A 275807-nucleotide genomic window follows, 5' to 3' on the forward strand; every position below is an offset into this window, starting at 1 on the left:
AAACACCCAAATTACTTAATTTTACAGAAACCATGAATGAGTAATGTTTTCTAATGCTTCTAATTTGTTATTTCATTTCAGGGGGAACAGATTGTTTGACTTATTTTGTTCAATGTAAGCAATTTCATTAATGGCAAACAAGGAAATCAAACCCATGTCATAACGTTGGCTTTGAATTCTATTGTTTTGGATTAGAGGTCATCAGCCAACAGCCGAGAGGTGGTTCGAATCGGGCAGAGTCAACATAGTTTTGTGAAAAGGAAATCATATTTAAGCAATTTATTGGAGTTCTTTTGAAGAAGTAGCATGTGCTGTGGATAAAGGGGATCTGGTGGATGTACTGTATTTGGATTTCCAGAAGCATTTGCTAAGGTGCCAGATCAAAAGTCATTGCGTAAAATAAAAGCTTATGGTGTAGGGGGTAACATTTTGGCATGGATAGAAGATTGGCTAGCTAACAGGAAACAGAGAGTAGGCATAAATAGGTCATTTTCTGGCTGGCAAGATGTAACAAGTGATGTGCCACAAGGATCAGTGCTGGGGCCTCCACATTTTACAATCCATATAATTGACATGGATGAACGGACCGAATGTATGGTTGCTATATTTGCTGATGACGCAAAGATAGGTAGGAAAGTAAGTTGTGAAGAGGACATGAGTCTGCAAAGGGATATAGATAGATTGTGAGTGAGTGGGCAAAGGTCTGGCAAATGGAGTATAATGTGGGAAAGTGGGAAATTGTCCACTTTGGCAGGAAAAATAAAAAAGCATATTATCTAAGTAGTGAGAGATTGCAGAGCTCTGAGATGCAGGGGGATCTGGGGGTGTCCTCGTGCATGAATCGCAAAAGGTTAGTATGCAGGTACAGTAAGTAATTAGGAAAACTAATAGAATGTTATTGTTTATTGCAAATTGAATACAAAAGTAGGGAGATAATCGTTATACAGGGCATTGGTGAGATCATACCTGGAGTACTGTGTACAATATTGGTCTCCGTATTTAAGGAAGTAATTAAATGCGTTGGAAGCAGTTCAAAGAAGGTTTACTAGACTAATACTTGGAATGGAAAGGTTGGACAGGCTGGACTTGTATCCGCTGGTATTTAGAAGAGTAAGGGGTAACTTGATTGCAACATTCAAGATCCTGAGGGGTCTTGACAGGGTGGATGTGGAAAGGATGTTGCCTCTTGTGGGAGAATCTAGAGCTAGGGGTCTAGGGGCGGCGCAGTGGTTCGCACCGCAGTCTCTCAGCTCCAGTGACCCAGTTTCAGTTCTGGGTACTGCCTGTGCAGAGTTTGCAAGTTCTCCCTGTGACTGCGTGGGTTTCTGCCCGGTGCTCCGGTTTCCTCCCACAGCCAAAGACTTGCAGGTTGATAGGTAAATTGGCCTTTGTAAATTGCCCCTACTGTAGGTAGGTGGTAGGAGAATGGTGGGGATGTGGTAGGGAATATGGGATTAATGTAGGATTAGTATGAATGGGTGGTTGGTCAGCACAGACTTGGTGGGCCGAAGGGCCTGTTTCAGTGCTGTATCTCTAAATAAATAAAAAATAAATCAATAAATAAATGGAACTGTTTAAAAATAAGGGTCACTCATTTAAGACAGATGAGGAGAAATTTTTATCCGAGGGTCGTGAGTCTTTAGAACTCTCTTCCTCCAAAAGGCGGTGGAAGCAGAGTCTTTAAATTTTAAGGCACAGGTAGATAAATTTTTGATAAGGGAGTGAAAGGTTATTGTGGGGTAGGTGGGAATGTGGAGTTGAGGTAACAATCCGATCAGCCATGATCTTGTGGAATGGTGGAGCAGGCTCGAGGGACCGAGTGGCCTACTCCTGCTCCTAATTCATTTTTGTATGTCCTATCTACAATGGAGAGTTGAAAGAGACTGCAAATGTTATGGGAATTCCGAGGGGGGAATTGGAACATGGCATCTGGATCATCTGCTGCATCCTTCCAAGCCTGTACCTCCAAGATATACTTGTTTTAGCTTAGTTTGCAGCAGTATTTCCTCTCTACGCCATTTAATGTCCCTCTGTAAGGTCCTGTCTACTTCCTCATCCTTTTTTTCTCAAGTTACTCCCCTGATGCTGGGGATTATGGTTTGATTGTTCTGTGCAGCACTTTTATGACTTTAATATCTTCCTTATGTTAGGTTACTATAAAAATGATACTTAAGGTGTGGTTTAATATGCATGTTGTAAAGTTTGGCATTTTCTGACTTGCATTCTACTAATTTATTGATTGTGATCTATTATTTATTGCAGCCCATCAGTGATTGACAAATTGAGTACTGATTCCTGTGAACCTCACTTGTTTTTAAACCTCATTCTACACCATTCATCACGTACATCTGACCCTATTCATGCAGCATCTTAGCCTTCATAAATCTCATTTGCCTCTCCTGTGCTCATTTACAGGTATAATCTTTTTGTGGGAGGGGTACTAACTGATTCTTTAAACTCAACTTTTCTTTCTTCTCACCCCGCCATTACTCATTTTATCAGCTTCAAATTCCCACTGCTTCAGAATTCCTAGCAGTGGCCCAAATACCAACCTGATTATTAGTATTTATGTTCCCTGCCTCACACCACCCTGTTATCAATCTCCTAGCAAGTATTCTTTTCCATCTGCCAACTTCTGCCTTGAATTCCAACTGTTTCAATTTCTGAAGCAGCCTTTGAGGATCGGATGATTTTCAGTAGTCCATTTGGGATTTCAACTCCAAAAAAGAAAATCAAGGCGATTGAGCAGGCAGAAACTTGCCCTTTTGATGCATTGTTAACTGCTATTCACTAGATTATTGCAGCTGCCAAAAAAATTGTGCCTCAACCTGACGCATGCAACCCTATCATGTTCGAGTTTTCAAAACAAACTACTGATAAATCTACACCATACCCCCCCCAGAGTTTGTTTGCCAGTAAAAAGAAAGACTGGCATTTCTATAGCACCTTTCATGACCTCAGGACACCCTAAAGTGCTTTTAAAGCCAATAAAGTACTTTGCGGCAACTGTTGTAATGGATGGCATTCTTTTGTTCTTCCTTGCTCATGGTTGTTCTCTCCTTTCTAGCTCTCTTCCCCACCCAGTAGGGACACATGAGGACTGCCAAGTGTGCAAAGGGATACTGTTATACCAGCCAGAACCATGCAGTTTCCCACCATTTTAGGTCCTGCTGGTGAATCAAGTGCACGGGAGTCCCACAGGCTGGCCTGCTTCAAGCAACAGTTACCAACCCTGTTGCTTGGTTTTGAGCTTCTATTGCCAGACATGTCATCTTGGAGCCACCTTGACTGCAAATAAGCGCCACTTAACTCTGGAGCAGAGGAAGGATAAATCTGCACCTTCCCCTGTAGTTTCCCTCATTGGTACTTGATACGTGGTGGCAAGCTGATATTTGTTTTCATTGTGTTGGGATAACCGATGCTATTAAATGATTAGTTTTAGGAATAGTGTTAGATCATTAAATTAGGGTAATCAATGACTAAAATTAGCTTTTATTTAGAATTGTGTAATCATTTTAAACTAGAACAATGCCTTTTCCTGTGAAGCTGTATCATGCTGCTTTGCTGTGTTTAGTAAAGTCCGTATTCCCCTATGGAGGAAAACCAGAAATCTGAGTAATTCAGTGGCAATCCTCGGCATTTGGTACTTTCTGCCTTCAAGAAGGTAAACTTTGATCAGTGTGCTGTATACGAATATAAGGTCAAACAATTGATTTATGCATGAGCATGCTTGGTTAAACACATTTCCTGATGAGAAGGCTGTGACTTTTATAATTTTTTATTTAGGATCGGGTAGGGAATGGTGTTGCTGTATTTCTGCACAAGAATCCTTTGTGGGTTCTTTGGACTTGCTTGTGAAGTACCTGTTCTTTTAACTGAGCTGACAAACTATAATATTGACTTGTACTTGGCATTGGCATTATTGGTTTCTTGGGAATTTTTTTCTTTTCCTGCTGATCTTGGATTTAATCTAAAGATCCAAGGTAATAAATTTGAATTGTTTGCCATGTGAAACATTGACTTATTGGTGGCTTTCTTGCTTATAAGTCAAAGGTCCTAGGTTCCAGCCCCACTCCAGAACTTGACCACATAATCCAGACTAAAGGTTCAAAGCTGTATAGAGGGGGTGATTTTTTTTTTGGATGGACATTAAACTGAAACCTTGCCCACTTGCTTTTCAAGGTAAGCAACCAGTGTGCTGTATATGAACACACAAAAGATTCTATGGCACAGTTGGAAGACGAGTAGGGAGATTCTTCATCTTTCTTGGTCAACACCTAGCCCTTTACCAATGCCACCAAAATCAGATCACCACAGTGCTGTGTGAGAGACTGTCATTTCATGCCATTTCTAGAATCATAGAAAATAGGAGCAGGAGTAGGCCCTATGAGCCTGCTCTGCCATTCATTATGATCATGGCTGATCATCCAACTCAGTAGCCTGTGCCTGCTTTTGCCCCACACTTGTTTTTAATAGTGATTGTGATTGCCATTAATCATTTTCAACCAAGAAAATCACAGTCCAAAAAAATGTGATATCCTCCTCGCCTCCCAACAAGTTTGAGGAGATTGAGTTTGTTGCTCACACAAAATTGAGACATCCACTTTTTCCCCATGCTCCATCTTTGAACCTGCATCTCTCTAGTCTGTCACATTTTCCCTCATGTCCTTGTCCTGTCCATGAAACTCATCTCCTATTTCATTTGAGTTCACCTCCTATTAAACTGATCACCAAACTGGTGAGCTTCCAGTGTAATTGGGACCCTCTTTGGGCAGTATACTTTTCCCTTTCTAGAATAGAAAAAGCGAAGTATTTAAATGGCGAGAGACTGCAGAATACTGTAGTACAGAGGGATTTGGGTGTCTTTGTACATGAATTGCAAAAAGATAGCCTGCAAGTATAGCAAGTAACTAGGAAGGCAAATGAAATGCTGAACGTTATTGCAAGGGGGTGGAGTATAAAAGTAGGGAAGTCTTGTTACAACTGTACAGGATGTTGAGACCGCACCTAGAGTACTGCATACAGCTTTGGTCTCCTTTTATTTAAGGAGGTATATACTTGCATTAGAGGCAGCTCAGAGAAGGTTCACTGATTTGATTTAATATAAAAGCAAAATACTGCAGATGCTGGAAATCTGAAATAAAAACAAGAAATGCTGGAAATACTCAGCAGGTCTGGCAGCATCTGTGGAGAGAAGCAGAGTTAACATTTCAGGTCAGTGACCCTTCAGAACTGGCAAATATTAGAAATGTGAAAAGTTATAAGCAAGTAAAGCAGGGGTGGGGCAAGAGATAACAAAGGAGAAAATGTAGATAGGACAAGGTCACCGTATAGCTGACCAGAAGGTCGTGGAGCAAAGGCAAACAATATGTTAATGGTGTGTTGAAAGACAAAGCATTAGTACACATAGGGTGTTAGTGGACTGAAAATTGAACAGCCGCAAGTACAAACATGGAAAAAAAACTGAAAAGAAAACAGTGGGTAAGCAAACAGAACAAACTAAGAAATAAAATAAACACAAAAAATATAAAGCAAAAAATAACTAAATATAAAAGTAAAATGGGGGACCCGTCATGCTCTGAAATTATTTTACTCTGTCTTCAGTTGGGCAGGCTTTAGTGTGCCTAATTGGTAAATAAGATGCTGTTCCTCGAGCTTGCATTGATGTTCAGTGGAACACTGCAGCAATCCCAGAACAGAGATGAGAGCAGGGGGGAGTGTTGAAATGGCAAGCAACCGGAAGCTCAGGGTCCTGCTTGCGGACTGAGCGGAGGTGTTCCACAAAGCAGTCACCCAGTTTGCGTTTGGTCTCCCCAATGTAGAGGAGACCACATTGTCAGCAGCGAATACAGTATACTACATTGAAAGAAGTACAAGTAAATCGCTGCTTCACCTGAAAGGAGTGTTTGGGGCCTGGGATAGTGAGGAGAGAGAAGGTAAATGGGCAGGTAATTACACCACCTGCGATTACAGGGGAAGGGGATGAGGCGATGGGGGTAATGGAGGAGTGCACCAGGGTGTCACGGAGTGAACGATCCCTTCGGAATGCTGACAGGGGAAGGGAGGGAAATGCATTTGGTAGCGGCATCACGCTGGAGTGGCGGAAATGGCTGTTTGGGTGGGAAGTGAGGACAAGGGGAACCCTGTCACGGTTCTAGGAGGGAGGGGCAGGGGTGAGGGTAGAGGTGTGGGAATGGGCCAGTCACGGTTGAGGGCCCTGTCAACCACGGTGGGAGGAGGGGGGAATCCTTGGTTGAGGGATTCTTGACCTCTTTGTACTAGCACTGGCTATGCCTTCAGCCACTTAAGCCCCAAGCTCTGCAATTTCCTTTTTTAAACTCTCCTGCCTCTGTCTCTCCTTTAAGATCCTCAAAACCCACCTGAAGTTTTTGATTTTCCTAATTAAAGATGCTATAATGAATGGAATGTTGTGCAGGTGGAAAGTTATTTAATTTTGACACAGTGCAGCAATTGTTATGCTGCAAACTGGTTCATTTTAGAAGAAAGACCTTGATCTAAAGGTTTGCTTCCTCCTTCCTGTACAAGATATGTGGACTGTATATTTTGAGGGTAGTGTGTGCTTGTTTTTCCAACTCCTACTTCCTGTTAGTGCAGGAAATGAACACCACTGTGGGCAGAGTTTCTCCCAAGATCAGAAATTTCTGCCAAAAAATGAAATTGCCATTCATGCTTCAGCATGAATTGAGAGGGAATTGTTGGGTGGATAAGAAGTGTGCCAGCATGGATTGGGGCGGGGGTAGAGGGAGAGATGTGCCGCCATGAACTGAAGAGGGTTGGGGGGAATAAGGGACCAGAGTGAAGCCGGGCAAGGAGACGCAAGAGCACCAGCATGAATTGAGTTGGGAAGAATAATTTGTGGGGTAGGGCAAAGACTTATAACAGAATCCATTGAAGTTGTATTAACACCTCAGATTCAAGTTGGTGTTGGAGTTGAGTGCTATGGAAAAGTAGAGGTAATTAAATTATAGAATATGATGGTTTTTGAAAGAGAGTGTTGGAAAGATGTTGTAAATTGGTCACTATCTGGAGAGAGAATTGGTATTTTGGATAGAGACACTCTGAACTGAAAAGGGAAGTCAGCAAACCAGAAGGACCTTTTGTTTTCTCTATTGGTTTAGAGTCAGGTTCCAGTGGCTGGTGCCTGAAGTAATACTGTTAAATCCAGGGTCTACTGATTTTTCTTCCAATCTCTACAGAAGCCAGGATCAGCGTCCTAAACAATGGGAACTAGTTCACAAATTGAACTTCTGAACTCTGCTCAGAAATATATAAAAGACTTGAGAGGAGAATTGTGGGCGACAATCACATACCTAATATGGTAAGTACTATTGCGCACACGACTTTAATGACCTCAATATTTTTAAATAAATGAGACAAAGATTAAAAATTGCTGAACAAAATAAATAGTTGTCTTCTGCATAGTCGAGCAACTTAAAAAAAAAATGAGCAGAACATTTAGTGCAAGGGAGCAAACTTGAATGGGAGAAAATGACAGAAAATAGCTAAGGATAGGAGCAGTGTAAGAAGCAATAGACTGAAAGGTCAGAGTGGGATGAAATGGAAGTCTGCCTTATCCTTGCAGAGATGTTCGCCAATCCTTGGGGCTCACTAGTTTTTGTCTCTTCCCCCTTCACATTGGGGCTCACTACTTACATCTCTTCCTGCTCACATTTTTTCTATCTTCCGCCTTCTACGCTGCTGCAGCTGATAGGACAGTGTCTTGCCTTTCTCCTGGGCGCTCTAGCCTGCTGGGCCTGTACATTGCCTTTAACAACTTCAGACCTTGGCACACTATCTGCTGGCCATATTAGCTCTGCTTCCTTTTGGAGCTGCTCATCAGGCTGTGAAAAGGCTGTAAAAACATTAAGTAAGCTTAATCTTTATGCTGACTGGATATTTAACACATTCTTGAACTGTTGGGATCATGGCAATATTTTGCTTGAGGTAAATGGCAAGGTTGTGGAATGGAGTTGTATTTAGTAGTTACGGAGTCCTATGTCGACTTGTCCTATCTGGGTCTTTAGGATGTGGGTGGGTGTGTATATTGTAAGAGGAAGGAAAATCGGTGACACTTTGGTTTATGTCTTGGTTATCAATTACCAAGTTATCTTGACCAAGATTTGGAAGCAAATTCTTTACGCATGAGGGCAAACAGAGTTAAAATTCCTTGCCTGCTCCAAGGGTAGTCATAGTGTTTCGATAAGAGTCTCTGGGAGATGCTCGAGCAGCCATGGGGAACACTCTCTGAGGAAGTGTCTGAACTTGTGCTCACATGCATGTCAGTAAACGAGAATGGAAACTGTGAACATTCCTTGTGCTATTCCATCTCGTATCCATTCCACAGCTCTGTGGAGTCTGAGATGCAGCTTCGGGGGAAATCTTATTTATCAATGCATGATGGATGAGATGGATGTAAGGCTGTGAGATAGTGTTAGCATTTCAGTATTTATTGTGTATGCTGCTTTTTTTTATTGCTGTTGTTGTGGACATTGAACAGAGTCTGGAGGTAATGATCTACAGGGATGTTTCAAGGACAACCTGATCACTTTCTGTATATACTTGGCTCGTACTTGCTTACGGCAACGCATGCATCCTTTGCGTAGGTTCAAATTCATGTCTTTGCAATAATAATGTGACTTTGTGAAATAGATGCAGTGGTATATTGTCAACGGAGACGTTGGGAAAGATCGAATCCATTATTGAAACTGTTTCAGTCTTAATATTTTGTTACCTTAGGTTCAATTGACAGAATGCACATTTTCTTCCAAGTCAGGAACAACATGAGTTCATATAGTGCCTTATAACATAGTAAAATGATCCAAGATGCTTCACAGGAATGTTATAAAACAGTTTGACACTGTACCACGAGATATTGAGAGGTGACCAACAGCTTGGGTGAAGAGGTATATTTTTAAGGAGCATTATAAAGGAGGAGAGAGAGAGGGGGGTAGAGAGGAGGAGGGGTTTAGGAAGAGAATTGCAGAGCACAGTAGCCAGTGATGGAGCAACTAAAATCACGCATGTTCTAGAGGCCAGAATTAAATGAAAGATGAGTGTTGTAGGGCTGTAGGAGATTCGAGATGGGGTGGAGCAACGCCATGAAAGGATTTGAAAAATTTGAAATTTAAAACTGGTGATTCTTAACTGCAAAATAGTGTAGGTCAGCGAGCGCAGGGATGATAGGTGAACAGGACTTGGTGCAAGTTAAGACACTGGCAACAGAGTTTTGGTTGACCTTCAGTTTATGCAGGGGAGGCCAGCTAGGAGTGAGTTGGAATAATCAAGTCTAGAAGTAACAGGCATGGATGAGGGTTTCAGCAGATGAGCTGAGGCAGGGGCGAGCCAGGTGATGTTATGGAGGTGGAAAATAGGCGGTCTTCGTAACGGTGCAGACGTGTGGACGGAAGCTCATCTATCAAATACAACACCAAGGTTGTGAACAGTTAATTCAGCCTCACTGTTGAGGAGAGGAATGGAGTCAATGGCTAGGGAATGGTGTTTTTGGCAAGGCCTGAAGATGCTAGCTTCAGTCTCTCCAGTGTTTAGTTGGAGGAAATTTCTGCTCATCACTGGATGTTGGATACATTGTCTCATAATTTAGAGACAGTGGAGGGGTCAAGAGGGGTGGTGGTGATGTAGATAAAAGCAAAATGCTGCAGATGGTGGAAATCTGAAATAAAACCAAGCGCTAGAAATACTCAGCAGGTCAGGCAGCATCTGTGGAGAGAGAAGCAGTTAATGTTTCAGGTCTGTGACTGTGATGAAGTAGAGTTGGATGTCGTCAGCATACATGTGAAAACTGACGCTATTTTTGGATGATTTCGCTGAGGGGCAACATGTAAATGATAGATAGCAGGGAGCCAAGGTTTGTTCCATGGGAATCACCAGAGGTAATAGTGAAGGAGCAGGAAGAGAAGCCATTGCTGTTGATTCTCTGGCTATGACTGGATATATGAGAATGAAACCAGGCAAGTGCAGTCCTGCCCAACTGGATGACCGAGGCATTGGAGGAAGATGATGTGGTCCAAGGCTGCAGACAGATTGCGAAGGATGAGGTGGAGTACTTTATTTTTGCCACAATCCCATGATTCCATTTGTAACTTTTCATAAAAAGCCATCTCAGTACTGTGGTGGAGCAGAACTGAGTGTTGGGAAAGATGGGCACAAATTTGGAAGACAACACGTTGAAGGTCTTGAGAGGAAAGGGAGGTTGCAGCTGGGGAGCTCGGGGTTGGGGTGTTAGTTTGAAAGTCTGAGGGTTCAAGGGTGGTTGATTTGAGGAGTGGGTGGTGGTGGCAAATTTGAAAGAGGGAGGGCTAGTACCTGAGGAGAGGGGACAGTTAACAATATCAACTAACATAAGAGTCAGGAAGAGAAGAGGTTGTCAGTTTATTGGGAGTAGGGTTGAGGGAGCAGGAGGTGGGTCTTATGGATAAGATCTTGGAGAGAGGACATGGGGGGAGATTGGAGAGAAACTAAGTTCATGCCTAGGGCAGGGGAGAGCCTTGGATGAAGTTTGACTGGATGGGCTCATGGAACGGAGGGAAGTGACAAGCAGCTGAACGGATGGTCTCAATCTTGGTGATAAAGTCCATGAGTTCCTTTACACTTGTTTCAAGATGAGAGTGCGAGAGAAGGGTTTAAGAAGACAGTTTGCAGTTGCAAAGGGAAGCTGGGGGTTTTCCTTGCCTTCGAAGATGATTCTGGAATAATCCGTTTTGGTAGTTGAGCTGAACCTGATGGCGTTATAAGTGATCCAGCCAGATCTGGCAGTGGATGGCTAATCCAGTTATCTACCATATGCTTTCAAGTCTGTGCCCCTTGGACTTCAAGGGAGTGGACATGAGGGTTGTCCTGGGGGTATGGCCGGGGTGAGGAAGAGTAAAAGTTTTAATGGGAGCTAGGACTTCTAAGGTGGAAGTGAGGGTGTGATTTAAGCAGATGGGTAGGTGCAGAAGTATTGTGATGAATGGAGGGCCAAAGGTTGGACAGTTGGGATTTTGAAAGTGCAGTTGCAAATTAATTGGGACAGAGATGTTTTTTAGGGGTGGCCACAATGAAACTGGGTTGGAAGTGAGAAGGAATACGTGGGCGGTGAGCGATACAAGTAAGTTACCGCAGATGTCCTTGGCTGTGATTGATACCATGGGAGTAGCAAGGCCACGTGAGATGGCAAGGTCAAGGGGTTAGCAATGAATATCGGTTGGTGAGATTACAAGCTCAAAGCACCATGGACTTGAGCACTCCATCTAACTTGATAATTTAGCAGGACTGAGCTGCACTATCATAGGTGCTGTCTTACAAATAAGTTAAACTAAGCTATGCCGTTAATATGAAGTCAAACTAAACGGGCAATCTGTTGAAGTGGATGTAAAAGGGCGGCACAGTGGTTCGCACCGCAACCTCACAGCTCCAGCGACCCAGGTTCAATTCTGGGTACTGCCTGTGCGGAGTTTGCAAGTTCTCCCTGTGACCACATGGGTTTTCGCCGGGTGCTCCGGTTTCCTCCCACAGCCAAAGACTTGCAAGTTGATCGGTAAATTGGCCATTATAAATTGCCCCTAGTATAGGTAGGTGGTAGGGGAATTGAGGGAAGGTGGGGTTGTGGTAGGAATATGGGATTAATGCAGGATTAGTATAAATGGGTGGTTGATGGTTGGCACAGACTCGGTGGGCCGAAGGGCCTGTTTCAGTGCTGTATCTCTAAATAAAATAAATCCCATGGTACTCTTCAGAGAAGAGCAGTCTATTCTGGAACATAGGAAATAGGAGGAGGCTATTTGGACCCTCAAGCTTGCTGTCATTCAACTAGATCATGGCTGATCTACCTCAATACCATTTTCCCCGAACTATCCCCATATCCCTTGATATCTAGAAATCTGTGGATCTCTGTCTTGAATATATTCGATGACTGATTCTCCACAGTCCTCTGGGGTAGAGAATTCCAAAGATTCACCACCTTCAGTGAAGAAATTTCTCCTCATCTCAGTCCTAAATGGCTTGCCCCTTATTCTGAGACTGCCCCCGGTTCTAGATTCTTTTCTTTCCTTCCCCTTCTCTTTTTTCCACCCCACACCCCCCCACACACACCCCAGCCATGAGAAAGTTCCTTCCTGCATCTACACTGTCGAACCTGTACACCTTTCATTCTTCTAAACCCTTGAATATAGGTCCAGTCTCCTCATCTCTAAGGACAATCCAGCCATCCCAGAGATCAGTCTGGTAAACGTTTGCACTCCCTCTATGGCAGTTAAATCCTTCCTTGGGTAAGGAGACCAAAACTGTACACAATAGTCCAGGTGCAGTCTCACCAAGGTGCTATACAATTGCAGCAAGACTTCTTTACTCAACTCAAATCTTCTTGCAATAATGGCCAACGTACCATTTGCCTTCCGAATTGCTTGTTGCACCTGCGTGTTAGCTTTCAGTGACTTGTGAACACAGACACCCAGGTCCTTTTGGACATCAACACTTCCTAATCTCTCTCCATTTAAGAAATGCGCTACATTTCTGTTTTTCCTATCAAAGTGGAAAACTTAACATTTTTCCATGTTGTATTCCGTCTGCCATGTTCTTGCTGACTCACTTAGCCTGTCTAAATTTTCCTTGAAGCCTCTTTTGCATCCCCCTCACAACACCAATTCCTACCTAGTTTTGTCATCAGCAAACTGGGGAAATAGTACTAAGAACAAAATACTGTGGATGCTGGAACTCTGAAATGAGAACAGAAAGTGCTGAAAATACTGAGCAGGCCTAGCAGCATCTGTGTAAAGAAACAGTTAATGTTTCAGGTCTGTGACCCTTCATCAGAACTGGCAAAAGGTAGAAATGTTAGTATTTGAGCAAGTGAAATTATTAATTTATTTAATCTTCCCCCCCCCCCCCCCCAACTGTCCTATCACAGTCCTTCCTTCCTTGATCTTCCTCCCCCTCTCCCCCTTTCACTTGCTTAAAGACTGTTAAATTTTGAACTTCTGCCAGTTCTGATGAAGGGTCACAGACCTGAAATGTTAACTCTGTTTCTGTCTACACAGATGCTGCCTGACCTGCTGAGTATTTCTGTTCTCATTTGGGGAAATAGTACATTTGGTCCCCACATCCAAATCATTGATATATATTGGACTCAAGCACTTATCCTTGCGGTATTCCACCAGTTACAGCCTACTAACCTGAGAATGACCTGTTTACTCCTACTCTGTTTTCTGTCCATTAATTAATTCTCAGTCCATGCCAGTATTTTACCCCGAACCCCACATGCTCTAATTTTGCTTAATGACCTCCTATGTTGGACCTTATCAAAAGCCTTCTGTAAATACGAATACACTACATGCAATGGTTTCCCCTTATCTATTCTACGAGTTACATCTTCAAAAAAAACTCTCAGGCTTGTCAAACATAATTTCCCTTTCATAAATCCATGCTGACTCTGCTCAAACCTGCCGTTATTTTAAATGTCTAGGTATCACGCCCTTTATAATAGATTCTAGCACTTTCCCTAACAGATCTATAGATCCTTGTTTTCTCTCTCACTCGTGCCTTTAAGTAGTGTGATTAAATTTGCTACCTTCCAATTTGCAGGAACTGTTCCAAGATCTATAGAATTTTGGAGGATGACCAATGCATCCACCATCTCTATAGCCATCTCTTAAAACACTCTAGGTTGTTGATCAGGTCCAGTGGATTTATCTACTTTCAGTCCCATTAATTTCCCAAGTACTATTTTTTTAAAACTTTATGTATTTCCTTTCAGTTCCTCATTCTTGCTAGTCCCTTGGTTCTCTAGTAATCCTGGGAGTTTTTTTTTGTATCTTCCTTTGAAGACAGATAAAGTATTTGTTTAATTTCTCTGCTATTTCCTTAATCACCATTATAAATTCTTCTGTCCCTGCCTGTAGTGGGTCTATATTTTTCCTCGTTAATCATGTCTTTGTGAATTTCCTTTTTACATAACTATAAAAACTTTTACAGTCTGTTTTTTTTTTTGTTCCGAGTTTACTTTCATGCTCTATTTTCTCTTTCTTTATCAGTTTCTTGGGCCGCCTTTGCTAAATACTAAAATGCTCCCAATCCTCAAGCTCACTACTTTGTCAACTTTATAAGCTTCTTCCTTTGATTGAATACAATCTTTAAGTTCTCTTGTTAGCCATGGTTTGATCACCTTTTTCTGCTGGGTTTTGTGCATCAAAGCATGTAAATTTGTAAAGCACATATTAATTCTTTAAATGCTGGCCATTGCCATTGTCTATCTACCAATGCCAGTTTGCCCCACATACTTTCAAAGTTTCCTTTGTTCAGATTGAAGACCCTCATTTTGGGTTGAACTACATCACATTCAAACTTAGAATTTTACATTATCATTATGGTCACTCTTTCCTAGAGGCTCCTTTATAACAAGATTATTAATTAACCCTTACTCATTGCACAATACTTGATCGAAAATAGCTCATTCTCCAGTTGGTTCCTCAACATACTGTTTGCTCTGAATTCACAGCAACAACACACAGTATAAACTTTCTGCAGGTTCCAGGGTTTCCCAAAACACAGGAGGCAACAGTAACCACACTGGATGCAGGAATTCCTCAGACAGGAGGCAATAGACATCTGCCACCTTTCAAATACAGGATTTCTTTTCAAGAGATGCAGGCGCTCTCTCTTTATAGAGAGAGGTATTTTCTCAGGTCTCCAGGCAGGTCGCAGCCAGATTTCAACTGCCTGCTTCTTATCTAGCTCACTGGTACTTTCACAATCCAAAAGTGAAAAGAACTTCAACAATCAAGTCACATCTAAATCTTGACCTGTCATTCCCTGCTGAGTTGTGGGACCTGGACAAGTTGTACGGGTTGCACCTGAACCAGAATGGGACCAACATCCTGGCTGGGAGGTTTGCTAGTGCTGTTGGTGGGGAGGAGATTTAGACTAATTTGGCAGGGGGATGGGATAAAGAGTGGAGTTACAGTAGGGGGTGATGCACAGTCAATTGTAGAAGAGAAACTGAGTCAGTCTGGAGGCAGAGCAACTATAGACCTGTTAAGGCACAAGTGAAAAATGCAAGATTGGATTGGTCTATTTTAATGCAAGGAGTCTTACTAGTAAGGCAGATGAATTGAGGGCGTTGATTAGCACATGGCATTATGATATTGCTATCACAGAGATATGTTTGAGGGAGGGGCAGGACAGGCAGCTCAATATTCCAAGGTATAGAATCTTCAGGCATGACGGGAGGGGGTAGAAGAGGAGGTGGCATTGAACTAAAGACGAGAAATGGTGGAAATACTCAGCAGGTCTGGCAGCATCTGGAGAGAGAAGCAGAGTTAACCTTTCAGGTCAGTGACCTTCAGAACTGGCAAATATTAGAAATGTGAAAGGTTTTAAGTAAGTAAAGTAGGGGTGGGGCAAGAGATAACAAAGGAGATGGTGTAGATAGGACGAGGTCACAGAATAACTGACCAGAAGGCCATGGAGCATTGCACTGTTGATCAAGGAGTCAATTACTACAGTAAAGATGGGCCGGAAATAAAGGTACTGAATTGGGGGAAGGCCGATTTTAAGATGAAACCGGATCTGGCCAAAGTGGATTGGGAGCAGCTACTTGTAGGAAGTCGACATCCGATCAGTGGGAGTCATTCAAAGAGGAAATACTGAGTTCAGAGCCAACATGTACCTATTAAGGTGAAGGGTAGGACCAACAAGTCCAGGGAACCCTGGATGTTGAGGGATATAGAGGATTGGATCAGTTATATAAAAAAAAAAGAGGCTTATGACAGATTCAGAGCGCTGAAAACAGTGGAGGCACTAGAGGAGTATCGAAAGTGTAGGGGGAGTACTTAAAAAAAAAAAAAAAGTAATTAGGAGACCGCAGAGGGGACATGAAAAACACTGGCAGGGAAGATAAAGGATTATCCTAAGGCGTTTTATAAGTATATTAAGGGCAAGAGGATAACCAGGGAAAGAGTGGGGCCCATTAAGGACCAAAGTGGCAATCTGTGTGTGGAGCCGGAGGACATAGGTGAGGTTTTAAATTATTACTTTCAATCAGTGTTCGCTATGGAGAAGGATGATGTAGGTGTAGAGATCAGGGAGGGGGATTGTGATGTACTTGAACAAATTAGCATTGCAAGAGGGGAACGTATTAGCTGTTTTAGCGGGCTTAAAAGTGGATAAATCCCCAGGCCCAGATTAGATGTATCCCAGGCTGTTATGTGAGGCAAGGGAGGAGATAGCAGGGCCACAGGAGAGGTACCAGAGGACTGGCGGGCAGTGAATGTTGTACCATTATTGAAGAAGGGTAGCAGGGATAAACCAGGTAATTACAGGCCAGTGAGTCTAACATCAGTGGCTGGGAAACGATTGGGAAAAAATTCTGAGGGGCATGATTAATCGCCACTTGGACAGGCAGGGATTAATCAGGGATAGTCAGCATGGCTTTGTCAGGGGGAGATGGTGTCTGACTAACTTGATTGAATTATTTGAGTTAGTTACGAAATGTGTAGATGAGGGTAAAGCAGTTGATGTCGTCTACATGGACTTCAGTAAGGCTTTTGATAAGGTCCCGCATGGGAGATTGGTTAAGAAGGTAAGAGCCCATGGGATCCAGGGCAATTTGGCAAATTGGATCCAAAATTGGCTTAGTGGCAGGTGGCGGATGGTGATGGTCGAGGGTTGTTTTTGCGAGTGGAAACCTGTGACCAGTGATGTACTGCAGGGATTGGTGCTGGGACCCTTGCTGTTTGTAGTGTACATTAATGACTTAGATGTGAATATAGGGGGTATGATCAGTAAGTTCACAGATGACACGAAAATTGGTGGTGCCGTAAGTAGTGAGGAGGAAAGCCTTAGATTACAGGACTATATAGATGGGCGGAGCTTTGGCAAATGGAATTTAATCCTGAGAAGTGAGAGGTGATTTATTTTGGGAGGACCAACAAGGCAAGGGAATATACAATGGGTGGTAGGACCCTAGGAAGTACAGAGGGTCAGAGGGACCTTGGTGTACTTGTCCATAGATCACTGAAGGCAGCAGCACAGGTAGATAAGGTGGTTAGGAAAGCATATGGGATACTTGTCTTTATTGGCCGAGGTTTTGATGGAGCTGTATAAAATGCTGGTTAGGCCATAGCTTGAGTACTGTGCACAGTTCTGGTCACCACACTATAGGAAGGGTGTGATTGCACTGGGGAGGGTGCAGAGGACATTGAGCAGGATGTTGCCTGGGCTGGAGCATTTCAGCTATGAAGAGAGACTGAAAAGGCTAGGGTTATTTTCCTTGGAACAGAGAAGGCTGAGGGGAGATATGATTGAGGTATACAAAATAATGAGGAGCATAGATAGGTTAGAAAGGAAGAAATCTTTTCCCTTTAGCAGAGGGGTCAGTAACCAGGGGGCATAGATTTAAGGTAAAGTGCAGGAGGTTCAGAGGGGATTGGAGGAAAAATCTTTTCACCCAGAGGGCAGTTGGAATCTGGAACGCATTGCCTGAAGGGGTGGTCGAAGCAGGAACCCTGACAACATTTAAGAAGTATTTAGATGAGCACTTGATTTGCCACAGCATACAAAGCTACGGGCCAAGCGCTGGAAAATGGGATCAGAGTAATTAGGTGCTTGATTGGCGGCACAGACGCGATGGGCCAAAGGGCTTGTTTCCGTGCCGCACTCTGACATTACTGCTAATTAGGATTACCCAGACTATGTGTAGATTGATATCTCCAATGATTACTGTATTACCCTTGTTATGATCTACATTACCACTACTGTTTCACCTATAACAACTTCCAGGTATTTATATGGAAACAAAATACTGAAGTTCCTGGAACTCTGAACTAAAAACCAAGTACTGGAAATACTGAGCAGGTCAGGCAGCATCTGGGGAGAGAGAAGCAGAGTTAATGTTTCAGGTCTGTGACCTTCTATCAGAATTGGCAAAGGTTAGAAAAGATTTGGGTTTTAAGCGTGAAGGTAGTGAGGAGGTATGTGATGCAGAGGGGCAGGAGAGATTAAATAACAAAGCTGAACGATCTGTACTTAACAGAGGACTCTGAGGTGGGACCATAAGGGGATAAAACAATGAATTTCGCGCTTGGACTGACAATGAGCTGTTCCATCATCTTCGCCTCTGGGCTTACTACTTTGACTAGGAGTCCTCCCCTCGAGCAGTGGACCATTTTACCCACCTCCAGTATTTTCCCTCCACCTGGACCCCTCTGGCCTGTTACCCACTCTTGACCTCTTCATTGAGTTCTGTCGGAGTGACATTGGCTTTCTCAATTTCTCTGCTCCCCTCGCTCACTCAACCTGTCTCTCTTAGAACTTGCTGCACTCCGTTCTCTGGTCTAACCCCAACATTGTGAATAGACCTGCTGATGAGGGTGGTGCTGTTGTTGGGCATACTGACCTGACCTACCTTGCAGAGGCTGAGCGCTGACTCTGACACTTCTTCCTACCTCCCCCTGGACCATGCCCCACCACTGAACATCAAACCACTGTCTCTAGCGCTGTCACTGACTCCTCCTCCTCCAGAGATTTCCCCCCCCCCCCCAACAGCTTCCAACCTCTGACAGTCCGCTTTATCTACTTCCCAAAATCCACAAACCGGACTGTCCTAGTTGACCCATTGTTTCAGCCTGTTCCTGCCACACTGAACTTATTTCTGCCTATCTCAGCTCTATCTTTTCTCCCCAGTCCATTCTCTTCCCACCTACGTCTGTGACTCTTCTGACATTCTATGTCATTTGGACAGTTTTCAGTTTCCTGGCCCTAACTGCCACCTCATCGCTATGGACATCCAATCTCTCTACACCTTCATCCCCCACCACGACAGTTGGAGGGTACTCTGCTTCATTGAACAGAGACCCATTCAGTCCCCATCAACCACCACCACCCTCCTCCGCCCGGCTGAACTTGTTCTCAAAAACTTCTCCTTCAACTCTACTCCCTTCTGCTGTGGATACCTGCGTGGGTCCTAGTTATGCCTGTCTTTATGTGGGCTATGTGAACATTCCTTGTTCCAGTCCTACTCAGTCCCCCTCTCTCAGCTCTTTTCCAGTACATTGATGACTATATCGATGTCTCTTCCTGCTTTCGGTCTGAACTGGAAAACCTCATCGTTTGCTTCCCGTTTCCACCCTTCTCGCCTTTACATGAGCTATCTCCAACAATTCCCTTCCCTTCCTCAACTTCTCTGGGGAGAGGTGGTCCACCAATATTCATTATAAGCCCACTGACTCCCATGGCTACATTGACCCACCGGGGTGGAGAAGCGAGCAACAGAGAACAATCGGCAGAGGGCGGGGGAGGGGGAGGACTGTGGCGTGACCCTGAGGAGCTAGCAGTGAGAAGATTGGCGCGGGAGGGAGTGGCAAAGAGAAGCGCAATGGCAGGAGGAAGCGGGGGACTGTTGGGGGGTGGGATGGAGGCAGTGATGGCAGCCATTGAGGGATTTTTGGATTGAATTTGTTTTTTGTGATAAATTGAACAATGCCACCTTTAATCTTGGCAGCTGCCTGAAACGTTGCAGACAGTGATGTTTCAGTGGAAGAGGCTGCATTTGCCCATGTGCTAGTTCTGTGCCACCTAGTGGTTGCATTGTCAGCAAATGCAGTATTTCACTAAATGTTCTACTTCACCCGATTTGAAATTCCCTAGTTAAGATAAATCGGAAATATTGACCCCCCCCCCCCCCCCCCCAAATCTAGTCAGCTTTACTACTATTCGTAAACCTAAGTTACTAAAATTACCTGAGTTTTTGAAAGGTATAGGAGACAAATACTCACTAACTAATCAACTACCTGTTTTCCTGTGACATCACACTTTGATTTTTCTCAGAATTACATCATTCGACTCTGGAGCCACAGACTGGACTGAATAGCTCTCTTGGGTGCTGCTGTCTGTCTCTCGGTCCTCCTCCTCTTCGTGCTCTTCTCCCAGTGTGCTGGCCAATATTCCTCCATTTATCAACAGATTATCTGATCATCTTGCTATTTGGAACCTTGTGTGAATTGGGTACAGCTCTTGCTCTCAGTGACTCCACTCAAAAAGTAATCTGTGTAATGTTCCAGGACAAGACGCAACAGAAATGCCAGTTCCTAATTCATATTTTTTATTATTTTAATGTGAGCATCTCTGGCTCGGCCAGCATTTATTGCCCATCCTCAATTGCCCTTGAAGGTGGTGGTGAGCCGCCGCCTTGAACCGCTGCAGTCCATATGGTAAAGGACTCACCCACGGTGTTGGGGAGTTCCAGGATACTCACCCAGCGACAGTGAAAATTGTTCTCCTCTGTCTTAAATGGGAGACATCTTATTTTTAAACTGTGCTCCTTTAGTTTTAGTCTCTTGCACAAGGGGAAACATCCTCCGCATCCACACTGTCAAGACCCCTCAGGGTCTTTTATCTTTCAATACGATCACCCCTCCTTCTAAACTCCAATGAATACAGACTCAACCTGTCCGACCTTTCCTCGTAAGAGCCCTGTCATCCCAGAATCAGTTGAGTGAACCTTCTCTGAACTGCGTTCAATGCAATTATAATCTTCAGAGACCAAAACTGTACACAATACTTCATGTATAACTTTAGCTTGTGATTTTATTAATTATACATAAAGCTGCTGCTTGGTATTGAAGTTTAATAACCAATTACAAGGACTGTGTTGTGTAATCAGTGTTGGTCCCACAATGTGCTTCAAAGTGCTATTACCAATTCTACAATGCCCCTTGCATCGTAAAGTAGCAGTATTTCATCCCTTCACACAAATTTGAATATACTGTTGAATATTCTGATTTGGACCATAACTATACAGCATGCACTGTTCAGTGTGATTTTTTTTTTTTCCCCTCATGAACAAGTGGTCTTCAACAAATGTTATTCTTTGGGTGGGTTAATGGTGATAGAAGCCCACATGGTTGAAGAAATGAGCCTCCTAGAGACTAATTCAGAACAGCACCAGTGCTGCCAGCTGGAATTGGTTCTTTACCCATGATGGCAAATGAGTTTATCCTCTGGGCAGGTGGAGAGGGTCAAAAACAGCATATTACTGTTTTAGAATTGGGATCCTGTCTGGACAACAGGGATTGCAACAAACGTGCCCCAAAATTGGATGTTGAATGGCACATAGTAACAGGAATAAGCCACACAGCTCCTCGAACCTGCTCTGCCATTCACTTTGATCATGGCTGATCGGCATCTTAACTCCATTTACCTGCCTTTGTTGCATAGCCCATTGATGCCCTTACCTGACAAATTGTCTCATTATCCACTGACTTTTAAGAATTGCAGTTCGGTTTGTGCTTCCTGATTTTGCTCGTGAATGGTCAGACAGTAACTTTAAGATTACGTCCCTTTGTTCTGGATTCCCCACTAGGGGAATCAAAAATATTTTTTTCATGTCTCCAGTATCATTCTTAATCCTCTACTCGAGGGAATACGTCTAATGTATGCAGACTGTCCTCTTAATTTAACCCTTTTGGCCCCAGTATAATTCTGGTGAATCTGCACTACACCCCTTCCAAAGCCAATATACCCTTCCTCTGGTGCCCAGAACTGATCTGAGTACTCCAAATGGGGTCTGACCAAGGCTCTATTCAACTGAAGCACAACTTCTACCCCTTTGTAATCCAGCTGTTTTGAGATAAAGGCCAACATTCCATTAGCTTTTGAGATTGCTATTTGTACCTTTCTGCTTGTTTTTAATTTGTGTACATGGACTTCCAAATCTTTCTGCCATTCTACAGTTCCTAGTTTCTCACCATTTCAAAAATACTGATTTCTGTTTCTTGGGTCCAAAGTGGATGACCACTCTTCCCCACATTGAACTCCATCTGTCACAGTCTTGTCCACTCACCTTAATCTCTGTGTACAGTTGTAACTTCCTGCTCCCATCTGCACTACCTAATGTCGCAGAAAATTTTGATATCCAACTCATTCCTTTATTCAAACCATGAATATATTGATCCCTGAGGATCATGCCACTTCCCGTTTCTCCCCCAAAGTACCTGTCCTATATCGCCACACACTCTCCCTCCTCCTAAATCAAAAAGCTATCTCATTTTTGTTACTCCTTGTTTGGAGCCTTATTGAATGCCTTCTGTAGGCCTATTGATGCACCCTGATCTACCTTTATTAGTGACCTCTAATTTAAGAAAAAGGTTCTGTAGACATAATTTTCCTTTAAAGCCATGCTGACTCTCTCTGATCAGCTCCTATTTAGTAATGTATTAGTCATTCTCTTAATGGCAGATTCTAGTTGTTTCCCCACAACTTCAGTTAAACTGACAGGCCCGTAGTCACTTGGTTTTTCGCTCCCGCCTGTTTTAAATAATGAAGTAACGTTAGCAAATTACTAGTCTAATGGCACAATTTCATGATCAGAACTTAAGATGATTAACACTACTGCAATATCCTCACCTTTTGAACATTTTGTGGTGGAAACAGTCAGGTCCTGGAGATTTATCTATCCTAAGCTGTTTTATTTTTTCCATTACTTTTTCTTAAAACTTGCATTGAATTCAGTAAGTTTCTCCCTTTGGATTATTTTTAGTTTCCCTTCTATCAATGGCATTTTATCCTTTTTCTTCTACTGTGGAAATCGATAGAAAGTACAGTAATTGTTCAGTCGGCCATTATCTTGTCGGTTGAAGTATTACTTGCATCTTTAATGGACCTACACCTCCCTTTAATATCCAACTCAAGGTTAACTGTTCCTCCACAGATGCCGTCAGACCTGCGGAGTATTTCCAGTACTCCGTTTTTACCTGCCTTAACCACTTTTTTTTTTTACTCTTAAACTTTGGCTTCTTGCAGCTTGTTTAAAATTGTAACTGCTGAAAAGAATCAATGGAACTGAAGAGAAGCATGCACATAGATGGGTAATAGAGATTACAGTACAACTGACTGAGAATAAATCATGTCATGATCATTTGAATGCCCCTGTGAGGTGGGAGGTATATAAAAGACCATCTTAAGTTAGGGGGGGGGGGAAGCAAAGCAGCTACAGAACAGAGAATTGAACAATGCAAGATCCTGAGGGGTCTTGACGACAAGGTGGATGTGGAAAGGATGTTTCCCCTTGTGGGAGAATCTAGAAATGAGGGTTACTATTTAAAAATAAGGCATTGCCCAATTAAGACAGATGAGAAATTTTTTTCTGAGGGTCGGGAGTCTTTGGAACTCTCTTCCTCAAGGCAGTGGAAGCAGAGCCTTTAAATATTTTTAAGGCAAATGTCGATAGTCCCTTGATAAGAGGGTGAAATTTTATTTGGGGGGGGTGGCGGTGAGGGCGGGTGGTAGGTGAGAGTATGGAGTCGAGGTTACAATCAGATCAGCCATTATCTTATTGACTGGCAAAGCAGGCTCGAGGGGCCGAGTGGCCTATTCCTCCTAATTCATATGTTTGTAGTCAATCAGTCATTTACAGCAGAGAAGGAGGCAATTTGGCCCATCGAGTCCATGCCAGCTCTCTGGCACAATAGTCAGTCCCATTCCCCTGCTCAATTTTCCACTGTAGCCCTGCAAATCTATTTTTTTCTTTCCGTTTCCATCACCCTCTTTCCAGGTCTTTACCACTTGCTGCGTTTAAACAAAGAGGTCTTCCTCACATTTCCCCAGCATCTTTTGCCCAAAACCTTCAAAGTATGTCCCTTAGTCCTTGTACTGTGGAACTACCGTGGAATCTCCCTGCTCAGCATAGTGGGGAAAGTCTTCGCTCGTGGTGCCTTAAACAGGCTCCAGAAGCTGGCTGAGCGTGTCTATCCTGAGGCACAGTGTGGCTTTCGAGCAAAGAGAGATCCGCCATTGACATGCTGTTCTCCCTTCGCCAGCTACAGGAGAAATGCCATGAACAACAGATGCCACTCTACGTGCTTTCATTGATCTCACCAAAGCCTTTGACCTCGTCAGCAGACGTGGTCTCTTCAGACTACTAGAAAAGATTGGATGCCCACCAAAGCTACTAAGTATCAACATCTCATTCCATGACAATATGAAAGGCATAGGGACATCCACTTCATTTCTTCCCCCCCCCCCCCCCACCCCCCCCCCCCCCCCCCCCATCAATCCTCTCCACAACCTCATCAAAAATATCAACCAAATTCGTAAAACACAATCTGCTCTTCACCAATCCATGCTGCTATCTTTAACCAACTCAAACCTTCAAAGTGCCTCTGATTTTTTTTTTTTCCCTGAAACTTTACCCACCTCCAATGCCAAACTGACCAGCCCATAGTTACTAGGAATATCCCCACACTCTAGCACAGAATCGTTACTGTGCAGAAAGAGGCCTTCGGCCTATCGTGTCTGCGCTCACTGAAAGAGCAATCCGCTCAGTTGCATTTCCCCGCATTCTCCCCGTTTCATATAACTGTCTAATTCCCTTTTAAATGCTTCAATTGAACCTGCCTCCTCCACATTCTCAGGCAGCGCATTCCAGACTTTAACCACGCACTGTGAAAAAGTTTTTCCTCATGTTACTTTTGCTTCTCTTATCAAATACTTTAAATCTGTGCCCCTTCATTCTCAATCCTTTCACAAATGGGAGCAGTTTCTGTCTATCTGCTCTGTCCAGAGTCCTCATGATTTTGAATATCTCTATCAAATCCCCTCTCAGTCTTTCCTTCTGCAAGGAAAACCGTCCTAACTTCTTCAATCTATCTTCATAACTGAAATTCCTCATCCCTGGAACCATTCTCGGGCGGCGCAGTGGTTAGCACCGCAGCCTCACAGCTCCAGGGACCCGGGTTCGATTCCGGGTACTGCCTGTGTGGAGTTTGCAAGTTCTCCCTATGTCTGCGTGGGTTTTCTCCGGGTGCTCCGGTTTCCTCCCACAAGCCAAAAGACTTGCAGGTTGATAGGTAAATTGGCCATTATAAATTGTCACTAGTGTAGGTAGGTGGTAGGGAAATATAGGGACAGGTGGGGATGTTTGGTAGGAATATGGGATTAGTGTAGGATTAGTATAAATGGGTGGTTGATGTTCGGCACAGACTCGGTGGGCCGAAGGGCCTGTTCCAGTGCTGTATCTCTAATCTAATCTAATCTAATCTTTTCTGTACACTCTCCATTGCCCTCACGTCTTTCCTAAAGTACAGCGCCCAGAACTGGATGTAATACTCCTGAGGCCGAACTAGTGTCTTATGCAAGTTCAATATAACTTCCTTGCTCTTGTACTCTATGCCCCTATTAATTAAGCCCAGGATACTGTATGCTTTATCAACCCGTCTCTCAACCTGTTCTGCCACCTTCAATGACTTATGCACATATACACCTAGGTCCCTCTGTTCCTGCACCCCCTTTAGATTTGTACCTTTTTATCTTGTATTGTCTCTCCATGTTCTTACTACCAAAAATTTCCTGAGCAAGGGTGTCACATCCGCCACTTAACAATTTTCTGGTACCAAGCCCCCCCGCCCCCCACCCCCAGGGGAGATTGGAAGATTATCGCCAGCTTCGAAAGGGAGGAAGTATTAGCCGTTTTAGCAGTCTTATAAGTGGATAAATCCCTAGGCCCAGATGAGATGTATCTCAGACTGTAATGTGAGGCAAGGGAGGAGATAGTAGGGGCTCTGACACAAATTTTCAAATCCTCTCTGGCCACAGGAGAGATATCAGAGGCCTGGAGGACAGCAAATGTGGTACCATTATTCAAGAAGGGTAGCAGGGATAAACCAGGTAATTACAGGCCAGTGAGTCTAACATCAGTGGTAGGGAAATTATTGGAAAAAATTGAGAGGCAGGGATTAATCAAGGATAGTCAGCATGGCTTTGTCAGTGGGAGATCGTGTCAGACTAACTTGATTGAATTTTTTGAGTTGGTGATGAACTGTGTAGATGAGGGTAAAGCAATTGATGTGGTCTACATGGGCTTCAACAATAAAGCTTTTGATAAGGTCCCGCATGGGAGATTTCTTCGGGTAAGGGCCCATGGGATCCAGGGCAATTTGGCAAAGTGGATCCAAAATTAGCTTAGTGGCAGGAGGCGATGGTCGAGGGTTATTTTTGCGAGTGGAAGCTTGTGACCAGTGGTGTACCACAGGGATCGGTGCTGGGACCCTTGCTGTTTGTAGTGTACATTAATGACTTAGACGTGAATATAGGAGGTATGATCAGTAAGTTTGCAGATGACATGAAAATTGGTGTCGTAAATAGTGAGGAAAGCCTTAGATTACAGGATGATCTAGATGGGTGGAGCTGTGGCAAATGGAATTTAATCCTGAGAAGTGTGAGGTGATGCATTTTGGGAGGACTAACCAGGCAAGGGAATATACAATGGATGGTAGAACCCTAGGAAGTACAGATGGTCAGAGGGACCTTGGTGTACTTGTCCATAGATCACTGAAGGCAGCAGCACAGGTAGATAAGGTGGTTAGGAAGGCATATGGGATACTTGCCTTTATTAGCCGAGGCATAGAATATAAAAGCTGGGAGGTTATGATGGAGCTGTGTAAAACGCTGGTTAGGCCATAGCTTGAGTACTGTGTACAGTTCTGGTCACCACACTATAGGAAGGATGTGACTGCACTGGAGAGGGTGCAGAGGAGATTCACCAGGATGTTGCCTGGGCTGGAGCATTTCAGCTATGAAGAGAGACTGAAAAGACTAGGGTTGTTTTCCTTGGAGGGGAGATATGATTGAGATATACAAAATTATGAGGGACATTGATCGGTTAGATAGGAAGAAACCTCTTCCCTTACGGGGTCAATAACCAGGGGGCATAGATTTAAGTGGGGCAGGAGGTTTAGAGAGGGTTTGAGGAAAAAAATTTCACTGGTTGGAATCTGGAACACACTACGTGAAGAGGTAGTAGAGGCAGGAACCCTCACAACATTTAAGAAGTATTTAGATGAGCACTTGAACCGCCATAGCATACAAGGCTACGGCCCAAGTGCTGGAAAATATGATTAGAATAGTTAGGTGCTTGAGGGCCAAAGGGCCTGTTTCTGTGCTGTATAACTCGATGACTCTAAGCCCCTGCACATCTCCACCACAATCTTCCCCAGCGGCCTGGGATGCAATCCATCCGCACCAGGCAACTTATCCACTCCAAGTCGTTGGCCTGCTGCAGGACACTTGAAGTATCTGTGGGAGATTAAAGGCATGAATTAAAACTTTATTTTCTTGACAGATTTAAGTGATCACCATGTACCTTATCGTACTGTACTTCTAATATCAAGTCATGAGGTGGGTGCTGTATGTCATGTGGCTGTTTGATATTTAATTCTGTCATCAGGTAGCTGGGAGTCTCCCATCTCCAATGGCCAATCATGCCAAGACTGCACTCCAGTTCAGCTCCTCCTCCTCCTGTTGTCAGTATGGAGATAGCTGGAAGGCCACCTGTAGTTCTCTGCCTTTTCTTGGTGTTGGGAGTAACCTGAGGGCTAGGCATGACTTTGCATAGGGGTGAGAATGAGTGTCGCTGGTGAATAGACAGTGAGGGGTGGATGCATCTGCAGGTAGGTTAGTGTGAAGAGTGATGTGTTTGAGAATCCAGAGTGAGGGGTTTGACTTTACACACCGATCAGGATGTAATTGAATGTGTCACCTTACCTTTCCTGCCCTGCTTAGCTCATTAAACCGCTTCTGGCATTGAATCCACAAGGGTGATACCACACTCCTGCTGAACTGATAGGTAGCTCCAGCCATGCCTTCTTGATTTCACCAGCTGGCTTTTTCCTCCCATCTGTTGGAAAGAGTACTTCCCTGCAGGCTATTACAGCCCCAGCAGCACATCTAAAATGAAGTGCAGCCTTTCAACGTGTGCACTCTATCTGTCAATTCCTTCTGCTCCCAACTTAAATTCCATGTTTGCAATGTACCTTTTAAATATTGGTGTTGAAATTAACTCACGTGGGCCGTCTTCACGTCCACTCAAGTTACTTGGTCAGGAATCCTGGAAATAATGCAGTGGCTGGGTTAAAAAGCCACTGACGGATGTACTCCACTTACCTCCTGGTTTCCCCACACACTACCAGTTCGCCCCACCCCACCCCATCATAGCGCATTGGGAACCCAGAATCTGACCCGGTATGTTAGCCTTGGATCAGTGGTGGAATGTCTGAGTCAGAAGGCCGTACAGGCTGACAATTTTCAATGTTGTCCTGAGGTAGTGCTGCACTGTCAGAGGTGCCGTGTTTAGGATGAAACATTAAACCAAGACCAGGTCTGCTGTCTCAGATGGATGTAAAAAAAAAATGTGGACATTTCTGCATGTAAATTACCTGCCATGTTTCTGCACATTACAACAATGACTGTACTTCAAAAATGCTTTATTGGCTGTAAAGTACTTTTTGAGACATCCTGATGCTGTAAAATGTGCTATAGAAACAAGTTTTTTTCTTGGTAAATCTAAGTCTGCAAAGACACATCTCTTGTACATTCCCTCATTACGATAATGGAATGCATGGAGGGGGACTGGACTTTCTCCAATGCTGCCGCAGTCTTTCGTTTTATTTGAGTTTCCTTAGGAAACCCATGGTGCTGTGCTGCAACCTTTTATTGTGAATGGGTGTAAAGAAAAATTGCAGACAACCAGAGAGCGCCTCGTTCTGACAGTTTGAAAAAACTATTAGCTCCCTTAGGAAAAAAAAATAGAAAAATTACAACACAGAAGGAGGCCATTTAGCCTGTTGTGTCCGTGCCAGCCACCCATCTAGCCACCCAATCTAACCCCACCTTCCAGCACCTTGTCGGTTACAACCCTTCTGGATAAACACTTTAAAAGGACAAGTTTCACAAACTTGGCTTGTATTCCCTTGACTTTAGAAGATTGAGGGGTGATTAAAATGATCAAAGGATTCAGTAGGGTAAATTATAGAGAAACTATTTCCTCTGTTAGTGCAGAAAAGATTTACTCAATACCAGAACTGAGAAGTTATACATATCAGGAAAGATTGAAAAGGCTGGGGCTCGTTTCTCTTGAAACAGTAAGTGGAGATGTCTTGATTACAATTAGAAAGGATTTGATAGGGTAGTTAGAGAAAATGTTTCCACTTGGGGAGACTAAAACTAGAGGCGAGAAATGTTAAGGTGGTCACTAATCCAATAAGGAATTCAGGAGAAACTTCTTTACACAGTGATTAGAATGGAGTGGCTGATGTGAATTGCATAGATTCATTTAAGGGGGAAATGGAATAAACACGTGAGAAAGGAACAGAGGATATGTTGATTGGGTGAGATGGAGTAAGGTGGGAGAAGGCTTCTGTGGAGCAGAAAAACTGGCGTAGACCTGTTGGGCTGAATAGCCTGTTTCTGTGCTGTGTATACGATGTAACAAATTAACAGTTTAGGTACTTGCTGTGTTTAATTATTCCTGGTTTGTTGTGATTGACTGATCTTTGGTCTTTCATGTTACATTTAAATAAATTACAAAATGATGTGCTGGCCTTTTTTGTTACAGGTCATCATCCATTACCATCAAAAATGAGTTCTTTATAAAAGAGGAAATATAGACTTGGATTTAAAAAAAAAAAATCAACCTGTCTACAGTCTTAATACTTTCACTGGCTTCTATAAACATTTGAACTGTAAATCATATCTACAGCGTAAAAGTAGCTCCCTATTCTAACCTCTATCTGGAGACAGGTTCCCAGTGATGCAACTAGACTTAATACCCATAGTGATGCTTTTAATGTTGCATTTACTGCTGTTGCCTCTTGTGACCCACCATCATTCTCTTTGCTCCATGTTCCATCATTTATTTCTCACCTCTCCTTCAAAACCGGCTTTGAGATGATCCCATTTCCTCTTGCTTCTTGGAGTCTGGCTAGCATCTCTGCACCTTTCTAACATACAGTTTTTGAAAATTCCGTTTTCTGCTGGTTACAATTTACAGTTAGTCAAAATGCTGAATTTGACAGAGATTAAAACTAACCAGTGGAGCACTCATGATATAGCATTCTGTCTGGAGACAAAACTTTGTACATGAATTACAGCTCGAGTTTAAAATGAATTCCTTGTGTATGAGTTTAGACTCCATACCATGAATGGTATTGAAATAACCAAGGTGAAGTTGAAAGAAAACCAGAAGTCATATTAGGTAAAAGGTATGACGGTGCATAAACAATGGGTAGTCTTCAAAGAATTATGACATAGTTTACAGCAACAATACAGTACTTCAAGGCACAAAAACCCCAAAAGTAAAGGCAGTCAACTGTGGTTAACAAAAAGGAAGTTAAGGATTGTATAAGATTAAAAGAAAAGGCCTATAAAGTTGCCGGGAATAGTAGTAAACCTGAGGATTGGGAGGATTTTAGAATACAGCAAAGGAGGACAAAGAAACTGATAAAGGGAGAATAGAATAGGCATGTGAACTAGCAAAAAACACACACTGACTGTAAAAGCTTCTACAGGTATGGAAAAAGGAAGTGTTTGACTAAGGCAAATGTGGGTCCATTACAGGCAGAGTCAGGAGAATTTATAATGGGGAATAAAGAAATAGCAAAGAAGCTAAATCATTACTTTGTCTTCACTAATTCTGGGAGATGTCTTGTATCTGCCTCAGAGATGCAAGGGACTACCAGGACTACCTGGCGATTCACCAGGATGGTGCCTGGGATGGAACATTTAAGCTATGAACAGAGGTTGGAAAGGCTTGGGTTGTTTTCGCTGGAGCAGAGAAGACTGAGGGGTGACCTGATCGAGTTGTATAAGATTGAGGGACATGGACAGGGTGGATAGGGAGCAGCTGTTCCCCTTAGTTGAAGGGTCAGTTACGAGGGGACACAAGTTTAAGGTGAGGGGCAGGAGGTTTAAGGGGGATTTGAGGAAGAACTTTTATACCCAGAGGGTGGTGACGGTCTGGAATGCACTGCCTGGGAGGGTGGTAGAGGTGGGTTGCCTCACATCCTTTAAAAAGTACCTGGATGAGCACTTGGCATGTCAAAACAGTCAAGGCTATGGGCAAGGGCTGGCAAATGGAATTAGGTAGACAGGTCAGGTGTCTTTAATGCATCGGTGCAGACTCGATGGGCCTCTTCTGCACTATTATTCTGTGACTAGGGAGAATGAGAAATTGAAGGAAATTAGTATTAGTAAGAAGGTTGTATTGGAGAAATTTAATGGGGCTGAAGGTTGATAAGTCCCCGGGACCTTATATTCTACATCCCAGAATGTTGAGAGGTAGCTATGGAGGTCGTGGATGCATTGGTGGTCATCTTCCAAAATTCCATAGATTCTGAAACTGTTCCTGCAGATTGGGAGGTAGCAAACGTCACACCACTATTTAAGGAGGGAGAAAGAGAAAAAACAGGGAACTTTAGACCTGTTGGTCTTAGATCAGTAGCAGGGAAAATGTTAGAATCTATTCTGAAGGATATGATAAATGGACACTTGGATAATCTGGGCATAGTCAACATGGATTTATGAATGGAAATCATGTTTGACAAACCTGTTGAAGTTTTTTTTGAGAATGTTAACAGAATTGATAAAGGGGAGTCGGTGGACGTGGTAGACTTGGATTTTCAGAAGACTTTTGATAAAGTTCCCCACAGGAGGTTGGTTAGCAAAATTAAAGCACATGGGATAGAAGGTAATATTCTGGCATAGATTAAGGATTGGTTAACAGGCAGAAAACAGTGGAAATAAACGGGTCATTCTCACGTTGGCAGGCTATGACTAGTGGGGTACTGCAAAGATCCTTACTTGGGCCCCAGCTGTTCACTATATATCGATGATTTGGATGTGGGGACCAAATGTAATGTTTCCAAGTTCGCAGATGACACAAAACTAGGTGGGGATAAAGGCCTGCTACCTGACCCGAACCCGATGGGACCCAATGACGTGTCGAGGTCGGGTCAGGCCCCTCTTCTGGGCCCAGTTTTCGGTCTCTGGTCGGGCCGGACACACGGTATGTGCTCTACGAGTAAGTATTGAAATTTTTTTTTAAAACTTAGCTGAGCTAGGAGTCTGCACAGTGAGCAAGTGATGTCACTATGACGTCTTCACGTATGCGCTGCAGGTTCCGAGTTGGAAGGTCAGTAAAAGGATGGTCAGGTCGGGCTTGGGGCAAAATCAGAGGGACTCTGTCCGGGTCGGGCTCGGGTCCACTGTGGTTTGGTTGGGGTCAGGGTCTTTTTCCCGACCTGAGCAGGCCTTTAGGTGGGAATGTGTGTTGTGAGGAAGATGCAAAGCGGCTTCAAGGGGATTTGGACAGACTTAGTGAGTGGGCAAGAACGTGGCAGATGGAATATAATGTGGAAAAATGTGAGGTTATCCACTTTGTTTAGTTTAGAGATACAGCACTGAAACAGGCCCTTCGGCCCACTGAGTCTGTGCCGACCATCAACCACCCATTTATACTAATCCTACACTAACTCCATATTCCTACCACATCCCCACCTGTCCCTATATTTCCCTACCACCTACCTATACTAGGGGCAATTTATAATGGCCAATTAACCTATCAACCTGCAAGTCTTTTGGAGGTGGGAGGAAACCGGAGCACCCGGAGGAAACCCATGCAGACACAGGGAGAACTTGCAAACTCCACACAGGCAGTACCCAGAATTGAACCCAGGTCGCTGGAGCTGTGAGGCTGCGGCGCTAACCATTGCGCCACTGTGTGTAGGGTATTTCTTAAATGGCAAGAGATTAGAAAGTGTAGATGTACAAGGGGACCTCGGTTCCTTGTCAATAAGTCACTGAAAGCTAACATGCAGGTGCAACAAGCAATTAAGAAGGCTAATGTTAGGTTGGCCTTTATCGTAAGAGGATTTGAGTACAGAAGTGGTGGTCTTCAGTTGTATAGAACCTTGGTTAGACTGCACCTGGAGTACTATGTGCAGTTTTGGTCCCCTTACCTTAGGAAGGATATTATTGCCATAGAGGGAGTGCAATGAAGGTTCACCAGACTTGTTCCCGGGATTGCAGGACTATCCATGAAGAGAGATTGGGGAAACTGGGCCTGTATTCTCTGGAGTGTCAAGGAATGAGAGGTGATCTCATTGAAACCTACAAAATACTGAAAGGGATAGACTGGGTAGATGCAGGTAAGATGTTTCCCCTGGTTGGGGAGTCTCGAACCAGGGGACACAATTTCAAAATAAGAGGAAAGCTATTTAGGACAGATATGAGGAGAAATTTCTTTACTCGGGGTTGTGAATCTTTGGAATTCTCTAGCCCCAGAGAGCTGTGGAAGCTCAGTCATTGAGTATGTTTAAAACTGAGATTGACAGATTTTTAAGTACCAATGACAAAGGGATATGGGGATGGCGGGGTGGGGGGGGGGGGGGGGGGCAGGTAGGAGAAGGCATTGAAGTGGATGATCAGCCATGATCGTATTGAATGGCGGAGCAGGCTCGATTGGCTGAATGGCCTACTCCTGTTCCTATTAGACATCTCTCGTTTCGCTCGATCTCCTCTCATCCTCGCTGAGCTCACCTTGTCCATAAGACCTTCCTGGATCCTATTGTCAGCCATGGTTCAGCGCTCCCCTCTGAATCGCAAGGTTCCGGGTTCAAGTCCCACTCAGGACTTGAACACAAATATCAAGGCAGACACTCCAGTGAAGTACGAAGGGAATGCTGCACTGCCAGAGGTCCTGTCTTTCGGGTGAGACATTAAACTGAGGGCATGTCTGACCCCTCGGGTGGATGTAAAAGATCCCGTGTCACTCGTTCAAAGAACAGCAGGGAGGTTCTTCCTGATGCCCATGACACTAATTATTCCATAATCAACGTCTGAAAGAGATTATCTGGTCATTATCACATTGCTGTTTGTGGGAGCAAATTGGCTGCTGTGTTTCCTACATTACAACAGTGACTACACTTCAAAAGTATTTCATTGGCTATAAAGCACTTTGAGATGTCTGGTGGTTGTGAAAAATGCAAGTTGTTTTTTTATATTCCCACCAAACTGCTGACCACCCAACTTCCCTTCCTGCTGACTGATATTGTTAACGGTGTACTCTCTGCAGGTACTGTCCCTCTTTCAAATCTGTCATCAACATGCTCTTCAAAATACTTGGCCCCACTGTCCTTGAAAACTATTGCCACATCTCCAACCTCCCTTCCTTTTCAAAAGTCCTTGAATGCATTGTCGCCTCCCAAATCTGTGTCCATCTCTCCCACAACTCGATATTTTAATCCCTCAAATCAGGTTTCCACCCGTCACAACACTGCAATGGCCCTTAAAAGTCTACTTGCACCCCCAGGTGTCTGCTCCATCCAATATAAAATTGAACCCTTTAGTTTACATTGCCTTTCCTCATTCTTCATACCAAAATGCATCACTTTATTTTTGTCTGCATTAAATTTTATCTGCTCTGTGTCCTCCCATTTCACCAGTCTGTCTGCATTCTCGAAGTCTGTTACCATCCTCCTCATTGTTTACAGTATTTGAGTTTCAAGCCATCTGTAAGCTTTGAAATTGTATATTGTGGTTGTAAGCCAATCATCTCAGACCCAGGACATTGCTCCAGGAGTTCCTTATGGTAGTTTCCTTAGGCTCAACCATCTTCAGCTGCTTCATCAATGACCATCCCTCCATCATCGGGTCAGAGTTCGGGGTGTTCACAGTATTTAGTACCATTCACAACTCGTCAGATACTGAAGCAGAAAGACTTCGACAGCATTCAGGCTTGAACTGATGAGTGGCAAGTAACATTCATACTAGGCAATGACCATCTCAAACGGAGAATCTAACTATCTCCACTTGATATTCAATGGCATTACCATTGCTGAACCCCTCACCATCACATGTTCACCTGCTCTGCAAAGGATTCGGGTAATACTGTACTTTGTACTTACTGCCATGATACTGTGTAACTAATTGTACCTGATTATTAAAATTGCTGATAGCTATCATATTAGTTGTCTTGTTGAATCTGTACAGCACAGTTTTATAGACTGATATTTTTTCTGTCTTGCCCTCTTGCGACTCTTTTTTTGTCCCTTTTTTGCTTTCTATTTCTGCCAATTGGCTGGATTACTGCTTTTCTTTGCATTTATTTAAGCTATTTCTTCTAGCTTCGTGTCTTGCCTCATTTGTTGACCTTGGTTACTTGGCTGTACAAGTTGAACTTTTGCTTTTTAGGGGTGTATCGTGATCATGTACAAATACTTCTTTGAATACCTGTCACTATATTCTGTAGGTTTACCTGTTAAACTGGGTTCAGCTGTTAATATCTTCAGTTTGCACCTCGTTCCTTCAAAGTCAGCCTTCCTTAAGTTTAAAACCTTGGTGTGTGATCTTTTTTCCTTCTTGAACTTGATGTCAAACCCTCATCTTGGGGTCACTAAGATTCTCCCTTATTGTCAGTTTGCTAATTAAATCTGGCCATGACTCATTACTGAATCTTGTAGGGCCTGTTCACCTGTTTGTTCTAAAATACCATTTCAGAAAACTGTCCTGGATACACCTTTTGTACCTGTCTGTCTCATTTGCTTTTGCCACTTGCTTCTCTGATCTCCATATTTTTGCATCTTGTGACTACATCGCTGCTGTCAGAAGGTCTGTAGTCAACAGTCAACAGCCACCAGTCTTGCATCTTTTTGTCAATTCTACACTGCCTGCTCACCCATACCACTATCTCTTTCAACTGCTATAATATTGTCTTGGCTGTATTCTTATTTCCTCCTCCTTTCCCTATTTCCCTGTTCTTTCTAACATTCTTGTAGCTCCCAGTCGTTCCCAGCTTAGAACAAAGAACAGTACAGCACAGGAACAGGCCATTCGGCCCTCCAAGCCTGCGCCGATATTGATGCCTGCCTAAACTAAAACCTTCTGCACTTCCGGGGACCGTATCCCTCTATTCCCATCCTATTCATGTATTTGTCAAGATGCCTCTTAAACGTCATCAGGTATCTGTATTGCTTACTGCATCGTACCCTTTGACCTGAATTTCTGCTTCCATTTCACTTACCTTATTCAAACATTGACTTTCCAGCGCAGAAACGGGCTATTTGGCCCAACGCTGTTTTTAACATCTCGTCTTTTTTTCAATGCATGTGTTTTTATTTACATCAGGTATATTATTCCTATACTACTGTCTGAACTTGTATTATTTATATTTCTTTTTGATATCATTAAGTTATCAGTTTTACCATTATTTGTAGCTCCTTCTACACTCTGCCCACTTTATTGGTTTAATGCCCTTCCTGTAGTTCAAGTGGAGCCCATCCCAAGAGTACAGCTTCTTCCTGTCCCTGTCCTGGAGTCAGTGTCCCAAAAAATGGAGCTCCTTCCCACACAAGTTCTTTTAATCATGCATTCACTTTCCTTATCTGCTTGTTGCTAAGATAACATGTGGGCAGAATAATAACGACCCTTGAGGACCTTTTTAATTGCTCTAACCTCCGAACACTCAAGACCTCCCTGTCCTTTACTATGTCATTGGTCCCAACATGGACCATGACAACTAACCTTTCCCTCCCTTCCCGGACAGATCTCTTACTCTGGCACCAGTGGGCAACGTTAGGAGCATAAAAGCCTTCATAAACTATGTTGCTTTGGTCTTCAGAAACTGGTATTTGATACTGGATGTCAGTGTTGTGTACGGGAGTACTTTGTTTCTAATGAAAGCTAATGGGGATCCCATCATTAGTGCTGGGAACACTGAACACTCTGGCTTCACTTTTTTAACAGGCTTGTCACAAAATCAGCAATAATCTTAAAGTGTGCCATTTGGATCGGAAACACAAGTCTCTTCTGTTGCAGATGTTTGCATTGTTTTACTTGGAGTATCATTTGCTCTGCCGGGTTCATGTTTTTAAAAATAAAAAATAATTCCTGGGTCATGGTTTTTGATAGTTTCTTAATTGGACTTTGGAATTTCTCAATACATTCCCATTTGAAGTTTGTAACCAATGTGTGTATATTTTAACATCGTTGTTCACCAGTTTGCAACTTTGAAGGGAGCAAGAGAGTGTCAGAGGTGGTGGGGTTGTGAAAGGAATGAAGATGGTGCAACCTGAGGATTGCTCAAAACCTGGCACCTCAATAAGCTTCACTGTCGGACTCAGTTATTAGCCTTAGGCTAATATGTGAGGTTTTCCACTGATTAACAGTAAATAGCAGTTGCAACTAAAGCTTGAACCTGACTGGTTGATTGGGTTCCGGTCGGGTTGCCAGGCTTTAATTGCAATAGTAAAAATCCAGGCAAGGTAGGAAGCAAATAACCTTGCTGGCCTGGAGACTCAGCTGGGAGATGTACAACATGGTTGAGCAAATCATTCCAACAGTGTCGCTGCTGTAAATGTCAAAATAACCATAAAATAGTATATTTACTTTGAACTGTCAGCACAACACTCTAGTTTTAAAACTAAAGCAAAATGCTACAGATGCTGGAAATCTGAAATAAAAACACAGATAAATAGAAAATGCTAGACATACTCAGGTCGGGCAGCATCTATGGAGAGAGAAGCAGAGTTAATGTTTTAGGTCTGTGAAAGGGCACTGACCTGAAACATCAACTCTGCTTCTCTCTCCACAGATGCTGTCTGACCTGAGTATTTCCAGCACTTTGTTTTTTATTCTAGTTTAAAACTGATTCTTGCAGTTTATTGGCCAACCAACAAGTGGATTCATACATTGATTAGAAAGGCAAACCGAAGTTTGACTTTATGTAGGACTGTTAGACAGGAAGATTGCACATTTTTCACACCAAGCACTGAAGTTTTGGATTAGCATTTCAGACTAGTTGAATGTTGTGTTGCACTGTTTGGGTTTGGCAGTAGTTCTGACAAAGGACAAATTTTATTTGTTAAGGCCATGATTGGTTTAGTTTAGAAATACAGCACTGAAACAGGCCCTTCGGCCCACCGAGTCTGTGCTGACCATCAACCACCCATTTATACTAATCCTGCACTAATTCCATATTCCTACCACATACCCACCTGTCCCTATATTTCCCTACCACCTACCTATACTAGGGGCAATTTATAATGGCCAATTAACCTATCAACCAGCAAGTCTTTGGCATGTGGGAGGAAACAGGAGCACCCGGAGGAAACCCACGCAGACACAGGGAGAACTTGCAAACTCCACACAGGCAGTACCCAGAATTGAACCCGGGTCGCTGGAGCTGAGAGGCTGCGGTGCTAACCACTGCGCCACTGTGCCGCCGTTTCCTGGGCAGAGACCTATATTGTTGCTCCAAACTCCTCCAACAGCACAAATCTAATTCCACTTTGTGTTGCCAATGCTGGAATTTAAGCTGGTAAATGTCTTTCACATTCTCTTTCTCCCTCCAGCAACCACCTCAAATCAGATAATCCCGCTGGAGTTTTTGTTGAAGCTGAATGCCAAAGTTTGAACTTTGATGATTTGCCCAGTATTTATATTGCTGCTGATGCAGTGTGTGGGGGTAGTGAGACTGTTCTGCCTGCATTACACTGAATACCAATAAAGGCAAGTATTAGTAAGCCGTGAATTTTTTCTGGAGGGCTGCCATGGTACTCTGAATCTCTAATTAGTGGCATTTCATGGCTGCATTGCACTTGAATGTGTGAAATGAATGCAAATCCTGTAACGTAAAGCAGAATTGACATTCTCAGCAGAAAGGCTAATGGTAGTGCCGTAACAACTTTCACAATATTTTGTCTGCAAATCTGTTATACAGTAAATATTTAATTCATTGCAGATTAACGCTTGTCCGTGCAACTCAGAACTATGGAGAACAAGAAAGTAACTTCTGAAAGGATCCTGCTAGAGCCTTACCACTATGTGCTTCAGTTGCCAGGTACAGTACCTAGATGTATCCCATGACTTTTTTTTAAGTTGTATGTCAAATGTTAGTGAGATGAGTAGCCAATTGAGTGGGTGAAAGCTGCAGTTATTGTAGCAGTGCTGAATTTTGGCAGTTGGATTGATTTTTTTTTTAAATTCATTTTCGCATATGGGCATTGCTGGCATTTATTGTCTATCTTCAGTCGCTCTGAGCGGAATATATGACTGAGGAGGTTGCTGGACCACTTCACATGTGAGAGGCAACCACATTGGTGTAGGACTGGAATCCCTTGTAAGTCTGACTGCTGGTAAGGACAGCAGTTGTCCTTCAGGGAAGGACATCACTGAACCAGTTGGGTTCTGATGAAAATCCAACAGCTCCATGATTATTTTTATTATTTTTACTGATAAAAATCTTGAAATAAAGTCTTTAAAAAAAAAAAAACTGAATTCCAATTCTCAAATAGCTATGTCTGGATTTGAACTTGTATTCTCTGGATTACTAGTGGCAGCACACATGCCTCTGATTTCAATCCCCACTCCAGTAATAGAATGCTTATAATGCACTACTGATGGGAGTCCTTACCTTTTGGATAAGTCACCAAAGGGCCATCAACATATTCTCTTGAGCATTAAAAATCCAGTGGCATTACTTTTATTTGAGTAGTGTATTCTCCCAATTATCCCATCTAAACCTTAAGTTAACACCTTCCAAAACAGATGAACTGACCATTCATCTTGCTGTATGCAAAATTCATCCTGCTGTACTTTCCTGCATAACTACATTCTAATCAATATCTTAAATGCTTTCTTGACTGGTGCAAAACCATATCACGTTTGAAGACACCCACCACTGTATCCTGCTGGTTAGCCCATTGTTGAAGTTATTAGGTGGAGAATGCTAGACTTCCCAGATAAATCTGCCAGCAACATAGTTTTCTATTTTTAAAAAAAGTGCTGTAAGTCTTCTGCAAATACTCAATATGCATCCTATGAAGCATTCAACGCATCAGTGAGGAACTTGAATAGGGTAGGTGGTGGTGGACAACCTTGCAGATTACAGTGCTCAAATACCTTGATGTGCTGTTTACCCTCACTACCCAAGAGCAAGACTCAATGATCAAATTATTAGGTCAGATCATAAAGGTGACACAGTGAGCTTTGACAGGATGAGTGTTGAGACCAAGTTAAATTAACATTTGAGACACCAAGGTATGGTACCAGCTATTGTGACTGCTGCTGCATTCTAGCAAATTATACCTAATTGGGCTTGACGTGAAATTTAGACGCAGTTGGAAGTGATGCTTCTCAACCAAAATTGGCCCTTTTTATTCCCTGTGCGATACCATTTACTCTTGAATATTGCTAACATCTATTTAATTATATGCTAAAACTCTACTTCTGGTACCGACAGGTTGCACCTCAACAGAACTGGGACCAATGTCCTCTCTGGGAAGTTGACTAGTGTGGTTGGGGAGGTTTTAAACTAAATTGGCGGGATGGGTGGGCACCAGTACATGGGAGTAGAAACAAGGAATAAGGTGGATAAAGGTGTGAGAGTGTTGGATAGTACTAAAGAAGAAAGTAGTACCACATTAGATAGAAACAGACTAAGAAGGACTACAAGGAATACAAACAGGTTTGGAATGCATGTATGTAAATGCACAATGTATGAGTAAGGTTGGTGAGCCACAGTGCACATAGCTATGTGGGGGTATGAAAGTGTGACTTAAAATGGTGAGGACTGGGTGCTTAATATTGAAAATACAAAGTATTCAGAAATGATAGGGAAGGGAAAAAGGGAGGTGGATTGGCAGTACTGATTTAAGGAAGACATTGTAGTGTTGGAAAGAAAGGATGTCCTTGAAAAGGCATGGACAATCCATTTGGTTACAGTTGAGAAGCAAAAAGGTATAATGCTGCTGGAGACCTTCATTAGGCCTCAAAATGGTGAGAGGTAGAGGAGCTAATCTGCGGGGAAGTCGCTGCAAGAATTAAGGGCCAGAATTTTACATGGCGGTGGAGACCCAGCCCGCCATCTCATAAGTCAGGGGCGAGCCCGCCTCTGCTGGGCCTGGAAGCCATGCAGCAATCTAATTGGCCTTGGGTGGGACTTCCACCTTTCAGAGGCAGGAATTCCTGCCTCCAATCAGAAGGCTGGCAGCTCCTCAGTCCCAGCAGCGACGCTGGGAGCAGTGTGAGAAACAAGATGGATGCTAGCACTGAAAGGTAAGTGGGGTTTCTGGCCTCGCTGGGGAAAATCAGCTGAGCCCTGGCGTGGTGGTGGGGGTGGGACGTGCTCCAGCGGAGATGGCTTGTGCTGTGCGTGTATGGTGGGGCCTGCCTTTGTGGGGCACAGGATCCTACCCCCCACGCCTCCCACTCTGTTTTACACTGCCACCACCTTCAGTCCACCCCCGGGATGGGCCGTAAAGTTCCAGCCAGAGCGTAGATATTGAAGAACTTCAACGCGATTCAAATTGATATTGGGGCAATTAGAGTTAAGGGTAAAGACGGTGAGAAACTTCCTGAAAAAATGTTCAGGGGAACTTCCTTGATCAGCTATGTTCTCAGTGATCATCATATCTTAAGTTTTAGATTAGTAATGGAGAAAAGCAAGGAACAATCTAAAATAGAACATCTAAATTGGAAGAGGGCTAACTTCAATAGGATGAGCGGGGCTCTCTGGTTTAGGTTGACATCCTTCCATTTACGAAAGATGATGGACACACAGCAAAAAATCCATGTAGGTGGGGTGTCTTCTTGTGTGCACCTTTTGCTGATGGCTGTGAAGGCCATCAACGTAGAATTCTCTAATCAGGCCGTGATGCCTCTTCGCTTTCAACCTTGATAGATTGGAGAGCTTGCCAGCTCACCTAGTGTGCATCTGTAGGGAAGGCGAAGGTCAGGACCATGAAGATGATGCCAACAGAGTGGGGGCTTGGGCACAACCCTGTTTTACTGCATTCTTCACTCTGAAACTGTACAGTGCAGTACATGTTGTCATGGAAGGAGCGGATGAGACTGAGGAGCTTTGGTGGACAGCCAATTATCCCAAAATCTTGTAGAGCCCTGCTCTGCTGCTGATGTCATGCCTTTAGTGAGATCTGTGAAAGTAAGGTAAAGGGGGTATACTCTGTTCCCTACACTTGTTGCTGGCTTATGGAGAAGATCATATTCACAGTAGATCTGCTGGCATGGAAATGGCACTGCGCTTCCAGGTACACTGTCTGTGTACCTGTAAATGGAGTCTTTAAATATGACACTAGCAAACCTTCCCTGTGATGCTAAGGAGTGAGATGCCCCTGTAGTTGCAATTTCCTCTGTTGCCTTTGTTGTATAGTGAGCTGATTTTGGCATCACACATCTCCTCTGCTGGAAAATACCTTGTTCCACAGGAGGAGAAGGTCATAAAGGTGTGGCAATAGATGGGACTTTCTGTGCATGAGCAGTTCAGTTGGGATTCTGTTCTAGCCAGGGAAAAATGGAACTAAGGACTGGCAAGTGACATTGTAACAGAACAATGGGTGATCTTTTAAGGAGATGTTTCCGGTACAGGCTAGGTGTATTCCAACAAGAGGGAAAGGCAAGGAGCCAAAGCCCAGGGCTCTGTGGATGATGGAGATAGAGGATATGACAAAACAAAAAGAGGGTGTATGATGCATGTCAGGTGAGTTCTTTAAGTGAGAACCAGGCCAAATACAGCAAGTTGAGAGGGTAAGTGAAAGAGGAAGATGAGACTGGTGTTCCGAACGAGGCGGGAGGAGTGCACTGTTGTTCTGCACAAGAAATCTGGTTTATCCTTTTGCTTTTTTTCAATTATTACCCCACTTCGAGTCATAGTTATACAGCACAGAAATAGGCCTTTCAGTCCATCGTGTCTGTGCCAGCGATCAAGCACCTATCTATTCTAATCCCATTTTCCAGCACTTGGCCTGTAGCCTTGTATGCTATGGTGTTTCAAGTGCTCATCTGAATGCTACTTGAATGTTGTTGGTTCCTGCCTCTACCACCCCTTCAGGTAGTGTGTTCTAGATTCCAACCACCCTCTGGGTGAAAATCTTTTTCCTCAAATCCCCTCTAAACCTTACCTTTAAATCTATGCCCCCTGGTTATTGATCCCTTCGCAAAGGGATAAGGTTACTTCCCGTCTATCCTATCAATGCCCCTCATAATTTTGTATACCTCTATCAGATCCCCCCTCGGCCTTTTCTGCTCTAAGGGAAACGGCCCTAGCCTATCCAGTCTCTCTTCATAGCTGAAATTCTCCAGCCCAGGCAACATCCTGGTGAATGTCCTCTGCACCCTCTCCAGTGCAATCACATCCTTCCTGTAGTGCAGTGACCTGAACTGTACATAGTACTCCAACTGTGGTCTAACTAGCATTTTATGCAGCTCCCTCAACCTCGCTGCTCTTATATTCTATGCCTCAGCTAATAAAGGCAAGTAATCCATATGCCTTCTTCACCTTATCTACCTGTGCTGCTGCCTTCAGTGATCTATGGACAAGCACACCAAGGTCCCTCTGACCCTCTGTACTTGCTAGGGTCCTACCATCCATTGTTTATTCCCTTGCCTTGTTATTCCTCCCAAAATGCATCACCTCACACTTCAGGAGTAAATTCCATTTGCCACTGCTCCAACCATCTTACCAACCCATCTATATTGTCCTGTAATCTAAGGCTTTCCTCCTCACTATTTACGACACCACCAATTTTCGAGTCATCTGCGAACTTACTACTTATACCTCCTATATTCACGTCTAAATCATTAATGTGCACTACAAACAACAAGGGTCCCAGCACCGATCCCTGTGGTACACCACTAGTCACAGGTTTCCACTTGCAAAAACAACCCTCGACCATCACCCTCTGCCTCCTGCCACTAAGCCAATTTTGGATCCAAATTGCCCTGGGTCCCATGGACTCTTACCTTAAGAAATCTCCCATGCCTTACTGAAGTCCATGTAGACTACATCAACTGCTTTACCCTCATCTACGCATCTAGTCACCTTGAAAAATTCAATCAAGTTTGTTAGACTTACAATTGCACCTTGTCGGTGTTGGGTTTTCCTGCATGAGCCCCAAATTATATGTTACGACTTAGGCAGGAGGAGTGCACTGTCATTTCTAATTCCACTTCTGCACAGGTCACAACATAGGTTTTTTTCCCCCAATTACCAATACGATCAATGATGGACTCTATTTCTTTCCCAGCGTAAAATACACCTACCAGGTTTCTTTATTAAACAACAAAATTATCAGTTTATTATGAAAGTCTTAAATAGTAACCAAGAAAACCAGCAACACCGATTGAAATATAAAAGTTCCCTTTTTACCTTAGCCCCTCGTGCGCACACACAAATACTTGCTAATTCTTAAGAAAAAAAAAAATGGAAAAATGCCTGATGCCCTTTCTTTCGGTTTGGCGTCCCAAATATGCTAGACAGCTGTCACTGGAATCTTCCTAAAACCATTCTTGTCAGGTGACATTGAAGATCAGTTTGGACAGGCTTTCCAGGAAAAATGCAGCAACAGTTTCAGTCTGTTTCTTACACTTGCTTCTCCGAGATTGAAAGCTGGCAGGCTTTTCAAAGAGCTGGAACAGACTGAATTGGGGCTTTGCTCCCTTGGCAAGTTTTCTCCAACTGTCTTTATTTTTTAAACACTGTCCATATCACCAACTTGCTGTCATGAAGACCCCACCTGCCAAGAATGAGGCATATTAATTTCATCATATGAACTTCAATTTTAAACTGTTGCTGAACTAAAGAGATGAATTGTTTAGAGATCAGCAGTGGCTGGAAATATTTGCATACTAAGATAGTTGCCTGGACAGACAATAGAACTGCTTCCTGATCCAATTAACCCAAATGGATTTTGATCAGACATTGAATGTGGAACAAGCCAGCATTCCATTCCTTCCCCCCTCCCCCACCCCAAACTCTCTCAAACGCTAGTTGGGCCACGGCTGGAGTACTGTGTACGGTTCTGGTCGCCACGCTATAGGAAGGATGTGATTGCACTGGAGTGGGTGCAGAGGAGATTCACCAGGATGTTGCCTGGGCTGGAGCATTTCAGCCATGAAGAGAGACTGGATAGACTAGCCGCCTTTTCTTTGGAGCAGAGAAGGCTGAGGGGGGATATGATTGAGGGGCATAGATAGGCTAGATAGGAAGCAACTTTTTCCCTTTAATGGTGGTGTCAATAACCAGGGGCCATAGATTTTCAGGTAAGGGGCAGGAGGTTTAGAGGGGATTTGAGGAAAAATGTTTTCAGCCAGAAGGAGGTTTGACTCGAACACACTGCCTGAAGGGGTGGTAGAGGCAGGTATCCTCACAACATTTAAGAACTGTTTAGATGAGCACTTGAAACGACAGCATACAAGGCTACGGGCCAAGTGCTTGATGGCTGGCACGGACACAATGGGCCGAAGAGCCTGTTTCTGTGCTGTATAACTCTGACACTGTGGGTGTCTGCAAAGATGAAGGGAATCCACAAAATGCAGGGGGTTTTTTTTAAACTAGTCACATGATTAACCTGGCCCAAGTTTGGTTTTCAACTGCTCAACAGTTTGGGTCAGACTGCAACTGAACTTGAAGAAAGAGCCCCTCGCTTGCCTGGCACACTCCCCCTCTCATCAATTTCCAGATCCACTGAAGACCGTTTAACCTCAAGAGAAGACTCCTACCTCCAAACAAGTTTGGAAGAGTCCACTGGGCCCCAATGGAACGGCAAGATTTACCTGCAATCAAAGATTCTACCTCGAACTCCAAGGACAGTAAATAAACCCCAGCTATTGCTTCAAACTTACCTCTTTGTTTTTTTTCTGTGTCTATCTGCATGTGTTTATAGCGTATGCATGCTAGTGTGGTTGTGTTGTGTATTCGTTGTCATTTTAACTGAATTAGAGTTTTAAGGTTAATAAACTTCCACTTTGTTTAAATTTAAGGAAAACCTGTCCGGTTGATTTCTTTGCCTTACAGTTGGAGAGCAGTGAACAAGGATTCACTGAGGGGGAGCTAAAAACACTTTTTTAAAAACTAAACCCTATTATGGTCAAACCAGGCAAAGGCTGAGAGGGAAACCCTATACCCCTTTTTCACCTGGTTGTAACACTGTCCAAAGTGAAACCAAAAACAATGTCACGAGTTAAGCCTCCTGACCCCGATCAATCTTGACTTGTCACTTTTTAAACATCTGTCCCCAAGACAAAAAGAAGAGCCCTGCTGGGTAACTATCTGAAAACGGGTGTCTTCCAGTAAGGGCTTGTTTTTAGCACTCCTTGATTGTTTCAGTAACGGTTGTTTGCAATCTCCGTCCAAAAGACCACCTGATGTCCTTTTTTTTAAAAAAAAAGTGCCAGTTTCTATGGAATCCTTTTTCAGTTTTAACACACAAATCCTCATAATTTAACAAAAAAAGGAAGCACTCATAACAAAGAGAATATGTGAATAAAATGGCAGTTAACGTAAAAAGATCCCAAAAATCATCATCCAGCATATAACTACTAAGTGGGTAGTAAGAGTCCGCGTGGAGCCTCTTTCAGACAGAGTACTGTATGCTTAGAGGCATGAAATAATCTGATCTGGACTTGTGTTTGGGGGCACAATATCAACATTTACTGATAACCCCAAAGTATTGAAAATTGTTCCAATAGAAAGAGTTTTTTTGATGAACAAGGTAGTCAAGGGTTATGGGGGACAGACAGGAAAGTGGAGTTGAGACCGCAACCAGATCAGCCATGATCTTATCAAATGGCGGAGCAGGCTCGAACGGCCAAATGGCTTACTCCTGCTTCTATGTTCCTAGGCACAGGGCATGGGTCAGATTCTTCGCGTGTACTTTGTATTGGTGTTTTCTAAGGAAGAGGATGCTGACAAAATCAATAGAGGATGTTGGAGGTAGTGGATGGCGTGAAAATTGATGGGAGGAATGTCCTGACTGGCTATGCTTAAGCATGGATAAGTTGACTGGTCTGGATGACTTGCATCCCAGGTTGCTAAGGGAAGTGGGGTGTGGAGATGGTGGAAGGGGTTGCTGTAATCTATGGATTTTATGGAGGTGTTTGACAAAGTACCACATGAAAGGCTGCCTGCCAAAATTGAGGCTCATGGAATAGAGTCAGTGTCAGCTTGAATACAGTTGACTTGAGTACAGAAAACAGTGAGTTGGCGTAAATAGTTGTTATTCAGACTGGAGGATGGTAGACAGTGGTCCCCAAAGTTTAGTGCTAGGACCACTGCTATTTTTGCTTTATATAAATGACTTGGATATTGGAATACAGAGTAAAATTTCAAAGTTTGCTGATATACCAAACTTGGAGGTGTGGCAGACAGTGAGGATAATAAGTCAGTCGACTGCAACAGAACATAGATAGACTAGCAGAATGAAAAGATAAATGGCAGATGGAATTTAATGAACAAGGGTAAGGTGATACATTTTGGCAGAAGAGATGGGCAGAAGCAATATAGACTAAATGGCATAGTTCTAGTGTGTGCGGGGACAGAGACCTGGGGGTTCATGTGCATAGATTGTTGATGGCAGGGCATCAGAGTTGTTAGTAAAGCATAAATGGAGGTATTGAGTACACAAGCAGACTAGTGATACTGAACTTTTATAAAGCTCTGGTTAGGCCCCAATGAGAGTATTGCATCCAGTTCTGGTCACTACACTTTAAGAGGGATGTGAGAGCCCTTGAGAGAGTGCGGAGATGATTTTACCAGGATGGTTCCAGGGATTTTTAGCTACAAGGTTAGGTTGGAGAAGCTGGGATTCTTTTTGGAGTGAAGAGGGGAGATTTATTAGAGGTGTACAAGATTGACAAGTTCAGCCAAGTAACTGTTCCCATTAGCTGGTACAAGGACTAGAGGACACAGATTTAAGGTAAGAGAAGCAGGGAGAATGTGAGGAATTTTTTTATGCAGCAAGTGGTAATGACCTGGAACTCAATGTCCCTACTTTCACCACCCTTGTAGGCAATCAATGATTGCTAAAGGAAATTGGATGGGTGCTGGAAGGAAATAGACTTGCAGGGCAATGTGGTTAGGGACCTGGCAGGCAGTGTCTACTGGGGTACTGCAGGGATCGGTGCTAGGATCCCAGCTATTCACAATATATATTAATGATGTAGATGAGGGAACTAAATGTAATTTCTCCAAATTTGCAGATTATACAAAATTGGGTGGGAGGGTGAGTTGTGAGGAGGATGCAGAGGCTTCAGGGTGATTTGGACAAGTTGAGTGAGTGGCAGATGGCAGCATAATGTGGATAAATGTGAAGTTATCCACTTTGGTAGCAGAAACAGGAAGGCAGATTATTAACTGGCTATAAACTGAGAGAGGGGGAATATGCAGCGAGACCTGGGTGTTCTCGTACACCAGTTGCTGAAGGTAAGCATGCAGGTCTGATGGGTGGTAAAAAAGGCAAATGGTATGTTGGCCTTCATAGCGAGAGGATTTGAGTACAGGAGCAGGGATGTCTTGCTGCATTTATACAGGGCCTCGGTGAGGCCGCACCTGGAATATTGTGTGCAGTTTTGGTCTCCTTATCTGAGGAAGGATGTTCTTGCTATAGAGGGAGTGCAGCGAAGGTTTACCAGACTGATTCCTGGGATAGCGGGACTGACGTATGAGGAGAGATTGAGGCGGTTAGGATTATATTAGCTGGAGTTCAGAAGAGTGAAGGGGGATCTCATAGAAAACTATAAAATTGTAACAGGACTTGACAGGGTAGATGCAGGAAGGATGTTCCTGATGGTGGGGGAGTTCAGAACCAGGGGTCATAGTCTCAGGATATGGGGTTAACCTTTCAGGACTGAGATGAGGAGAAATTTCTTCACTCAGAGTGGTGAGCCTGTGGAATTTTCTGCCACAGAAAGCAGTTGAGGCCAAAACATTGTATGTTTTCAAGATGGAGTCAGATATAGCTCTTGGGTCTAAAGGGATCAAAGGGTACGGGGGGGAAAAGCGGAAAAAGGTTAATGAGTTGGATGATCAGCCATGATAATGAATGGCAGAGCAGGCTCGAAGGGCCGAATGGCCGCCTCCTCTTTCTATGTTACTCGATTGCTCTGCAGAGAACCAGCATAGATTCAATAGGCCAAATAGCTGTCATGACTTTTGGTCCTTCTGGGTCCAAACAGCTGCCATTTCAATCTTTACTGGTCATCTACATCATCTAGATTCTTGAAAGGCACTTTGGAAATCAAATCTGGAGAGACTGCCTTTTACTGAACTGATGTCTATTTGACTTTTTACAATCTGAATCTTCCTTCAAACCTTGTAACACATCATAGATAACTGCACGTTGGCTCTGATTTCAACTTGTAGAGGGAGGGAAGTCCATCTGGCAAATAAGTGGAAGCGTGTGTTTCCGTTTTGTACACATACAGGGTTTCCTGCCAAAATTAGAATCCGTTTTCAAGTTGGTCAAGAAACTGACATTCATCCTTTTTCTTTTCTCTCCTTTCCTTCCCCTCTCCTCTCATTAGGAACAACTTGGATTTGGATTGACAGTTCAGTATAAATATTCAGACAACTCTGACATGTGAAAGGTAGTCAGACCTTCCATCAGATTTTCAGATGTTTTGTGTGTGTACAAGCTACTCTCTAAATGATGATTTCAAGAATGCATTCTCCTTTGTTATCACCCCTTTTAGCTAGAAATTGGTTATGTCAGTGAAGATCTATTCCACTGGCTCTCATGGCAGCATCTTGGCATATTTGATCGGGTATCCATTTGAATAGAGAAAACAGCAGCTAGCAATAATCCATATACTTAGAATAGTTATAGCACAGAAGGAGGCCATTTGGTCCATCAATCTCGTGCTGGCTCTCCAAGAGTGATTAAGCTCCTCCTACTCCCCTGCCTTTTCCCCATAGTTCTGAAATTTTTTTACCCTTCAGGTGCTTATCCAATTCCCTTTTGAAAGTCACAGTTGAATCTGCCTTCACTTCCCTTTCAGACAGTGAATTCCAGATCGTAACATTACTGCAATTTTCCTCCTGTTGCATTTTTGGTTCTTCTGCCAATCACTTCAAATGTGTCCCCTGGTCCTCAACTCTTCTGCAAATGGGAACAGTTTCTCCCTATCTACTGTGTCCAGACCCTTCATAATTTTGAACACCTCTATCAAATCTCCTCTTCTCTCCAAACAGCCCCAGCTTCTCCAATCTATCAGCATAACTGAACTATTTAATTCCTGGAACCATTCTCAAATCTTTTCTGCACCCTCTCAAAAGCCTTCAATTCCTAAAGCCCATAATTGGACACACCACTCCAGTTGAGGCTATATCACTTTTTATAAAGCTTCTTCATAACTTCCTTGCAGCCCCCTTTTTTGAATTTTATTTATTTTCTATGGCCTCTCCTCATTCTTCCTATCAGTGTATCACTTCTCATTTCTCTGCATTAAATTTCATCTGCCATTTGTCCACTGAAGTCTCGCTATCCTCTCCATAGGTCACAATATTTGCCAAATTTTGAAATTTGTGCCCTGTACACCCAAGGCTAGATCACTAATATAGATTAAGAAAAGCACTGGTTCTAGTACTGAGCCCTAGGGAATATTGTATACTTTCATCCAGTCAGGAAAAACAATAAAATAAAAGCAAAATACTGCGGATGCTGGAAATCTGAAATAAAAACAAGAAATGCTGGAACCACGCAGCAGGTCTGGCAGCATCTGTGAAAAGAGAAGCAGAGTTAACGTTTCGGGTCAGTGACCCTTCTTCGGAACTTTCACATGCTGCCAGACCTGCTGAGTGGTTCCAGCATTTCTTGTTTTTATTTCAGGAAAAACAATAGTTCACCACCACCTTCTTTCCTGTCACTTAGCCAGTTCTGTTTCTGTGCTGCCACTGTCCCTTTTATTCCTAGAACTTCAACTTTGTTGGCAAGTCTGTTATGTGGCACTTTATCAATCACTTTTTAGAAGTCTATATATACTACATCAACTGCATTGCCTTCATCAATCCTCTATCTTACATTATCAAAGAATGCAATCAGGTTAAGCACAATTTGCCTTTAACAAATCTCTGCTGACTCTTAATTAATCCATACTTGTCCAAGTAGCTGTTAATTTTGTCTCTTATGGAAGTGCTTCTGTTTTTTATTTTTTGAGGAATTCATAGTCAAACTGAATAAATGTTAGACCAGTTTTGTTTTTGAAGAGGGCACGGAGAATTAATTTGGCAACAATGTTTACTGGTTGTCACATAACTCAAATTAAAAATAGAACAGAAACCCCGTAACAGGAAAATGTGGGCAGTGAAGTCAATAGCGCCCTTTGATGGGACAAGCCCAGCCGCAGCAGAGCACACCTGGGAGAGCAGAAAACTCGCAGGCTTTTGTTTGTAGCAGTCAGTGTGTTTTACTTTCTGGAGTGAGCAGCTGATCAAGTTAGCCTGAAGAAATCGTATGGGAAGGAGACAAGACTACAACCCAGTTCGCTTTCCAGCATCTCTAAAAGACCCTGAGAAGTTCACTGTTAATTCCTTTCATCTTCTGTTTTTGAAGAAAGCCTGCTAAAAATAATTCTCAATGTCACCTGAAAAGAACTGTTCGAAAAGATCCTAGTGACGTGTTTACTCAGAAGCTAGACTGTGTGCCAGTTTTGGAATAACATATCTCATCTGCTGTTTTCCTCAAAACTGAGCAAGTAATCAGGCCAAGTGTTCTTTTTGTCTCTAACAGAGCTGTGAATTTTAAAAATCCCTTTTATTTTTCCGGTTAGCTGGTGTTTATATGTGAGAGTGAGGGGCTAAGGTAAAAAGGGACTTCAAAATTTAAAATCTGTATGCTTACGTTGTGTTCTATATGATTGTATCATTAAGTGGGAAAATTTAAAATCTATGTTGTGACCTGTGGAGAAGTGGAACTGGAATAAACAGTGCGCTCCTCCCACCTCAGTCATAACATTCATTTCTGGAAGCTTTCCCATCACTGAGGTTAAACTAACTGGACTTTAGTTGTTGGGTTTATCCTTACACCCTCTTTTTATAACCTTTGTAATTCTCCAGTCCTCTGGTACCACCTCGTGTATATAACGAGGATTGGAAGATTATGGCCAATACCTATGTAATTGCCACCTTTTACTTCCCTCAGCATCCTCTGATGCAACCCATCCAGTTCTGGTGACTTGCCAACTTAAAGTATAGCCAGCCTTTCAAATCCTCCTCTTCTATCAATTTTTAGCCCGAGTATCTCAACAGCCTTCTCTTTTGCTATGACTTTGTCAGCATCTTCCTTGGTGAAGACAGATGCAGTGTACACCTTTAGTGCCTTAGCTATGCCCTCTGCCTCCATGCATGGATCTCCTTTTTGGTCCCTAATTGGCCTAGTCCCTTCAATTATCATTTTACTATTTTTATCTGCTTGTAGAAGGCTTTTGGAGTCCCTTTTTATGTTTGGGTTCCAAACTCTCCTCTTAATTCCTTTGCCCTTCTCATTTCCTTTTTCACTTCCCCTCTGAACTTTGTGTTCAGTCAGGTTCTCACTTGTATTATCAACCTGTCACCTCTTATGCATTCTTCTGTTTCATCTTGCTCTATCGTTCATCATCCATGGAGATCTGGCTTTGGTTTTTCTACCTATTCTCTCTCATGGGAATATACCTTGATTTGTATCTGAACTACCTCCTCTTTAAAGGCAGCCCATTGTTCAATTGCAGCTTTGTCTGCCATTTTTTAATTCCAATTTACCTGGGCCAGATGTGTTCTTACCCCACTGAAATTGACTCTCTCCCAATTAAATATTTTGACTCTAGATTGTTCCTTGTCCTTTTTCCATAAGCTAATCTAAACCTTATTCTGTGATTACTGTTCTCTAAATGTTCACTTACTGACACTTGACCCACCTCATTCCCCAGAGAATGAGATTTAACAATGGTTTTCATTGAGCTGGAAATGAACTGATCAAGAAAATTTTCCTGAAGATATTTCAGAAACTTTCTCCCCTGATCCCCTACACCATCCTTTACATTTAGTATTCCTGTCTATATTAGGATAGCTGAAGTTCCTCTCCCTGCCACTGCCCCCCGCCCCCAAATATCAGTACTCTATAGTGAACCTCTTCATAGTTTCCCTGCAAATTTCCTCCTCTATCTTTCCTATAAGTTGGTGGTCTATAGAATGCACCCAGTAATGTAATGGCACCTCTATTAATTCTAACCAAATTGATTCTGTCCTTGACTCCTCCACGACACCTACTGTCTCCAGCACTGTAATATTCTCAATCAGTGCTGACACTCCTCCTCCATTCTTTCCTGAACACCTAGGATCCAGGAATATTTAATATCCTGCCCTGCCCATTTTTGAGCCAGGTCTCTCTTATCACCACAACATCATATTTCCATGTGGCTCTTTGTACCTGCAGCTCACTAGACTTTTTTACCATGCTTTGTGCATTTGCATACATGCACTGTAAACCTAATTTCGACCTTAATGCATTTCCTCTTGGTCTGACCCCACCTAATATTGTACTATTTCTTGTTCTCGTGTTATCTGTCTTGCCATACTTTGTGCACTTTGTTTCTCCTTTTTAATGCTACATTCTGATTCCTATACCCCTGCCAAATCCATTTAAATCCTGTCCAAGAAGACTAGCAAATCACCCCACAAGGATGTTAGCCCTGGCCCTGTTGAAGTGCAATCCATTCGTTTGTACAGATCGCACCTCCCCCAAACTGATCCCAATGTCTGAGGAATCTGAAGTCTTCCTTTCTGCACCATCTCTCCAGCCATGCGTTTATCTGCTCTATCTTCCTATTTCTGTACTTACTAGCATGTGCCACTGGGAGAATTCTGGAGATGACCACCTTTTTGAGTTCTTGCTTATTAATCTCTGTGGTCCTGCAGGCGGATATTGGGAAGCTTAGAAAGCGATTTAATAAGCAGGACCTTGTCCCTCCTGCCTATATATTGGTGCCGATGTGGGCAATGACCCCTCTGGCTTTTCATCTTCCCCCTCAATGTTCAGCCACTCTGGATCCAGACACCAGGAAGGCAGGCAGCATACTATCCTGGAATCATGTTTACACAGCAGAAACATCTGTTCCCCTAATTATAAAATCCCCCATCACTGTTGCTTTCCCATCTTCCTCCTGCCTCTATGCTGTACAGCTGAGCACCAAGGGTGCCATAGACTTGGCTCTGGCTACAGTCATCAGAGGAACCATCATCTTCAGTATTCAGAACTGAATATTGATTAGAGAGCAAGATGAACTCAGGAACTGAAACTTGAACCAAAAGCTACCGTATGCACTTTGCAGTCCAAGATTTAGCACTTCTGTTCTGGCAGCTGCAACTTTGTTTCCCTACTTGCGGTCATTCTCCAATGAAGAGAGTGAGAGAGATTACCTGTCCAGTAGGATTATCTTTATTTTCAAATGAGCATATTCAACATACCCTTGAGGCTGAGATGCGTGCAGTGATTACTTCTCATTTTCAAGTTGTAGCTTTGGGCAGTAAACTGACATTCTGGAGTCAACTCAGCCCTTTCCTACTGCATGTGAATAGAATTGGCACATGGGTGCATATTTTCATAAAACATCTTTGAACTAGCTTATTGTAACACTAATGTGGTCTGCTATCAGGGCAAAGGCCTTTCAAAGAGCGAAGGAAACCCCTACCAGATAGGATGGTCTGTTTTAGAGGAGGCAGCAATCCATTACTTTTTGGTCTTTGCCAGTAAATCAGCCTTTCCAAGTGGAAGAGCAACATTGAGCGATTGTGCTCAAAAGGAGAAATTGGCGATGGTGCTATTTCTTAACATTTTCAGACTTTGTTCCAGGTTCCTTTTATGTAATCTCTGTGGCAAAGTGCTTTATTTTAGTCTCTGATACTGTTATAATTTTGGGTCGGGCAAGGTGGAGGCTGGTACATTGTTTAGGTCCACTCTGACTATCCTAGTCCAAGATTATGCCTCGAGTTGTATTTTGTAGTAAAAGACCAAAAAAAAATTAACACTTGCAATCTTGGCCTCTTTAAAACTGAGCTAGTTATGGTGAATTGTCTTATTTATTCCAAGTACTTTTTCCAATGCATCCTCTCCAGAAAGAATCCTTTCATTGCTTGAAAGCTTCAAAAGATTGTTTCCTTTTAGAAATTGGCAGGAGATGACCTGCAAAGTGGCTTGGACTCCACCCAGCAAAATCACAGCTGTTTGATCAACAGCAAACATCACATTCCTGAAGCAGCTTCACTAATCCACAGACACACCTAACCCTCTACAAGAACAACTTGCATTTATACAGCTCCTTTTAACATAGTAAAATGTCCCAAGGTGCTTCACAAGAGTCATCAAACAAAATTTGACACCAAGCCACAAGGTTATTTTAGGACTGACGGTGAAAGAAGTTTTATGGAGCATTGTACATGAGCGAGAGGTTTAGGGAGGGAGTTCTAGAGCTTAGGGCCTCGGCAGCTGAAGGCATAGATGTCAGTGGTGGAGCGATTTAAAATTGTGGATGCACGAGAGGCCAAAATTTGGAAAATTGCAGTGATCTTGGAGGTTTCTTTTGTTGCGTTGTAGGGCTTGAGCAGGTTATAAAGCCATAGAATGATTTTAAAAATGGGGATGAGAATTTCAAAATTGAAGTGTTAGACCGGGAGCCAAAGTAGGACAGCAGGCACAGGGGTAATGGGTGAATGGAACTTTGTTATGCTAAGGGCAGCATCGTTTTGGATTAGCTCAAGTTTATGTAGGTTGGAAGGTAGGAAGCCGACTTGGACGGTTTTGGAATGGTCAGGATTAGAGTCACAGAGGCAAGGATGAGTGTCTCAGCAGCAGTTGAGCTGGGGAAGAGGCAATGTTATGGTGCTGGAAGTAGGTGTTTGGGTGCTGGAGCAGACTTGTGGTTGAAAACTCATCTTAGAGTCACATAACAATCTGGCTCAGCCTCAGACTGTTGCCTGGGAAAAGATGGAGTTGGCAGCTAGAGAACAAAGTTTGTTGTGAGGACTGAAAACAATGAGCTTGGACGTCCCAGTATTTAGTTACTGGGAATGGTAGCATAGTGGTTGTTACTTTATTAATAATCCAGAGGCCTGCACTATTGGTCCAGAAGAGTCAGTCATTTATGGCACAGAAGGGAGGCCATTTGGCCCATCAAATCCATGCTGGCTATCCACGGAGCTTTCCGGTCAGTGCCACTCCCCAACTTGATCCCAGTAGTCCTGCAAGTTTATTTCCTTCAAGTGGCTATCCAATTTCCTTCTGAAGCCATGCCTTGGGGCAGCGAGTTCTAGGTCATTGCCATGTGCTGCACAAAAAAAGTTCTTCCTCATACCCTCCCTGTATCTCTTGCCCAAAGCCTTCAATCTGTGTCCCCTAGTTTTGTACCATTAGTTAATGGGAACTTGTCTAACTTCTTTTAAGCCTGTCATTATTTTGGACACCTCTATGAAATCTTCCCTCAATCTCTTTTTCTCGAAGAACAACCATCCCAACTGTTCCAACCTAACCTTTAAAACTAAAATTCCACATTCCTGAAACTATTCTGGTAAATCTCTTTTGTACCCCCTCAAGGGCCCCCTCATCCTTCCTAAAGTGTGACCAGAACTGGACACACTGATGTCCATTTGGGGCCTAACCGGAGCTTTATAAAGGTCAGCATAACTTCCCTGCTTTTTGTACTCAATGCCTCTATATTTATGAAGCTCAAAATCCCATGTGCTTTATTTAGCATTCTCTCAATATGTCCTGCCACCTTCAACGATCAATGCACATGCACTCCCAGGTCCCTCTATTCCTACACACTTTTTTAGAATTGTGCTATTATGTATATATTGCCTCTCCCTATTCCTTCTGCCAAAATGCATTCCCTCAAACTTGTCTGTATTGAACTCCAACTGCCAGTTGTCTGCCCATTCTGCTAGCCTACATTCTGTTGCAGGCAGTTCATATCCTCACTGTTTGCCACACTTCCAAGTTGGGTATCATCAGAAAATTTTGAGATTCTACTCTATTCCAAAATTCAAGTCATTTGTATATAGTAAAACAAAAGGGAGTGGTCCCAGCACTGACCCTTGGAACACCATACCATCCTCCTGACTGAAAACAACCATTTATGGCTTGCTGTTTTCTGTCGTTGAGCTAATTTTTTTTTTATCCAGTTGGACACTGACCCTCCTGTTCCATGAGCCTCATTTTTGTTAACCAGCCTTTTATGTGGTACCTTATCAAATGCTTTCTTAAAATCCATGTAAACAATATGCAGCACATTCCCTTCTGTTACTTGATCAAAAAATCAATTAGATTATTCAAGAATGATCTGTCTTTTACAAATCAGTGCTAGCTATCCTTAATTAACTCTAACCTCTAAGTGTCTTTTTTTTCCCCCTGATTATTGTTTCTAAAACCTTAACCATCACTGTTAAACTAACTGGTCTGTAGTTGCCAGGACTGTTCTTACATCCTTGAATAAGTGTGTCACATTTGCCACACTCCAATCCTCTGGCACCTTCTCCTCCCCCCCACCCCCCCTGTCTCCAGGGAAGATTGGAAGTTTATGGTAATCCCTTCTGCTATCTCCATCCCCACTTTCTTGAGCAACCTGGGATGCAAACCATCTGGACCTGGTGACTTATCTACCCTAAGTTTAGCCAGCCTTTTCAGTACCTGTTCCTCTCAACCCCCCACCCCCACCCCAAACCCCCACTCAATTTAAACCTTATCCATTGCTTCTACTAACTCCAATTCTTATTTTCAGATTCCACTTCCTTAGTGAACACTGATACAAAGTAGTCATTAAATACATTAGCCTTCCCCTGCACATCTAAGCATGCATTTGTCCCTAATAGGCCCCACTCCACCTCTTCTACCGGCATGTAAATACTAAGTGGGTAGGAAGATTTTTGGGTTCCCTTTTATGTTGACTGTCATTCTATTCTCATGTTCCCTATTTTTGCCAGTCGTTTTTTCCTCTTCACCACCCCTCTCAGCTTATTGTATTTGGCCTGATTCCCACTTGAAGAATTCACCTGACATGAATCATATACCCGCTTTTTCTGTTTCATTATCTCTCGCTCCCTTGTCATCCAAGGAGCCCTGTTAAATAGAATCCCTTAACTTTTGCCCAATGTACCTAACCTGTACATGAAGCATTTTATCCTTAAAGATAACCCATTGTTCCTAAACAGCTTTTCCTCTCAGTTTTTGGTTCCATTCTACGCTGGCTAGGTCCTTCTTGAAATTAGCCCTCTTCTAATCTAGACGTTCTACCTTGTATTCCTTGCTTTTCTGCATTGCTAGTGTAAACTTTGATACGATAATCACTCCAAGGGCTCCCCAACAGATTCTTGGTCCACCTCATTTCCCAGCACTGGATTCAGCAACGTGTCTCTTCTAGTTGGTCTGAGAACATGCTGAGCAAGAAAGTTCTCCTGAATGCATTTCTGAAATTCTTGCCCCCTTTACCCTTTACTCTTTAAAATGATCACAATTGATATTTGGGTAATTCAAGTCCTCTGATATCGCCACTCTATATAGTTCTTGACCATGAGTTCAAATCCCACCACAGGAGCTGGGGAATTTACAGATTTATTTAATTATTTGAATTTAATGAAGAGCTCGTATGGCTAATGACTATGAAACTACTGGATTGTTTAAAACCCCATCTGGTTCACTAATATCCTTCTGGAAAGGAAATCTGCTGCTCTTATCTGGGCTGGTCTGCATGTAACTCCAAACCCACAGCAATGTGGTTGAGTCTTAAATTTTGAAATGTCCTAGCAAGCCACTCAATTGGATCAAACTGCTGCAAAAAAAAGTCAAATGAGAATAAAACTGAGTGGACGACCCATCATCAAGCTAGGCACTGGAAACTACAAAAGGTACACCCTGCCTGATTGGCCCTGCAAAGTCCTCTTTACTAACATCTGGGGACGTGCCAAAATTGGCACAATTCAGACTGGTCAACCAACAGCCTGCACAGTGTGTGCCATCTACAAGATGCACTGCAGCAACTCACCGCGAGTCCTTTGACAGCATCCTCCAAACCTTTGACCTCTACTACCTAGAAGAACAAGGGCAGCCAGCACATGGGAACACCACCACATGCAAATTCTCCTGCAAGCCATCCTGACTTGGAACTATGTTACCGTTCCTTCACTGTCACTGGCATAAAATCCAGGAACTCACTCTCTAACAGCGTTGCAGGTGCACCTACACCACATGGACTGCAGTGTTTCAAGAACACTGCTCACCACTACCTTCTCCAGGGCAACTGGTGATGGGCAATAAATGCTGGCCTTGCCACGTCCCATAAACTCTTTTTTTTTTAATTGGAGGAAACTTTTCTTCTGGTACTGGATGTCAGACAGGCAGTCTGACCATTCAGGTCAGAGGTTGAAAAATATGGTGGGTAGAGCTGGGTATCATCTGTGTAAATGTGGAGCTTGACGTGTTTCGGATGATGTTGCTGAGGGGCAGCATGCAAATGAGAAATTGAAGCAAGGCAAGGATAGATCCTTGAGGGATTCGAGAGGCAATAGTGTGGGAATGGGAAGAGAAGCCATTGCGTTGGTCTTGTAGCTGTGATTGGAAAGAGAATGAAACCAAGTGAGTTTAGTCCCACGCAGCTGGACAATAGAGGAAAGGTGTTGCAGAAGGATGGTATGGTCAAACGTGTCAAAGACTGCAGACAGGTTGAAGCACAAGCTGAGGTAGTTTTACCTTCGTCGCAGTCACATCCGATGCCATTTGTGACCTTGAGAGCTGCTTCATTACTGTAGCAGGGGTGGAAACCTGATTGGAGGGATTCCAGCTTAGAGTTCCAGGAAAGATGGGCACGGATTTGAGTGGCGACAGCACATTCGACGACTATGGAGACGCAAGGGAGGTTGGAGATGAGGCGGTCACGGGAGGGTTTCATTTTGAGGAGAGTTGTGTGCTACTGCCTCCAAGAGGAGCGGTCATGATGTCCATGCAACTGTGGTTTGTGCTGACTTGACTTGAATTATTGTCCCTGGGAGACGCTCTCTGGTAGCCCTTGATCATTCATTCCCTCAACAATGGGCCAGAAGGAGGTCAATTCAGCCCCCTTGAGCCTGTTTTGGAATTAAGTCAGATCATGGCTAATCTGTATCTTAATTTCATCTACCTAACTTGGTTCTGCAGCCCTCAATACCCTTGCCTAACAAAAACCTGTTAATTTTCAAGCCTCGACAGGTTTTTGTGCGGAAAGTGTTCCAGATTTTCACGTACCCTTTGTGAAGAAATGCTTTCTGACATCATCCTGGCTGGTGAATATTTCCTATATTTAATTAATTAAATAATTAGTTGTGTTTTAAATAATCAGGATGGCAAGGCAGGTGATGTGTTGCAGAGGCAGTATGTGAGAGCTGGTGGACGCCAGTGTGATCCACGGCAAACATGTCTGTAGTAATTGTCTGTGGCTCAGAGCATCAGCTGAGTCATTGAGCTGGAGGCTGAGCTACAGACACTGTAGTGTATCAGGGAGGAGGAAAGTTACCTAGACACTTTGTTCCAGAAGGCAGTCATACCCCATTGGATGGGGTCTTCTGATTTGGTCAGTGGTCAGGGCCAGGAGGATGTGACAGCAAGTAAGGCAGGTAAGGGGATTGAGAAGGCAGAAGTGGAGGAGGCTCAGCCCTTGCAATTGTCCAACAGGTGCGAGATTCTTTCAGCTCGTATGGATGAGAGCAGGGGCTGCAGGGTGAATGAGCAAACAGATCATGGCATCGTGGTACCGGAAGCCGTTCAAGAGGGGGCAGTAAATAGGAATGTAGTGGTGGTAGGGGACAGTTTCGTCAGGGGGATAGACACTGTTCTTTGCAACCAAGAGCAAGAGTCAAGAAGGCTGTGTTGCCTGACTGGTACCAGGGTTCGGTACATTTGCTGTGGGCTGGAGAGGAACTTGCAGTGGGAGGAGAAGGATATAGTTGTTGTGGTGTGGGTACCAATAACATAAATAGGACTAGAAAAAGGTTCTGCTTTGGGATTATGAGTAGTTAGGGGCTAAATTAAAAAGTTGAACCTCAAAGGTGGTAATCTCTGGGTTATTACCTGAGCCACAAGCAAATTGGTGTAGGGTAAATGAAATTAGACAGTAAGAAGCGTGGCACAAAGATTGGCATGGGAAAAATTGGTTTTGATTCATGGGGCATTGGCACCAGTACTGGGGAAAGTGGGAGCTGTACTGTTGAGACGCTCTGCACCTGAACCTTGCTGAAACCAGTGTTCTGGCGAGTCATAACTAGGGCAGTAGAGAGGGCTTTAAACTAAATAGTGGGGTGAGGGAAGATGTGATAGTTTAGAGAGGGGAGAAGGCAAGAGAGTAAGATAGCAAAACAGTAAAGATAGTCAGGGTGTGATAGGAAGGGACAATGCATACAAACTGGAGTGAGCCAGCAGATGAGACTAGAGGTTGTGAGCTAACAGAGTGGGGGGTAGGTGCGGGAGAGGTGAGATTTAGAAATCCAAAGAGAAAAGGCCGAGGCATCGGAACAGTATAGCATTGGGTGTAAAGTCAAGCAGAATGGAACAGAGTTTAACAAATTGTACATCAGCAAATAAGGTTATTGAAGGGAATAGAAGCAAGAAAAAAAGTTGAAGGTTCTATATTTGAATGCGCGAAGCATCTGCAGTAAGATAGATGAACTAGTGGCACAAATAGAGGTACACGATTTAGATATAATCGCCACTACAGAGACATGGTGATCAAGGTTGGGAAACAAATATTGCAGGGTGTGCAATATTTCGGAAAGACAGACAGAATAGCAAAGGAGGAGGGGTTAGCACTGATGGTAAAGGATGACATAAGGGCATTAGCGAGAGAGGATCTGGCCTCAGAAGATCATGAAGTAGAATCAATGTGGGTGGCAATAAGGAATAACAAGGATCAGAAAAAACTGGGAGTAGTTTACAGGCCCACTAACAGTAGTTATGCCATTGGACAGAGCATTAATCAAGAAATTATTGGAGTTTGTAACAAAGGCAGTGTAGTAATTGTGGGGGAATTTAATTTTCATATAGACTGGGACAATGAAATTGGCAGGGGTGGTCTAGAAGATCAGTTTGTAAAATGTTTTTGGGACAGTTTCTTGAGCAATGCATTGTGGAGCCAGCTAGGGACAAAGCTATCTTAGATCTAGTATTGTGTAATGAAGCAGGGTTAACGAGCGATGTCATAGTAAAAGATCCACTGGGAAATAGTGATCATAATACCATTGAATTCCATGTTAAGTTTGAAAATGACATGCTCCAGTCACAAACAAGAATCTTAAACTTAAGGCCAATTACATAGGCATGAGAGGAGAACTGGCCAAGGTAAATTTGGTAAATAGACTGAAAGGTATGGTGGTAAATGAACAATGGGAAACCTTTAAAGAAACCATTCAAAATGTTCAACAAAAATACATTCCTTTGGGGAAAAACAAAAATTCAGCCAGAAAGACCCATCTATGGCTCACTCAGGAAGTTAAGGATAGTATTAGATTAAAAGAAAAGGCTTACAATGTTGCCAAAAAGAGGAGCAAGTCTGAGGATTGGGAGTGTTTTAGAATCCAGCAAAGGGTCACCAAAATGTTGTTGTTAATGGAAAAAATAGAATGAGACTAAAATAGCCAGCAATATAAAAACAAATGAGAGCTTTTATAGCTATATCAAAAGAGAGAGACTAGCTAAATTAAATGTTGGTCTCTTGGAAGGAGAAATTATCACGGGGAGTGAGGAAATGGCAGAGGCGTTGAACAAATATTTTGTGTCTGTCTTCGTGGTAGAAGACACAAATTTCTTTCCAGAAACGGACAGTAACCTGGGGCTAAATAGAGTGAGGAAATTCGTGTTAGCTGAGAAGTAGTATTGGAGAAATTTAAGGGACTAAAATCTGGCAAATCTCCAGGACCTGATGGCTACACCTTTGGGTTCTCAAAGTGATAGCTGCAGATATAGTGAATGTACTAGCTATGATTTTCCAAAATTCGTTCGATTTGGAAATGGTCCCATCAGAGTGGAAGTTGGCAAATGTTACACCACTTTTCAAGAAAGGAGGGCGAGAGAAAACGGGGAACTACTGGCCAGTTAGCCTAACATCAGTTGTTGGGAAAATTTTGGAATCTTTTATTCAAGAAGTCTTAACAATGCACTTAGAAAAGCACAGTATGATCAGAACAAGTCAACATGGTTTTTACTGAAGGGAAATCCTGTTTGACAAATACATTAGAGTCTACTTCTCCTGTTTATGTTCAGTGCCCAATGTTGAATGCCCTAGCTCCAATTTTAAAGCTTACAGCCCCTAGTTCAAAATTCTCCCCACCAGCAGAAGTAGGGTAGATAAAGAAAAATTATCAAATCCTGTAATCATAGTACACACCTCAGTTTGATCATCCCTTAATCTTCTATTCTCAAGGGAAGACAAGTCCAGGCTATGCAACTTGTACTCATAATTGAATCCTTTTTAGCATTGGGCTGATGCGACCTACTCCCTGCTCCTTTAGCTTGGTCTAACCCACACTGTAATGAATTCTGAGGGTATTCTGCGATGGACTGCTGAATGAGCTCTGCTTGCAGTTCAATTGAAGTGATGCACTGAGAAAGGAGGAGAAAAGCGTGGTTCAATTCTTTTATTAGCGTGTGCATGCATGCGAATGTGATTTGCCTGCTGTACCTAATAGTCGGCATAATGGGGTAGTACTCCATTCGTGTACAACGCTCACATACATGTACGTTATTTACTTATAATTTTCTCTTGTGCAAGACTCCCTTTAAGAAGGTGCTATTTACAAGTACTTCTGATTTTGTTTTTTAGCTTTTGGTTCAGTAAACAAAATTCCATCTGGTGAGTTAACATAGCTTTTTTTTTTAACCTGAAATAAACAAAGGGCGAAATAAAAACTCTTAACAGGCAGCTTTGAAATGTAAATGGTCGTACGTGACAGCCCATTTTAAACATGGAGATGCACTATTACCTATTCCAACAAGAGCTTTGGGAGGGAAGGCAGAGAGGAGTGCTTTATTTTTAATAAGCAAGGTTATTTTTAGAACTGACTTCTGAAGCTCAAGGTTCAGCTGTGAAACAGTCACTAGATCAGTCTGGAAAAAGATTTGGAAACAAGCCTTCATACTTGGCAATTTGCTGTTCTGCTTTGGGGATTTAGAAAAATACAAAAGGCAACATGTTTCTCAGTGCACAGTATTCTTTGATTACGCTTGGGTGTAGTAATACTGTGTAGTGCCTTGTATCTTGAAGCTCAAATAAATCTTGCCTTACCACCGTGTTTACTGAAACTGGTGTCTTCTCGGATAATTGCAGCCTGAACTCTTCCAAATGTGAAACTGGTTTTGTTTCCACGAGAATTGTTTCTATTGTTTGTGTAATGTGTGGACTGAGGAATGGAATTTGGGTTACAATTTTGCCTTCCTGTGTGTAATTTGGGAGAAGCAATGATATGAAAGCTTTCTTGCAGAGATTAACTATTTCCAGGATTGTGAATTGTATTCAGAAGTAACTTTACTACAAACAGTGCCCAGGCCCACCTATTGGCCTTTGCTATGGTGCCTGAAACTAACCCCCGAGATGGTAATTGCCCTCTGCTTGGGCGTATTAAATACAGACTAGGGTCTTCTCCAGCTACAGCCTGTGCTGCTGGTGTTTGATGTCAGAAGCCATATTCTTGTAATTTATTCCAGCGTATGGGTGTGATATTTTAGTGGTTGTCACTTGCTTAGTAGTAGTAATCAAGCGAACAGGATTTCAAATCCACCCACAATTTGAACATTTGAATTTAATTAAAGTAGGGAAAAAACCTCAAGCTGGTGCAGACTTGATGGGTTGAATGGCTGCCTCCTGTGCTGTACTATTCTCTGAAATCTGGAAATAAGCTGTCAGATGTTTGTAAATCCCAACTGGTTCACTGTCACTTTAGGGAACAAAACCTGCCAGGCTTTCTCAGTCTGGACCTATGTGACTCCAGTCCCCCACAGCATGGTTGACTTGACCATACTGAAGTGATATCCACTTCATTGACAACCCAGCAATCAGCTTAAACAGCCTTCACCATCAGTGTACAGTGACTATAGGATGGACCGCAGGAACCCCCAACCGCTGCCACCTAGAAGGACTAGAGAAAGTGTGTGGGAACGCCATCAGCTGCTGGTCACACACCATCCTGACTTGGACGTGCATCAGCCATTCCTTCGTCGCTGGGTCAAAATTCTGGAATTCCCTATCTAATAGCACTGTGGTAGTCACTTCACACTGACTGCAGCAGTTCCAAAAGGCAGTTCACCACTACCACCTCCAAGGCAATTAGGGATCGACAGTAATGGCCTTGCCAGTGGTGCACACATCCCAAGAATGACTTTTTTTAAAAAGTCGCATGTTTGCAATATATTGCATTTCAATTGAGCAAATGCTGCTGAAATGTTCATGTTGCTTCCAGTTAATACGGGGCAGTGTCCAAGAGATAAATTGATTAACCAGTCTACTAGTAGCACCATGTGATTTTTGGGTTAGAAGGTAATTTCTGGATGAAATCTGAAAGACGCTTGATACCCACTAGTTACAACAAGTATGTTTTTTATTTATTCTTTGAATCAGGAAAACAAGTGAGAACCAAGCTTTCACAAGCCTTTAACCATTGGTTGAATGTCCCTGAAGAGAAACTGCAGGTAAGAGTTCCTTGCATTTTATTCATCACAAAGACATTCAAGATGTTTTTGTTTTGTGAAATTTATGATGGCTATAAAAAATTTTGATAGATTGTTGGTTGAAATGGGTTAACGGGACTATATATAAGCAAAATCCTGTACAGATTCCCACTGCCACTGACAGATTGCTGTACATTTCCAACTTGCCATCAGCAGGAAGTTATATGAACTTCTGCCTTTCGAGCTGTATTCTATCATGCCTGTGCCAGTTCTTCAAAAGAGTTATTCGATTAGTCCCATGCTGCCAATCTTGCCCCGTAGCTTTGCAATTTTTTTCAAGTATATGTTCAATATCCTTTTTTTTTTTTGGAAGTTACCTTTGAATGTTTCCACCACCCTTTCAAACACAGCATTGCAAATAACTTTTTTTTTGTTGGTAGGGAAGTCTTACAATCTCCCCTTTTGGTTCTTTTGCCAGTTACCTTAAATCTGCTACTCTAGTTAGCAATCCCCCTGCCAATGGAAAGTTTCTCCTATTGTATCAAAACCTTCATAATTTTGAGCATCTCTTAACCTTCTCTGCTCTGAGGAGGAAAACCCCAGCTTTTCTAGTCTCTCCATATAACTCAGGTCCCTTAGCCCTGGTACCATTCCAGTAAATCTCCTTTTACACCTTTCTTGAATTGTGGTATCCAAAATTGGACACACAAATCAGGTTGGGACCTGATCAGTAATTAAAGATTTAACATAATTTCTTTTTGTACTCTATTGTTCTGCAGTAACTTAGTACTTCGGCTCTGAAGTGGATACCGATGGGAGCATACATGGGGAGTTTTACTCTCTATAGCTGAGACCCTTTTAGTGTCAACCCATCTCTCATTAAGCAGAATGTGATGAGGCTTGAAAGGGAAGATCTCGTGTAGGTTTCCAGGGATGGTTGCTAGATATCTTCTCTATTTACGAACCTGTACACCATTTGCTGTGATGGCATATGTCCCATAGGTACTTAATCCACTTGTGTCTGGCGAGAGGGATTATGTTATGCTAAAGTTCAGGAGATGGTGCATCTTGCTGTGACTAATGAGAGTTTGGTGCAGGACGGGAAGATAACACTCATTTACTGTTGACTTTCCTGTGTGTAACTAGATCATAGTCAATTCACAATAACTCCCTGAGCACTTAAAAATAGGGAAGGAAAACGAGGGCAGATTTTGCTGGCCTTTTAATTTTGTTGATGTCTAGTACAGCAGGCCTGTTTTTTAAGGAAGTTGGAATTGGACGTGTTTAGATGCTGTTGTCATCCGAAGTTCTTATCAGCATTGTGAGACATCCACAGTTGGTTTATCCATCAACTCTTGAACTTGTCGTTCAGCTTTGCTATGTTGAGTATTCATCTGACTCTTGATGCAGTGTTACTGTTTGTGTAACTGTAATTGAATTTTCAGAGAGATAAGGGTACTGCTAAAAGCACTGCATATTTATACTTGCGTGCTTAGAGAACAAACCTTGCTTCAGTCAAGGCATTTGACTTTCAGTCCATGCTTTGACTCTGTTTCTGTTCTTTGCTTCTTTTCCACTCCCATGTGCCCCACCCCCCACACACCTGGTTGTGATTACCTTGTGCCAGAAAGAGTAACTTGTGTGGTCTATAAAGTACAACATCACATGTTTGTAGGACAAGTGCATGTTAAGATGTGATGGCTTAAAACATTTGAGCTTGTTGGATGTAGAGTTGTACATATAACAAGTTGTTTTTTGGAAAAAATTGGAGTGGAACTGTGTTCCAATGTCTTGCACAATGGAGGCTGTATTGAGAGTATCTTGCAGATACCCTCTGACATTTTTGGGTCTTTCTTTGCTCCCATCACTCTCTAAATGGCTTCAGTTTCTGACTTTTGTGGTAGCAGTTGCGTTTCTCTCCCTACTTTTTCCCCAGAGTGGTGGCACTCAATTTGCTGACTAGGCAAGTTGGGAGCATGCCCAGAATAACCAACAGAAAATTTTTCAGTAGATTTCTTTTTAGCTTCTGCAATCTGTCTGTTACCTTCTCTGGAACCTCCTTGCACCTTTTTGAGAAGCAGCTGTGTTGCAACATCAGACGTCGTTTTACACTTCAACTGTCAAGCAAATGTATTGAACGTTGATATCCTCCAGTGCTGCCCATTGAGAGTGAAGACAAAGTGAATTTGCTGAAAGTACGATAAATTTGTTAATATTTTTATGACCTAGGCAGGAGTAATACACTGTTAGTTCTGTTGCACTGCTCCATAGGTCACAGCATGTTAGTAAAGTTTCTCACCTACTGGAAAATAGCCAAATTTAACACTTTATTTATCCCCCAGAATAAAGCACAACAACCCAAGTTTCTTTAAACAACAACATAATTAACTATCAATAAACTAAGTTTTTAAAACAATAATGAGATTTATATATGAAGATTTTATAACTTATTCTTCCTAATCCTCATGCATGCACACACATTCAAAAACTGGTTAACTGGGGAGAAAGGATGTTTTGAGTTGCAACGGTTTCTTAGAAATAATAAAATTAGTTGTCACAGTCTGGTAGGATATTTCCAGACAGGCGAGATGCCCCAGAGTCGAATAGTTGGATGCCACTCGAAGTCTCTCCAGGTGAGAAATGAACAGTGTGATGGGTAGGTGTTCAAGGCAATTCATCTGCAGCAGGTGTCACATAGATCTTTCAGCAAAAGGGTGTAGCAAGGTTTACTTGGATTTTGAAGTAGTAGTCTAACAGTGGAAGCTTTCTTGAGATTTCAGGATCTCCCAAAAACACAGGAGTAACAGTAATCACTCTTGAGGCAGGGATTCTTGAGAGACTGGAAGCAATAGTAATCTGCCACACCCAAGACACAAGGCTTCTTCTCTCCAAAGCAGTGTTCCTCTACAGAGTGTAGCAACCCTTTTTTTCCCCCTGGATCTTTCCCCCTTTTCAGGCTAGTCAAGACCACATCTTAAATGTAAAATTTCTTTCTAAGAGATGCGAGGCTTTTGCAGAGTGTGGTAACACTTTTCTGGGTCTTCCCCCTTTTTCCAGGCAGGGTGAAGCAAAGATTTCAAAGCTTGCTCCTTGTAGAGTTCACTGGTCTCTTTCAATCCCAAAATGAAACTTAGAAACTTTCAACAGTGAAATCATAAATATTCCTGGTTGCTTGGAAATAGGCCTTGCAGTCTGCACACTTCAAACAGTGTCAGCATTCAGTGTTTACAGAAAATCCCTATTCCCAGCTTTCAAAAACAGCGTTCTTGGCTTTCAACAAAAAAAACTCTTGTAACAGTATATTAAGTATATTTATTATTAATGCAATTCATAAGATGAAATTGCTTAAATTTAATATAACATTAAAGGTGCTATATGAATACAAGTTGTAATGTAGTAAAATGTCCCTAGGTACTTCACAGGAGCATTATCAAATAAAATTTGCCACCACACCACATGCAATATTAGGACAGGTAGGGTTTAAGGTGCATCTTGAAGGAGGAGACAGAAGCTGAAAGGTTTAGGGAGGGATTTCCAGAGCTTGGAACAACTGAAGATGTGGCCTCCAATGGTGGAGTAGTAAAAATCGGGGATGCACAAGAGGCCAGAATTAAAGGAGGGTAGTGATCGAGTTGCAGAATAGGAAGTGACTATGCAGTGGAGGGATGTGAATGCAAGGATGAGGATTTTAAATTGCTGCAATGGCGATTGGGAGACAGTATAGGTCAGTGAGCGTGGATGTTTGGGGCATGCGACAGGTTAGGATATAGGCAGTAAGAAACACTTTGGGGACAGGAAAATGTAAGGAGCAAAGTTCACCAACTGTTGGAGACTAGGGCAATTTAGAATGAAACAGCAAAAAGTAAGTTGACAATTTGATTACCTGCTGGAAATAAATGTCAGGAAGGCAGAGTGGATCATAGAATCATAGAAAGTTTACAGCACAGAAAGAGGCCACATGGTCCATTGTGTCTGCGCTGGCTGAAAAATGAGCCACCCAATCTAATCCCACCTACTGGCATTTGGTCTGTAGCCCTGCAGCTTACGCCACTTGAGGTGCATATCCAGACTCCTTCTGAATGACTTGAGGGTTTCTACCAATACTACCCTGTTCAGGGAGTGAGTTCCAGACCCCCACCATGCTCTGGGTGAAAGCATTTGTCCTCATCTCCCCTCTAATCTTTCTGCCAGTCGCTTTAAATCTATATCCCCTAGTCACTGAACTCTCTGAAGATAAATAGGCCCTTCATCTCCACTCTATCCAGGCCCCTCACAATTTTGAACATTTCATTCAGATCTCCTCTCAGCCTTCTCTGTTCCAAGAACAACCCCAGCTTATCAAGTTGTTCCTCCGAGCTGCATTTTTCTAGTCCCAGCAGCATTCTTGTACATCTCCTCTGTACCCTCTCTAATGCAATTACATCCTTTCTGTAATGAGGTGACCAGAGCTCTAAGCAGTACTCAAGTTGTGACCGAACCAATGAGTTATACAGTTCCAGCAATAACCTCCCTGCTCTTTATATTCTATACCTCGACTAATGAAGGAAAGGATTCCTTTCCTGGATACTGGGACTGTGCTGGAGGCCTGACTTTGGGGTGTTCGGTGAGGGACTACCAACCACAGTGCTTCTGTCTTTTTTCCCTATTCACAACCACAGCTGCTTGTACCTGTGATAGTGGTTCGGAAGGGCCAGGGTGTGCACCAAAATCTGGGAGGAGTGAATATCCAAGGTACAACACAAGCTGAGCATGTGGGAGCAGCGATCTCTCCATTGTGGGTAAGAACCTGGTCATCAGGTGCGAAGCGCTCACGTTGCTGTACGTGGCGCAGGTCTGGCCCATACCCCACTCCTGCGCTGTGGCGGTCACCCAAGCCATTTTCCGCTTCATCTGGGGATCCAAAATGGACCGAATCCGGAGGGACACGATGTTCAAACCTCTGGATAAGGGCGGGAAAAATGTACACAACGTCGCCCTCATCCTGATGACTACCTTCATGTGCGGCTGCATCAAGCTGTGTAGACCTCCAGTACGCAAACTCCAAGTGTCACTCTGTGCTGAGGCTCTATCTGTCCCCGGTGTTGCGAAGGATGGGCCTGGTCACATTGCCACAGAACGCTCCGTCCAGTTGGACCATGCCGTACCACCAATCCTTCGTGGAGCAGTTTCTGTGGAAAAACACCTTTGACCACCGATCCATCAGGCAGTGGTCTGCACGGAATGTCCTCAAGGCCCTACGGGAAAAGGAGATGGTGGATCCTGTCGGATGGCTCCCTGAGCAGACTGCCAAAGTCATTTGGCGGAATGCCACATCACCAGAACTTTCAAACAAGCACCAAGATGTAGCTTGGCTGGTGGTGAGAAGAGCCCTCCCCGTCAGATCCTTCCTGTATGCCTGAAGTCTCACCCCCTCCACACAATGCCCTCGTGCTGGCTGTGGTGAGGAAGAGACTGTTGCCCACCTCCTTCTGGAATGTGTTTTTGCAAAACTGGTGTGGAAAGAGATGCAGTGGTTTTTGTCAAGGTTCATCCTAAGCAGCTCTGTAACACAGGAGTCTCTGCTCTGCGAGCTGTTCCCAGGGACGCACACAGAGATAAACATCAACTGCTGCTAAAGGACTATCAATTCGGTGAAAGACTCCCTTTGGTCTGCCCGAAACTTGCTGGTCTTCCATTGCAAAGGGTTGTCCACGACCGAGTGTTGCAGACTGGCACATTCCAAGGTCCAGGACTACGTGCTGAGGGACGCACTAAAGCTTGGGGCAGCTGCAGCAAAGGCTCAATGGGGAAAGACCACTGTGTAAGGTCCCCCCACCAAGCTGAACGGAGGGGGCTGGATCCATGGGAAACCCCTCGAACTGTATCGGAAAAATTTTCGTGTGCTGTAAAATGTATATGGCATGAAAAATGAAATGGAAGGGTGAGGCAACTCACTCCTGCATTGAAGGAAACTGACCTTTGCACTGTTAGTAATTTTTGACTTGGTGCTGTTTAGAACTGTTTTGTCATGTATTTTTTTTTACAGATTTTTATGAATCAAGTATATTTTGGAAATAATAAAAAAGTGGACTCTACTGATGGGGTTCATGGTTAAGGTATGTTACCCAGTGTCTTTTGGTGGACAGAAGCAGCTATGGTCATGTCTGAGGTTCAGCAAGAGCAGGCTACCTCAAGTTAAATTTTGTTTGAGGGAAGTCAGCACCAAAAAGATTGAAGCTACGGGTAGCCATGTTACCCCGAAAAGGCAGCGGGGTGAGTAAATTTCAAGCCAACAGTTGGGCAGAGTGTAGGAAGTGAACCAAGAGTGTGGGCAGGGCAAGAAGAGTTGGACCGAGTGGCCAAGTAGCAGAGCGGAAGATTTGAGTTCTGGGCTGGAAAACACTGGACTAGAGCAGGGTTTTGATCAGGCAAATAGCGAAATTCTAGGATGTCAGATGGAAGGATGGTTTATCAAAATTGATATATTATTTTGAAACCAAACAACTTAAAAATCAGTATTTACTGGGTTTACTTGGCTCTACCAAGATGGCTGCCATAGTGAACAAGGGGTGCCCTGCAGTGTCACCCAGTGGCCAGGTCATAGAACTGCACTGTCACATCCCCATTCATTAATTCTGTTAAGCCTGCATTGCCATCATTGGGGAAAGGGTAAAGTAAGATTTAGAGTGAGAGAGAAGCGGAGCTGTTTAGAATGTGGCAATTCAAAAAGATATTTATATGTAGTAATTATAAATATTTGAAAGACTTTCAACTGTGCTGTCTCTGAATATAGAGAAGTAAATAGTTCATAATTTATTTAACCTTTACATGCATTGTTGTGATCTTAGTGTCAACTAGAGAAGCTACCTGGTCTGGCCTACTCTTTGAAAATCACAGTTGATTGCTCTTTTTGTGTGATGCTCCTCAAGATAACACCCCAAATATTTTCAGGAAGCTATATCAGAAAATAGGACCTTCCTGGTCTTTGGCTGCAGATAGCTAACATTATACAAAACTCGATTATAGACTTCATCTGCTGTACACATTTATTAAACAGCAATAGTGCAAGTGCATACTAGCTATAATGTTTTTATAACAGATTGTTGCCCTTGGCTAGTTGCTTGCAACTGAAAATAATTTGCATCTTCTACATTAAGTTAAATTTTAAATTACATTTAATTTTATATTCAGATTTTTTTCTCAGGCAGCTTTTAATTTAGGTCTTCGTCTTTGGTTAGTGCTGCTTTAAAACTGATGACCGAAGAGTTCTCTGATTTGGGGTGAAGGGAAGGTGTCTGGTGCAGTTCTTGCAGCTGTCAGTAACTAGCCTTGATATGGACTTGAAACTAAATTCAGAGTTGGTGTCTGAGCATGAGCATTGCCTCACATCTCCAACAATGAGCTCGAGTCTTCTGGCATTTGCTGATCCATGTCGCTGTGCAGCTCCTCTGTTTTGATTGGGCATCAGTTTTAAATGGCTGGGAGATTTCAGTTCCTTTCATAGTGTGCCTTTTCTTTCATGTGCCTTTCAACTTAAGTTGAGACTCTCATTCTTGATGTTTCTGCCTGAAAACAGTAAGCATATTGTGCCAAAATGTTTTTACCCCTCAATCTGGGACATGGGGAATTGGCAAGATGACTGTTAACATTTCTGTTCCAGGGTTTGCTTTTTTTTTTCCCTTCCCCATCTAAGTATGTAAATCCTTCATAAACTTGAACTTATCCAAACTCTGCTGCCTGTATCCTAACTTGCACCAGTCCCATTCACTGCCAGCCCCTGTGCTCACTAACTGGCATTGCCTCCCAGTCCAGCAAAGCCTTGATTTTAAAATTCTCATCCTTGTGTTCAAATCCCTCCATGGCCTCACCACTCTGAGTTTCTAGAATCTTTATTTCAGAATAATTGTGATGTTTGAGAATTGGAAGAGAGGAGCCTCACTGAGATTTATCGATGTCTTTCAGCACCAATATATCGCTCTATTCTGTGGAAAATAAGAACAGCAGTAAGCCCTTCAGTCCCTCAAGCCTGCTCTGCCATCCAATTAGATCCTGGTTGGTAAGGTATGCTGAATGGCTTCCTACTGTTCTGGAAACTTCCTGGTTCTTTGCACTTGCAGTAGGTAATTTGTTCAATGTGCACCATTTCATCTGGTGAAGTAAATGGAAAGGCCAAACAGTGAGCATCATTTCCTCCCTTCCTTGCCCTTGGTCTTGTATCAGGTAAATACAACAATGGTTGTAGAAGGCCAAGGCAGCAACTGATTAAGTATTTCTTCTGCATTCTGTGCAGTGTGTTTCCATGTGACTGGTGCATGACTTGACAGTCTTGGTTATCGCTAATATACTGCTCCATCACTCAACATCAGCCAAAAAACTTTTGTGCCATTCTGTACTTAGACATTACCCTTTTCCCACACTGTGTGACCCCCCCCCCCCCCCCACCGCCCCCCACTTCAGCATTCACAGTATATTGCAGCATCCTTGCTACAAAGTGTGTTTCAATAGAGCAATGAGTCCCTTATTTGGGGTGTGAGAGTTAAAGAATGTTTTTATGTAAAGCAAGTTTCTGTTGTGCCTTACCACAGGAATAACTATTGATGCCAGCAGCCTAAGGATCAACTGTCAATGTAGAGAGTAATGACTGGCACATCTAATGCCTACAAGGCACAGGCTGATTCAGTGATCTTTGCAACTGAAAGAGTGTGTTGCAGACAACGTGCATGCACTTCCAAAGGATGAGAATAGAGTGAAAAATTACAAAGCTGCAGTATTTAAACATGGAGTTGTTTGTAAGAATGTGGTGTCAAAGTGGGTCACTTTGTTAAATTCCTGATTGAGTCTCTTGTTAACTACCTTGACAAGTGCATTTTTTTTTAAACAGGATTTGTGCATTGGGCAATTTTAGGAGGGAAGGTGTGTTCTGTGTGGAGGACAAATTGGATTTTGTACAGTGTCCATTTGTGTTTAACCAGTGCCTCTGTCACTGTCAGATGAGATTTCCATGGAAACTGCTTTTGGCATAATAATGAATTCAGATGCTAAGAATCCCTTTCTGGTAACAATGGTATCTAGCTCCGATACAACCAAAAATACTTGCGTCAACAGCACTCCAGTGTAAAGGGCTATGCGCCATTACTGAGTGCTTCAGTTCCACTACTTCAAGCTCGTTGATCCTGACTGCTGTTGAAACTTAATCAGATCATCATTAAGTTTTAGAGCACTGCGTTGATTTTTTTTTAAATGAGGGACCCAAGTACATAAGTTATTCATTACTAATAGCTGTTTTCTTATGCAGGGTTGTCATTTGGTATTACAGTAAAAGGTTATTGTGGACAGATAATATTGTAATATTGTATTGAAAGTGTCAGACTGAAAATTGGTCCGAAAGTGTGCCATTTTAGTTTTTAACTGCCAATGATTCATTTTCAGTAATGCAGATTAATGGTTAATATGACTATTTGTTTGTTTTTCTGCAGTTGAGATCATCAAAATGACTCTGACGTCTTGCAGAATTCCCACTGAGATTAATGTTGTCTTTACCAAGTTTCAAATACAAAATTCCCATCCTGCATGTTAATCTGGGAATGGTAGTTATATCGGAACAAATTATTTAGAAAGCTTGACTAAATCAGTACTTTACAATTGCACTCAATGTTTTGAGTGGTTACAGGTCATGTGTGTATATAATGTATATCACCATTTATTTTCTACTTGTGTACCAAGCCCGAAACTGGCAGTTCTAGACTGGAAATAGAGAAATCAGTGATGCAGAGACTGTGAATTTGGTGATCAGGGACAGCCCCATAATGCCCTATTCCGTGGCATCTGCATTAATGCACTAACACGTGTAAGTCACTGTTACGTGGATGTATAATCTGTTGAAATCTCCAGGTTTGTTTTCTTAACTGGTTAATCAAATGTTGTTTTGCAGATTACTGACTTCAAGAGAGACCACTCTGGGTAGGCAAGGACAAGTTAGCTGCTGTTAAAGCTACAAGAAGGACAGAATTTGCACACTCCTGTGTCATTTTCCCCTGTTCCCCTGGCCTGTTCCAGTTTTGTCCCCTTAATATATCTGAAGATGGGTACAATTCCATGGGAAGTATTGACACTGCAGTGCCTTTCTTAACTTGGCTATTGAAAAGGAGCAGTTTCAGATCCAAGACTTTCAGTCTGCTATTGCTTTCAGGAAATCTTTAGAAAGTCTCTGTCTTAATTTTGACCTCTAGTGCCTGGGCAAGATCTTGGCAGCCCCATTGAGTACCTACCATTTTGCAATGTTTCTGTAACTGTTGTTGAACCTATGAATCCCAGTGTAAGTAAATGTGGAGGATGGCAGTTTAGAACGTGATGCAGTGCAGTCCCAGCTTCTCTGGGCAGCTCGCTGCCTTGACTTGCAAAGGACACTCTCGACTACTCAATAAACAAACTTATTGCAGACTGATTTTTTTTTAGCAATCAGCAACAAATAATGTGCAAGTAAGTAAAATATTGAATTCTTGACACTGCGCCAGGCAGACAGAAATTTGAACCCCAAGGGATTCCCTTGTGCACCCAGTTTGAAATCCTACACCTAGAAAAGCGATGTATAACTAATAAACATGACCTGAATGGCACCTGGTTGTTCTTCATCCATGTGTGAAATCCACAGATATGCTAATTAACTGGGTGGGTTATCATAAATTGGCTCCCAAGTTTCTCATAATTTGAGACCTGGAATTAGATTCACATCTGAGACCAGGCTGAATGTAATGTTCAGTGTGTTGAGTTTAATGTAGTTCTTAACACTTTGCCTCACAAATGGCAGGAAAAGGTTTCTTTCTAATAGACTTCTAAATGTCTTCCTGATGGTGCACCAGGAGCCAAGTTGAGAATCTAGATGTTCTCCGATGGTGGCATTGTGGTGCGGTAATATGTTGAGATTTACATTATTTCAACAGTAATGGTAAAGCCAGTATATATATATATATATATCTCTGCACTGTATGTGATGACCTTGCAGCTAACCTGCACTTCCCCATACAGAAAAAAGATGATTGGTTCTCAAACTTGAGCAGCAGTTGCACTGCACTTGGTGTGAGCTTATATCTGGTTGTCTCCTGTATTATGCTGTTACTTGTGCTGACCAGAACTCAAAATTGATATACATTGAGAAAGTGGCAGCATTATTACCATTCTGCTTTTACCATTCTATCCCAGTCATTGAGTAAATGTGATTCTGAAGCCCAAGCTTCACTTTATAAACCAAAACAGGAGTAGGCCGTTTAGCCCCTTGTGCATGTTCCACCATTCAGTGGGCTCATGGATGATATGTGACCTAACTCTATATACTTGCCTTTGCCCCAGATCCCTTAATACCTTTTGGCTAACAAAAATCTATCAATCGCAGATTTAAAATTAATTGATCCAGCATCAATTGCCATTTGTGGAAGAGAGTTCCAAACTTCTACCACCCTTCATATGTAGAAATGTTTCCTAATTTCACTCCTGAAAGGTCTGGCTCTAACTATGCCTCCTATTCTTAGACTTCTCAACCAGAAGAAATATTTTCTCTCATAGTTTCTCTCTATTTACCCTATTTCCTTTATCTTACACTTGGATCAGATCACCACTTAACCTTCTAAATTCCAGATAATACAACCCCAGTTTGTGTAATCTCTCCTCCTAACTTAACTCTTGGAGTCCTGTTATCATTCTGGTAAACCTGCATTGCACTTCCTCCAAAGCCAATGTATCCTTCCTAAAGTTTAGGGCCCAGACCTGCTCAGAGTACTTCAGGTATGGTGTAACTAGAGTTTTGTATAGATGAAACATGGCTTCCTGCTTGTGGGATTAAGTTTATTTGAAGGTGAGAATACCAGTAAAAGAAACTTGGGATTTCTGCCATTTTAATGAGGTTACAGCAGTACTATATAGAAACCGTTTAATATTGGCATATAGTACTGCTGTAACTTTTCTCCAGACTAATTCTTTCCTGTCTAGCAGGTGCATTATGCTATATACTATTGTTTGGGGAGGTGCGGGAGCGGGGGGAACTGCGGGAAATGTTAATGCTACAATTGAATTGATCCTTGTTGAAAACCAAGAGTAAACTGAGATTGAGTCACTGATCTGATGGTGTTTATTGTTGGCTGTGACCATTTTGGGACAAGCCAGGGATGTAACAGGTGCTGTATAAATCAAAGAATCAAGGAATGGTTACAGCACAGGAGACCGTTCTGCCCATCATATCTGTACCGACTCTGCAAGAGCAATGCAGCTAGTCCCACTCCTTTGCCCTTACCCCATAGACCTGCCAATATTTCTCTTCAGATAATTATCCAATACCCTTTTCAAAGCCACGATTGAATCTGCCTCCACCCCACTATTAGGCAGTGCATTCAGAAAATGCTTAAGTTTGTTCATTGTTTTCTTTTATATTATACGTGAGTTTCTTTGAAAGTTTATATATACAAATCTTTGAAGGTGTCGGGACAAGTCAGTTAGACTGTTAAGGCATATGGGATCTGGGCTTTGTAAATAGACCGAGTACAAAAGCAAGGAAGTTATGTTCAACCTTTACTAATCACTAGTTAGGCCTCAGCTGGACTATTGTGTCCAGTTCTCGGCACTGTACTTCAGGAACAATGTCAAGGCCTTGAGGTTGCAGAGGATATTTACTAGAATGGTACCAGCACTGAAGGATTATATGGGCAGGAGCTTGGATTGTTTCCTTGTAGTAGAAAAAATTTAAGGGCAGATTTAATAGAGGTTTTCAAAACTGAGGGGTTTTGATAGAGTAGGTAGGAGAAATTGTATTCACTAGCAGGAGATTCAGTAAGCAGAGGACACAGATTTTAGGTAATTGACAAAAGAATCACAGGAGAGATGAGAATCTTTACGCAGCGAGTTATGATCAGAATCCACGGCCTGAAAGGGTGGTGGAATCAGATTCAATAGCAACTTTCAAAAGGAAATTAGCGAGGTACTTGAAAAGCAAGGATTTGCAGGGCTGGCCAAGAACAGGAGAGTGGGACTAATTGGACAGCTCTTTCAAAGAGCTGGCATGTACACAGTGGGTCGAATGGTCGTCTCCTGTGCTCTGATTCAATAAAATTATGAGTTTAAACATAAAACATGGTGTATTCTGTAATGTATTTTAATTTGCTTGACTGACTTTGTTTCTTCACACCAACAAATCCAGTACTTTTTCCAGTTCCAGTTTTCATTCCCCCTTATTCATGCTATCTGGTCACATCCAGTTTGGACACTTTAGATTTGTGATCCTTTCCCTTTGTCTATCAATAATTGATAACTTGGCTTTGTTTAATATTATCGATATTTCCAGCAGCCGGAGGGGGGGAAATTATAGGTATTTACTAAATACATCAAAATCTCTCCCAATATAAGCTCCTTTTACAGAAGCAGACCTCTGTCGACTGTTCAAGGTGTTGTGTAAATGTCAATAGTTTACAGTCAAAGAATCCCTGTGGCGCTTCACTGAGGCATAATCATAAAGGAGGGGATATAAGGAAGGGATTAGAATAGTTCCAGAAACGGATGAATTTTGGTAGAGCCTGATGTAGTCCAGCCATATCTGGTGAGGGATGGTTAAACTGATGTCTCAGCATGATTTGGTTTCTACAGAACTGAAACTGGTCAATCTTCTTTTAAGAATGGGTTTTTACACTTTTTTTTTATTGTTTTTACTCTAGGTCATCATAGAAGTTACTGAAATGTTGCACAGTGCTAGTTTGCTGATCGATGATATTGAAGATAATTCTAAGCTCCGCCGTGGCCTTCCAGTAGCGCATAGCATCTACGGGATTCCATCTGTCATAAACTCTGCCAACTACGTCTACTTTTTGAGTCTAGAAAAGGTGCTCACCCTTGACCACCCAGAGGCTATTAAAGTTTTCACGCAACAGCTGCTAGAGCTGCATCGTGGTCAAGGCCTGGACATCTATTGGAGAGATATGTACACCTGCCCCAAGTTAGACGATTACAAGGCCATGGTGCTACAGAAAACTGGAGGACTCTTTGGGCTGGCTGTAGGCCTCATGCAACTGTTCTCTGAAAATAAATCTGACTTAAAGCCTCTTCTTGACACACTAGGGCTTTTATTCCAAATACGTGATGATTATGCAAACCTGTTATGCAGTGAATACAGTTTAAACAAGGGTTTTGCTGAAGATTTAACAGAGGGAAAGTTTTCATTCCCCATTATTCATGCTATCTGGTCACATCCAGAAAGTACACAAGTGCAGAATATTTTGCGACAGAGGACTGAAAATGTAGATGTAAAGAAATACTGTGTAAACTATCTTGAAAAGGTGGGTTCTTTGGATTACACCAGAGAAACACTCAAACAGTTGGAATCAGAAGCTTACAAAACTATTGACAAACTGGGAGGTAACCCACAGTTAACAGCTTTAATTGAACAACTTAACCAAATATATAGAGAGACTTGAACAATATTCTTTCCCTTTGCTCTTTTCTCTTTTGCTCACTCTCCTGATTCCTTTGGCTCTTTCTAGTGCTACGCCTTCTCATACACGTGCTGCGCACACTCATGAGTTCTCTTTCCTTTAGATATTTCGCTGTCATGAGTGCTCACCTGATTTCTCACTCTCTCATGTCCTTACCTCACACTCTAATGCACCTCATTCAATTTCTTGCTATTTTCTGAGCTCGCTTTCATTTGATTGCTCTCCTGAGAGCGCGCTGTCACCTTCTTGCTCTTGCAATATGAGTGAAGAGTTTAAACAGTAGTTGGAGTTGGGTGATGAAAATCACAGGATATTCATGCAATCAAAAGCTTGTCCTGTTCCACCTATGATGTCATCTTGGATTGAACTTTTTTTTTGATGTTTCAATTTGATAATTTAACACCCCAGTGTATTGTCAAGATTATAGCCAGGAATAGAAATATGGTCCAATCTCTCATGACCACCACTTTTTACCAGCATAGTATATGGTAGATGGTAGTTTTTCAAAAATAACATTTTTGCTTAGTTGATGTGTGCCTGAAGCAATCAGTTATATCCCCTCCCACACACCGACAGCAGTCACTGGGACTGTTGGAGGCATGCTAGTCTTTGACCTCTTGGTAGCAGTAAATTGCACTGATCCTGAAGATGCCTGAAAAGCCCAGTTACTGTAATTCTTGCTACCAGAGAGACCGTGGAGAGAAAGACGATGTTAGCTGGGTTGAGCAGCAGAGTGGGCTTTGAGATCCATCATAAAGGGGAGAATCTGAGATGACAAGCATTTTCATGAGCATTGGACATCAGAATTTGTCATGTACTTCTGCTGTACTGCACTCCTTGAGACTACAGATGGGATTTCAGCAGAAACAGCAGATCAAAGCAATTTTTGCTGTTTTCTAACTGATATACTGCTGTAACTTTGCTCAGCCCTTATATTGAGTGAGCATGAATGGTGCTAACTGACTGCTAAACACAGCCACACTAATACCTTTCCAGTTCTGGTTAATGTGCAATATGTTGGAAAGATGGAAGAGTTAGCACATATCAGCTCATTGTCATTGCAACTTATCTTCACAATAAAATCAGGCCTGTTTTATTAGGCCAAATATTTTACGGTTTCCTTTTTAAGTGGGTTTTTATTCAAATTATTTGGAATTATTTCTAGAATCTCCAAAAAATGACCAGACTTTTTCACTGTTTTGTTTCCATCCTTTGTTTTTTTTCCCACCCATTGTAGGAAGGGATTCAATTCCCTCGCCTTGCTCTGGTCAAGCATGGCTGCGGAACTTGTTCCATGTAGATATTAAGCTGCAGACTCGTGCTACCTTTCCATGTGTGACATGGGGAAGAATGGGATTCATTTTTCCCTTGAAAGAAGCAGGACCATTTTAAGCTGACCATGCAAGGGATTGAGTTTGCATTCACACTGTATTAAGGCTTGACTGTTTTTGCAAGAGTGGTCTTAAACAACATGGACAGTGCTATAACTTGAAATTTTCTGCACACATGACAGGGACATATTTAAATATGACACTGTAGAAGTCTTCAACTGAAGTGCAGAACTACTCTGGGCAAAGCTGGTTACATATTTATGGTAATCAGATCCTAAACTATACTGATGTAATTTTTCAGTAAATCTTGTTACAGTGGTAGAAATGACATTTTTTGTCATTTCCCCCTCTTCCTGCCCCAGCCATATTGTTTTATTTTGGGGGAGGGTAGGGGGGGTGCTAGGTGGTTGTTGGTACTATTCCATAGGCACTGATTGCTTCCCCTCCCCACCCACCACCACAGTTTCCTCTGGCCATTCTTCATAACAGATTCTAGATAATGGGTATTAAATAGTTGGGGTAGTTTGTCAATCACAGAGACCCACGCTGTTTTCACCTGGTCACCTTCTGACTTTTCAATGAAGTTGACGGAAGCCATGCAACGTAGCGTACCTTGACTTTGGAAAGGCTTTAGATAAAGCACTGCATCAGAAGCACCTTTACAAATTAAGACCGTTGCATAAAAGCTAGTTGTTGAAGTGGGGGTGCAGTCTTTGGGAACTGAACTGGGGCCCCTGCTCTTTGTTATACATCAATGAAAGGGAGTCATGGTTAAAGATTTTCCCTTTTTGGAGTTCTTGCTAGCTGTGGATTTTATAGCACTAATGTGTATTCTTTCTATTGCTGAATTTACCTGATGAGGAATATTAACAGGAGGAAGTGAAGCATTTCTCTATTTGGGCATCCAGTGTCCATATCATGCATTCTCGTGTTTAAAGTGATTACTTGCAGAGTAAATTTCCCAAACTCTGTGCCAGCCTTAGCACCTCTTCACTGCACTCCCTATTCCAACAATGTGAAGTTTCACCATTTCCCACATACCAGTTGTTATATGCCTCCTCCAAGTGAGATGACCATTTAGGAAAAAAATTGTACCAAGAGGTTCATCTCAGTGGGAAGTGTGTTGTGATTTATTTAAAGTCTGTTCCCTCTTTGACACAGGAGGCGGCTTTAATTCACATTAGACTGCACTGCCTTCAAATAAGGTCCCCGAGTTGAGAACAAAACCACAACTGTTGGCAAATGCGCAGCTGATGGATCAAGAACAGAAAATAGTTTACCATTCTGGGTGTAACCTTCAACCAGTTTTGTAGAATTATAAGTGAACTGTGGGTCTTGCTCAGGGAAGCACAAGAGCCCAGAGATTCAGGGTTAATGTGCTGATGAGCTACATCACCCACTCCTTGATATTTAGCAGCACCAGTATATCTAACAAAACTCACAAAAGTTACTATCGGTGATCAACTGAGTTCAAATGACACTATGGGTGAGCTACGTTGTCGATCAGAATGGTGTTTCTAACAGTAGCCATCTTGCATTTTCCTCAGTGAAACGTCTCATACTGCAAAATAATTTTTTTAAAAAACACTTTCCATACTGCTGTACTAACAGGTAGTTGGGTGTTGTAGACCGTTATCTAAACATTGTCCAGCCTCTACACTATGTAGCATTGTTTTTTGAGAAAGATCAGTGCACAATTTCTCTTGGTACCGGGTTAGTTGTTAAACTATATTCCGAGGTTCCAGCTGTTTCACAGAACTGAAATCTCGATTTCTTTTCTTACAATTTCAAAATTATTTTCCTTGGAAATCCTTTTGTCAGTCTTACAAGTTCAGCAATCCATCATATGATTTGAAAAGCTCAATCGCCTTGCTTTTATTTTGGGGTCTCAGCCATTTGTGGCTTCCTTGGGAACTAATTAGCCAAACGTTTGCTGATCTGCTCTTAATTAAATTTTTACAATTCCAATCCAGATTTGATACTTTCTCTGGAGAAGAGCAGCCACTTCTATTAACATACTGCATTACAAACACTCCAGGTAAATAATTATTCAACTACAAATGTTCTGTTGAGGTTCACCTGGATGTCAACTCAACCGTCAGCTATTGGTTGAGTTTGAGTGCTTGGGATTGTCCAGAGGAAAACAGCAATTTGTATTTACATACATAGAATATACAGCACAGAAATGGGCCATTTGGCCTAACAGGTCCATGATGGCATTTATGTTCCACCCGAGCTTTGTCTCATCTTTCCACATCTAACTCCATATAATCCTCTATTCCCATCTCCCTCATATGTTCATTTAGCTTCCCTTAAATGTATCCCTTAAAGGTATCAGACCCACCGGCCGTCCATGTCTCCGTTATAAAGACGTCTGCAAACGCGACATGAAATCGTGTGACATTGATCACAAGTCGTGGGAGTCAGTTGCCAGCATTCGCCAGAGCTGGCGGGCAGCCATAAAGACAGGGCTAAATTGTGGCGAGTCGAAGAGACTTAGTAGTTGGCAGGAAAAAAGACAGAGGCGCAAGGGGAGAGCCAACTGTGCAACAGCCCCAACAAACAAATTTCTCTGCAGCACCTGTGGAAGAGCCTGTCACTCCAGAATTGGCCTTTATAGCCACTCCAGGCGCTGCTTCACAAACCACTGACCACCTCCAGGCGCGTATCCATTGTCTCTCGAGATAAGGAGGCCCAAAAGAAAGAAAAAAAGAAAGAAATGTATCTATAATTTTAACCTCCGCTACTCTCTGGCTAAACCAGTTTCTTCTGAATTCCTTATTTGATTTCTTGGTGACTAGTTTATATTGGTCTCTAGTTTTGCTGTTTCCCACAAGTGAAAAACAATTTTTTACATACCTCTATTTGGTCACCTCCATTGGCCTTTTCCAAAGCAGTAAAGTATCCCAAGGTGCTTTATAGGAATGTTACCAGATATATATCTCAACTCTGTCAGATGATTAGGACAGGTGACCCAATGTGATCATGTTCTTTGTAAATGTAAGTTCCTAACTTAATAGCAAAACCTAGCATACTGCTCTGATTGACGCATGTAGAAACTCTACATTAATGGAGAGAGGAGCTATTTACACAAGCTGTGTCAAAATTCCTGCACAAAGAATAGTGGAAATCTGGAATTATCTCTCCTAAAAAAGGTGGTGAATGCTGGGGGTCAGTTGGAGTTTTCAAGACTGACTGACTGAGTTTTGTGTTAGATCAGGGTATTGACAGATGTGGAGTAAAGGCAGGTAAATGGAGTTGAGGTACAAATCAGCCATGATCTAATTAAATGAGCTTGTTGAAGAGTTTGTTCCTGTTTGTGTGGTTGAAAGTGCTGAGTATGTGTTCTGCATCTATCTTGTAATATCTAAATCTAGCTGATTGCCTCATTACTAAGAAAACTGTCTGACTCTCTACCATCCTACTGTCTTTTTAACCCAATTTCCATGTCACGTTTGCACACTTCAGATTGTGTTTTTCTCAATGACTAATATAAAAGTCATAACTTTATCTGCCTTTTCTAAGACATCCCACTGTCTACTTTTGTACATCAAATGCTACATTAATGTTTATATGGCATTCAAACAATACCTCCTAGAAGTCTTGATGGTCTAGAATTTACACTCTATGCCACTATTTTTAAAAACCTTCCTCAGCTTTTTTTAATGTGATGGTAGTCATCATTGATGCAAACAGGCACACCTGATAACTGTTTTGTCGGTTTATTTTACCAATAGTGGAGAAACTTTCAGACTCCTGGGAAGTGATCAAATTGGCACAACACTGGGATTTGTACAATTATGTAAAGAGAATACTTGCAGTGAATTAAAATGAACAATATACAATGAATTAATTTTTGAACTTTGCTTCAGGTATAACTGTGACTTTTACTATGTACGATTTCAGAATTTGTAATTGGTGTCATTGAGGGGATTCCATTGTGTTCTGTGTATCTGAAGCAAATCCATGTGATTGAATGTATAACAATGGGTCTTACCTCTTGGACACGAGACTAGAATCTAAAATGGGACAGTAAGTTGGACCACTTCTCTTTTGTGTTCATATACTTGAGTTTTATTTCACTAGTATCTGCAACTTTTATTTGACTCATGCTTTGTATTGGTGTCGGCCCAGTTTTTCTTGCCATTATCCATCCCCACCTGGTGATAATTGGAGTTCAAGGCATATATTAATTACTTTAAAAGAGTAAATCTAGTTGAAAGAGCAGAAATGCCCAAGACCAAAATAAGCACAGAATTTAGGGTAGGATTTGGGCCATATGGATGGGGGCATAGTGTTGAGTCAGTGAGTTGGGTTAAGGGTTAGGCTTTGGGAATTAGATTATGGTTAGTGCTTGAGAAATTAGGACCAATATTAGGGCTGGGCATTGCCTCTTAGACCCAGTTTTGGTGGTGGTAACTCTTTAAACTGCCCATGCAGCTACTGCTATTAAATTAGTGATTCTTAAACCAGTGGAGATCTTGTTCTTTCATTCAACCTCTACACAGTTAAACAGGTGGTTGCCTGATGGAGCTTCGAGGAGATGAACCCAGTTTATATAAATGACCCAGACTTGGATGTAGGGAGCAGCTTATAGCATTTGCCTATTATATGAAACTTGGCAGTGTATAGTAATGAGAATAATTATAGACTTGGTGAAATGGGCAGAAGCATTGCGGATGGAGTTCAATGCAGGGGAGTGTGATGTGATTGCCTTTGGGAGGGCCATTATGGAAAGGTAATATAAATGGCATGATTTTCAGAAGTGTCGATTAGAGACACCTTGAGATCCATATACACAAATCCTTAAAAGGTGGCGCGGCCAGTTGACTAAGGTGTTTGCTTTTATATTCTATTCCTTTATTTTTAAACCCGAGTCCCCCTATGCTTTAAAATAGAGATTATGCTAAAATTTGTAAATCACTGATTAAACTTCAGATCTGGAGTACAGTGGACAATTCTGGGCACCACACTTCAGGAATGATTTTAGGCCTTATGGTAGAGAAGGCTATGAAGGATTTCAATTATAAGCAGAGGTTGGAAAGTTAGGACAGTTCTGCATGGAACAGAGAAGGCCAAGATGTGACCAAATAGAGATTTTCAAAATGGACTGTTAAGTAGTAGTAGAAAAAATACTCTGGTGAGTGGGCCAATAATTGGAGGTCATAGATTCAAAATTATTGGCAAAGATGTAGGGGGAGATGAGAATTTTTTTCACTGAGTTGTGATCTGGAATGCTGTACCCAAAAGGTGGTGGAAGTTGGTTCCATTTTAAAAGGGAGTTGAAGTATTTGTGGATGAGGAAACTTACAGGGTTCTGGACAAAATGTAGGGATGGGGGACTAAGCATGACTGCTCTTTCAAAGAGCCAACACCAGCACAATCAGCTGGCCTCCATCTGCCATGTAAATTTTTAAAATTCTACAACTCTTGGGTACTACCCTCTAAGAATTCAATATCTACAGTTGTGCGTTGACCCAGCTAAAGAAACGCCTGCAGTGCTGTACCCAGGGCGTACTGCATTGTTGGAGGAGGCAGTACTGAGGGAGCACTGCACTGAGGGACTGCTTTTCATGTGGAAAATTAAACTGAGGTCCTGTTTACCCCCTCGGGTGGGCATAAAAGATACTGTGACACTCTTGAAGAGTAGGGGAGTTTTTCCCAGTGTCCTAGCCAATATTTATTCCTCAATCAACATCAGTTCAACCAGATTATCTGGTCATTTCTCTGAAGTTGCATTGCTGTTTACGGTGCTGTGCTGTTTAAAAATTGACTATATTGTTTGCTACATTACTATGGAGACCACACTTACAAAAAAAAACTTAATTGGCTGTGAAGCACTTTGAGACATCCTGAGGTGGTGGGAAGTGATTTTTAAATGCAAGTTCTTTATTTTTGTAGTTTAGGAAGAATACTGCATCACAGTTACATTGTGTAAAAAAATTTTTCAACACTACATTTTTGGTTTTCCTATTCATATTTGAGTAGCTTTCATTTATTCCCCAGTATCTTTTAATGTTTTGAAAAGAATTAATCATCCAGCAGTCACTGGTGTTTATGGTCTGTGTTAACAGGATTGTAATGCTCAAGTTAAAGCCATCTGGTTGTCAGTCTGTGTATTGAAGACATTGCACATTCCTAATTCATATCTGGCAGTACATAACCATGACCCTGGCCATATAGATCTTGACCCTAGCATATCTTGTTCCACACTCCAATAAATAAATTTGTAACTGCTTGAAATCATGGAAAGTGATGTTGGAGGAAAGAATGACATCACTCTTGTCCAATGCATCTAATTCCATTTCTTTTACAAAATTCTGTCTGGAATTCTGGGTTAAACAGACAGCAGTGAATACCAAAACCATTTTTACCAGAAGAATGGATCCCTTGCCAACTTAGTAAGGAGATGGGAGTCTAGGTTCTCTGGGAATTTTGGCCTTCTGTAGCACTTAGCTTAAAACCTGGCTACTGGCATATGCTACTGCTAGCCAGAGCATCGAGTACTGTTCGGGGGTCTGGGTCTTACCTTGACTAGTGCTTTGGGGGAATATCTGCACTTCTTTGTTATTCTGAGCTTATATGCTGGCAGTTAGCAAAGCATTGGCTGAAGCTTTTGACTCCATGTTGCACAGCACTGTGTGAAACCCATCCTCAGTTTTACTTAGAATCTTCTTTCTCTCTAGCCTACTTGTTCCTTTTTTTTTTGGAGATACAGCACTGAAACAGGCCCTTCGGCCCACCGAGTCTCCCGACCAACAACCACCCATTTATACTAATCCTACACTAATCCCATATTCCTACCACATCCCCACCATTCTCCTACCACCTACCTACTAGAATTAGAATTAGAATATTACAGCGCAGTACAGGCCCTTCGGCCCTCAATGTTGCGCCGAGCTGTGAAACCATCTGACCTACACTATTCCATTTTCATCCATGTGTCTATCCAATGTCCACTTAAATGCCCTTAAAGTTGGCGAATCTACTACTGCTGCAGGCAGGGCATTCCACGCCCTTACTACTCTCTGAGTAAAGAAACTACCTCTCACATCTGTCCTATATCTATCACCCCTCAACTTGAAGCTATGTCCCCTCGTGTTTGCCATCACCATCCGAGGAAAAAGACGCTCACTATCCACCCTATCTAACCCTCTGATTATCTGATATGTCTCTATTAAGTCACCTCTCCTCCTCCTTCTCTCCAACGAAAACAACCTCAAGTCCCTCAGCCTTTCCTCGTAAGACCTTCCCTCCATACCAGGCAACATCCTAGTAAATCTCCTCTGCACCCTTTCCATAGCTTCCACATCCTTTCTATAATGCGGTGACCAGAACTGCACGCAATACTCCAGCTGCGGTCTCACCAGAGTCTTGTACAGCTGCAGCATGACCTCGTGGCTCCGAAACTCGACCCCCCTACTAATAAAAGCTAACACACCATATGCCTTCTTGACAGCCCTATTAACCTGGTTAGCAACCTTCAGTGATTTATGCACCTGGACACCAAGATCTCTCTGCTCATCTACACTAACAAGAATCTTCCCATTAGCCCAGTACTCTGCATTCCTGTTACTCCTTCCAAAGTGTATCACCTCACACTTTTCCGCATTAAACTCCATTTGCCATCTCTCAGCCCAGCTCTGCAGCCTATCTATGTCTCTCTGTACCCTACAACATCCTTCGGCACTATCCACAACTCCACCGACCTTAGTGTCATCTGCAAATTTACTAACCCACCCTTCTACACCCTCTTCCAGGTCATTTATAAAAATGACAAACAGCAATGGCCCCAAAACAGATCCTTGCGGTACACCACTAGTAACTAAACTCCAGGATGAACATCTGCCATCAACCACCACCCTCTGTCTTCTTTCAGCTAGCCAATTTCTGATCCAAAGCTCTAAATCACCTTCAACCCCATACTTCCGTATTTTCTGCAATAGCCTACCGTGGGGAACCTTATCAAACGCCTTACTGAAATCCATATACACCACATCCACTGCTTTACCCTCATCCACCTGTTTGGTCACCTTCTCGAAAAACTCAATAAGGTTTGTGAGGCACGACCTACCCGTCACAAAACCGTGCTGACTATCTCTAATGTACTTATTCTTTTCAAGATGATTATAAATCCTGTCTCTTATAACCTTTTCCAACATTTTACCCACAACCGAAGTGAGGCTCACAGGTCTATAATTACCAGGGCTGTCTCTACTCCCCTTCTTGAACAAGGGGACAACATTTGCAATCCTCCAGTCTTCCGGCACTATTCCTGTCGACAATGACGACATAAAGATCAAGGACAAAGGCTCTGCAATCTCCTCCCTAGCTTCCCAGAGAATCCTAGGATAAATCCCATCTGGCCCAGGGGACTTATCCATTTTCACACTTTCCAAAATTGCTAACACCTCCTCCTTGTGAACCTCAATCCCATCTAGCCTCGTAGCCTGAATCTCAGTATTCTCAACAACATTTTCTTTCTCTACTGTAAATACTGACGCAAAATATTCATTTAACACTTCCCCTATCTCCTCTGATTCCACACACAACTTCCCACTACTATCCTTGATTGGCCCTAATCTAACTCTAGTCATTCTTTTATTCCTGATATACCTATAGAAAGCCTTAGGGTTTTCCCTGATCCGATCCACCAATGACTTCTCGTGTCCTCTCCTTGCTCTTCTTAGCTCTCCCTTTAGATCCTTCCTGGCTAGCTTGTAGCTCTCAAGCGCCCTAACTGAGCCTTCACGTCTCATCCTAACATATGCCGCCTTCTTCCTCTTGACAAGCGCTTCAACTTCTTTAGTAAACCACGGCTCCCTCGCTCGACAACTTCCTCTCTGCCTGACAGGTACATACTTATCAAGGACACGCAGTAGCTGCTCCTTGAATAAGCTCCACATTTCGATTGTTCCCATCCCCTGCAGTTTCCTTCCCCATCCTACGCATCCTAAATCTTGCCTAATCGCATCATCATTTCCTTTCCCCTTTCCTACACTAGGGGTAATTTACAATGGCCAATTTACCTATCAACCTGCAAGTCTTTTAGAGGTGGGAGGAAACCAGAGCACCCGGAGGAAACCCATGCACACACGGAGAACTTGCAAACTCTGCATAGGCAGTACCCAGAACTGAACCCAGGTCGCTAGAGCTGTGAGACTGCGGTGCTAACCACTGCGCCATTGTGCTGCCCTTTTGTTCCCTTCCTCAGCATCTCCCTCCTTGCCTTATAGTCATAAAAGGCAGGAGGGGGCTATTTAGTCCATTTTTTAAAAATTCTTTCACTGGATGTGAGCATCGCTGGCAAGATCAGCATTTATTCCCATTCCTAATTGCCTTTGAGAAGGTGGTGGTGAGCTGCTGCCTTGAACCACTGCAGTCAGTGTGGTGTAGGTACGCCGACAGTGCTGTTACGGAAGGAGTTCCAGGATCTTGATGCAGCGACAGTGAAGGAACGGTGCTATAGTTCCAAGTCAGGATATGGTGTATAGCTTGGAGGGGAACTTGCATGTGGTGGTATTCCCATGCATCTGCTGCCCTTGTCCTCCTGGGTGGTGGAGATCACAGGTTTGGAAGGTGCTGTCTAAGGAGCCTTGGTGAGTTGCTGCAGTGCATCTTGTAGATGATGCACACTGTTGCCACTGTATCGGTGGTGGAGGGAGTGGATGTTGAAGGTGAGCGATGAGGTGCAAGTCAAGCAGGCTGCTTTGTCCTGGATGGTGTTGAGTTTCCAGAGTGTTGGAGCTGCACCCATCCAGGAAAGTGGAGTGTATTCCATCACACATGGTGGACAGGCTTTGGTGAATCGGAGCTGAGTTGCTCTCTGCAGAATTCACAGTCTCATTGCGCCTGTGTCAGCTCTTTGTAAGAGCTATCCAATTACTCCCCTGTTCTTTCCCCATAGCCCTGCAAATTTATCCTTTTCAGGTATTTATCCAATTCCCTTTTGAAAGTTAGTATTGAATCTGCTTCCACTGGACTATCAGGCAGTGCATTCTAGATCGTCATAACTTGCTTTTTAAAAAGAAAATCTCCTAATCATCCTTCTGATTCTTTTTGCCAATCACCTTATATCTGTGTCCTATTGTTACTGACCCTCCTGCCATTGGAAACAATTTCTCCTGGTTTACTCTATCAAAACCCCTCATGATTTTGAATACCTCTATTAAATCTCCCCTTTATCTTCTCTGTTCTGAAGAATACAATTTCAGCTTATCCAGTCTCAAAATAACTGAAGACCTTCACCTTTGACTAGTCTTGTTCCCTCCCTCTACCCAAGTTTAGTGTTCTCTCACCAACCACTAAAACACTCTGGGAACATGTCTATTTACATTTCAATTTTCCTGTTGAAAGATGACCAGCTATTTATGGATGACGAAGGCTATCTTGCCCATCTTTACAGATCGTTTAACACCATCTCCACACGTAGCCCTTCCCTGCCATTGCTGCAATAAATTGTTTCCGATGCCCAAGTTTTTTTAAAAAACTTTATTCTGCTGGTAATTCCATTCTCAGTGTTGATCACTGTGCATGAAAAACCTACTGCTCTCAGTCCTAAAGTTACCTTATACTAGTTTGAGCCTGTGCACACCCCCAACCAGCCCCCATTTCCTACTCTAATGACAATTTCTGTATGTGTCTCACCTCTCTCAGCTTAATTTTGATGATGGACTTGTGGAATGAAAAAGTAATTACAAATTATATAAACTCTGGTTCCGCCTTGTTCCACTTGCAATGTCACTAACAGACTAGGTGGTGTGGGGGGAGGGGGGGAATCGAACCTTGCATTTTTTCAAAACAGAAATAATAACTGGAACGGAAACAACTTTCTGCTTTTAATCCCTTACTTTCTTGTCAATTTACAAACTGACTTAATGAAGTCCGATCACAAGGACAAAGGCTGCATTGGACCCATTTATATGTATTTATATAGCGCCTTTAAAGTAATTATGTCTTGTAAAGTTGGAGCAAAATAGCTTTTGTGTTAAACTTCAATTTTGTTAAGCATTTCCAATCATTAATCATTGAAATGAATCACTTAAGATAGAGTTGTCTGCTTTAATTAAGGAACAAACAACAACTTGTATTTATATAGCACCTCTTTAATGTAATAAAGTGTCCCAAGGTGCTTCATAGGAGTATTGCCAACAAACTTTGATACTGAGCCACGTAGGGTCTCTGACCTAAATCATTAACTTGGTTTCTCTCTCTACAGATGCTGCAGACCTGCTGAGTGTTTCTAGCATTTCTTTTTATTTCAGATTTCTAGCATCTGCAGTATTTTGCTTTTGTGTAAGGAAATGTTAGGGCCGTTGGACAAAAGCTTGCGTGAAGAGTTCTGTTTTAAGGAACATCTTAAAGGAGGAGAGGCAGATGGGTTTAGGGAAGGAATTCCACAGCTTAGGGCCTTGGCAGCAGAAAGCGCAGCCACCAAGAATGGAGCGACAAATATTGGGGATGTGTATGAGGCCAGAATTGGAGGAGTGCAGAGATCTCGGAGGGTCTTAGCACTGGAGGCGGTTACAGAAATATTTTAGTTGTGTGAGAAAGGTGACCTATGTTTTACTTGCAGTTAGGAGCCCATACGTTTGAAAAAGGTCAAGTTCCTTTTGTGGTGTAAGGTTGAATGTTACACCACAGTGCCAAGTAACCAGCTATAAACTATGATTTAAAAAACTCCCCCTACTGGTGTTTCTGTATGCACAGTCTCAGTTAATTATCCCACCTTTCCCTGTATGAGCTTACCATTGCAGGTCAGCGGGCAGCATTTTGTGAATAAGACTGGAGACAACTCTATGATGGTAAAATAAACACTAGGTGTTGGCTGTGTCTGAGTGGTAGCACTTCCTTCTCAGTAGAAAGGTTGTGGCTTCAACTCCAGAAAGAAGGACTGCATTTCTGTCGCTGCATTCTGGATTTCCCACATTGCTTTCCAGTCAATGAAGCTCTTTTGGAGGGTAGTCACTTGTAACGCTGGAACGTGGCAGAAAATTTGCACACCACATATAAATGATGAAGTTATTCACTATTTTTCTCATGGATTTCTGTACAAAACAGTGATACGGTGTTACTGCATTTCAGTTTAAAACACAATATGGTGGTTGAAGAGACAAAGAAAGGAGCTGGGTAATCTAATGAATAGTGCGAAACCTCCCCTGCACGCCACACAACTGCAATAAAAAGGGCACTGATTTTAAATTACTGTACCTGCTCAGTTCATTGGGAGCAGAATAAAATAACTGACCCAGATGCCAATCCAACTCAAACTTGCTTGTAACAACACAGTATTATATCAGGATATTAAAATGCCCGACACAATTACAGCCTGTTCATAACTTAAGGCAGCTTGCTGCTGTAGGTGCACAGTGAATTTTATTTTGCCAAATAGCAGTAAAAATTGAAAATAGTTATGCAAATGGGCGACAGTGGTTAGCACCGCAGCCTCAGCTCCAGGGACCCAGGTTCGATTCTGGGTACTACCTGTATGGAGTTTGCAAGTTTGCCGGGTGCTCCGGTTTCCTCCCACAGCCAAAGACTTGCAGGTGATAGGTAACTTGGTCATTGTAAATTGCCCCTAGTATAGGTAGGTGGTAGGGATTATGGGATTACTGCAGGGTTAGTATAAATGGGTGGTTGCTGGTCGGCACAGACGGTGGGCCGAAAGGTCTGTTTCAGTGCTGTATTTCTAGAAAAAAAATTTAAAATAAATATTTCAGTAACATTGGTTTAACTGCAGCAGATGTCTGATTCAAAAGATCGAAAGTGCAGCGTGCCCCCAATGCTGCCCCTCTGCCTGTGCAGCACTCCCTCAGTACTACAATGGGGGTGCTAGTCTAGATTTTGTGCTCATGTCTTGAATGGAGCTTTATTAGATCTCTCTGTGCACTGTTATCCTTGATGGTTGGCTGTTACTTCCCCGTCAAGGTATATTTCTCAGTATATTATCCTGTCATTAGTGGCATGCATCGTGAATGTGGTAAAGAATTGGTAGTTAATTATCTTGGACTGTATTAAGTGACTCAGATGTAAATTTGAACCAGTGTTAAACTACATTTGTTGAAATAAAAACAAGAAATGCTAGAACCACTCAGCAGGTCTGGCAGCATCTGTGGAAAGAGAAGCAGAGTTAACGTTTTGGGTCAGTGACCCTTCTTCGGAACTAGCAAATATTAGAAATGTCCAAAGTTAAAAGCAAGTGAGGCGGGGGTGGGGCCAGAGATAACAAAGGAGAAGGTGTAGATTGGACAAGGCCACATAGCTGACCAAAAGGTCATGGAGTAAAGGCAAACAATATGTTAATGGTGTGTTGAAAGACAAAGCACTAGTACAGATAGGGTGTTAACGGACTGAAGATTGAACAGCAGCAAGTACAAACATGAAAAAAAACAGTGGGTAAGCAAACTGAACAAACTAAGATGAAATGAAATAAACAAAAAAAATGTAAAAAAGAAAAAATAACTAAAAATAAAAGTAAAATGGGGGGCCCGTCATGCTCTGAAATTACTGAACTCCATGTTCAGTCCGGCAGGCTGTAGTGTGCCTAATCGGTAAATGAGATGCTGTTGCTCGAGCTTGCGTTGATGTTCATTGGAACATTGCAGCAAGCCCAGGATAGAGATGTGAGCAGGGGGGAGTGTTGAAATGGCAAGCAACTGGAAGCTCAGGGTCCTGCTTTTGGACTGAGCGGAGGTGTTCCGCAAAGCGGTCACCCAGTCTGCGTTTGGTCTCCCCAATGTAGAGGAGACCACATTGTGAGCAGCGAATACAGTATACCACATTGAAAGAAGTACAAGTAAATCGCTGAAAGGAGTGTTTGGGGCCTGGGATAGTGAGGAGAGAGGAGGTAAATGGGCAGATATTACACCTCCTGAGATTGCAGGGGAAGGTGCCCTGGGACGGGGACGAGGTGGTGGGGGTAATGGAGGAGTGGACCAGAGTGTCGCGGAGTGAACGGTCCCTTCGGAATGCTGACAGGGGAAGGGAGGGGAAGATGCGTTTGGTAGTGGCATCACGCTGGAGGTGGCGGAAATGGTGGAGGACGATCCTTTGGATATGGAGGCTGATGGGGTGGAAAGTGAGGACAAGGGGAACCCTGTCACGGTTCTAGGAGGGGAAGGGGTGAGGGTAGAGGTGCAGGAAATGGGCCAGACACGGTTGACAACAGTGGGGGGGAAATCCTTGGTTGAGGAAAAAGGAGGTCATATCAGAAGCACCGTCATGGAAGGTAGCATCATCAGAGCAGATGCATCGGAGACGGAGAAACTGGGAGAATGGAATGGAGTCCTTACAGGAGGTAGGGTGTGAAGAAGTGTAGTCCAGTTAGCTATGGGAGTCGGTTGGCTTATAATGGATATTAGTGGACAACCTATCCCCAGAGATGGAGACTCAGAAGTCGAGGAAGGGAAGGGAAGTGTCAGATGGACCACGTAAAGGTGAGGGAAGGGTGGAAATTGGAAGCAAAGTTGATAAAGTTTTCCAGTTTGGGGCGGGAGCAGGAAACGGCACCGATACAGTCATCAATGTACCGGGAAAAGAGTTGGGGAAGGGGGCCTGAGTAGGACTGGAACAAAGAATGCTCGACATATCCCACAAAATGACAGGCATAACTAGGACCCATGCGGGTACCCATGGTAACCCCTTTTACTTGAAGGAAGTGCGTGGAGTTGAAGGAGAAGTTGTTCAATGTGAGAACAAGTTCAGCCAGGCGGAGGAGGGTGGTGGTGGATGGGGACTGGTTGGGCCTCTGTTCAAGGAAAAAGCGGAGAGCCCTCAGATCGCCCTGGTGGGGAATGGAGGTGTAGAGCGATTGGACGTCCATAGTGAAGAGGCGGTTGGGGCCAGGAAACTGGAAATTGTCAAAATGACGTAGGGCGTCAGAAGAGTCTTTATTTTTTTATTTTTTAGTTTGTTCAGAAGGACATGGGTGCAAGACCCACTCCAGACACTTGAGCATGTACTCCAGGCTGACACTCCCAGTGCAGTATTGTCTGAGGTGCCTCCTTTCACGTGAGACATGAAACTGAGCCAAGCCTGCCCTCTGAACAAGAGGTTACACACTGGGAGTTCCCAGCCCGACCACAGTGAAGAATCATCTTCCTGCTGGCTCATATTGACCAAGATTCCCAGAAAATCCCAGCTGGAATCTAATATCTGTAAGAGTGCTTAGTTATAAAATGACAATGTCAGGAACTATGTCAACCATTTAAAATCAACCCAATCTTCCCTGGATTTCATTTGTCCACAATCGTCTTCCCATTATAAAATGATTTAGCTCAAAAGGAGGCCATTGAGTCCAGCATAGCTGGGCCAGCTCTTTGAAAGAGAAAAATTGGAAAATCCAATTAGGCCTGTTCCTGCTCAGCCTTCTTTTCATTTGCAAATGTCTGACAAATACCCTTTGGAAAGTTACTATTGGATCTGCTTTCACCATCCTTTCAGGCAATGCACTTCAGATCATCATAACTTGCCGTGTAAAAAAAATTCTTGTCTCCTGTTTGGTTCTTTTGCCAATTACTACAAGTCTGTGTACACTGGTTACTGAGCCTCCTGTCATTGGAGTGTCAGCCTAGATTCTGTGCTGGGTTCCTGACTCAGAGCCTGTCTAACATTTGTACTGTAATTGACAGATTTGGTCTTTCCTTTCTGGAACCAGTGCTGTCAAACTGCACATTTTAAATCACTACAAAGTGGTTAAGATTATAAACAATACAAAATATAACCTGCACTACAACTGTAGCCAAACAAATGTCAGATTGCATCTTCATGACATTTGGGATTCCCACTGACTGCTGTGCAATTGGAGTAAATTAAAGTTTAACTGTCGAACGCTTGTAAAATTCCCAGTGGGGGAATGTGGATGGTCACTCAGCTTCTGATATTAGCAAAAGGTTTACTAGACATCATTTAATCTCCAATCCACACAGATCTGCTCAATCTTCCTCCTTCCCTCTCCAACTTCACAAAAACTGTGCTGCATAACTTGGTGCTGCTCACTCTCGAACAGTATCTCCAGTGTGACAGCAGTAATACTGCACTTCTGTGAAGGAGTGTATGCAGGGTAAGTCATAACAAGGAATGCTACTCGATTCTACGGCTGCTGGGGTGAAATTGAAGCGTTCAAGACTGAGATCGATATATAGGTTGGGTAAGGATGTCGAAGGATATGGAGGAAAGTTGGGTAAATGGAGTTGATCAGCCATGATCTAAATGAGCAGCAGAGCAGGCTCGATGGGCTGAATGGCCTCCTCCTGTTCCTGTGTAGCCATAAATGTCAGATAGTCACTAATAAATCTAATAGGGAATTCAGGAGAAACTTCTTTACCCAGGAACAGTTGAGAATGTGGAACTCACTACCACAAGAAGTGTATTAAGGTGAACATAGATGCATTTAAAGGGAAGCTAGATAAGTACACGAGGGAGAAAGGAATAGCAGGATATGCTGATAGGGTGAGATGAAGAGGGGTGGGAGGAAGCAATGAAACTGGACAAGTTATAGGGCAGGGTTGTCCAACATACAGCCAGCGGGCCAGGATCCATCCCACCAAAGTTTTCCATCCAGCTCATGGGTGTAAACTGTACTGGGGCCATTCCTCATCCTCACCAGGGGTCTATGAATGGAGATCAGAAATTTCCCATTGTCAGACCAGTTTTTAAAAAAGGTTGCAAGTCCGTCTCTCAGCTGACAGCTGCTGTATCAGGAACAGCAGCTTCTGAACTTCGGACAGTTTCGTGGGTTCCAGCCAGTTCTGACTTTTTAAAAAGCCCACCGTAAAACACCTAATCTGTCCTAAGTTCAGAAACTACTGTTCCCGATGTCAGTACCTGTCAGCTGTGAAACTGAGTTGCGATCTTTTGAAACAAAATACTGACCAAACATCTGCAGAGCATTTCCAATCTCTGCAACTGTCAGAGAGAGGGGGGGGACAGAGAGATAGGGGACACAGAGACCGAGGACGACATGGTGGGGTGGGGGGGAACACAGTGAGAGAGGGGGAAGAGAGTCATCAAGATCACTCCTGACAGATGGACATCTATCCGGAATACTCCGCGTGAAAGGCCTGCTACCCAACCCGGACCCGACGACGTGTCGGGGTTGGGTCGGGTCAGGCACCTCTTCCGGATCCGGCTGTCGGGCTTGGGTCGGGTTGGGCCGCATACGCACGCTAAGTGCTCTGCCGGTAAGTATTAAAAATACAAAACTTACCTGAGCTGGGAGTCCGGGACGAAACTGAGTCTGCGCAGTGAGCAAGTGACGTCACTATGACGTCATCACGCATGCGCAGCAGCTTCCTGGAGCTTCCCAGTCGGAACATAAGTAAAGGGAAGGTAGGGTCGGACTCGGGGCAAAATCGGAGGGTGTCGGGCTCGGGTCGGGTTCTTTTTCCCGACTTAAGCAGGCCTCTACTCTGCACTGCTACATCAGGCAAACATTGACTACTTGTGCAAGCACCAAAATGCCAGGCATCTCACTAAATCACTGTCCAACATAGTGATGGGGGAAAGTAAGTCAACAAATTAGCCTTCTCATTGAAAGCTTCTTCACAAAAATGTATGTTTGTTTTTATTAATAGTAAGATAAATTTTTAATGCCTTTATCTTTCCAAAATTGTCTCACTAGCCCCCAATGTAAGACAAAAATTGTAATGTGGCCTTCTCCACCCACCCCAATAAAAGGTTGGACAACCTTGTTATAGGGTTTACCAACCCCGCCCACCATCACCGACATCTGCAGCAGCTGGAACTGTCTGGCAGGCCTGTGTATTGACTGTTACTGCCATCTGCTGGATGGATTGGCCCTTACTTGTGTGCAGGAACTGAAAGGAAAAACAGGAAATAAAATCAGAAAATGCTGGAAATACTCAGCTGGCCTTTCATCAGAAAAGTAGGAGCGTGGGAATAGGAGGAGGCCATTTGGCCCTTTAATGTGTTCTGTCATTCAATTAGACCATGTAGAAAATGCTGGAAATACTCAGCAGGTCAGGCAGCATTTGTGGAGAGAGAAACAGAGTTAACGTTTCAGGTCAGTGACCTTTCATCAGAACTCATAGCCGATCTGTATCTGAATGTCATCTACCCACCTTGGTTCCATAACTCTTAATACCTTCCAATCTCAGTTTTGAAATTTTCACTTGACCCCCGCTCCCCCAGCCTCAACAGCTTTTTGGGGAGGAGAGTTCCAGATTTCCGCTACTGATCTGAGGACTTGTTTCCTGACATCACCCCTGAACAGATCTAATTGTTTTGGTCTCCCCCCACCAGAGCAAATAATTTCTCTCTATCTACCCTAACAACTCCTTTAATCATCTTAAAAGGCAGCACAGTGGTACAGTGGTTAGCACCGCAGCCTCACAGCTCCAGTCACCCGGGTTTGGTTCTGGGTACTGCCTGTGTGGAGTTTGTAAGTTCTCCCTGTGACCGCGTGGGTTTCCTCCGGGTGCTCCGGTTTCCTCCCACATGGTAAAGACTTGCGGGTTGATAGGTAAATTGGCCATTGTAAAAAAAAAATTGCCCCTAGTGTAGGTAGGTGGTAAGAGAATTGTGGGGATGCGAGAGGGAAAATGGGATTAATGTAGGATTAGTATAAAAATGGGTGGTTGATAGTCGGCGCGGACTTGGTGGGCCAAAGGGCTTGTTTCAGTGCTGTATCTCTCTATGACTCTCTGACCTCAATTAGATCTGCCCTTAATCACTTCTTAAAAATGACAGATCAGTGCTGAGAAGTAAAATAGAATGGATGGAACAGGACTGTGGAGAGCAGCTTCTGGCTTTATTATTCTCCATTGGCTAGTGGAAAAAAATCACACTAAATGTAATATTCAGTCCCATTAAAATGATCAAGGGAATCAATAGGGTCGATACAAAGAAACTATTTCCTCGAATGGGGGAGTCAGAAACAAGTGGGTATAACCTTCTGGAGTGATGTCAGGAAGCACTTCTTCATACATATGAAGGGCATTGCATCTAGGCCTGTTGCTAGACTTTGGGGCGTATCCTATGAAACCTGTTAATGGACTGTGGGTAGCATCACAACCAGTCCTATTGATGGATTGTGGGTGGCATCACATGACAATCGTTGATGGACTGTGGGTGGCATAACGTGCTGACCTGTGAATGGACTGTGGGATGGCCTCACCTATTAATGGACTATGAGTGGCATCACCTCCAGGCCTATTGATGGCCTGTGGGTGGCATCATAGTGACCTGTTGATGGCCTGTGGATGGCATCATAGTGACCTGTTGATGGTCTGTGGGTGGCATCATGCTGACCCGTTGATGGTCTGTGGGTGGCATCATGCTGACCTGTTGATGGTCTGTGGGTGGCATCATGCTGACCCGTTGATGGTCTGTGGGTGGCATCATGCTGACCTGTTGATGGCCTGTGGATGGCATCATGCTGACCTGTTGATGGTCTGTGGATGGCATCATGCTGACCTGTTGATGGCCTGTGGATGGCATCATAGTGACCTGTTGATGGTCTGTGGGTGGCATCATGCTGACCCGTTGATGGTCTGTGGGTGGCATCATGCTGACCTGTTGATGGTCTGTGGGTGGCATCATGCTGACCCGTTGATGGTCTGTGGGTGGCATCATGCTGACCTGTTGATGGCCTGTGGATGGCATCATGCTGACCTGTTGATGGCCTGTGGATGGCATCATGCTGACCTGTTGATGGTCTGTGGATGGCATCATGCTGACCTGTTGATGGTCTGTGGGTGGCATCATGCTGACCTGTTGGTCTGTGGGTGGCATCATGCTGACCTGTTGATGGTCTGTGGGTGGCATCATGCTGACCTGTGGCTGGGTCGCTGCTGTTGTTGCGCTCCTCCGGCCGGCAGGGAGCGCAGTGACGGCTCTGCCCAGGGAGTGAGGAGACGGCAGGTGCCACACGGAATGTCTCCGGACCAGGAAACGCGGCGCTTTGCCAGGAGTTCCGGCCGCGGGTTGCCTAGTGACGAAACCTGGAGTCGGAGAGAGCGGACCGGCGGCGAGAATTACGGCAACGGACACGGCCTGGAGACACCGGCAAGGTTCCTGTTAGCGGCAGGGGGGAGAGAAAAAGAGAGAGGGAGGGATGGAGAGGGAAGGAGGACTTCCCCTTCGGCAACAGGATCTCAGTGGGCCTAAAGGAGGCGGGAGAGGGGCCTGGGGCCTGTCCGCAGTGTTACCTGCCCCAGGGCCTGGGAGGAGTTGGTGGATTCAGGGAAATGCCCCACTGTCAGAGTACAAATCGTGTTAATCTGCAGTCCGGGGGGTGAGGACAAGACCTGGGGGGTAAGAGAGAGAGATAAACTATTTCCTGAGCGAGTCCAGAACAAGGATCATAACCTTACAATTTTAATTAGAGTTAGTCCTTTCAGGGGCGATGTCAGGAAGCACTTCCTCAGACAAAGAGTAGTGGAAATCAGGAACTCTCACATGAAGCTGATGAGGCTGGGGGCCAATTAAAACTTTCAAAACTGAAGTCAGTAGATTTTTGTAATATAAGGGTATTAAAGGAACCAAGATGGGAAGATGGAGTGAACATACAGATCAGCCATGATCAAACTGAATGACCCTACAGACTCGAGGGGCTGAATAGTTCCTCCTGTTGCTATGTTATTCCAACAGTGGTAGAATTATCCTGCTTAACCCCACAAGTATCCTTTCCAAATCACTGTCTGGCCTTGAATCATCCCACACTTTAATTGTAGCCCCCAGGATTTCACACATCCACAGTACCACTGTAGATTTACAGCTCAGCAATATACAACACTTCAAACTTCCGCAATATTCAAAATACACACCACCAAATCCAATGTCTATCATTTAATATCGATTTTTTTCCTAGAGTCTTCTTTACCCCTGCCATAATTTCAGTTTCCCTTTTACTGTATCAGACTTTTTAAACCCTTAAATTTTTCTATACTCCTTCATGGAGACTCCCTTCATCCCTTCCTTGCCTTCCATGTTAAACTGCTTTATTATGAGGAGTGCCTACATCCCCCTTTACCCCTTTTCTCTTTCTGTTTCTCCAAAGCCTTTAAACTAGCATTTCACCATTTTCTTCTCATTTGCCACCTCTCCCTCTCCCCCATGTATTTTAATCTGGTGCATCTGATGCTCTGTTTTGTGTCTCTTTTAACCCCATTTTCATTTGTCACTAAATTAGAAGTTTGTGGATTCAAGCCCCACTCCAGAGACTTGAGCACAAGATCCGAGCTGACACTCCAGTGCAGTACGAAGGGAATGCCATTTTTCAAATGAGATGTTAAACTGAGGCCCTCTTTGTCCTCTCGGGTGGATGTAAAAAATCCCATGGCAAGACTTTGAAGATGAGCATGGGAGCTGACCCCACTGTGTTGGCCAATATTTATCCCTCAACCAACATCACTTAAACAGGTTATTTGCTGTTCATGGGAGCTTGCTGTGCACAAATTGGCTGCCATATTTTCCTACGTCACAACAGAGACTACACCTTAAAAGTATTTCATGGCTTGAAGTGCTTTGGGATGACCTGAGGTCATAAAAGGTGCGATGTAAGTGCCAGTCTTTTTTTCATTCCAATATAAATATTGCTCCTTTCATTTTAAAAAAAAAACATTCTTCACTGACATATTCTTTCCTCCTCAGATGTTTTTATCTCTCCATTTTCCCTACCCTAATATTGATTTTGCAAGTTAAAATAAATCATTTTCTGGTCATTGCTTATGATACTTTTCTTCACGTAAACACTTGATACTCTCAATTCATTACTTTAAAGAAAGTACTTTATTAAAATCAAAGCTAATTATTAAAATCCACTACTATTCCCCATTCATGTACTCAGCTTCCAGAGATCCACCTGTAATATAATGGAAGTGTGTACATTTCCTGTCTCCCATTTGGAGAGATCGTTGGAACAGATCAGTTGTAAGAAATTCACTTCATTCTCCTTGATCATACTGCATAGACAAATTTATATTTGACAAATCACAATTCAGTAGCTAGGAAATGCAATCCCAAAATTTACTAATTAAGTAAGTCTGCCTCGAAGACAAATCAAATCATTCAGCAGTAATTACTGGACTGAATAAAAATTACTGCTTAAAAATAACCAGTAGCAGAATCAATCAAATCACAAATAAAATATGGAAAACATTCCCCCCGCCTCCTGTATATGCAACAGATAAAAAGTTACTACACAAGATAAGAGCTCATGGTATTGGGGTAATATATTATGGATTGGGACTGGTTAGCTAACAGGAAACACAGAGTTGGGATAAATGGGTCATTTTCAGGTTGGCAAACTGTAACTAGTGGAGTGCCACAGGGATCAGTGCTGGGGGCCTCAACAATTTATGATCTATATTAATGACTTGGATGAAGGGATGAGTGTATTGCAGCTACGTTTGCTGAGGGTACGAAGATAGGTTCAGAAAACAAGTTGTGAGAAGGATACATGTTCCTGTGAAAATGAGGGATAGAAATGGCAAGATTAGGGAACCATGGATGACAGGTGAAATTGTGAGACTAGCTAAGAGGAAAAAGGAAGCATACATAAGGTCTAGGCGGCTGAAGAAAGACGAAGCTTTGAAAGAATATCGGGATTGTCGGCGCAATCTGAAACGAGGAATTAAGAGGGCTAAAAGGGGTCATGAAATATCTTTAGCAAACAGGGTTAAGGAAAATCCCAAAGCCTTTTATTCATATATAAGGAGCAAGAGGGTAACTAGAGAAAGGATTGGCCCACTCAAGGACAAAGGAGGAAAGTTATGCGTGGAGTCAGAGAAAATGGGTGAGATTCTAAACGAGTACTTTGCATCGGTATTCACAGAGGAGAGGGACATGACGGATGTTGAGGTTAGGGACAGATGTTTGATTACTCTCGGTCAAGTCGGCATAAGGAGGGAGGAAGTGTTGGGTATTCTAAAAGGCATTAAGGTGGACAAGTCCCCAGGTCCGGATGGGATCTATCCCAGGTTGCTGAGGGAAGCGAGAGAGGAAATAGCTGGGGCCTTAACAGATATCTTTGCAGCATCCTTAAACACGGGTGAGGTCCCGGAGGACTGGAGAATTGCTAATGTTGTCCCCTTGTTTAAGAAGGGTAGCAGGGATAATCCAGGTAATTATAGACCGGTGAGCCTGACGTCAGTGGTAGGGAAGCTGCTGGAGAAGATACTGAGGGATAGGATCTATTCCCATTTGGAAGAAAATGGGCTTATCAGTGATAGGCAACATGGTTTTGTGCAGGGAAGGTCATGTCTTACCAACTTAATAGAATTCTTTGAGGAAGTGACAAAGTTGATTGATGAGAGAAGGGCTGTAGATGTCGTATACATGGACTTCAGTAAGGCGTTTGATAAGGTTCCCCATGGTAGGCTGATGGAGAAAGTGAAGGCGCATGGGGTTCAAGGTGTACTAGCTAGATGGATAAAGAACTGGCTAGGCAACGGGAGACAGAGAGTAGCAGTGGAAGGGAGTTTCTCAAAATGGAGACGTGTGACCAGTGGTGTTCCACAGGGATCCGTGCTGGGACCACTGTTGTTTGTGATATACATAAATGATTTGGAGGAAAGTATAGGTGGTCTGATTAGCAAGTTTGCAGACGACACTAAGATTGGTGGAGTAGCAGATAGTGAAGGGGACTGTCAGAGAATACAGCAGAATATAGATAGACTGGAGAGTTGGGCAGAGAAATGGCAGATGGAGTTCAATCAGGGCAAATGCGAAGTGATGCATTTTGGAAGATCCAATTCAAGAGTGAACTATAGAGTAAATGGAAAAGTACTGGGGAAAATTGATGTACAGAGAGATTTGGGTGTTCAGGTCTATTGTTCCCTGAAGGTGGCAACGCAGGTCGATAGAGTGGTCAAGAAGGCATACGGCATGCTTTCCTTCATCGGACGGGGTATTGAGTACAAGAGTTGGCAGGTCATGTTACAGTTGTATAAGACTTTGGTTTGGCCACATTTGGAATACTGCGTGCAGTTCTGGTCGCCACATTACCAAAAGGATGTGGATGCTTTGGAGAGGGTGCAGAGGAGGTTCACCAGGATGTTGCCTGGTATGGAGGGCGCTAGCTATGAAGAGAGGTTGAGTAGATTAGGATTTTTTTCATTAGAAAGACGGAGGTTGAGGGGGGACCTGATTGAGGTGTACAAAATCATGAGAGGTATAGACAGGGTGGATAGCAAGAAGCTTTTTCCCAGAGTGGGGGATTCAATTACAAGGAGGCACAAGTTCAAAGTGAAAGGGGAAAAGTTTAGGGGGGATATGCGTGGAAAGTTCTTTACGCAGAGGGTGGTGGGTGCCTGGAACGCATTGCCAGCGGAGGTGGTAGACGCGGGCACGATAGCGTCTTTTAAGATGTATCTAGACAGATACATGAATGGGCAGGAAACAAAGAGATACAGACCCTTAGAAAATAGGCGACAGGTTTAGATAGAGGATTTGGATCGGCGTAGGCTTGGAGGGCCGAAGGGCCTGTTCCTGTGCTGTAATTTTCTTTGTTCTTTGTTCTCTTTGATACAAACAGTCTGCAAAGGGATATAGATAGATTGAGTAAGTGGGCAAAAAATTGGCAGATGGAGTATAATGTGGGAAAATGTTAGGTTGTCCACTTTGGCAGGAAGAATAGACAAGCAGAATATTATTTAAATGGAAAGAGAATGCTGCAGTACAGAGGCACCTGGGTGTCCTTGTACATCTTTTTTATTCATTTCATTGGATGTGGGCGTCGCTGGCTAGGCCAGCATTTATTGCCCATCCTTAATTGCCCATGAGAAGGTGGTGGTGAGCTGCCTTCTTGAACCGCTGCAGACCATGTGAGGTAGGTACACCCACAGTGCTGTTAGGAAGGGAGTTTTGACCCAGCGACAATGAAGGAACGGCGATATAGTTCCCAGTCAGGATGGTGTGTGGCTTGGAGAGGAACTTGCAGGTGGCGGAGTTCCCATGCATCTGCTGCCCTTGTCCTTCCAAATGGTAGATGTCGCAGCTTGTAAGGTGCTGCCTGAGTAGCCTTAGTGCGTTGTTGCAGTGCATCTGGTAGATGGTACATACTGCTGCCACTGTGCGCCAGTGGTGGAGGGAGTGAATGTTTGTGGATGGGGTGCCAATCCAGCAGGCTGCTTTGTCCTGGATGGTTTCAAGCTTCTTGAGTGTTTTTGGAGCTGCACCCATCCAGGCAAGTGGAGATTATTCCATCACACTCCTGACTTGTGCTTTGTAGATGGTGGACAGGCTTTGGGGAGTCAGGAGGTGAATTACTCGCTGCAGAATTCCTAGCCTCTGACCTGCTCTTGTGGCCATGGTATTTATATGGCAGGTGCACTTCAGTTTCTGATCAATGGTAACACCCAGGATGTTGATTGTGGGGGATTCAACGATTGTAATGCTGTTGAATGTCATGGGGAGATGGTTAGATTCTCTCTTGTTGGAGATGGTCATTGCCTGGCACTTGTGTGGCATGAATGTTACTTGCCACTTATCAGCCCAAGTCTGGATATTGTCTCGGTCTTGCTGCATTTCTACACAGACTGCTTCAGTATCTGAGGAGTCGTGAATGGTGCTGAACATTGTGCAATCATCAGCGAACATCCCCACTTCTGACCTTATGATTGAAGGAAGGTCTTTGATGAAGCAGCTGAAGATGATTGGACCTAGGACACTACCCTGAGGAACTCCTGCAGTGAGATGGTTGACCTCCAACAACCACAATCATCTTCCTTTGCACTAAGTACGATTCCAACCAGCAGAGAGTTTTCCCCGATTCCCATTGACTCCAGTTTTACTAGGGCTCCTTGATGCCATACTCGGTCTTGATGTCAAGGGCAGTCACTCTCACCTCACTGCTTGAGTTCAGCTCTTTTTTTCCATGTTTGAACCAAGGCTGTAATGAGGTCAGGAGCTGAATGGCCCTGACGGAACCCAAACTGAACATCACTGAACTGGTTATTGTTAAGCAAATGCTGCTTGATAGCACTGTCCATGACACCTTCCATCACTTTACTGATGATCAAGAGTCGACTGATGGGTAATTGGCTGGGTTGGATTTGTCCTACTTTTTGTGTACAGGACATACCTAGGCAATTTTCCACATTGCAGGGTAGATGCCAGTGTTGTAGCTATACTGGAACCACTTGGCTAGGGGCACAGTAGGTTCTGGAGCACAAGTCTTCAGTACTATTGCAGGAATGTTCTCAGGGCCCATAGCCTTTGCAGTATCCAGTGCCTTCAGCCGTTTCTTGATATCGCACGGAGTGAATCGAATTGGCTGAAGACTGGCATCTGTAATGCTGGGGACTTCAGGAGGAGGCTGAGATGGATCATCCGCTCGGCACTTCTGGCTGAAGATTGTTGCAAATGCTTCAGCCTTATCTTTTGCACTGATGTGCTGGGCTGCCCCATCATTGAGAATGGGGATATTTGTGGAGCCGCCTCCTCTTGTTAGTTGTTAAATTGTCCACCACCATTCACGGCTGGGTGTGGCAGGACTGCAAAACTTAGATTTGATCTATTGGTTGTGGCATCGCTTAGCTCTATTGCATGCTGCTTACGCTTTTTGGCACACAAGTAATCTCGGGTTGTGGCTTCACCAGGTTAACACCTCATTTTGAGGTATGCCTGGTGCTGCATGCCATCCTGCACTGTTCATTGAACCAGGGTTGATCCCCCAGCTTTTTGGTAGTGGTAGAGTGGGGGATATGCCAGGCCATGAGGTTATAGATTGTGGTTGAGTACAATTCTGCTGCTGATGGCCCACAGCGCCTCATGGATGCCCAGTTTTGCATTGCTAGATCTTTTTGAAATCTATCCCATTTACCACGGTGGTAGTGCCACACAACACGATGGAGGGTATCCTCATTGTGAAGACGGGACTTCGTCTCCACAAGGACTGTGTGGTGGTCACTCCTACCAGTACTGTCATGGACAGATGCATCTGCGGCAGGCAGATTGATGAGGATGAGGTCAAGTATGTTTTCCCTCACCACCTGCCGCAGACCCAGTCTAGCAGCTCAGTCAGTAGTGGTGCTACCGAGCTACTCTTGGTGATGGACATTCAAGTCCCCCACCTGGAGTACATTCTGCGCCCTTGCCACCCTCAATGCTTCTCAACATAGAGGAGTACTGATTCATCAGCTGAGGGGAGAGCAGTAGGTGGGAATTGGCAGGAGGTTTCCTTGCCCGTGTTTGATCTGCTGCCGTGAGACTTCATGTGGTTGGGAGTCAATGTTGAGGACTCCCAATGCAACTCCCTCCCGACTGTATACCACTGTGCCGCTACCTATGCTGGGTCTGTCCTGCCGGTGGGACAGGACATACCCAGGGACGGTGATAGTCGTGTCTGGGACATTGTCTGTAGGTTATGATTCCATGAGAATGACTATGTCAGGCTGTTGCTTGACTAGTCTGTGGCACAGCTCTACCAACTTTGGCACAAGCCACCCGATGTTAGTAAGGAGGACTTCGCAGGGTCGACAAGATTGGGTTTGCTGTTGTCGCTTCTGGGAGGTCCGTCCGGTTTCATTCCTTATCGACTTTTTAGCAGTTAGGTACAACTGAGTGGCTTGCTAGGCCATTTTCAGAGGGCATTTTAAGAGTCATTGCTGTGAGTCTGGAGTCACATGTAAGCCAGACCAGGTAAGGACAGCAGATTTCCTTCTCTAAAGAACATTAGTGAACCAGATAGGTTTTTGCAACAATTCACAATGTTGCCATCATTAGACTAGCTTTTTAGTTCCAGATTTTTTTTATTAATTGAATTCAAATTCCACCTTCTGCCATGATGGGATTCGAACCCATGTCCTCAGAGGAATACCCTGGGTTACGTGTCCAGTGATAATACCATTATGCTACCCCCATGAATCACAAAATGTTAGCATGCAGGTGCAGCAAATAATTAGAAAGGCAAGTGGAATGTTGGCCTTTATTGCAAAGGGGATGGAGTTTAAAAGTAGGGAAGTCTTGCTGCAATTGTACAGGGTATTGGTGAGACCACGCATAGAGTACTGCCTACTGTTTTGGTCTTATTTAAGAAGGAATATACTTGCATTGGAAGCAGTTTGGAGAAGGTTCACTCGGTTGATTCCTGGGATGAGGGTTTTGTCTTATGAGGAAAGGTTAAGCAGGTTGGACGTATATTCATTGGACTTTAGAAGATTGAGAGGTGATCTTATTGAAACATATAAGATTCTGAGGGGGCTTGACAGGGTAGATGCTGAGAGGATGTTTCCCCTCGTGGGGAATCTAGAACTAGGGGGCACAGTTTCAAATTAAGGGGTCTAACATTTAAGACAGAGATGAGGAGGAATTTCTTCTCTCAGAGGGTCGTTATGTTTGGAATTCTCTACCCCAGTGAGCAGTGGAGGCTGGGTCACTGAATATATTCAAGTCTGAGTTCGACAGATTTTTGATCTACAAAGGAGTCAAGGGTTATGGGGAGGCAGGAAAGTGGAGTTAAGGCCACAATCAGATCAGCCATGATCTTATAGAATGGTGGAGCAGGCTCAAGGGGCCAAATGGCCTACTCCTGCTCCTATATATTATGTTCTTATAGTAAAAAGAACTTGCTTGTAAAAAATCTTTTAACTGACTCAAAATTATCCACTTCTTTCAGAAATGCGTATGTTAAAATTTTTCCCTCTCCAGGGTCTCAAGTGCCTGGAACTCAGTGACCAGCCTTGCACTGCTCCCAGCCCACAGAGTCCCCATTACCTGCCCACTTTGACCTCATTCACTGATTTGTCCTGAGTTTGTCAGGCCTATCTCAGACCCATTGTGCTCTCCCCTTGACCCATTCTCAATGTTTTCCCCCACTCAGTCCCAGGAGCACAGTACCAGTTTCAGTGCTTCATGCAGTTATGTTTGCCAACATAGTCAATCCCTGTTACTCCCACAACCAAACCTGCCATCCCAGTATCAACCACCACTGCTCCCTGATGCATGGCTTCTCCCTACAGTGCTGCCATACCTGAGGGATCCCCCTGTTGGATTTTATATAGGACATTGTCCTATATTGCCCTTATGAGGAGCTTTACTAGGATATTGTCACATGTGTTTTACCTCTACTTCAAGTTTGAGGACCAGGAAACACTGAAACATTTGGTTAATAATTAAAGTTAATGAGATGATAAAACACAGTCCCTTGCCTAAGACAGTGCCAATTATAACTCGCATTTTAAGAACTGAGGAGGTCACACGTGGATCGTCTTGATTGCTTATGTGAGCTTCAGCAAGACTAGGTCCAATGTGTTTTATCTTCTATTGGTTGAATTGCATAGAAATATTGTTTTGTTCTTTGTGTATGATGTTGATATGTGAGCTTGTGTGGTTCAGGGTTAGCTGCTACTATTAATGTCGTAGGTTGTTTGTTACACCCAAGTACTCATTAGTCCTCTGTAGCTTTTAAAGTCTGATCTCTTCCCAGTATATCCTATTAAAAAAACAAATATATGTTAAAGGAATGAATAATAATAAAGGCCATTGATTTTCAGTACTTATAGTATTTGGCAGAATCACAGACTTAAATCCCCAACACCAGTAAAATATCAGAATCATAGAATCATAGACGGTTTACGGCACAGAAAGAAGCCACTTAGCCCATCGTGTCTGTGCCGGTTGAAAAACCATTCACTCATTCTAATCCCACCTTCCAGCATTTGGTCCGTAGCCCTGCAAAAATACGGCACCTGAGGTGCTTATCCAGCCTCTTTTTGAATGAGTTGAGGGTTTCTGCCTCAACTACCCTTTCAGGCAGTGAGTTCTAGACCCCCACCACCCTCTGGGTGAAAAAGGTTTTCCTCATCTCCCCGCTAATCTTTCTGCCAATCACCTTAAATCTATGCCCCCTAGTCACTGACCTCTCTGCTAAGGTGAATAGACCCTTCACCGCCACTCTATCCAGGCCCCTCAAACTTTTGTATATTTCAATCAGATCTCCCCTCAGCCTTCTCTGTTCCAAGGAGAACAACCCCAGCCTATCCAATCTTTCCTTATAGCTGCATTTTTCCAGTCCCAAGACCATTCAGTCTTTTGTGCCCATCTCTGATAGCGTTATCCAATTAATTCTACTGCCACTGCCCTGCAATTCTTTTTCTGCAAGAAGAATCTAATTCCCTTTTGAAAGTTACTACTGAATCTGCTTCCACCACCCTTTCAGGCAGCACAATCCAGGTTGTAACAACTTGCTACCCAAAAAATTCCTCCTCATCGTCCCACCCTGGCTCTTTTACCAATTACCTTCAATCTGTGCCCTCTGGTTACCGACCCTCCTGCTGGTGGAAACAGTTTCTCCTTATTTGCTGATTAGATTAGATTAGAGATACAGCACTGAAACAGGCCCTTCGGCCCACCGAGTCTGTGCCGAACATCAACCACCCATTTATACTAATCCTACACTAATCCCATATTCCTACCAAACATCCCCACCTGTCCCTATATTTCCCTACCACCTACCTATACTAGTGACAATTTATAATGGCCAATTTACCTATCAACCTGCAAGTCTTTTGGCTTGTGGGAGGAAACCGGAGCACCCGGAGAAAACCCACGCAGACACAGGGAGAACTTGCAAACTCCACACAGGCAGTACCCGGAATCGAACCCGGGTCCCTGGAGCTGTGAGGCTGCGGTGCTAACCACTGCGCCGCCCTAAAACCCTATCAAACCCTATCAAAACCCCACAATTTTGCACACTTCTATTAAATCTGTCCTTAACACATCCATTATTTTTTTTTTCTTGTATGTCTCAGCCTCTCTGAAAATTCCAGGTTTAGACTTGATATTTTTATCCAGAGCTGTCAGCTGAATTTGGATTGGGGTGTGCGCATGCACAATGTACTGAATTTTCAAGACTGCATCAGTACCAGTCTGTCAGCTATGCTGATGGAATAGTTTTCTTTCGCTTGTGGGAGTTTCTGTTCAGTTATTTTACAACATGATGTGAAAAAAAGTTAGAGGACAAATTTCCAAAGCTTTACTCGGGTAAAGTTTGAATTGAGTTTTCTTTTGAAGCAGGGAAGCTGTGTGAGTGTCTGTATGTGCAAGGAGAAATTACTAAGCGAAAGAGTGTTTTTCCTCTTGCTAATGTTAGTTCAATTGTAAAAAAAATCTTGAATTTTAAATCCAACGAGATATCTTACCCTTGTTTTCTTGACAGTTCGAAAAGGTAATTGTCCTAATTGCTTTCACCTGTAGACAGATTCTAATTACTAATGACTAAACTTGTAATTAGATTTTTTGCATTTGAGATCCTTGTAACAAGATTGCCTATCGAAAATCTAGGTACGTGCCAGGGTTGTGAAAACTGGAAACTAATCAAAAAAAAACCCTTTGCTGGCCCTGAAAAAGTCTCTTCCAGGCTTCTTTCCAAATTGTTTCAATAGAGATGTGGAGCTCTCTCTCACTTCTACACTCCAGTACGCCCTAGCCAACAGTACAACCTCTGTCTTACTATGAGCAATACCACAGGAAATCTATTAATATTTATTGAATTTCCTCCTACGGTTGGGCTCAAATTTTGTTTGTGTGGAAGGATCTTCAAGTTGAGCTTATGCTTGATAATTGTGAGATTATACTTTTTTTAAACTGTCCAGAATGTTTACAGTTTATCACTTTTTTCCTTATTTATAGTTTAAATAGTTAGTAACATTTTGGGATGCAGTATGTGAGTAATTTGAGACATGACCATGTGATCCATGTTTGGGAGGACAGGTGACTTTGGACCTCAAGTTCCTAAAGCTCTCCACCACTGGGAGTTTTCCTCACCTCATATATGGTCCTGTTGTAGACTCATTGATCGAGATTGATGCCTGTGAATAGTCAATAACTCATTATTATTGTGTCGTGATTCCTGGGGTGGTAGAAGGTGAAATAAATCAATTTTAAGTCTTCTCTCATCTAGCAATTCCTATGTTCCTAGTAGTCCAATATGGCTATACCCTAGTTGGAATAATGTCTAGTTATGGGTACCGCACTTTAGGATGTCAAGGTCTAGAAGAGGGTGCAGAGGAGATTTACTAGAATGGTACCAGGGATAAGGAACTTCAGTTATGTGGAGGGAGTGGAGAAGCTGGGGATGTTCTCCATACAGCAGAGAAGATTTAATAGAGGTGTTCAGAAATATGAGGGTTAGAAAGAGAAAAAGTGTTTCCAGAGGCAGGCGGGTCAGTAATCAGAAGACAGATGATCTAGATAATTGGCAAAATTGCCAAGGGGGAGATGAGGAGAAACCTTTTTACACAGTGAGTTATAATGATCTGGTACACACTGCCTGAAAGGTTGGTGGAAACAGATTCAATTGAACTTTCAAAAGAGAATTGAATAAATAGTTAAAAAGGAAAAAAAAATTGTGTATGGGGAAAGAGCAAAGGAGTGGGATTAATTACACAAACTAGGGTTGTATTCCCTGGAATTTAGAAGGGTAAGTGGTGATTCAGTCAATTGAGCTCCTTCACTGGGCTGAAAATATTAGGGGCCACTGTCTTAGACAAAGTAAATTCAATAAACATTGGCATAAGATATTAAGGGGAACTGAGAGGGTAGATCGAGAGAAACTATTTCTGTTAATTGGGGAATCTAGGACAAGGGGGCATAGTCTAATAATTAGCGCCAGACCTTTCAGAAGTGAAATTAGGAAACACTTCTACACACCAAGGGTGGTCGAAGTTTGGAACTCGTCCCTCAACAGCAATTGATGATAGATCAGTTGTAAATTTCCAATCTTGAGATTGAAAGACTTTTATTATCCAAAGGTATTAAGGGATGTGGGGCAAAGGCGAGTACATGGAGTTAGGACACAGATCAGCCATGATCTCATTGAATGGTGGAACAGGCTCGAGGGGCTAAATGGCCTATCCTATCCCTATGTTCCTGACTGGATAGCTCTTTCAAAGAGCCAATATAGGCAAGATGGACCGAATGGCCTCCTTAAATGCTGTATCATCCCTTGTGCGTAAATGACACTAAGGGGAGCTTCAGAAGTTGAGAGGGAGGGGAGTGAGTGCTGCAGTGGCCTGCTAATTCCAGCAGAGGCAGCGCAGCTTAGTCTGTTGCATGTGTGGGTAAAAGATCTGATATATTGCTTCTAAATTTCTGTTCAGATTTAGATGAGCTGTCACAGGCTGAAATATATCAAAGATGACACAGAGTGACAATGTGCCTTGTGATGCTGTGGGTAGAAGAATCATCTATCGGGATGAATATGGGACTGTCCGTTTTGTGGGAACAGTACCATCAGCAGCAGGTATAATTCAAATCACGATCTTTCGTGGTTGTTGAAATAATTCTCAGCTTAGAGGAATGCTCTCTTTGTATCATTCACTCCCTGGAATAAAGATGTTCCTGGATTTTTCATCAATAATTTTATAGTGAGAATTGGTGAAGATTTATTTATTCATTCATGGGATGTGAGCATCGCTGGCAAGGCCAACATTTATTGCCCATCCCTAATTGCCCTTGAGAAGGTGGTGGTGAGCAGCCTTCCTGAATGCTGCAGTCCATGTGGTAAGGGTACTTTCATTTGCCATTCCCATTCGATATTAGACGGGTGGTTGGGGAGGGGAGATGGGCAGCAGGTGTTTTAACTGTTTCAGCCATGGCTCAGTGGGTAGCACTCTCGCTTCAGGGTCAGAAGGTTGTGGGTTCAAATCCAACAGCACATAAACAACTCTGACACACTCAGTGCAGTACTGAGGGAGTGCTGCATTGTCAGAGATACTGCCTTTCAGATGAGATGTTAAACCGAGGTCCCATTTGCCTTGGAAGTAAAAGATCCCATGGTGCTATTCTGAAGAAGAGCATGGGAGTTCTCCCCTGTGTTTTGGCCAATATTTATCCCTCCAGCAACATCATTTAAACAGGCTATTTGCTCATGATTACGTTTCTATTTGTGGGAGCTTGCTGTATGCAAATTGGCTCCTATGTTTCCGACGTTACAACAGTGACTACACTTCAAAAAGTATTTCACTGGCTGTAAAGCAATTCAGAGTGCCCTGAGCTCATGAAAGGCCCTATAGAAATGTAAGTCCTTTCTGTCTCAAACTTGGGATTAGTTTACCACTAAATTAATATAATTTAGATTTTCCACAATTTAGTTGCATTAAAAAAAACTGCACAGGGAACTTTACAAATCAATCTGATGTGCATGGCTAGTTTGTGTTTAACCTTTGTTTTGTCATACAAAACGATGACAGTAATGTTTTAGAAACTTCTTTGGACGGATTGTGTTTATTAAGTAGTCACGCACGTCAGGAGAAGGAGTTTAGACAGCGTATACATACTGCTGTTGATTGTTGGGGAAGTAGACATAGTGTTTACGGGATTCTGTTAGTTTGTTGCGTGAGGTATGGGGCTATGAATGTTGGGTTCAGGAAGGAATGAGCAGCTACTGAGAGCTGGGACAAAGGGGGTTGAGTTAGAAAGGAGAGTGGAGTCAAAGGGAAGTGGGGAGGGGTTTGGGGCGATGGGAAGAATGGAGAACCACGGAAGGAGACAACGGAGAGAAATGGCATCAGAGAAAGGGAATCTAACAAATCACTGCGTAATGACGGTGCTTTTATATTTTTTTTGAGGACTCGTATTTTCGAATTATGGACATTGTTTTATGTTTTACATAAATGATTTGGAGGAAAGTATAGGCGGTCTGATTAGCAAATTTGCAGACGACACTAAGATTGGTGGAGTAGCAGATAGTGAAGGGGACTGTCAGAGAATACAGCAGAATATAGATAGATTGGAGAGTTGGGCAGAGAAATGGCAGATGGAGTTCAATCAGGGCAAATGCGAGATGATGCATTTTGGAAGATCCAATTCAAGAGTGAACTATACAATAAATGGAAAAGTCCTGGGGAAAATTGATGTACAGAGAGTGTTCCGGTCCATTGTTCCCTGAAGGTGGCAACGCAGGTCAATAGAGTGGTCAAGAAGGCATACGGCATGCTTTCTTTCATCAGACTGGGTATTGAGTACAAGAGTTGGCAGGTCATGTTACAGTTGTATAAGACTTTGGTTCGGCCACATTTGGAGTACTGCGTGCAGTTCTGGTCGCCACATTACCAAAAGGATGTAGATGCTTTGGAGAGGGTGCAGAGGAGGTTCACCAGGATGTTGCCTGGTATGGAGGGCGCTAGCTATGAAGAGAAGTTGAGTAGATTAGGATTATTTTCATTAGAAAGACGGAGGTTGAGGGGGGACCTGATTGAGGTGTACAAAATCATGAGAGGTATAGACAGGGTGGATCGCAAGAAGCTTTTTCCCAGAGTGGGGGATTCAATTACTAGGGGTCACGAGTTCAAAGTGAAAGGGGAAAAGTTTAGGGGGGATATGCGTGGAAAGTTCTTTACGCAGAGGGTGGTGGGTGCCTGGAACGCGTTGCCAGCGGAGGTGGTAGACGCGGGCACGATAGCGTCTTTTAAGATGTATCTAGACAGATAAATGAATGGGCAGGAAGCAAAGAGATACAGACCCTTAGAAAATAGGCGACAGGTTTAGATAGAGGATCTGGATCGGCGCAGGCTTGGAGGGCCGAAGGGCCTGTTCCTGTGCTGTAATTTTCTTTGTTCTTTTCTTTGTTCTTTGTTCTTTTATGATTGACTGTTATCGGTAACTGGATAAACATTTAAATATATGTTGTGACCTGTGGAGAAGTGGAACGATAAAAAACAGTGCACTCCTCTCGCACGGTCGTAATAATTGGAAAAGGTGAGGAAAAATCGGAGAAGAATGTAGTCCAAGTTGGAAAATTTGGAACGTTTTTAGGAGGCAGAAAACAATTTGTTGAGATTAAAGTGGGGGAGGAGAGGAGATAGACAGAGGAGAAAAAAAACAAGGAACCCTGATAAAGAAACTGAGAATCATATAAATATTAAAAATTGAGGTCAAAAGTAGGCTGTTCAGCCCATCTGGCTCATTTGTCTGCCATTTGAGCTCATCCGGCCAGCATCCAACAACAGCTAAGGATCCCCTACTGCCTGTTATAGAAGCTAAGCACAAAAGACTCTGTTGAGGTAGAATTCAATCTAGTTAAAACCTGGCAAAACCATGGAGGTAATGTTTAACTTCACTGCTACAGAGTAATGAGGAGCCAATCTTCTGTTAGTTCTAGAATCTGCCTGATTGTCATCCAACTGAAATCTGCAGAATGAAAATCAGATGAGATATGACAGGCGGGGAGTGCACAGTGAATCCTCTTACTCTACAGCTAAATCATTGGGAAATCCAGTTAGCCAGTATTTAATTATTCATTGCATGTATTGGATTGTATTGGTGAGCTAAAGGCAGCACATTGGGGCACCACAGATACAGCAGGTACTGAGGAAGATGTGGAACAAACATCGACTGGCATTAGGAGTAGAGTCCCTCATCCTTTAGCTGCAGTTGCACATGGGCCTCGGAGACCAGTAAGAAGGAGTAGACTAGGGTTAAAATAGAGGGAATTCACGCTGACTGGAACAAGAGAAATAGTTAATGATAAGGGGGTAAGACTAGCTGCGCTCATTGAAACTATTGAAGTAATTTTGTGACAGGTTACAGTTTGAAGTGATGTGACAAGTAAGTATTAGAAAATAGCTAACAACATTTGATAAGCAGTGTAAAGGGTGAAATAAATGCAAGCTATTAAAATGCATCACTCATTTCCAAGGAGTGTGGCTTGGAGTGGAATGGGACAATCCTGAGCGGGGAAAGCACAATGGAACGCATGAAGGAGTGCAGTATTTCCAGTGCAAGTAGGTGAATTTCTTTTCATAATTTCCTTCCACAGTTCTGTTGGTATAATATATCCCTTCCTATTTTCAATCATTAAATTTTCCCTACCTCCTTGCCCCAACACTAAGAGACTGTGCAGGTGACTGGAAACCAATTCACTGCCAATACTATCCCTCCGTATTCATTTCTAAAAAGATTTGCTCTCAGCTTCTCCTGACCTTTGCTGGGATACAGATCTACAGGTTCCAGTCCCCTCTCATACCCAAATGTACTGACCATACTGGGATACAGATCTACAGGTTCCAGTCCCCTCTCATACCCAAATGTACTGACCATACTGGGATACAGATCTACAGGTTCCAGTCCCCTCTCATACCCAAATGTACTGACCATACTGGGATACAGATCTACAGGTTCCAGTCCCCTCTCATACCCAAATGTACTGACCATACTGGGATACAGATCTACAGGTTCCAGTCCCCTCTCATACCCAAATGTACTGACCATACTGGGATACAGATCTACAGGTTCCAGTCCCCTCTCATACCCAAATGTACTGACCATACTAGGATAGAGATCCAGAGGTTCCAGTCCCCTCTCATACCCAAATGTACTGACCATACTGGGATACAGATCTACAGGTTCCAGTCCTCTCTAATACCCAAATGTACTGACCATACTGGGATACGGATCCAGAGATTCCAGTCCTCTCTAATACCCAAATGTACTGACCATACTAGGATAGAGATCCAGAGGTTCCAGTCCCCTCTAATACCCAAATGTACTGACCATACTGGGATACGGATCCAGAGATTCCAGTCCTCTCTAATACCCAAATGTACTGACCATACTAGGATAGAGATCCAGAGGTTCCAGTCCCCTCTAATACCCAAATGTACTGACCATACTGGGATACAGATCTACAGGTTCCAGTCCCCTCTCATACCCAAATGTACTGACCATACTGGGATACAGATCTACAGGTTCCAATCCCCTCTCATACCCAAATGTACTGACCATACTGGGATACAGATCTACAGGTTCCAGTCCCCTCTAATACCCAAATGTACTGACCATACTAGGATACAGATCTACAGGTTCCAATCCCCTCTCATACCCAAATGTACTGACCATACTGGGATACAGATCTACAGGTTCCAATCCCCTCTCATACCCAAATGTACTGACCATACTGGGATACGGATCCAGAGGTTCCAGTCCTCTCTCATACCCAAATATACTGACCATACTAGGATAGAGATCCAGAGATTCCAGTCCTCTCTCATACCCAAATGTACTGACCATACTGGGATACAGATCTACAGGTTCCAGTCCCCTCTCATACCCAAATGTACTGACCATACTGGGATACAGATCTACAGGTTCCAGTCCTCTCTAATACCCAAATGTACTGACCATACTGGGATACAGATCTACAGGTTCCAGTCCTCTCTAATACCCAAATGTACTGACCATACTGGGATACAGATCTACAGGTTCCAGTCCCCTCTAATACCCAAATGTACTGACCATACTGGGATAGAGATCCAGAGGTTCCAGTCCCCTCTAATACCCAAATGTACTGACCATACTGGGATACAGATCCAGAGGTTCCAGTCCTCTCTCATACCCAAATGTACTGACCATACTGGGATACAGATCTACAGGTTCCAGTCCCCTCTCATACCCAAATGTACTGACCATACTAGGATAGAGATCCAGAGGTTCCAGTCCCCTCTAATACCCAAATGTACTGACCATACTGGGATACAGATCTACAGGTTCCAGTCCCCTCTCATACCCAAATGTACTGACCATACTGGGATACAGATCTACAGGTTCCAGTCCCCTCTCATACCCAAATGTACTGACCATACTGGGATACAGATCTACAGGTTCCAGTCCCCTCTCATACCCAAATGTACTGACCATACTAGGATAGAGATCCAGAGGTTCCAGTCCTCTCTCATACCCAAATGTACTGACCATACTGGGATACAGATCTACAGGTTCCAGTCCCCTCTCATACCCAAATGTACTGACCATACTGGGATACAGATCTACAGGTTCCAGTCCCCTCTCATACCCAAATGTACTGACCATACTAGGATAGAGATCCAGAGGTTCCAGTCCTCTCTCATACCCAAATGTACTGACCATACTAGGATAGAGATCCAGAGGTTCCAGTCCCCTCTCATACCCAAATGTACTGACCATACTGGGATACAGATCTACAGGTTCCAGTCCTCTCTCATACCCAAATGTACTGACCATACTAGGATAGAGATCCAGAGGTTCCAGTCCTCTCTCATACCCAAATGTACTGACCATACTGGGATACAGATCTACAGGTTCCAGTCCTCTCTCATACCCAAATGTACTGACCATACTAGGATAGAGATCCAGAGGTTCCAGTCCTCTCTCATACCCAAATGTACTGACCATACTGGGATAGAGATCCAGAGGTTCCAGTCCTCTCTCATACCCAAATGTACTGACCATACTAGGATAGAGATCCAGAGGTTCCAGTCCTCTCTCATACCCAAATGTACTGACCATACTGGGATACAGATCTACAGGTTCCAGTCCCCTCTCATACCCAAATGTACTGACCATACTAGGATAGAGATCCAGAGGTTCCAGTCCTCTCTCATACCCAAATGTACTGACCATACTGGGATACAGATCTACAGGTTCCAGTCCCCTCTCATACCCAAATGTACTGACCATACTAGGATAGAGATCCAGAGGTTCCAGTCCTCTCTCATACCCAAATGTACTGACCATACTGGGATACAGATCTACAGGTTCCAGTCCCCTCTCATACCCAAATGTACTGACCATACTAGGATAGAGATCCAGAGGTTCCAGTCCTCTCTCATACCCAAATGTACTGACCATACTGGGATACAGATCTACAGGTTCCAGTCCCCTCTCATACCCAAATGTACTGACCATACTAGGATAGAGATCCAGAGGTTCCAGTCCTCTCTCATACCCAAATGTACTGACCATACTGGGATACAGATCTACAGGTTCCAGTCCCCTCTCATACCCAAATGTACTGACCATACTAGGATAGAGATCCAGAGGTTCCAGTCCTCTCTCATACCCAAATGTACTGACCATACTGGGATACAGATCTACAGGTTCCAGTCCCCTCTCATACCCAAATGTACTGACCATACTAGGATAGAGATCCAGAGGTTCCAGTCCTCTCTCATACCCAAATGTACTGACCATACTGGGATACAGATCTACAGGTTCCAGTCCCCTCTCATACCCAAATGTACTGACCATACTAGGATAGAGATCCAGAGGTTCCAGTCCTCTCTCATACCCAAATGTACTGACCATACTGGGATACAGATCTACAGGTTCCAGTCCCCTCTCATACCCAAATGTACTGACCATACTAGGATAGAGATCCAGAGGTTCCAGTCCTCTCTCATACCCAAATGTACTGACCATACTGGGATACAGATCTACAGGTTCCAGTCCCCTCTCATACCCAAATGTACTGACCATACTAGGATAGAGATCCAGAGGTTCCAGTCCTCTCTCATACCCAAATGTACTGACCATACTGGGATACAGATCTACAGGTTCCAGTCCTCTCTCATACCCAAATGTACTGACCATACTAGGATAGAGATCCAGAGGTTCCAGTCCTCTCTCATACCCAAATGTACTGACCATACTGGGATACAGATCTACAGGTTCCAGTCCCCTCTCATACCCAAATGTACTGACCATACTAGGATAGAGATCCAGAGGTTCCAGTCCTCTCTCATACCCAAATGTACTGACCATACTGGGATACAGATCTACAGGTTCCAGTCCCCTCTCATACCCAAATGTACTGACCATACTAGGATAGAGATCCAGAGGTTCCAGTCCTCTCTCATACCCAAATGTACTGACCATACTGGGATACAGATCTACAGGTTCCAGTCCTCTCTCATACCCAAATGTACTGACCATACTAGGATAGAGATCCAGAGGTTCCAGTCCTCTCTCATACCCAAATGTACTGACCATACTGGGATAGAGATCCAGAGGTTCCAGTCCTCTCTCATACCCAAATGTACTGACCATACTGGGATACAGATCTACAGGTTCCAGTCCCCTCTCATACCCAAATGTACTGACCATACTAGGATAGAGATCCAGAGGTTCCAGTCCTCTCTCATACCCAAATGTACTGACCATACTGGGATACAGATCTACAGGTTCCAGTCCCCTCTCATACCCAAATGTACTGACCATACTAGGATAGAGATCCAGAGGTTCCAGTCCTCTCTCATACCCAAATGTACTGACCATACTGGGATACAGATCTACAGGTTCCAGTCCTCTCTCATACCCAAATGTACTGACCATACTAGGATAGAGATCCAGAGGTTCCAGTCCTCTCTCATACCCAAATGTACTGACCATACTGGGATAGAGATCCAGAGGTTCCAGTCCTCTCTCATACCCAAATGTACTGACCATACTGGGATACAGATCTACAGGTTCCAGTCCCCTCTCATACCCAAATGTACTGACCATACTAGGATAGAGATCCAGAGGTTCCAGTCCTCTCTCATACCCAAATGTACTGACCATACTGGGATACAGATCTACAGGTTCCAGTCCCCTCTCATACCCAAATGTACTGACCATACTAGGATAGAGATCCAGAGGTTCCAGTCCTCTCTCATACCCAAATGTACTGACCATACTGGGATACAGATCTACAGGTTCCAGTCCCCTCTCATACCCAAATGTACTGACCATACTAGGATAGAGATCCAGAGGTTCCAGTCCTCTCTCATACCCAAATGTACTGACCATACTGGGATACAGATCTACAGGTTCCAGTCCCCTCTCATACCCAAATGTACTGACCATACTAGGATAGAGATCCAGAGGTTCCAGTCCTCTCTCATACCCAAATGTACTGACCATACTGGGATACAGATCTACAGGTTCCAGTCCCCTCTCATACCCAAATGTACTGACCATACTGGGATACAGATCCAGAGGTTCCAGTCCTCTCTCATACCCAAATGTACTGACCATACTGGGATACAGATCTACAGGTTCCAGTCCCCTCTCATACCCAAATGTACTGACCATACTGGGATAGAGATCCAGAGGTTCCAGTCCCCTCTCATACCCAAATGTACTGACCATACTAGGATAGAGATCCAGAGGTTCCAGTCCTCTCTCATACCCAAATGTACTGACCATACTAGGATAGAGATCCAGAGGTTCCAGTCCCCTCTCATACCCAAATGTACTGACCATACTGGGATACAGATCTACAGGTTCCAGTCCCCTCTCATACCCAAATGTACTGACCATACTAGGATAGAGATCCAGAGGTTCCAGTCCTCTCTCATACCCAAATGTACTGACCATACTAGGATAGAGATCCAGAGGTTCCAGTCCTCTCTCATACCCAAATGTACTGACCATACTAGGATAGAGATCCAGAGGTTCCAGTCCCCTCTCATACCCAAATGTACTGACCATACTGGGATACAGATCTACAGGTTCCAGTCCCCTCTCATACCCAAATGTACTGACCATACTGGGATAGAGATCCAGAGGTTCCAGTCCCCTCTCATACCCAAATGTACTGACCATACTAGGATAGAGATCCAGAGGTTCCAGTCCCCTCTCATACCCAAATGTACTGACCATACTGGGATACAGATCTACAGGTTCCAGTCCTCTCTCATACCCAAATGTACTGACCATACTAGGATAGAGATCCAGAGGTTCCAGTCCTCTCTCATACCCAAATGTACTGACCATACTGGGATAGAGATCCAGAGGTTCCAGTCCTCTCTCATACCCAAATGTACTGACCATACTAGGATAGAGATCCAGAGGTTCCAGTCCCCTCTCATACCCAAATGTACTGACCATACTGGGATACAGATCTACAGGTTCCAGTCCCCTCTCATACCCAAATGTACTGACCATACTGGGATACAGATCTACAGGTTCCAGTCCCCTCTCATACCCAAATGTACTGACCATACTGGGATACAGATCTACAGGTTCCAGTCCTCTCTCATACCCAAATGTACTGACCATACTGGGATACAGATCTACAGGTTCCAGTCCTCTCTAATACCCAAATGTACTGACCATACTGGGATACAGATCTACAGGTTCCAGTCCTCTCTAATACCCAAATGTACTGACCATACTGGGATACAGATCTACAGGTTCCAGTCCTCTCTCATACCCAAATGTACTGACCATACTGGGATACAGATCTACAGGTTCCAGTCCTCTCTCATACCCAAATGTACTGACCATACTGGGATACAGATCTACAGGTTCCAGTCCTCTCTCATACCCAAATGTACTGACCATACTGGGATACAGATCTACAGGTTCCAGTCCCCTCTCATACCCAAATGTACTGACCATACTGGGATACAGATCTACAGGTTCCAGTCCTCTCTAATACCCAAATGTACTGACCATACTGGGATACAGATCTACAGGTTCCAGTCCTCTCTCATACCCAAATGTACTGACCATACTGGGATACAGATCTACAGGTTCCAGTCCTCTCTCATACCCAAATGTACTGACCATACTGGGATACAGATCTACAGGTTCCAGTCCTCTCTCATACCCAAATGTACTGACCATACTGGGATACAGATCTACAGGTTCCAGTCCCCTCTCATACCCAAATGTACTGACCATACTAGGATAGAGATCCAGAGGTTCCAGTCCTCTCTCATACCCAAATGTACTGACCATACTGGGATACAGATCTACAGGTTCCAGTCCCCTCTCATACCCAAATGTACTGACCATACTAGGATAGAGATCCAGAGGTTCCAGTCCTCTCTCATACCCAAATGTACTGACCATACTGGGATACAGATCTACAGGTTCCAGTCCCCTCTCATACCCAAATGTACTGACCATACTAGGATAGAGATCCAGAGGTTCCAGTCCTCTCTCATACCCAAATGTACTGACCATACTGGGATACAGATCTACAGGTTCCAGTCCCCTCTCATACCCAAATGTACTGACCATACTGGGATACAGATCTACAGGTTCCAGTCCTCTCTCATACCCAAATGTACTGACCATACTGGGATACAGATCTACAGGTTCCAGTCCCCTCTCATACCCAAATGTACTGACCATACTAGGATAGAGATCCAGAGGTTCCAGTCCTCTCTCATACCCAAATGTACTGACCATACTGGGATACAGATCTACAGGTTCCAGTCCCCTCTCATACCCAAATGTACTGACCATACTAGGATAGAGATCCAGAGGTTCCAGTCCTCTCTCATACCCAAATGTACTGACCATACTGGGATACAGATCTACAGGTTCCAGTCCCCTCTCATACCCAAATGTACTGACCATACTAGGATAGAGATCCAGAGGTTCCAGTCCTCTCTCATACCCAAATGTACTGACCATACTGGGATACAGATCTACAGGTTCCAGTCCCCTCTCATACCCAAATGTACTGACCATACTGGGATACAGATCTACAGGTTCCAGTCCCCTCTCATACCCAAATGTACTGACCATACTAGGATAGAGATCCAGAGGTTCCAGTTCTCTCTAATACCCAAATGTACTGACCATACTGGGATACAGATCTACAGGTTCCAGTCCCCTCTCATACCCAAATGTACTGACCATACTAGGATAGAGATCCAGAGGTTCCAGTCCTCTCTCATACCCAAATGTACTGACCCTACTAGGATAGACATCCAGAGGTTCCAGTCCTCTCTCATACCCAAATGTACTGACCATACTGGGATACAGATCTACAGGTTCCAGTCCTTCTAATACCCGAATGTACTGACCATACTGGGATACAGATCTACAGGTTCCAGTCCTCTCTAATACCCAAATGTACTGACCATACTGGGATACGGATCCAGAGGTTCCAGCCCCATTTAATATCCAAATCTACTGACTCGTACTGGCATTTAGATCCAAAGGCGCCAGCCCCTCTAATACCCTCAGATACTGACTTGTATTGCAGTTTAGACCCGCACAATCCAGCCCCTCTGATATCCTAATGTAATGACGTACTCGGATAGAGAGCCGTGGGTCCACCCCTTTTAATGTCCCAAAGGCACTGACTAGTAGTGGGGTTTAGATCTACAGGTTCCAGCCCCCTCTGGTACATTTGCTAATTAATATTATACATCTTTGAAGTACATTTGTATTGTGTATAAGGTGCTTTCTACTAAAATTTGTGCATATGGTTAAAGCAGGGTTGCCAATGCCACGCCTGTGGCTTATTCATTGATTCCTTTTGGGCAGCACTAAATTACTGAATCGTAAATCCTAATGTCCATGAATTCACAATACCACTTGGGCGGCACAGTGGCGCAGTGGTTAGCACCGCAGCCTCACAGCTCCAGTGACCCGGATTCAATTCTGGGTACTGCCTGTGTGGAGTTTGCAAGTTCTACGTGTCTGCGTGGGTTTCCTCCGGGTGCTCCGGTTTCCTCCCACATGCCAAAGACTTGCAGTTTGATAGGTAATTGGCCATTAGCAATTGCCCCTAGTATAGGTAGGTGGTAGGGAAATATAGGGACAGGTGGGGATGTAGTAGGAATATGGAATTAGTGTAGGATTAGAATAAATGGGTGGTTGATGGTCGGCACAAACTCGGTGGGCCGAAGGGCCTGTTTCAGTGCTGTATCTCTAAACTAAACTAAACACTTGGATCAGAGAGGCAGACCTATTTACGTTATGGAGTGCAGCTTATGTGGGAAGATTGGAATATGCAGAGTAAAAGTGACTTAGCAAAACCTGACCAAGAAAAATTAGAAATGATAAAAATTCCATAGTGCAGTTCCTGTGGGCTTGTGGCCTGCCCATGCATTGCATCCCAATGGGGCAGGCTAGGAGGTTACACCCACTTTTCCAAAGGTGGTCCCCCATTACCCTGACTCCTGATTGCTACTGAGTGTTTAGGGTCTGGGACTATCTGGCGAGAAGGCTTCTCGGAGGATAGGTTGGCTCAGACTGCCCTTGCACAACTGCCAGGCACACACCTGGAGAGAGGTCCTCTCCTATCCTCTCATCCATAGATTGGCAGGTAAGTCTTGCAGAGGGAGAGAGGATGAAATTGCAGCAGTAACTTTATTCACTGTAATATTAGTCAGTGACAGATGCCACCCTGATGGACAAGCAGTTACCTCCATATATATAAAAAAAAATTGAGAGAAATGTATGATTAATAAAAGAAAAGGTCAGAAAAATTCATTTTTGGGATGTGGGTGCAGCTGGTAAGGCTGATATTTGTTGCCCAACTCTTGTTGCTGTGAGGGGCTTTCTCCTTGATACACCGCAGGTTTGATACAACTGAGTGGCTTACTTAACTGGCGGGCAGAGTCAACTCCGTTGGTGTGGGATTGGAGTAACATATAGTTCCAGACCGGGTAAGCATGGCAGATTTCCTTCCCTAAAGGGACATTGGTGAACCAGTTGGGTTTTTGGAACAATCTAACAGCTTCACGATCAATTTTACTGAGACCAGCATTTTATTTCCCAGTGTTTTTAAACTGAATTCAAATTCTCAAACTGCCCATGGTGTGATTTGAACTCACGTGGTCTGGATTATAATGACATAACCACTACATCACCATTCCTCGATAGATAGCACATAGTGACATTTTCCTTCAGTATTCATGTAAAAACAAAAACCCTCTCTTCTCCCCCTCCCCATATATAATCTTGCTGTATACCAGCTAGCCTGACCACTGGTTTCGTCATCTCCTGACTGGTTTTGATGCCAGAGGCCGATAGTTCTGGACACTAACTGATTTCCCTTTTGGAGGGGAGTGGGGAAGCGACTGGGAATAAGAGTGAGCACTGGATCCCAATTTGGAAGGCATGCAACAGCTCTAAATACTTACACAAAAACAAGAAATGCTGGATTCACTCAGCAGGTCTGGCAGCATCTGTGGAAAGAGAAGCAGAGTTAACGTTTCGGGTCAGTGACCCTTCTTCGGAACTGACAAATATTAGAAAAGTCACAGATTATAAACAAGTGAGGTGGGGGTTGGGCAAGAGATAACAAATGAGAAGGTGCAGATTGGACCAGGCCACATAGCTGACCAAAAGGTCACGGAGCAAAGGCAAACAATATGTTAATGGTGCGTTGAAAGACAAAGCATTAGTACAGATAAGGTGTGAATACACTGAATATTGAACAGCAGCAAGTGCAAACCTGAAGAAAAACAACCTGAAAAAAACAGTGGGTAAGCAAACTGAACAAACTAAGATGAAATGAAATAAATGCAAAAAAAGATTGTAAAAAATGTAAAAAGGAATGTAAAAAAAAAGGAAGAAAAAATAACTAAAAATGAAAGTAAAGTGGGGGGCTGTCATGCTCTGAAATTATTGAACTCAATGTTCAGTCCGGCAGGCTGTAGTGTGCCTAATCGGTAGATGAGATGCTGTTCCTCGAGCAGCATTTCTTGTTTTTGTTTCAGATTTCCAGCATCCGCAGTATTTTGCTTTTATCTAAATACTTACACCTCTTTGTGTCAGTCACCCCACAGGTGGTTCGTTCATTCGCCCTCAAAAGGCAAATTTCGGAGTCGATTTTCTCTCAGCAGTGAAGGACCGTTATGGGCAGGAGGGCAATCAGGGAATACAGGACTGCCGCGGCAATCCTCTTCGCTGGGGCAAGAAACCTATCGAATTCTTGGGAAACCAAGACGTGAAACAAAGGTAACCATAGAATGACGCAGCACAGAAGGTGGCCATGCGGCCAATCGTGTCTGTGTCAGTTCTTTCAGACACCTACCTAATTAATCACACTCCCACTATTCTTCCAAATGCATGACATATCATCTAGAACACACACACAAGAGAAAACATTCATAAATACATATACTAGCACCGCTTTTTCTAGTATCTTATTGTATTTCCTGTAATGTCCAATTATATTCTTTGCTTTCTGTATTATCCAGACACACATGTAGTTTGCTTTGTTTCATCATCCTTGCAGACTTGGGTTGCCAACTCTGATTAAATGTGTTCTTGGAGGTTACATCGCATGACCTCCTGGCTCCAACCCACACCCCTTTCTCCCTCCCAGTAAAACAGCCTTTATTCCCCATCTCTGATATTGTTTTTGTAAACAGAAAGCTTTTTTTTAAAAATGGGAATTTTGTTGTGAGCAAAAACCCAGGAGAAAACTCATAACAATATCCAGGAAATTCCTTTAATTCTTGGAGACTGTGGGGCAATCCTGGAGGGTTGGCAACCCCAATTTTGACCCTGACTTTTTGGCAGTTAGTGTGTTTCCTGTGTTATGATTATTTATTTAAAACATTTATTGTTAAGTAAGGAAATATGTTGAAGATATGCAAAAGGCAGAACAGTCCAAACAAGCACAGAATTCTTTCCTTTTGGCCTCCTTGTCTCAAGAGACAATGGGTAAGCGCCTAGAGGTGGTCAGTGGTTTGTGGAGCAGCGCCTGGAATGGCTATAAAGGCCAATTCTAGAGTGACAGACTCTTCCACAGTCGCTGCTGGTAAAGTTGTTTGTCGGGGCTGTTACACAGTTGGCTCTCTCCTTGCACTTCTGTTTTTTTTCCTGCCAACTGCTGAGTCTCTTCAACTCGCCTCTGTTCAGCCCCGCCTTTATAGCTGTCTGCCTATTCTGGTGATCGCTGGCAACTGACTCCCACGTCTTGTTGTCAATGTCGCAGGACTTCATGTTGCGTTTGCAAACATCTTTAAAGCGGAGATATGGACGGCCGGTGGGTCTGATACCAGTGACGAGCTCGCTGTACAATACGTCCTTGGGAATCCTGCCATCTTCCATGTGGCTCACATGGCCAAGCCATCTCAAGCACTGCTGGCTCAGTAGGGCATACATGCTGGGGATGTTGGCTGCCTGGAGGACTTATGGGTTGGAAATACAGTCCTGCCACCTGATGTCAAGGATTCTCCGGAGACAGCGAAGATGGAATGCAGTAAGACGTCGCTCTTGGCTGACATATGTTGTCTAGGCCTCGCTGCTATAGAGCAAGGTATTGAGGACACAGGCTTGAAACTCTCGGACCTTTGTGTTCCGTGTCAGTGCGCCATTTTCCCACATCCTCTTGGCCAGTCTGGACATAGCAGCAGATGCCTTTCCCATGCGCTTGTTGATTTCTGCATCGTGAGACAGGTTGCTGGTAATGGTTGAGCCCAGGTAGGTGAACTCTTGAACCACTTCCAGAGTGTGGTCGCCGATATTGATGGATGGAGCATTTCTGATGTCCTGTCCCATGATGTTCGTTTTCTTGAGGCTGATGGTTAGGCCAGATTCGTTGCAGGCAGCTGCAAGCCTGTTGATGAGTCTCTGCAGACACTTTTCTGTGTGGGATGTTAATGCAGCATCTTCAGCAAAGCGGAGTTCCCTGATAAGGACTTCTTGTACTTTGGTCTTCGCTCTACGACGGGCAAGGTTGAACAACCTGCCATCCGATCTAATATTAAGTAAGGAAGTATGTTGAAGATATGCAAAAGGCAGATCAGACCAAACAAGAACAGGATACAATAAACAGATCCACTAACCCATTACATTTCCATTTTTTGTGTGGGAGTTTGAGATGTTGCATTATTGCTTAGCATATGCCTGCTCCTTCAGTGTCAGCCATGGCTCAGTGGGTAGCACTCTGAGTCCGAAGGTTGTGGGTCCAAGTCCCACTTCAAAGTGCATAATCCAGGCTGAGAATCCCAGTGCAATACGGAAAAAATCCTGCACTGTCAGAGGTGCTATCTTTTGGATGAGCCAAGATGCTTGTCTTCCCCCTTAGGTGGACATAAAAGATCCAGTGGCACTACTGAAAGAGCAGAGAGTTCTCCCCAGTGTACTGGCCAACATTTATCCCTCAATCAAAACCACCAAACAAGAGCTGCAGTTTTTGGAAAGGAGGATGAATGGAATGATTTTTTCACCTTCAAGCCTGGATTTTTAATCAGTTTTTTTAGCTCTGCTGGCAGGTCACATGGGTGTGGCGTGTTTGTATTGTGATGCATTGCAGTTGTCTGGGGCAGGCTGGAGTTCCCTGACCATCATTGACTTTATGTCTGTGGTTTTCCCTGCACACCATTCCGAGTGGGAGAATGAATGGTCTAACTGTACTTCAAACCACAGAGCTGCAATTGTATCATATCTTTAGATCATAGTCCAAGCCAGTTGCTGTCCTGTTAAGAATCATCTGTCACTGGGAATGTCCCATCACATCGCAGAAAATGTTACTATAAAATCTTCAAAGCCAAGTTCCGAACGCAGACCAGTCAATTGTAAACGTGAAGTGCTGAACCATTCCTTCGATCACTATAGCAGATAACTAATACATGTGCATAAGTACAGTTAGACTTCATAATTGCAACACGTGCACACTGAACATGACTCGTCTCTGTGCAGGTTTGGAAACCAAGGTGATGAGAAATGTGAGATACGATGATCTGTTTTTTTTAAACTTTTAGGTTGTGCTTGGGGAACAGAATTGTGTTTCACTGTTCCTTCCTTAAATGTCATCTAACTGAAAACCATGGAGTCATTACGGCACTAAAGGAGGCCATTCGGCATATCGAGTCCATGCCAGATCTCTGGAGAGCCGTCCAGTCAGTCCCGCTCCCCCGCTCTATCCCCATAGCCCTGCAAGTTTATTTCCTTCAAGTGCCCATCTAATTTCCTTTTGAAATCATTGATTGTCTCGCTTGTACCACTCTCGTGGGCAGTGCATTCCAGGTCAATACCACTTACTGCATAAAAAAAATTCTTCCTCACATCCCCCCTACATCTCTTGCCCAGCACCTTAAATCTGTGACCCCTAGTCCTTGTACCATCAGCTAATGGGAACAGCTTTTCTTTGCCGACCTATCTAAACCTGTCATAATCTTGTACACCTCTGTCAAATCTCACCTCAATCTCCTTTGCTCCAAGGAGAACAATGCCAGCTTCTCCAACCTAACCTTCTAGCTAAAATCCCCCATCCCTGGAACCATTCTGGTAAATTTCCTTTACACCCTCTCAAAGACTCTCACACACTTTCTCAAGCTCAATAATCTAGTTGGGTCCTAACCAGATCTTTATAGAGGTTCAGCATAACTCCCCTGCTTTTGTACTCAATACCACTATTTATGAAGCCCAGGATCCCCTATGGCTTACTAATTACTCTCTCAATATGTCCTACCACCTTCAAAGATCTATGCACGTGAACCTTCAGGTCCCTCTGTTCCTGCACGCTCTTCAAACTGTGCCATTAAGTCTGTATTGCCTCTCCCTATCCCTTCTGCCAAAACGCATCACCTCACACTTCTCTATATTAAATTCCAACTGCTACTTGTCTGCCCATTTTGCTAGCCTATGTCCTGTTGCAGTCAATTGGTATCATCCTCACTGTTTGCCACATTTCCAAGTTTGGTGTCTTCAGCAAATTTTGAAAAATTGTACTCTGTATTCCAATATCCAAGTCATTTATATATATATCAAAAAAGCAGTGGTCCTAGCATCGAACCTTGTGGAACACCACTGACTACCATTGGCCAGTCTGAAAAACAATCATTTACCATGGCCCAGTTTCCCGTTCTTAAGCCAATTTTTTTATCCAAGCCGATACTGACCCTCCTGTTTTATGAGCCTCAATTTTGTTAACCATTTTGTTAAATACTTTCATAAAATCCATATAGACAACATCCACTGCATTCCCTTCATCAACCTTCTCCGTTACTTCACCACAAAAATTCAATTAGATTTGCCTTTTACAAAAATGGCTTTATAACACAAGTTCCTTTGTTTTTGGTTGCTGGCAGCTTCTAACCATGTCCTACTGTCTCTCTCTGTCTGTCTGTTGTACAGGTGGTTTGATGCATTGCTGATTGTTTCAGTCAGTGGGTGTCAAGTGAGCCATGTCAGTGAAGAGGAGGAGATCTCCAATGTCTGCCCCAGTATCCTTGCAATATTAATTTAGCTGCACTAATTAAAAAGAGAACTGTCTATTATCTGTTAGAAAAAAAAGTGTGATTTTTTAAAACTCATGTCCTAATACATTTGTGAGCTGCTTATACAGTCTTCAGTCCTTTGAAACATATGAGATTGGCAGACAGGAAAAGACCAAGCTGGGCCATCAAGTCTGTCCACACCATGATGGCTGGAGCATCATGACTAGACACATATTCTGTTTGATGTTGTTGTCTGATTTTGTTCATTTGTTGGTATCATCTTCCCAGAAGGTTGACAGCCATGGATCTCCTGTGCTGCCCTTACACAATCTGCACAGGTCAACTACATCCTGTCCATTATATCCATCATCCATTTTCTTCTCTGCTTCCCTCTCTTACGTTTTCTGTTGATCTTAAATTCCAATAATTGTCTCTGTCTACCTTCTGCTCTAATGATGTGACTGAAATATTGTATTTTTCTCTCTTTGATTTTATGCACTAATTTCCCCTTTTCTCCAGCCATTTCCAACACTTCCGTATGAGTCTTTTTGTCTGTGTAGGATATACGGAACATACTGAGGTCTGATAGAGGTCTTTAAAATTATGAAAGGGTTTAAAAGAGTAAACGTAGAGAAGATGATTTTGCTTGTGCAGGAGTCCAAAATCATAGGTTATAAATATAAGGTAGTAATCAAGAAATTCAATTGAGAATTCAGGAGAAACCTCTTTACTCAGAGAGTGGTGAGAATGTGGAATTTGCTACCACGTAGAGTGATTGAGGAAAATGACAGATGTATTTAAGGGGAAGCTAGATAAACAGATGAAGGAGAAAGGAATAGAAGGATATGTTGATGGCGTTAGATGAAGTAGGGCTGGAGGAGGATTGTGTGAAGCATAAACATCAGCATGGACCTGTTGGGCTGAATGACCTGTTTCTGTGCTGTGCATTCCATGTAGTTTTAAAAAAATTTATTCGGTTATAGGGCGGCGCAGTGGTTAGCACCGCAGCCTCACAGCTCCAGGGACCCGGGTTCGATTCTGGGTACTTCCTGTGCGGAGTTTGCAAGTTCTCCCTGTGTCTTTGTGGGTTTTCGCCGGGTGCTCCAGTTTCCTCCCACATCCAAAAGACTTGCAGGTTGATAGGTAAATTGGCCGTTGTAAATTGCCCCTCGTGTAGGGAGGTGATGGGGAATATGGGATTACTGTCTTTCTTTTGGGCCTCCTTATCTCGAGAGACAATGGATACGCGCCTGGAGGTGGTCAGTGGTTTGTGAAGCACTGTAGGATTACTGTAGGATTAGTATAAATGGGTGGTTGTTGGTCGGCACAGACTCGGTGGGCCGTAGGGCCTGTTTCAGTGCTGTATCTCGAAATAAAAAAAAATATATAGCATGCCCTTGTAAATTACTACCATGATATACAACATACCATGAGGCAGACTATGGAGTCTTAGAGTGGGTTGGAATGCCCCTGGCAGATAACTGTGGTGAAGATTTGGCTAACCTCATCTCGCTGTGAGATCCTACAGTTTGCGTAGGTCAATGTGCTTTCGTCCTACATGGTGCCTGGGTTATACAGGGAAGTATTGTCAAAAGATATGTGTCTGTTATATAGTTATAGACGAGAAATGAGGACCGTATTTTGGAGAATTTCTTCTGATTCAGACTCAATGAACACACTGTGAGCCATTGACTAAGGATAGGGCGGCACAGTGGTTAGCACCGCAGCCTCACAGCTGCAGCAACCCGGGTTCAGTTCTGGGTACTTCCTGTGCGGAGTTTGCAAGTTCTCCCTGTGACCACGTGGGTTTTCGCCGGGTGCTCCGGTTTCCTCCCACAGCCAAAGCATTGCAGGTTGATAGGTAGATTGGCCATTGTAAATTGCCCCTAGTGTAGGTAGGTGGTCGGAGAATAGTGGGGATGTGGTAGGGAATAAGGGATTAATGTAGGATTAGTATAAATGGGTGATTGTTGGTCGGTACAGACTCGGTGGGCTGAAGGGCTGTTTCAGTGCTGTATCTCTAAATAAATAAATAAAAATAAAATAGGAGAGTGAGCTACTTGCTTCCACCTGAATGAGATGTGCTGCCATCTGCAGTTGGAGGAGAGCTAGAGCTTCACTTACACCATGGGTATGGAAGTCACTATGGAATGGCTGACTAAATTTAGTCAGCTTTATGCTGACTAAAAGGACCCGTTTTGTCGTCATCAGGCAATAAAAAATTGCATTTATATAGTGCATGTGGAGTTATTAGAATAGGTGACCTAAAGCTTGGCTCCAAGAGCTAGGTTTTAAGGAACATTTTAAAAGAGGAGAGAGAAGTAGACAGACGGAGAGATTTAGGGAGGGAATTCCAGAGCTTAGGGCCACGGCAGCTGCAGGCGCCACCGTAGTTTGTTTCTGATTTCGGTTTTCTTTGCCTGTGGTCAAATCTTCACAGGTTCTGTGGAAGTTGGAAAGTAAAGCTCTTCACTTGGCCAAGGTGAGACTTTATAATCTCTCATTCCCTGCAGTTAAATGCTAACAATGGTCAGAGCTCCTCTTGAGGCAATCCTCAGTACCTGCACCCAACCACAAGGTGCATCAGGTTCCTGGGCACTGAGCCAAATGGTTTACTGCCAACCCGTCAGTGGAGTCATCAGTCTGCTTAGTGAGGCTCTGCATCAGGAAATTGTCTCCTAACACAGTGCTCACAGAGAGACGATCTGGGATATTGGAACATACCCCTTCAACCAGCAGATGGAGCAATTGGAGTGCATCATGCATATCATGTGCGCCTTTCTTCAAGCCCTACTGCTACCCTGGCTGAGAGCAGCTAACCTGCAGCCATCCTGGTCTGTCCTGGTCAGCCACTCAATGTAAACGCACAGAGGCCATCTGGGATATTGGATCCAACCGTTTTGATAACTTGAAGACCGTCTTGCTGCTGTAAAGATAAGTTGTCTTTTTAATTCTACAATTCCATTGCTGTTTGTGCAATCTTGCTGTGCACAAATTGGCTGCCATGTTTCCCTATATTACAACACTTCAAAAAATACTTCATTGGCTCTGAACTGTTTTGGAATGCCCTGTGGTTGTGAAAGGCACTACAGAAATATAAGTTCTTTATTTACCTCTGGCATACTTCATACCTATCTTAATGAGGTTAAGTGACCAACTCGCTGTTGTATATTGCTTCGCAGATGATGAGTTCGTGGTCCCAGCATAATTATTGCAAGATGGGGGAATCATGCCTTGATTGCAGATGATGTAGGTTTGTCAAATCTATTCCTTCACCATGTTCTTTCAGATATTATAGAACTGGATTTGTCCAAGAACCTGCTTGCTTCCTGGGATAAGGTAGCACAAATTACTCGGCACTTAAGGAAACTCGAACATCTTGATCTAAGGTATGGAATCTGTGTAGATTACTGAAGGGCTAGCGATGCTTTCAGAAACGGCTGGTATCTCAGATTGATTTTATTTCTTGTGGGGAGTCTGGAATCAAAACAAAAAGCAATGGGTGCAAGAAAATAGTGAATAACCCAATTCCCAGTGAAGCTCTCCTGGTTAAGGTTTCTTGTATGTTTGACTATTAAGGGAGAAATAACCTTAAAATTAGAGCTAGGCTTTTCATGGATGAAAGGGTAATGGAAATCTGGAACTCTGTCTCCCAAAAAGCAGTTGAGGCTGCGGATCAGTTGAAAATTTCTGAACTGAGATTGGTAGATTTTTGTTAAGCAAGGATACAAGAACCAACACGGGTAGATGGAGTGCAGATACAGATCAGACATGAATGGTAGAACTGGTTCAAGGGCCTGAATAGACTACTTCCGTTCCAATGTTCCTATTAATTGAGGCTGTTTATGAAATCCTGCACAAACCTTTTGTCAGTCATCAGTGCAAGATACCTGATTCTTTTCAGGGTGACTTATGTGTTCAATGGTGCATCTACCCAGAGGGAATACAGATATTCTCTTGCCTTAACATAAATGGCCTAACAGAAGCATGGAGCCGTAACTTCTTTTATCTGGTTCTGACAAAAGTGTCTTCAAATTTAATGAAGACTGTGTACATAAGTGTACATTGAAATATATTTTATGAAGTGATCATATGATTACAAGTACATTCACATGCATATTTTAGGAGGTGTCAGGTAGCACATTTGGTAATCAGAAAACTGTGGAGTTCAGCCTCACTCCAGAGACCTGAGCGTATAATCCAGGCTGACACTCATTGTGCAGTACTGAGGGAGTGCTGCAGCGTTGAAGATGTTTCTGATGAGACTTTAAACCAAGGCCCCATCTGCCCTCTCAGGTGTACATAAAAGGTCCCACAGCCACTATTCGAAGAAGAGCCAGAGGTATTCTCCCTGGTGCCCTGGACAACATTTATACCACAACCAACGCCATCAAAAACAGATTATCTGATCATTAATTTCATTGCTGGTTAGTGGGATCTTGCTGTGTACACATTGGCTGCCATGTTTTCCTACATTACATGGGGCAGTATTTGCCTTTACTAGCCTCGTGCAAAGGTTGACTTGGGACTGCTATGTTTTGCTAGGCTATGATACTGAATATTATCAACTTAATCTGGTGTCAAATCCCCACACTTATGATCAATAAAAGGCACATTTGCAGTAAATAATATTAAAAAGTTAACTGAAGAATTAAGTGATAGAAAGCACAGGGTAAATCACATCAAATGATTGTAAAAGTCATGAATGGGAATGAGAAAGAGGGATGTTAACTAGCAAAGATTGTATGTGATAGAATGGGATTTTTTTAATAGAAGATTTCAATTGGCTTTTAACTAGACAATCTAGTGATTGTTATGATTGGTGATTATATAATTGGGGCTCTCAAAGGGATGCTCATGATCATTTTCAACACTTAGACTCTGCAATGTTAGGTCAGATGTTGTCTCATTGTATTAGTTGCATATTTTCATTCATAGGAAATGAGGCTGGTTTTATTTCCAGCATTATGTCAGATTCATAACTGATTTCAGATTGGATTATATGAGATTCCTATACTGTTCAGAAACTTTTCTTTCCCCAGACCATGACCTAAAAGCCTGTTGGCAAAGGGAAAAGCACCTCTGTTTCTCTGGGCAACATCTGGAATAGTACTTGTGTTCCTATTGTGACCTGAGAGCTCAGGGTGACAGACGGGTTAAGTGCTCCAAGCTACCCTGTGTCTTTTGAAACCTATTTCAGTCCTTGGCTGTTCCCTTGTACATGGAGGTTGACTTTGAATGTTGGGGTCCCTGCCTTTGGTATGCTGTTCTTTCAACCCCTGTGTATCCCTCTCCCAGCCTCTCACTGACCCCCTTCAAGGATGATGTGGTTCAGAACTACTTCCTGTGACTTCTCATTCAACAGTTCTTGTTGCTTATTGTTAAATACCTATCAGTAAAGGCTGAACAGGCTAGGAGTTTTTTCTTTAGAAAGGAGAAGGCTGAGGAGTGATGGAGGCCCTTAAAATTATGAAGGGGTTTGATAGGACAGATGTAGAGAAGACGTTCCCACCTGTGGAGGAGTCCAAAACTGTCATAAATATAAGAATGACACTACCATCAGAAGCAGCTGAGGTGAATCGAATAGATGCATTTAAGGGGAAGCTAGATAAACCCACAAGGGAGAAAGGTTCAGAAGAGGCCCCAATTATTCACAATCTATATTCGTTATTTGGATGCGGGGACCAAATGTTATATTTCCAAATTTGCTGATGACACAAAACTAGGTGGGAATGTGAGTTGTGAGGAGGATGCAAAGAGGATTCAAGAAGAGGATTCAAGGGGATTTAGACAGGCTACATGAAAGGGCAATAACATGGCAGATGGAATGTAATGTGGAAAAATGTGAAGTTATCTTTGGTAGGAAAAACAGAAATGCCAAGTATTTCTTTAAATGGTGAGAGATTGAGAAGTGTTGATGACCAAAGGGACCTGAAAACTAACATGCAGGTACAGCAAGCAATTAGGAGGGCAAATGGTATGTTGGCCTTTATTGCAAGAGGATTTGAGTATAGGAGTCTAGCTGCAGATGTATGGAGCCTTGGTGAGACCGCACCTGGAGTATTGTGTACAGTTTTGGTTTCCTTACCTAAAGAAGGATATACTTGCCATAGAGGGAGTGCAGTGAAGATTTACCAGACTGATTCTGGGATGGTGGAATTGTCCTTTGAGGAGACTGGACCTATATTGTCTAGAGTTTAGAAGAATGAGAGGTGATCTCATTGAAGCATACAAAATTCTTACAGGGCTCAATAGGGTAGATGCAGGAAGGATGTTTCCCCTGGTTGGAGGTTTGTCTAGAACCAGGGGACACAGTCTCAGAATAAGGGGTAGGCCATTTAGGACTGTGATGAGTAGGAATTTCTTCACTCAGAGGGTGGTGAACCTTTGGAATTCTTTGCCCCAGAGAGCTGTGGAGGCTCAGCCATTGAGTATATTCAAGACAGAAATCGATAGATTTCTAGATATTAAAGATATCAAGGGATAAGGGGATAGTGCAGGAAAATGGCGTTGAGGTAGAAGATCAGTCATGATCTAGTTGAATGGTGGAGCAGGATCAGGGGCTGAATGGCCTACTTCTGTTCCTATGTTCCAGTGAGATGAAGAGGGGTGGGAGGAGGCTCGTGAGGAGGCCTGCATGGACCAGTTAGGCTGAATGCCTTGTTTCTGCGCTGTATGCTCTATGTACGACACGGCCTAGAATAGGCAGTGAAACAGGTTGGGATCGCATAACTACATAGAGGTTCAATTTCCTTGAAGGGCAAAGTTCCCTGTGAGGTCTCCCACCCCACCCAGGATATGCTCACTTTTATACATGGAATTGTACTATGCATAATGAAAGTTGCTAATCTCACGTTCACTGCCATCTGATCCTGATTAGTAGAAAGTACCATCAAAGGTATAATTAAGACTTTTGTGCATTGAACTTTTCTTTGCATTTGCCAATCATGTAATATCTGAAATACTTCCTGTATGTTTGCAGATGTAAAGAATAGGTCTTTCAACGAAAAAGTGAATTTGTTTGGGTAATGTGAGGATGATGTAACTGATGTTCTGTCCAACCGGACAAGAACATCCTTGGTTCAATGAGTGTTTTTGCCGGCTTAGTGATCCATCTATTCTTACTTGAGCTATTAAGATTCCTGAGAGAACCTCCATGGCAGCATGTTTTCCTATCTACTCATATGTGGTTTTCTTTCTTTCTCTTTCACCAGTCAAAACAAGTTGGCGATTGTTTCCAATCCAGTCTCGCTGTCTGATGCATTTGCCAACCTGAAAGCATTAGCTATTCAACACAATGGACTGACGTGGGCCCAGGTAACACAGGTGTTGTCTTTGCTTGAACAGGATGATGTGATGTGGCACACAGCTGACTCTGATCTCTTCGCAGGTCCTGGAATGTGCACCAATGTGGCCAGTGCTCGAAAGGGCCCACCTGTCATCTAACGCCATTTCTGTGTTAGAAAGGTAAAGCTAATTATTGGCCCACATTCGCCATGCATCGAGATTCACACCTTGAAACACCTTACATTGATAGCAGTGTGTCAGCTACAACAAATCCACTACATAACTAACTCACCTCAAATACTTTTGGCCTTTTTTTCCCACTTTACCTCCACTGCATTGTCAGGGAGCTAGTAGAAGTGCAGATAATTGGGCTAAATAGGACTGTGCTACTCTGATCAAACCAGTAACTTTAGATTGGGCCTGGAATTATATTCCGCTCCACTAGCATTAGATTTTGGTCACGATTCTCTTCTGTATATTTATCACCATGCACCTAAATCATCTTAACGTTTCGACTATTGAATCTTTGAATATTCATCAAATTTCATACTTAAATCTGCAGCGAAATTTTTTCTCTTTGGTGCTTGTTTTATATGCAACTGATATTTGTATTTTCTTTTTCTATCTGTTATTTCATCTCTTTCTGTGTATCGTCAACCCTGTGCCTTGTTTCTAGGCCTGTCGGTGTTCTGCAGTCCTTGACGTTACTGGATCTCAGCTCCAATCCACTGGCTGATGAGAATCAACTGGTGCACATTGCTTATTTGCCAAGGTTAGCTGATGTCCTTCCTTTGTGTTGGAGCTCGCAGTTCAAGTAACAATATGTAACCCAACTTCACCATTACTGGCCATGCAAAGGGCCTGTGTACAAACCTTTTATTGTTTTTTATAGCCAACAATGCATAAAAGTAGTGCCATTTTTCTTTTTCATAAATTAACTTCATTTGGTAATAATCCAAAGCACTATGTATTTTATGATAAATCACTCTATTGTATCTTATTTTTTAGATTAGTTTTCCATTGCTACTTTTCATTGGCACTTTCAAAGGCTCACAGATTTGCTGTGTGCAAATCAGCTGCTGTGTTTCCTACATTACAGCAATGATTACGCTTCAAAAATACTTTAAAACACTTTGGGACGTCCTAAGGTTGTGAATGGCGCTACAGAAATGCAAGTTCATTTGTTCGTTATTGCATTTTCTTTCCTCTTTTCCCTGTATAAACCCCTGAGCTAAGGCACTCCCTCTTCTAATAACTATCTACATGGGAAAAAATTCAAACCTCATGCTACAGTTCTGCATTGTCCTCAGTGCTGCCTCCTGCAAGCAAAGAAACAGAGTGCACCTTAGGACCTGGGGGAAACTCATCTGACCACCAGTGCACCACTTCAGGTGACTGTCCTCCCGGGAGGGTGGCAATTCCTCCACATGAGGCTTCCATTTCATTCAGTGACTGTGGGGAATACTTGTAATAATTAAATTACAGTAATACTCGCAGCATGGAACCTGGCCTCTTCAATCCTGGTTCATGTAAATCTGATTTTAATGATCTCTGTATTCTGCTACAGTTTGGTGTACCAGTCTCAATCCTCTTTGTCATTTCAGATTGGAGCAGCTCATATTGTCAAACACTGGGTTAACCTCACTGCATTTTGATGATATTCTTCCAGGTATATGAATTTTATGAACTTTTTCTTTAGCCCTTCTCCCTTCCTCCATTGACCATGAGAACTCGTGCCAGCAGCTTCCTGGAACCTCTCCGCAGTATCTGCTTTTCCCATGTGAATCTGGGCATCTTAGCCATGTCCATTCTTGACACTGCTCAATATTCCACCTGTGCTGGCACTGGATAATGGTTAAAAGCAAGACCACTGGTCAGTTCTTGTCCTATATGGACGTTACCAGGTTCTGTAGTGTATTTTCTAACTGAGCCATTGGGGAGCTTCTGGTTAATTCAGGTATTGAGTTACATTCTTCCCTCTGTGACTTTCCACTATCCCGTGCAACCCTCTGTGGTCAAGGTGCTAATCTTCTTCCAGTGCTCCCTGAATGATCTCTAAGGAGATGGGCAAAGACATCTGGTGACTTTGCCTTCTGCCTTGGCATTTGGAGAACTGCCTCTTGTTGATCTACCAGAACATGTCATACTTCAGATCAATGCCGTGTAATTGCATTGAGAGTGCAGTGGGATCCGGGCTTGCCATACGAACATACGAATTAGGAGCAGAAGTAGGCCATTCGGCCCCTAGAGTCCGGTCTGCCATTCAATAAGATCATGGCTGATCTGTTTGTGTTTCGAATTCCACACTCCCATCTACCCCTGATACCCCTTGATTCCCTTTCCTAACAAGAATCTGTCTACCTCCACCTTAAAAATGTTCCTGCCTCCACCACCTTCTGAGAGAGTTCCAAAATCGCACAAACATTTCTCTTCGTCTCTGTCCTAACAGGGCGTCCCCTAATTTTAAAACAGTGCCCCCTAGTTCTGGACTCACCCACAAGAGGAAACGTCCTCCCCACATCCACCATGACAAGACCATTCAGGATCTTATAAACTTCAATCAAGTCTCCCCTCTCTCTTCTAAGCTCTAATGAAAACAAGCCCAGTCTGTCCGACCTTTCCTCATAAGACAACCTGCTCATTCCAGGTATCAATCTAGTAAACCTCCTCTGAACCACCTCCAACGCATTTACATCCTTCCTTAAATAAGGAGACCAAAACTGCACACAGTATTCGAATGTGGTCTCACCAATGCCCTGTATAACTGAAGACTGTATAACATCCTTACTTTTCAATTCCTTTCGTAATAAGGATAGCATTCCATTAATCTTCTTTATTACTTGTTGTACCTGTATACTAACTTTTTGTGACTTCTGCACTGGAACACCTAAATCCCTCTGCACCTTGGAATTTTCTGGTCGTTCTCCGTTTAAGTAATACTCTGCTTTTTATTTTTCCTGCCAAAGTGAACAACTTTGCATTTTCCCACATTATACTCCATCTGCCAGATTTTTGCCCACTCCCTCAACCTATCTACATCGGTCTGCAACCTCCTTATGTCCTCTTTAAAACATACTTTCCTACCTTCCTTCGTGTCATCTGCAAATTTAGCTACCATGCCATCACTCCCCTTATCTAAGTCATTGATATAAATTGTAAAGGGTTGAGGCCCCAGCACAGACTGCTGCAGGACTCCACTCATCACATTCTGCCAGTCAGAAAAGGACCCATTTATGCATACTCTGTATTCTGCCAGCCAGCCAATCTTCTGTCCATGCTAATATGTTACCCTCTGCACCAGGAGCTTCTACTTTGCGCAATGACCTTTTTTGTGGCACCTTGTCAAATGCCTTCTGGAAATCCAAGTACAGTACAGCAACAGGCTTCCCTTTATCCACAGCACATGCCACTCTTTCAAAGAACTCCAACAAATTGGTTAAACATGATTTCCCTTTCTCAAAACCGTGCTGACTATTCCCGATTACCTTGGGTTTTTCGAAGTGCCCAGCTACAACCTCCTTAATGATCGATTCTAACATCTTCCCCACTACAGACATCTAGCTAACTGGCCTATAGTTACCTGTTTTCTGCCTCCCCCCCAACCCACCCCTTTTTGAATAGCGGGGTTATATTTGCTACTTTCCAGTCTGATGGAACCTTTCCAGAATCTAGCAAATTTTGAAAAATTAACCAATGCATCTCCTACCTCTTTAGCCACCTCTTTTAAGATCCTTGGATGAAATCCATTAGGACCCGGGGACTTGTCAGTCCGCAGCTCCATCAGTTTGCTCAGTCCCGTTTCCCTGGTGATTGTAATTTCACCAAGTTCCTCTCTTCCTTCCAGTTCCTGATTTCAGCTATTGGCGGAATGTTTTTTGTATCCTCGATAGTGAAAACACAAGCAAAGTATTTGTTCATTTCATTTGCCATTTCCTTATTATCTACTATTAGCTCCCCATTCCCTCTCTCTAGAGGACCAACACTCACTTTACTTACTCTTTTCTTTTTTAAATACCTGTAGAAACTCTTGCTATCCATTTTTAAAATTCTAGCTAGCTTCTCATACTCTAATTTCTTTCTCCTGATTAACCCTTTAGTAATTCTCTGCTGTTCTTTATATTCTGACCAATAGTCTGAACTGCCACTCATCCTTGCGCAATTATATGCCTTTCCCTTAAGTTTGATGCTTTCCTTAACTTCTTTAGTTAACCACGGATGGTGGGTCCTCCCCTTAAAATTTTTCTTTATAGTAGGAATATACTTATTCTGAAATATCCCCTTTAACTTAGCTGCGGGTATACTCAAGATTATATCACTCGTATAGCGGAAGATTGTGCCAATATTACAGGGATTTGCTGATCTCCTGCAAAGATTTGTGGGGTATTATGGATATGTATTCTCTTTAGTACTCCATAAACCTAAACTCTAAATCTGATTGTTTTAAATTGTTGTTTTAGTATCTTAATACTCTGTCCTTGTGAAGCAGTGGAAAAATTTACAGGCTAATTAATCTGACTGGGTGGTGTTGTCATTGTTTTTGTGTCTTCATGCTCTCCCCTTGACAAATAGTGACTTCAAAGGCTGATAAACAGTCTAACAGGTTGTGATTTAAATGATCCTTCCATGGCTGTAACTGTCCAGGTTAGTTAATCCTATACATCTGGATGGGAGGGTTTTATGGACTCCTGCATCCTATGCGATGGTGAGGGGCTGGTGGTGGTCACACATCCCCATCGACTCAAGTATCCCACTGGATGAATTCAGAGTGGGAGCTCTGGTCTCCACTCACCAAGACTACCTGTAGCAGGGAGCAAACCCTACACCTCCTGACTCAGAGAGGGGGAATGCTACCACTGAGCCAAAGGCTTCCAGTTAATATGGTTGTCACAATAAGATGGTGTCACTCTCCTCCTTCTCCCCTGCTCCGAGCGATGGAAGGCACTCCATTTCTCCCACCCCCTCCACCATTTCAAGCTAGCACTCTTCTTCCCCCTTCCTCCTGCCTTCCTGTTTCACACCTGGTCTTCCTCTTTTCTTCCCCCTCTCCATGTTAATTGTATATTAATTGAGTGTTTCATTCTAATCAGGTGGTGAACATTAACTGTGAAATCCCTTGTGCTGCTATATATAGGAGCAGTCTAAAACTGTGACTATTGGGTTTGGAGGTGCATGTTTGTAATATGTGTTTCTGTAAATAAAAGCTTATCAGTTTGTAAAGATTAGGCTTCAGTACTATATTTCACTGCCTGGCTATCTGAAATAGAACACCCATCCCCAATTATTCCTTCTCACCACTCCCCATTCCCACCCTCTGCCATGGGGTGTGGATAAGGGTTTGATCTCTAACACAGCAATGGCAGGAGTTTCACATCCATGGTGAGAATTGCTGCCCACAGCGCACAGCGACACTCGATCCCAAGTGCGCCAGTAGGGAGTCGGGAACAATCCAAATATTCATCCGTGACAAGCAGGCAAGGAATTCAAAATGGTGATTGTCCCCGATTGATCCTGTGAACTGCAGGTCAGTGCCATGTAGTTACATTGAGAGGGATATGGGCCTGCCATAATTTAGTTGCAGTTAAACCTAGTTGGCAAGTGTGAAATACATCCATTCCTAAGTGTTTTCAACCAGTTTTTTTTTTGTTCCCTTTCAGGTGGTAAAACAGCAATGTTTCCCAAATTGACATTTCTAGCAATCGATAAGAATCGAATCTCAGAGGTAAATATATTTTTAAGAACTTAATTCCATGAAACAATATGAGGAGTGGAAGTAAATCTGCTCATATTCACTCTAATGCTGTCAATACTGTTCCATATTTCTTCTTTAGTTTCTGTTCAGTTTTCTTTACAGTGCTATCCAATTCATTTAAAAGTTATTGTTAAAAATAGTTTGGAATCAACATAAACTGTGTGTTGAGTAACATGGTTTTGTAAACTTTTCCCAGCTCTTTCTCCTCTCTCACTGCACGTAATGACTCTCAGTGGAGTGTGGCCCTCTAAAAATTAGCCCATGCAACCACTTTTCATATATAAGCATGTCTGTGTGTTTTACTTCCCTGTGACAAGCCAGCTAGGCTTAAAAATTATTCACATAGTGTCAGCCTGGCTCAGTGGGTAGAACTCTCACCTCAGAGTTAGAAGGTCACAAGTTCAAGTTCCACTCCAGAAACATGAGGACAAAATCTTTGCTGCTACTCCCAGTGCAGTGCTGAGGGAGTGCTGCACTGTCGGAGGTGCTGTCTTTCTGATGAGACATTAAATCGAGGTCCTGCCTGCTCTCTCAGGTGGACGTAAAAGATCCCATGGCCGCTATTTTGAAAAAGAGCAGGGGAGTTCTCCCTGGTGACCTGGCCAATACTTATCCCTCAGCCAACATCACTAAAACAGATATAAAATAAAAACAAGAAACGCTGGAAATACTCAGCAGGCCTGACAGCATCTGTGGAGAGAGAAGCAGAGTTAATGTTTCAGCTCAATGACCCTTCTTCAGACCCTTATTTCAGATTTCCAGCATCCGCAGTATTTTGCTTTCAGTAAAACAGGTTACCTGGTCATTATCACATTGCTGTTTGTGGGAACTTGTTCTGCACAAATTGACTGTCATGTTTCCTACATTACAACAGTGACTACATTTCAAAAGTACTTCATTGGCTGTAGAGGGCTGAGGGATGTCACGAGGTTGTGAAAGACGCTGTAGAAATGCAAGTTCTTTTACTCTTTTTTTTTTTCCCTGGTATTCACCCAGTGAAATGCTCCTGCCCAGCGTCTTAGCTCACTGCACAGTCAGGGCTCCAGCATTGCTGCTTGTAGCCTACTTATTAATGTCGAGTAGCTGGAGTGCTTAGAATTGAAGCTTGGAAGATTGTTGTGCTTCATCTGTAGAGCTGATAATTGAGCCTTTAGCTTGCTTCCGTAACCCTGCAGACTTATCAATCGGAATTCTTGGCAGCTTACTTCAGTCGCTTGAAGTGATTTACTCCTCTAAGGCTTTATTTGGCAGCTTAATAATACCTTTCTCAAATACTTAATACTTGTCATTGCTATTTACACACTGTTTCTGCCTCAGATAATGGTCAGTCAGGGACTGTGCAACTTTGATGGAGGGTGGAGGGGGCTGGTGTAGTAAACCAGACCCTAAAGCTGTACTGCTAATGTACTGAAGTTGACCTCTCCCTTCTCTCCAGCACTTGGTTCAGTCTGGACTTGCCTGCACAGATCGCACCAGGCTGCGATTGTATTGCTCAGCGGAACAGTCTGGGCTAATCCCAGACCTGCCAATCAAATCTTCCAGAAGGTTCTGCAGCAGACTGCAGTTATATTCCTGATGGTGTCACTGTCTGTTTTTCAGTCCCATCAACTAGTGCTTTTAGCTGCCTGAAGATAGATGCAAGTTGTATGTATACAGCATAGGTCATTGTTAACAGTGCTCTAAGGCCATTTTAGTGACTCCGGGAATGAGGTGAAATGCATTCACATCAAAATCCTGAATACTGATTTTTAGCAATCCTGCTAAAACAAGGCTAAATCTTAATGATTTCATTGATAGACTGAATAAATTTCAATTAAATCAGTTAGAGAGTATGTTGTGTTTGTTATAGCACTACTGCAATAACATTTTGCATTTGTATAGCACCCTCTAACATAGTAAAATGTCCCAGGGTGCTTCACAGGAGCATTATCAAACAAAATTTGATATCGAGCAAAGAATGAGACATTGAGACAGGCACACAAACAAGAAATGCTGGAACCACTCAGCAGGTCTGGCAGCATCTGTGGAAAGAGAAGCAGAGTTAACGTTTCGGGTCAGTGAAGAAGAAGGGTCACTGACCCGAAACGTTAACTCTGCTTCTCTTTCCACAGATGCTGCCAGACCTGCTGAGTGGTTCCAGCATTTCTTGTTTGTGTTTCAGATTTCCAGCAGCCGCAGTATTTTGCTTTTATTGAGACAGGCAGTTTGTTTTAAGGAGGGTCTTGAAGGAGGAGAGCAAGGCAGAGAGATTTAGGAAAAGCAATCAAATTGTTGTGGTTATAGCACTGTTAGTTACAAGGCAACATTTAACACCACATCTGCCGTTTTAAATATGGTTTTTAGAGGGTGACATGCTTTACACTTGAGATTAGGTGAGGTCACCTCAATGATCGTGCTACCTGAAGGTAAGAACCAGAAATTAGTATATTTTCTTAAATATTAAACAGATAGCATAAGTGTTATCTAATCATTTATTTATCTTGTATTAAATATGGTATGTTAACACTCCAGACACTGATTAAAAACACCTGCATCACAACTAATACCAGAGCCAGAATGACTCTATGTTCTTACAGACAGCCCCACAAATAGCCATCATTTAAACTATAGCCTCGCCTGTAATTGACCCCATCATTCATTTCAAGAATGTCATGCAATTACTTTGTGAGGACTTAAAAGAGGAAAACAAGTACTGTATCGCAGCAGAATCATATATTATGCTGCACATAGTATCGCATATCTGTTCTTGTAGACTAGCCCCTGGGCAGTGTCCAGAGCCGTTGATAGTGATACAAGCAATGTGATAGGGTCCACTTTCTGTCCCTAAGGTAGCTCACTTCCTGTGTGACACCCTGATATCGCACCACTTCATTTGCTTAAACTCTGATCTGTGACAACTCAAAACAAACGAAAATAAACAGCTCAGTACGTTGAATTACATGGAATTTATGGCGCAGCAACAGGACATTCAGACCAAAAGGTCTATGTCAGTGTTTATGCTCCACCTGAGCCTCCTCACACCCTATTTCATCTCACCCTATCAGCATACCCTTCTATTCCTTCCTCCTTCATGTACTTATCTAACTTCCCCTTAAATTAATCTGTGCTGTTCATCTGAACTGTTCCTTTTGGTAGAGTTTTCCAAATTCTCATCACTCTCTGGGTAGAGAAGTTTCACCTGAATTCCCTCCAAGTGTTCTCTCAAAAACCTTTTATCTGCCATGTTTCTTTCTCACCAACTCATATCAAAGGCTAAAAGTTTCTCACAAAATAAAGACCTAAATTATTACTTATTGCACATTATTACAAATTGTTTTTTCCCCACATTGAATATCTGCATTCATATTTTTTAGTCTCCGGTCCCGATGTCTCTGACAAGCCTGGGACAGAGGAGTTGAGAGTGGGTTTACTAAAGGGAAGGGGTTTCAGCAGCAGGTTTTTAAGGGGTGAGAGGGTTCAGTACTTGAGTGGAGGGAGCCAGTTGTGATGTCACCTGACTTCCCCTTGGTGTCTGCTGCACTTAAGTTACAAATAATACATTAACTCCCATTCGCACCACAACAAGCAGATCCTGACTCTGACTAGTGTCTATTCTATTTGATCTAGCCCTCTTCTCCATCAAGGCAATTTAAATGTTCCTTTCTGCCCAAAATCTCTACCCCGCCCCCAACACATACATTGTACTTTTATTCTCACTGAGGATATAACCAGTATTTCATATTTTGCTGTATTTAGAAGCTACTGATTCACAACATGCTATCTATACCTTTCTAGCTACATACAGTGAATATGTTAACAAGTGAACACAGTATCCTTGATCAACTATGACGATGGTAATGAGAAATTCACAAACAGTCTGTTCCATCATAAATCCTGGCAATCTCGCTCAAGGAAATTCTGTTCTTATTTTTCCCAGAAGGCTACAATATTCTGAAATGTTGTACACAGTGTCTTGCTTGAGGAAAATGTAATGACTTAAAGCTCACAGGGAGTGCTCTCTTCCTTTGTATTCTCAAGTTTTCAACCGTCAATGAGTTAAACAAATTACAGAGCTTAGAACAGCTGAAATTTAGTGACTATGCGATGGTGGAGTGTGAGAAGAACCCAAAGACTGTGCGGCAGCTGATCATCGCAAAGCTAGGACATCTGAATGTATTAAACAGAACAGACGTAAGTGTCTTTACATAGAATTACATAGAATGTACAGCTCAGAAACAGGCCATTTGGCACAACTGCCAGTTGTGTTTATGGTGTTTATGCTCCACAAAAGTCTCCTCCCACCCCTCTTCATCTCACCTATCAGCATAACCTCTATTCCTTTCTCCCTCATGTGCTTTTCTAGATTCTCCTCAAATGTATCTATGCTATTCTCTTCAACTGCTCCTGGTTGGTAATGAGTTCCACATTCTTATCACTCTCTGCATAAAGTAGTTTCTTCTGAATTCCCTATTAGATTTATTGGTGACTATCTTTTATTCATGGCTTCTAGTTTTGGCCTCTCCCACAAATGGAAATATCTCCATGTCCACCCTACCAAATCCCTTTATCATTTTTAAAACCTCTATCAGGTCATTTCAAGCCTTCTCTTTTCGAGAGAAGAGCCCCATTCTATGTTGATTCCTTTGGGCCTTATTAAGAAGGATAGTCCCAATAAGCGGGGATTGAATTTCATAATGACCATTAGCCCTTGGAGCATAAAGGCTAAGTTTAAATACCAATATTTCTGTGTGACTTTATTTTTGAATATTCGTTGCTGAACATTTCTAGTGTTCTGTACCTGGAAGGGAATTTGCATATTTGAAAGCGACAGACAATGTTTATTATTCTCGCAATAATTTGATAATTTGGTGTACTGACTGCATTATTTTTTAAACCTACTTAATGTTAGGTTCCCTATTAGATCTGTCATTAGTCTAACACAGAGTCTTGATCGTGTGCTAATTGATAGCTGCACGTATCCTAGCATATGTTTGTTCCTCACACACTATCCTGTGGCCTATAAAGGGGTGTATGTACACAAATCTTTGAAGGTGCAGGACAAGTTGAGAAAACAGAATGTGGGATTCTTGGCTTTATAAATAGACAGAGTACAAAAGCAAGGAAGTTATGCTAAACCTTTATAAGGTTTAGACCCAGCTGGAGTATTCTGTTCAGTTCTGCACACCACAGATGCAGTTTAGGAAGGATGTCAAGGCATTGGAGAGGGTGTGGAAGAAAGTTACTAGAATGGTACCAGGGATGAGGGACTTCAGTTATGTGGAGAGACTAGAATAGTTGTGCTTGCTCTTCATTGAACAGAGATGGTTAAGGGGATATTTAATAGAGGTGTTCAAAATTATGAATGGTTTTGATAGAGTAAATAAAGAGAAATTGTTTCCAGTGGCAGAAGGGACAGTAACCAGAGGGCACAGATTTAAGATGAAGGGCAGAAGAACCCGAGATGATAAGTGGAAACATTTTTTTATGCAGCAAGCTATTGTGATCTGAAATGCAGTGCCTGAGAGGGTAGTGGAAGCAGATTCAATAGTAACATTTGAAAGAGAATTGTATCAATAGAATTTCCAATCATAGAATGATACAACATCGAAGGACATTCAGCCCATTGTGGCTGTGCCTAGCTCTTTCAAAGAGCTATCCATTTAGTCTACTGCCTCTGCTCTTTGCCCATTGTCCTGTAATTGTTTTCCCCCTTCTAGTACTTATCCAGTTCTCTTTTGAAACTTATTATCGAATCTGCTTCCACCACCCTTTCAGGCAGCGCATTCCAGATTATAACTCACTGCACAGTTTTTTTTTCACTCAATTACTTTTCTATTATCAATTACCTTAAATCGGTGTCCTCTCATTATCGACCCTTCTGCAACTGGGAACAGCTGCAGTTTCTCCTTATTTATTCTTTCAAAATCCTTCATGATTTTGAACACCTCTTAACCTCTCTGCTCTAAGAACAATCGCCCCAGCTTCTCCAGTCTCTCCACATAACTACAGTTCATCATGAAATGAAAGAATTGACAGGGGTATGAGGAAACAGCAGGGACTAATTAGATCGCTCTCCCAAAGGACCGGCACTGGCATAATGGGCTGAATGGCCTCCTCCTATGTCTTATGATTCTGTGATATGATTGTGAGATTGAGGTCGAAGGGCAGACCTTGCACTTTGTGAGGCCCTGTATGTCCAAACATCTTGGGGCTCCTTTAACCTCAGCTGAAATATTTTTATGCACTATTATCAAATTGCTAATTTATTGGTAGCTGAAGACCAGATTATGCAAGTTGAGCTGAAAAATGTGTATTGCTGTAGTACAAGCGTTCTTAAAGCTCTTGTCAATCCTCTTGCACGTGTTCCTTTAGTTTTGTTTCTTAGATTCACTGGTTCCCCCTGTCCTTCCCACCCCATTCTCTACCCACCACTGCCATCCTTTCTGGCTGCTCCACATTGCCCCATTCTCTATCGTTTTCTGTCTTCAGGTCTCCTGTTCATTCAACATCCTGTTCTAATGCCCTTTGTTTGACTAGAAATCTGTCCTCTCTCAGACTTACATCCTTATAGCAGGTGGCAACTTGTTAAAAGCATTCACTGGGTTTTCTTTGAGGCCTCAGGGCAGCCCGATTGAGGCTACGCCCCCGTGTAGTTTAGTGCCACTCACAAAGAGCGGAGCCAACCTACTTTATTTTGGACAAGAAATGCTGGAATCACTCAGCAGGTCTGGCAGCATCTGTGGAAAGAGAAGCAGACTTAACGTTTCGGGTCAGTGACCCTTCATCGGAACTGACAAATATTAGAAAACTCACGGGTTATAAGCAAGTGAGGTGGGGTGGGGCAAGAGATAACAAAGGAGGTCTAGATTGGACCAGGCCACATAGCTGACCAAAAGGTCAGGGAGCAAAGACAAACAATATGTTAATGGTGTGTTGAAAGACAAAGCATTAGTACAGATTAGGTGTAAATACACTGAATATTGAACAGCAGCAAGTGCAAACCTGAAAAAAAACAGCGGGTAAGCAAACTGAACAAACAAAGATGAAATGAAATAACTGCAAAAAAAAGATTGTAAAAAAAGAATGTTAAAAAAAAAAGGAAGACAAAATAACTAAAAATGAAAGTAAAATGGGGGGCTGTCATGCTCTGAAATTATTGAACTCAATGTTCAGTCCAGCAGGCTGTAGTGTGCCTAATCGGTAAATGAGATGCTGTTCCTCGAGCTTGCGTTGATGTTCACTTGAACACTGCAGCAATCCCAGGACAGAGATGTGAGCATGAGAGCAGGGGGGAGTGTTGAAATGGCAAGCAACCCGAAGCTCAGGGTCCTGCCTGCGAACTGAGCGGAGATGTTCCGCAAAGCGGTCACCCAGTCTGCGCTTAGTCTCCCCAATGTAGAGGAGACCACACTGTGAGCAGCGAATACAGTATACTACATTGAAAGAAGTACAAGTAAATCGCTGCTTCACCTGAAAGGAGTGTTTGGGGCCTGGGATAGTGAGGAGAGAGGAGGTAAATGGGCAGGTATTACACCTCCTGCGACCTTCCATGACGGTGCTTCTGATATGACCTCCTTTATCCTCAACTGAGGATTTCCCCCCACTGTGGTTGACAGGGCCCTCAACCGTGTCCGACCCATTCCTCTACCCTCACCCCTTCCCCTCCCTCCCTCCCAGACCGTGACAGGGTTCCCCTTGTCCTCACTTTTCACCCCACCAGCCTCCATATCCAAAGGATCATCCTCCGCCATTTCCGCCACCTCCAGCGTGATGCCACTACCAGTCGCATCTTCCCCTCCCTTCCTCTGTCAGCATTCCGAAGGGATCGTTCCCTCCGCGACACCCTGGTCCACGCCTCCATTACCCCCATCACCTCGTCCCCGTCCCAGGGCACCTTCCCCTGCAATCGCAGGAGGTGTAATGCCTGCCCATTTACCTCCTCTCTCCTCACTATCCCAGGCCCCAAACACTCCTTTCAGGTGAAGCAGCGATTTACTTGTACTTCTTTCAATGTAGTATACTGTATTCGCTGCTCACAACGTGGTCTCCTACATTGGGGAGACTAAGCGCAGACTGGGTGACCGCTTTGCAGAACATCTCCGCTCAGTCTGCAAGCAGGACCCTGAGCTTCCTGTTGCTTGCCATTTCAACACTCCCCCCTGCTCTCATGCTCACATCTCTGTCCTGGGATTGCTGCAGTGTTCCAGTGAACATCAACGCAAGCTCGAGGAACAGCATCTCATTTACCGATTAGGCACACTACAGCCTGCTGGACTGAACATTGAGTTCAATAATTTCAGAGCATGACAGCCCCCCATTTTACTTTCATTTTTAGTTATTTTTTCTTCCTTTTTTTTAAACATTTTTTTTTTACATTTTTTACAATCTTTTTCTTGCATTTATTTCATTTCATCTTTGTTTGTTCAGTTTGCGTACCCACTGTTTTTTTTCAGGTTTGCACTTGCTGCTGTTCAATATTCAGTGTATTTACACCTAATCTGTACTAATGCTTTGTCTTTCAACACACCATTAACATATTGTTTGCCTTTGCTCCGTGATCTTTTAGTCAGCTATGTGGCCTGGTCCAATCTAGACCTCCTTTGTTATCTCTTGCCCCACCCCCACCTCACTTGCTTATAACCTGTGAGTTTTCTAATATTTGTCAGTTCCGATGAAGGGTCACTGACCCGAAACGTTAACTCTGCTTCTCTTTCCACAGATGCTGCCAGACCTGCTGAGTGATTCCAGCATTTCTTGTTTTTATTTCAGATTTCCAGCATCCGCAGTATTTTGCTTTTACTTTATTTTGGAGTTTTGTCGATAATGATATTTGTTAAAATGTCTTCTCAGTTCAGACCAGTAAAGCTTCCTTTTTTGTGACTTCCCAACATCTGGAGACAGTACAGGATTAATCCCAGATGTGGAAGAGAGGGGAGGAACTGCAATGAAACACAAGTCACGACAAAAAAAAAACCCTCTGCTATATGCTACAGACCCCCTCCCGCCCCTACACGCTGGATCTTGGAGATCACTCAATTTTCTATTTGCATAGATTGAGCCATTAGAACTCTGGTTGTTGCATGTTGTCTGCAGTCACTGACGGAATGGCTCTTCCAGTTCAGTGACCTGCAAAGCACCCAGTTAAGAAATGAGGCAGCTTATATGAAAAAAAGGTTGATGAAGCCTTAAGACTGAAAGTACTTGGTAAAACTTTTATCTTGTTCTGATTTTGAATGTGTGAAGCAATTAACCATTCAGCTCATGTGGTCCATTAGGTGCATGTTTTGCTGTAGCTCCTTATGCATTACAATTCTCTATTGCTTTACTAACGTTCGAATGTGGGTGTAGATTTCAGCTGATGAACGGAAGGGAGCAGAACTAGACTATCGCAAGAGATTTGGGAAGGACTGGCTAAAGGCTGGAGGGCACCACGATCCTGAGCAAAACAGACCTGATAAGGAATTCTGTGCTGAGCATCCTAGATATCAAGAACTCATTGAGAGTGAGTAAATGGTTAGATAATGTATTCTCACATGTCGTATTGTCTCATGTCCCTCTCTCTCGTTCCCTGATTACATTTAACCAACTAGCCTCACTTTTTGGTTAGTGACTAACGCCCCCAAAAAGATGTTGAGACTGTGGGTGGGGTGGTGCCGGGGGGGGGAGTCAATTGAAAATTTCAAGGCTGAGATTGATAGATTTTAGTTGGGTAATGGATAATAAATAAATAATAAGGGTTAAAGGAGTTGAGATACAGATCAGCCATGATCTGATCGAATAGCAGAACAGGCTTGAGGGGATGAATGGCCTCCTCCTGTTCCTGTGGGTCATTTGGCACTTTGGGAAACTTCCTCTTTTTATACACAAATAGAAAGCTCGGGCATTCAGCAGTAGGATAATCTGTCAATATTTAGTCTTTCAGTTTTCATTACAATTATTAAGACAGTGTTTATTTTTAGCTACTTTAGAGTCCCACATTTAACGAACTGTAAGGATGAGTAATTATTTTACCTGAAATAAATGTATTATTTTATGCAAGGGGCTGATTTAGCCACAGAGTTGTAACAGTTTAGGACAGGTGTGAAGGAATATATGCTACCAAACAGCTAAACTTTTGTATGTCTACGCCATGTCCTTTACAGCTTTCAAAATGCGTTTCTGGGCTTTGTGTTACTGTGCAGAACTCCAAATATTCTTATTCCTGTTCATTATTCACTGGCCAGAGTTCAGATTGCCCTTTTGAGATACTGTGAAACTTGTAAATTAGGGACAACTTAGGGACTGGCATCAGCTGTTTTTCTTTGTATGTGTACTTATTTTCAAAATGATCACGTAAGACTTTTGTGTGTTAAGGTGGGTTGTTGACTAGCTTTTGACCCACAAGGTAGAAACACTGGCTTAATCAAGTTAGAGAGTTTATTAAGTACGGCAAGAATATACAAACAGCAGTAGTTATACAGCAGGATATAGGGTGTCCTCGATCCTTGCCTTCCGAGCTGCTGTGACGCCATCTTCTTTCTTGCCCCGAGTTGTCCCAGTACCTGCCATTTATGGTGCCCTCCGAGGGTTCCTTCCTTCCATATTAGATTAGAGTCACCTTTACCCTTTGGTCGAGTATGACCTCACCTTCTGTACATTGTCCTTTCTTGATTGGTTTATAACAATCAGATTACAGCAGATATGACCCCACCCTCTGTACATTGTCTCTGCAGGCAGCTTGATGGCTCAAGTCATTGTCACACAATGGGGAATGTTTGCTGACCCCATCAATATTCCAGTGTTGAATGGTCTCTGAATATCTTTATTTGTATTATCATCCTTCATGCGGCATACAAATCTATCCCTTATTGTGACTGAGTCTGTCTTAGTTGAAATGCAGAATTGGCATCCGGTCTCATAGCAATGCTACTTCTGCTATTGTTGTTACAGTAAACACTGTCTCCCACCATCTCCCCACTACAGTATACAAAAATATATTTCACATTTAACAATATGATTCTAAACACAAAGTCTATAACATAACTATTCCCGAGCATAACCGCAACATCACTTAAAATCATTCTAATTTAAAACATAGCATCTCATGTGAGTTTTATCAAACGATAACTTACATAGATTCATCCAACAGATAAAACATGGCAGAGGTTAACCCTTTAGTTCCTACAGTCATTGTATGTACTGTAAAAAAAGAATTTCAGTAGGATGCGGAGTTCTTTACCCAGCATCCATAGTGGCAGAGTAACTACTGCATCCTGGGACAGAGACTTGCAATCATTCAGTCCCAGATATGGAGCAGTTTCTCTGCTCACCATTCCACAAAGCCATTTATTAGCGAGAGACAACATGGTTTTGTGAAGGGGTGGTCGTGTCTCACTAACTTGATTGAGTTTTTTGAGGAAGTGACGAAGATGATTGATGAAGGTAGGGCAGTGGATGTTGTCTACATGGACTTCAGTAAAGCCTTTGACAAGGCCCCTCATGGCAGACTGGTACAAAAGGTGAAGTCACACGGGATCAGAGGTGAGCTGGCAAGATGGATACAGAACTGGCTCGGTCATAGGCAGAGGGTAGCAGTGGAAGGGTGCTTTTCTGAATGGAGGTCTGTGACTTAGTGGTGTTCCGCAGGGATCAGTGCTGGGACCTTTGCTGTTTGTAGTATATATAAATGATTTGGAGGAAAATGTAGCTGGTCTGATTAGTAAGTTTGCGGACTACACAAAGGTTGGTGGAGTTGCGGATAGTGATGAGGATTGTCAGAGGATACAACAGGATATAGATCGGTTGGAGACTTGGGCAGAGAAATGGCAGATGGAGTTTAATCCGGACAAATGTGAGGTAATGCATTTTGGAAGATCTAATACAGGTGGGAGGTATACAGTAAATGGCAGAACCCTTAGGAGTATTGACAGGCAGCGAGATCTGGGCGTACAGGTCCACAGGTCACTGAAAGTGGCAACGCAGGTGGATAAGGTAGTCAAGAAGGCATATGGCATGCTTGCCTTCATCGGTCGGGGCATAGAGTGTAAAAATTGACGTCATGCTGCAGCTGTACAGAACTTTAGTTAGGCCACGCATAGAATATTGCGTGCAATTCTGGTCGCCACATTACCAGAAGGACGTGGAGGCTTTGGAGAGGGTACAGAAGAGGTTTACCAGGATGTTGCCTGGTCTGGAGGGCATTAGCTATGAGGAGAGGTTGGATAAATTCGGATTGTTTTCACTGGAACGACGGAGGTGGAGGGGCGACATGATAGAGGTTTACAAAGTTATGAGCGGCATGGACAGAGTGGATAGTCAGAAGCTTTTTCCCAGGGTGGAAGAGTCAGTTACTAGGGGACATAGGTTTAAGGTGCGAGGGGCAAAGTTTAGGGGGATGTGCGAGGCAAGTTCTTTACACAGAGGGTGGTGAGTGCTTGGAACTTGCTGCCAGGGGAGGTGGTGGAAGCAGGTACGATAGCGATGTTTAAGAGGCATCTTGACAAATACATGAATAGGAAGGGAATAAAGGGATACGGTCCCCGGAAGTGCAGAAGGTTTTAGTTTAGACAGGCATCAGGTTCGGCGCAGGCTTGGAGGGCCGAATGGCCTGTTCCTGTGATGTACTGTTCTTTGTTCTTTGATCTTTCACAAGACCTGCTGTTGCCTTGTGCTGACCTGTTTGCCCAGTGTTTTAAGTTGTAAAAGGGGTCAGTGGCTGTCCTTATGTTTGTAATTTTCCAGTGTCCGTGATTTCAAAGTGTCTCTTACATATTTTACTATACAAGTTATTTGGGTCTCTCGATAAGTGTCTGTTTTTGGGGAGTGTCCATTTATACAGTTTCACTGTGGTTTTGTGTCCAGACGCATATGCCTTACCCCAGTCACGCTGTGTGGGCTGGGAACGCCCCCATTTCTTTTACCCCATTCTTCCCATCAGATTGTGTTCCCGTTCCTAAAATGCTAAGACATAAAACAATTGCAAGGTTAAGTCTAAGTGAGTGAATGAGGGACTACACTTGAGAGTAATGCGCTCAGTTTTGATCAATTTGATAATAGTCATAGAATATGAGGAAGGGTTAGAATGGGAGAATTTAAGCAAGATTCTCAGGTCTGACTACGTGTCCCTGTTGGAAAGTTCCAAAGCTTTTGTTTCGTTACTTGGATCTAAAACCTGACACTGAAGGATTACAGCATTTAAACTAAATGAATATGGGTAGCTGTAATCTATTAAAACTACAAAAAAAGCAGCGATTGCAAAAATGCACATCATCATTTGTATTTACAAGGAAATTTTCAAACCAATTTGTTTGAAGTATTCATTGGGTGGTGGGGGGGGGGGTCATGTGGCCAAGACATCAGAATGTGTCAAAGGACAAATTTCATTGCATTTTTGTACTAACTAACTATAGTATGATACCATGACTCCGACCCAGAATGGAGATGATTAGGTAATTCACCTGCCAGTCACACCTGGAGTCCACATTGCTGTCAGTGACTGGGATTGATTTTACGCTTCTAATTTATATTGTCTTAACTATCCTCCACTCACTGCATTTTGCTGGAGAAATAATCTGGCTTTAATCAGGAGATGCTGTAGTTTCAGTCATGAGTTCTGTTTGCTGTAATGCATAGAGACTCTTGATAAATAGACTTTGTTTGCTGAGTAAATAAACAATTTGGTGTGAGCCCTGCCGTTTGTCAAACCCAGCCTCCAACTGATTGGCTGACACAGGGGCGTTAGTACTCAAATCAAAGCAAAATACTGCAGATGCTGGAAATCTGAAATAATAACAGAAAGTGCCGGAAGTACTCAGCAGGTCAGGCAGCATCTGTGGAGAGAGAAATAGTGTTAACATTTCAGGTCATTCTGCACTTGTTCCACATCACTGAACTGCCCAGAGAATGAGACGGACCCGACTAAATTCACTGGCCTAATCAAACTTTTGCTTCAGCATAAAGAATACAAATAGTGGTAAATAATTTCTGTTTGAAATTGAGCTGATCATTACTATTTAACCTTGAAGTGAGGACAATAACTTTCTTTCATTTTCCTGGACAGAATATGGAGCTCCTGAGGTTTCCGAGATGGAGCAACATAAGTTGTTTGCCCTAAAGGATCAGCTATTAGGTGAGAAGACGCTCGTCAGAAGTGTGATTTAAACAGTTCGAGAAAGCTTGTCTGTTATAAAACATATGCTTCCTCTGTGTTACTGACATTGGAAACTAGTTGAAATGTGAGGTGGGGAATTTGGTAGGAAGAATAAGGAGGTCACAAATTCCTTGGAAAATAAGGCTTTAAATGGGGTAGAAGAGCAGAGGGATCTGGGGTATAGATACACACATCATTAAACTATTGATGCAAGTTAATAAGGCCATTTTTTAAAAAAAGGATCAGGGTTAATTTCTAGAGGTCTAGAATTGAAAAGCAGGGAAGTTACGTTACTCTTGTATTGAACTTGGGTTAAACCACACTTGAAGTACTGTGAACAGTTCTGGTCTCCATATTATAAAATGGATATAGAGATACTTGAGAAAGTGTAAAACAGATTTGAAAGAATGATACCAGAACTGAGAGGTTATAATTATCAGCTTGGACCAGATTGGGGAATCTTTTCTCTGTAAAAGAGAAGGTTGAGTGGTGATCAAATAAGAGATCATCAAAATTATAAAGAGGTTTGATAGGGTAGATGTAGAGAAACTAGGGGTCTTAAATATAAGATAGTCAATAATAAATCCAATAGGGAATTTAGGAGAAATTCTTTTTACCCAGAGACTAATTATAGTGTGGAGCTTACTACCACAAGGAGTGGTTGAGATGAATAGCAAAGATGCATTTCAGGGGAAACTAGATAAGTATATGAACAAGAAAGAAATAGAAGAATATGCTGAAAGGGTTAGATGAAAAGGGGTGGGAGGAGACTTGTGTGGCGCATAAAAGCCGGCCAGTGGGTCAAATGGCCTATTTCTGTGCTGTACGTTCTATGTAAAATTCCGCTGTATTCCTACTTACACGCTCAAGTGTAAAATTGTCTTGTCGCACTCTGAGATAATGCTGAGTGTTCTCAGTCATTCACATTTGACTGTAAATGTACCCAAATGGCCCACGGAGGGCTGAGATTATTTCATTCTGGGAAGGGTTCAAACTGACTGAAGGGAAAGCGTTGTAACAGCTCATTCCTTTCACACACCCAGAACAGCCCCAGGGAGGGAGTAGAAGAAGTGAGTGGTAAGGTACATGCAAGAAAATTGTCTATTAATTTGCCTCTACAGCTTTGACCATCAGGTGCCCAGACAACCCAGATCAGAAACTGTTAGAAAAGAAACTGCCAGGTAAGGAATCAGTTTCAAATCTATATTGTACCCTCATTACAGCATTGAGGGGCAGACACAGCATGTTGCATAACAAAATAAGAAAGAAATCCTTCCATTGCCACATCACTCCCTCTCTCTGTAACCTCCTCCAGCCTCACAACCCTCCCTCTCTCTGTAACCACCTCCTGACCTACAGCCCTCCCTCTCTTTCTAACCATGATTCCTACAACCCTCCCTCCTTCTGTAACCTCCTCCAGCCTCACAACCCCTCTCTCTGTAAGCTCCTCCAGCCCTACAACACTCTCCCTCTGTAACGTCCACAACCCCTACAACCCTCCCTCTCTCTCTAACCTCTGTGGTCCTACACCCATCCCTCCCTCTGTAACTTCCTCCAGGCCAACAATCCTCCCTCTTGCTGTAAGCTCCTCCAGCTCTACAATCCTCCCTCTCTCTGTATCCTCCTCCAGCCCTACAAATCTCCCTCTCTCTGTAACCTCCTCCAGCCCTACAATCCTCCCTCTCTCTGTAACCTCCTCCAGCCCTACAATCCTCTCTCTCTCTCTGTAACATCCTCCAGCCCTACAACCCACCCTCTCTCTGTAACCTCCTCCAGCCCTACAACCCTCCCTCTCTCTGTAACCTCCTCCAGCCCTACAATCCTCCCTCCCTCTCTAACCTCCTCCAGCCCTACAATCCTCCCTCCCTCTCTAACCTCCTCCAGCCCTACACCCATCCCCCTCGCTCTAACCTGTCCAACCTTACAACCCTCCCTCTCTCTCTAATCTTTCCGGTCCTCCACCCCTCCCTCTTCTTTCTAACCTCACCGGTCCTACACCCCTTCCTCTCTCTCTCTCTCTCTCTCTCTCTCTAATCTCTCCGGTCCCACACCCCTCCCTCTTCTCTCTAACCTCACCGGTTCTACACCCCTCCCGTCTCTCTCTCTAACCTCTCCAGTCCTACACCCCTCCCCTCTCTCTCTCTAACCTCACCAGTCCTACACCCCTCCCCTCTTTCTCTCTCTAATCTCACCAGTCCTACACCCCTCCCCTCTCTCTCTCTCTCTCTAACCTCACCAGTACTACACCCCTCCCCTCTCTCTCTCTAACCTCACCAGTACTACACCCCTCCCCTCTCTCACTCACAAACCTCTCTGGTCCTACACCCCTCCCTCTCTCTCTAATCTCTCCAGACCTGCACCCCTCTCTCTCTCTCTTATCTCTCCGGTCCTACATCCCTCCCTCTTCTTTCTAACCTCACCGGTCCTACAGCCCTCCCCTCTCTCTCTCTAACCTCACCGGTCCTACACCCCTTCCCCTCTCTCTCTCTCTCTCTCTCTAATCTCTCCGGTCCTACACCCCTCCCTCTTCTCTCTAACCTCTCCAGTCCTACACCCCTCCCCTCTCTCTCTCTAACCTCACCAGTCCTACACCCCTCCCCTCTTTCTCTCTCTAATCTCACCAGTCCTACACCCCTCCCCTCTCACTCTCTCTCTCTAACCTCACCAGTACTACACCCCTCCCCTCTCTCTCTCTAACCTCACCAGTACTACACCCCTCCCCTCTCTCTCTCTAACCTCACCAGTACTACACCCCTCCCCTCTCTCACTCACAAACCTCTCTGGTCCTACACCCCTCCCTCTCTCTCTAATCTCTCCAGACCTGCACCCCTCTCTCTCTCTCTTATCTCTCCGGTCCTACATCCCTCCCTCTTCTTTCTAACCTCACCAGTCCTACACCCCTCCCCTCTCTCTCTCTAACCTCACCGGTCCTACACCCCTCCCCTCTCTCACCTCACCGGTCCTACGCCCCTTCCTCTCTCTCTCTCTCTCTAATCTCTCCGGTCCTACACACCTCCCTCTTCTCTCTAACCTTACCAGTCCTACACCCCTCCCCTCTCTCTCTCTCTAACCTTACCAGTCCTACACCCCCTCCCCTCTCTCTCACCTCACCAGTACTACACCCCTCCCCTTTCTCTCTCTCTAACCTCACCAGTCCTACATCCCTCCCTCTCTCTCTCCCTAACCTCTCTGGTCCTACACCCCTCCCTCTCTCTCTAATCTCTCCAGTCCTGCACCCCTCCCTCTCTCTCTCTAACTTCACCGGTCCTACACCCCTCCCCTCTCACTCACCTCACCGGTCCTACACCCCTCCCTCTTCTCTCTAACCTCACCAGTCCTACACCCCTCCCCTCTCTCTCTCTAACCTCACCAGTCCTACACCCCTCCCCTCTCTCTCTCTCTAATCTCACCAGTACTACACCCCTCCCCTCTCTCTCTCTAACCTCACCAGTACTACACCCCTCCCCTCTCTCACTCACAAACCTCTCTGGTCCTACACCCCTCCCTCTCTCTCTAATCTCTCCAGACCTGCACCCCTCTCTCTCTTATCTCTCCGGTCCTACATCCCTCCCTCTTCTTTCTAACCTCACCGGTCCTACACCACTCCCCTCTCTCTCTCTAACCTCACCGGTCCTACACCCCTCCCCTCTCTCACCTCACCGGTCCTACGCCCCTTCCTCTCTCTCTCTCTCTCTAATCTCTCCGGTCCGACACACCTCCCTCTTCTCTCTAACCTTACCAGTCCTACACCCCTCCCCTCTCTCTCTCTCTAACCTTACCAGTCCTACACCCCCTCCCCTCTCTCTCACCTCACCAGTACTACACCCCTCCCCTTTCTCTCTCTCTAACCTCTCCAGTCCTACATCCCTCCCTCTCTCTCTCCCTAACCTCTCCGATCCTACACCCCTCCCTCTCTCTCTCTGATCTCACCAGTCCTACACCCCTCCCCTCTCTCTCTCTCTAACCTCTCTGGTCCTACACCCCTCCCTCTCTCTCTAATCTCTCCAGTCCTGCACCCCTCCCTCTCTCTCTCTAACCTCACCGGTCCTACACCCCTCCCCTCTCACTCACCTCACCGGTCCTACATCCCTCCCTCTTCTCTCTAACCTCACCAGTCCTACACCCCTCCCCTCTCTCTCTCTCTCTAACCTCACCAGTCCTACACCCCTCCCCTCTCTCTCTCTCTCTAATCTCACCAGTCCTACACCCCTCCCCTCTCTCTCTCTCTCTAACCTCACCAGTACTACACCCCTCCCCTTTCTCTCTCTCTAACCTCACCAGTCCTACATCCCTCCCTCTCTCTCTCTAACCGATCCTACACCGCTCCCTCTCTCTCTCTAACCTCACCAGTCCTACACCCCTCCCCTCTCTCTCTCTCTCTAACCTCTCTGGTCCTACACCCCTCCCTCTCTCTCTAATCTCTCCAGTCCCGCACCCCTCCCTCTCTCTCTTTCTAACCTCACCTGTCCTACACCCCTCCCCTCTCACTCACCTCACCGGTCCTACACCCCTCCCTCTTCACTCTAACCTCACCAGTCCTACACCCCTCCCCTCTCTCTCTCTAACCTCACCAGTCCTACACCCCTCCCCTCTCTCTCTCTAACCTCACCAGTCCTACATCCCTCCCCTCTCTCTCTCTAACCTCACCAGTCCTACATCCCTCCCCTCTCTCTCTCTAACCTCACCAGTCCTACACCCCTCCCCTCTCTCTCTCTAACCTCACCAGTCCTACACCCCTCCCCTCTCTCTAACCTCACCAGTCCTACACCCCTCCCCTCTCTCTCTCTCTCTAATCTCACCAGTCCTACACCCCTCCTCTCTCTCTCTCTCTCTCTCTAACCTCACCAGTACTACACCCCTCCCCTTTCTCTCTCTCTAACCTCACCAGTCCTACACCCCTCCCCTCTCTCTAACCTCTCTGGTCCTACACCCCTCCCTCTCTCTCTAATCTCTCCAGTCCTGCACCCCTCCCTCTCTCTCTCTAACCTCTCCGGTCCTGCACCCCTCCCTCTCTCTCTCTCTCTCTCTCTCCCTAACCTCACCAGTCCTGCACCCCTCCCCTCTCTCTAACCTCTCCGGTCCTGCACCCCTCCCTCTCTCTCTAATCTCTCTGGTCCTACACCCCTCCCTCTCTCTGTAACCTCTCCGGTCCTGCACCCCTCCCCTCTCTCTCTCTCTCTCTCTAACCTCTCCGGTCCTATGACTCTCGGATACCTGTGCTGCTTCAATTCTGGCCTGTTGCACATCCTCGATTTTAATTGCGTCACTAGTGGTGGCCATGCCTTCAGCTGATATGATCCTAAACCCTGGAATGTATTCGCTAAGTTTCTCTACCTCTCTTTCTCCTTCTTGAAGACATTCTCAAAACCTACCTCTTTGACCAAGTTTTGTCCTAATATTTTTTATGTGGTTTGATGTCACATTTTATCTGCAAGTGCTCCTGTGAAGTGCTTTGTAATGGTTTATTGCATTAAAAGTGCTTTATAAATGCAAGTTGTTGTTGTTGCCTGTTGGTCTTGAAATCTCCTGCTAATAAACTGAATTCTCTGTTCTACTGGCCAATGTAGGCTCCATGACCATTCAGAAAGTGAGGGGGCTGCTCCATCGACTGCTCAAAATTCCGGGTGCTGAATTAAAATTAACATATATCAGTTCAAAGGTGAGGAATTCTATATTAAAGTGTTGGCATACTTTGCTTGGTTCTTTTAGCCATAGAAAATAGGAGCAGGAGTAGGCCATTCAGCCCTTTGGGCCTGCTCCGCCATTCAAAAAAGATCATGGCTGATCGTCTAATTCAGTACCCTGTTCCCACTTTCTCCCCACATCCCTTGATCCCTTTGGCATTAAGAAATATATCTATCTCCTCCTTGAATATATTTAATGACGGACTCCACTGCCTTCTGCGGTAAAGAATTCCACAGGTTCACCACCCTCTGAGTGAAGAAATTTCTCCTCATCTCAGTTCTAAATGGCATGCCCCATATCCTGAGATTGTGACCCCTGGTTCTGGACTCTCCAGCCATCAGGAACATCCTCCCTGCATCAAGCTTGTCTAGTCTTGTCAGAATTTTATAGGTTTCTATGAGATCCCCTCTCATTCTTCTAAACTCTAGTAAATATAGGCCTAGTCGACCCAATCTCTCCTCATATGTCAATCCTGCCATCCCAGGAATCAGCCTAGTAAATCTTCTTTACACTCCCTCCATGGCAAGAACATCCTTCCTCAAAAAAGGAGTCCAAAACTGCACACAATACTTCAGGTGTGGTCTCACCAAGGCCCTGTATAACTGCAGTAAAACATCCTTGCTCCTGTATTCAAATCCTCTTGCAATGAAGGCTAACATACCATTTGCCTTCCTGAATGCTTGCTTTCAGCAACTGGTGTACAAGGACACCCAGGTCTCATTGCACCTCCCCCTTTCCCAATCTATCACCATTCAGATAATCTGCCTTTCTGTTTTTACAACCAAAGTGGATAACCTCATATTAATCCACATTATACTGCATCTGCCATGCATTTGCCCACTCACCCAACTTGTCCAAATCGCATTGAAGCTTCTTTGCATCCTCCTCACAGCTCACATTCCCCCTCAGCTTTGTGTGGTCTGCAGACTCGGAAATGTTACATTTAGTTCTCTCACCCAAGTCATTTATATTGTGAATAGCTGGGGCCAAAGCACTGACCCCACTAGTCACTGCCTGCCGCCCAGAAAAAGACCTGTTTATTCCTACTCTCTGTTTCCTGTCTGTCAACCAATTCTCAATCCATGCCAGTATATTACTCCCAATCCCATGTGATTTAATTTTGCACACTAACCTCTTATGTGGAACCTTATCAAAAGCCTTCTGAAAATACAAATACACCACATCCACTGGTTCTTCCTTATCTATTCTACTAGTTACATCCTCAAAAAACTCCAGTAGATTTGTTAAGCATGATTTCCCATTCGTAAACCTATGCCAACTTTGCCCAATCCTGTTTATGCTTTCCAGGTGTTCTGCTATCACGTTCTTTATAATAGACTCTAGCATTTTCATCACTACTGATGTAAGGCTAACTGGACTGTAGTTCCCTGTTTTTTCTCTCCCTCCTTTTTTAAATAGTGGGTTTGCATTTGTAACCCTCCAATCTGTAGGAACTGCTCCAGAGTCTATAGAATTTTGTAAGATGATCACATCATAGCGTAGAGTTTTGTAAAGGAGCTGTTAGTGCAGACACACACGCACTGGGGCGGGGTGGGCAGTGGCAAGGATTCCTTTACCAAAATCACAAATGCAGCACAATTAAGAATTAGATGTCCTTTTCATTCGAATGTTTAGAAAGGTTCAAGATACAATATTTTCCCATGCCGGATTGACACAGTGAGGACAAGAACTGCCCGAAGAGATGCTAAAAACCCTTTGACTCCTGACAGTTGGTGTAATAGTGCTGGATGGTCCGACAAACATCTCAATTAAAGGTCCGTGAGATAATAGTCAAGGACAGTTGTAGCAATTTGAACTTTCCCTGACCTGTGCTGGGAATGCACCCCAACAGCTCATAGAGGCCCAGTGTCTTCCGTAAGATCTTTGTTTCTGGGAAGGAAGGGTTTTAATGAACTGAAGGGAAAACATCTTATTTCAGATTTGCAGTGAAATTTGTACTTAAGTTTCGTCCTCCATGGAGTGAGATGAACAACAAAAAAAATGCCCCTCCAACGAATGACTTGACTCCTTGAGTCGCTGAGCCCTTCAAGAGTAGAAAAGTCCCAATTTGATACCTGGGGTATGCTGAGTTAGTTGATTTCAAACAGGGTCTCAGCCACACTGGGTTAGGGAAGGGACTGTCGGGGATGGTTCCTCCCCCCCGATCACTTTGTTGACGAGGTTCACAGATAATGGCTGCTTCATTTGGGGTACCAGAGGGCAATTGGATCACCCCTGCCCCAGGACTGTACTCCATCATGAATTCTATGACCGCGGGAGGGGATAGAGGAAAGTTGGCAAAGAGGGAAAAACAATGTGTCATATAATCCTTTGAAATGTGAGAGAAGTCAGGGTGCGGCGCTCAAAACTGGTACTCAGTGCCATGAATAGGGCAGTTGTGTGTCTTTTCAAAGTCTTGCAGTTCTTGCAGCCTGGATTTGGAAGTGATAAGAAGTTCAGGGAGAAACATAAACCTGATACTCAGGAAGCAAAATTCAACTTTGCAGGTGGTGTGAAATCGGCAGTAGTGAAATTGGAAGCCCCTGCCACATCCCACCCAATTTTGTTTTGCATGTTTTGCATTGAATTTGCAATTGCCCATTTTCAACCGGTACAGTCTGAACTTTGACTGTCCAAGTCGCATATGACTGACAGGTGACCTTGAGTGAAGTTCTTCTTGTGAAAGGGAGGCTGTGAACGCACACTGTGCAGTATTGTGGAGTGTTACACCAACAAACTGTGCCACCCAGTTCCAATCACAGCCTTACCATCTGGAAGGTACCATATGCAGATGATGACATGGCGTGCCGGGGGAGTTGGATGGTAAACACTGGGCAGAGATCACCCACTGTGTTACCGTGCCCCCTGTTGCAGCCGTTTTCTGAACAGGGAACAGGATTGCTTAAGTGTGCTTCATTCAGCCAGTAGCAAAACTGAAGCAACACTGCAATACTGATACAATTTTTTTTTACACTTCCCTTTGGAACATTATAAATATTTATAATGGTACAGCAATGGAGACTAGATTTGTTGTTGAAGAAACCAACTGAATTCCCAATGAGAACTTATTCAGTGAAGGTAATTTGCTGTCTATCCTTTAAATGGAAATCTGTGTGTACTCTGCTCTATGTGGCTACTATACAGTAGAACTGATCTTTTTATATTTTTTCTTAGATGGATATGGAAATAGATATGGATAATGATCTGAAGCCTCTTTCATACTACTCTATAGAGAGTGGAGACTGTATATTAGTGCGATGGTAGCTGTATGTGACTAGCATGTTATACATAAAGGAAAGGAACCATAACTCCGAGCCTTGAAAGAAGATATTTTTCAGCACCATCCCAGCACTGTATTGAAGATGCATGTGATCCTGTACGATACTTGCAGTTTTGGAGGTAGTACTCCGTCTGTACTTAAAACAATGCTGGCTATTTAGTGAACAGCGATTTCTTTTTGTGCCAGTCTTGAAGCTACAGAATGTGATGTGGATGTTACAAAATTCACATTATAATTTGCACCTGTGTCAAAACTCACAGCTTTGTATTGTTTTTGGTAAAAACAGAAGCTCCATGTTTCTTTACACAATAAACAGGCCTGGTGCAGTTTATAATACAGTTCTAAAATTAACATGTTCTGATTAGCAATGGCACTTAATGTTTACCGAAAATCCTAATGCAGACTTGGAGTGATTAACCTCATTCTCAAAACAATTTTTGCTCTTTATACAGTAGTGTTTCTGAACCACTAATAATTTGAAGTGAGCTGAAAGGTTCAGTGTTAAGTGTCTTTTAGTGGTTGTGGGCATTTGGCCTTAATGTTACTGCATTAGACTCTGATTTAGAGGCTTAACAAGCATTTTAAGTTCAGCTACCTTCGACAGGTGAGTTTGGATGATTCTTAGCTGAATGCCTTCACCCATCCAAGATCTCACCCATCCCCTACAGTGTGAACCTGTGATAGTCAAAATGGAACTGTATTGATGGTGGCTGTGGGGCAGGATCATGCTGAAAGCAGCCTGTCTTCTATGCTATAGTGTGTAGAGCAGAGGGATGTGGTGGGATGGGTTGAGCATGTGATAAAGCTTTAGAAGGAGAATATGTTTTGCATATTATCGGGGGAGAGAGATGTTATCAACCCTTTCTAAAATGAATCTCAACATGGTCCTGTCAGAAAGTTTTAGCTGATTAAGAAGCATTTAGGAATAATGCATAATTGAGTTTAAGGTTACCCCACCATGAACTGTCAGTAGGTATTTAACACTTTTACATTGTGTATATCCTATCTCGTTTTGGCAGTTAATGAAATGGACTGGTATTACAGATGTTTTAACATCTGTATATTTGTACTTACTAATGTCACCACACAATCCAATTCAGGCCTTTGTCCTTGAATGAGAGACAGTACAAACAGCTAGCAGTTGAGGGGCTACATTGAAGTGTGTGTGTGTTGGAGTTTTGCCTGGGCTGTTAAAGCACTTCCTGCCCCTAGAACACGTCAGCATCAAATGCATCACCAAAAGCTGATCTCTCCTATGGTGTGGTGAGAGAGACATGCAGACATTCGAAAGAATGAAAATTAAAACTGAGAAAACACTTGCATCTTGGGGCATTGCGGTACCCTCACAAGAACATAGCCTGTGCTGTGAGTAACAATAAAAAATCTGATCCTCCTGCCCTTTTCCTTTTGTACCTCTACTGTAGCCTCTGACCCTCTAAACTAATCGGTTGTGGCCTTAACTTGGTCAGGGTTAGATCAGAAATGTTAACTTTTTTCTTTTCGCCAGACTGTGTCTATTTTACTTTATCACCCTCCAGGGTTTATAGCATCTCAATGTGTAGAATATTACTCTCCTTGTAAAGCTTTCTCAACTTCCAAAACTTCCCAGAGACTTGTACACCTGTAAAGTGTTGTATGTAGAACATTGTGGGTTACAAGGGTTCTAATTACATTTGACATTGGTAAATATCTGTATGAGGAACCTATGCAAATTCAATTCCTTTCTATAATAAAAGATTTTTGCTGCAGTCGTGTTTTCCTTTCTCATTAGATGAATTAAAACAAACTTTAATAACATGACTAGTTCACAAGGTCTACAGGTTCTGTTCTGGAACCATGATATGATTTGCACTGTACTGAGGACTGGTTTTACTAAGTGTCCATCTTGTATAAGACAAGACAAAATGGGTAAATGTGAAACTGTGTGCATGTTAAGGATTGCTCTAGGTATCATATAAGTATGTGCAATGTGGTTGGTCTTAGAAGGAAATGAGTCCACAGTAAGTTTGGTCATATACCATCACTTTAACAAAGGCACATATGAGAAAGGGTTACTCTTTATGGAAGAAGCCCAGGCTGATGTGGTATAGATGTCGCCAGCAGTATAGCACTGTCTTATCAACACTTGCCAAGAGTGGAACAGTGTGAGCTACACCTTCAGCAGGAACAAGTTCCACCTCATGAATTCCATTTCCAATTTCTGTGTATCTTCTGCCAACAACCTGGCCCAGAGCATAAGACACAACCAAGATTTTGTACTGAAGCCATTCAATCCTTAGCTGAGCTGCAGAAGACTATCAGCCTTTGGTCCACTCTCAAAACTCAGCATCCTGCTTACCAAAAACCACCCCCCCCCCCATTACTGCTAAATTATTGCACATATTCATCACCCTCTGTGTGACAAGGGTAGACTTTAAATGTGTAGGCACTTTTTCTTGTCTAAGCTTAAATTCTTCCTCATCAGCTTGCTTGTGTTGATATTGAACTTCTCTATTCCCTGAAAAGATTTTAATTTTTCAATAAAATCATTTCTAAGATGCCCCCTGTTCCATGTAAACATTCCCAGCCCCTTCATCATGGATCAACTGCCCCAATCACAGTTGCTCTTCAAGGTGGTGCCCAGAACTGTTCACAACACTCAGCGAGCCAGGCTCACTAATTATTGCCTGTGTGTTTTACTTGAGTGGCACATCCTAAGATACAGTTTGCACTTTTCACTACGTCCACACAGTGAGCTCCCATCAGCTACAGTTTTTCTCACGCACATCAATATTAATGTCCCTTTGCAACTTGGATATATGATTCTCTCTTCATTTAAATCATTTGCAAATATGGTGAAATGCTGAGGCCCCAGTGCAGCACAGGGTTACATCCTGCCAATTGGGGTGCAGATCCATTATCCCTACTTTCTATCTCATACTTCCTACCCAATCCCAACAATGATCGTTTGAGGTTTTCCACTCCAAGCCACTTTTATCATTATTTATTTCCTGCTCCCACTGTTTGTTTTCTTTCTTGATTCTAAATGACAAGGAACCCCGGAGGGGGTGGGGGGTGGCGGTGGTGAAGACAGGAAAAGATTGAGTACTTTTATTCTCACAAATACAAAAATAGGAAGGTGTGCTAATCAAAACGACCTGCTGTTAACTTCTGTTGCTACACACAGGAAGGTTGTGTGCAGCCAATGGCACTGGTGGTGCAGTGCCAGCTCACAACCAACCTACATCAGGTCAGATCAGTGAAAGCCCATAGGGCCCAGTGGAGCTGGAAGTTTATAGATAGATCCTTTACGATTGCAGTCATTTCATTCCAATCGATAGCTGGTCTGTCAATAGTGATTCCTCATCCTTAGATAACAGACAGACCATAGCTGTACAAGTGAAGTAAAGGACAGTGTCCACATTCACAGCCAAAAGCCCCCGAGCCAAAAGATTTTTGATATTTGTCCTGACTTGCCGAGAACAGCCTGGCGATCCTCACTTTTGACAGTAACAGGGGTTTCCACACTGTTCCTTATTCTTCCACAACTCAACCAACTCCCTTGGAGAGTACTGGGGGATCGAGAGAGCACCAGGGAGACACCTCTTTTCACACAGCCAGCGAGTGTCCTTGGCAGCAAGATGGGGAGAAAAGGGTGACATTTTAATATAAAGTGTAAGCTACAATTACTTACAATACATTCAAGGAGCAGGCAAAGTTATAGGAAAAAGCAAGAGTTGAAAGGCTCTTCTGAAAAAGACATACTTGTGGGGAGTCCAAAACCCGAGGTCATAAATCCAACAGGGAATTCAGGAGACACTTCCTGACCCAGAGAAACATAGAAAATAGGAGCAGGAGTAGGCCATTCGGCCCTTCGAGCCTGCTCCACCATTCATTATGATCATGGCTGATCCTCCAACTCAGTAACCTGTTCCCGCTTTCGCCCCATACCCTTTGATCCCTTTAAACCCAACAGCTATATCTAATCTCCTTGAAAACATACAATGTTTTGGCCCCAACTGCTTTCTGTGGTAGCGAATTCCACAGGCTTACCACTCTCTGGGTGAAGAAATTTCTCCTCATCTCAGTCCTGAATGGTTTACCCCGTATCCTTAGACTATGACCCCTGGTTCTGTACTCCCCCACCATCGGGAACATCCTTCCTGCATCTACCTTGTCAAGTCCTGTTAGAATTTTATAGGTTTCTATGAGATCCCCCTTCACTCTTCTGAACTCCAGCGAATATAATTCTAACCGACTCAATCTCTCCTCATACGTCAGTCCCGCCATCCCAGGAATCAGTCTGGTAAACCTTCGCTGCACTCCCTCTGCAGCAAGAATGTCCTTCCTCAGATAAGGAGGCCAAAACTGCACACAATATTCCAGGTGTGGCCTCACCGAGGCCCTGTATAATTGCAGCAAGACATCCCTGCTCCTGTACTCAAATCCTCTTGCTATGAAGGCCAACATACCATTTGCCTTTTTTACCACCTGTTGGATCTGCATGCTTACCTTTAGCGACTGGTGTACAAGAACACCCAGGTCTCGTTGCATATTCCCCTCTCTCAGTTTATAGCCATTCAGATAATAATCTGCCTTCCTGTTTTTACTACCTCACATTTATCCACATTATAACTGCATCTGCCATGCATTTGCCCACTCAGTCAACTTGTCCAAATCACCCTGAAGCCTCTCTGCATCCTCCTCACAACTCACCCTCCCACCCAGTTTTGTGTCATCTGCAAATTTGGAGATATTACATTTAGTTCCCTCATCTAAATCATTTATATATATTGTGAATAGCTGGGGTGAATAGCACCGATCCCTGTGGTACCCCACTAGTCAATCCCATGCGCTTTAATTTTAACACGCTAATCTCTTATGTGGGACTGTCGAAAGCCTTCTGCAAGTCCAAATAAACCACATCTACTGGCTCCCCGTCATCAACTCTACTAGTTACATCCTCGAAGAATTCTACTAGATTTGTCAAGCATGATTTCCCTTTTGTAAATCCATGCTGACTCTGTCCAATTCTACCACTGTTCTCCAAGTGCTCTTTGATAATGGACTCTAGAATTTTCCCCACTACCGACATCAGGCTGACTGGTCAATAATTCCCTGCTTTCTCTCTACCTCCCTTTTTAAATAGTGGGGTTACATTAGCTACCCTCCAATCTGTAGGAACTGTTCCAGAGTCTATAGAATATTGGAAGATGACCACCAAAGCATCCACTATTTCTAGGGCCACTTCCTTAAATACTCTGGGATGCACACCATTAGGCCCTGGGGATACACCATTTCTCTACTAATACTGATTTCCTTCATTTCTTCTCTCTCACTAAGTCCTGTGTTCCCCAACATTTTTGGTATGATATTTGTATCCTCCTTTGTGAAGACAGAAGCATTTAGTTGGTCAGCCAGAGAGTGGTCGGATTGTGGAACTCCCGACCACTGGAGTAGTTGAGACAAATAGCATAGATGGATTTAAGGGGAGAAAGGAATAGAAGGATATGCTGGTTGGTAGAGATAAAGAGGGATGGGAGGAGGCTCACACCAGCATTGGGCCAAATGGCCTGTTTCTGTGCTGTACTTCAAAGTAATTAACAGCTAATTACTAAACTGCAAATCCATAATTACTGTGAAGATCAGCCACTTGAAAATGCACAACACTCCTTATAGTCTCAGAGAAAACAACATTGGAAATGTTGAATGTCATTTGGTTACCTGATGCCGCTGAGGTCCAACTGCAGCCATCCAAATGCCCATGCTGACATCTTCACCCTACAGTTACAATACAGGCCAGAGGGTTATTCTCAGAGCCCCACTTTCTACATGGCTATAATGTGAACTACTTGTGTTAAAAATTACATTAATTCAGCAATTCACCCTCTAAATAGTTTGGAACAGTATCAACATTGGCGATTATTATTCTGAAAATACTTCCTTTGAAACATCCCAAGGACACGGGCAGAAGGTGATTAGAACACCAATGCCTCAGAGTTCCACTCCAAGTCACACCCCATCCTGACTTGGAAATATATCGTTGTTCCTTCATCAGCAATGGCTCAAAATCCTGGAACTCCCTATCTAACAGCAACATGGGAGTACCTTCACTACACAGAATGCAGTGGCTCACCACCACCTTCTCAACTGCAACTGGGGATGGGTAATAAATGCTGGCCTAACCAGAAATGCCAACATCCTGAGATGTCAAAAACACAACACTCGTCAGTGGATCTTTGTTAGAAGAAATACTGTTGTAAGGAATGTTCTTTGAGGATTTTGGTCTGCAAAGGTTCAATCTCCTTTTTTCTGTATTTTAGCACCATTGATTTTCTCATTTTCTGTGGCAGTAAGATGTGAACTTACTGTGTGAATTTCAAACACCAATTTAATGCTGTTGCATTCTGAAATGCGGTTCAGTATTGACTATTACTTTTACACCCTCACAAACCCACTCCATTCCTAAGGTTCTCTGTGTTTTACTAACTGGAGTGATCCCATTCTATTATGGGAATGGTGACAAAAATGTAGGTGGAAATAAGATTTAACTTTGGAACAATTGGATTATTAATATATGAAGAAGCTAAGGAATTATCATGAATAGATACTGCAGAACTCTTACAGCAGTAAACAGTTTTTCCATGGCCTAGTTATTGATTAGTGTTCCTCCTTGTATACAGTGTTGACACACTGTCCAAAGGGCAAAATGACGCCTCCTAAGGATTTGGACTTGATCAGATAGTTAGACAGAAACTAATTCCTCTGGTAGGGGAGTCCAGAATAAAGTCGGCATAACCTTAAAATTAGAGCTGGGTCATTTGGGGGTGATATCAGGAAGCACTTCTTCACACAAAGGACAGTGGAAATCGGGCAATCCCCCAAAAAGCTGTTGAGGTTGTGGGGTCAATTGAAATTTGAGATCTTTGTTGGGCAAGGGTATTAAGGAATATGGAACCAAGGCAGGTAAATGGAGTTAAGATACTGATCAGCCATGATCTAATTGAACAGGTTCAAGGGCTGAATGTCCTCTCCCTGTTCCTATAGTCTGGTAGGGCAAATGGTAAATGTGATGGGGGTGGGGGGGGGGGCTTGCTCAGCTGGAGACTACAGACTGGAGGTGGTGAGTGGAGATCCTGGTTCATCAATAATACAACTGGCACGGGCCATTCAACACACACACAGAAAACCCACTGGAAATCCCCCCTTCAGTAAACATGTCTGGGTCTGTTACAGACTAATTAATAGATTTATTAGTGTCCAATGATCTCGTCAACAATTCCATTATCATTGTATCATGCAACTGGTGGGTGAACTAGATGGACCTTGGTCCTTTTTCATCTAACAATTCCTATGTTACTAAAATCTGAAAAAGGGGGAAAAATAACCAGAGTGTATTTTACAGCCACCATTTCCACAACCCAGTTAAAACCCACAGGAAGGTGCCCAATACCTGATAGACTTTTAATGTCTTAGCGTTTTCTGCCAGCCACTCTATCAGGTTGTGAGAGACGGCGTAACCAGAACCACAGGCAAAATCGGGATAGACCAGGCTTGGGTATTCCAGCTCCATCCACTTTCCACTGCCATCCACTGCCCAATTCTGCCTGAAACTGGGGAAATCAGTCAGGAAACTGAATGAGCCAGGGACTTTTCTGAACAAACAAATTAAAAATATAGCCACAAAATACTGCGGATGCTGAAAATCTGAAATAAAAATACAAAATGTTGGAAATACTCAGCATCATCTGTGGAGAGAGGAACAGAGTTTCAGGTTTACGATCTGCCCTCGTAAATGGGAAGATGCTGCTGAATGACAACTTTTAAGCTCAACACATGCTTCAGGAACAGCACCTCATCTTTCTAATAGGTATTTTACAAGCCTTCTGATCTCAGCACATCAATTTTACAACTTTAGATTTTACTCATCCATTTCCTCTTGGACATTTTGTAATCATTTACACCTTTGTTAGATCCATCTGTGATTATCGGATTATCATTACCACCCTTGTCCATTTTGCCATTCAATCCTTCCTGCCTTACACCCGATCACAGTCTTTCCCTTTTGTTCTACCCCTACTGCTGTACTTGCTTAAAAACTGTTAAATTTCTAACATCTTCCAGTTCTGACAAAAAGTCTTTGACCTGAAACATTAACTCTGTTTCTCTCTTCAGATGCGACCTGACCTGCTGAGTATTTCCTGCATTTTCTGTTTCGATTTCATAAATTAACTTCATTGATCATGATATTACTCCAAAGCACCACATATTTTGTGATAAATGACTATTGTATCACATCCTTTTAGATTAGTTTTCATTAGTACTTTTAAAAACCTCAGAAAACCTAATCCACTGATATCACGCGGAAGAGGTGCTCAGACTGTTGGTATTGAGGCCTGTCAAGCTCTCTGGGTTTGAATTTGTAGCCATTTAAGCTAGGTAGGGCTAAAATGGCAAATAAAAGAAATCAGAAACAGCACATATAGAAGGGAGAAGAGGTTAATCTGCAGCTAAAAAAAGAATTTAGCGTCCAGTGCAGGGCAAAGGGAGCAGAGGAGGGAGATCAAATGGACCAGTCATAAGAAAGGACAAGAATGAGATAAAGGAATGAGACATTAGCTTAGGCAAAAGGAATATATTAATCTTCAGGGCTTCTGGTCAGGAAACGTGGCTCAACAGGTAAGTTATCCAGTTATTTCAGATGAACAAATATAAAATGCAGTAACTCTAACACATTGACAGTCAGGTCCTCAATAACAGCTGTGCAGTCACCAAATCATAGAACAGAATTATACAATACAGAAAGCAGCCATTCGGCCCAGCATTCCCCTGCCTGCTCTTTGAAAGAGCTATCCGATTAGTCCCACTCTCCCTGCTCTTTGCTGCATGGTCCTGCAAATTTCTCCTTTTGAATGATTAGGATGAACTGATTTTATAAAGGTCTCATAAACACATAGATACTGACTTTCCCCACCACACGTTTGTAGCTCCCAGTCTGTCTCCTGCTCTCTCTAGTACTGCCTCCACATCCACGTAACAATCATCGTCCGTTTTTAGCAGCAGTTTGAAGCTCGTCGAGTGCACAGACCTGTTCGTAAGGCAAAAGCAGGATCAGACTTCATGATATTATGAAAATGCTTTTCCAGTAGGCTGTAGGGACACTCCTAAACTGGGTGCAGGGGCCTCCAAACCTCAATCACTTAGTTATCCAAAAAAAAACTCACCTGTGACTCCAGACCACAATCCCTTCCGCAACTAAGAAGGAAAGACTTGCATTTCTGTACTGCCTTTCCTGACCTCAGGATGTCCCAAAGCTCTTCACAGCCAATTAAGTCCTTTTTTTTGGAAGTGTCGTCACTGTTATAATGTGGGAAACACTGTAGCCAACTTGCTTGCACAGGGGAAGCTCCCACAAACAGCCATGTGATAATTGACCAGATATTCTGTTTTCAGGTGTTGGCTTAAGGATAAATATTAGCCAGGACATTGGGGAGAATTCTCCTCCTCTTCATTGCAATAGTGCCATGGGATCTTTTATGTCCACATGAGAAGGCAAGTGGAACCTCGGTTTAACGTCACATCCAAAAGACAGCACCTCCAACAGTGCAGCACTCCCTCAGTACTGGCATTGGGAGTGTGAACCTAGATTTTGCTAAGCTCCCTGGAGTGGGACTTGAACCCACAAGCTTCCGAATCAGAGGCGAGATAGCTACCCAGTGAGCCATGGCTAACACAAAGAGTGAACAAAAATGATGAATATCCCTTACCACTGATAAAAGTGCAGTAACTTGTGTGGTACATTTCTGTATGTGTCTATCACGTCTACAAAAACAATATCCTGATAGGTTTGGCTTTCTTCTTGTAAGGCAACATCCTCTTCCCTGAGCTTATTTTTGTGGCTTTCAAACCGCTTGGGCCTAGTGGCGAGGCTTTCCAGGAGTGCAGCACCATCTGAAAAAGATGAGTAGAGTGACAGGCTGTGTCTGTGCTTTCAATAATCCCTCTCTGTCACACTCTCTGCTACATTTCAGACAAGTTATATTGTGTTAGAAAACTGTAACTAATAGTTATAATACAGTAAGGATAGCTGAGGATATTTAAAAAAATTATTTCTCCACATGTGGACATTGCTGGCAAGGCCAGAATTTACTGCCCATTCATAGTTGCCCTCAGTTTGAAACAACTGATTGGCTTCGTAGGCCACTTCGGAGGGCATTTAAGAGTCAATCACATTGGTGTGGGACTGGAGCCACATATAGGACCAGATCAGATAAGGACGGCAGGTTTCCTTCTCTAAAGGGACATTAGTGAACCAGATCAGTTTTCACGACAATCCACTGGCTTCTCGGTCAGTTTTATCAAGTCCAGCTTTTTACTTGCAGATTTTTTAAACTCAAATTCTTGAAATGCCCACTGTGGGATTTGAACTCACATTTTCAGGATTAGTTCAGTGACATAAACACAATAACAAGAATTTGCATCTATATAGCAACTTTAACATTGTAAAACAGCCTATCACAGACCTCTTTTGTTCTTTCCTTCCCTTCCCCCCTTTCACTCTGTACTTGCATAAAGGCTGTTACATTTCTAACTTTTTTCAGTTCTGACAACAGGTCACTGACCTGAAACATTAACTCTGTTTCTTTCTCCACAGATGCTGCCTGACCTGCTGAGTATTCCCAACATTTCTCGTTTTTATTTCACACTAAAGAACTGTTATGTTCCCACTTGCAAAGCTCGGGTTATTGAATCTTATTGAAGGCCAATGTCCTTCTTGCCAGTCATTTTCCTGCATTACTGTTTCAGCAGCATCATTTTAAACTTAAGGGACTATGCCGTTTACACTGATGTCCGTTGCCAGGGTTGCAGTTTGGTCTATCACTGACCTACCATGAATGGTGTAAGTAAAGCCTCCAGCCACTGCTGCCACATTCTGTCCAAAACCATCTTGAATCACCTCCTTCTCTGCCTGCAGCTGAGCCTATTTACAACAAAACGAATAGCGTGAGATCAGGGAGGGAAGAATCAGTGTCCAAAAAAACTACATTTACTGCACCTGCACATACACACAGTAAACCAATATCAATATCTAGTTACATGCTTTAAACACAAGCTAATATTCCTTTTACACCAACAAAGTCCCATACACATTTAATTGAAAAAAAGCTCCCTCAGTACTGACCCTCTGACAGTGCAGCGCTCCCTCAGTACTGACCCTCTGACAGTGCAGCACTCCCTCAGTACTGACCCTCTGACAGTGCAGCGCTCCCTCAGTACTGATCCTCCGACAGTGCAGCACTCCCTCAGTACTGACCCTCTGACAGTGCAGCGCTCCCACAGTACTGACCCTCCGACAGTGCAGCGCTCCCTCAGTACTGACCCTCCGACAGCGCAGCGCTCCCTCAGTACTGACCCTCCGACAGTGCAGCACTCCCTCAGTACTGACCCTCTGACAGTGCAGCGCTCCCTCAGTACTGACCCTCTGACAGTGCAGCGCTCCCTCAGTACTGACTCTCTGACAGTGCAGCGCTCCCTCAGTACTGACCCTCTGACAGTGCAGCGCTCCCTCAGTACTGACCCTCTGACCGTGCAGCGCTCCCTCAGTACTGACCCTCTGACAGTGCAGCGCTCCCTCAGTACTGACCCTCTGACAATGCAGCGCTCCCTCAGTACTGACCCTCTGACAGTGCAGCGCTCCCTCAGTACTGACCCTCTGACAGTGCAGCGCTCCCTCAGTACTGACCCTCTGGCAGTGCAGCGCTCCCTCAGTACTGACCCTCTGACAGTGCAGCACTCCCTCAGTACTGACCCTCTGACAGTGCAGTGCTCCCTCAGTACTGCTCCTCATTTCCCAATGTCTGTCTCTGGGAGAGGATGCAGCTCTTGTGCTTTCACCACTTTTCTGCAGGATTCCTGATTAGTCAACTTACTGTAACATGAGGATTGACTTACTGCAGAGAATCTAAGAACACCACCTCCATTATCAAGCAGGACATCAGTGAGGTTCGTAGTGATGAGGTACTCAGAGTCTTGGCTCTCCCAAGCAATGGTGCCTTCAAAGCCCTGTCAAAGGCAGAGATTGGTATTTAAACTTTGTTTAAACATCTTCTATTTAAATTCGTTCATAGGATGGTGGCGTCATTGGCGAGGCCAGCATTTATTGAACATCCCTAATTGCCCTGGTGGTGAGCCGCCTTCTCGAACCGCTGCAGTCCTTGGTGTGTAGGTGCTGTTAAGAAGGGAGTTCCAGAATTTTGACCCAGCTGCAGTGAAGAAATGGCAAAATAGTTCCCAGTCAGGATTGTGAGAGACTTGGAAATTGTGGTGTTCCCACGCATCTGCTGCCCTTGTCCTTCTAGGTAGTAGAGGTCGTGGGTTTGGAAGGTGCTGTTGAAGGAGCCTTGGTGAGTTGCTGCAGTGCATCTTGTAGATGGTACACACTGCTGTCACTGTGCATCGGTGAAGAGGGTGAATGTTGAAGGTAGTAGATGGGGTGCCAATCAAGTGGGCTGCTTTGTCCTGGATGGTGTCAAGCTTCTTGAGTGTTGTTGGAGCTGCACCCATCCAGGCAAGTGGATTTGTGCCTTGTAGATGGTGGACAGGCTTTGGGGAGTCAGGAGGTGAGTTACTCACCGTAGAATTCCCAGCCTCTGACCTGCTTTTGTAGCCACAGTACTTATATGACTGGTCCAGTTAAGTTTATGGTCACTGGTGGGGGATTCAGCGATGGTAATGCCGTTGAACATCAAGGGTAGATGGTCATTGTCTGGACTGGTGTGGCGCAAATGTTACTTGCCAATTATCAGTGCAAGTTTGGACTGGTCCTGCAAGCTTCTATCTCAAACAAAACATCTGGCCATGTATGAAGACTGCAGTTATTTACTGAGCCATAAAGCAATCGGACCATTTATTCTGCAGATCAGCATGGTTTACTACATTTAAATGGCTGTCAACATTTGAAAATGTTCTGCTCAGAAGAAGGATAATGAAAGAACTTGCATTTATATAAACCTTTCATGAGTGAAATTAGGAAGCACTTCTACAGACAAAGGGTGGTAGAAGTTTGGAACTCACTTCCACAAACACCAATTGATATTAGATTAATTGTTAATTTTAAATCTGAGATTGATAGGTTTTGTTAACCACCGGTATTAAGGGATATGGAGCAAAGATGTTAGGTCACAGCTCAGCCATCATCTCACTGAATGGCAGAAGAGACTCAAGGGGCTAAATGGCCTCCTCCTGTTCATATGTTCCTAATGCCTTTCATGACCTCAGGACATCCCAAAACGCCTTAAAGCCAGTGAAATACTCTTGAAGTTTTTTATTAGTCATTTATGGCATAGATGGCAGCCATTCGGCCCATCGAGTCCATGCCAGTTTTCCACAGAGCAATGCAGTCAGTCCCACTCCCCCACTCGATCGCTGTAGCCCTGTAAGTGGCCATCTAATTTCCTTTTGAAATCATTGATCGTCTCTGCTTCCACCACCCTTGTGGGCGGTGAGCTCCAAGTCATTACCACCCACTGTGTAAAAATTTATTCTTCATATTCCCCCTGTATCTCTTACCCAAAACGTTTAATCTGTGTCCCCTAGTCCTTGTACCATTAGTTAATGGAAACATTGTCTACCTTATCTAAGCCTGTCATAATCTTGTACACCTCTAACAAATCTCCCCTCAATCTCCTTTGTTCTGAGGCGAACAAACCCAGCTTTTCCAACCTAATCTTGTAACTAAAATCTCCCATCCCTGGAACCATTCTGGTAAATTTCCTCTGCACCCTCTCAAGGACCCAATACTCCAGTTAGGGCCTAACCAGAGCTTTATCAAAGCATTACTTCCCTGCTTTTGTACTCAATGCCTCTATTTATGAAGCCCAATATCCCATATGCTTTACTAACCACTCTCTCAATATGTCCTGCCACCTTCAAAGATTGAATTGTAGTCACTGTTGCAGTCATAGGATAATAGAATCGTACAGAACCGAAGGAGGTTATTTTGCCCATCATGCCTGTGCTGGCGTTTTGACAGAGCTATCCAATTTGGTCCCATTCCCCAGCTTTTTCCACATAACCTTGCAAATTAGATGTCTTCAGGTACATGACCAGTTGTCTTTTGAAAGTTCCAATGGAATCTGATTGCTTAGGTCATGTGTTTAAGATCTGTATGTGAAAATAATGTAGGAAACGCGGCAGTCAATTTGAGCACAGAAAGATCTCACAGTCAGCAATGTGATAAACGACCAGATATTATGTTTTAGTGATGTCGGTTGAGGGATCAATATTGGCCAGAACACCAGGAAGAACTCCTCTGCCCTTCTTTTGAAATAGTGCCATAGGATATTTTACATTTTACATCCACTTGAGAGAGAAGACGGAGCCTCAGTTTAACATCTCATCAGAAAGACAGCACCTCCGACAGTGCAGCACTCCCTCAGCAGTCAAGAACTACAGCAATGTGGTTGATTCTTAACTGCCCTTTGAATAGCCTAGCTAGCCATTCAGTTGTACCAAACCGCTACAGAAATTAAGAATAAAACTGGACAGACCACCCAGCATCAACCTAGGCACCGGAAAGGACAAAGGCAAACTCTTCCCAGTCGATCCTGCAAAGTCCCCCTCACTAACATCTGGGGACTTGTGCCAAAATTGGGAGAGCTGTTCAACAGACTAGTCAAGCAACAGCCTGACATGGTCATACTCACGGAATCATACCTTACAGACAATGTCCCACAATCATCACCACCACCATCACCATCCCTGAATATGGCTTGTCCCACCGGCAGGACAGACCCACCAGAGGTGGTGGCACAGTGGTATACAGTAGGGAGGGAGTTGCCCTGGGAGTCCTCAACATTGACTCCGGACCCCATTATGTCTCAAGGCATCAGGTCAAACATGGGCAAGGAAACCTCCTGCTGTTTACCACCTAGTGACCCCCCACCCCCGACCCTTGGCTGATGAATCAGTGCTTCTCCATGTTGAACATGGAAGAAGCACTGACAGCGGCAAGGCCACAGAATGTACTCTGGATGGGGGACTTCAATGACCATCACCAAGAGTGGGTCGGTAGCACCACTGATAACTGAGCTGACCAAGTCAAGAAGGGGCCTGTGGTGGGGAAGAGGGAAAAACTACTTGACCTCGTCCTCACCAATCTACCTGTTGCAGATGCATCTGTCCATGATAGTATTGGTAGGAGAGAGCATGTATCTGGTCAATTTTCCACATTGCTGGGTAGATGCCAGTGTTGTAGCTGTACTGGAACAGCTTGGCTAGGGACATGGCTTGTTCTGGAAGACAGGTCTTCAGTACTATAGCTGGGATGTTGTAAGGGCCCATAGCCTTTACAGTATCCAGTGCGTTCAGCCGTTACTTGATATCATGTGAAGTGAATCGAAATGTTTGAAGCTTGGCACCTATGATGACGGGGACGTCAGGAGGAGGCCGAGATGGATCATCCACTCGGCATTTCTGGCTGGAGATGATTGCAAATGCTTCAGCCTGGTCTTTTGTACTGATGTGCTGGGCTCCCCCATCATTGAGGATACGGATGTTTTTGGAGTTTTTGTTTAATTGTCCACCACCATTCACAAGTGGATGTGGCAGGACTACAGAGCTTAGATCTGATCCGTTGGTGGTGGGATCGTTTATCTCTGACTATCGCATGGTGTAGTCCAGTGCTGTATCTTCACCAGGTTGACACCTCATTTTTAGGTATCCCTCCATCATAAGGTCAGAAGTGGGGATGTTTGCTGATGATTGCACAATGTTCAGTACCATTTGTGACTCCGCAGTAATGAAGCAGCCCGTGTGCAGATGCAACAAGAACTGGACAATATCCATGCTTGGGCTGATAAGTGGCAAGTAATATTCACGCCACACTAGTGCCAGGCAATGACCATCTCCAACAAGAGAGAATCTAACCACCTCCCCTTGACATTCAATGGCATTACCATCACTGAATCCCCCACTATCAACATCCTGGGGACTACCTGACCAGAAACTGAGCTGGAACAGCCACATAAATACTGTGGCTACAAGAACAGGTCAAAACCTGGGAATTCTGCAGCAAGTAATCCACCTCCTGACTCCCCAAAGCCTGTCAGGAATGTGATGGAATACTCTCCACTTGCCTGGATGGGTGCAGCTCCAACAACACTCAAGACGCTGGCCACCATCGAAGACAAAGCAGCCCGCTTGATTGGCACCCCATCCACCACCTTCAACATTCACTCCCTACACCACCGACGCACAGTGGCAGCAGTGTGTATCTACAAGATGCACTGCAGCAAATCACTAAGCCTCTTTCGACAGAACCTTTCGAATCCACAACCTCTACTGCCGAGAAGAACAAGGCACCACCACCTGCAAGTTCCCCTCCAGTCACACACCATTCTGACTTGGAACTATATCGCCGTTCCTTCACTGTCGCTGGGTCAAAATCCTGGAACTCCCTTCCTAATAGCACTGTGGGTGTACCTACACCATGTGGAGTGCAGCGATTCAAGAAGATGGCTCACCACCACCTTCTCAAGGGCAATTAAGGATAGGCGATAAATGCTGGCCTAGCCAGCGACGCTCACATCCCAAGACTGAAAGATAAAAAGGATTGTCTGCCTTGATTATGGGCTCAAGTCTCTGCAATGGGTCTTGAATCCACAACCTTCTGACTCAGAGGTGAGAGTGCTACCCACTGACTCATGGCTGACATCAATGAGGACAGTGTTAGCATTGGCCTGCCTTCTCAGTCAATGCTATTAACATATGACAAGACGCAAGTGGAACTATTTCACAAGATGCTACTATAACAGATGACACCCCAGTTACTTGCTGCTAAACAGTGCATTCAAATTCTCCTGTGCTAAATCCAGGTCATACAAGTTAATAAAATAACAATTTACATCGATATACCACTCCTTTCCATATAAGAATATCCAAGATGCATACATGAAGTAAAAGAATTTGAGGGTGGGGAAGACCAAAGGAATGATTGTAAATTCTGGGTTATGTTGGCAGGGAGAGATGTAACCAGTTAAAATGGCTTTGGGAGGCAGTATCAGAGTTCAGAGACATAATTATGAAGGGATCAGCCAAAGTAGATAGAAACAGACTTTCCAGTGGTGGAAAGGTGTAAATCAAGGGGCCATAGACACAACATTAAATATAACAGATTTAGGACAGCGAGCAGGAGAATCCTTTTTTTGCACAGAGGGTTGTGATGCTGTGAAATCCACTACCATATTAAGTGACTGAAGCAGAGACCATGTCAACAGTTAAGATTGGGTCCAATAGGTGGTTGAAGGAAAGGTAAATGCCACAATGAACATTGAAGAGAGGTTAAGGGAGGCAACATGGGTTAACACACAGCACCCACAGTCACAGGGAGCATCATTTGTGTGTTTGGCCAGGGCAATCATGGTATTGTTAGCATAGTAGACTTCAGACTGAAGAGATTTAAACATGAGCTTTGGAAGAGATAGATATAAGTGAGATAGGTGGCGGCACAGCGGTTACCACTGCAGCCTCACAGCTCCAGCGACCCAGGTTCGGTTCGGGGTACTGCCTGTGCAGAGTTTGCAAGTTCTCCCTGTGACTGCGTGGGTTTCCGCTGGGTGCTCTGGTTTCTTCCCACTGCCAAAGACTTGCAGGTTGATAGGTAAATTGGCCATTGTAAATTGCCTCTAGTGTCGGTAGGAGAATTGAAGGAAGGTGGGGATGTGGTAGGGAATATGGGATTAATGTAGGATTGGTATAAATGGGTGGTTGATGGCTGGCACAGACTCCATGGGCCGAAGGGCCTGTTTCAGTGCTCTATGACATGGAGCTGGGGGTGAGGGGAGATGATGACAGGTTCAAGCATCTTGGAGAGCAAAGGGAAGTTAAGAGATGGGAGGAAAATGGATGGATTAAGGGTGGGCTTTGTAACTTGGCAAAATAAATCTTAAAACACTTGGATGCTTGTGGTTATATTTCTATCTCTGAGTAGTGAGAAGTGTGTGGAATGTCCAGTGGAGCCACACACACTGATGTCCCCAATGTGAGGCACAATCTAATACATGGGCTCACAATCAGAATCCGCTGCACGAGGACCGGATGGGGGCAATCCACACCAGGAAACCTTTGGGAAAAGAGATTGAAACAATGTGAGGCACCCAAGGCTGTCATCATCCAATTCTGTTCAACAGCACCTCAGTAGAGGCCTGGGAGGCAGTCTCCTGCTCCACCATCAGCCAGAGAACAGAGCATTTCAGCACAAGAGTGGGGAAAAGGGGAGGAAAAAAACAGCAAAGGACTGAAGCGTGCAACATAGGTGGGAATTTCTAAAAGCTGCTCAGCATGGACAGCACATTAAAAAAAAATCCTCAAACCTTTGCTCATACCTTAGGTAAAAGGAATTTTTCCACTGGTTTATACCACAGTTGGTTCACTTGTACGCCAGAGCTGAGCGGACTGAAGCGGGCACTGGCAATCACCTCCTGGTAAAAACATTCACACGGTAATACAGCAACAACTTCCACTAGGGGTTTAGAAACAAGAGCTAGAGTTCCAACAAATTGTTATACAACGCTGCCTCATTCAACCCACTTCCTACAACCCTCACTGTGTAGTGTGCCAACTTATCTGAGGAAGGATGTTCTTGCTGTAGAGGGATTGCAACCAGACTGATTCTTGGGATGGCGGGACTGACATATGAGGAGAGATTGAGTCAGTTAGGATTATATTCGCTGGAGTTCAGAAGCGTGAGGGGGGATCTCATAGAAACCTATAAAATTCAAACAGGACTTGACAGGGTAGATGCAGGAAGGAAGGATGTTCCTGATGGTGGGGGAATCCAGAACCAGGAGTCATAGTCTAAGGATATGGGGTATACCTTTCAGGACTGAGGTGAGGAGAAATTTCTTCAACCAGAGAATGGTGAGCCTGTGGAATTCGCTACCACAGAAAGCAGTTGAGGCCAAAACATTGTATGTTTTCAAGAAGGAGTTAGATATAGCTCTTGGGTTTAAAGGGATCAAAGGGTATGGGGCGAAAGCGGGAACAGGTTACTGAGTTGGATGATCAGCCATGATCATAATGAATGGCGGAGCAGGCTCGAAGGTCCCAATGGCCTACTCCTGCTCCTATTTTCTATGTTTCTATGTAACTAACCAGCTGGTTACCTTCAGCACTACAGCAGTTCAAGGAGGTAGACCACCGTCAACTTCTCAAAGGGCAAGCAGGGATGGGCTATAAATGCTAGTCTTCTCAGAAATGCCTACATCCCGAGAATGAATAAAAACAAATTAATAATATTTTGAGACCTGCTGTTGTGATTTTGCCCCAAGTCTAAAATGAACACCACGATTACATTAAGAACATTAATACATTTCTATTGGAATTATAAGGAAATGATATTTGGTCAAATACTTGACCAAAAGCTTGGTCAATAAGGTAGGTTTTAAGGAGCATTTTAAAGGATGAGAGCGAGGTAGAGAGGTTGAGGAAGCGAATTCCAAAGCTTAGGGTCTCGGCAGCTGAAGGCACACAGCCGCCAATAGCGGGACAATGGAAATTGGGAATGCTCAAGAGGACAGTATTGGAGGAGTGCAAAAATGTAGGAGGGTTGTAGAGCTGGAGGTGGTTACAGAGATAGAGAGGGATGAGGCCCCAGAGGAATTTGAACACTGGATCAGAATTTCACATCTGAAGCATTGCTGGACCAGGAGCCAATGTAGGTCAGTGGGCACAGAGATAATGGGTGAATGAGACTTGGTGCGAGTTAGGCAGCAGAGTTTTGGATCAGCTCAAGTTTAGGGAAGATGCAAGATGGGAGGCCGGCTAAGAGTGCATTGGAATAGTCGAGTCTGGAGGCAACAAAAGCATGGATGAGGGTTTCAGCAGCAGCTGGCTGAGAAAGCGGAGGAGATGGGCAATTTTGGTTATGAGGTTGGAAACTCAGCTCAGGGTTTAACAGGATGTCATGACTGTGTGGTGGGATTTACCTCCAGTGTGGTTTGGTAGAGTCGGACGGTCAGGTTCTGATGAAAGCCTGCTGCTCTTTGATCGTGGAAAACTCCAAGTCTTGTAATAACAATGGGATAGAGAACTCGGAAGTCAATCTTTGAAACCTTGCTACCAAGCAATGTCGAAGCAGGAGTCTCAAACAGACTGACGGCTTCAATTTCCTGTCCTATAACTGCAGAAAGTAAGAAAAAAAAATTACATTTACACAGTGTCTTTCACAACCTCAGGACATCCTAAACTGCTTCACAGCCAATGAAGTACCTTTTGCAGTCTAGTCACTATTGTCGCACCAGCCAATTTACACACAGCAAGATCCCATGACATCAATTCGATAATGACCAAATCATCTTTTCAGTGATGTTGGTTGGTGGATGTTACCGGGGAGAATGCCTCTATCCTTCTTCGAAATCATGCCATGGGATCTTTTACACGCACTTGAGAGGGCAGCAGGGTTTAACATCTCATCTGAAAGACGGCACCTCGGTAATGAGTGTCAGTTGGGATTTTGTGCTCAAATCTCTGGAGTGAGACTTGAACCCTCTACGTTCTGACTCAGAGGCGAGAATTCTACTGACTAAGCCACAGCTGACAGAAAACGGTGATATGGATCAACTCATACAGACGTCAGAATCAAATTCACTCACTTAACTCATACTTTGCTCTTTGTAGTGTAATACTGGCTACACGGAAGAACTCGAGGCTCTACATTAAACTATTAGCTTTGTTATAAATAACTCTTAGCTAAAGCAATAAAAACAAGAAATGCTGGAATCACTCAGCAGGTCTGGCAGCATCTGTGGAAAGAGAAGCAGAGTTAACGTTTCGGGTCAGTGACCCTTCTTCGGAAGCCTGAAATGTTAACTGTTTCTCTCTCCATAGATGCTGAGCGTTTCCAGAATTTTCTGTTTATATTTCAGATTTCCAGAATGCTTGTATACTGGAATCCCCTCCTTTATCAAATACACGAAGACAATATTTCAATAATTCCCAGCAAGTCTGACCTGGGTTTGTAAAGTTGAGCAGCTGACAGGAGTAGGGATCTTCTCTGTCCTCATCGGGTATGTCGCAGCCAGAAGTTCCAATTATAAATTTTGCAAGGACACTGCCATAGACACAAAAAATGGAGAGGGGGGAAAAGACTTGCATTTCTATAGCGCCTTTCATGACCTCAGGATATTACAAAGCACTTTATAACCAATGAAGTACCTGTGAAGTGTAGTCACCACAGTAATGTAAAAAATGTGAAAGATAATTTACACACAGCACACTCCCACAACAGCAACGCGATAATGACCAGATCATCTGTTTTAGTGATGTTAGTTGAGGGATAAATACTGGCGAGGATACTGCGGAAACCTGCTCTGCTCTTCTTCCAACAGTGCTATGGGATCTTTTATGCCCACCTGAGAGGGCAGATGGGGCCTCGGTGTAACGGCTCATCTGACAGATGGCACCTCCGAAAGATTTCTGCACTGGGAGTGCCAGCCTGCATAATGTGTTCAACAGTCTCTGGAATAGGACTTGAATGCACGGCTTTTTGTTTCAGAGGAAAGACAGCCCCAGGATGCAGGGGGTGGGGGGTGGGGTAGGCCCAGGGCATGTGGAGGGATAGACCCAAGGTCCTTGCGGTGAGTTGGGGGGGGGCCGGGGGGGGGGTTCAACAGACTTAGGTGGCTGGGGATAAAGCCAGGGCATGAAGGGAATGGACTAGGATAGACGAGGCGCACAGAGCGATTGACCCAAGGCATGTGGAGGGATCGACTCCAGGCAAGTGGGGAGTGGATAGACCCCAGGCAGGTGGGGGGGGGGGAAACAGATCCCGGGCAGGTGGGGGGGAACAGACCCCGGGCAGGTGGGGGGAAACAGACCCAGGGCAGGTGGGGGGGAACAGACCCCGGGCAGGTGGGGGGAAACAGATCCCGGGCAGGTGGGGGGGGAACAGACCCCGGGCAGGTGGGGGGAAACAGATCCCGGGCAGGTGGGGGGGAACAGACCCCGGGCAGGTGGGGGGAAACAGACCCAGGGCAGGTGGGGGGGAACAGACCCCGGGCAGGTGGGGGGAAACAGATCCCGGGCAGGTGGGGGGGGAACAGACCCCGGGCAGGTGGGGGGGAACAGACCCCGGGCAGGTGGGGGGGAACAGACCCTGGGTAGGTGGGGGGAAACAGGTCCCGGGCAGGTGGGGGGGATAGACCCCGGGCAGGTGGGCGGGGAAAACAGATCCCAGGCAGGTGGGGGGGGGAAACAGATCCCGGGCAGGTGGGGGGGATAGACCCCGGGCAGCTGGGCGGGGAAAACAGATCCCAGGCAGGTGGGGGGGGAAAACAGATCCCGGGCAGGTGGGGGGGATAGACCCCGGGCAGGTGGGCGGGGAAAACAGATCCCAGGCAGGTGGGGGGGGCAAACAGACCCAGGGCAGGTGGGGGAGGATAGACCCCGGGCAGGTGGGGGGGGAAAACAGATCCCAGGCAGGTGGGGGGGGATAGACCCCGGGCAGGTGGGGGGGGAAAACAGATCCCAGGCAGGTGGCGGGGAAGAACAGACCCCGGACATGTGGGGGGGGGATAGACCCTGGGCAGGTGGGGGAGGATAGACCCCGGGCAGGTGGGCGGGGAAAACAGATCCCAGGCAGGTGGCGGGGAGGAACAGACCCCGGACATGTGGGGGGGGGATATACCCCGGGCAGGTGGGGGGGGGAAAACAGATCCCGGGGAGGTGTGGGGGGGGGGGGGGAGCAGATCCCGGGCAGGTGGGGGGGGAAACAGATCACGGGCAGGTGGGGGGGGAAAAACAGATCACGGGCAGGTGGGGGGGGATAGACCCCGGGCAGGTGGGCGGGGAAAACAGATCCCGGGGAGGTGTGGGGGGGGGGGGGGGGGGGAGAACAGATCCCGGGCAGGTGGGGGGGGGGGAAACAGATCCCGGGCAGGTGGTGGGGGGGATAGACCCCGGGCAGGTGGTGGGGGGGGGGGGGGGGGAACAGATCCCGGGCAGGTGGCGGGGAGGAACGGACCCCGGACATGTCGGGGGGGATAGACCCCGGGCAGGTGGGGGAGGATAGACCCCGGGCAGGTGGGGGGGGAAACAGATCCTGGGCAGGTGCGGGGGGAAACAGATCCTGGGCATGTGGGGGGGGGGGGGAACAGATCCCAGGCAGGTGGGGTGGGGGGGTAAACAGATCCCAGGCAGGTGGGGGGGGGGGGAAACAGATCCCAGGCAGGTGGGGGGGGGGAACAGATCCCAGGCAGGTGGGGGGGGGGGGGGGATAGACTCCAGGCAGGTCGCGGGGTGGGGGGGGGGGATCGACTCTGGGCAGTTCGGGGGGTGGGGGGGATCGACTCCGGGCAGGTCGGGGGATGTGGGGGATCGACTCCGAGCAGGTTGGGGGATGGGGATCAACTCCGGGCAGGGGTGAGGGGGGATCGACTCCAGGCAGGTCGGCGGGGGGGGGGGGGGGAACAGACCACGGGCTGGTGTGGGGGGAGGGGGATCAACTCCGGGCAGGTCGGGGGGGGGGGGGGGCGATCGACTCCGGGCAGGTGAGTGGGGGGATAGACCCAGGGCTGGTGGGGGGGGGGATAGACCCCGGGATGGTGGGGGGGGGGGGGGGGGGCGGGCAGACCCCAGGCACGGGTTGGGATGGGGAGGGTAGACCCGGGCACAATGATAGAGTACAAAATTCCCAGCTGTTTCAGCCTCCTTTGTTATCCAACTGGACAATATTTGGGCTCAGCCACAACCGATCGATAGGCAGCCTGACTCCCACAATGACCACCACTAAAGGGGAAAATTGTGTTTTTAAAAATTATTTGTTTCATGGGATGTGGGTGTCGCTGGCTAAGCCAGCATTTATTGCCCATCCCTAATAGCCCTTGTGAAGGTGGTGATGAGCCGCCTTCTTGAACCACTGCAGTCCATCTGGTGCGGGTACACCCATGTTGCTGTTAGGGAGGGAGATCCAGGATTTTGACCCAGCGACAGTGAAGGAACGGCGATATATTTCCAAGTCAGGATGATGTGTGATTTGGAGGGGAACCTGCAGGTGGTGATGTTCCCATGCATCTGCTGCCCTTGTCCTTCTAGGTGGTAGAGGTCACAGGTTTGGAAGGTGCTGTCGAAGGAGGTTTGGTGAGTTGCTGCAGTGCATCTTGTTCAGATCAGGGTTGTCCAATACATGACTTGAAATTTCAAAAAAAACTGATCAACCATCTGCTGAGCGTTCCCACTCTCTGCAACTGTCAGAGAGAAAGAGGGACAGACAGAGAGAGGGAGAAAGGGGGACAGAGCGAGAGAGGGAGAATGGGGACAGAGAGAGGGAGAAAGGGGGACAGAAAGAGAGAGAGGTAGAAAGGGGGACAGACAGAGAGAGGGAGAAAGGGGGACAGAGAGAGAGAGAGAGGGAGAAAGGAGGACAGAGAGAGAGAGGGAGAAAGGGGGACAGAAAGAGAGAGGGAGAAAGGGGGACAGAGAGAGAGAGGGAGAAAGGGGGACAGAAAGAGAGAGAGAGGGAGAAAGGGGGACAGAAAGAGAGAGAGAGGGAGAAAGGGGGACAGAAAGAGAGAGGGAGAAAGGGGGACAGAAAGAGAGAGAGAGAGGGAGAAAGGGGGACAGAAAGAGAGAGGGAGAAAGGGGGACAGAAAGAGAGAGAGAGAGGGAGAAAGGGGGACAGAAAGAGAGAGGGAGAAAGGGGGACAGAAAGAGAGAGAGAGGGAGAAAGGGGGACAGAAAGAGAGAGAGAGAGGGAGAAAGGGGGACAGAAAGAGAGAGAGAGGGAGAAAGGGGGACAGAAAGAGAGAGAGAGGGAGAAAGGGGGACAGAAAGAGAGAGAGAGGGAGAAAGGGGGACAGAAAGAGAGAGAGAGGGAGAAAGGGAGACAGAGGGGGCAGAGAGAGAGGGAGGGGGGAAGAGAAAGAGGTGGGGAAGAGAGAGGGGGGCGCAGAGAGAGAGGGAGAGAGAGTGATCAAGATCACTCCTGACTGAATGACATCTATCCAGAATATTCCGCATCACTACAACAAGTGTACGAGCAAACACTGACTACTTATGAAAGCAAAAAAATACCAGGTATCTCACTAAATCAGTGTCCAACATAGTGACCAGAAAGTAAGTCAATAAATTAATCTTCTCATTTAAAGTAAAACCAAAAAAGTGCTGGAGATACTGAGCAGCATCTGTGGAGAGAGAAACAAAGTTAATGGTTCAGGTCAGCGACCTTTCATCAGAACTAGCAAAGGTTAGAAATGTAATCGGTTTTAAGCAAATGAAGTGGGGATGGGGCAAAAGAGAACAATTGGGAAGGTGTTGATACAATCACAGAGAATAACTGACAAGGAGGTCATGGGGCAAGGCAAAGACAAAGAGTGTGTTAATGGTGTGGTGAAATACAAAGCATTAATGCAGACAGAGTGTTAGATGACAGAATAATGAAAGCCCTAGCCACAAGCAAAAACATGAAAAAAATGGAAAAAAAAGTGGGCAAGCACATGGTAAAAAAAGTGTAATGGTGAAACAAACTAAAATAAAATGAAATACAAATGAAAAATAAAAAGCAAAACTAAAAAAAATGGGGGGCCAGTCATGCTCTGAAATTATTGAACTCAATGTTCAGTCCGGTAGGCTGTAGCGTGCCTAATCGGTAAATGAGGTGCTGTTCCTCGAGCTTGCGTTGATGTTCACATTTAAAGCTTCTTCACAAAAATGCAGCTTTGTTGTTGTTTTGATTAATAGCAAGATAAATTTTAATGCCTTTATCTTTCCAAAATTGTCTCACCAGCCCCCCCATGTAAGACAAAAATTGTATTGTGCCCCCCCCCCCACCCCCCCATTTGAAAAGGTTGGACAACCCTGTTATAGATAGTACACACTGTTGCCACAGTGAAGCATACACACCATGTACTGGACTCACATCAAGTTCTGCAATTTCAGATCTTAACCACGCTTCTCATATTTCTGGACAGCAGCAGTTGGTAATGGTTTGCTGTTGCCATTTCTGAGCAATGGCTGAAACCTGAATTTCATATTGTTGATCTTAACACCCTTGCAAAATAATCGTCCAAATTCAGATTTATACAGCTAGCTGCACAGCACACACTCTTCCCACCAGTTTCAAATGTTCAACATCTTTTTTCAGCTGACAACTGAATCATCAACAAGTTGTCTTTAACATAACAAACGTCCTATGCACAGACAGGCAAGGAGAGTGGGCATTGAGCCCGGAAAGGAGAGATACATTGGGTGATCTAAAGCTGAGGTAAAAAGGGTGGGTTTTTGAGTGGTGTAGAGTCAGGCAGAGAGCAGGACTGAAGCAGCTGAAGGTTGGGGTTAAGGGAAGACTGGGTGAGGGGCGTGGGGGACGCAGATTCACAGAAACCTGAGTCAGTGAAACAGAGTATTCTATAGGGGATGTAAGGCTGGAAGAAATTGCAGAAGGAAGAGGCGGGAATTGATTGCAACTTTGACAGCAAAATTTTAACCAATGCAGACACAACAGGCATAACAGAATGTGTTAGAAAATATTTTTGTAAAAATATGCAGTTGGAAGCACTAACTAAAAGCTGAAGAATTCTGAGTTCATGTTATGCAAATTAAAGCAACAAACATGAACAATTTTGTTGAAATACAGCAGCGAATTGAAGTAGCCATCCATCTCCAGGATTTGAGTTTGAATCTAGCCCAGAATAATGGAGTAGAAATCTTCTCTATTTACTGGCTGTAATGAGTACAAGTAGTTCTAATGCAGCTCCCAGTAAACATAGGCCCATAACAGAATTTTACAATACAGAAACAGGCCATTCAGCCCAACTGGTCAATGCCGGTGCTTATGCTCCACACAAGCCTCCTCCCATCCTCTTCATCTAACCCTATCAGCATAGACTTCTATTCCTTTCTAGCTTGTGTGTGTATCTAGCGTGAGATAGAGGTACAAATATGTAAACAGATTATGGAAAGATGTAGGAGCAACAGGGTGGTGGTGATAGGAGATTTTAATTTTCCCAACATTGACTGGGATTCACTTAGTGTTAGAAGTCTAGATGGAGCAGAATTTGTAAGGAGCATCCAGGAGGGTTTTCTACAGCAGTATGTAAATAGTCCAACTCGGGAAGGGGCCATACTGGACCTGGTGTTGGGGAATGAGCTCGGCCAGGTGGTTGAAGTTTCAGTAGGGGACTACTTTGGGAATAGTGATCACAATTCCGTAAGTTTTAGAATACTCATGGACAAAGACGAGAGTGGTCCTAAAGGAAGAGTGCTAAATTGGGGGAAGGCCAACTATACCAAAATTCGGCAGGAGCTGGGGAATGTAGATTGTGAGCAGCTGTTTGAAGGTAAATCCACATTTGATATGTGGGAGGCTTTTAAAGAGAGGTTGATTAGCGTGCAGGAGAGACATGTTCCTGTGAAAATGAGGGATAGAAATGGCAAGATTAGGGAACCATGGATGACAGGTGAAATTGTGAGACTAGCTAAGAGGAAAAAGGAAGCATACATAAGGTCTAGGAGGCTGAAGAAAGACGAAGCTTTGAAAGAATATCGGAAATGTAGGACCAATCTGAAACGAGAAAGTAAGAGGGCTAAAAGGGGTCATGAAATATCTTTAGCAAACAGGGTTAAGGAAAATCCCAAAGCCTTTTATTCATATATAAGGAGCAAGAGGGTAACTAGAGAAAGGATTGGCCCACTCAAGGACAAAGGAGGAAAGTTATGCGTGGAGTCAGAGAAAATGGGTGAGATTCTAAACGAGTACTTTGCATCGGTATTCACCGAGGAGAGGGACATGACGGATGTTGAGGTTAGAAACAGATGTTTGATTACTCTCAGTCAAATCGGCATAAGGAGGGAGGAAGTATTGGGTATTCTAAAAGGCATTAAGGTGGACAAGTCCCCAGGTCCGGATGGGATCTATCCCAGGTTGCTGAGGGAAGCGAGAGAGGAAATAGCTGGGGCCTTAACAGATATCTTTGCAGCATCCTTAAACACGGGTGAGGTCCCGGAGGACTGGAGAATTGCTAATGTTGTCCCCTTGTTTAAGAAGGGTAGCAGGGATAATCCAGGTAATTACAGACAGGTGAGCCTGACGTCAGTGGTAGGGAAGCTGTTGGAGAAGATACTGAGGGATAGGATCTATTCCCATTTGGAAGAAAATGGGCTCATCAGTGATAGGCAACATGGTTTTGTGCAGGGAAGGTCATGTCTTACCAACTTAATAGAATTCTTTGAGGAAGTGACAAAGTTGATTGATGAGGGAAGGGCTGTAGATGTCATATACATGGACTTCAGTAAGGCGTTTGATAAGGTTCCCCATGGTAGGCTGATGGAGAAAGTGAAGTCGCATGGGGTCCAGGGTGTACTAGCTAGATGGATAAAGAACTGGCTGGGCAACAGGAGACAGAGAGTAGCAGTGGAAGGGAGTTTCTCAAAATGGAGACGTGTGACCAGTGGTGTTCCACAGGGATCCGTGCTGGGACCACTGTTGTTTGTGATATACATAAATGATTTGGAGGTAAGTATAGGTGGTCTGATTAGCAAGTTTGCAGACGACACTAAGATTGGTGGAGTAGCAGATAGTGAAGGGGACTGTCAGAGAATACAGCAGAATATAGATAGATTGGAGAGTTGGGCAGAGAAATGGCAGATGGAGTTCAATCAGGGCAAATACGAGGTGATGCATTTTGGAAGATCCAATTCAAGAGTGAACTATACAGTAAATGGAAAAGTCCTGGGGAAAATTGATGTACAGAGAGATTTGGGTGTTCAGGTCCATTGTTCCCTGAAGGTGGCAACGCAGGTCAATAGAGTGGTCAAGAAGGCATACGGCATGCTTTCCTTCATCGGACGGGGTATTGAGTACAAGGGTTGGCAGGTCATGTTACAGTTGTATAAGACTTTGGTTCGGCCACATTTGGAATACTGCGTGCAGTTCTGGTCGCCACATTACCAAAAGGATGTAGATGCTTTGGAGAGGGTGCAGAGGAGGTTCACCAGGATGTTTCCTGGTATGGAGGGCGCTAGCTATGAAGAGAGGTTGAGTAGATTAGGATTATTTTCATTAGAAAGACGGAGGTTGAGGGGGGACCTGATTGAGGTGTACAAAATCATGAGAGGTATAGACAGGGTGGATAGCAAGAAACTTTTTCCCAGAGTGGGGGATTCAATTACTAGGGCTCACGAGTTCAAAGTGAGAGGGGAAAAGTTTAGGGGGGATATGCGTGGAAAGTTCTTTACGCAGAGGGTGGTGGGTGCCTGGAACGCGTTGCCAGCGGAGGTGGTAGACGCGGGCACGATAGCGTCTTTAAAGATGTATCTAGACAGATACATGAATGGGCAGGAAGCAAAGAGATACAGACCCTTAGAAAATAGGCGACATGTTTAGATAGAGGATTTGGATCGGCGCAGGCTTGGAGGGCCGAAGGGCCTGTTCCTGTGCTGTAATTTTCTTTGTTCCCCTTAAATGTATCTATGCTATTCACCTCAACTACTCCATGTGGTAGTGAATTCCACATTCTCATCACTCTCTAGGCAAAGATGTTTCTCCTGAATTCCCTATTGGATTTATTAGTGACTATCTAATATTTATGGCCCCTAGTTTTGGACTCCGCCATAGGTGGAAACATCTTCTTTATATCTACCTATCAAACCTATCCATAATATTAAAGATCTCTATAATGTCACCCCCTCCCCCCCCCCCCCACCCCACCCCCCACCCCTCAGTCTTCTCTTTGCTGGAGAAAAGTTCCCCAATCTGATCAATTTTGCCTCCAATAATAGTATTAACTAACAATCTCACTCAGGGGACCAAGAAGCTGGTGTGGGAAATTATGGTGTACAAAGACACTAAGGAGCATTGGTGGGGCAGGGTAACGAGAGCTTTAACCTACATCTAAGCGTGTTATAGCTGACATGGGAATACTTGATACTGACTCTGGGAACTTAAAATGGAAAGTGTCCCATTCTCCAACACTAAGAACTTTCAACTCAAGACCGACAAAAACAAAAATAACATTATAAATGCAAATTTCTACCCTCTGCTCAATGTAACATCCTTTGCAGTTATCTTTCAACAAACTCAGTAAGAGAGGTTGAGGTTGATCTCCTTACAGTGGAGAAGGTAAAGGGGAGGTGTTTGAATAAGAGTAAATAAAGAGAAAACTGTTTTCATTGGCAGTCAGGTGAGTAACCAGATTTGGCAAAAGAACCGGGGGAAGATGAAGAGTGTGTTGGAAGTAGATTCAAAAGTAACTTTCAAAAGGGAATCAGATAAATACTTAAAAAGGAAAAATTTGCAGGGCTATGGGGAAAGAGCAAGGAAGTGGGACTAATTGGATAGTTCTTTCAAAGAGCCAGCATGGGCATGATGGGCTGAATGGTTTTCTGCTGTGCTGCAAGATTCTATAACTCTATAAAGAATGCCCTATGCATTGGAAATCTTCTTCCACTTCCTATGCAGACGTCTTGGATCTTTCATGTGAAGCAAGAAACATTTCTCACACCATTGTGCACTCTTCTAGGCTACTTCTTTAATCCAAAAACTCTTCAAAAAGAAGTTAAAACACTCTAATAAACTGTCACTCACCGCTGGCTTAGTTGCTGGACATGCCCCAGCCAAGTGTCCCTGAGTGCATTGCGCAATTCACGGTGGTGTCGAGCTGACAGTACTCCAATCACAATATCGTACTGATCTGCTGTCCACTCTGGAAAAAGGAAGTCAATGCTCAGAAAAAGTAAAAGAAATAACTTGCATTTATATAGCACCTTTCATGACTTTAGCACATCCCAAAGTCCTTCACCACCAATTAAGTACTTTTGAGAATTCCTCTGCTGCTCTTTGAAATAATAACATGGGATTGTTTACGTCCACCTGAGAGAGTGAATGGGGCCTCGGTTTAATGTCTCATCTGAAAGATGGCACCGCTGACAGTGCAGCAGTCTCTGGGTGCTGCCATGGGAGAGTCAGCTTGGATTATGTGCTCAGGTCCCTGGAGCAGGACTTGAATCCTCTACCTTCTGTACCAGTCTTAAATCAGCAGAACATCTGAACTATAACTTTTTCCCCCCAAAAATATACATTATTCATAAAATTTGTAAAAATACATTACATAACAGTTCAAATTTGACATTACATAAAGTGCAATTCAGATCAGTTTCTTTCAATACAGTACATGAGGTGCCTCACTACACTTGCCATTTACAAGTTATATTTACAATATACATTTACATTTCATGTCAAATGTTCTCTTGTGCATACAGCAGAAGGGATTTCACACGGGTTCCAGTCTTAGACAGTGGCCTTTCCCCATTGAGGCAGCTGCCCCAAGCTTTAGTGCATCCCTCAGCACATAGTCCTGGACTACACATCTGAACTATAACTTACTGTAACGGTTCCTCTGTATATGGTACACACCACACAAACATTCCTCAACACCATGCTGAGTGTGGGCACTGACTGAAGTCATTTACATCACACTGAATGTACTGAACTACACTGAAGGGTCAAAGAACCCTAATTCCTCCTGCTCACATACAGTAACAAGTTGCATTTATATAGCGCCTTAAACATAGCACTTCACAGGGTGTTATCAACTGAAATATTACACTGAGCCATATAAGGAGATATTAGGACAGATGTCCAAAAACAAACCGACATATGGAGAAAAATGCAAATAAAAACACACAAGAGAAAACAAAACACTTCTAATAAGGAAAATTGCGATCTCCCTTCAGAAGAAGTCTGTTTGTACTGGGCATGTCCCCAGTTCCCAAGCATCTATTTAATGTGTGCAAACTGCACAGTATGAGCAGAGGCTTACCCAAAGTCACTAGATTTGCCACGGGACCTAATGGAAATATTTTATGGAGTGTTGGCAGCACAGTGGCGCAGTGGTTAGCACTGCAGTCTCATAGCTCCAGTGACCCGGGTTCAATTCTGGATACTGCCTGTGCGGAGTTTGCAAGTTCTCCCTGTGACGGCGTGGATTTCCGCTGGGTGCTCCGGTTTCCTCCCACAGCCAAAGACTTGCAGGTTGATAGGTAAATTGCCCAGAGTGTAGGTAGGTGGTAAGAGAATTTAGGGAAGGTGGGGATGTGGTAGGGAATATGGGATTAGTATAAAATGGGCGGTTGATGGTTGGCATAGACTCGGTGGGCCGAAGGGCCTGTTTCAGTGCTGTATCACTCTTTGACTGACACCACTGTGTCAGCTAATGAGTTGCAGACAGAGTGGAACTTACAGCAAACAGAATCTACAGTGAATAGAGTCTATTTAATAGCCTAATTAAACAGGGTCTCTACGCAGAACAGCAAACAAAGTCGATTTATTCAGCAAAAAGCTTTGTCTAACCAGCAAACAGTGCCTGTTTATTCAACAAAATCTACTTAAAGAGTCTCTGTGAGCTGCAGCAAACAGAACTCAAACGAAACTACAGCAAGGTCACCCAATAAAAGCAGGATTATTTTTTCAGCAAAATGTAGTGTGTGAAGGACAGTTACATAAGACATTTTGGTGAGCACAATTTGAACACAGCAATGAAATTGTTCAACGCTTCCTCATTCTTTAATGACTGTATAAAGAGAAACAGAAAGACGAAGAAAGTAAAATACAAAACAAGGCAACAGATTATCCTCTTCCCACCTCACCTAGTATCACTACCTCTTCAGATCATCTGGCTACGTTTGACGCATTACAATATGAATTTTTATAAAATTAAATTAAAGATTTATGATATGCTCTAAATATTACATGCTGAAGTTTTTTTTTATATTTTTGGATTTTGTTCTCAACTAAACACACATTATGCAGATTAAAGTGACGCACAGAAACAATTTTGTTGAAAGCACTGAGTTGATTGAAGTAGTCTTTCATCTCAAATCTTTTCATAGAATCATAGAACAGTACAGCACTTCATCTCAAACCATAAACATACCTCCCTGCAGTGACCAGGGCATTCATTAATAACTGGTCTCAATATAGGGGCAGATGGATGACAAATTGATGCAAATCAGGGAAATACATCTCCCAGGTGTACTTCAGCCAATTTGTGACTTTTGAACCCTGGATGCAAGGATCGCCAGGTGTCCAGAGTTCTACCAATGGAAGCTTCAAGTATTATTTCTCAGCAGATGCTCAGAGTCTGGATGAACCCTAATAATGTAGGGTTGAAAGTCTAGGCTGTACAGTTTAAAAGCAATAGGATTATTTATTTCAAACATCTGTCACAGTAATACAAAAGCAAAATACTGCGGATGCTGGAAATCTGAAATAAAAACAGAAAATGCTGAAAATAATTGGCAGGTCAGGCCTTTTGTCACATAACGTTACGAAAGGTCTTTGACCTGAAATGCTAACTCTGTTTTTCTCTTCTCAGATGCTGCCAGACTTGCTGAATATTTCCAGCATTTTCTGTTTTCGCTTATTACAGTAAGAGTTCTGCTATGCATGAGGGTTTAACTGGTGTACGTCACAATCAATGCTAAAAATACACAGTCAAATCTACTCTACTGTCTCACTCATCACTTAATATTTGGTTGTCATGCATGCAGAGCTTTATGAATTTAAAGATCATCCACAATTCAAGAGTAAATCTATTCGGTGGAACAAACAGAACAAAATATCTCCCTCCCCCCCTTTCATTTGCTTAAAGACTGTAACATTTCTAACTATTGCCAGTTCTGATGAAGGGTCACAGACCTGAAACGTTAACTCTGTTTCTCTCTACACAGATGCTGTCAGATCTGCTGAGTATTTCTGGCACTTTCTGTTCTCATCTCAGAGTTCCAGCATCCGTAGTGTTTTGCTCTTAAAATATCTCAGTGCCCTGGGAGAGTCCAAGGTGTTGACAGACTTGTGACAACACACTCACAGGTCATTCACATGGATGGAAGACATTAATATATTACATTTTTATTATATTGAAGTACAGCGCAGAAACAGGCCATTCATCCCAACAGCTCTTTGTTGGTGTTTATGCTCCACATCAGCCTCCTTCTACCCCTCTTTATCTCAACTTACCAGCACATCTTTCTATTCCTTTCTCCATCATGTGCCTGTTCAGCTTCCCCTTAAACCCATCTATGCTATTTGCCCCAACTACTCCAGTGGTAGCAAGTTCCACAATCCCACCACTCTCTGGGTCAAGAAGTGTCTCCTGAATTCCTTATTGGATTTTTTTATTTTAGAGATACAACACTAAAACAGGCCCTTCAGCCCACCGAGTCTGTTCCGACCATCAACCACCCATTTATACTAATCCTACATTAATTCCATATTCCTACCACATCCCCACCTGTCCCTATATTTTCCCTACCGCCTACACTAGGGGCAATTTATAATGACCAATTTACCTCCCTCAGTACTGCACTGGGGACGTCAGCCTGGATTGTGGACTCAAAGTCTCTGGAATGGGGCCTTCTAATTCAGTGGTGGGTGACACGGCTGACACTTATAGAAATCTTCAATTGATAAACACGAAAAACAAACTCACAAATACTTTCTACCTACATTCCACCATTTTTTATTCATGTTTGCAAAACAAATATTTGAACTCCATGTGTTTTAATGAGGAAAAGCCAGGAATGGCGCACTGAGCGTATGTATCTAATTGATATCCTTTTTTAAAAAAAATTAACAATGATTGGCAACTGGAATGTCAGTGATCATCATCAGACCAAGTAGTTCAGTGCTTTGCAGCATGGAATATGCTGTACAAGTCACTCACAAGGCAGAAGTGCAGGCGCAGTACAATGGGCAATAAGGGGCAGAGCATCAGCGGTGACATCACGCAGCTAATCGTCACGAAGGTGTCGCGCATGCGCATTACCAAGCAGGTCGGGGCGGAGCTTCCGCAGTGATGTCACGGACCCCAGCGCCGCGAGCAAGCGAGGCGGTTATTCGACGGTTAAATTCACCATTACCTCGCAAGTGGACGAGGTGGCCGGGGCTGAAGTGAGGCTGCAGAGCAATATGAACAATAATGGCGAGGACACAAAAGCAGGCCGCCGCCAGCACAGCCACGTTACGCATTGATTGTCACGAAAGCGCCGCTTCTAACAGGTTCACCTGCCGATTAACGGCCAATGGTCGCCTCCTCCTTTTACCGCGGGTCCCTTACGCCGCACTGAGGGCCTACCAAGCGGCTGTATTGCGCAGCCGTGCTTTGCGTGATGTACTCTGGGAGTTGTAGTCCGCACATTCGGCAACGTGCTGGTTACGCCGTAAGATATCAAGCGTGATGACGTCAGGTACTGCAAAGCAGGAAGTACGAAGGCATGAAGGGATCTTCCCACTATGGGAGTTACTGGGGCAGTGGCAGCTTTTTTAGGTCAAGATCAGATAATCCAGCTTTTGAACCTAGAAGTGAAAGGTCGAAGTCCTTTGGTCAACTTGTGGCTCAATGGCTTGCATGAGGCTTCAGCTCAAAACGCAGGCTAACACTCCAGTGCAGTATTGAGGGAGGTGCTTTTTTTTTTTGGAGACTTCATATCAAGGCCCTGGCTGCCCTCTTCGATGGACATGAAGAACTATACGATGAAGATGCTATTCATATGTGTCTTGCCCAATATTAATCTCTCAACCAACATCACTTTTTTTTTAGAGATACAGCACTGAAACAGGCCCTTCAGCCCACCGCGTCTGTGCCGACCATCAGCCACCCATTTATACTAATCCTACACTAATCCCATATTCCTACCACATCCCCACCTGTCCCTATATTTCCCTACCACCTACCTATACTAGGGACAATTTATAATGGCCAATTTACCTACCAACCTGCAAGTCTTTTGGCAGGAAACCGGAGCACCCAGAGGAAACCCACGCAGACACAGGGAGAACTTGCAAACTCCACACAGACAGTACCCAGAATTGAACCCGGGTCGCTGGAGCTGTGAGGCTGCGGTGCTAACCACTGCGCCACTGTGGTTAGCTTGCTTGTGGGAGCTTGCTGCCACTTTTCCTACATTATGACAGTGATTACACTTCAACAAGTGCATTATTAGGTGTAACGTGCTTTAGGGCAGCCTGAGGCCATGAAGGGTTCTGTAAAAATGGCATCTTTCACAAACAAAACCAAACATGTTTGATAATTGAACATTTCTTTAATAGTTTCACGATCACCAAGCAGAAAAAGAATGAAAACACCAACTAATTTGCTTAACTCAGTCACAATAGAACAAAATAAGGCTTGGACCTGATTTCCTAATCTATTTTCTCAGAGTTGTATAAAACAAGCCTAAGCAGACGCAGTTATCGTACAACAATGCAGCACATTTCACCTGCACCCTACGAGAGTGCAGCCCGTTAGGAAAAGGTTAAAAGAGAAAACGTTTTGTGTATTTCTCCAAGAAAACATGACTAAGGTAGCAGAAAAGGACCAGTATATGAACGAAAGATTGACCTTTACTCTGGAGCTGTCCTACAAAATGTTAGCACTTACAATAGAGCTCTCCAAATAGATAAAATCAACACATACAAATTTACACACACAGTTACAACTCATTGTAGATTGTTCCCCCGTGCCACTATTTCCTTGAATTTCCTCCTCTCCCTCTTTCCTGCTTTAAATCACAATGGGGGTTACATTTTCACAGGAAATGATGTCGCTCCACATTTCCTGTGCTACTCTTCACATGTATCCTGGATTCTGCAAACATACTATTTAATTATGGGAACTATTAGAGCCAGGCTTGATTCTGTCCTTCCCCCAGACTCATCTGTTTATAACATTCATTCCCTCCTCTACTGGTGCACTGTATCTTCTGTGCGTTTTATCCACACAACGCACTGCAATCACGTCAGGGCTTTTTCGGCAACACCACCTCCACCTAGGTCAAGGGCAGTAGACAGATGGAAACACCAATTACAAGTTCCCTTCCAAGACACACAATCCTGACTTGGACACATCAGCCATTCCTTCATTGTTACTGAGTCAAAGTCCTGAAGCTCCCTGCCTAACAGCACTTTGGGAGCTTCTTTACCACATGGGCTGCAGCGGTTCAAAGGCAGCTCACCAATGTGGATCAGTGAACACAGGAGCGATAGATGAATGGGATTTAGTGTGAGTTAGGACACTGGGTACAGGGAGTAGATTTACTTTACATGGAAGGGATTTCGCCCTCAAATACGAACATGAAGAGTCAAAATGATGTTGGGTGTCCTGACTAATTTAACCCCAAATGGCTGCTGTAACTGGCTAAGGAGCTGTATCTGATCCTGGGCCATCTCTGAATGGTTTTGAAGATTTTCAGTTCAATTCCAGAACCGGGATTGACAATCTAGAATTGGGAACGATGTTGAAAAACCCACTCCAATCTGTATCTGCTGGCTGAAGGATGGGCACATCATCCTATTGTGTCTTCTCTGACTAGCATAGCTCGGAGGTGGATTTTATATCAGATAAACAGACAGTGGGATAGATATTTGTCCTGGGAGCACTGTACTCTGTTTTGTAGTGCACTGCCGATTTGTTTAAATGTACAGGCCCTTTAAATTTTTTTGAGCAGCAACTTAAAGGGACTGACTTGTATGCAGCCTACGCAGGAACTTTCGGGATGCTGCACAGGTTAGAGGGAACATTGCTTGTGAGGTAGCACAAAACAAATAATGAATCACCAGCCATTGAAGTCAATGGAAAAGAAAATTGGGCAGAGTGTACAGCGGGCCACTGAATCGCTGGGTACAGCCAGGGTCGACTATCCTGTTAGCATTCACCGACAGGCCTGCCACAAGCAGCAGAATGCCAGACCACTGCCATAGCCTTGGGAGGGAGACAGTCTCTTGAGGAGAGGTGAGAAAACATCCCTACCAAAAGAAAGCAAACTTGCTTTCCACACAACAATGTTCCCTTTTGAAAAAGAATTAAATGGAAATAACATTTGAAATATAGTGAACATGGGACTTGTGTCTGCAAATTCAACTGATTTTGAAATCAGGTTAAAAGAATACTGCACAGTGTTGTCACATAATCCTGAATGTTAGAGAGACAGAGAGTAAAAGTGCTAAAAAGGGAGATGTGCACATTTTGCAGAGTGTCAGTCACTTCTAATTAGTTTTTTTTTAAAACTTCTGGTTAGAAATAGTTTGGGACTAGATATTTTGCATAGAGTCTTCCTTTCTGAAACAGTAGAATACAAGAGGAATTTGTGATCAAACTGTACAATGCTCTGGTCAGACTACATCTTGGCCACTGAGAAACAAGGAGGACATTGGAAGGCTGGAGGAAGTGCAGAGAAGAGCCATGAGGCTAATTCCCCAATAGCAGGGGTCTGAGATATAAATACTGGAAAAACCTGCACCATTTAGCTTGGAAAGGAGGCACCTGAGGGGTAGTTCTATAGAGGGATACAAGATAGTTAAGGGAATGGAGGGAGTAGGACAAGGGGACACAAGCTCAAACTAGTAAAAGATAATTTTAGAACTGATATCTTCACACAGAGTGATCAAGACTTGGAATGGACTCCTGGTGAGAAAAAAACCCTGGAATTATTTAAGAACCAAAATCAGAATGGGAGAGTGCTAAATCAATATGGAATGGGCTGACGTATCTAGAAGTAGTGATCATGAGGCCTTGCTCCAGAGTGGAGGACAATAGGCTGAAGGCAACACTTCCCATCCAGAAAGTCATACGTGACTAGTTTTACACAGTGATTCCACGTATAATTAAAAAACAGGAGGACAACTTTTTTTTTTCCTCAATAACCCACGAACACTTTTCAGAACCAACAGGGTTGGATGTATTCCTGGAGGATTCATTACAGGCGTTCCCGCCTCATACTGTCCTGTACATTAACACAATCTATTTTCCCCTATCTCCAAAAACACTGAAAACACACAATTCTTTTTTAATGGCCTACAGTGTTTTTTCTTTGATGGCCCACAGCAGTGCCCATCTATCATTCTTAGAGACTCCAGAACATCCAGGAAGGTTGGCAACACTATTGCTGTAAACTTGTTTTTCATTAAAAGAGGAATTTCACCCCGAAAATGTCTGTTACCAAACTGTTTTAAACACCAACATATAAATAAGATGTGGCCAAGAGACACTGACAACTGTACAGATATCTATCTCCCTGTGATAACAGGAGCAGGTGCCAACTTGGCAAACTACATTTCTCTTTTAAGCAGATCTTCAAAAACATCTTTCAAAAGTTGAAAGAGATGATGTAAAACAAAGCTATAATATATCAGAGGAAGAGTGAGCGAATGCTGATTGATTTTGTATAATGTGAGACTTGCTGAGTGCTGGAAGTGGAGACACAACCACCCACAGTGCACGAGCACCAGATCAAAAGTTAAACATTGAAATGAATTTTTAATAAATTTATATTTGGCAGATATGCAGTGTGATTATGAAGAACTGAAATATATGCATTTTTGGATATATATTCGATGTATTTCTATTCATTTTAGATTAAAAAAAACTTCAGATGATCAGTTCGTTGAAGGAGGTCTCATGTTCCATTAGATTTCTTGTTTGCAGAACACGAGCCTTATATCTCCTCATAATATCCAGTTGTTCTTTAGACAAGCCCAGCATTCTGACCTCAACCTGTTCCAGCTGTGGATCACCCTCCATGTAAAAGAAACACTTTCTGATATCTTGCCCTAAGCTTACCCTTCATAGCCTTGAATTTAAAAATCTCACCATGTTGAAATCCCTCCACGGCCTCACCACTCCTCCTACTGTAATCTCTAGCCCAATAATATTGAGGACTCTGCATTCTAACAGTTCTGGCCTCTTGTCCATTACCTACCATTAGCAGCCACCTTTTCAGTTGTCTAGGTCTAAAGCTCTAGAATTCCCTCCTTAATCCTTTCTGTCCATCCACCTCTCCCTCAGACACTCCTTAAAACCTACTTCTCTGACCAAACTTTTGGTCACCTGTCCTAATGTCTGACATAGCTTATTCAACACACAATTAAGAAATGTGCTGGGGCAGGTATTTTCCTGAATGAAGATGGACCAAGTGACCTCCCTCATCTTTATTGTTGCTTCTCTCTGCACTGCCTGAATGGCCTCATGTTGTGATATCCTGACTGGAGCACTGTACAATTTCAGCACGGACAGCAATCAGGCAGTGTTTCATACGCTGGTCGTGCGTTTGATTCTACGCGGTTTACTCAGGCAGTTTTGAAACACTTTCCACTTGATTTGAGTGTTCTCACGATGACGGCGTCTCTCCTCGGAAGAAAATCCCTCCATTATAAACTGGTCAATAATTCACATTTAAATTAAATTCTCATGTTATTTGTTATATGAGTGGTAATAATCAGTAACAGGAAAATAGAACTTATTCTATCATTGAAGAAAATTGTTATAACTGACCCTTGACTTCAGCATTCATGAGCTTTCAAGCTTCCCTCACTCCAAGAATAAATATCAGAAGACTCCTAACTCTGCATCCTTCACAGGTACAATACTAAAAAGCACCAAGCAGATATCATTGGAGATCATCTCTACAAAGTAATCGAGGGCAATTTAAGCGATTGCAGTTTTTCTACACACTGTCACCCTGTGCTGCCCCAACCGTGAAATGAATTCTTTCAACGTGATATTAACCATGCCCAATGGTGAGCCTACATCCAGATCACCAAAAGCTTGGTCAGTGGTACGTTTTAAGGGAGGGAGAGTTTGAGAGGCGGAGAGGTTGAGGGAGGGAATTCCTGAGCTTCAGGCCCAGGCTGCTTAAGACATGGCTACAAATGGTGGAATGATTAAAATCAGAGCTGTTGGAGGCCAGAATGGAAGAGCATAAATATCTGAGGATTGTGGGGCTAGAGGAGGTTACAGAGATAAGAGGCAAGGCCATGAACGGATTTGAAAACAAAGGATGAGAATTTTTAAATCAAGGCGTTGCTTAAACAGGAGGTCAGCGAACAGAGGGGAGATGGGTGTTTGAGATGTGGTGCAATTTAGGACATAGCAGAATTTTGCATGACCTTAAGTTTATGGAGGGTGGAAGGTGGGAGACAGCCAGGAGTGCATTGAAATAGTCAAGTCTAGAGGTAACAAAGGCATGGTTGAGGGTTTTGCAGCAGATGAACTGAAGCAGGAATGGAGTCAGGCAATGTTATCGTGGTGGGAATAGGCAGTCTTTAGTGATGGCGTAAATGTCTGCCAACAGTCTGATTCAGTCTCAAACAAATTTCAAACTCCAAGTATGACTAATGGGAAAGGCTGGAGCTCTTTTCTCTAGGAAAGCAAAGTTACCTGATAACAGGTCTTAAAAATTGTGGCAGGGTTGGATAGGGTAGACATGGAGAAGATGTTTTCACTTGTGAGGAAGACCAAACCTAGGGGCCAATAATAAATAGGGAATTTAGGAGAAACTTCTTTACCCAGAGAGTTGAGAATGTGGAGCTTGCTACCACAGAAGAGTGGTTGAGGCAAATAGCATAGAAGTGCCTGAAAAGGGAAGCTAGATAAGTAAATGAGGGAATAGAAGGATATGCTGATGCTGTTTGAAGAAGTGGAATGGGAGGAGGCTCAAGTGGAGCAGAGACCCACATAGATCTGTTGGGTCGAATGGCCTATTTCTGTGCTATAAATTCAAGGTAAAGTCCAACTAAGATTTTGGACATCCATTCATACCCCAGCCTTTTTGATACATACACATTGATTATTGTGTTAACCGGCAATTAGATAAGGAAGCATGTCAATACCGTGATTAGATTAGTCTGGATACATTAGATTTATCTTGCAAGAGCAAAATAGGTTTTAAAAAAGTTACTTTTGTTTTTGGAACTGTAGTTTGGTTTCACAGTAATGTTTTGTAACCTATGCTTCGTCTCTTTGCATGCACATTCAATACTGTTGAGACTGGGTGAATTCAATCTGTCTTCACTATATACAATCATTAAAAATAGAATGGCCGTACTTAGCTTCTGTCCAAAGCCACTCCTTGCGATTGCCACCAGCTGATTGTGCTTTTAGCATTTTATATTTAACATACAAAACATGAAACAGGGTCTAGTTAGAAAAAGTCATCTAAATATCTATATTTCTTTAAAAAAAATTGTTACCGTTAAATCCTTTTGTGGTTGTGCAACTGACAAGTCTGTGCCGTCAAAACTATGGTCAACGTAAAACACAGTATAGTTCATTCCCCCAGAGCTGGAGCAATAATTACAGCATGCAGATGTGACACTCCAGACGCCTGTGATCTTCTGTTCAGATACGGTGCTTCTTGCCTCACTCCCCCAAGCTCTGCACGTCGTCAGAGGATGGCACAGAAGAACTTCTTCTCCCGGAAGGGGTTCTCAGAAGCAGGCAGTGGGGCGATGAGTGGGTCGTCTCTAAGGTGAGCGTCGCAGTAAGCCATCAAGTCAGCTGATGCCTTTGACACCTAGAGCATGCCAAAGAAAGATCAGCATTAGGAATGGTTTTACCTGAGTGATGTGTGGGAGGAAGAGTGTCCTGGCTGAACCGCTCCCATTACTGTTTTATTTTTAATTCGTTCATGGGATGTGAGCATCATTGGGAAGGACAGCATTTATTGCCCATACCCAATTGCCCTCGAGAAGAATGCTGCAGTCCACTTGGTGTAGGTACACCCATAGCGCTGTTAGGGAGGGAATTACAGGATTTTGACCCAGTGTCAGTGAAGGAATGACAATATAGTTCCAAGTCAGGATGGTGTGTAACTTAGAAGGGAACTTAGATTGCTAGTGTTCTTATGCGCTTGTTGCCCTTGCCCTTCTAGGTGGTAGAGGTCACAGGTTTGGAAGGTGCTGTTGAAGGAGCCTTGACTAGTTGCTGCAGTGCATCTTGTACATGGTACACACTGCTGCTACTTTGTGCCGGTGGTGGAGGGAGTGAATGTTTAAGATGGTGGATGGGGTGATCAAGAGGGCTGCTTTGTCCTGAATGATGTCGAATTTATTGAGTGTTGTTGGAGCTGCACACATCCAGGCCAGTGGACAGTATTCCATCACACTCCTTCCTGACTTTTGCCTTGTAGATGGTGGACAGGCACTGGGGAGACAGGAGGTTGCCTCAGAATTCCCAACTTTAACCTGCTCTTGTAGCCACAGTATTTATGTGGCTGGTCCAGGGTAACCTTCAGAATTTTGTTGGTGTGGGATTCAGCAATGGTAATGGCGTTGAAGGTCATGGGGAGATGGTTAGATTCTCTCATGTTGGAGATGGTCATTGTTTGGTACTTGTGTGGTGCGAATAACAAACAAAGAACAAAGATAATTACAGCACAGGAACAGGCCCTTCGGCCCTCCAAGCCTGCGCCGATCCAGATCCTCTCTCTAAACATGTCGCCTATTTTCGAAGGTTCTGTATCTCTTTTCTTCCTGCCCATTCATGTATCTGTCTAGATACATCTTAAAAGACTCCATCGTGCCCGCATCTACCACCTCCGCTGGCAATGCGTTCCAGGTGCCCACCACCCTCTGCGTAAAGAACTTTCCACGCATATCCCCCCTAAACTTTTCCCCTTTCACTTTGAACTCGTGTCCTCTAGTAATTGAAACCCCCACTCTGGGAAAAAGCCTCTTGCTATCCACCCTGTCTATACCTCTCATGATTTTGTACACCTCAATCAGGTCCCCCCTCAACCTCCGTCTTTCTAATGAAAATAATCCTAATCTGCTCAACCTCTCTTCATAGCTAGCGCCCTCCATACCAGGCAACATCCTGGTGAACCTCCTCTGCACCCTCTCCAAAGCATCCACATCCTTTTGATAATGTGGCGACCAGAACTGTACGCAGTATTCCAAATGTGGCCGAACCAAAGTCCTATACAACTGTAACATGACCTGCCAACTCTTGTACTCAATGCCCCGTCCGATGAAGGAAAGCATGCCGTATGCCTTCTTGACCACTCTATTTACCTGCGTTGCCACCTTCAGGGAACAGTGGACCTGAACACCCAAATCTCTCTGGACATCAATTTTCCCCAGGACTTTTCCATTTACTGTATAGTTCACTCTTGAATTGGATCTTCCAAAATGCATCACCTCGCATTTGCCCTGATTGAACTCCATCTGCCATTTCTCTGCCCAACTCTCCAATCTATCTATATTCTGCTGTATTCTCTGACAGTCCCCTTCACTATCTGCTACTCCACCAATCTTAGTGTCGTCTGCAAATTTGCTAATCAGTCCACCTATACTTTCCTCCAAATCATTAATGTATATCACAAACAACAGTGGTCCCAGCACGGATCCCTGTGGAACACCACTGGTCACACGTCTCCATTTTGAGAAACTCCCTTCTACTGCTACTCTCTGTCTCCTGTTGCCCAGCCAGTTCTTTATCCATCTAGCTAGTACACCTTGGACCCCAAGCGCCTTCACTTTCTCCATCAGCCTGCCATGGGGAACCTTATCAAACGCCTTACTGAAGTCCATGTATATGACATCGACAGCCCTTCCCTCATCAATCAACTTTGTCACTTCCTCAAAGAATTCTATTAAGTTGGTAAGACATGACCTTCCCTGCACAAAACCATGTTGCCTATCACTGATGAGCCCATTTTCTTCCAAATGGGAATAGATCCTATCCCTCAGTATCTTCTCCAGCAGCTTCCCTACCACTGACGTCAGGCTCTCCGGTCTATAATTACCTGGATTATCCCTGCTACCCTTCTTAAACAAGGGGACAACATTAGCAATTCTCCAGTCCTCCGGGACCTCACCCGTGTTTAAGGATGCTGCAAAGATATCTGTTAAGGCCCCAGCTATTTCCTCTCTCGCTTCCCTCAGTAACCTGGGATAGATCCCATCCGGACCTGGGGACTTGTCCACCTTAATGCCCTTTAGAATACCCAACACTTCCTCCCTCCTTATGCCGACTTGACCTAGAGTAATCAAACATCCGTTCCTAACCTCAACATCCGTCATGTCCCTCTCCTCGGTGAATACCGATGCAAAGTACTCGTTTAGAATCTCACCCATTTTCTCTGAGTCCAAGCATAACATTCCTCCTTTGTCCTTTAGTGGGCCAATCCTTTCTCTAGTTACCCTCTTTCTCCTTATATATGAATAAAAGGCTTTGGGATTTTCCTTAACCCTGTTTGCTAAAGATATTTCATGACCCCTTTTAGCCCTCTTAATTCCTCGTTTCAGATTGGTCCTACATTCCCGATATTCTTTCAAAGCTTCGTCTTTCATCAGCCGCCTAGACCTTATGTATGCTTCCTTTTTCCTCTTAGCTAGTCTCACAATTTCACCTGTCATCCATGGTTCCCTAATCTTGCCATTTCTATCCCTCATTTTCACAGGAACATGTCTCTCCTGCACGCTAATCAACCTCTCTTTAAAAGCCTCCCACATATCACATGTGGATTTACCTTCAAACAGCTGCTCCCAATCTACATTTCCCAGCTCCTGCCGAATTTTGGTGTAGTTGGCCTTCCCCCAATTTAGCACTCTCCCTTTTGGACCACTCTCGTCTTTGTCCATGAGTATTTTAAAGCTTACGGAATTGTGATCACTATTCCCAAAGTAGTCCCCTACTGAAACTTCAACAACCTGGCCGGGCTCATTCCCCAACACCAGGTCCAGTATGGCCCCTTCCCGAGTTGGACTATTTACATACTGCTCTAGAAAACCCTCCTGGATGCTCCTTACAAATTCTGCTCCATCTGGACCTCTAACACTAAGCGAATCCCAGTCAATGTTGGGAAAATTAAAATCTCCTATCACCACCACCCTGTTGCTCCTACATCTTTCCATAATCTGTTTACATATTTGTACCTCTATCTCACGCTCGCTGTTGGGAGGCCTGTAGTACAGCCCCAACATTGTTACCGCACCCTTCCTATTTCTGAGTTCTGTCCATATTGCCTCACTGCTCGAGTCCTCCATAGTGCCCTCCTTCAGCACAGCTGTGATATCCTCTTTGACCAGTAATGCAACTCCTCCACCCCTTTTACCTCCCTCTCTATCCCGCCTGAAGCATCGATATCCTGGGATATTTAGTTGCCAATCATGCCCTTCCCTCAACCAAGTCTCAGTAATAGCAATAACATCATACTCCCAGGTACCAATCCAAGCCCTAAGTTCATCTGCCTTACCTACTACACTTCTTGCATTAAAACAAATGCACCTCAGACCACCAGTCCCTTTATATTCATCATCTGCTCCCTGCCTGCTCTTCCCCTTAGTCACACGGACTTCATTATCTAGTTCCTTACAGGCTTTTGTTACTACCTCCTTACTGTCAACTGACCTCAATTGGTTCCCATCCCCCTGCCACATTAGTTTAAACCCTCCCCAACAGCGTTAGCAAAAGCACCTCCAAGGACATTGGTTCCAGTCCGGCCCAGGTGTAGACCGTCCAATTTGTAATAGTCCCACCTCCCCCAGAACCGGTCCCAATGTCCCAAAAATCTGAACCCCTCCTTCCTGCACCATCTCTCAAGCCACGCATTCATCCTGACTATTCTTTCATTTTTACTCTGACTATCACGTGGCACTGGTAGTAATCCTGAGATTACTACCTTTGAGGTCCTACTTTTTAACTTGGCTCCGAACTCCCTAAACTCTGCATGTAGGACCTCATCCCGTTTTTTACCTATATCATTAGTGCCTATGTGCACAATGACAACTGGCTGTTCACCCTCCCCCTTTAGAATGTTCTGCAGCCGATCTGAGACATCCCTGACCCGTGCACCTGGGAGGCAACATACCATTCGGGAGCCTCGTTTTCGACCACAGAACCGCCTATCTACTCCCCTTACAATCGAATCCCCTACGACTATAGCCCTTCCACTCTTTTTCCCGCCCTTCGGAACAGCAGAGCCAGCCACGGTGCCATGGACCTGGCTACTGCTGCCTTCCCCTGGTGAGCCATCTCCCTCAACAGTATCCAAAACGGTATACTTGTTTTGGAGGGAGATGACCGCAGGGGACTCCTGCGCTGCCTTCCTGCTCTTTCTCTGCCTTTTGGTCACCCATTCCCTTTCTCCCTCAGCAATCCTAATCTGCGGTGTGACCAATTCACTAAACGTGCTATCCACGACCTCCTCAGCATCGCGCATGCTCCAAAGTGAGTCCATCCGCAGCTCGAGAGCCGTCATGCAGTCTAACAAGAGCTGCAGCTGGACACACTTCCTGCACGTGAAGGAGTCAGGGTCATCAGCCGTGTCCCTGAGCTCCCACATTGAGCAAGAGGAGCATGATACGGGTCTGAGATCTCCTGCCATTTTTAATCTTAAGTTTAAACTTAGTTAAATGAAAAAGGAACGAAAAGTTTTTACCAATCACAATAAAACCAGAGAAATCGAAAAAGCCTTACCTTATAAACACCCCACCGAGTCCTTTTTTTTGGTTAGAGGAGGAGGGCGGGTGGGAGACACTACAAGTGTGGTGTCTCGGGTTCAGAAACCGCCCAAATATATAGTGTTTTACTTACCCAGCAGCCCCCTGGCCTCCGCCGAAAAACAAAAGGAAATTAAATTTACTTTCAAACGGACTTTCCCAGCTGCTCACTCGCTCACACGCTGCTCCCGAAAAAGCTGCTGCACTGAAAGGAAAGTTATTTTAAACCGCCCAAATATATAGTGTTTTACTTACCCAGCAGCCCCCTGGCCTCCGCCGAAAAACAAAAGGAAATTAAATTTACTTTCAAACGGACTTTCCCAGCTGCTCACTCGCTCACACGCTGCTCCCGAAAAAGCTGCTGCACTGAAAGGAAAGTTATTTTAAACCGCCCAAATATATAGTGTTTTACTTACCCAGCAGCCCCCTGGCCTCCGCCGAAAAACAAAAGGAAATTAAATTTACTTTCAAACGGACTTTCCCAGCTGCTCACTCGCTCACACGCTGCTCCCGAAAAAGCTGCTGCACTGAAATGTTACTTAACTGCTCAAACCTGAATGTTGTCCAGGACTTGTTGCATGTGGGCATGGACTGCTTCAGTATCTGAGGAGTTGCAAATAGAACTGAACACTGCAATCATCAGAGAATATACCTTATGATGGAGGGAATGTCATTGATGAAGCAGCGGAAGATGGTTGGGCCTAGGACACTACCCTGAGGAACTCCTGCAGCGATGCCCTGGGGCTGAGATGATTGGCCTCTAACAACCTCAACCATCTTTCTTTGTGCTCCAACTAGCGGAGAGTTTTCCTCTCAATTCCCATTGACTTGAAACTTTGCTAGGCCTCCTTGATACCACAGTCAGTCAAATGCTGTCTTGATGTCAAGGGCAGTCACTCTCGCATCACTTCTGGAATTCAGCTCTTTTGTCCATGTTTGGAACAAGGCTGTAATGAGGTTTGGAGCTGAGTGGCCCTGGCAGAACTCAAACAGAGCATCAATGAGCAGGTTGTTGCTGAATAAGTGCTGCTTGATAGCATTATCGATGACACCTTCCATCAGTTTGCTGATGGGGCAGTAATTGGATTTGTCCTGCTTTCTGTGGACAAGATATACCTGGGTAATTTTCCACATTGTCAGGCGGATGCCAGTGTTGTAGCTGTACTGGAACAGCTTGGCTAGGGGCACAAGTTCTGGAGCACAAGACTTCAGTACTATAGCCTGGATGTTGTCAGGGCCCATAGCCTTTGCTGCAGCCAGTGCCTTCTGCCATTTCTTGAAATCACATGGAGTGAATTGAATGGCTGAAGACTGACATTTGAGATACTGGGGACCTCAGGAGGAGGCCAAGATGGATCACCCACTCAGCACTTCTGGCAATAAATGCTTCAGCCTTGTCTTTTGGACGGACATGCTGAGCTTTGCCATCATTGAGGATGGGGATGTTTGCGGAGCCTCCTCCTCCTGTTAATTGTCCACCACCATTCTTGACAGGATGTGGCAGGACTGCAGAGCCTTGATCTGATCTCTTGGTTGTGGGATTGCTTAGCCTTGTCCACTGCATGCTGCTTCACATGTATATAGTCCAGTGTTGTAGCTTCACCAGGTTTGCACCTCATTTTTATAGTTACGGCTGGTGCTGCTTCTGGCATGCTCTCCTGCACTCCTCATTGAACTAGGGTTGATCCCCTGCCTTGAGGGTAATGGTCGAGAGTGAGGGATATGCTGGGCCATAAGGTTGCAGATTGTGTTTGAATACAATTCTGCTGCTACTGATAGTACACAGCACCTCATGGATGCCCAGTTTTGAGCTGCTAGATCTGTTCTGAATTTTTTTTTTTATTCATTCAGGGGATGTGGGCGACGCTGGCCAGGCCAGCATTTATTGCCCGTCCCTAATTGCCCTAGAGAAGGTGGCGATGAGCTGCCTTCTTGAACCGCTGCAGTCCATTTGGGGTAGGTATACCCACAGTGCTGTTAGAAAGGAAGGGAGTTCCAGGATTTTGACCCAGCGACAGTGAAGGAATGGTGATATAGCTCCAAGTCAGGATGGTGTGTGACTTGGAGGGGAACTTACAGGTGGTGGTGTTCCCATGTATTTGCTGCCCTTGTCCTTCTAGTTGGTAGAGGTCACGGGTTTGGAAGGTACTGTCTAAGGAGACTAGTCTGTGGGACAGCTCTCCCAACTTTGGCACAAGCCCCCAGATGTTAGTAAGGAGGACTTTGCAGGGTCGACAGGGCTGGGTTTGCCGTTGTCATTTCTGGTGCCTAAGTCGATGCCGGGTGGTCCGTCCGGTTTCATTCCTTTATTGACTTCATAGCGGTTAGGTACAACTGAATGGCTTGCAAGGCCATTTCAGAGGGCGTGTGAGAGTTAACCACATTGCTGTGGGTCTGGAGTCACATGTCGGCCAGACAAGGTAAGGACAGCAGATTTCCTTCCCTAAAAGGACATTAGTGAACCAGATGGGTTTTTACAACAATCGACAATGGTTTCATGGCCATCATTAGACTAGCTTTTAATTCCAGATTTATTAATTAAATTCAAATTCCACCTTCTGCTGTGGTGGGATTCGAACCCATGTCCCCAGAAATACCCTGGGTCTCTGATAATACCACTACGCCACCGCCTACCCATTTATCTATCCCATTTAGCACAGTGATAGTACCACCTAACATGGAGGATGTCTTCATGTGAAGATGGGACTTCGTACAAGGAATGTGCAGTAGTCACCCCTGTCAATTTCATTATGGGCCGATACATTGGTGAGGATGAAGTCAAGTAGGTTTTTCCCTCACCACCTGCCGCAGACCCACTCTAGCAGCTGTGTCCTTCAGGACTCGGCCAGCTTAGTCAGTAGTGGTGCTATCGAGCCACTCTTGGTAATGGACATTGAAGTCCCCCACCCAGAGTAGTACATTCTGTGCCTTTGCAACACTCAGTGCTTCTTCCAAGTGTTGTTCAACATGGAGGAGTATTGATTCATCAGTTGAGAGGGGGCGGCAGGTGTTTATGTAACTAGAATGAGACTTAAAAGGTTGAACTATGAAGACAGGTTGCCTAAATTTGGCTCGTGTTCCCTTGAGTTTAGAAGTTTGAGAGGTGATCTTATCGAGGTGTTTGAAATATTATTAGGATTCGATAGGGTAGACATAGAGAAATTATTTCTTCTGGAAGAATCCATAACTTGGTATCACCCTAAAATTGGAACTAGGCCAATTCTGGGTTATAATCAGGAAGCACTTGTTCCCTCAAAGAGTAGTAGAAATCCAGCAAAGGGGATAGTAACAGATTTCAGGAGGACATAGACTTGTTAAATGGGTACACACATGCTAGATAAAATTTAATGGCGAGAAATGTGAAATGACGCATTTTGGAAGAAAAGCTGAGGAGAGGCAATATAAATAAAATGGTACAATTTTAAAATGGGTGCAGGTACAGAGAGATCTGGGTTTCACATACACACGTCTTTGAGGTGGCAGGAAAAGTTGAGAAGGCTGTTAAAAAGCATAGGGGATCCTAAATAGAGGCACAGACTAGAAAAGTAAGAAAGTTATGCTAAACCTTTATAAATTACTGGTTAGGCCTCAGACATTATTTCCAGTCTGGGCACCACACTAAGAAGGATATCAAGGCCTCGGAGAGGGTGCAGAAAGGACTTACTAAGAATGATCCAGGAATGAGGGATGTGGAGAGACTGGAGAAACCAGGGTTGTAAGCAAAGAAGCTTACGGGCGATCTAATAGATGTATTCAAAATTATGAGGGTTTTTGATAAGAGTAAATAAGGAGAATCTGTTTCCACTGGTAGGAGGGTCAGTTACCTTAAATCTGTGTTCTCTGGTTATTGGTTAAGAACCAGAGGTGAGATGAGGAGAAATTTATTTGCGCAGCAAATTGTTAAAATCTGGATAGAAGCAGGTTCAATAGTAGCTTACAAAAGGGAATTGTAGAAATACTTAAAAGGGTGAAAATTTGCAGGTCTGAGGGGAAAGAAAGTGGGGAATGGGACTAATTGGATAACACCTTCAAAGAGCCAGCACTGGGCTAAGTGCCTCCTGGCTTTATGATTATTTTCCTCATTGATCTGCTGATCTACAGTCTTGTAGGCTCGTGTACAGCCGTACACCAGTGCCTAGGATTGAATCAACTATTCAGCAGCTGTGATATTGTCCCCATTGGGGGTGGAGGGAGCTAAGGGGCACAAATTGGCAGAAAGATGGCATCAATCTCTCAAATCAGGGCAGGCACAGTTCATTTCTGGGTTAATACAGGCTCCATCAACAGTTTCATTTTGGGTGTTTAAGCCAAAATATACGATGCAATCTGATCCCGGACAGTCTTGTGATTCTTTCTGCATCTTTTTAAGTATTTCACACATTTCATTCCCCATTTTCCAAGGTCAGGAAATACTCTGATGATATGTAGTATAAACAATCTGCATTTATATAGAACCTTTAACATAGTAAAACATCCCAAGTGGCTTCACACAAGCATAATTAGATACAAATTGACACGGAGCCTCATAAGGAGATATTAGGACAGGTGACAAGCTTGGTCAAAGAGGAAGCCTTTAAGGAGCTTCTAACGAAGAAGAGAGGGGTTTAAGGAAGGGAATTCCAGAACTTAAGGCCTGTTAGCTGAAAGCACAGCCACCAATGGTGGGACAAATGAAATCAGGGTTGTTTCCTTTAAAGAAGAAAATCTGCTGTCCTTACCTGGTCTGGCCTACATGTGATTCCAGATCCACAGCAATGTGGTTGACTCTTAACTGTCCTCTGGCTTGCCAGGCCATTTCACTTAATTGTATTAAACTGCTGCAAACTGTAAGAAAAGGAATGAAACCGGAAGGACCACCCGGCATCGACCTATGCACTGGAAATGGCAACGGCAAACCCAGCCCTGTCGACCCTGCCAAGTCCTCCTTACCAACATCTGGGGGCAAGTGCCAAACTTGGGAGAGCTGTCCCACAGACTAGTCATGCAACAGCCTGGCACAGTCATATTCACGGAATCATACCTTAGACAATGTTCCTGACACTACCATCACCATCCCTGGTTATGCTCTGTCCCACCAGCAGGACAGACCCACCACAGGTGGTAGCACAGTGGTATACAGTCAGGAGGGAGTTGCCCTGGGAGTCAACATTGACTCTGGACCCCATGAAGTCTCATGGCACCAGGTCAAACATGGGCAAGGAAACCTGATTACCACCTACTGCCGCACCTCCCCCCCCCCCCCCCACCCCCTCCGTCGGCTGATGAGTCAGTGCTTCTCCATGTTGAACACCAATTGGAAGAAGCACTGAGGGTAGCAAAGGCACAGAATGTACTCTGGGTGGGGGACTTCAATGCCCATCACCAAGAGTGGCTCAGTAGCACCACTACTAACTGAGTCCTAAAAGGACATAGCTGCTAAATTGGGTCTGCGACAGGTAGTGAGGGAACCTCACCAATGTACCGGTCGCAGATGAGTCTGTCCGTGACAGTATTGGTAGGAGTGACCACCGCATAGTCCTTGTGGAGACAAAGTCCCATCTTCACGTTGAGGATACCCACAATCGTTTTGTGTGGCACTATCACTGTGCTAAATGGGATAGATTTCAAACAGATCTAGCAACATAAAACTGGGCATCCATGAGGCGCTGTGGGCCATCAGCAGCAGAACTGTATTCAACTACAATCTGTAACCTCATGGCCTGGCATATCCCCCACTCTACCATTACCATCAAGTCAAGGGACCAACCCTCGCTCAATGAGGAGTCCCGGATAACATGCCAGGAGCAGCACCAGGCATATCTAAAAATGAGGAGATCAGCCTAGTGAAACTACAAAACTACTTGCAGGCCAAACAGCAGAAGCAGCATGTGGCACGCAGGGCTAAAACGATCCCACAAACAATGGATCAGATCTAAGCTGCCACAGCCAGTCGTGAACAGTGGTAGACAATCAAACAGCTGACAGGAGGAGGAGACTCCACAAATATCCCTATCCTCAATGATGGGGGAGCCCAGCACATCAGTGCAAAAGATAAGGCTGAAGCCCTATCAGTCTACTCTCAATCATCAAAGTGATGGTCGGCATCATCGACAGTACTATCAAGCAGCACATACTCAGCAATAACCTGCTCAGTGACGCTCAGTTTGAGTTTCGCCGGGGCCACACAGTTTCTGACCTCATTACAGCCTTGGTCCAAACATGGACAAAACAGCTGAACTCCAGAGGAGGGGCAAGGTGAGAATGATTGTTCTTGACATCAAGGCCGCATTTGACCAAGTATGGCATCAAGCAGCCGTAGCAAAACTAGTGTCAATGGGAATTGGGGAAAACTCTCTGCTGGTTGGAGTCATACCTAGCACAAAGGAAGATGGTTGTGGTTGTTGGAGGTCAATCATCTCAGCCCTAGGACATCATTGCAGGAGTTCCTCGGGGGTAGTGTCCTAGGACCAACCATCTTCAGCTGTTTCATCAATGACCTTCCCGCCATCATAAGGTCAGAAGTGGGAATGTTCACTGATGATTGCACAATGTTCAGCAGCTTTCATGACTCCTCAGATAATGAAGCAGCCAGTGTCCAGATGCAGCAAGACCTGGACAACATCCAGGCTTAGGCTGATAAGTGGCAAGTAACATTTGCACCATACAAGTGCAAGGCAATGACCATCTCAAACAAGAGAGAATCTAACCATCTCCCCTTAATGTTCAATGGCATTACCATTGCTGAATCCCCCACTGACATCATCCTGGGGGTGACCATTGACCAGAAACTGAACTGGAGTAGCCATATAAATACTGTGGCTACAAGAATAGGTCAGAGGCTAGGAATTCTGCAGCAAGTAACTCACCTCCTGACTCCCCAAAGCCTGTCCACCATCTACAAGGCACAAGTCAGGAGTGTGATGGAATACTCTCCACTTGCCTGGATGGGTGCAGCTCCAACAACAGTCAAGAAGCTCGACACCATCCAGGACAAAGCAGCCCACTTGTTTGGCACCCCATCCACCACCTTCAACATTCACTTCCTCCACCACTGATGCACAGTGGCAGCAGTGTGTATCATCTACAAGATGCACTGCAACAATTCACCAAGGCTCCTTCGACAGCACCTTCCAAACCTGCGACCTCTACCACCTAGGAGGACAAGGGCAGCAGATGCATGGGAACACCACCACTTGCAAGTTCCCCTCCAAGCCACACACCATCCTGACTTGGAACTATATTGTTGTACCTTCACTGTCACTGGGTCAAAATCCTGGAACTCCCTTCCTAACAGCACTGTGGGTGTACCTGCACCCCAAGGACTGCAGCGGTTCAAGAAGACAGCTCACCACCACCACCTTCTCAAGGGCAATTAGGGATGGGCAATAAATGCTGGCCTAGCCAGTGACACCCACATCCCATGAACAAATAAAAAATATCTCAGATGGTTGTAGGGATGGGCGGGGGGAGTTACAGAAGTACGGAGGGTCAAAGCCATCGATAGATTGAACACAAGACGAGCATTTTAAATTTTGGGCATTGCCATATTGGAAGTTAATGTCTAAAGTGTCGCATTGACAGTCAGTGTGAGGTGAAGCACATTAGTCTGTCAGGCAACAGTCCTTTCACATTCACAAAAACATTTATTTTGCTTTCGCTCCAGCAGTTTAAAAAAAAAAGTGCATATAACAATAAGTGTGATTTGTTGATGTGTTATCAGTGTCCTTAGAGTTAGGAAAGGAAGGGGATTTGTTGATTAAAAAGCTTGCATGAACTCCTGGAAGCTCCTCTATAATTATGCTGGAAGCTTCGGTGACAGTTGGAACACCTTCTCGTCAAAACGATCACGACATGCTTGTTTCCCTGAAAGGATGCAGCTTTCTGTGCTGCATGTTCTAAGCGCCTGTTTGTATCCACCCTGTTCTGAGCCTCATTGTTATCTGATAATAAGAGTCTGTTGTCTCCTAATGGGAGCAAATCAAATGTAGCCAGTGCCTGGAAGGGGGTGTCACGCGATGCGAGTAAAAGACTATCACAGGAGTGTAGATTTCTGGCAGCGTGCAAGTGTCTAATTAATATGTTTACTGCTCATTTTGGAGAAATTTTAAAAATTACAAAGACAAAAGCTGGCTGTAAAATCTCTTTATTTAGCCATAAGAAATAAAGACTGTCATTTTCAAACAGCCAGGGTGGGTTAATGAGCAAACGTGTTCTGAAGTGGTTTCATTTTTTTGAGATTATTTTTTCTCCCTGTTCAATTGCCTGGTGGGTGTACCATTATATTAAAATGTCCGCATGCAGCCATAGCCTAGTGTAAGATATATGATGTTAATGAGTAATATGTCATTAAATGCTGTGTCATTACCATCCAAATGAGACACGGAAAGAACCCTATGAGTCACTGGCACTCCTCTGCTTTGTATCCAACCATTTGTCTGATTTTTTTTTTAAACCCTCCAGGATTGTCCTGGAGCCTCCAAGATTGGAAGATTAATCTCCTGGATACACTGAACAAAAAAACCCAGGAGAAAGATCGTAGGGGTATCAAAAATGTTTTGTTTTTCCATTTTCTTTGAACACCATTGTTTATTAGTGATAAAACTATTGGAGATGGGGAAAAAAGCTTAAGAGGGCTGTGCAGTTAGAGTCAGAAAATCATGTGATGAAACCTCTAAGAATACGTCTAACCTGTTATCAACCCTAGCTGGTGTCAATGTTTTCACTTAGCCCAGGGAGCTGAGACAGCCTTTAGCTGGTAATTCAGAGCATAAAATAACTACTTACACTTCAATAGCATTTATTTCATACAAGGAGTGGATAGGCAACAAGGGTGATGAGTGGTGGGGGTGGGGTTGGGGGGGGGTGGGGGTGGGGGGAGAAGAGTGGAAAACAAAAAAGAGGGCCAGGAAGGTTGACGAGGAGGGTCCCAAAGGTTTGAAGATGATGAAGGAGGGGATTTCAGTGGGTGAGGTGGAGGGGGTGGGGGGGGTTGTGGTGGTGGGGGGAGTGCGCGGGTGTGTGATGGGGCATTGTGAATGAAGGAGGGCTGCCGATGATGGGGAGCAGGAATCAGGCTGGAGGAACAGAAGATGCATGCAGGGACATTCGAACACTCAAAAAGGTCAAGCAGGGAAAGACCAGCTGATCCAAGCGGCCTGTCCCTTACAGTTATGGGATCATATGCATCTTGTCAAGAGACTCACTACTCCCGTGGTACCATGTAGTCTCCTGGGAGAGGTGAAAAAGCGGATCAGAAACTCCAGGCCATTACAGGGTACAAATCTGCAACATTCCTCCACGAACCCTCTAGATGACTGAGACTTGTCCAGGAGACCACACTGACTGTGATTTACACTATTTGGTACCTACTTCTGGTATAACGCGATCACCAGCCCAGCCAGGAACCAGTCCAGTTCTCTTAAAGGTTTCAGCATTCACATAGGATTGGAGGAGATCACAGAGGAAGGGCAAGGCCATGGTAGATTTTGAAGGTGAAGAAGAGCCTCTTAAAGTTGTATGGCAAACAAAATAAGGACCATCTCTTTTACTTACAAAATACCTCAATCTTTCTAAAGTTGCCAATTGTGAATCTTTAGAAAGTGCTGCTTACCTTCATTCTGTCCATACAGGCTTCCATCTTCAGCTGTTCTACAGCTTTTCGGGCTTGAGATATACTGGCTGTGCTGTTGTTCGACATTTCCTGTCACTCTGTAAACCTTCAAATCAAATCACATGTCCTGAAGTTCAAGAGATGTAAAGTATCAAGATGTCACTCTAAATTGAATTCCCTCATTTGAAAGTTAATACTGTTATTTACCACACAGTTTTTGAAAACAACCCACATTGGATCAGGGTTTAGCCGATGGAATGGATCATTGCAATGTACTTTCATCCCTGGGCCCAGTTTTTAGTCTAATAGATTTAAAGTCTCCTTTTCCTGCTGAGTCAAAAGGTTCAGAGTTCATTCAGCACTCCAGACAGTCCCGGTGAGTGGAGACTGGAGCTCAAGTTCTGAATTCTGGGTTGACCTCCAGTGGGATACTCATGTCTGTTGAGTGCGGGTGATCCCTCTGCCATCATGTGGGTTGTGGGAGCCCAAAAAACACTCCCACCTTATTGGATTAGCTACCATATCAGCTGGCATAAAGGTGGTTACAAGTGGAAGGAGCGTTCAAGTTGCAGCTTGTCAAACTTTTAATCAGCCTGTGAATCCTCCGATTACTGTGCACTGTTCTCCAAGGGAAGAGCGAAGATACAAAAATGACAACCACAAACAACTTTACTGTGACTTCACATAATGCATTCTGGGAGGAACAGCATCATTATAACTAGCTTCAATTTTACAGCTGTACTCTGAGCGAGTCAACCCAAAACCTGTAGTCCTGGAATTTCCTTGGAGTCTGCTCCTATTCCATTGTCTAACTTTGCTGGAAGTATGGCAGAAACTACTTGCATGGCTAAACAGGGAAATTTTGGCCTGTGATAATTATTCTCAATCTATAGTGGTACACATTAATGCAGATTTAAAATTATCTTTTAAATTTAATACAAGGGTGAGATTTGAACTCCCCTTCTCTGGATTATTAGTCCAGGCCTCTGGAATACTACTCCAGTAAGATAACCATCGCACTACCATACCCATGAATGTAGGCATATAGTACAAGAGCAAAGGAGTAATGGTAAATTTTTATATACCATTTGTTAGGCCTAAGTTAGAAAGCTGTGTGCTGTTTTTGGACACCCCATTATAGAAAGGGCATGAAAGCCATAGTGAGCACACAGTGTAGATTGACCAGGATGATGCCAGTGATGGAAAACTGTAGTTATGGAGGAGAGACTTGAGAGGGTGTGAGGCTGTTTCCAATGGAGCAGAGATGGTTTAAGAAGCAATTGGATAGAAACTTAAATTTCTGAAGGATTTTGATAGTATAGGCAAAGACTATTTCTCAGGTTGGGGAGTTAGTAATGAAGTTGGAGCAGGAGAGAGGGTTTTTTTTTAAACCCAGGGCTGTTGGAGCAGGAAATGCTTTACCATAGGCAGTGGTTGAGGTAGCATCTTTGAAGGGAAAATTGGATGGATATTTTAAACAGAAAAAGGTGTGGGGATCTGGCTAAAGAGCCGAGATTAGATTTGGATTTTTTTGGAAAAGAGCCAACACATACACAATGGGCTGAATGGTCTCCTTCTGTGCATTGAGGCTGGAGTTGTGCCTCACCAAAGAGGGAACACAGAAAAACATTCTGACGGGTGGGAAACTCACTGTGAAAAATCAAAATCGGATAGGTGTGGGGCAGGTTTTTCAGTTCATGACGTAATCAAGGATTCCTGCTGATGTGACTCATCTAGCAGAGGATTAAAACGTATATGCTACTTGTTCTCTGGAAATGGCCTGAAAGCAGAGCTTTCAGTAATTGAACCGCTCCCTTCCCTTCACAGACATTACTATGGAGCTGTTAACTATGGGCTATATCAAGGATGTCACAGGGACCCAGTGCTGAACTCCTAAACAAATTCAGCTTTTAAATTTCAGGCCTTAAATCTTTGTTGCCTTTCCAATGTCAAAGTGGATGGCAACACAGGAGGAAGTTAATAAATGCAACTGCACACTTCAGCAGAGAAAAACTTCCAGCCATTGCTACCCCCTTTATTGTTCTTTAATGTCTCTTTGTAATAAGCTGTCTGGGTCATAGTCATAGAGAGATACAGCACTGAAACAGGCCTTTCGGCCCACCGAGTCCGCGCCGACCATCAACCACCCATTTATACTAATCCTACATTAATCCCATTTTCCCTCTCACATCCCCACCTTCCCTCAATTCTCCTACCACCTACCTACACTAGGGGCAATTTTTTTTTTTTTTTTACAATGGCCAACTTACCTATCAACCTGCAAGTCTTTGGCATGTGGGAGGAAACCGGAGCACCCGGAGGAAACCCACGCAGTCACAGGGAGAACTTGCAAACTCCGCACAGTCCATATCCAGAACCGAACCCGGGTCGCTGGAGCTGTGAGGCTCAGGGTCAGTGAAGGTTTCCCCCTGCCACCCCCATGCTGTACATTCTATATCTACATCTAATGTAGAATGATTCAGCATAGAATGTCTATCTACCTCCTTGGGACATTGAACCAGTATATACGCATTTATTCAAACTGATAACCTTAGTGTTCTTGCACATTAAATTTCACTGGGCAGTCATATGGGAACTCAACACAAAGAGCTGGAGTCCTGCCCTAACAGTAAATCTGTGGCAAATCTGATTCAAGCAGATAGACAGTAATGGTGTGCTGCGTGTGTGATTGTGCCCGTTTCTGGGCTCCTCAGCTTCCCTCAGCACTCCTGCAGGACATAGAGTGCAGATTTGATAATTACTGTCAGCTTAAAACGTGCAGCAGAAACGTTCAAAGGAAACATCTGCCTTCAAGCGTGTTAAGGTCAGGAGAGGCAATTAGCACCACAGGGAAGAGGAGCATGTGTGGGGGAAGAATCACTTGCTGGGCGTGTAACACTGCTGGAGTCTGCCATTAGCTTTGATTTTTTTTTAAAATAACCTTTTATCAGTGCATCAAGAACCAGTGCCCAAAAGCTTTCAGTTGACATGGCTGCAGATTAGTTCTGATTGGATCCTAACACAGTTCCTCATAGCTGCCAGCATTGAGGATCTGTCCCCTCTCACTCTACACAATATGGAAGGGTTAATTCAAACTAAAACACAAGTTAAAACTCTGATTAATTCTCCTTTTAGTTCTTTAATGTAGTAATAAATTATAATTTCTATTATATAGAATTGCATATATTTTACAGCACAGAAACAGACCATTCACCCCAGCCTTGTCGTCATATTGAGGACACCGTTCATGTTGTGTGGCACTACCACTGTTTGACATGGGATAGATTCAGAACAGATCTAGCAGCTCAAAACTGAGCATCCATGAGGCACTGTGGACTATCAGCAGCAGCAAAACTACAAAAACACAATCTGTAACCACATGGACCAGCATATTTCCTGGGGATGTTTTGCGCAGTGTTCAGTTCCACTCAACACCTGAGATAATGAAGCAGTCCATGCCCAAATGCAGAAAAACCTGGATAACATTCAGGCTAAGTGTCAAGTAACATTTGTGCCACACAAATGCCAGTGAATGGCCATCTCCAATAAGAGATTCTAACCACATCCCCTTGAAATTCAATGGCATTATCATCACCAAATCTCCCGATCAACATCCTGGGGGTAACCATTGACCAGAAACTGAACTGGACCAGCCATATAAATACTGTGGCTACAACAGCAATCAAGAGGCTGGGAATTCTGCAATGACTGATTCACCGCCTGGCCACCATTTACAAGGCACAAGTCAGGAGTGTGATGGAATAGTCCTACTTGCTGGATGAGTGCAGCTCCGACATAAGAAATAGGAGCAGGAGTAGACCATACGCCCCCTCAAACCTGCTTCACCATTCAATATGATCATGGCTGATGATCTTCTACCTCAGCTCCACTTTCCCACCTGCTTCCCATTTCCCTTGATTCCCCAAGACATCAAAAATCCCTCAGCCTTAAATATTTTCAACGATGGAGCATCCACAATCCTCTGGAGTTGAGAATTCCAAAAAGATTCATAACCCATCGAGTGAAGAAACTTCTCATCTCAGTTCTAAATGATCGGCACCTTATCCTATGACTTTGCTTCCAAGTTCTAGATTCCCCAGCCAGGGGAACAACCTCTTAGTGTCTACCCTAGAAAAGCCCCTTCCGACTTTAGTATGTTTCAATGAGATCACCCCTCATTCCTCTAAACTCTAGAGACTATAGGCCCAATTTACTCAGCCTATCATACAACAATCCTCTTATCTCAGTAACCCATCTAGTGAACCTTCGCAGTACCACCTTCAAAAGCAAGTATATCCTTCCTTACCGATGGAGACCGAAACTGTACACAGTACTCCAGGTGTGGTCTCACAAAAGCTTTGTACCACTGTAGCAAGACTTCCTTATTCTTGTATTCCAATCCCCTCGCAATAAAGGCCAACATGCCATTTGCCTTCCTAATTTCTTGCTGTACCTGCATGCTAACTTTGTCTTTTTGGTACAAGTACACCTCTGAACATACCATTTAGATGTTTTACACCTTTTAAAAAAATATTCTGCTTTTTTATTCATACTACCAAAGTGAATAACCTCCAGCAACACTCAAGCAGCTCGACACCATTCACGACATAGCAGCCCAAATGATCATCACCCCATCCACTATCTTAAACATTCCCTCTCTCCACCAACAGTACATTGTGGCAGCAGTGTGTACCATCTACAAGATGCACTGCAGTTACTCACCAAGGCTCCTTTGACAGCATCTTCCAAACCCATGCCCTCTGCCACCTAGAAAAACAAGGCCCGCAGCCATATGGGAACACCATCACCTCCAAGTCACACAGCATCCTGGCTTGAAAATATATGGTCATTCCTTCATCGTCGCTGGGTCAGAATCCTGGAACTCCCTTCCTAACAGTACTGTGGGAGTGCCTTCACCAGAAGGACTACAGCAGTTTAAGGTGGCAGCTCATCACCTCCTCATGGGCATCTCAGGATAGGCAATAAATGCTGGCCTTGCCAGCAACACCCACATCCCATGAATGAATATTAAACTGGTCTATGCTGGAGTTTATGCTCCACAAGTGACTCTTCCCATCCTACTTCATCTCATCCTATCAGCATATCCTTCTATTCCTTTCTCCCTCATATACTTATCTAGCTTCCCCTTGAATGCATCTATGCTATTCATCTCAACCACTCCCTATGGTAGCAAATTGAACCACTCTTGATATAAAAAAAAGTTTCTCCTGAATTCCCTCTTGGATGGTAGATAGACAGATATAAACAGCTGCTGTGAGCAGAGATTGGGAGTGTTCCTGGGCCTGGGGTTTACACAAAATCTCCTGACTCTGCTCCAATCGCTTTGCTGTGTATTTTTTTCAAAGATTTGACAAACAGCAGGGTTATGTTAGAAAAGACAAAGTCAAAACTAGCTGTTGTGCAGAGCCAGCTGTGGAATGCAGCTCAATGTAGTTGCTATTTTATCAGCCTTGACTCAGTTGGTCGCAGTCTTACTCGAGTCAGTAGGCTGCGGGTTCAAATGCTGCATTGTCAAAGGTGGATGAAAAGATCCCATGGCACCAAAGACAAGCAGGGGAGTTCTTCCCGGTGTCCGGCCATTATTAATTCCTCAACCAGCATCACTAGAACAGATCGTCTGTTCGTTATCACATCACTGTTTGTGGGAGCTTGTGTGCAAATTGGCTGCTGCATTCCCTACATGACAACAGAGACGACACTTAAAATTACTTCATTGGCTATAAAGCACTTTGGGACATCATGACAGACGCTATATAAAATTTAACAGAGAAATGTGAGAAAATATACATTAAATGATAACACTTAAGTGTTAGAGGAGCAGAAAAACACTTGGGGATTTCAGATGTGCTTTAAAAGGAGGAAGACAAGTTAATAAAGCTGTGAGAAAAAACATGGGATCCCAAGTTTTAGAAATAGGGGTACAGAGTACAAAAAGCAAAGAGGTAGTGTTAAACCTGTTGTAATCATTGGTTAGTCTAGTTAGAAACCACTGTCTGACGCTGACCTGACTGTTTTGCCATTGTTTGGTTCTGTGCAGAACTTCCAACCCCATATCATCTTGGCTACCAACAGTGCCTACTTCCGCCTCCATAATTTTGCCCATTTCCACCCCTGCTTCAACCCATCCGTGGCTGAAACACTCATCCACACCTCTGTTACTTCTAGACCCGACTGTTCCAATGCTGTCCCAGCTAGCCTCCCACCTGTCACTCCCCATAAACTTGAGCTCATCGAAAACCCTGCTGCCCATCTCCTAACATGCACCATCCTGTTTGCCTATCCTGTGTTTGCTGGCCTCTTGCACATCTCTGATTTCCATCAATGCACCACTCGTGGCTGTGCCTTCAGCCTAAGTTCAGGAATTCCCTTCCTAAACCTTTCCACCTCTCTACTTTGTTTTCCCGTTAACATGGTCCCGAAAAGCTACCTCTTTGACCAAGCTTTTGGTCACCTGTCCTATTATCTCAAGTGTCTATGTCAAATTTTGTTTGATCACACTTCCATGAAGGGCCTTTGGGACATTTTACTTAATTTAAGGTGCTGTATAAATGCAAATTGGTGTAGAATAATGTGTCCAGTTTCAGATGCTTTTCTTTAGGCAGGATATTAAGCCATGGAGAGGGTACAAAAGTGATTCTCTATGACAATCCCATGGATCAAAGGTTATGGTTATGAGACTACAAGAAAAAAAGCTGGATTCTTCATGAGAAGGAAGAAAGATTGAGAGATCAGATTGGGTGGTTCATAGTTGAGAGATTTTGACAAGCGAAATATGGAAACCTGTTTTCACTGGTCAGGATTGGGTAAGTAGAGGTAATCTCCGAAAAGTACAAAAGGAAAGGTCAGGAGTATTTGTTTCCACACAGAGGATTGTTAGGACACATAATGCCAGAGTAAAAATGCTGGGGGAATTAAAATCTATAATGGCTTTTAAAAGGAATTACATAGAATGTACAGTTACATTCGGCTCAGCTGGTCCATGCAGGTCTTTATGCACCACATGAACTTTCATCTCACCCTATCAGTACATCCTTTATGTTTATCTAGCGTCCCCTTAAAAAGACATCCACGCTCTTCATCTCAACCACTCTTTATGGTAGTTTGTTATTGTGAGCTTAAATATCTGGTGTCTCAAAACACAAAGATCTTTAGCAACAGTTTATTCCACTATGGATGGCCATGTCATCAGCTGCCTCAGCCCTACTCTCCAGAACTCCCTCCTGATGTCCTGCCACCTCTTTCAAAGCCTCAGAAACATCTTTTCAGCCAAGATATCAGTGTTGTTCTCACACTCCCTATTCTTTCTTGCATCCACTCCTATATCCTTTTTATCTGATTTATTGCACTCCCCATTTATTTAAATTTTTTTTAAAAAGGAAACATTTACAGGTTTTTTTGGGAAGAGTAGGGGAATGTAACTCTGGATGGTATTGGGACAGGCACAATGGGCTGAATGGCCTCCTGTGTTTTACAGTTCAATAGTTGGAATACTTTTATTTTCCGCGTGTGTGTGCATGTGAGTGATAGAAAATGTCAAAAGTAAGCAATGATAAGAGGAAGATCAGCAAATAAAACCCAGTAACAAAAAAAAACAATATATTAAAGATTAACATCTTAGCATGGAAAATGGCATCATCTTCGGAAAGGATTCAGTACTGGTGAAAAACCAGTTGGGGTGGTAGTTGGGGGAGGAGTTTACAACACAAAGATCCAGACTTTAGCATTAATCTGGTACAAAAATAATGCAACTCGATCCGAACAGCCATTAATCCAAGTTAGCGTGGGAAATGGCAAGATTGACAGTGATGCTTTTGTCTAAGGCTGGCGAAGAGGTATTGCTGGTGTAGTGTTGAGACAGCTGTTTCTGGAGGAGGCCGGTTCTATACCTGACCTGGGGTTGCTGATGTAAACACTGGTTCACAAAAGTGCACAAATATCCATTCTTCACGCTCTCAAAGGTCATTTAAAACACAATTTCAAACTAAGTACCAAATATTCAAATAATACTGAAATCTTGTTATCTACACTATACCCACAAGTGGAAGTAAAACACGACAGTAGTAATGGCTTTGGAGATGGGTGATTGTAATACTGAGGCAGGCAGTAATAAATGCTGAGCAGGAGGTGCAGCATCTGGGAATAGAGGGACAGAAGTTGCTCAACGAGGAGGTGGAATATCCTCCAAAGAAATCTGTCACCTTCCCCCAATCCACATCTGCTTTATATGTGGGTGATTTCTTCCACCTATTAACCCCCAGTTCCCCACATCTGTCTGAAAACCACTGGCTTTTTACTTCATTTTGAAAATGAGTGGGGGAGCGGAATAGAGCAGGAATTCCAGCTGTGGTTTATGAACGGCTTCTTTCAATATTCAAATTGATTACCAGAAAGCTTCAATTGGAGATCTGCGTAGAGCAGAGAGAGAGGTTGAGCAGTTAGGTGAGCATGTGAAGACAGACATTGAAAACAATCGCTCTCCCTTTTAGAAAAGACTTACCCGATAGTTCGCAGGTTCTGCTTGTCCACACGGCCGTTTCTCGCACCAAAACCCACGCCCCAAAGCAGCGTTGTTCTTTGACAAATAACATCAACACCCCGAGTCGCTGCGGGCCATTCACTCAGGTTCTGTCAGACATGATCATAGACATTTCTCTTTCACACCAACATGCTGCTTCGTGCTAGAAATAAAGCAAATCACTTTCACTCTGCAAACGCACAGCGTCTATGCGTTCGTCGTCGTCTTCTCTCCGAGATTTTATTGGCTCCTTTCAGGATATTTTAAGACCAATCTCGGTCAGCTTGTGATGAGGGGGAAGATCCTCAAGTAAAACAGGGGAAATCTACACCAGAGAATGTTCCAAACCTGTCAGGAGAAAGGGGAAGCTGAGACACCACAAGTAAAAATATATCAATTCTTTCAGTCGATCACTGTCCCATTTTTACTCTTTTATAATTGGAATGTGTGATTTTTGTAAGTAATTTGTACACATCTAAAACCATCATGGTCGTTAGAAATATAATTTAAAATGGGGGTTTAGTCTTCCCTTCTCTAAGGGTGAGCTGGCTGTCTTTGCCTTCACTATATTAAGTGTTAGAAATGAGCTTGGCTGCTCTATGGCCTCTCTCTCACTTAATCACTCCGGATTGAAGTAGGTTTGGATCTCTCCTCCATAACTCAATCCACACGGGACTCAAGTTTGCGTAAATTGACTACGGATTCCAGCTCCACACTGTGTCTTGTGCTTAAATAGCAGCAACCTCAGCGGACTGAACTCCGACTCTGAGATCACTTTGGACCTAAAAGTTCTGATGAAAGCCTAAAACGTTAACTCTGCTTCTCTCTCCACAGATGCTGCCAGCCCGGCTGAGTATTTCCAGCATTTCTTGTTTTTATTTCAGATCTCCAGCAGCTGCAGTATTTTAATTTTATTTATTACGATAATCGAGGTTTGTAAAGTCTTCCAGTTACATTCATAATAAATTGGAATGGCCTCATTCATTGGAATTCAGTAGTGGTTAGCTGCCACGTTTAGGACCGTGACACGTTCAATTGGCAGCTCAATTAGTTAATCGAGGGGCGGGGGGAAGCTGAGATAGAGCCAGTGTGCAGAAATCTGGAAAGTAAATGGAACTGGCTCAGCAAATCTACCGCACCCAGTTTTCTTGTTCATTGACGTCAATTGAGCACAATTTAAAAACGGGTTCGAAAGTGGTTAATTCCACAACATACAGCTTCTGAGAATATAGATAAGATTTAAATGAAGCACCTGTTTAACCATATCAATGCGAAACATAGAAAATAGAAGTAGGCCATTCGGCCCTGCTCCGTCATTCAAAAGAGATCATGGCTGATCTTTCTATTTCAGTACCCAGTTCCGCTTTCTCCCCATATCACAGCTCCAGCGACCCAGGTTCAGTTCTAGGTACTGCCTGTGCAGAGTTTGCAAGTTCTCTCTGTGACCGCGTGGGTTTCCGCCGGGTGCTCCAGTTTCCTCCCACAGCCTAAAACTTGCAGGTGATAGGTATATTGGCCATTGTAAATTGCCCCTAATGTAGGTAGGTGGTAGGAGAATTGAGGGAAGGTGGGGATGTAGTAGGGAATATGGGATTAATGTAGGATGAGTATAAATGGCGAGTCGAAGAGACTTAGCAGTTGGCAGGAAAAAAGACAGAAGCGCAAGGAGAGCGCCAACTGTGTAACAGCCCCGACAACCAATTTTTTCTGCAGCACCTGTGGAAGAGTCTGTCACTCTAGAATTGGCCTTTATAGCCACTCCAGGCACTGCTCCACAAACCACTGACCACCTCCAGGTGCTTACCCATTGTCTCCCGAGACAAGGAGGCCAAAGAAGAAGTATAAATGGGTGGTTGCTGGTGGGCCGAAGGGCTTGTTTCAGTGCTGTATCTCTCTCTATCCCTTGATCCCTTTGGTGTTAATAAATATATCTATCTCCTCCTTGAATATATTTAATGACTTGGCCTCCACTGCCTTCTGCAGTAGAGAATTCTACAAGTTAACCACCCTCTGAATGACGAAATTTCTCTTCCTCTCAATTCTAAATAGTATACCCTGTATCCTGAGACTGTGACCCCTGGTTCTGGACTCCCCAGCCATCAGGAACATCTTCCCTGCATCGAGCTTGTCTAGTCCTGTTAGAATTTTATAGGTTTCTATGAGATCCCCTCTCATTCTTCTAAACTCTAGTGAATATAGGCCTAGTTGATCCAATCTCTCCTGATATGTCAATCCTGCCATCCCAGGAATCAACCTAGTAAATCTTCTTTGCACTCCCTCCATGGCAAGAACATCCTTCCTCAGATAAGGAGACCAAACTGCACACAATACTCCAGATGTGGTCGCACCAAGGCCCTGTATAACTGGATTAAGGGAGGTGGCGGCATAGTGGTATTGTCACTGGACTTGTAACCCAGAGACGCAGGGGGACATGGGTTCGAATCCCACCACAGCAGAAGGTGGAATTAAAAGCTAGCCTGAATGATGGCCATGAAACCATTGTCGATTGTTGTAAAAACCCATCTGGTTCACTAATGTCCTTTAGGGAAGGAAATCTGCTGTCCTTACCTGGTCTGGCCTACATGTGACTCCAGACCCACAGCAATGCCCTCTGAATGGCCTAGCAAGCCACGCAGTTGTATCTAACCGCAACAAAGTCAATAAAAAGGAATGAAACCGGACAGACCACCAGTCATCGACCTAGGCACCGGAAACGACAGCGGCAAACCCAGCACTAAAGGGAGGGCTAAGAAGAGCAAGGAGAGGACACGAGAAGTCATTGGCGGATAGGATCAAAGAAAACCCTAAGGCTTTCTATAGGTATATCAGGAATAAAAGAATGATAAGAGTTAGAACAGGGCCAATCAAGGATAGTAGTGGGAAGTTGTGTGCGGAATCAGAGGAGATAGGGGAAGCGTTAAATGAATATTTTTCGTCAGTATTTACAGTAGAGAAAGAAAATGTTATCGAGGAGATTACTGAGATACAGCCTACTAGGCTAGATGGGATTGAGATTCACAAGGAGGAGGTGTTAGCAATTTTGGAAAGAGTGAAAATAGATAAGTCCCCTGGGCCAGATGGGATTTATCCTAGGATTCTCTGGGAAGCCAGGGAGGAGATTGCAGAGCCGTTGTTGTTGATCTTTATGTCGTCATTGTCGACAGGAGTAGTGCCGGAAGACTGGAGGATAGCAAATGTTGTCCCCTTGTTCAAGAAGGGGAGTAGAGACAGCCCTGGTAATTATAGACCTGTGAGCCTTACTTCGGTTGTGGGTAAAATGTTGGAAAAGGTTATAAGAGATAGGATTTATAATCATCTTGAAAAGAATAAGTTCATTTGCGATAGTCAGCACGGTTTTGTGAAAGGTAGGTCGTGCCTCACAAACCTTATTGAGTTTTTCGAGAAGGTGACCAAACAGGTGGATGAGGGTAAAGCCGTGGATGTGGTGTATATGGATTTCAGTAAGGCGTTTGATAAGGTTCCCCACGGTAGGCTATTGCAGAAAATACGGAAGTATGGGGTTGAAGGTGATTTAGAGCTTTGGATCAGAAATTGGCTAGCTGAAAGAAGACAGAGGGTGGTGGTTGATGGCAAATGTTCATCCTGGAGTTTAGTTACTAGTGGTGTACCGCAAGGTTCTGTTTTGGGGCCACTGCTGTTTGTCATTTTTATAAATGACCTGGATGAGGGTGTAGAAGGGTGGGTTAGTAAATTTGCGGATGACACGAAGGTCGGTGGAGTTGTGGATAGTGTCGAAGGATGTTGTAGGGTACAGAGGGACATAGATAGGCTGCAGAGCTGGGCTGAGAGATGGCAAATGGAGTTTAATGCGGAGAAGTGTGAGGTGATTCACTTTGGAAGGAGTAACAGCAATGCAGAGTACTGGGCTAATGGGAAGATTCTTGGTAGTGTAGATGAGCAGAGAGATCTTGGTGTCCAGGTACATAAATCCCTGAAAGTTGCTACCCAGGTTAATAGGGCTGTTAAGAAGGCATATGGTGTGTTAGCTTTTATTAGTAGGGGGATCGAGTTTCGGAGCCACGAGGTCATGATGCAGCTGTACAAAACTCTGGTGAGGCCGCACCTTGAGTATTGCGTGCAGTTCTGGTCACCGCATTATAGGAAGGATGTGGAAGCTTTGGAAAGGGTGCAGAGGAGATTTACTAGGATGTTGCCTGGTATGGAGGGAAGGTCTTACGAGGAAAGGCTGAGGGACTTGGGGTTGTTTTCGTTAGAGAGAAGGAGGAGGAGAGGTGACTTAATAGAGACATACAAGATAATCAGAGGGTTAGATAGGGTGGATAGTGAGAGTCTTTTTCCTCGGATGATGATGGCAAACACGAGGGGACATAGCTTTAAGTTGAGGGGTGAAAGATATAGGACAGATGTCAGAGGTAGTTTCTTTACGCAGAGAGTAGTAGGGGCGTGGAACGCCCTGCCTGCAACAGTAGTAGACTCGCCAACTTTAAGGGCATTTAAGTGGTCATTGGATAGACATATGGATGAAAATGGAATAGTGTAGGTCAGATGGTTTCACAGGTTGGCGCAACATCGAGGGCCGAAGGGCCTGTACTGCGCTGTAATGTTCTAATTCTAATTCACTGTTGACCCTCCAAAGTCCTCCTTACTAACATCTGGGGGCTTGTGCAAAAGTTGGGTTAGCTGTCCCACAGACTAGTCAAGCAACAGCCTGACATGGTCATACTCACGGAATCATACCTTACAGACAATGTCTCAGACACTGCCATCCCACCGGCAGGACAGACCCAGCAGAGGTGGCAGCACAGTGGTATACAGTTGGGAGGGAGTTGCCCTGGGAGTCCTCAACATCGACTCCGAACCCATGAAGTTTCATGGCATCAGGTCAAACATGGGCAAGGTAACCTCCTACTGATTACCACCTACCGCCCTCCCTCAGCTGATGAGTCAGTACTCCTCCATGTTGAGCACCACTTGGAGGAAGCACTGAGGGTGACAAGGGCGCAGAATGTACTCTGGGTGGGGGACTTGAATGTCCATCACCAAGAGTGGCTCGGTAGCACCACTACCGACCAAGCTAGCCAAGTCCTAAAGGACATAGCTGCTAGACTGGGTCTATGGCAGGTGGTGAAGGAACCAACAAGAGGGGAAAACATACTTGACCTCGTCCTCACCAATCTGCCTGCCGCAGATGCATCTGTCCATGACAGTATTGGTAGGAGTGACCACCGCAAAGTCCTTGTGAAGACAAAGTCCCGCCTTCACATTGAGGATACCGCCCATTGTGTTGTGTGGCACTATCACTATGCTAAATGGGATAGATTTCAAACAGATCTAGCAATGCAAATCTGGGCATCCATGAGGTGCTGTGGGCCATCAGCAGCAGCAGAATTGTACTCAACCACAATCTATAACCTCATAGCCCGGCATATCCCCCACTCTACCATTACCATCAAGCCAGGAGACCAACCCTGGTTCAATGAAGAGTGCAGGAGGGTATGCCAGGAGCAGCACCAGGCATACCTCAAAATGAGGTGTCAACCTGGTGCAGCTACAACAGAGGACTACATGCATGCCAAACTGCATAAGCAGCATGCAATAGACAGAGCTAAGCGATCCCATAACCAACAGATCAGATCTAAGCTCTGCAGTCCTGCCACATCCAGCATGAATTGTGGTGGACAATTAAACAACTAACTGGAGGAGGTGGCTCCACAAATATCCCCATCCTCAATGATGGGGGAGTCCAGCAATCAGTGCGAAAGATAAGGCTGAAGCATTTGCAACAATCTTCAGCCAGAAGTGCAGAGTTGATGATCCATCTCGGCGTCCTCCTGAAGTCCCCAGCATCACAGATGCCAGACTTCAGCCAATTCGATTCATTCTGCGTGATATCAAGAAACAACTGAAGGCATTGGATACTGCAAAGGCTATGGGCCCTGACAATATTCCGGCAATAGTACTGAAGACCTGTGCTCCAGAACTTGCTGCGCCCCTGGACAAACTGTTCCAGTACAGCTACAACACTGGCATCTACCCTGCAATGTGGAAAATTGCCCAGGTATGTCTTGTACACAAAAAGCAGGACAAATCCAACCCGGCCAATTACCGCCCCATCAGCTCACTCTCAATCATCAGTAAAGTGATGCAAGGTGTCATCAACAGTGCCATCAAGCATCACTTGCTTAGCAATAACCTGCTCAGTGATGCTCAGTTTGGGTTCTGCCAGGGCCACTCAGCTCCTGACAGCATTACAGCCTTGGTTCGAACATGGACAAAAGAGCTGAACTCGAGGTAGGTGAGAGCGACTGCCCTTGAGATCAAGGCCGCATTTGACCGAGTATGGCATCAAGCAGCCCTAGCATAACTGGTGTCAATGGGAATTGGGCAAAACTCTCTGCTGGTTGGAGTCATACCTAGCACAAAGGAAGATGGTTGTGGTTGTTGGAGGTCAATCATCTCAGCCCTAGGACATCACTGCAGGAGTTCCTCATGGTAGTGTCCTATGCCCAACCATCTTCAGATGCTTCATCAATGACCTTCCTTCAATCAAAAGGTCAGAAGTGGGGATGTTCGGTGATGATTGCACAATGTTCAGCACCATTCATGACTCCTCAGATAATGAAGCAGTCCGTATAGAAATGGAGCAAGACCTGGACAATATCCAGGCTTTGGCTGATAAGTGGCAAGTAGCATTCGTGCCACACAAGTGCCAGGCAATGACCATCTCCAACAAGAGAGAATCTAACCATCTCCCCTTGATATTCAATGGCATTACCATCATTGAATCCCCCACTATCAACATCCTAGGGGCTACCATTGACTAGAAACTGAACTGGAGTAGCCATATAAATACCATGGCGACAAGAGCAGGTCAGAGGTCAGGAATCCAGTGGAGAGTAACTCACCTCCTGACTCCCCAAAGCCTGTCCACCATCCTAAAGGTACAGTAGCGCAGTGGTTAGCACCGCAGCCTCACAGCTCCAGGGACTCGTGTTCGATTCTGGGTACTGCCTGTGCGGAGTTTGCAAGTTCTCCCTGTGACCGCGTGGGTTTTCGCCGGGTGCTCCGATTTCCTCCCACAGCCAAAGGCTTGCAGGTGATAGGTAAATTGGCTGTTGTAAATTGCCCCTAGTGTAGGCAGGTGGTAGGAATATGGGATTACTGTTGGGTTAGTATAAATGGGTGGTTGTTGGTTAGCACAGACTTGGTGGGCCGAAGGGCCTGTTTCAGTGCTGTATCTCTAAATAAAAAAAATAAAATAAAAAGTCAGGAGTGTGATGGAATACTCTCCACTTGCCTGGATGGGTGCAGCCCCAACAACATTCAAGAAGCTTGACACCATCCAGGACAAAGCAGCCCGCTTGATTGGAACCCCATCTACAAACATTCACTCCCTCCACCACCGCTGCACAGTGGCAGCAGTGTGTACCATTTATAAGATGCACTGCAGAAACACACCAAGGCTACTTAGACAGCAACTTTCAAACCCGTGACCTCTACCACCTGGAAGGACAAGGGCAGCAGATGCATGGGAACACCACCACCTGCAAATTCCCGTCCAAGTCACACACCAGCCTGACTTGGAACTATATCGCCGTTCCTTCACGATCGCTGGGTCAAAATCCTGGAACTCCCTTCCTAACAGCACTGTGGGTGTACCTACACCAAATGGACTGCAGCGGTTCAAGAAGGCAGCTCACCACCACTTCAAGAGCAATTAGGGATGGGCAATAAATGCTGGCCTGGCCAGCGATGCCCACGAATGAATATAAAAAAAAAAATACCATTCGCCTTCCTAACTGCTTGTTCACCTGAATGCTTGCTTTCAGCGACTTGCACCTCCCCCTTTCCCAATCTATCACCATTCAGATAATCTGCCTTTCTGTTTTTACAACCAAAGTGGATAACCTCACATTTATCCACATTATGCTGCATCTTTATTTTATTTATTTATTTATTTAGAGATACAGCACTGAAACAGGCCCTTCGGCCCACCGAGTCTGTGCCGACCATCAACCACCCATTTATATTAATCCTACATTAATCCCATTACCCTCTTACATCCACACGTTCCCTCAATTCCCCTACCACCTACCTATACGAGGGGCAATTTACAATGGCCAATTTATCAACCTGCAAATCTTTGGCTGTGGGAGGAAACCAGAGCACCCGGCGAAACCCACAGGGAGAACTTGCAAACTCCTCATAGGCAGTACCCAGAATCGAACTCGGGTCGCTGGAGCTGTGAGGCTGCGGTGCTAACCACTGCACCATGCATTTGCCCACTCACCCAACTTGTCCAAATCACATTGGAGCCTCTTTGCATCTTCCTCACAGCTCACATTCCCCCAGTTTTGTGGAAACAATGGAGGCATTCCAGTAAAATTCACAAACACGTTTAAATGACATTATTCGTGTGAGCTCAATAAGGGTTAGCTGCCATGAACCTCCATCTAAAGGGCACTAGGTTTAATTGGCACAAAGGTAAAATACTACAGATGCTGGGAATCTGAAATAAAAACAGAAAATGCTGGAAATTCTCAGGTCAGGTAACATCTGTGGAGAGAGAAACAGAGTTAACATTTCAGGTTACAGAAATAAAATAGTGCAGATGCTGGAAATCAGAAATAAAAACGGATGTTGCCAGACCTGCTTTCCAACATCTTCAGTTTTTATTTCACATTTCCAGCATCCACAGTATTTTGTTTTGTGTTAAATAACAAAACAGTTCGTGGTGCAGGGCCAGAGTGGTAATGGGACTAGTAAAGATGTGGCTAGTGGAGGTGTGAATGGCAGAATGATAAACGACTGCTGTCCAAAAGCAAAAACAAGAGGAAAACTGAAACTTGCAAAGAGAAAGGAAACAAAATGGGGCAGAGATTACAGTCTGAAATTGTTGAACTCAAATGTTGAGCCGGAAGGCTGTAAAGTGCCTAATTGAAGGATAAAGCTCTGTTCCTTGAGCATCATTGGAACACTGCAGGAGGCTGAGGATAAGAGGTCAGCGTGAGAGCAAGGTGGAGAATTAAAATGATAATGCATTTAGCTTGTTAGCAGGGATAGTGTGGCGTGCTTTATTGTTTTATATGTTGAGAAACAGATTAAAGTTCACTGTAAACATTATTTTGTTTCACATATGTAAAATTAATTCAGTTGTTGGTTCACAATTAAAAGAAAGACTTGCCTTTCACTACAGGACATCCCAAAGCAATTTACAGCCAATGAAGTACTTTTGAAGTGTTCACACTGTTGTAAAATAGAAAATGCCTCATTTCAATTAAGTGTCCATCAGTCTGCCCTCTGGAAGATAGAAATACACATTCAGGCCTTTGCAGATTAGTTTCCAGTTCACACAAGGGATTTTAGTCTGGCAACCCTGAGTCACACTATGGTAGTCTCGATGTTGGGCAATAAAGGTAAATTCTTGATCCTATGGGATGTGGTGTCTACTTACAGGAGAGACTAGCTGTAATAAAGTGTTACAGAACAGTTTATAACAACGACCAATCCTTCCAACAGGAATCTGCTAAATAATATTACAGGTTCTTCCTCGTCATCTGTGGATGCTGGCCTGGCTGTACTCCATTCACTCCAATCAGTGTAACTCAACAAGTATTAATGCCTCATTCCTTCTATTTGCTTTCTCTCTCATTACTGCAATGACTGTCCACTAACTTGTAATTACTGACTAGTACTTCATCATATCATTGCATTACACTCAATTTTAGTCATTCAAAGCTTTTTATTGAGAGAGCAGGTTAGTCAAAGGAGCAACTTACCTCCTACATCTCTACTTCTGTTTATAAAACCTTTGTTGAAATAATTGGAAAAGACAGCTTTTGGAAAAATTACAAATGACTTGCATTTATATAAATTCTTTAACGTAGAATACTTCCAAAGGTGCTTTCCATAGAGTTGAAGATAAAAGGAGAAGCAGAGAGGTTTAGAGTGGGCATTCCAGAGAATGGGACTGAGTGAGCTGAAGACTCTACCACCAATGGTAGGATAAAGGGGTGAATTGGGTAAGGAGTGTGAGGGAATGCAGAACAGGTCAGAGTCAGAGAACTACAAGCATAAGGAGAGGATGCAAGGCTGGAGAAAGACAGGGTGGGTGAGAACATGTAGTGATTTGCAGACAAGGATTAAAATTTCTTGCATTGGAAGACAGGGAGTTGATTAAGTCAATGAGAATGGGAGTGATGAACGATTGTGCAAAGCCCCACTAGCACCAGCCCAATGTAATACCAGCCAGGTACTGAAATTCTGCAGGATCTGCTAGCTCTTCTGGGCTAACTAAATGAGGGATTCCAGCGTGACCCTCAAAGAGCAAGGGTAACCTGGAATAACCCCCTGTGGAACCTCAGAGTCATGACCTTTGCTGACTTCAAATTTTAATCCAACAACCACCTGCATTTATATTGCACAGTCAATATAGGGAGATGTCCCAAGGCACTTCACAGGAGCAGTATAAAGCAAAATTTGACTGAACCACATAAGGACATATTGGGAGAAGTTGGTCAGAGGTATATTTCAAGGAACATCTTAAAGGTGGAGAGGTAGAGAGGAGGAGAGGTTTGGGAAGGAACGCCTGAGCTTAGCGTCCTTGGCAGCTGAAGGCATGGCCACCAATAGTGGAGCGATTAGTGATGGCATGGATATGTGGTTGGAGCTCATTTGGGGGTCAAATATTGTACCAAGGTCATGGACAGTCTGGTTCAGCCTTAGACAATTGCCAGGGACAGGGATGTAGCTAGAGAATGGTAACTAGGCATAAGTAACTTGCCTTTAACCCATGTCCATTCGCATGCACGTTTTGGCTGCTGCTCCAGACCCGATCCCTTCACTTTTTGGCCAACATTTTTTTCACTTCTTTTCTCTTTACCTCTCCTGAACTGCCCCTCCCCCACCCCCAAACCTACCGTGATGCCACCTTTTCATTTCTCCCCTCTCAGGTACTCTGCTTTTCTCAAATCCCTACTCTTTCAGTACTCAACATTCCTACTCTCCGGCCACCATCGAGGGCTTGACTCCCTCTTTAGATAAGCTTATAGTTTTCCCATGTGCCTCTCTTGGCATTCTCCAAAGAGCCCATCAAGCTTATGGCACTGCCTCATTACAAACAGCAATCCCAGTTGTCCCATCCTAATCTCTTGCTGACCTTCCCACCCAGCATGCCTGCGGGGGGCTAATCTTAGCTATTTTCTCCCCATCCAACTCATCCCACCCACTGCTGACCCTCTGGACATTGACAGTGGATGAGCTATCACTGCTCCTCTTTGGATCTTCCTCCAGAATGTCCACTTACTGCCCCTGCCATCCTTGAGCTTGTGCATCAACTTTGTGACCTTCACGGAAACCTGGCTGAGGGGTGATGACACCTTCCCTCTAACTGAAGCTTCCCCACCACTTGCCCCACCCAAGACTGTTGCAGTGACAGTGTGGCTCGAATCACCAAATCACACCTTGGCCTGTCCCCTTATCCCTCGGTCACTTTCTCCTCCTTTGTGCATCTCATTTTGTTCCACCCCTCTCACCTCTCATTTAAAATTCTCCTTCTCTACAGCTCACCCAAATACCATCAAAACTTTCTCACCAAGTTATCTTCATTTTTTTCTTCAATCAGCCTCTGCACCAGCTTCTCATTCTTGCTAATTTCAGTCTCCATTTCAACTCATCAAGCTCTTCTCTCCTGAGTTCATTGCCCTCTTATCCTCCCTTAATCTCTCCCTCCACGTAAACTCCCCAAATTCATGTTCACAGCCACCCTCTTGACCTTGCCATCTCTTGTGGTCTTGCTACTCCAATCATATCAATCACAGGATAAGACCATCTTTGATCACTTCCTTGTATCACTCTCCACCCACATTTCCCTTTCACCATTCCAACCTACTTCCTTCTGAGACAAGGAGGCCAACAACTAGCGTGGAATCTCCCTGCTCAGCATAGTGGGGAAAGTCTTTGCTCAAGTCACTTTAAACAGGCTCCAGAAGCTGGCCGAGCGTGTCTACCCTGAGGCACAGTGTGGATTTTGAGCAGAGAGATCGACCATTGACATGCTGTTCTCCCTTCGTCATATACAGGAGAAATGCCGTGAACAACAGATGCCCCTCTATGTTGCTTTCATGATCTCACCAAAGCCTTTGACCTCGTCAGCAGACATGGTCTCTTCAGACTACTAGAAAAGATCGGATGTCCACCAAAGCTACTAAGTATTTATTCCATGACAATATGACAACTCATTCCATGACAATATGAAAGGCACAATTCAGCATAGCGGCGCCTCATCAGACCCCTTTCCTATCCTGAGTGGCGTGAAACAGGGCTGTGTTCTCGCACCCACACTTTTTGGGATTTTCTTCTCCCTGCTGCTCTCACATGCGTTCAAGTCTTCAGAAGAAGGAATTTTCCTCCACACAAGATCAGGTGGCAGGTTGTTCAACCTTGCCCGTCTAAGAGCGAAGACCAAAGTACGGAAAGTCCTCATCAGGGAACTCCTCTTTGCTGACGGTGCTGCATTAACATCTCACACTGAACAGTGTCTGCAGAGTCTCATCGACAGGTTTGCAACTGCCTGCAACAAATTTGGCCTAACCATCAGCCTCAAGAAAACGAACATCATGGGGCAGGACGTCATAAATGCTCCATCCATCAATATCTTGAACCACTTCCAGAGCGTGGTCAAGAGTTCACCTACCTAGGCTCAACTATCACCAGTAACCTGTCTCTCGATGCAGAAATCAACAAGCGCATGGGAAAGGCTTCCACTGCTATGTCCAGACTGGCCAAGAGAGTGTGGGAAAAAGGCGCACTGACATGGAACACAAAAGTCCGAGTGTATCAAGCCTGTGTCCTCAATACCTTGCTCGACAGCAGTGAGGCCTGGACAACGTATGTCAGCCAAGAGCCATGTACAAGGAACATACTTCAAATAAATGCAAAAGTACTGCAAAGGCAGCCAGTCCAAATCCCAAAATGAAGATCACATCACCAACACAGAGTGCAAGTGAAACTTACAAGTGAAAATATACAAACTGGGTGGTTTTATTTTAATAAAAAAAAGTCGAGATGAAACTCTCCGCCAAACATTCCATCTTCACTGCCTCCGGAGAATCCTTGGCATCAGGTGGCAGGACTGTATCTCCAACACAGAAGTCCTCGAGGCGGCCAACATCCCCAGCTTATACACACTACTGAGTCAGCGGCGCTTGAGATGGCTTGGCCATATGAGCCGCATGGAAGATGGCAGGATCCCCAAGGACACATTGTACAGCGAGCTCGCCACTGGTATCAGACCCACCGGCTGACCATGTCTCCGCTTTAAAGACGTCTGCAAACGCAACATGAAGTCCTGTGACATTGATCAGAAGTCATGCGAGCCAGTTGCCAGCGATCACCAGAGCTGGCGGGCAGCCATAAAGGCGGGGCTAAAGTGTGGCGAGTCGAAGAGACTTAGCAGTTGGCAGGAAAAAAGACAGAAGCACAAGGGGAGAGCCAAGTGTGTAACAGCCCCGACAACCAATTTTTTCTGCAGTCTGTCACTCTAGTATTGGCCTTTATAGCCACTGCAGGCACTGCTCCACATACCACCTCCAGGCGCTTACCCACTGCGCCGCGACGACGACGAAGAATTCCAACCTACTTCCTTCTGTGTCTGCCCCTGGAAAAATACTCTCCACCAATGGTTTGGCCATTCACTGCCACATCTGGCAGGACCACATAAAGCACTACTGGATTCTCCTCTCGTCTGGTGAGATAGAACTGGGTATTGTCAGCATACGTGTGGAAACTAACATTGTGTTTTCAGATAATGTTGCTGAAGGGCAGCATATAGATGAGAAATTAGAAATTTCTAAGTGTGAGGAACACTGGTTTCATGAATGTTTAAGTTGTTACATGTTCGTAAAGTTTTAAATATCAGCAAAACAAAATGAATTCAATAAACGGTTGAGAAAAGAAAGGTTTCCCAGATAATAGTTAATTTAATGTTCAAATATTCATCACAAATACTTTGTACACATATATAAGGAATAGAAGTACAAAAGACAGCAAATGCTCACTTTCAAAGTCTGAGGAACACTGGTTTCATGAATTTTTAAATTAATTTAATGTTCGCTAAAGTTTTAAATATCAGCAAAACAACTGACAAACTAGATACTCACTTCCTCCAAAATACTTTCAAAATGCACATTTTCCAAATCTTTATTTTTAAATATTAAGAACAGTAATCAAAAGACAACTTTCAGAGGGAAAGTAGCAGTCTTAAAGTTGGGACCATGTGCCTTCCAGTTAAATAAATAGTCATGTATCTATATTTAACACATGAGTGGGTAACAACCTAATTGACACTAGTATTGTATCTTCAATAAAGCCAACATAATTTTGTGTAGAAACTCTCACATCCATTCATGTTAAGAGATTACATGCATCTTTTCATGTAATCTGGCAAGCACTAATCCTTCTCTCTCAATTTGAGGTCTGCTCAATGTTAGTTACAAAAAGTGACTGGAAGGGAACAATCTGCATCGTATCAAATTATTAAGACAGAATTATTTGCAAGAAATGGTATGAGAAATGGCAGCACTTGCAAAGATGAACTGTAAACATTCAAGGCAGTCAGAGATAGATGCTGCGTGCACAAACATTGGTTTAAGGTGCTTTTATAATCATTATTCCATGCTCGTGAAGTAACTGGTTCCATTATTCTTGTACTTCATTAACCTGCTTGGTCTCATGCGCGTTGTATGCAAAACTTTATGTAGATTCTGAAGTAGAAAATATTGCACTCTGTAAAGTTAACAACCAGACGCATTGCATAATTTACATCAAATTGAAATTGGTACAACTGAGTTTTAGCTTGCCAGATCAGACCTGGCAGCACTTTGAAGGACTGCATTTGCAACAAAGTCAATGGACAGGAAGGTAGCAGACTGTAATGAGGAAAACTGCTTCGCTGATCTGTTTCCATATTCCATCTTGTTCTGCTGATTGGTCATCCTTTGCATTTAGAGTATTTACAGCTGGGGAGGGCAACACTATATTTCCCCCATCTCTACCCCCTACCCCCAAGAGCACTGAAGGTTCTAAATGTGCACAGTGACTGGTATAAATAATTCCACAGGTTTAGTCTTTAGCCAGCAGCATAACTGCTTAGGAAGGAGTAAAACATAGGGAGCTTCATCCGCTGTTGGTCCTTACGACACCAAGCCATCACGGTGCCATCGTTATTTGCTGTGTACAGGTGATGGCCATCGCAAGAGAATGTGAGACTGTAGGATACAAGAGAGAATATAACCATTAAAGTCAACATCACTATCAAAAAAAAGGGACAGATGTTTAACTCAGGATCTTACCCAGCTTTTTGTTTGTCTTCTGACCTTCAGCACAACGAAAACTACAACTACAAATGTAACTTATTTTCCCCTTCCCTGATAATTTTCCGCTCTCCTGAAGAATATTGGGTCCTTGCTGAAGTTTGGTTTCACAAAGACTGACTGTCTCCAGTAATTTTTTTTTTTAATGAAGCTACACTTATACTGCATTTACACAGCAAGTTTTTCATCAGAGTGTATCGATTTTGCTTTGTGCAACCGCTAAATTTGCATTTAAGAGTCAGGGTTCAGAATGAAGCAGAGAGGGTTCCCTGGAGGAAGGAGGCTGAAACCACATAGATTTGACACTGCACAGATCTTATTTCATTTTACAAGCTTAGTTTAGAAAGTGCTCAGGCACTTTGGACTTGCTGGGTATTTGTTTAACTATTGGACCTTAGATTAAATGTTTGGCAGTGCTAACTGTGGGTCAGTGGGCATTCATCTCACCTCAGTCAGAAGGTTATGGGTTCAAGCCCCCCTTCAGAGACTTGGGCACATAATCTAGGCTGGCACTTCAGTGCTGCACTGTCAAAGATGATGTAAATGATCCCATGGCACTATTTGAAGAAAAGCAGTGGAGATCTCCCTGGTGTTCTGGCTAATATTTATCCCTCAGCCAACATCATTGAAACAGATTGTTTAGTTATCACATTGAATATATCGCTATGAATATATTACAACAAAGACTACACTTCAAAGGTACTTATTGGCTGTAGGGCACTTTGGGACATCCTGAGATCATGGAAAGCATTATATAATTGCAAGTTTGTTCTTTTTAGAGAATGGGGATTCCCCCATCACGCCCTGAACATTTAGGTTTCCAGCTGTTGGGTAACAGATCTGAACGTGTGTAAACAGGCATTGCAGAGCACTCTCATGGGTACCTGTTAAAAGGCAGGCAGGTGCCAAACAATGGAAGCATGGTTCAGCCTGCTATCTAAACTACAACCGCCATTGTCAGATTGGTAACTGCACCCAAAGACTTTGCTGTAATTGGTGAATTGAGAGACTGAAGTAAGGAAAGAATAAAACCTGAGATTCAGTCAACATCTGTCATTCGCACAACTAATAACGATCTGGAAGCTGGTCATCTGCATTTGTACTTGCGTTAAAGGAGATCAGGGGGAGCGGGAGAGAATCAACAAGAGAATAAAGATGGCATAGAATGACAGGATTCATGATCTTGCCCACAATTTCCCCTCAAACACCCAGAGGCACTGAATGGAGGCTACACACTTCCTCAATGGACTGAGAGAAGGAACTGAACGACCAGTCACATCAAGCCACTCTCATGTGGTGGCAGTGCTCAAGCCTGTGGTCTGAGGTGGAAAATTGTATGGAATGGGAAGATGAAAGAGAGCAAATAATTACCCCACCACAAAAAAGGAAAATTCAAAATTAAATGTACCTATTACAGATATGGAAGCCATCTTCCTCACCACTGAAATCTTGGAGTGCTAGTCTGCATTCCATCTTATACACATTTGCTCTATGTTCAGCTGCACTATATTCAGATTATTCTGGTTCAGTAGCTGAAAACAACTGAAACCCAGCAGTCAGTGGTAAAGGCCTGCTACCCGACCCGAACTCAATGGGATCCGGCGACATGTGTCGGGTTCGGGTCGCATTTCCGGGTCCAGCATTCGGACTTGGACCGGATTGGACACGCTCTATCACCACCTCAGGTAAGTGACTTTAATGTTAATTTACTTCTTGGACTTTAAAGGTGGTTTTGTTACAGTTAGTTTAAGTTTGTGCAGGTCAGGGACAAAGAGAAAAACGGAAGGCAAGTTAACTAATGGTCGGGTCGGGCGCGGGAAAAAATGGAAGGACTCGGGCCTGGTCGGGCTTGGGTCTCATTTGCAGACTCGAGCAGGCCTTCAGTCAGTGGTCACCAGAGTTTACTTACCCCTACCAACAGTTTGTGATTTGCCAAATGATCAGGTTTTTGTGCAACAACTTGCATTAGTATAGCACATTTAATGTAGTAAAATGTCCTAAGGCTCTTCAAAGGAGTATTATTGAATTATTGAAAACATTTGACACCAATCCACACAAGGAAATATTTGGCCAAGATTTTGGTCACTTGTCCGAAGAGGTACGGTTTTAAGCAGCATCTTAAAGCAAAAGAGGGGTAGAGAGGTGGAACGAATTCCAGAGCTTGGGGCCTCAGCTACTAAAGGCATGGTTGCCAATGTTGGGAAAATCAAAATTAAGGATGTACAAGCCAGAATTATAAGCACAAAGCTCAATTCTTGGCTACAACCTGCTGAGATTGGTTTCTCCTGGATACACACTGCATACTTGGGGCAACATTAGCACTGAATATGGCACTATCCACATTACACAGCACAGATGCATGTGTCCATGTGATGAAAACCACAGCTGCCAAGAATGAGGCATATTAATTTCATCATATGGATTAATTTTAAACTGTTGCTGGACTGAAAAGATGTCTTGTTTAAAGAGATCACAGCCGTGGCTGAAAACGTACTGCTCATTTGCATTCTGGGAGACAGTTGCCTGGAGAAGACAATGGAACTGCTCCCTGGTTCACTTAAATAGATGGATTTTGAACACAAGACATTGACTGTTTGAAAGCCAGCATTCCAGCCCCCTACTGAGGAAGTCTAAGATTGAAAGAATCCACCAAACTCGCCAGGCAAGTTGTCCGGAAAAAGTGTTAGTCACATGACTGGCCTGCTGGCCCAGGTTTGGTTTGAATTGTGTTCACAGAACAGTTTGAAATTAGATTGCAACTGAACTCGAAGGAAGACAGCATCTCCCTGTCTCGCTCTCTCTCACGAAAAGCAATGACTGCAACTGGATTTCAAGACGACTGAAAATCATTGAAACAAATTTGAAAGATTGTATTGGGCAACAAAATAGCAAGATTTACTTGCAACCAAAGACTTTACACTGAACTCAAAAGATAGTAAATGAACTCCAGCTACTGCTTCATACCTTTCCCCTTGATTCTTTCTCCTTTTCTTTTCATTCATTCATGGGATGTGGGCGTCGCTGGCTAGGCCAGCATTTATTGCCCATCCCTAAATGCCCTTCAGAAGGCGGTGGTGAGGTTGCCTTCTTGAACCGCTGCAGTCCATGTGGGGTAGGTACACCCACAGTGCTGTTAGGAAGGGATTTCCAGGAATTTGACCCAGCGACAGTTAAGGAACAGCAATATAGTTCAACGTCAGGATGGTGTGTGGCTTGGAGGGGAACTTGAAGGTGGTGGTGTTCCCATGCATTTGCTGCCCTTGTCCTTCTAAGTGGTAGACGTCGCGAGCTTGGAAGGCGCTGTCTAGCAGCCTTGGTGCGTTGCTGCAATGCATCTTGTAGATGGTTCACACTGCTGTCACAGTGCGTCAGTGGTGGAGGGAGTAAATGTTTGTGGATGGGGTGCCAATCAAGCAGGCTGCTTTGTCCTGGATGGTGTCGAGCTTCTTGAGTGTTGTTGGAGCTGCACCCATCCAGGCAAGTGGAGAGTATTCCATCACACTCCTGATTTGTGCCTTGTAGATGGTGGACAGGTTTTGGGGAGTCAGGTGGTGAGTTACCCACAGCAGGATTCCTAGCCTCTGACCTGCTGTTGTAGCCACAGTATTTATATGACTACTCCAGTTCAGTTTCTGGTCAATAGTAATCCCCAGAATGTTGATAGTGGGGGATTCAGTGATGTTAATGCCATTGAATGTCAACGGGCGATGGTTAGATTCTCGCTTGTTGGAGATGGTCATTGCCTGGCACTTGTGTGGCATGAATGTTACTTGCCACTTATCAGCCCAAGACCTGGATATTGTCCAGGTCTTGCTGCATTCCTATACGGACTGCTTCATTATCTGAGGAGTCGCGAATGGTGCTGAACATTGTGCAATCATCAGCGAACATCCCCACTTCTGACCTTATGATTGAAGGAAGGTCATTGATGAAGCATCTGAAGATGGTTGGGCCTAGGACACTCCCCTGAGGAACTCCTGCAGTGATGTCCTGGAGCTGAGATGATTGACCTCCAACAACGACAACCATCTTCCTTTGTGCTAGGTATGACTACAACTAGCGGAGTTTTGTCCCATTCCCAGTGACACCAGTTTTGCTAGGGCTCCTTGATGCCATACTCGGTCAAATGCTGCTTTGATGTCAAGGGCAGTCACGCTCACCTCGAGTTCAGCTCTTTTGTTCATTTTTGAACCAAGGCTGTAATGAGGTCAGGAGTTGAGCGACCCTGGCAGAACCCAAACTGAGCGTCACTGAGCAGGTTATTGCTAAGCAAGTGCCGCTTGATAGTGCTGTCGATGATACCTTCCATCACTTTAGTTATGAGTGAAAGTAGACTGATGGGGCGGTAATTGGCCGGGTTGGACTTGTCCTGCTTTTTGTGTACAGGACATACCTGAACAATTTTCCACATTGCTGGGTAGATGCCAGTGTTGTAGCTGTACTGGAACAGCTTGGCTAAGGGCGCAGCAGGTTCTGGAGCATAAGTTTTCAGCACTATTGCTGGAATATTGTCAGGGCCCATAGTATCCAGTGCCTTCAGTCGTTTCTTGTTATCACGCAGAGTGAATCGAATTGGCTGAATACTGGGGACTTCAGGAGGAGGCTGAGATGGATCATCAACTCAGCACTTCTGGCTGAAGACTGCTGCAAATGCTTCAGCCTTATCTTTCGCACTGATGTGCTGGGCTCCCCCATCATTGAGGATGGGATATTTGTGGAGCCACCTCCTCCAGTTAGTTGTTTAATTGTCCACCATCACTCATGGCTGGACGTGGCAGGACTGCAGAGCCTAGATCTGATCATTGCTTATGGGTCGCTTAGCTCTGTCTATCGCATGCTGCTTACGCAGTTTGGCATGCAAGTAGTCCTGGGTTGTAGCTTCACCAGGTTGACACCTCATTTTGAGTTATGCCAGGTGCTGCTCCTGGCATGCCCTCCTGCACTCTTCATTGAACCAGGGTTGGTCTCCTGCCTTGATGGTAATGGTAGAGTGGGGGATATGCCGGGCAATGAGGTTACAGATTGTGATTGAGTACAATTCTGCTGCTGCTGATGGCGAACTCAAAAGACAGTAAATGAACTCTAGTTACTGCTTCAAACCTTTCCCCTTGATTCCTTCTCCTTTTCTGTCTCTATCTGCATGTGTGTTCATTGCGTATGTATGCTAGCGTGGTCACATCTCATATTTTTAGTAGTTTTAACCGAATTAGAGTTTTAAGGTCAATAAACTTACATCTTTCTTGCTTAAATCTAAGAAAACCTGTCTGGTTGATTTCTTTGCCATTATAATTGGAGAGCAGTGAACAAGGATCCGCTGAAGGGAAGCTAAAACGAAGTGTTTTAAATATTAAACCCTGTAATGGTCAAACCAGGAAGTTAGTGTAAATTCATACTGAACCAGCTTTGGTTGATTTTTCACCATAGGTAGTATTTTGCTCAATCTTACCTGACAATAGGCCGGTTTGACTTAGGGAAGGTAATTTCTCGCACAGGTTTCAGGTCCCATGTACTCCACAGCCTGAATGACAGAAATGTTTAATTGCTATTTTGTTAACTTGACATTTTTTTTTACATGACAGTAAACAACTGCCCACAACCATGTGAGAAAAAGGAGCTTAGTGTGTCAGTAGGTGAAAAAACAGAAGCGCTATGTTAAACTCCAGAAAGCCTGTTATGGAAGGATAATGTTGGAGCCTATCTTTACTCAGTTTTTTATTGTACAAGGTAAAAGGATTACAAACATGTAGCTGTAGCTCCTCGCTCAAACCTTTCATCAGTCTCAGTAAATGTCTGCTTATAAGTGCTCAAGTAAGACCCCAAATAACACCCTCCACCTGCATATAATCAAACAATTAATACCCAATTAACAGATTCCCTTGTTTCCTTTATAATACAACATGGATTAATATGCTCAAAGACCATTTCAAAATAAATTCCATATTGGGTACAAAGTATTATATTGTACCCCAAACAATTTCTTTGTACTAGCATTTCTTTTTGTGAAACAATCCGATAGCTGATCACTTGCATCTACCCATTTAAGTTTGGAGATTTCCTTTCTCTCCAGCATTTGTTTTGATCCAGCAAGGTCAATACAATCTTTTCTCACTCACTTTTGTAGAGTGTACAATGTCTCGCAAAGAATTCAATGGGTATCCTATCTTCAGTTTGTTCCTTGTTTAGAATTTTACCCAAAATATCTGACAAATAGAACCCCATATCCACAGCCTCCACAAGACCCAGTGTTTCCAGAGCTAAAGTGCTTGTAACAACCGATTTTATTTTCTTAGCCTTCCAAGCTAAAGGACAATATTTCCCAGTTTCACCCATCAGAAATATTATGAAGCCAGTTGCACTCGAATACACATCAGCAAGTGAAGCCTCACCAAAAATTAGCTTAATGTTCTTTGTGTCACCTAAGGATGGGAACTTCAGTACACATTTCTCCAGATTTAGTTTTTTTTAATGCTTTATTTGCCCTTAAAACATTCTCAACTTTCAGCTCCAGCACATCAAAACCAGCATCAGGCCTAGTCTGAGAGCACAACCAGTTTAATTAACCAATCAAGCTTCACAATTGCTCAGTCTCTGCTTTAGATATTTCATCTTTCTGTGATGACCTAATATGACTAACTGGGATGGGAATAACACTCTCTAAATAGGACTGTTGATTTAAAGTTGTTCCAGACTCAGTTTGCTTAATATCTAAACCAATATATTTAAAGGCCAATAATTTGAGTTCAATAATTTCAGAGCATGACGGGCCCCCCCATTTTACTTTTATTTTTAGTTATTTTTTCTTTTATGTGTTTATTTTACTTCAGTTTGTTTCTACTTTGCCTACCCACTGTTTTTTTTCATGTTTGTGCTTGTGGCTGTTCTGTTTTCAGTCCATTTACACCCTATCTGTACTAATGCTTTGTCTTTCAGCACACCATTAACATATTGTCTGTCTTTGCTCCATGAACTTCTGGTCAGCTTTTCTGTGACCTTGTCCTATCAACATCTTCTCTTTTGTTATCTCTTGCCCCACCCCCGCTTTACTTGCTTAAAATCATTTACATTTCTTATATCTGCCAGTTCTGAAGAAGGGTCACTGACCTGAAACATTAACTCTGCTTCTCTCTCCACAGATGCTGCCAGACCTGCTGAGTATTTCCAGCGTTTCTTGTTTTTATTTCAGATTTCCAGCATCCGCAGTATTTTACTTTTATTTAAAGGCCCCACAACCCTGACTTCCAATATTAAATTCTGCCCTAATCTTATTAACATATTTCTCAAAATCCACAGTACCACCCCATAAGAAATCATCAAATTGCATCATGAAGATGCTTGAAAGTTTTCTTTTATGATACCAATAAAACATTGCAGGATCTGCTTTTATTTGAACGCAACCAATTTTCAACAAAACAGATCTCACCAAGAAATACCACACCCTGGAAGCATCATTAAGGCCATAGACACATTTGTTCAGTTTCTGTAGTTTTCCTTCTGCATCTGCTGCCTCTTTGGGTGGTTTCAGAAACACCTCTCTGAAAAGTATCACCCTGCAGAAATGTGGTTTTTATATCAATGGATTGACACTCCCATGAATATGTGGCCAAAAAAGCTAAAAAGATTTTCAAGATTACTTTTCCAGCGTTGGGAGAGTCCACTCTAACATCAGTATCACCCAGTCAAAACCCCTCACAATTAGTCTCGCTTTAGCCTTAAAAGTTTCATCGGGAAGGACTTGATCAGTACAAATCCATCTATGTGACAAGACTTGCTGTCCCCTATCTGGTACCTCAGAATAAACTCAAAATTCTCTCCAACTCCCTAATTCCTTATATTTTGCTTCTCTTAGTTTATCCTCAAGTTTACTGGCGGCCACTAAAACTTCATGGTCATGAGGATTTCTGCCTCTAGTTCTATTCCGAGACTGCTCTCTGCCTTTGTTTCATTGTGGAATCTGCTATGGCGTCTATTAGCACTTTGATGTTTTTTGGGACTACTGCTAGAAGATCTCCTTTGCACATCATCAGAGGCTCTTTCTCCAGTATGTGATCACTTCCTTACGCATGAGCCACTGTTAGAACTTGCACTGCGCTTTCTTACCCTCCACTCTTTCACCCCATTCTGCCAATCCATGGACCTCGCTTCTTGGCCATCATCTTGAACATTTAACCAATATTTAAACTGACCTGTAGATTTTCCTGCACATCCCACAATTGTTGCATCCCTCCATCTATTAGACCCCTCTGGAATATATGTTACTTTAGTACCTACTCGGGGCAATTGGCCTTTGGATACTTTGGTGCGCATCATGATCCCTCACATCACTATCCAACCCTTGATCTACCTCATTCTGTTCCTCCAGACTGTCATCACAAAACACATGAGTATTTGAAGTACAAGGTGCATCGTTTCCCTCTATCAACTGCTCAAATTCTGAGATTCTGTAATCAGCCCCGATCAATCACGAGGAATGAACCTTAACAGTTTGATTTCCATGCTTGGTAATTACTGTCTTACCATCATGATCGATTACCTTACCCTTCCATTCCCTATGACCCTCTCTTTTATAATATACCAAATTTCCTGAATTAAGTTCCGCCTCAGGTGGCCTTATATGATGCCTCAGAGCTCTCCGAATTTTCTCAGACCTCGGCCATGATGAAAGCCCGTCTCCCTGCAAGTAAAGCATTCAAATGTGCAGAAAAATTGAACTAATTGTAGTACCTTCTAGAACAGGAGGACTGTCGCACAGTACAGAGGTAATTTGGGATTCTGCCCATGGACCAATTGATAGGGACTATATCCTCCAACCATCTGAGGTGAATTCTTGGCATGAACCACCCATGCCAGGGCAGTTGTCAAGCTGCAGTTTGGCTGGTCAGCTAAGATTTTATGCAGCATTTCATCAACCACTGTGTGATTCCTTTCAGAGCCCATTGCTGACAGGACTTTCAGCTGCAGTATTCATAACCATAATGTTCATGTTTTCACACATGTCTCTGAACTAGTCATTGACTAATAATGGAGGGAAATTTGCCAGAGGTGCCCCAAGTCCAGTCCCTACCCATTTCTCCATAATTTTGTATATAATCACTCTTTTGTGCTTGCTATTATTGTAGCAAGACTAAATCTAGTTGCTAGGTCTATAAAATGTAGAAGGAAAATATTCTTGTCTTTGTTCCACACCTTTAAATCCATGGCAACTCCCTCATTAAAATCATGTGCCAATGGAAGGCTGACAATAGGATGAGATGGTGCCCTCCGATACTTTTTACAGATTTCACACTTTTCACTAATCTCTTCTATTATCCTCCTCTATTCTTCATCAATCACACCTAAATCCTTTAGCAGGGTTTTTAATCTCTGACCAGAAGGGTGAGCAAATTGTCTGTGTAACTTTAAGACCACTTGCTTTTTGTCTCTGATTCTTAACACCTGATGCCATTAATGCTTCTCTAACACTCTAACTAGAACATCAGGTTTTGTTAAGTGTACAATAATGCCCTGACTGGGTAAACTGCAAATTCTCTGACTTTCCAAGAACAATTGTCTTATCATGCTCCCTATCAAGTTTCGTTTGTGGCTTTTTCATTGAAGGCTAACGCAACAATAAAGGTATTTCACTAGAGACTACATCAGCATTGATAAAGTGGCTTATTCCAGCTACCTTACGTGGAATTACTACTCTCTTCAGTGACTTCAATGTGTTGTCATCACCAAACCTAAAACTGGTAATACTTTTATACTCCTTAACCTTGCATTGATTCTCACTACTAAGTGAATCCAGATAACATTGTCACCAATGAGTTCCACTGTCGTCGTACAAGTACTATCCAATACAGCACAGTTGAAGGAATCTGCAACTAGCACATTCACCACAGGACTAGTACAGTTTGTTCAGATTCATCATCAGATTCATCATCAGTATCTTCCTTTTCTGCTTCAGCATTCTCTGTGTCGTGTGTTATTTCGAGGACTCTGCCGCTCCGCTTTGGGCAGTTCATTGCATAATGATACTTTTGAGTCACACCTGAAGCACCTATTAACTATTCCTTGGGCGTTCCTGGGATTAATTCGCCTATGATTGCTGTTCTAATTCCGTCTTCCACTGTGAGAGACCCGCTAAAGGTGCTTTCATCCTCATTCCTCCTGTCTTTAATTCGTCCATTGTACTTATGCCTGCTTCCAGTATCTGGAGCATTTTGAAATCTAATGAACATTGAGTCCTCTATTCTTTGTGTCACCACAGAATGCCCTGTTTATTCTACCAGGGCTGCAGGAAATGACTGTTTATCCAGGAATTTCTTGGACATTTGGTCCAACAGGGAGTCTTTGTCCAAGAACCAAACCCCAGTTAGAACCAGGAGCCTGTCCATATGCGACACCTTCGCACTATCTAGCAATTTGATTGCTCGCACTGAACCAGGGATCTCCAAATTGAATTTCCTCGATCTTCTATACAGTCTGTTAAAGTCCATGATGTATTCCTCCATTGAATAAGCATCTGTTTTTCGAAATCTATCAAAGTCTGACCATGCCTCATACACATTCAATAGGTCATCTTTCTTATAAATTTCATCCAAGAACTCGAACAACCCTTCATCAGTATCCAACTGATGAGCATCCAGTTCACAAAACAAGTTTACTTCTGGTAGGATGTGACAAGACCAAGGCTATACCTTATTTCCTCTTTGGTAGAGATGTAACCCATGTCCACATATCCACTCATTCTTTCATTGGTCATATGGTTCAGACTCAGAACATCGGAAGGTAATCATACCCTGACAATTTACACTTGCTTTCTGCCATTTCCACCCTTACTTCCCTAAGTATCCCCAGATACAGCTCATCCAGTCCTGGTGACTTATCAACTTTAATTACAGCCAGCCTTTCTAATACCTCCTTTATCAATTTTTAGCCCATCCAGTGTCTCAACTACGTCCTCTTTCACTACGACTGGGCAGCATCATCTTCTTTGATAAAGACAGAATGCAAAGTACTCATTTAGTACCTCAGCCATGCCTTCTCCCCTTTTTGGTCCCTTATCGGCCCGACTACTTTTAGCATCTTTTTACAATTTATATAAGATCACAAGAAACAGAAGCAGGAGTCGGCCATTCAGCCCCTTGGGCCTGCTCTACCATTCAATAAGATCATGGCTATATGATTGTGGCCTTAACTCCACTTTCCTGCCAGCCCTCCACAACCCTTTACTCCCTTGTAGATCAAAAATCTGTCTAAGTCTTGAATATATCCAATTACCCAGCCTGCATTGTTGTCTGGGGAAGAGAATTCCAAAGATTCACGACCCTCAGAGAAGAAATTTCTCATCTCCACCTTAAATGGGAGATCCCTTATTTTGAAATGGTGCCCCCTAATACTAGATTCCCCCACGAGGGGAACATCCTCTCAGAATCTACCCTGTCAAGCCCCCTCACAATCTTTTACGTCTGAAGAAGATCACCTCTCATTCATATGCCCAAAGACGACTTTTGGATCCCCTTTTATGCTAGCTGCCAGTATCTTCTCATACTCTTTCTTTGCTGCTCTCATTTCTTTTTTCACTTCCTCTCTGAACTTTCTATATTCAGCCTGGTTCTCACTTGTATTATCAGCCTAACATCTGTCACACTCACCCTTCTTCTGCTTCATCTTACTCTATTTCTTTTGTCATCCAGAGAGCTCTGGCTTTGTTTGTCCTATCTTTCCTCCTTATGGGAATGGACCTCGACTGTATTCCAACTATCTCCTCTTTAAAGACAACCCATTGTTCCGTTAAAGTTTTGCCTGCCAATTTTTGATTCCAATTTACCTGGTCCAGATCTGTTCTCACCCCACTAAAGGGCTGGTCCAGTTAAGTTTTCTGGTGAATGGTGACCCCCAAGATGATGTTGGTGGGGAATTAGATGATGGTAATGGCATTGAATGTTTAGGAAGGACAGGCAAAAAGGAAAAGGAGGTGGTGTTGCACTAATAAGGGATGGGATCAGTACATTAGTAAGGAAAGATCGCAGATCAGAAGAACACAATGTGGAATCTGTTTGAGTGGAGCTAAGAAACCGCAAGGGACAGCAAACATTGACAGGAGTTGTTTATAGGCTACCAAACAGTAGTGGTAGTGTGGGGCATGGCATTAATCAGGAGATTAGCAAAGCATGTAGCATGGGTAATACAGTAATCATGGGTGACATCAATCTGCATATACACTGGGTAAACCTAATAGGCACTAATGCTGTGGCAGACGAGTTTCTGGAGTGTGTTAGGGATAGTTTTCTAGAGTATTATGTTGAGGAACCGACTAGGGAACAGGCTATTTTAGATCCAGTATTATGTAATGCGAAAGGGCTAATTAATAATCTTGTTGTAAAAGAACCTTTATATGATAGAATTTTACATTATGTTTGAAAGTGAGGTAGTTCAATCTGAAGCCAGGATGTTAAATTTGACCAAAGGAAATTATGAAGGTATGAGGAGCAAATTGGCTGAGGTGGATTGGAAAAATACATTAAAAAGTATGACAGTACATAGGCAATGAATAGTCTTTAAAGAATTATTTAGTTTACAGCAACTATACATTCCTTCAAGGCACAAAAACCCCAAAAGAAAAGGCAGTCAACCATGGCTAACAAAGTAAGTTAAGGATTGTATAAGATTAAAAGAATAGGCCTGTAAAGTTGCCAGAAATAGTAGTAAACCTGAGGATTGGGAGGATTTTAGCAGAAACCCTCAAAGGAGGACCAAGAAACTGATAAAGGGAGAATAGAATATGAATGTAAACTAGCAAAAAACATAAAAACAGACTGTAAAAGCTTCTATAGATAAGTAAAAAGGAAACATTTGGCTAAGAACAATGTGAGTCCACTACAGACCGAGTCAGGAGAATTGAAAATGGAGAATAGAGAAATGGCATATGATTACTTTGTGTCTGTCGTCGCTGAGGACGATACAAGAAATGTCACAGAACCATAGAAAAATTACAGCACAGAAGGAGACCATCCATCATGTCTGCACCAGCTGAAAAATCTAGCCGCCCAATCTAATACCACCTTCCAGCACCTGGTCCGTAGCCTTGCAGATTACAGCACTTCAGGTGCATGTCCAGGTACCTTTTAAAAGAGTTGAGGGTTTCTGCTCCACCACCATTCCTGGCACTGAATTCAGACACCCACCACCCTCTAGGTGAAAAAGTTTTTCCTCATGTCTCCTCAAATTCCATAAAAAATAAAAAAAGCTTTTCTTTCTGAACAAAATATTGGTATTGTCGTGTTCATCACTGAAGGGACAGTTTATGCAACAACAGCTGGACTGCTGAATTCCTATCTTGGGAGGACATTTTTTTCCATCAGACCACTGTGAAGACTTCAAGCCACCTTGGACTGTTTCGACATTGGAAGACTCCATTCGTCAGGAACGTAACTTGCAAAGACTTTATTTTTATTTTTTCAGTCAGCTAATTAAAATTTGAATTATTGTTAATTTTAGTATATGTATGCGAATGCGGGGGTTAGATTTTTAAATAAGTTATAAGGTCTTTAGACATTGGTTTATCTTAGTAGTCTTTAAGATTTTTTTAGTTCTTTGAATAAATAGTTAATTTGTTGATATGTAAAGATACCCGGTTTGGTCCGCTTCATTCGGGGGCTACTAGAGGGTTCAATTTGGCTGCCTTTTCCGATTTGGAAAGCTTAAAGAATTATACTGCGACCTGTGGAGCAACGGGACTGAATTAACAGTGAGTTGCTTCCACCGCGGTCCTGTGCGGTCGTAACAGTGTGGGATGGTGAGGATAGAGATTCCCATGGGAACATCAGCGCAGCTCAGCCCCCAAGCTGCTAGTACAAGAGAGTCTGTGCCAGAGATCTTATCCCCATTTTTGGAAAATCCTGTCTGTAGAATAATTATGTGCACTGTGTGAATGGGCCACGAAATACCACAAATGCATGAATATTCATATATATATATCTACCCACACACTCAATGTAAATGGCAACCACATAGTTAAGGAGGTAGATTTTTGGATGATATATTAGTTAAACTCTCTTGCATTCCACATGGGGAGCCAAGACCAAGTGTACTTTCTGGATAAGGTAGGATCAGAGGCTGGGAGATTATTTGACCAGGGCACGGACATAAAATACAGGCCACATTTTAAAGTCAAACATGCTCTCCTTATTTTCATTAAGGGGAAGCTAGGTAAACATGAGGAGAAAGGAATAAAAAGTTACACTGATAGGATTAGAAGAAGAGGGGTGAGAGGAGGCTTGTGCAGAGTATAAGCACTGACAGACCATTTGGGCCGAATGGCCGGTTTCTGTGCCATTTATTCCGCATAATTATAATTTCCTATGTCCACATTTGTAATGGAAACTGGCAATACAAGCTTGTCACAATGCAATTACACCATCGCAGTTTTATCACTGATGGGTGCGTGTAATTACAGTGCAACAAGTTTACACAGACAATTTCCACAAATGTGAACATAGGAATTTAGAATGGAAATAATTGATAGGAAGAGGCCAGATTATTCATATATTACACATATGCGCCAGAGTATTTACTTACATGGGGTAAACTGTACTTTCGTTTTTTAATAACTAATAGTTTGTGCCTAATCCTGGGCATTCTATTCCATATATACAGACAGCTGCAGCTTAATCAGAGCAGTATATTACTGACCTTACAACGCCATTTTCTAGTCCTCCAGCAATCACATTGACAGACACACCCTCAGGTTGATTGGAAAAAGCTACAGAGCAGATTATTTCTCGACAGTGCACGTGCCCACTGAGATCTCCATTTACTGTCCACAGCCTCAGGTCACTACCACCACCAACTAAAAAAACGTGCACAATGTGAGTCAATCTTCAGATTAATCCATGCTACAGAGGACAAAATGCTGTGTTCACTCATACTACAATATTTAGAAAAGCTAAAGTGGCTGCTGGGAGAAAAAGTGCTTCAACTGTAAAATAAAGTTCACTGCTTGGTGTAATGCCTTAAAATGTATAAGCTCGATTAGAAGTGATTATTAGTAATAATGCTTTAAAATATTGTTAAAGTAACTATATGTGTAAGCTCAGTTAAACATGATATGAGTCTGAAAAGCAAGTCTGATGCTGAGCCAAGGTTATATTCAAAAACAAGCTGGCAGTGAAAAACAAACCTCGAGTTAAATATGAAAAGAATGTAGTGGTATGTTTGAAACTAACAGATAATGAAAAACAGAACATGAATTAAGTTACAATTAAAACAGAAGGCTTAAAGTTTCTGAGATCTGTTATCACTAGAATAAAAGACATTATTGTAACTCATGTAACAACTGTTGTATGAAGTTCCTAGATAAGGAATAACTAAGTTGCAAGAAAATGAAACAAAGTGATACCAGAAAATTAAGCATAAAATTTAAATGTTAAAGGTTTTAAAAATGATGATTAAACAAAATGAGTGAGATAGCCCAGGTGATTGTCAGTTGTCACGTAGGCTCAAAGGGTATAGAACAGCTGTTGAACATGAGAAGCAGCGCGAAAAACCCAGAGAAAGAAAGAATCTTCAGTCAACAGAACACAGCAAGAGAGAGATGTGCCACAGTCACCCAGAGGGCTACTGCCAAGATTCCAAGGGACAGACTGACTATTGTTTTTTTTTTCAGTATTACTTCTTTGCACTGGATGTAAACTACTTAATAAATCTGCTACATTTATAACAAATATATACCTGTACCCATAGTGATTTGTTGTAGTCATGGACAAGTCACCCTTGGATTAAACTGAATCCGAAAGTGCAGGAAAGCTACACAACCATGAGTCAAGTTAATGATTCTTGCCTCGTTTTATTCTATATTTTGATTATTTCATTAAAAAAAAAAGATTTCTCCTTTTCACAGCCAATTTCAGAATAATGTCCCTTCTGAACTATCTCGACAATGTGCTGCAGTACCATCATCATCATGACATTTCCATATTTGGACAATGGTTATTCTTGTGGCTTGAGCTTTGAGAGTATTTGGAGTGACGGGGTAGGGGGGGAAGGAATCAGAAGGGAGAATCACACTTGGATGGTCTCTAGAACTGACCGGCTAAAATGGAACAATGGTAGCCTGGGAACAGGCTATGTAACATCCTCCTCTATCAAAATAAAACAGCAAGGTGGCCATAATCTGAACAACAGGCAAGGCTGTTCTGCTTACCTGAATCACAAACAGTCGCACTATCACCAGTTGTCTCACTTGTAGAAACTGCTGTCACAGGCCTTTTATGTCCTGTTAAACTCTGAACATAGCACAACCTGCAAAGAAAAATCAGGCAGGGGCTCTCGATAGCTGTAAATAACTAACACAACTCACTGTGCTTAAATAAAGTTACAATAGTAGACATTTTAAAACTTCACGTTAGAATCGTGAAGTATTCCACCTGTCACAGAGGAGACTGTGGTTCTATTCCCTGATAGGGAGGGCATGTTACAGAGTACTGTGTACAGTTCTGGTCATCGCATGCCAAGCAGGATGGTACAGAGGTTTACAAGGATGTTACCAGGAATGGAGAATTTTAGCTATGAGGAAATAAATACTGAATAGGCTGGGGTTGTCTAATTTGGAACAGAAGAGGTTGAGGGGAGTTTTAATTGAGCTGTATAAAATTATGAAGGGTAGGAAGGACCTATTTTCCTTAGCAGAGAGATTAATAACCAGGAGGCATACATTTAAAATAACTGGGAGAAGAATTAGAGAGGAGTTGAGAATTTATTTCACCCAGAGGGTGGTGAGGGTCTGGAACTCACTGCCTGAAAGATTGTGAGAGGCAGAAATCCTCACTGCATTTAAAAATGTACTTGGATCAACAGCAGAGTGGAGCAGCGGAAGCTTGCTGGGCCCATAAACACAGAGGTCGATGGATCGAAACCATCCTCTGCTAACTGGCATTTTGGGCGGCACAGTGGTTAGCACCGCAGCCTCACAGCTCCAGCGACCTGGGTTCAGTTCTGGGTGCTGCCTGTGTGGAATTTGCAAGTTCTCCCTGTGACCGCGTGGGTTTCTGCCGGGTGCACTGGTTTCCTCCCACAGCCAAAGACTTGCAGGTTGATAGGTAAATTGGTCATTGTAAATTGCCCCTAGTGTAGGTAGGTGGCAGGGGAATGGTGGGATGTGGTAGGGAACATGGGATTAATGTAGGATTAGTATAAATGGGTGGTTGTTGGTCAGCACAGACTCGGTGGGCCAAAGGGCCTGTTTCAGCAGTGTATCTTTATTTTTTTTATTTTTTAAAGATATGCACTGTACTTGAAGTGCTGTAACCTACCAGGCTATGGACCAAGAGCTGGAAAGTGGGATGAGACTGGATAGCTCTTTTTTGGCTGTATTACAACCTCAGAGAGATCGTTAATGTAACAAATACGAGATATGAATCTCCAGACCTATTTGACGAATTACACAGATTTCACAGAATTGTTACAGCGCAGGAGGCTGCCATTTGGTCCATCGTGTCCGCACCGGCTCTCCGAAACAGCAATTCACTTAGTGCCATTTCCCCGCCTTCTCCCCATAACTCTGCACTTTCTTCCTTTTCAGATAACAGTCTAATTCCCTTTTGAATGCTTCAATCGAACCTGCCTCCATCACACTCTCAGGCAACGCATTCCAGACCTTAACCACTCGCTGCATGAAAAAGTTTTTCATGTCACTTTTGTTTCTGTTACCCATTACTTTAAATCTGTGCCCTCTCGTTTGCAATCCTTTCATGAGTGGGAACAGTTTCTCCCTATCCACTCTGTCCAGACCCCTCATGACTTTGAACACCTCTATCAAATCACCTCTCAGCCTTCTTTTATTACAAGAACTAAACTAAAAGAAATCCCCAATTAACTAAATAGTAAGTCATAAGTAGCTGATACCCCAGATTACAAATAAAAGTGTTTTCTTTACTCATTCAACACTTGAAAACCTCACACCACACTCAAAATGTTACACAGTCCTTTTTGATGAAATCCTTTGCAGTTAAAAGTCCCAAACTCCTTCCAGTTGCAATGGGTTGGATCTCCCAAACTTTTCAAAAACCAATACTATTTTTGCTCCCTTCTTCGAGCATTTCCGATCTAGACCTCCACGGGATAATGAGTGTTCCGGTGATCCTGTGGACCCTTTATTCCTCTGCAAGCTCTGACTCTCAAAACAGGTTCAAATCTCCACCTGCCAAGGCAAACTCATTAGCCCTTCGATTCCACAGAATAAAAAAATCTCACAGCAGAAACTCCCTCTTGCCACTGATGCAACATTGGCATCCCTGCTTCCTGCTCTGCTCGCCACCCACCATCTCCTTCAGAGAGCAGGCATTCCCCCTCTCTCCCTTTCTAACTGCCACTGCTGGGCCTGAGGCCACACCTCAATGGGTACTCTGTTTACAGGCTGTTTGAGGCCACAGCCTGAGAATGCAGCCAGTTTTCTCCAAAAATTGTGTTAAATTTATCTGGACTTAGAATTCAATAGTTTATTGTTTGGCTCCAAAATGCTGAGACCAGTAGTCCGAGTTCCACAAAGCTATTTGAGCCTTTCACCGTCCCACATGCTAACACCTGCCTATTGCATTTGCATGTTCTGAATTACCGACTCCTTGTTTTACGCCCCAAAAGTCTGGGAGGGCAAAACCCATTGTTCTTCTAGCGTTAACACTGTAGTCTCTTGTTCTTCAGAAGACAGGCTTTGATCTGTTCTCTCTGTTATCCTGGTAACCTTTCACAGAGTGGAGGTGAGGCAAGCTGACCTTCATGACTCGATCTTGAATGTTTAAAAATCACAATCTTTAAGATATGATCATGTTACAAGGTCCAGCAATTAAACAGCTGGCTTAGACACAATGGGCCAAATCGCCTCTTTCTGTACCATACATGTTCCATGTTTCTATATAGTCAAAATATTTGTGAATGCAAAACGTAACTAGTTAATGGATGTCAACAGAGTAATCATAAATTGAGAAAATCCTTTGCACTATGAAATATTAGAAACACCATCTCCTCCTCTCTGTCTAATGGATACAATCAACGCCCCCAACTGAGGCATTATTTGCACCCCAAATCCTCTTCCAAGAGGCAAAAATCACCCACCAGAACTCTTCCTCAGCTTTCCCCAACTCCATCCCTCTTTCCACAGTTTTCCTCCTTCTCTTCCCACTTTTCCCGCTGATCATTTCTCCTAATCATCCCTCCTCTGAGTCTCCAATCTCCCCTCCCTCAGGTATTCCTCTTTTCTTTCTAAACTTCTCCTCTCACCACTCCACTTCCTCCTCCTCCTCTCCCCCTCCCCTCTGTTAAAATTCTCTGCCTGTGCACCAGCACCTGTTCTTCATTCACTTTCTCTCCATTTCTGAAAGACTGAGATGGTGAACTCTTCAGTTAAGCAATTGTAGGTACAAAGCAGAAGTCACCATATTCATTAGCGCAGCGTCAAGACTCTAATGCTTTAAGAATGCCAATTAAATATTATGTTAATTAGCTCCATCCTGCCGAACCATAAGTCCCTTTGATACATACACTTTATGTCTCCAAGTGCCTTGGGCTAGACCCAAAGAAATTATTTTTAACTTCTGATGTCATTTGTGCTGCTTCCATTGACAAATTCTTGAATGGGCTTGCTTTGGTAGTCAGTTCCCCACCTTAAACAGGACATCTGGACAAATGCATTGTGTAGGATATGAATGACTTGACACAAGCAGTGAACATTTAGTGTTGAGCAGAGCATAGATGCCAGTATATCCACCCCTTAGGATGCTCTCTCAGATAACAGTCTTTTGGAAATTTAACTATAGGCAATGTCTTTTTACTTAAATATAATGTATGAAGGTAACTTGGTTGCAAGATGGATGGTGATTTAGTAGCTTTTACAGCCATGGGACCTTTATATGTGATCTTCAAGAAAGACTGTGGGTGCACACCATAGTTAATATAACAGAACCATGTATCTCTATAGCATGTAACTTTATCCAATATTTTACCCACTCACTGATACAGAAGTTTCTACATTGAATGCCTATACGCAATTAGTAGAGCAGTTTGAAGGATTTTTTTTGTACCTGTTCAAATCCCATATAATACACGTCCCATCCTTGCTGACACTGATAACAATGCTGTACGGTTTACAAACACACAGGCTGGTTACTTCTGCAGTGTGCCCATATAAGTCGACTTTTGTTTCCACTTCAATTTCTGAAGACTAAAGAATAGAAACACAGTGAGTTGTCAGTGTCTCATCCCACAGTCTTAACATGTACTTTCCTGCATCTCTGCTAATCACTGCACAGCAAACACTGTACACTGGATTTATCTTGATATCATCTTTCATGACCGCAGGATGTCCCAAAGTGCTTTACAGACAATTAAGTACTTTTGAAGTGTAGTCATTGGTGGAATGTAGAAAATGCACAGCCAACTTCCACACATGTTCCCACAAACAGGAGATAAATGACCAGATAATCTCTCTTAGTGGTTTTGGTTGAGGGATAAATATTGGCCAGGACACCTGGGAGAATTCCCTTGCTCTTCTTTGAATAATGCCATGGGATTTTTAAAACCTACCCACAAGAGGAACCTTGTTTAACATCTTATCTGAAAACAGTACCTCTGACAGTGCAACATTCTCTCAGTACTGCACTAGAAGTATCAGCCTAGAAATCCACAATCTCTACCATCTAGAAGGACAAGGGCAGCAGTTGCATGGGAACACCACCACCTGCAAGTTCCCTTCCAAGCCACACACCATCCTGACTTAGAACTATATCACCGTTCCTTCATTGTCACTGGGTCAAAATCCTGGAACTCCCTTCCTAACAGCACTGTGGGTGTACCTATCCCACACGGACTGCAACGGTTCAAGAAGGCAGCTCACCACCACCTTCTCAAGTGCAATTAATGATGGGCAATAAACGCTGGCATAGCCACTGATGCCCACATCCCACAACTGAATAAAAAAAAATGTGCTGAAGGGTCTGGAGTGGGTCTTGAACCTGCAATCTTCTGACTCAACGACAGTAACTTGTATTTATATAGCACCTTTAATATAATAAAACATTCCAAGGTGCATCACAGAGGCATTATAAAACAAAATACCCCAAGGCACATAAAGAGATATTAAGGCAAATGATCAAAAGCTTGGTCAAAGAGTTAGGTTTTAATGAGTGTTTTTAGGGAGGAAAGCGAGGTAGAGAGATTTAGGAAGGAAATTCCAGAGCTTAGAGCCCAAGCTGCTGAAGGCACAGCCACCAACAGTGGGGCGATTAAAATCAGGGATGTTCAAGAGGCCAGAATTTGCGCTGGAGACAATTAGAGAGATAGAGAGAGGTGAGGCCATGGGGGGGGGGGATTTGAAAACTAGGATGAGAATTTTAAAATTGAGGTATTGCTTAAATTGGGATTTGGTGAGAGGACACAGGCAGCAGAGTTTTTGTTGACTTCCAAGTTCAGACGGTAGAATGTGGGAGACTGGGCAGGCCTGTATTGGAATAATCAGGTCTAGATGTAACAAAGGCATGGATGAAGGTTTCAGCAGCAGTTGAGCTGAGGAAGGATGAAGTCAGGTAATGTTATGGAAGTAGAAACAAGCGGTCTTAATGATGCAACGGATGTGTAGTTGAAAGTTCATCTCGGGGGGCAAATATGACACCAAGTTTGTGAACAGTCTGGCTCAACCTCAGACAGTTGCCGGGGAGAGGGATAGAGTCAGTGGCGAGGGAGCAAAGTTTGTGGTGAGGACAGAAGACAATGGTATTGGACATTCCAATAATTAATTTGAGGAAATTTCTGCTCATCCAGTACTGATGAGCAGAAAGATCAAAAGGGGTAGTGGTGAGGTAGAGTTGGGTGTCATCAGTGCACATGGGGAAACTGATGCTTTCTATGTGTTTTCAATGATGACGCCAAGAGGCAGCATGTAGATGAGAAATAGGAGGGGGCCAAGAAGTACACCAGAAGCAATTGTGCGGGAGCAAGAAGAGATGCCATTGCAGTTGATACTCTGGCTACGATTCAATAAAGAATCAAACCATGTGGGTGTAGTCCCACTCAGCTGGATGACAATGGAGAGACACTGGGAAGTGGATAGTGTGATCAACTGTGTCAAAAGATGCAGACAGGTCAAGGAGGAGAGGAGGAATAGTTTACCTTTATCACAGTCACAAACGATGTAATTTGTGACTTTGATCAGAGCCATTTTGGTATTGTGACAGGGGTAGAAATCTGATTGGAGGGATTCAAACACGGGGTTCTGGGAAAGATGGGCACAAATTTGGAAGATGACAATACGTTCAAGAACTATGAAGAGGAAAGGCAGGTTGAAGATGGAGCAATGAGGGAGGGGTCAAGGATTTTTTTTTTGAAGAGAGGAATGATGACAGCAGATGTGAAGGGGAGGGGGCAGAATCTGAGGAGAGAGAACTAATAACAGTATCAGCTAAAATGGGAGCCAGGAAGGAAAGTTGGCTGGTCAGTAGTTTAGTTGGAATAGGGTCAAGGGAGCAGGAGGTGGTCTCATGGACAAGATGAATTTGGAGAGAACATGGGAGAAGCTAGGAGAGAAAATAAAGATACAAGTTCAGTGCTAGGGCAGAGAGCCTTAGAAGAAGTTTGCCCTGGTGAACTAGGGAAAGGGAGGAAAGTGGCAGAGGCAGCTGATCGGATGGTCTTAATTGTTAGGGTCTGAAGTTCTGTCAATGGATGATAAATCCCTGGTAGTTCAAGATAATAGGGTGAACAGGTATTGGGTGTTAATTAGTTAATTGTATTCAAGTGTGTATATATAAAGACGAGCCAGCCGGCACTGGTCGTGGGTGTTGTTAGGGGTGCAGAAGTAAGCTCTGTAAAAAACGATCTCCATCAAAGCATCCTCGTCTCACTGTCTTCTTCACAAACAGACTTGGAAGTTTCTTTAACATCAATCTTAGTGGCAAAGAAATCCATGAGCTCCTTACACTTGTTAGATTTGAGGGTGGAGGAAAGGGGTAGAGAAAAGAAGCCGGGGGTTACCTTTGCATTCCAGGATGATCATGGAATGGTGAGAATAGAGTCATAGAGAGATACAGCACTGCAACAGGCCCTTCGGCCCACTGAGTCTGTGCCGACCATCAACCACCCATTTATACTAATCCTACATTAATCCCATATTCCCAACCACATCCCAATTCTCCTACCACCTACCTACACTAGGGGCAATTTACAATGGCCAATTTACCAATCAACCTGCAAGCCTTTGGCTGTGGGAGGAAACCGGAGCAGCTGGCGGAAACCCACGCGGTCACAGGGAGAACTTGCAAACTCCGCAGTACCCAGAACTGAACCCGGGTCACTGGAGCTGTGAGGCTGTGGTGCTAACCACTGCGCCGCCCAGTGTTTGCAGATGAGAGCAACACCTGATCGTACTTTAAGTGGTCCAGCCAGATCTGATGGTGAATTGTTAGACTTGAATGGATAAGGTGGAAAACTGGTTTGTGTGCCTTGGACTTAAGGGAGCAAAGATGAGGGCCCTGCCGGGGGCAACGGCCAGAATGAGAGAGAGTAATCATTTTAGTGGGGCAAAGCATCAAAGGTGGAAGTGAGGGTGTAGTTGAACAGATCAGTATCTGCAGAAATGTCATGCTGAATGGAGAGCCAAAGGCTAAACAACTGGGATCTTGAAAGTGTAACTGGAAGTGAATTAGGGGAGGAGTTTTTTCCAGGGGCTGACACAGGAGGAGGTGGAAAGTGATAGAGAAAACTGCAGAGATGGCCTCATTTGCGATTGATGCTATGGGAATAGCGAGGCCACATGAGATGGCAAGGACAAAGGGGTGGCTGTGAAAATGAGTACGGGAGTTTACATGGAGGGAGAGCTTAAAGGAGGATAGGAGGGTAGTGAATTCAGAGGAGAGAGGAGATATGAATTGAAATGGAGGCTGAAATCACCTAGGATGAGAAGCCACACCGTGCAGATGCTTAGGGAGGAAAGCAATGAAGATAGCTCGGTGAGAAAATTGGAATAGTATTTGGGTGGGCAGAAGAGAACCAGGATTTTAAATGAGCAGCGAGAGGGGTGCAACAAGATGAAATGCTCAAAGAACAGTGGCGCAGTGGTTAGCACCGCAGCCTCACAGCTCCAGCGACCCGGGTTCAATTCTGGGTACTGCCTGTGTGGAGTTTGCAAGTTCTCCCTGTGTCTGAGTGCGTTTTCTCCGGGTGCTCCGGTTTCCTCCCACATGCCAAAGACTTGCAGGTTGATAGGTAAATTGGCCATTAGAATTTGCCCCTAGTATAGGTAGGTGGTAGGGAAATATAGGGACAGGTGGGGATGCGGTAGGAATATGGAATTAGTGTAGGATTAGTATAAATGGGTGGTTGACGATCGACACAGACTCGGTGGGCCGAAGGGCCTGTTTCAGTGCTGTATCTCTAAACTAAACTAAAGGAGGACAAAATGCCAGAGGAGTAAGGGCCAGACCAAGGTGTGACGTGGTGATAGAAGCCACACCACCTCGGTGACATAGTGGTAATGTCACTGAACTAGTAATCCAGAGGCACTATGGACACGGGTTCAAATCCCACCACAGAAGCTGGTGGAATTTAAATTCAATTAAACAATAAAAAACTGGAATTGAAAGTTAGTCTCAATAATGGTGCCATGAAACTATCATCGATTGTCGTAAAAACCCATCTAGTACACTAATGTCCCCCTTTCTCTCTCTCGCTCTCTCCGTCCCCCTTTCTCTCTCTTGCTCTCTCCTTCCCCCTTCCTCTCTCTCGCTCTGTCCGTCCCCCTTTCTCTCGCTCTGTCCGTCCCCCTTTCTCTCTCTCTGTCCGTCCCCCTTTCTCTCTCTCTGTCCGTCCCCCTTTCTCTCTCTCCGTCCGTCCCCTTTTCTCTCTCTCTCGCTCTCTCCCTGTCCCCCTTTCTCTCTCTCGCTCTCTCCCTGTCCCCCTTTCTCTCTCTCGCTCTCTCCCTGTCCCCCTTTCTCTCTCTCGCTCTCTCCCTGTCCCCCTTTCTCTCTCTCGCTCTCGCTCTCTCCCCCTTTCTCGCTCTCTCTCTCTCTGTCCCCCCCTTACTCTCTGTCCCCCCCTCTCTCTCTGTCTCTCTCTGTCCCCCCCTCTCTCTCTGTCTCGCTCATGTCCCCACCCCCTCTCGCTCATGTCCCCCGCCCCCTCTCGCTCATGTCCCCGCCCCCTCTCTCTGTCTCTCTCTCATGTCCCCGCCCCCCCCTCTCTCTCTCTGTCTCGCCCCCCCCCCCCCTCTCTGTCTCTCTCTCATGTCCCCGCCCCCTCTCTCTCGGTCTCTCTCTCATGTCCCCGCTGTCTCTCTCTCATGTCCCCGCACCCCCCCTCTCTCTCTCTGTCTCGCACCCCCTCCCTCTCTCTCTCTGTCTCGCCCCCCCCCCTCTCTCTCTCCGTCTCGCCCCCCACTCTCTCTCTCCGTCTCGCGCCCCCCTCTCTCTCTCCGTCTCGCCCCCCCCCTCTCTCTCCGTCCGCCCCCTCTCTCTCTGTCCCCCTTTTTCCCTCTCTCTCTGTCCCCCTTTCTCTCTGTCTCTCTGTCCCCCTTTCTCTCTGTCTCTCTCCGTCCCCCTTTCTCTCTGTCTCTCTCCGTCCCCCTTTCTCTCTGTCTCTCTCTATCCCCCTTTCTCTCTGTCTCCTCTCTATCCCCCTTTCTCTCTGTCTCCCTCTCTATCCCCCTTTCTCTCTGTCTCCCTCTCTATCCCCCTTTCTCTCTGTCTCCCTCTCTATCCCCCTTTCTCTCTGTCTCCCTCTCTATCCCCCTTTCTCTCTGTCTCCCTCTCTATCCCCCTTTCTCTCTGTCTCCCTCTCTATCCCCCTTTCTCTCTGTCTCCCTCTCTATCCCCCTTTCTCTCTGTCTCCTCTCTATCCCCCTTTCTCTCTGTCTCCCTCTCTATCCCCCTTCTCTCTGTCTCCCTCTCTATCCCCCTTTCTCTGTCTCCTCTCTATCCCCCTTTCTCTCTGTCTCTCTCTCTATCCCCCTTTCTCTCTGTCTCTCTCTCTATCCCCCTTTCTCTCTGTCTCTCTCTCTATCCCCCTTTCTCTCTGTCTCTCTCTCTATCCCCCTTTCTCTGTCTCTCTCTCTATCCCCCTTTCTCTCTGTCTCTCTCTCTATCCCCCTTTCTCTCTGTCTCTCTCTCTATCCCCCTTTCTCTCTCTCTCTCTATCCCCCTTTCTCTCTGTCTCTCCCTCTCTCTCCATCCCCTTTCTCTCTCCCTCTCTCTCCGTCCCCCTTTCTCTCTCTCTCTGTCCCCCCTTTCTCTCTCCCTCTCTCTGTCTCTGTCCCCTTTCTCTCTCCCTCTCTCTA

At 43.9% G+C, this 275807-nt stretch overlaps 6 protein-coding genes across 19 annotated transcripts in view; 2 read left to right on the forward strand and 4 right to left on the reverse strand.

Moving 5' to 3' along the window:
• Positions 1-83281, forward strand: part of ggps1 (geranylgeranyl diphosphate synthase 1) — a 103330-nt gene extending 20049 nt beyond the window's left edge. The window contains exons 2-6 of one of the 8 annotated variants that reach the window (XM_068020630.1): positions 7218-7339; positions 38579-38677; positions 63436-63465; positions 65227-65297; positions 78950-83281. In XM_068020630.1, the coding sequence (XP_067876731.1) occupies positions 38608-38677; positions 63436-63465; positions 65227-65297; positions 78950-79705 (927 nt within the window). In that variant the 5' untranslated portion in view covers positions 7218-7339; positions 38579-38607 and the 3' untranslated portion in view covers positions 79706-83281. Of the gene's footprint in view, positions 1-7217; positions 7340-38578; positions 38678-49155; positions 49219-63435; positions 63466-65226; positions 65298-69987; positions 70055-71301; positions 71372-74978; positions 75103-75186; positions 75216-78949 lie in introns of those variants that run through there. The other 7 variants (XM_068020648.1, XM_068020675.1, XM_068020684.1 and 4 more) reach the window with 7 other exon arrangements.
• A 16943-nt stretch (positions 83282-100224) lies between these two features.
• Positions 100225-100842, reverse strand: LOC137366741 (snake venom metalloprotease inhibitor 02A10-like). Its single transcript, XM_068028398.1, has one exon. The coding sequence runs from the start codon at positions 100840-100842 to the stop codon at positions 100225-100227; it is 618 nt and encodes a 205-aa protein (XP_067884499.1).
• A 68-nt stretch (positions 100843-100910) lies between these two features.
• tbce (tubulin folding cofactor E) lies at positions 100911-170536 on the forward strand. 4 transcript variants are annotated; one of them, XM_068020545.1, is made up of 17 exons: positions 100911-101084; positions 114117-114259; positions 117656-117740; positions 128284-128466; positions 132598-132686; positions 135970-136069; positions 139895-139997; positions 140071-140147; positions 140644-140739; positions 141572-141636; positions 145622-145686; positions 149734-149886; positions 155044-155197; positions 159734-159802; positions 160945-161004; positions 165391-165482; positions 168683-170536. In XM_068020545.1, the coding sequence occupies exons 2-17, from the start codon at positions 114154-114156 to the stop codon at positions 168770-168772; spliced, it is 1587 nt and encodes a 528-aa protein (XP_067876646.1). In that variant the 5' UTR covers positions 100911-101084; positions 114117-114153; the 3' UTR covers positions 168773-170536. The 4 variants fall into 4 exon arrangements, with proteins under 4 accessions (XP_067876646.1, XP_067876657.1, XP_067876675.1 ...); XM_068020556.1 differs by having other exon boundaries at positions 100911-101079; XM_068020574.1 differs by lacking the exon at positions 100911-101084 and adding an exon at positions 101136-101328.
• b3galnt2 (beta-1,3-N-acetylgalactosaminyltransferase 2) lies at positions 169023-203918 on the reverse strand. 3 transcript variants are annotated; one of them, XM_068020589.1, is made up of 12 exons: positions 203679-203918; positions 199345-199462; positions 189776-189876; positions 188753-188946; positions 187151-187246; positions 180720-180830; positions 179658-179748; positions 178535-178718; positions 177733-177855; positions 176221-176380; positions 174492-174548; positions 169024-172396 (listed from the first exon to the last, which is right to left on the reverse strand). In XM_068020589.1, the coding sequence occupies exons 1-12, from the start codon at positions 203785-203787 to the stop codon at positions 172265-172267; spliced, it is 1476 nt and encodes a 491-aa protein (XP_067876690.1). In that variant the 5' UTR covers positions 203788-203918; the 3' UTR covers positions 169024-172264. The 3 variants fall into 3 exon arrangements, with proteins under 3 accessions (XP_067876708.1, XP_067876690.1, XP_067876699.1); XM_068020607.1 differs by lacking the exon at positions 187151-187246 and having other exon boundaries at positions 169023-172396; XM_068020598.1 differs by lacking the exon at positions 176221-176380.
• Positions 203919-204853: 935 nt separating this feature from the next.
• Positions 204854-234509, reverse strand: LOC137355494 (guanine nucleotide-binding protein G(I)/G(S)/G(O) subunit gamma-4). 2 transcript variants are annotated; one of them, XM_068020695.1, is made up of 3 exons: positions 234144-234509; positions 225626-225731; positions 204854-211106 (listed from the first exon to the last, which is right to left on the reverse strand). In XM_068020695.1, the coding sequence occupies exons 2-3, from the start codon at positions 225710-225712 to the stop codon at positions 210978-210980; spliced, it is 216 nt and encodes a 71-aa protein (XP_067876796.1). In that variant the 5' UTR covers positions 225713-225731; positions 234144-234509; the 3' UTR covers positions 204854-210977. The 2 variants fall into 2 exon arrangements, with proteins under 2 accessions (XP_067876796.1, XP_067876806.1); XM_068020705.1 differs by having other exon boundaries at positions 225626-225752.
• Positions 234510-248111: 13602 nt separating this feature from the next.
• The window catches only part of lyst (lysosomal trafficking regulator), a 419684-nt gene continuing 391988 nt past the window's right edge, over positions 248112-275807 (reverse strand). Inside the window, 5 exon segments of the mRNA XM_068020720.1 lie at positions 248112-249409; positions 254961-255032; positions 264188-264344; positions 265698-265795; positions 269569-269708. Of these exon segments, the coding sequence (XP_067876821.1) occupies positions 249271-249409; positions 254961-255032; positions 264188-264344; positions 265698-265795; positions 269569-269708 (606 nt within the window). The 3' untranslated portion in view covers positions 248112-249270.

This window comes from Heterodontus francisci, chromosome 3, assembly GCF_036365525.1.
Source record: "Heterodontus francisci isolate sHetFra1 chromosome 3, sHetFra1.hap1, whole genome shotgun sequence".
Taxonomy (NCBI): domain Eukaryota; kingdom Metazoa; phylum Chordata; class Chondrichthyes; order Heterodontiformes; family Heterodontidae; genus Heterodontus; species Heterodontus francisci.

What these genes read in the sequence shown, in the direction of transcription:
- LOC137366741 (XM_068028398.1), bottom strand. Translation starts at nt 100,842, where the DNA reads ATGATGCCACCCACAGACCATCAACAGGTCAGCATGATGCCACCCACA.
- tbce (XM_068020545.1), top strand. Translation starts at nt 114,154, where the DNA reads ATGACACAGAGTGACAATGTGCCTTGTGATGCTGTGGGTAGAAGAATC. An exon ending in CTCGAACATCTTGATCTAAG is followed by an intron (nt 136,070 to 139,894) that starts GTATGGAATCTG and finishes CTCTTTCACCAG; the next exon opens with TCAAAACAAGTTGGCGATTG. An exon ending in GCCATTTCTGTGTTAGAAAG is followed by an intron (nt 140,148 to 140,643) that starts GTAAAGCTAATT and finishes CCTTGTTTCTAG; the next exon opens with GCCTGTCGGTGTTCTGCAGT.
- b3galnt2 (XM_068020589.1), bottom strand. Translation starts at nt 203,787, where the DNA reads ATGCGTAACGTGGCTGTGCTGGCGGCGGCCTGCTTTTGTGTCCTCGCC. An exon ending in GCTCAACTTTACAAACCCAG is followed by an intron (nt 188,947 to 189,775) that starts GTCAGACTTGCT and finishes TACTTTCTGCAG; the next exon opens with TTATAGGACAGGAAATTGAA. An exon ending in TTGGACCTCAGCGGCATCAG is followed by an intron (nt 172,397 to 174,491) that starts GTAACCAAATGA and finishes CTTGCTGCCAAG; the next exon opens with GACACTCGCTGGCTGTGTGA.
- LOC137355494 (XM_068020695.1), bottom strand. Translation starts at nt 225,712, where the DNA reads ATGTCGAACAACAGCACAGCCAGTATATCTCAAGCCCGAAAAGCTGTA. An exon ending in CCTGTATGGACAGAATGAAG is followed by an intron (nt 211,107 to 225,625) that starts GTAAGCAGCACT and finishes GGCATGCTCTAG; the next exon opens with GTGTCAAAGGCATCAGCTGA.